The sequence below is a fragment of the Aulonocara stuartgranti genome (genome assembly GCF_965226115.1).
Source record: "Aulonocara stuartgranti genome assembly, chromosome: 18".
Lineage (NCBI taxonomy): Eukaryota > Metazoa > Chordata > Actinopteri > Cichliformes > Cichlidae > Aulonocara > Aulonocara stuartgranti.
In genome coordinates, this window is record NC_138954.1 from 18147337 (window position 1) to 18391129 (window position 243793).

At 41.5% G+C, this 243793-nt stretch overlaps 7 protein-coding genes across 16 annotated transcripts in view; 4 read left to right on the top strand and 3 right to left on the bottom strand.

The window, feature by feature from the left end:
• Positions 1-1702, bottom strand: part of LOC309694029 (histone H1-like) — a 5782-nt gene extending 4080 nt beyond the window's left edge. Inside the window, exon 1 of the mRNA XM_082513734.1 lies at positions 1-1702. This exon is cut by the window's left edge and continues 4080 nt beyond it. Coding sequence (XP_082369860.1) covers positions 776-1189 — 414 coding nt within the window. The 5' untranslated portion in view covers positions 1190-1702 and the 3' untranslated portion in view covers positions 1-775.
• Positions 1703-49633: 47931 nt separating this feature from the next.
• aqp4 (aquaporin 4) lies at positions 49634-53422 on the top strand. 2 transcript variants are annotated; one of them, XM_082512325.1, is made up of 5 exons: positions 49634-49748; positions 50345-50762; positions 50896-51060; positions 51671-51751; positions 52320-53422. In XM_082512325.1, the coding sequence occupies exons 1-5, from the start codon at positions 49657-49659 to the stop codon at positions 52542-52544; spliced, it is 981 nt and encodes a 326-aa protein (XP_082368451.1). In that variant the 5' UTR covers positions 49634-49656; the 3' UTR covers positions 52545-53422. The 2 variants fall into 2 exon arrangements, with proteins under 2 accessions (XP_082368451.1, XP_082368452.1); XM_082512326.1 differs by having other exon boundaries at positions 49655-49901.
• Positions 53423-62909: 9487 nt separating this feature from the next.
• LOC309693494 (BTB/POZ domain-containing protein KCTD1) lies at positions 62910-75211 on the top strand. Of its 3 annotated transcripts, XM_082512760.1 has the most exons (7): positions 62910-62980; positions 63261-63336; positions 67937-68248; positions 69072-69250; positions 69878-70022; positions 71180-71485; positions 73879-75211. In XM_082512760.1, exons 3-7 carry the CDS (start codon positions 68012-68014, stop codon positions 74038-74040), a joined length of 1029 nt encoding a protein of 342 aa, XP_082368886.1. In that variant the 5' UTR covers positions 62910-62980; positions 63261-63336; positions 67937-68011; the 3' UTR covers positions 74041-75211. The 3 variants fall into 3 exon arrangements, with proteins under 3 accessions (XP_082368886.1, XP_082368887.1, XP_082368888.1); XM_082512761.1 differs by lacking the exons at positions 62910-62980; positions 67937-68248 and adding an exon at positions 66638-66777 and having other exon boundaries at positions 62987-63336; XM_082512762.1 differs by lacking the exons at positions 62910-62980; positions 67937-68248 and having other exon boundaries at positions 62987-63336.
• Positions 75212-98771: 23560 nt separating this feature from the next.
• psma8 (proteasome 20S subunit alpha 8) lies at positions 98772-103166 on the bottom strand. Its single transcript, XM_082512380.1, has 7 exons — positions 102937-103166; positions 100474-100600; positions 100192-100316; positions 99887-100009; positions 99679-99798; positions 99334-99396; positions 98772-99252 (listed from the first exon to the last, which is right to left on the bottom strand). Exons 1-7 carry the CDS (start codon positions 103036-103038, stop codon positions 99157-99159), a joined length of 756 nt encoding a protein of 251 aa, XP_082368506.1. The 5' UTR covers positions 103039-103166; the 3' UTR covers positions 98772-99156.
• Positions 103167-103724: 558 nt separating this feature from the next.
• Positions 103725-114614, top strand: ss18 (SS18 subunit of BAF chromatin remodeling complex). Of its 3 annotated transcripts, XM_082512378.1 has the most exons (11): positions 103725-103910; positions 104393-104469; positions 104571-104655; positions 106418-106574; positions 107761-107991; positions 108213-108383; positions 108707-108784; positions 110222-110344; positions 111674-111804; positions 112230-112292; positions 113050-114614. In XM_082512378.1, exons 1-10 carry the CDS (start codon positions 103842-103844, stop codon positions 112245-112247), a joined length of 1140 nt encoding a protein of 379 aa, XP_082368504.1. In that variant the 5' UTR covers positions 103725-103841; the 3' UTR covers positions 112248-112292; positions 113050-114614. The 3 variants fall into 3 exon arrangements, with proteins under 3 accessions (XP_082368504.1, XP_082368503.1, XP_082368505.1); XM_082512377.1 differs by lacking the exon at positions 112230-112292; XM_082512379.1 differs by lacking the exons at positions 108707-108784; positions 112230-112292.
• Positions 114615-135454: 20840 nt separating this feature from the next.
• LOC309693792 (zinc finger protein 521-like) lies at positions 135455-224223 on the top strand. Of its 5 annotated transcripts, none has more exons than XM_082513338.1 (8): positions 135455-135618; positions 143429-143485; positions 150246-150446; positions 175695-179206; positions 179342-179426; positions 206264-206395; positions 212231-212346; positions 222669-224223. In XM_082513338.1, the coding sequence occupies exons 4-8, from the start codon at positions 176051-176053 to the stop codon at positions 222696-222698; spliced, it is 3519 nt and encodes a 1172-aa protein (XP_082369464.1). In that variant the 5' UTR covers positions 135455-135618; positions 143429-143485; positions 150246-150446; positions 175695-176050; the 3' UTR covers positions 222699-224223. The 5 variants fall into 5 exon arrangements, with proteins under 5 accessions (XP_082369464.1, XP_082369465.1, XP_082369461.1 ...); XM_082513339.1 differs by having other exon boundaries at positions 143432-143485; XM_082513335.1 differs by lacking the exon at positions 135455-135618 and adding an exon at positions 135625-136319.
• A 6960-nt stretch (positions 224224-231183) lies between these two features.
• Positions 231184-237456, bottom strand: LOC309693265 (histamine H3 receptor-like). Its single transcript, XM_082512327.1, has 3 exons — positions 236962-237456; positions 236126-236292; positions 231184-232643 (listed from the first exon to the last, which is right to left on the bottom strand). Exons 1-3 carry the CDS (start codon positions 237206-237208, stop codon positions 231891-231893), a joined length of 1167 nt encoding a protein of 388 aa, XP_082368453.1. The 5' UTR covers positions 237209-237456; the 3' UTR covers positions 231184-231890.
• Between the last annotated feature and the right edge of the window lie 6337 nt (positions 237457-243793).

The following is a 243793-nucleotide window of genomic DNA, read 5'->3' on the forward strand; positions in this document are numbered from 1 at the left end:
GTATCACAAAAGACAATTTCCCTCATACAGTAAATTACATGTGCTGCCTCAATCAAGCAGGAAGCTTCTCCCAATTTACCATTTTAACAACTAAATTTATTGTCTGATCACTGGTTGGTCAAACCAGGATCTTTTTTCCCACAAAAGTTAAACTGTTGTCCTGCAACCTGGAGAGTCAATTTTTTGCATTAGATAAATTCAGTATTTAATAACAAGTGTCTGCTAAATTGACACTATTTTAACACTGATGAAAGATAACAAGCTAATTTTCATTACATGTGTTTGTGTTATTAGGCAGGTCTAATGCATGTCTGTGGAGCTGCATCTCCAGCAGAGCATGTTCTTAAAGCTGCCTTTCCTACACATTTCTCTGCTATTATTTAATCATTTCTTAACTAATGTGCTATGAGTCTTCATGAGTCATTTTGTGTTTGGAATTGTTAGTAGGGTTAATGCATGTTCTGCTTGTGTGTGTGTGATTTTGTATATGTTTCTATTTTCGCAATGTTTCAGACTCCGTCTCAATTTTCCAACTTAAGCAGTCAGTTTTCTTTTCCCCAGGTTTGCTAACCCAAATTTTGATTTCCCACATTAAATAATTCCTATGTGTTCTCACCTAGTCTTCTCACTCTGTTGTCCTCTCCCACTTCAACAGTCCAACAGCCGGCAGTTCTCCTTCAGCTTTGTCCTGTGTCCCACTGTCTCTTCTTGCCATTTTACTCCACAGGTGGCAAATGTCAAACTCCAACTGTTCAGTTCTCCTCAAACGTTTTCTTCACATGCACAGTGAAGTCACAGCCACTCTCACTATTGTCCTCTGATGCGGTTGACTTCGTGCTAGTGGCTGAAGTGCTGCTGCTGCTGCCTTCCTGGGCGACTTCTTAGCAGCTGCTGCCGGTTTCTTGGCTTTGGCCGCGGCGGGCGTCTTAGCTTTGGTCTCAGTAACCCTGTTCATCTTGAAGGATCCGGAGGCCCCGGTGCCCTTGGTCTGCACCAGAGTGCCCTTCGCCACCAGACTCTTGATGGCGGTCTTGACACGGGCCTTGTTCTTGTCCACATCGTAGCCTCCGGCAGCCAGAGCCTTCTTGAGGGCGGCCACGGACAGGCCGTTGCGCTCCTTGGAAGCGGCCACGGCTTTCACAATCAGCTCGCCCACGCTGAGGCTGACCTTCTTGGGCTTGGAAGTCATCGTCTTCTTCTTCTTGGCCTGAACCTCGGCGCAGGGCGCAGGGCGTGTTTATGATGGAGCCTTTCCCACCACAGCGCTGGCACGTTGAACGCATCATGAAGGGTCCATTTCTTTCATGTCGCTAGCCAGCATGCTAGCTGCATGTGGCTTGCCCGAGTCACTCAGTCCTTTTTGAGCATTTCAACATGCTGCCACCGCCATCTTGCTCGCCCCTCCGTGGAATTCATCCAATCAGACAGGAAGATGGGTTTGCTTTCTTCTGCTGCTGTTTATCCACATTGCTGCTGCTTTGCTGGGACTTTTTGTGCTCAGGACTTGCTGCTGTCTCTTTATCATGGAGCTGCATTCCTTATCTTCAGGGAGGAGTGAGCTCGCTTGTGAGGTTGAGAAACACATGGCACTGTAAATAAGTCAGCCAGAAACTTGGCCTGCATGTTTCCAATGATGTTAAACTATAACTTTCTTCCGACCGCTGCATGTGGAAAATTGATTCAGGTCTGCTTTTCACCTGAAAGTGACAACTAAGACATTTCATTATTATCATCACTGCTTAATCAACACATATCTCTCTCTCTCTCTCGCTCTGTGTTTTTGTGAACAGTCCTTTCTTAAAAGCAGAAAATGAAATTATAGTTGTTTTTTTTTGGTTGATCAACACAAAACCTTTTTCCTATGATTATTTTTTCCTACAATATAAATTCTCCCTCTTATTCACTCTTTTTTTTTTTTTATTTACAATAGCTGGTGACCTGCAAAATCACCGCTGTCACTCACAATCAAAGGCAATTACTCTTGCACAGTGCACAAAAACACTGTGATGTCAGACACATTCACACTCACTTTGTCACCTGCAAAAATAAATCACATGGCTGATGATATGTGCCATGGTGATCCGTAAATATGATCACCAGTTTATTTAACTATTTTTCAACCCAACAAACAAATAATCAAAAACATGATGCTGAAGTTATGAACACTCTACACACAAGTCAAGATGCAGGAAAACTGCTCATGGAAACGTTGCACACTCCAGTTATCACAGTTATCATAGCGCTGTTTCCCTCTCTTAGAGTAGTTCTCAGACAGCTCTCGATCTGATAATGTGTAGCCTGCTCATCAGCTCAGAAGAAAAGAAAGGAAAAAAAAAAAAAACTGCAACGCGACATCACACAGTAGTTGCTCTGCCCACAGCGGCAAAGTCTTACACTTTCATATTCAACTCAGCTTCTCCATCATGTACTTTTAGATGTTTCATACAGGGTTCAGCATATTAGTTGTTTTCACAGGTGTGCTCTACATCTCAACAATGGTTCATAATAAGACGACAGTCTTCCACACAGGTCAAGTGCCTCTATGCACTTCAGTAGTTTAAATATTTATCTATATCACTTCACCTCACATGTCATCGTACTGAATTTAAGCAACCACAAGCGTAATGTAGATGACTTTTAACAACTATCCACCTCAATTACGTCTATGGTCTGGCACACAGGCTGAAGAGTTAACGTTTTGTGTCAGCAAGGGGTGGGGGGACAGCCACCCACCAGAGCATAGCTGCTGATATGGGCTGGCCTTCTCCACACGCTCTTCAAAGCTGGTGTGTTTTCTGAAAACTTCTAACATTTTAATCTCTTCCATTTTTAAGCCTGCGATTAACCGCACGGCTCAGGTCCGCGTGAAACCCGCGTGACCGCGCTCGCGTGAACCCGCGCAGCTGTGGAGCCGTCGCTCTCTCTCTTTTTTACATAAATACTTTGTGCTGCCAGGAGCAAAGTCCAGCACAAACGTCTGTCTCCCTCCGACTCACTCTTGGTTGCTTAGAAACCCATGATAACAACAACAGTCGGTGTCACAGACCACATGTTCTGCTCCGCACACACTCACACAACAACAACAACAACGACGACGACGACAACAAAAACAACACAAAATAGGCCTATCGTCCAGCACAATCTGGACCCCGCGGAACTTCTCAACGCCCCACAAAGCGGCGGAGAACTCACCTCTAGCCACACAAAGTAGCGAGGAACCTCTTGCTCCACAAAGTAGCAAGGAACCCGGGTATCGCTACACAAAGTAGCGAACTTCTCAACGCCTCACACAGTGGCGGAGACTGCACAACGACACGGTTATAGAGTCGGCCTCTTCTCAACGCCTCACACAGTGGCGGAGACTGCACAACGACACGGTTATAGAGTCGGCCTCTTCTCAACGCCTCACACAGTGGCGGAGACTGCACAACGACACGGTTATAGAGTCGGCCTCTTTAAACTTACTTGGCGTTGCTTAGAGTGTAATATCAGCCCGAATCCCGCCGACCGTCATTCATCGAGGAGAAAAGACAGACCGCGAATCCACAGGAACTTCCTGGCTGACGTCAGGCTTTCAGCGTTCCTCTCCTCCCCTCGGTGAATGCGATTCCAGGGCTCCGGCTCTCGAAGGACCAATTAATGTTAGGTTTGTAGCATAAACCTATTCGCTGGAACGTTAAGACAATATAATTACACTGCAAGCAAGACGCAAGTAGGCAAAGTTCTTCATGTTACTCGTGCACGGGAGAGAACCAGACAGAGCGCCGTTCCTTCGCTTGACCCCAGTAGCTCTCGTCCGTTCTCCCATACACTGTCCTTTTATTGAGGTTACATGAATATGCATAGGTTCATTAACATACAACGTCTACATACAAACAAAGAGTACCTTGCCTGTGTGTGTGTGTGTGTGTGTGTGTGTGTGTGTGTGTGTGTGTGTGTGTGTGTGTGTGTGTGTGTGTGTGTGTGTGTGTGTGTGTGGGGACTGCTGATCAAAGGGTCAAACATCCTTGGTCAGGAAGAGGGTAGCCTCCCCCTCACCCTAGATGGTTCATCCTAGATAACACGGTGAGGAAGTCCTGCAGTTCATCTAAACAAAGAGCACTTAGACTAGAACAGACGCAACTACGTTAATCCTACCATAAAATAATAAGACACGGTATGACCTCTCATGCTCCCAAAGTGCTGTCTAATACACACAAAGTTTGCAGACTATCAAGGATCAAAACCTCTACCAATCTACAACTAATTACAAAACTCTAAGCATATATAAGTAAATATTTCTAAGCATAAATGACAATCAACAATACAAATCTAACAATATAAAACTTACTTACTGTACATTTACCATCAAACAAAATTTGAAAATGGCATCTTGAAAACTGTGGTTGTTATCAAGATGCCAAACAAACAAAATGAACCATTTACATACTTCCTCTCTTTGGAGGAAGAATAATTGAGCACCACAAATTTAAAAGAAAACATAGCTTCTGTTGTTGCTGCATTTAACCAGCTGATGGAAGAGTCCGTTATTTTGTAATTGTTACCTGTAGTTTACTTTCTTTACTTTTTCTTTTCTTTCTCTTGACGTTCGTTACTGGCACTCAGCAAGGTAAAAACAAAAGAAGAAGAATTACACCTGAAAAGACGAAAGCTGACATGATGATTTCATTTCCCATTCAGTTTATAAAATATCTACAGTGCCATGACAAAGTATTTACCTCATTCCTGATATCTTAGTTTTTTCATAACTGACATGGAAATTCCAATATCAGACAACATTAACCCAAGTTAATACAAAATGATTTTAATCATTAAAAAAATGATTTTATTTATTAGGGGAAAATGGCAAACCTACCTGGTTCTACCTGGTGAAAAAGAAAAATGAAACAAAGTCATTGACATCCATCATTCTGGAAAGGGTTACAAAGCCATTTCTAAGGCTTTGGGATTCTTATAATACATAGAACTAACAGCATTTCGTGAAAAGAAAACCATACCAAATATCAAACATTGTGATGGTAGTGTGATGGTCGGACCTGGGCGACTCTCCATAATGGAAGGAACCATGAATTCCTCTCTTTACCGGTAAATCGTGAAGGCAAGGCAAGGCAAGGCAAGGCAAGGCAAGTTTATTTGTATAGCACAATTCAACAACAAGGTGATTCAAAGTGCTTTACAGAGACATTAGAAACAAGAACAAATAAAAAGCATGATTTAAAATTGATTAAAACAAGCAAATAAACTAACTAATTAACAAACAAACAAACAAACAAAACAGTATATAAAATCAAAACAGATAAAATCAGAACAGTAGATAAAATCAGTAGTTAAATGTAAGTTTTGAAATTTAAGCTTAAAGTGTGGATTTGGTGCTTTATTCAAATGCAGCTGAGAACAGGTGAGTCTTCAACCTGGATTTAAATAAACTGAGTGTTTCAGCTGATCTGAGGCTTTCTGGGAGTTTGTTCCAGATATAAGGAGCATAAAAGCTGAATGCAGCTTCTCCGTGTCTGGTTCTGACTCTGGGAACTGATAAAAGACCGGATCCAGATGACCTGAGGGATCTGGAAGGTTCATACTGGGTCAGGAGGTCATTGATGTATTTTGGTCCTAAACCATTCAGAGCTTTATAGGCCAGCATCAGAACTTTAAAGTCTATCCTCTGACGGACAGGCAGCCAGTGTAAGGACCTCAGAGCTGGACTGATGTGGTCCACTTTTTTGGTCTTAGTGAGGACTCGAGCAGCAGAGTTCTGAATGAGCTGTAGTTGTCTGACTGATTTTTTAGGTAGACCTGTAAAGATGCTGTTACAGTGATCAAGCCTACTAAAGATGAATGCATGGACTAGTTTTTCCAGGTCCTGTTGAGACATCAGATCTTTTATCCTTGATATATTCTTGAGGTGATAGTAAGCTGACTTTGTTATTGTCTTAATGTGTTTTTCTAAGTTTAGGTCTGCATCCATCACTACACCCAAATTTCTCGCCTGGTTTGTGGTTTTTAGATGTATAGATTGAAGTTCTCTGGTGACCTGTAATCGTTTTTCTTTGGCGCCAAAGACTATTACCTCAGTTTTGTTTTTGTTTAGCTGGAGAAAATTGTGGCACAACCAGTCATTGATTTCCTCAATGCATTTACCAAGAGCCTGTACAGGGCCTCGGTCTCCTGGTGACATTGTGATATATATTTGTGTGTCATCTGCATAGCTGTGATAGTTTATTTTGTTGTTGTTTATAATCTGTGCCAGTGGGAGCATGTAGATGTTAAACAGAAGGGGTCCCAAGATGGAACCTTGGGGAACTCCACATGTGATACTTGTCTGCTCAGATGTGAAGTTACCTATTGATACAAAGTATTTCCTGTTTTCTAAGTATGTTTTGAACCAGTTTAGTACAGTTCCTGAAAGACCTGTCCAGTTCTCCAGTCGTTTGAGTAATATGTTGTGGTCAACTGTATCAAATGCTGCACTGAGATCCAGTAAAACTAGGACTGACATTTTTCCACTGTCTGTATTCAGACATATGTCATTAAACACTTTGGTCAGAGCGGTTTCAGTGCTGTGGTTCTGTCTAAAACCTGACTGGAAGGCATCGTAGCAATTATTCTGTTTTAAGAAGTAACTGAGCTGTTGAGAAACTGCTTTTTCAATGATCTTACTTAAAAACGGGAGATTTGAGATCAGCCTGTAGTTGTTCATTTGTGTCTTGTCAAGATTGTCCTTTTTCAGTATAGGTTTGATTACAGCAGTTTTTAGTGATTCTGGAAACACACCTGATAATAAAGAAAAGTTGACGATCTGTAACAGGTCTGACTCTAAAGTCTTTGAGACCTTTTTGAAAAAACTTGTTGGCAGGACATCTAAACAGCAGGAGGAGGAGTTCAGTTTACCTAAGATGTCCTCCAGGTCTTTGCTGTTAATAGGTTGAAACTGTTTCATGGTGTTTAAACAGTTTTTTGGTGGACACAGTACATATCCTGGATCTGCTGTTGATGTACCAATTGCTTGTCTAATTTTTTGGATTTTTTCAGTGAAGAATTTGGCAAAGTCATTGCAGGCCATGGTCGAATGGAAGAATATTCAGTGATTAGTATGTGCCCATGTGTCTGAAGCACGTGGGCACTTGGGTATTGCAAGTTTACCTCTAAATGGCTCAAAAAAAAAAAAATTAAAAAGAAGAAGAAGGGTTTGAAGTGGCCCAGTTAGGCCCAGACTTCAATCTAATTGATGCTTTCACATGGCCTTGAAACTCTTGAAATTGAATTGAAAACCCTCCTGTGTGGCTGAATTAAAACAATTCTGCAAAGAAGGCTCAGCAAAAATTCCTTCACAGTGATGTGAAAGACTTACTGCTAGTTTTCAGAAACACTTGATTGCAGTTCTTGCTGCCAAGCAAGGCAAAACCAGTGTTTAGGTTTAGGGCAAAATAATGTCTATTAAATTTGTTTGATGATCCGAAACATGTCAGTGTAAAAACTTTGCCAAAAAAATGAATTCCAAATATTTTTTCACAGCACTGTACCCTCACTTTAAATGGTCAATAACCCACTATCTTATATAAACAAAAGGTAAAAAGTAAAATATTTCTATTTATGCTCTGTTTTTTTAATTGTAGCAAAATAAATAGTTTAACAGGCTATAGCTACACTGTATTTACTATATTTACTTGTCAGTAACATTTATGCTGCATTGAAAAACAAATCAAAACAAAACAAAACAAAGAGATAAAGACACTTTGACTTGGCAGTATATCGTTCTGCTTTTTGTGTTGCTCCCTGCTGAGGCAACATGGCAAAGCAGCACAGAAAAGCAATAACATAATAAATAATACGCAGGGGGTACTGCAAACAGTCCTCAAATTGGATCATAATAATAAAACAACACAAACAAACATTGTAAAAGAAAAGGTGTCTTCTAAAGTCTGCTCGGTTATTTGGACTGTCATGCAGTTGCACTTCTGACATTAATAACTTGTCAGGAACTGTACTGAAGACCAGCGTTGTAGTTCTGGAGTTGTTTCGTCTTTCACAGATTTGAGCTATAAAAATGTATCTTGGTTTAAAGATCATGCTTGCAGGTTTCCTGTTTCTAATTTGGTTGACATTTCAGTTAACGTCTGTTGGGAGACTTAGGATGGGTTTAGCAGGCTAAAGTACAATCAGTTGATTGCTCAAAGCTAAAGTAGAGAAGGCTGAGTTGAAGAGCCATGAAACGTGCTGCAGAGGGATTGATTGATATTCTGCTCTACACGAATATGTGATTACAGCAAAGCAATACTCAAAAAGAGATATAGGACCACAGCAGGAGAGGTTGAGGACAGTGTCCATTCAGTTACTGACATTAATATGTACAACAATACAGAGCAGTCACTTGCAAAATTACACAGAAATTATACTGCTATTAAATTCAATTTGCAAAAGGTTAACTATGGTTAAAAGAGGTGACTTTGTATAAAAGTGTAGCAAATCATAGAGGACTTTTGCTAAGTAGCTGCAATTACAAAAGAGAGCACAATCATTAAGTCATCATTAAATAATTTAAAAATAACCTACTAATGTATGTATAACACCAGACATAAAAAACTATGACAAAACCAGTTGTTTGATTGAATTGATCCAATGTACACTGCCAATGTAAATTCACTGTTAATGAATTAAATTTTTCATTTGTTCCATCCGTTTCTGTCCACAATTCATAAGAATTCACAAGAATCGCTGCCACTCTGAGAATTTAAGTTACGTACAATGATCACCCAATGGGTCTTTATCCAAACTGTGCTCAAGATCAGCATCACGTTTGTCATTTTCTTTTCATTTTCACTTTTCCAACTAGAGGGCTGGTCAAATTTTATAGAAACTTGTGCAGAGTGACCACCCGATGGGTCCTTTTGTTGTGCTTAAATTCAAGTCAAGATTTGTCATTTTACAGGCAATAACTTGTTAAGTGAGGTTCATGACCAGGAAGAGCTATTATGTCTTCTGATTTTAATTATTTTTAATAATTTTACCATTGACAATACATTTTTCTTTCAAATACTATGTTAAATGTGTGAATTCCAAAAACACGCAGTTACGTATTGGTGATTCTAAATTGCCCATAGGTGTGAATATTTGTACTTTAAAATCTGCAAATGCAAATATTAAAGGGGAGGCATGCTTTAGCACTGAAAGCTGCACCAGAGATTTCATACAAAATTGTATTATATCATGCCAAACTTAATCTAACATATTTTCTTCAAAAATCCAGGCTGCATGCTATCTTAATGTGGTAATGATAATGATAAACCATGATAATTTATACAGTGTCTGAGGTGGTGCTGCAGACTGTGGCACGTAGTCAGTGATACAATGTGGGTGGCTGTATTAATCTTTTTAAGCATTATTTATTTATTTATTCACGTTTTGTTGCCTGGAGGATATACAAATCCTAATATTTGAGTTAAAGTTATGATGCTTACAAAAAAACTGTTTGTCAATCTGCTACATGGAAACGGGATGTAAATCTTCCCCTATAACATCCGAGCAAAGGCAGATGAGTCTTAAAATGTTATTTTTCCCATTTCTGCAACAACACCATCTTGGAAGCAGCTCTGTGTGGGCAGAGGACACAGCAAAAGTGCAAAATAGCATTTCATCTTTTTAACTGCTTGTGAAAAGCGAGGTGTTATCTAATGAAATCTAATGAAAATGAGAAACACTATTCCCCCCGCAGAGTCAACGCCAGAAGAATGTCAGAACAACTGAGCTCTTGCCCCCACTGCCGCTCCTGCTTCCTTCTTTCATAATGAATTTAACAAGCTTCCATAACGAGGCTATTATAGACTCGAGCCTCCCAGCCGAAGAGAGAATTAGATAAGAGGGCACCTGGACACTTCAGCAGCCATCAAAATAGATGCCAATCACATTAGCCAAGGTCTGTGTTCTCCCTTGTTTTTCTCCCAAAAGACAAGCCTATACAATCATCCAAAGGATTTATCACTCTGATTTACTGTTTTCATTTTCTTCAGACAATATGCTGTCATTAAAAATAACTTTATAATATATTAAAATCTAAATAAAGTAAGACACCTCTTTGTCTTGTCAAGTGTCTTTATAAATATAAGAGAAAGCTGAGACATCTCTGGGAGAGCACAGCAACTGACGGCCTCTGATAGATTTAATAATAATAATAAAACATTTTAAAAATGCTCTGAGGATTTGCATCAGCAGTAAACCTTAATTTAAATGTGTAAAATAGATGAAGACTCAATGGAACAGGACTTGGAGCTGGCCATCGGTGAGGCAATACTTAGGAAAGGTTTGAACTAAATGTTATCATGGCAACATGTCACCAAACCCGATACCAATCCTCCCCCAGAAAACAAGCCCTTGTTTAAACTGCTATTAAGATCTACTCTTTAAAGTGGCTCTAGTGGCTGTGCACTGCAAAAGCCTATTTATTTTTTAGTTCTGTGACCACTAACCACGTGACAATAACTTCCTGGCTTTTTGGATGCGTTATAATATAGGATCAAATTAACAAAGCCCTTGTAACAGAGGCTTAGAGAGTCGTCAGTTACTCCTTGGAAACCACCAGTCGCTAGGAAAAAATGTTTATTCCCTCAATGTTTGGCAATAGCCTCCTCCGTGGTCACCCATAGTTTGCATGAAAATCACTGACCTGTCTGGAAACACTGACCAAATACTCTCATAGCAGTGGTGAAATTGAAAAATGTGACAAAAACTGGAAATGAAGCCAGTTGTGGTTTTTGAAAAGTATTGGCGATAGGGCTGAGGCACAATTTTCACTTTGAAGGTAAACATTCTTCTTTTCTGGTTTGCACTTTTTCAAGTTAGTAGTAAGCAGATTATTCATTGTCTTCCAAATTACAGGTAACCACCTCCTAGTGGCCTAAGCTATCACATGGAAGTTTTTGGTACAGTACCCTCTTTGTAAACAATTTCACCCAGCAAAAGCCAGCAACCTCAAAGAGCCACACAACAAGCAGTCAAAGAATACACAGAGCTTTTCTAAAATGTGTTTAACTTTAGATAAGTGTGTCCGATTGGTTAATGATGATGTAAACATCATCATCATATGGTGAGCGCAAAGCTCTGTGCAGTTGCCCACATGTCAAACCATTTTTTGTAAACTCTTGTTCATGGAGAATTTACTTTATAATGCACTAGACATGCAAACACCTCAAGAGGTGGATTTCAGTGAAGTATAACAGGAATGACCGCTCAGCCGTGGTGAGCTATCCAGCTATCTGTGTCCACAACAGACTCTAACAAAGGCTTAAGAGTATAGACAACAGTAAGTGTGTGCTTAAGTCGAAGATTGTGTGTGAAGCATGCCAACACAAAATACAGTTAGTGTAGGTAGTGTAGATTTCTGATCCATTATAGTCAGGGATGGACTGGTAACCTAGTTATCTTAGTGAACTTCTCAGGCCACATACTCCTGATAGAACACTTAAATCTACTACTCAACTACTTCTGACGCAACCTAGATCTCGGCTGAAGTCTCGGGGTGACCGTGTGTTTGCTCTGGCTGCCCCGGTACTGTGGAATAACCTCCCTCTCGCTATCCGCGCCTCTGATTCTATTGCACTTTTTAAATCATAACTAAAGACCCACTTATTCAATCTTGCCTTTCGTTCTAGTTAACATTTCACTTGTGATTTTACATTATGCACTTTTATGCTCATTTAATTCCTTGTTTGTTCTGTATCTGCTGCTTCACCTACAGTATGTATGAGTGACAATTATCTGCTTGCATACCTAGTACTTGCTTTGGTCCTATTTCTATGTCTGTTATCTTCCTTGTATTCTCTATGTTACTTGTTAAGCACCTTGGTATACCCTTGTGGTAAAAACTAAAACAAAAAAAATGGATTAGGGAGGGAAACTAAGCAAAATGAATAGCTGCTTTGACCATAAGCCACTGCTAACAGCTAAAGTTTAACTTTTACAATCCTGATTAAAAACAAAAACTGGAAAAAAAATACTGGACCAAAACGCAGGACTTTCTGGTTGGTGACAGCAAGTCTATTTAGACTGAATAAACAATCAATGAAGTACAGTTTCCCAATAACGTGGTTTCCTCTGTGACAAGTTCCCGTGCATTGAATTCCAGACACAATATTTACAGATAGTGCTCAGCTCCAGCCACACTCTCCGCACAGCTTTCCCGGTTAAAACAAGACATGGCGATTAGTTGACGTTTCTCAAAAACGAAGACCAAAGACAGCTTCACCTTAGTGAGCCAGGGCCTTACTGACTGTGTCACTCAACAATCCAGCTTTGACTAAAGCTCTGTTAAAAAGTGAGTTCCTGATGAGGATAACCAACAGCAGGTAAGCTTGATTTTAGACAGGTGTGGCTGGCTTAAGGGTGGGAAACTCTAAAGGCCTAGTGTAGCCTGTAAACTGGCACACTGAGTCGCACACACACACACACAAACACACATGGGGGAAACGAGGGACATGGAGCAAACAACAAGACAAAACAAAAAGAAAACAAAAATGCAGGTCGACCTGCGAGGACCAACGGACCATGACAATATCATTACTGGGTCTTTATGATGCTGATTAACAAATGGTGACAACTGTCAGGATGAGGGGACAAAAGATTAAACTTTTCACCTGAGGCATTCCAGCTGACATCAGAAAGGAAGAAAGAAAGAAGACTGCCAAACAAAGCAAGCACTAGCCTGCGGGCAATAACTAGTCATACAATCCCATCAACACAACTGTCATTTTTGGGACTTCTTCTTAAGGATGTGGTGGGAAGATGGAGAGAAGCAAAAATAAAAGGAGAAATAGGATTATTAACAAAAATATACTTCTTGACAGAGCTTGACACTGCATATGCTGTAATTAAGACGGGAAATGGTCTGCATGATAGCATTGTGCTTCAAAATGTCATTTTGAAAGTGTGTACTCACTCAACAGTGTCTTATTGGGAATTTGTTTTCCCCAAGATACATGTCTGGATCTGGTATTAAACCAGCTTTAGTTAAATGTCACTGCCTCAGTGATTGTTGATTATATTATTGATCTCGGATCTTACTTCTTCTTCAGGGTCCTTCATCATTTGTCCTTGGTAGCCCCATGGCCTGTATAGCCACCACCCACAGCTTAGTCAGAATCTCCGCAGCCTCTCTTTCTTTTTTCGGTGTTCAGGAGAACTTGATTTCCTTCCTTAATGCTTTATAACCCTGCCACTGTCTCCAGGCAACTCAAAGGCTGTTGAGCTCGTTAAGTCTCTATCCCCTGAAGAGGCAGAGTTCCTTTAAGATTTTATGCTCTTATAGAACCTCTGTGTGTTTCTGGTGAAGATCAAATGATATTCAAAGACTGAGTACTTTAAAAATAATTAGAGCAATAGTAAAATAGGCAGTCTAAATCTTCATTAAGTTCCTGTTAATGTGGATATTTGAAACAGCTGTTTCTGACGGATCCATATAAAAGAGGAGAGATGGAAGACGGTCATTAATAGATGTATGACAGTTGACAAACACAGCCTTATGTCACATATTTTAGCATTATCATCATGAGACAGTTAAAAAGACATTTAAAGTCAAATGCAGCACATTTTTCTTACAACACAAAGCATAATAGAATATTTATAATTAGAGTATAATGATGTTTTACATTCTCTCATATTCTGTCGCATTAATCTTGGTAGTCTATCTTCTTATTCCTTTATTTTCTTCATCACTTTGTTTTCCCAACAAATTCACCTTATTCAAAATTAAAACACCACCAGTCCTTGTTAAATAATATATCTGCCCACATTTTCTGAACCAGACAACCTCTAGTTGCCATTCCTTACATTCACTGTGATCCGTCACTTTCCCTATTAGGCAGTCTGTTATGCAGTCCTCCTCTTCCCCATCTCTGCCTCATCCGGATTGTCCAGAGCAACTGAGCCAAACTCTCCATCAGCCATCTGCCTACTGTGCCTGCCACCACCAGCATTTGGACCACAGGGGATCCAGGTAGTTTCTCTCACTTTCATTTGGGATTCTGATCTATGATGTTAATTCTCATAAGAAATCATTAATTTTACAACTTTATGTTTTTGAAAAAATGTTTACTTTTTCTTCCAAATAATTTCTTCTTATTGAATTAATAAAATGTATCAATAAATAAATTCTTTGTGGCACTTAAATATCTTTTTATATTTGTTTGTAACACATCCACTTTTTTTAATGCAACTATCTATAACTGATGTTGAGATGAGCTGCTCCAATATTCAGATGGTAGGGTAGGAATTAAGCGAGAGTGCAGTTTAGAGGTGTTTCTATCCATCAAGGACAGGAAACCATTGCGGTATCAAGCTCCTTCAGCAGGACCTAGATCCTGGTTCTGAAAGACCACTGTAGACACTGTCTGAACAGTGGCAAAAGATTTTATCTTGCAAATACTAGAAAAAAAATACAATCTGAGGTCAAATGTTGATGAATTTTAACCTAAAACAAAACTAAGAAACAGAAGTTTAAGAGATTTTATATTTGAGAACAGAGACAGAGAACTAAAAGAAATTCTGGTAGAAACTCTCTCATATAAGCAGACATAAGAAGGTAAAGACTGCTGCCAAAAAGCTGGCACCAATACAGCACGAAAAACACCGGTGCTTTAAGTTGGAACTACTGGTACCACTGGATGTGAAAGGAGCTACAGTAAGAAATTCAAACATGATTCAAAGAAAAGAAAAAAAGACCCAGATTCTCTTCCCATGTAAACTACCCCAACCTCCCACTTTGTAAATGTCAGTTCTCAGATCTGTTGAAATGTGGGCTGGTTTCAGTGGGAAACAAGACAGAACTGCCTGTGCAATTCTAGCAGGTGGAGATGCAGAAACATAAAAATAAAATAAAAAAGGGGGAATAAAGTTGTCACAGTCAAAACAAAACCACACTATTTTGTCATATCCTTTATGAATAAGTTATCTTAATCCATGTAATCGCTTATTTTATACTGAAAATGGGGAAAATCTGACAGGAGTTGCCAAAAGTATAGTTTTATGAGCTACACTGGTATCTCGTGGACCATTAATGTGCAACAAGAAATTTTCATTTTTGAAATGGAGGTTTTCGTAAAGATTCTTACAGCTTTAACGTTGAGTCTTGCTGATATTTTGATGTAGAATAAATAAGCATTTAAAACCACAGACTGCATCTGCCAATTTTCAAATTCAAAAAAAACTATTGCTGAATTTGATCCAGTCTATGTCTCTCCCAGGAGGGTGGTATATTAATTGTATATTAGTTATAAAAGGGAAGTATTCATACCTGTTTAACCAACCAGAAAATGACAGTTGAAGACATCCACATTCAATTGCCAGGTTCAAAAAAATGTATCCACTTTCCTACAGACAAAATACATCAGACTAGTTTTCTTGTCTTATCAGAAAACACTGCTTTTGCTCATCTGGGACACATTATGTATGATTCAACAGTGTTTTCGAGCATGTTTGACATTTCCATTTTCAAACATGAGTCATCAGTCTCACCTGAATGGTTGTGTGATTGTGGTAGTTTCTTCTTTCCTATTTACCAACACAGATGGCTTCCATAACCTTCCTTTTATCTCGCGTAACAGTAACAGAGATACATAAACTTCACTGTATATTTTTGTAGGTAACATCTTTATAGTTTTTTTTTTCTGATGTTTTCCTGTAAGGTGTGTGTATTGCTCTTCCAACAACACACATCAAACACATCTGTGAGAATTGACAGGGCCACATTTGTTTACACCACCGACGGAAAAAATTCACAGTAACACAGACGTCTCTGGTGGCTTCTGACAGCTCTGAATATCAGAGTTCATCCTAGATCACTCATATCTGCAGTGTGTGAGTGGCGTTGCTATTAAGAAAATGTATCATTTCATATAAAGTTATTTTCCAACCTAGATAGTCTGCATCGGTTTCCCCAGAAACTGTAACATATTGTTCTGCATCTCAATATCAGAATACAAGCCATTAGACAGGGGCAATTGAGTTGAATTGTCAAATTTAGGAAGATCTATTGTGTTGATGGAGACAGATACGTGGTGCTATTCCCAACAGACGTAAATAAAGATGTAATCTGTGTCCAGCTTACTCCTATAGCTTGATAGTGTTGCTTTTTGAAAGGTATTTTTATAGTCTTCGTTTAAAAAAAAAAATGCTAGGATGGACAAAATATTGCCTGATAGCTTCCCCTAAAATCAATGACAGCCAGCATAACATACAAGCAATGTTGTCACATGACCACATTCTCATTGCCAGATAGGCAAATGATGCAGAGTACACTTGGGGAAGCCTCTAGATGTGCAGTATAATATGCATCATTGTCACAGCAGAGATCACATGCAATCAGTGTTGCTGCATTATTAGAGGACTGCTGTCTTTTGTGACAACCTCACCCGTGCAATTCAGTTTGATTACGTGCTATTCACTGAGAGAAAACATTCAGACTGTAATCATGCACATTCAAACATCATAGTGAAATGCATCTATTATGATAAAATTGAGGAAGATGATGAGTTTAAACTATGAGCAACGGTTGATTGAGGCTTTGATTATTAAGTCTAATTAGATCATTAAATTTCCATGTCATGCAGAAAAAAAAAACTATTACTTGTGGATGTCTCTGCAGCTTGCAAATGATTTCAATACTTCAGAATTACAAAGCCCTCTTCAGGCAGCCTGATGTGATTTGCACCAAGCGTCTACTGTGTCAAACATATTTCTTTATAAAAAGCTGTCTGTCCCACACCTTTCCCAGGGCTGTGCAGTCTGTCACCCAAACAGAGCGTGTCCATCTGTCCCTTCCCATTTATGGTATGTTGTTCTCGCCACTGCTGAGCCCCGTCAATATAACGCAGGGATGGTTGACAGCTGTTTGTTGATTCAGTGCCACGGCTTATTTCCTCTGTCGGTTTGTTTCGATGTCAGCATTCAGCGGCATCGCTGCATGAGTCAACATGCTTTCAGTTTCAAGGCCCATTCCCGACATTAGGACATACATACTGCAAAGTTAGTCTTTTTCCTGCCGCAGATAAACAATTTCAGCAGGTCATCACAGCGACCGAATCCTCTTTCTTGCAATAGCAATTATGGGCTTATCATTTGAGGAACTGTGTGTAGATGACTTGATAAGTTTAGTGACATGTAAGTATTTTCAAGTTGTGTTTTAGATAAATTACAAAGGTAGAACACTGATGAATTACTTAGCCTTTTAGGTGCAAACCAAATTGCTCGCCTTTCTTACTTAAAGCCTTGCCAACCAATGCCCCTCATGCACACTATTTTTGTTATATATTTAGAGGTTTTAATTTCATAAGTCATCACTAACATTAAGGTCGAACAAAGCTCTAAGATACTCTGTAAACATTTAAAAAGGTAGAGCCCCCAAGGTAAGTTTTAAAATTTAATGTGCCTAGATTTTTTTATGGCAGGGTTGGTAGAAAAGGTCTCTAGTACACATGGTACCCACTTTATTAAGAACACATTCTCAGAAACACAAACAGCTTGTTCCTCCAGACAGTGAGTCATGATGTACATTAATAATGCATGAGTGTGAAGCATGCAAACAGAGTTGAAAGGTTCAGTTACTGTTTGACTAAACCGTAGAAAGGGCAGGATATGATCTAAGGAACTCTGAATGCGGTGTGATGTGTGATCCCACATGTGCTAATTCCAGCATAAACACCTTCACCATTCAGGGAAGTTTACTCACTACGGTAGCTTTAGTTTAACCGGCACAGTGACGTGAGCAAAACCTATGAGCAAACAGAAAGTGTCCAGTCAGTGACAGGTTTGTGGACAAAGACACCCCGTTGCCAGGCGAGGTCACAGAAGAATGACAAGATTTGTTCAAGCACACAGATGGCCCACAAAAAAACGATTCCGTACCAGGGTGATGTGCAGGAGGGCATCTTAAATCAGACAACTAGACAAATCTTAATGGAAGGACTAGCAGCAAAACATGATGCTAGGTTCCACTCTGTCGACTCAAAACAAATGAGGAGAAGCCATAGCGGGGATGTCATCACCACTGCACAGTGGGATGCTCTGCCACAAGGATAACGGTTTGTGTTGAGACATGGTCACGGCAGGGTAACAATTTAGCATAAACTACATGAAACCATGGGTCCATCCTTGTATGGAGGCTGTGCAGGCTGTGCAGGCTGCTTGTCGGTGCTTTCATGGTGCAATGTCTCTTTGGTGGCAACTGAGCAACATTTTAATGACACAGCGTGCCTAAACATTTCTGACAAAATTCATTTCATTTTCTTTTGCACAGCTCACACTTGTTTTGTTTTTTTCGTTGTTTTTTAAAAGGAATGCTTCCAGCAAGATGACGAGTCATATCGTTTTAAAACATTTCCTGAAATGTCAGAGATGCCAGTTTGGTTTCCAGATCTCAACCCAATAAGCTACATTTGTTTTGTGGTGTTAAATTTTGCTGTAGTCCCATTACAGATCTACTGTTTAATCCTGGCTTAGAAATAGTCAATTTTCTACAACATAAACAGCATATTTTGCATTTATCACAGGATTAACTGTTTTTCAGACATTAATAGCAATGCAATGCTATGAAACCAATTTATGATGTGCTGCAAGCCCATTAACTGGCCATTATTGAAGTGGCTGCGAGGAAAAGAAGAAAAAAAGAAAGAAGCTTTTGCCGGCCAGTTTGTTTTGGTGTTCATCAACAAGCTGCTTGTTTGGTGAGTATTTGCAAATTGTAAAACTGCCTTATGCTCACACACACTTCTGTTCAACGTTTTTTTCCTGGTACAATCTGCAATCACAGAGCATTTTATCATGTCTGACTTTCAGGGTTCATAAAAAAAGAAGAAGAAAAAAAAGAATTCAAAACCAGTATGGGGTACACTTTAATATCAATCAGTTATTCACAGCTCCCAGAAGGCAACACTGTGAATATGATAATGAAAGCTATGACAGGTAGACACTTATTGTCACAGGAAATTTAGAAAGCCACATAACTGGCATTTCTTCATCATATGATACTGCCATTAATCTTTATTAAGTGATTTTTAAAAGTCTTTTTTTTTTAACAGATTCTCTGAATAGGCAAAAATAAATCAGTCCCTATACTGCAGGAAAAAAAACCTGGGAAACGATGAATCTTTTGAAGGTTCCTTGCATTTTGACAAAGGCCTACAAAAATTAAAGTGAACATGACTTGTCATCCCCAATAAGCGCAGCTAGTTCATCTTATACCCTGATGCCTCATGTGAGAAAAAGAGTAGAGCCACTCCCTGACGAGGTGCTGATCAGAGTCATTCCGACAGGCATGCTGTGCATTCGTAGGTGAGTTCAATTTATCATGTAGTTCCAAACTAAAACCGTTTGCACCTTTGTTATTGCTGGCTGTTAGTGCTGTCTGTCATTTCTCTTGTGTCATCACACGGATGAGGAAATCACTTGCAACAAAAACAACAAACCCTTACACTCCAAATGCCTTCGGCTAAATAGATAAAGAGAAAAGATATTAAGACTTCTTGTTGGCTTTATATTGTTGTACAATTACAATTTGTTTATTTTGGTCTAGTCCATCAGGTTGGAACTAACTCTTAGTCTTGGAAATGCCAGTTTTAAACACCTAACTAGTAAAATATCCTAGTATTGGAGTAACTGAAAAAGCAACAATGTGGATTTTTAAGACACCTACCATACTCAAGGAAAGATTTCCTATTATATTCTCCACATCTGATACAATACTATTTATCCTGTGCTGGTCTCATAAAGAGCTAAGCTGGGGTCTGCCCCAGCCTTGACTGTATTGTCTATAAACTATAGATTTTGATGACTCTGTACCAAAACTTTTTGACATATATTAATTTTCTATGGGGCGAAACACTTTTTTTCATCTATGAGAAATCTGGTTTCAGGGTGTGGCCACATTTTGTATTTAATTATTTATTTAAATACCATATAACAAGTTTTTATTCAGGATTTTAAAAAATTTAGACATAGTATTGAGAAGAAGGAATGGGTGGGATTTAAATGGAGTGTATTTCAATGTATAGTCAGACTATGGTGTTGTTGGATGAGCTATCTAACCCTTATTGAAGGATTGTTTCTCCTTCTTTCTTTTCACTTTACAGCCACTCTCAAATTTTGTCTTTGCTAAGTTACACAATGCGTACACATTTTGTAGGTGTGCACATTACATAACTAAAACTAGGGGGGAAATTTTAGAAATCTTCCTCTTTCCAGTGTTTCAAATCATCCAACAGAAAGGTCAGTTACACAAAATGAAAGCTCCTTAAGTCAAGCCAAGAAGATTGCTTTGATTTCACTCCTCTCACAAGCCGAGTTGGATCTTCTGGATACACCATCACTGTTGCACCAAATGATCCACCGGTTATGTCTTAAAACAAGCTCAAACTCTTTTCATACCAAAGTAGTGCAGAGAGTAAGCTGTGACTGGATATACTGCATATGTAATTACTAGATATATGGACAATAAAGGGAAAAAATAAAAGGAGATATGAAATAAAGGAAAAGAAAAAATGAGTACAGTTTTTGTATACTCCTCTTCCTGTGCATGTACATGATGATAAGTGCTATCTTCATAAATGTGACTGATCTTTTTCTTTTGCAGGGCTCGCAAAATCGCTAGCCCGACATCCCGGAGCTAGCGATATCTCCGGTCGGACGACCAAAATCTACCTCAGGACGTCAGGCTAGCGATTTTGCGAGCCCTGTTTTGATTGCCATAGCAAATCTCGTCTCTGTACATTTACTTTCATTAAATATTAGCATGTTTTGTAATATTTTTAACATTTTTCTACAATGCTTTATGCTGAAAATATCTTTTCAAAACATATGTTTAAGTCACACTGCTCTAGAGACTGCTCCAGAACTTCGGTCTACATGTCTCTAGCACCACTTTTTTAAATCAAGAACAGATGTTTTAATTATCGTTCATGTTTAAAACTGCAGTGAAGGTTTAAGAGCCCAAATGTCAGATAGTCTGCATGGAGCTAGTTGTCTAAAATGCATGCTAATGACACAGGGCTAAACATGTGTGGTTATCATTACTTAAAGGTGAAACAGGAGCGCGAGTGACATCAGCCTGAGAGTATGTGGAATGTAAATAAATATGTAATCCAAAGAGAAAGGCTGGTTTTTCAATGCATGTTTAAATCTTTGAGAAATGTGGTTGAATTCCCTCTGTGTGGGGTTTGCATGGTTAATGTGATGCAATTATGAGCACATACTGTATGCTGATTTCTAACCAGTCATGAGCTAGTCATTGTCTAAAGGGGGAGGCTGACTAAAGCTGTCTTTGAAGATTCAACACTGTCCATTTTACAGAATGCCATACTCAAAAAGGATGGCAAGAGAGTAGTTTGTTAAGGCTTAGGGCTGGATAGTAGCACTGAATCTGACTGGGTTATACTGTGTTTTGAACTGCAAATATAGCAGTGCTCTTAGTCTAGTCAACACAATTATTAAAGCTTGGGAAAGCTAAATAGGGATACAGCAACATCATAGAACCTTAATTTTTTTTAAATTAGTGCTGTCAGCGTTAATCTCGTTAAAATGACGTTAACGCCATAACTGTATTAACATGGCAAATCTCCGTTAGCGAGTTAGTGCGGATCGCCCCGTGCGTGGGGCTGCACGGCATCAACGCATTAGCTCATTAACGCGCTTGTACAGACCCACGCATGGGGCGATCAGCGTGAACTCACTAACGGAGATTCGCTGCATTAATGCGGTTAAGACGTTAACGTCGTTTTAAGGAGATTAACGCTGAAAGCACTAATTTGAATACACCATTTTTGCTTTGTTATCAATACAAGCAAATTTCGGGTTCTCGAGCAAGAGAGGAGCTTGAGGGTCCTGCACAGAATCTTTGCTGTTCTTAGAACTGTGCTCTTCTGAACAGAGATCTTGTGTATCTATTCTGGTCAAAAGATTCCACGCTTCATACTGATGTCCACAATTCTTTTTTATTCCTTTCACAATCATGGAGAGGAATAACTAGAAACAAGTAAAATAATATCAATAGCACACATGACATCCATCTCAGCCACTTATTTCTTTTCACAAAGTGCACAAGTGCTTAACAAATTAACCAGCATAATGTTTTTACCGTGTACGTCTTGTAAAACCAGCAGCAGAAAAGTTGTAGATTCCGAAGTCTGCCGTGTTACCGTTCTGTCTTGTCTCTCCCGCGCACAACTTCCGGTTCCCGCGACTCACAGGAAGTGACTACTTCACAATAATTTTTAACAGAAACATTTTTTTATAAGAAAAATGGATACGGGACTCATAGATTATCTTTCTGATCTATCATTATGGCCTTCTTCCTCTGCTTGTCTACCAGTACTGTCTGGTTAGCCATCACAGTTTTGTCCTTTTCTATCTGGAAGTCCCATATGATCTCAGCTTGGTCTTTCTCAACTATCCTAGGGGGCTTTTAACCTCGAGACTTCCACTTGGAACAAATATTCCTGCATACTTTGAGAGCCATTTGGTTATGCTCTTCCATGTATATCCTGAATGCTAGCGTCTTACACCCTACTGTTATGTGCTGGATTGTCTCAAGGGCATCCGTACACAGCCTGCACCTGGGATCTTGTCTGGTAGACCTCAGCCTCTAGCGATCTTGTACTTAGAATTTGTTCTTGTGCTGCCATAATTAGTGTAATGTGTGCTGTCCTTCAGACCAGCTTTCTCCGGCGATATCAGCTACTTATACTATGTGCTGATGGCACATGCTGTGCGGGGTCCTGTCCTTCCAAGATGGTTCCTTTTCTTCCTCCACCTTCTATCTTGGGTTTTTGCTTCCTGAGGTATTCACTAGGGGTGCAACGATACACAAAATTCACGGTTCGGTTCGGTTCGATACTTTGGTGTCACGGTTCGATATTTTTTCGATACAAAAAAAATGTTCATGCCTTTTTAATTTGTCATTTATTAAAATTATAAATATATATTTTAACTCAAAAGTACAGTTTTTAAATTTAACCCTAACCCTTGTGCGTGTTTTTTTATTTTGACAGCGAATGCGCACCTGCGGACCACTTATGTGCAGCCCTGGTTATATAGCTCGTCATATTGCAGCCACAGAAATTCTTTTGTCCATGAAACCATAAAGCTGCACTTTCTTTTTGCCTCATAGTCTGATTTGTCATAACTTCTCCGTTTTGTGGTAAGCTTTTCTTTGGCTGTCACTTCTTCACCCTGACCTGTCTTATTTGGCTCAGCAGAACTGAAATGCTTTTACACACGGACTCACATAAGCTCAGCGATTCTCTGCGCGATCAACCTCTCACATGTTTAAGCTGCGGGAGATTTCACTTGTCATGTTTGCATAGTAAGCTAACGATTAATAAGACGATGTCAGAGGAATTGGTGCACAAATTATCATCACTCACAGATCAGTGCTGTCGCTCTCTATACACAGTTCGCGCGATTGCAAAGTGAAAGCAAAAAAACAAGCGCAAATTCAAACGCGACTTCAATATGTCACATATTGACAGTGGCTCACCGATGCCAATGACATAATTACCCAGCTACATTTCTGAAAGAATGCAAAAGCATTGACATATATTTTTCCTTCCTACAATAGCCCGACGGGCAGGGCAGAGATAGATTTTGGTAGCCTGACTGAAAAAAATCGCTAGCTCCAGGACGTCGGGCTAGCGATATTGCAACCCCTGTATCTGATTGAGGAATCACTCATCTTTGGAAAAGAGAGTTTATTACAGAGAAATGTCTCTTTCCAAAATAAAAGCTATACTATCCGCTTCTTCTGGGCTATATTCTCAGCAGCATAAGGAGAATCATGTGCTAACAGCTGTCTAAATGACTCGGCTAAAGTTAGTAGCATGCTTGTTGTTTTGGTCTTTGCACTAGGATGATGTCTGCGTAAATGTGCAGTCATATTCGTTGTGTTCCCACTAGTGCTTTCAGGTTAATCTCGTTGAAATGACCTTAACGCCACAACACGGCAAATCTCCGTTAACGAGCTACCGCCGATCGCCCCGTGTGTGGGGCTAGACGGCCAACACGTTAACGAGCTAACTGCGCTAACACACTAGTTCCCACCCATGTAATTGAGCATTGCATGGCACATCCAACATACTGTTTTACTTTAGTCCATGACTCGCTTACCTTCAGGGTCATACGTCACATGAAAACCAAAATAATTCCAAACGCCAGATCTGAATGAGGGTGGGGGAGGTCCATGTGTCTTGCTAGCTTGCCCTGCGCTCTTCCTTCTGACTATGCTGTCTGTGTTGAGTGCTCAGTGGATCTGCGCTCGACAGTGCAGCCTAGGCGGAGTAGTCGAACGCAGATTCACTGAGCGCTCAACACAGACAGCATCGTTGGAAGGAAAGTTGATAAAATAAATTACAAATGTTGTATTGTTCGATACATATGCGTACCGAACCGAAAGCACTGTATCGAACGGTTCAATATCGATACGAATATCGTTGCACCCCTAGTATTCACTAAGCATTAAGCTCATGGATCTGTGCTGATTCATCATGGATAGTGGTTCTGACACTCACTAGCCCGCTTTCTTCCACTTAGCGTACAATCCTAGGGTGCTAGACTTAGGGTGAAATCTCCATGCATGGTAGGGAACTTTCTTGTCTTGATGGCAGTAGCTTCTATCTCCTCCTTTGGCCAGTTTAGTATCCCTTCCGGGTATCAGGTGGCTGTCAGGGCGTAGGTGGAAATTGCCTGGATTTTGTTCTTCCCATTCAGATGACTCCTCAGGACTTACCTTGCTCTCTGCATGTATTTTCCTAGCAACCTCCTTTGTGGTTCCTATTTGCCTGTGGTAATCAAAGGTACTTGTAGCTGTCCTCGAATTCTGCAATGTTGCCTTTTGATAGTCTGAGGTAGGCTTGGGTTACATGGGGGGATCCAACCTTGGGCCCTGGACGGGATTCAAATCTCCAACCTATTGTTCCAAAGAATGTTACCACTACACAAATTATTACATATTTATATATTACAATAAAAGACGGAATATACGAATGAAAATAGAAAATATAGAATGAACCTCAAAGATATAAACAGTACAGTCTGATTTCCAACTACCAAATATTTATGACCACAATTTGAGCTCATAGATAGTATGTGATGTGTGATGCTGAATTAAGGTCACTTTATTACAGCGTCTCTTAAAACATGCAAGAAGAAGAACTATGCAAAGCTAGGCCCTCTCAATATTTCCAGTGACTTTAGCACTGCTAAAGGACAGCTAAAGGTTCTGACTGATTTGCTGACTAAATTTAATCACAACTGGTGCAATACTGAACCCTGTTACTAGTATTAGTTTGGACAAGGCATGCATTTTCCATAGTATTATGTCATCATTACTTAGGAATGCTGCTTCACTGCTGACTTATTTATAGTGCTACTTCTTGTAGTGATATTGCATGCTATATTACACATCTAAAACAAGTTGTCACCAGAGTCTCTGTAACATCAGTTAAAAAGAACTCTATATCCTATTTTTCTTACCCTAATATATATATATATATATATATATATATATATATATATATATATATATATATATAGATATATATATATATATATAGATATATATATATATATATATATATATATATATATATATATAGATAGATAGATAGATAGATAGATAGATAGATAGATAGATAGATACACACACACAAATATAAAACCCATGAAAAGAAAAATAACATTAATGACATAGAGGTCTCAAAAATTCACAAAAACTCACATATCAGATATTAAACATTTATTTTAACCTCCATATTATTTCTTATGTTATGATATACAAATGTCTTAACTTCATCTTTCTATCTATATGTTTATGCCTAAGCAATAACAAGACTAATGATGCACAGGCAGACATAAAGTTATTGTTTGGAAAAAAACATCTAAACATGTTATTAGACGCAGTGTCTTGCCCACTTGTTTTGATTAGAACATTGTTCAACAGAGTGTTACTCTACCTGAAACCATCATGTAGGTGTTAACACTTCTGCTATTGCTGCTTAACATTTATAAGCCTTATTGATTGATTTTCCAGCCCAGGGGAATCCTCTGTTTTATGTGATTCTAATTCCATATAATTGTGTTATTTCACCTGGTCATTGCAGATGTAAACAAATTACTGAATTATGGTACATAGCATGCTGAGCACAGCTTGTAGCCACTGGCAGTTGTTGTGCATGGAAACAAAGACCACAGTGACGCACTTATTGATTTTGCTGTAAAGCACACACTCAGAGGGAGTATTCAAATAAAAGGTCAAGAAAAGATGAAATAGAACTTTCTTATTATAATACTGACAGTCCCTATTATGTCCAGCCATTTAGTGAATCCATAGTCACCACTACTCCAAAGAGAGAAATGCAACACTTTGATTGCATTAATGTTTGTTGCTCAAGGACACTCTGTTTTACATTATTGCAATGATCAAAAAGATTTATATACAGTTTCTATTATTGCAATATCAGATACTAAAGGTTTACTACGGTGGCCCTGAGAGGCCAAACGGACTGCAACTTCAGAAAACACTTGCAAAAAGAAAAATGCTGCAAAAAGAAAAATGCTGCAAAAAGAAAAAAACGCTGCAAAAAGAAAAACGCTGCAAAAGCACACACAACACAACGGAAATAGGAAAAAGACAACGGAAATGTTTCTGGGGAGACAATAACCGGACGGACCAGTTGCACGAACCAAAACATGTATGTATGGCTGTATCCCAATTCAGGGACTGTTTCCCAATTCAGGGTCTGCAGCCTTAAAGTACGCAGCCTTAACGGTCCTCAAGGGCCGCACTCAAAGACCGCTGAGGCCGGAAGTGTTAGGCTTGTAGGCTTGTGAGATGGGACGGTCTAGCCCATAGGTGTCAAACTCTGGCCCGCAGCCTAATTACATTTGGCCCACGAAGCCATACCAAATTACTATTAGAGCTGGCCTACTGGTATTATACAGCTAATATATATATTGTTTAGTATTAAGCTTTTCTTGTTCCATATTCAGTTTTCCAGCAAAACTTATTTGAGTCCATAAAAAAAGATTCATTCTTATATCTGGAGGAAGATTTTTTTTTTCAATAAATATTAATGTTAGCCCACGACTTTGTTCCAGTTTTGAATTTTGGCCCACTGCGTATTTGAGTTTGACACCCCTGGTCTAGCCTCTGTCACGCTGCCCAGGTTGCCTAGCAACCATGATACTAACAGCTGGAAACGTTTCATACAGCTTTGTTTGACAGAAATGAAGGAGAACATATTTTGTACATTTGTTTCTACATGAGCTCTGTGTGATTTGATAAGTATCTGAGGCTGAGACCACAGGACTGTAAAACATGATTTTTGGGCTTCATTTCTGTACTGAACAGTCATTTAAGATTAGCTAGTAAATAACAATTAGCTAATGTTGTTCATCTCACTTTGGTAATGTAAATATAATATGGCCAATATTATATTAATCATTATTAGTTATTACAGCAGTGAACATGAACTCTGTGCCAAACACTGAGCTTCAGTAAAGATTCAAGTTGCATTTATTTATATTTCCCTTCACCTTAAATCTTCACTTAAAGACAAGTATCTGTGACAGTGTATATATAGATGTATTATATATAAGAGACAAATATTGTTCTTTTAATATGTTGGCATTACTAAATTTGGCTCAATATGTGTGGAAAAAGCAAATGTACGAACTGTGATAACTGTTTCTGATAGAATGAAGAGTAGACTGATATATGAAATATTCTTTTATTGGGTGAGAAAATCAGACCCTGTCATAACTGCTTTAAGTCATACAGAATAGATATCAGAGCCTTAAACAGGCTGACTTCTGTTAAATGGGTCAAACTGGGCAGAAAGTAGGGCTGCTCGATTATGGCAAAAATGATAATCACGATTATTTTCACTGAAATTGAGATCTCGATTATTTGACGATATTTATTTAACCCTTTAAGACCTACTATAGAACCAAGTCCGCCAGAGCTTATATTATTTTTTTACATGTTGTAGTGCCATTTGTGGGAGCATTTCAAGTTGCTATACAACTGTTATAGCCCATATTTTAATAATATGTATGCATTAAGTCCATAGTAATTACATTAATTGCAAAAAACTACAAAAAAATTGAAAATCGTTTTTGTTTTGTTTTTTTACATATATTTCTACTTGGAGAAATTTAAGAGGTTTATCCCTCAAAACTTTAAATACAAAAAAGTTGCAAAAAATAGTTTACAACAACAGGAAATTTATTTTGAGTGCCTTCATAGTTTTATTTTGGAGATACACCAATTTTTATATACTGCAGGAAAAACGAAAAAACAATCCTATGACGCAAATTTGCAAAGAAAACAGCAGGTGCATCAAAATAAAATATTTCCAGCAGTGCAATTTGAGTTCTAAGCATCCCAGAAACTATTCAGGCAAGTCAAACATGACCAGTATAGGCTTTTAAGGCCTACAAGTAAAAAACTACATTTTCTGCGAAAATGACGTCACTTCCAGTTTCGGGCAGGAAATGGCGGACATGCGATAGTTCGCGCTGATGTCTGTTTCACTGCTGTGGGAAGTGTTACGAACAGCTGATCGGATCGGCAAAGCGTGTTTCTGGAATATTATGTTTTTGTTCCTGCAAGAGCTTTTTACGCAATTTTTGCAAAGCTATATGTGGAAGGAAACCGTGACCGAGGACAAGCTGATGGCATAAGATGTAAGTACAACTCCTCCGGTTTCATATGCAAAACAAATTATTGCGCTAGCTTACACGGTTCAGATTCTACAGGGATTTAAAAATAGTTACACAAAACGGAGCGTGCTGCTCTGACTGGCTTTAAAGGGTTAACAATAACAACGTATTGAATAATGACTTTAAAAAATAATATAAAATAGTGTGCAACACCACTGAAGTTTTTTTTACCTCTCTTTTCAACCAACGGCAGTCACTCTCCTCTCCAAATAACTTCTGCTTAGCTTTCCGAGCTTCCCTCGGGTCCTCTTAATCAGCGGTCTCCACCCTTTTTTGCGCCACGAACCGGTTTATGCCCGACAATATTTTCACGGACCGGCCTTTAAGGTGTCGCGGATAAATGAGGGAGGGGCTAATAATCGGCTCAGTCATTTTTAATGATCGTTGAAAGCCCAGATCGTAATCGTGATTAAAATTTGATTAATTGACCAGCCCTAGCAGAAAGTATACAAACACATAACATCCTTATAGAATATGATGTAACGCTATAGATCAACTTACCTCAGAATATATAAAGCATATAAACAATTACAGCAATATGATGCAACAAACACAGCAGTGCTACTAATCCAAAAATACTCAAAGCTTCATAGAACTGAAACAAAGATTTATTTTTAGCTCCATTCTGCTGCTGATACATACTTTAGGTTTCTGAACATTAAACTTGTTGCTGCCTTTCATAGTGTGTAACTTGAAGGCCCTGAGTACTTTCTCCCACACTGAAAACACTGGGATGATAACATTATTTGAACATTACCTAATAAGACTGATTCAGGACAGACAATTAGCTATGTTAAACTTTTCTAGCAGTCCTTCACAAACAGGGAACAGTCTGTCTATTCTCTCCATCTGTCAGCTGCTGCTGGCTCTTCCTCCTCCTCTTCCTCACACACTGCTGAGTTTGTGCTGGTGGATCATCAGGGGTGCAAAGCCTCACAGATGATGTGCAGCAGTGGGTCCCTCAGTCTGTCCTCACTCTGGACACTTGCAGTTGTCACACATGGAAATCAAATGTGTGATAAGCTGCAGGATTCAAACACAAGTGTAACTTATAAACACATGTTCATACTTTTATTACACAATCAGAGAGAAAGAAACAGAGAGAGAGTGCACGACAGACGGACAGGTGACAGTCTCAGGTGTATACACTGCTACAAACAGGAGGATTTAGTGTTTGTGTTATTACGAGTGCTAAACAAGAAGAGTTCCCAGATGGTACAGTGGACATATGTGTGACTCCTGTGATTAAAGCATCTTTCTTTCAGCTTAACGAGTGAACCGTCAGCTCGTTCAAACACACGTTAAAGTCCGTTTGGCTGACACCACCGAACAGAGGCAGCAATATAACATAGCTAACATTAACAGTGCAGTGAATCCTGCTTGTGCCGTGATATTCAGGACTGCAAACCGAGCAGCATCACTGACTTTCAGCTTGTTGTGTTTGTGGATATATGACTGACTTTAATTATCCACAAAATCATCAGATTCTCTGTAAGATTAAGGTCGACTATCTAACGGCGTATAAAGTAAAGGCTTTAAAACAAAGTAAATGCTGAAAGTACAAACATCGCTAATGAAACATAACTTTGCCAGCATGTGGCCAACAGTAATGTTTTAATGTTCCTCATTATTAAACATTTGCACATAAATAAGTGACATAATATTCAGAACTTACTTTTGAAAGTTTACTCTTTGGCCGCTCCAGTTCTTTGAAGTGTCTCCCAGTCGCTCTGCCCAGTCCCAGTGCACTTGTTAGCATGTTTTGGTTCGTGCAACTGGTCCGTCCGGTTATTGTCTCCCCAGAAACATTTCCGTTGTCTTTTTTCCTATTTCCGTTGTGTTGTGTGTGCTTTTGCAGCGTTTTTCTTTTTGCAGCATTTTTCTTTTTGCAGCGTTTTTCTTTTTGCAGCATTTTTCTTTTTGCAGCGTTTTTCTTTTTGCAAGTGTTTTCTGAAGTTGCAGTCCGTTTGGCCTCTCAGGGCCACCGTAGTAGGTTTACAGTTTTTTTTAAGTATGTTTATTGAGATTTTTTGATATAAGGAAAAAAGAGACACACAAAAAAACAAACAAAAAAAACAGACAACACAACAGCAAGGGCTAAAACACACAAATAAGACAAAAGATTACACTGCAAAGACAAAAATACTACATCAACACTGGCAATAAACAGAAATAAAACTCTAAGGTGGTAGGCTGAGTTATTGGTGATCGATCAAACAGGACTTTGTTTTAATACATGGTCTAAAAATGGCTGCCACACATCAAATTATTTGCAAACCAAGTTCCCCCCATGCCATCTTCAAAAAGTCAGATTTAAAATTTAAATACTCAGAAAAAGCTTTCACAAAACCAGAAACCAACTTTTTAGAATCCGGGGAACTCAGAAGGAGTGTAAAAATTGACCCCTCTTCCAGAAGAGATGGAAAATTAAGAATACTCTGACGAACATAGTTTCTTATCTGTAAATAGTGAAAAAAATGTGACGCAGGGAGAGAGAACTTGTTTTGCAACTGAGTAAATGATGCAAACTGCCTGTCAATATATACGTCTTTGAGAGTAATAATACCTTTCTGTGTCCAGACCTCAAAAGAGGCGTCTAAACACGAGGGTGGAAATGCATGATTACAATATATTGGAGTGTCTGGTAGAGCACAACCTTTTTTGATCTGACTAAAGAGTTTAACGCAGTTCAAAGGTTTACAGTTAGGTGAAAACTTCAAGCTATCCAAAGGCAGTGTAGCTTTTTTTTTAAGTTTAAAGGAAGTATATGACACTATAAAGGAAAGAGGGGGATTATTGGCGCATTCTCAGTAAGACTGTTTTTTGGAACATAAATACAGAATAGGCACTTTCCTTGATGAGGATAATTATACTGTTTTTTTTTTTTCTTCAATCAGCTTTTCAGCTCAGCATGGGACCCAAGAGTCTAACTTGGATGAATTTTTCACAGCCTTTCAACAGCTTTCAGTTTCAGCCAGTGAGCAACTGACATAAGAGGAACAGGGTACTTAGCTAACCTAAATAAACAGCATCACTGAGCACAACTCAACAGGAGGACACAGTAATGTGCTGCAGCACTCTGGTATTGTTTTTCTGAAGAGACAGGCTCCTCTTCAACCATTTTGTGGCAATGCAACACAGCCAACAGAGACAGGGGTAAAACTGTCACTGGCACTTTCATAAATGCATCCCCATGAATGCCTCGTCTAAGCTATGCAAAGTTTTTTTGTTTTGTTTTGTTGTTTTTTTTTACACAGAAACCACTGTGGCCAGCAGATATTGCACCAGTTTAAGTCAGGAACTGTTACTCGTCCAAAAAAGCAAGGGGCCCATTTAATATTCACTGACTGTAAATCATTTAACAGGAGTCCAACATAATAAAGGCAAACCTTATCAATTTGGCTAGATAGTATAAAGCATTAAAAAACAAACAAATCAAAACTGTAGGAAAGCCAAAAACTGTTATATGGTAAGCTGAAATAATACAGCCAGTGAGAACCAGTTCTTAATGTTTTGATAGTTTCACTACTGTAGTTAATGCAATAGAAGATGTACACTGGTAACGTGAGTTTGTACTTTTACTATATCAGGACCATCAAAATAGGAATATTATTGTATCTACATATTTCAAATTATGGTTCTGTGCTGGGAAGAACCTTAAATAGAGACAATATCATGACTTCATCATTGATTCTGACTTTATGACATCATATTGACAGAGTGAGAATTAGCATGAAATGAAGGCGCTAGAATGGAGGGGAGTTTGTAAAGCAGCTTTCAGAGGCTGTAGCAACGGCCCATATGAACTCTGATAAAAGGATTCAGAAAGAGGTTTCAGCTGAAGCATATGCTGAAACTTGGGCTAGCGTTAAGATCGGCTAATCTGAGCTGAAGTTCACATTTTTATTTTAGCAGATAAAGGAGAAACTTCTCAAGTCAGTTCTACAAGCCACAGGAATTAAATAGTGTGCTATGTTTGAAATGTTATTTAAACAAATATCACTTATAACAAGATTGTGAAAATAAAATGATGGAAGCTATTCCTTTAATTTCTCCTGTTCCAATGTGGTGCAAGCAGCTGCTCTACTTGATTTTGACTTTCAGTAAGTTAGTGCTATTGCTCTTGTTCTCAATGTTAACTTCAACTGAAAAATGATAACGCTGTTGATTTTTCATCCTTCCTTACAGAATGATGACCTTTGTTGATAGGATTTTGAACATCATTCCTTGATCTTTTTTAATTAACGCCCACGACACTATATAAATACACCACATTAAATTTGCTGCCCAAGAAAAGGCTTCTTGCTTCAAAGTTTCATTCATCTAGGTTATGTGTCATATTTAGGACATAATTCCTCATTGCTTAATGTTTCCTGGAGACACTTTGTATAGCAGGAACTACCACAGCACTGTGGTTCTGTGGTTGGTGTTTATCATTCTCTGTCTTTCTGGGGACAGATTTTGTCATCAAGACAGAACTGTAACTGAGCATGAAACAGTCGCAAAACTTTTACATTACCTTACTTTTCGAAATGAAGGTCAAGCTTGAAGATAGCTGTGGTCTGACCCACGGATACTGAATAACAGGGAGATGGACGAGGACAGCCATAGGGGCAGTGGCACCCCAGCATTAACCCTAACCCTTTGTTCTTTTTACGATTTCTAATATATTTTTAAGCGCCCACTATACTTTTAGTATATAAATTTGATTTATCATGTGCATAAACATGTATAATAATGCATGTACATAAAGAGTGTGCATCAAGCCGCTGCATGAGCATTGCAGCTGGTTAAATTCGATTGAATAGAGGTCTCTAGTTTGTTACTGTCTGAAGTCTTGTCCATTTCATTTTCTTAAACTGTTTGATCATATCACTGTGAACAGTGACTTTCATTTGTTTTAACATTTCCCTTCATTCTGCGGATAGAATGGAAAGTGTTGCCATAATGTGTTGCCATGTGGGAAGAGTCATGAAGCCAGAGGCTAACAGCCGAGCCCGTCAAAGGCAAAGTCGGAGCCACGGCCGCCCTTCACATGCACCCACAATACACACATCAGGCCTATGTGTGCATTTCAGCCACTGACTTTCGCTGCAAATGAGTGTTCTCTGAATGTTTCCAGGCTAATTTCAAGCTCACATAAAAATGATTTGAAAAAAAGAAAAAGAAAAGAATGCATTATACAGTAATAAAAAGATGGTACAGATGCCCATCAATCCTTGACTGTTTTCCCATAAGAAGTATGGTTTAGCCCATAAATTCATATCTATATACAATAGCTTGCGCCTATAGTGCATTAAGGGAAGGGTTTGCTCCTACAGGGACCGGCCTTTGGCAGCCTCACTAATGGGACATGGTCCACAGCACCACCTGTTCCAATGAATTTCTCTCTCTGGATCAGCTAGACACCATCACGTGAGAGGCTGCAGAACGGGAGTAATGGAGGGGTAGTGATTTGTGAGACAGCAACGATCATCCCTGATTTCATGGATATTATTCCTGCAGCCATTTAAAAATCAAACATCATCACTACTCTCTCTGCAGGGACAGAGAAGGGGGGCAAGAAGTTAAAAAAAGACAAAAAGGCTTCAAGGACAGGAACCAAAGAGCCCTGCCAGCATAACTTTAGTGGCTTTCAAGTTGATGTGGCTGTGTCACATATAATTATGATTTTTTTGATCACAACAGAGTGACAGTGTTGACAAAAAAAGAAGAAAAAAAACCTCTGGCTGTCCTATTCCAGAGGGGGTATCCCTGCACATTAAATAACTTATATTATGTATAAACTTATATTATGTATTTGACGGGTTATTATTTTAGACTATAAGATAAGAAAAAGTCACAAGCAGAAGACCTGAAAGGCGAGTTAAGTGTGCCTTTCACCTCTACTTGAAGCTCATTTGTAATACAGATGATTCTGTTTGAACACTTTTCCTATCAAATGCACTGTACGTGGCAGGGTGCACAATTTACTGCCAATCCATCTTAATAATTGTCATATGCCAAGTGGAGTGTTGACAGGATGAAACATGGTTATGCACCACCTCGCAAGTATTAAGAAGGACATTTTGTTTTATCACAACACACAACCTATATGTAAAGTAAATCATATTAAGGGGAAATGTTCAATGTGGACTGTTGTGACAAGCAGGGTATACTGTGGAGAATGGGATCGTTAAAATGTGCATTGATGTCGAATGGGGCTTTCAATCTACTCTTGTCTTACCCCTCACCCTATTTATTGTCTTCCTACCAAGTCGCTTTACATTTACAGCTCCAGTCGCATATTCACTTTGAACGCGTGTGCTTGCGTTCATGCATGTTTGTGTAAGTGTGTGTGGTCGGTGCATGTGTGTGTGCCATCCCTGGGTGTTTGTTTGCTAATAGAGTTCTTTAGTCACAGATCTATGTGACAGGTGGCCCTGCTGGCCTCTAGTGAGTGCTCAGTACAAGTGCTCTCCTGGGTGAGGATCTGTCACATTCACTTACATGAGGGAACAATGCCACCCCCACCCCCTCTCAAAACTCAGTGTCCTCCCACACTTTTCTTGAACAGTTTCACAATTTTAAATTCACACTGTTTCCTCTTTTTTTCAGCAAAGTCTACTATGTGCACAAATATCCTGAAGAAAATCCTGACAAACTACCCTAAAGTTTATTGGAAAGTCTGTGACTGCACTCAGAAATAACATTAGTACACATAAAATAACTCACTCTGCTGGTGTCTGGAAGATCTGTTAGATTTAAGCAATGACCATACATACACACGGGTGTGTGTGTGTGTTTTTGTGTACAAATATGCTGCATACTCTTTCTCCAGGAAAAAGTTGTTTTGACTTAGCGACTGAAGTGAAGGAAATAAGTTTTCTACTTCATATTCTTTCTATGCACCCTCTCCAGAACTTTTTATTCTAAGGTCACAATTATGCATTTTGAACTTAGGCAGGCAGTGTGGCTGTGGAAACTCAGATAAACATGCATCTGAGTTTCCACAGCCACACTGTCTTCTTGATGTTGGTGATAACGGTGGTTCTTAAGCCAAAGGTGTGGTCATCTCTACTACTGTCAGATTAATTTTCGCCACTGTTCTGACTTTGTTAAAGGAATAGTCTGACATTATTATTATCATCATCAGTAGTAGTAGTTGATAGATAGACACTGGCTCTACCCTACATTAACAATCCAGAAATTATAATAATAAAATCAAGAAAGCAATAAGAACATTTCCCCACCTGTACTCTGTTCTCCATATTATGACAGTGCTGGTTTACCCAACAAACTGTGGTAACCTGTAGCAGGGTGCTTTATTAAATTTTAATGCTTTCCAGTTAGCTACCTAACAATAGCCCCAGCCAACAGGTGTTGGCAGTTGGCTTGGCTTGTTTTATCTTGTTGATTACCACAAGATAAACAACAACAACAACAACAAGCTTTTTTATGTCACATCAATGCAGCTATTATATAGATGCACTCAAGGGTTGGACATTGACTTGGTGCAGTCATGAATATGTCAGTGTGCACCTTCATGACAAAACGGACTGGTCTGTCAACACTGAGACCCTCTGCAACAAAGGGTAGAGCTTTATTCTCAGGAGACTTGAATCCTTTAATATGCGTCATGAAATATTGATATTATACTGCTTTGGTTTGTTGGGATAAAAACATCACTCATAAAGACAGTAAGAAGTTGGACAAGCTGGTTAAAACGGCCAGCTCAGCTAGGAGCCAACTAGGAGAGACTGGACTTTGTGCGTGCTGTGCAGGAGAGCTGTATAAGGATCATGTTGCAGGTCATCCTCAGCAACCCCAGACCCCCCCCCCCCCCCCCCCCCCCCACCTCCACGTAACACTGGTCAGGCAGAAAAGCACACTAAACAAACGTCTCCTGTTCCTGTACTGCAGAACTGAGCAGTAAAGATTATTGCTCTTACAGGGATGATTCACACTTATCTATCGATCTATGTATCTATAGTAACTTCTCAAGCCATTTTCCCAATATTTTTGCATGCAGCCATTGCTTGAGTTGCCACAAGCTGAGATGTTGACACAACTGGAAAAGCTCTGAAGATTTTTTTTTTTCTAAGCATGCTTTTCTTATTAAGTCATCATCCTGGGATAAGACTGATAGAAATATTAATTTCAGAAAGCTGAAAGAGAGCTCATACTGTGTCACAGCATTCGCTGTTAAGTTAATGTCATACTGTATGATGCCACTAAGACTGTCACTCAGACTGTAAAGCTGAGGATCTGTTAATCTGTAGGTGGCCATGGTCTGTTTCAAAGCACACTGGCACCATCCTGAGGCTTCACTCAGCACCTACATCAGTTTAGAAAACATTTTGTCAGGTCTATTGCTGTAAACAAGGGAAATACCCATTCACCGTGTTCATCACAACTCTTTTATGATTCTAAAAAACGCTGTTGTGTGTGTGACACTAAGTTAAAAAATTATTTTGCACATTTATCATACAGCTATTATTATTCATGCTGTGTTGACAAAAATATAGGTTTTTCTTTTTACAGTGTTGTGCTAGATGATTTTGTCTTTCTGGAGGTGTGACTTCTCTTTCTTGGCCTGAAGCAAAATCCATATTGTAAATGATGCATGCAGGCAAACTCTGCACGCTCTGTTTCCTAAACCAAAACCAGTACTTAAAAATTAACATCTGTAGGGAGTGCATCCTTTTTTTTAAAGTCCAGTCTATTCACCAAATACGTTCTTGTAACTACAGGTTATATCTAAGGAGCATCCCACTGTTTTACTTTGATCAGACTAAAAAGAGCTCAAAAGTGGTGGAGCAGACACTAAAGTATGCTAGAGTTTGAGTCAAGTCCGTAAGTCAAGGGTAGAAATCATGGATCTTTCACTTCCAATATTGCGTCTGAATTGCATCTTCCTCTGCCTAGCAGAGCTTACATCTTTAAAATTGTGAATCTCCTCTCTGTATGCAGGCTCTCTGAAAAATTTCACTTTTAGACTAGATTAATTTCTCAGACCTCTGAAAGATCTCTCCACAGGCACAGACCCTGTTTTTTTTTCCAGAAACTAAACAATAACAATTATAACAATTATATTTGCGATATAATCCTTTCCGGAAAAATAACACTCTACTTTAGTTATTTCATCCATTTTATTTTAATCCATTTTCATGTTTTCTGTTGTTTTATCATTGGCCTGATTGCCTGGGATCCAGGGTAATCATTGACCTGTGGGCAGTCCATACATTACCTTGCTGTTCTTTTAGGCCAGACAGGCAGCTCCTTTCTCTATGAGTGAGGTGATCGATGAAAAAAAAAAAAAACAACTGGTGTATTTCTTTCTACTGGCCCGACTACAACACCAGCCTGTTTTTGGCAAATGGAAAGGAGTGAAATGTTTCCAGGACCGAGCTGATGAATGACTGCCAACAAATAGTATATTTTTAAAAAAGGAGCACAATGAAAAGAGCAGAGTTGGCACTGAGGCCAAAGAGGCAACAGTCAGTAGCAAATCTGCCAGAGGCTGATTTATAAGTGCAAGTGCCCTAGAATTACAAAAGAAGGAGAGAGACACACACAGAGAGAAAGAGAGAATATAACTATAACTAATGAATTACAAATTTTAAATGAAACTGGTGAAACATAAGCTAGCTGACAAGATTTGGTATTTTCCTTTTGTTCTCTGTAAAAAATGTGGTCTACTCCTAAAGGAGGTTTTATGAAACAACAGATAAAGGAGAAGCATTTTTACAGGAAAAGCTACAGAATACAGACAAAAATCTCCATCACACCCTTGGGTTTTCTGCTCTGTAGAAGTCTCATTTATTGAAGTTTTTTCAAGTCTTTGTCTTATCTACTTTTTATTTCTTTGCTGTGTGGATTTGCCTTTCTTAGAAACCCCTAATATAAGACCTCATGACTCAAAAAAAATTGTTGGCCTTGAGAGTTGGTGTCACATAAGTATTAAGGCACTGGTGGAGTGGTAAAGCCCTCACCTCTTGACTTGACAAATAAGTGAATGTCTTCCTATTTGCCTCAGTAACTTAAAGATGTTTTCCTCATTGACAAGACTTTCAGCTTGTACTCTGACTGTAAAACAATAGGTTATAGAGTAAAACATTAATCATCCCTGATATGTGGCGTGAATATGATGCAGTTTAAAGATATTTAAAAAATGGTTGGTATAACCCCCCTCCAAAAAAATAAAAATCAATAATCGGCCGACTTAGCGCTTTTTTTTTTCTATTGCCTTTTTTGCACAATATTCACAGTCATTTGTATATGATTTATTGATTGACCTTGGTCTAAACAAGAGCATGGATGGCATGGATCAATTCATGAGGAGGAAGCTCTATAGCTCACAAGTATAACATATTGATCACCTTGGGCGATAAAGAAGTTGTCAGTGGAGGTCTTGGGAGATTTCTCTCACTCATTCTAACTCTAAAAAATGTGGAGCATCAGTGTTGTGTTATTGAAGGAAGATTTTACTACTGGGACATCCAGATTTTTATGAGCATATTAGTAAAATAGTTAAATCTGTCCACTGGCAGCTCTGACAGCAGATTGTAAACTCAAGCTGAACCCAATGGACCGACACCTTGTGGAAGAGTAAGCTTATAATCAAAAATTCAGTTTGAATGCTTACCTCGTAAATATTTTCTTTTCCCTCTAATGCTGATGCTTGCAGACATCCTATTTCCTTCGATTTGGGAGTTGATGCTGATGGTTTGCAGCATCTGCAGTAGGCTCTTGTGGGTTTCAACCTGACAGCTTGCCTCAATGAAGGCTTGGTAATGAGAAAGACCGTGTTCATTCTGTCTACACGTGTCAGAATGACATATATACGAGTGTTTTTGGAGCTTGTGTGCACTGTGGTTTTCTTCTAACATTGCTTGACAAGTATAGCGACCGAAAAAAAGAGGAAAAATATTCAAACATTTATCTGAACCATCTACTTGTCCAGGATTGAAGATGTGTGAAGATGGTGTAGGCTTTTTGGAGTAATTTTATCCAGACATGACAACAGTGTGGTGCAAATCTCAGCCCCCCTCTGGATGATGTTTTCAGTGCTGGCTGAAGAAAATTGATTAGACTTTGTACTGTAATGTTAGAGTAGCTATGATAGTGTTGTAGTAGCTTTATAATCATACAAATGAAAAGCCCAAAAAAGGGTTAAAATCAGGTTTTGCAAATGTAAAATTGTCAATCATTTTTGCCCAAATGGAGGCCGTGCAACAAGCTACAAACTCAATATGGACTTACACCAACCAGTAAGATGATAGAGAGAGCTTCTCAGCATTACTGATGTAGAGCCATTGGCATCCATGTGCCAGGATTCTGTCCATTTATTCCCCTCTTAGCCCTGTTTTGATCTTCACCATTCTTAAGGAGACATTTAACTGCTAAATTTCATGTTCAACAGCTACTCCCAAATTTTCCTTTTTCTAGCAGCTGGAAATGGGGCTGATAAGAGCAGTGGGCCTGAACCAGAACACAAACTTGCAGACTGTAATAACCAAAGTTTAAAGATAAGGAAACTTTAACAGGACTGAGGCGAACTGAGGAAATTGGGATTTTCTTTTATTTCTTTAAGACCTTTTTACGATGCACATCATCCTTTCTTATTAGAAAAATAATAAGGGTGGCTGTATCTAGACATGTACTGGTACCATGCCATACATCATCAGCTTTGCATTTTGCATCAATTTAGGAAACAAGATTATTCACTGCTTCAACTTTTTCTTTCTGAAAAAAAAGACAGAACAATTATATTATAATCTATGTTATGAAGCTCATCTCCAGGTTGTGAATTAAATGTATATATGTGTATGTGTGTATGTGTGTGTGTATACAGTAGGCAGTAACCAGTTGTGAGATAGTCATTTCTGCAGTGTTACAAGAGCCTGAATCATCTTTCCTTGACACTGTGGAAAATCTAAAAGGCCTGAAAGCCACTCTCTCATTATTTACTTATACTTCCACAACACAGAAGAATTTGTTCCCCTCTAATGATCTTGTCATTTGCTGCAATGAAAAACACAAGAATGCAGGCAAAATCACTTAACAAAACACACAGTTGTTGCTGTGAAGGCAAGATATTTATGATCTTTGGCGAGTGGGTGGTAGGTCCCAAACTGATCTTGACAGTACATAACATGCTTAGTGAGGCTGGATTTTCTCAGTCTCTCAGTTTGCAAATGAAGTGGAAAGACAACATGATATACTCAGAACTGACAGAGTTATAAAACCTAAAGCATTTGTGTCACTACCTTTTGTAAAATATGCAAAATGGGAGTGAAACTAAGTGTCAAACTACATGTGTTAGACAGACTGTTCAGTTGTTTTCCAGCTTCTGCTGATAATCATGTTTGTATACAGTTTTTCTGTAGCTCCAATGACAGTATTAACGGTGGAAAATTCTGGTCAAGTCACTGAATGTCTTTGAAGTCAATAGAACTGAACGAGACAGATAGTGGAAAAAAGAGGGGTAAAGGGAAAAAGGGGTCTTAAAATTAAATCCTGGGCAGGTGACAGTGACTTATGCTGAAGGTGATGCAATTTTCCTGTAAAAGCTTCTTGTGACATGTATTACCCTACCCTAGAAAAATACCACAAGTGATGATGGTCAGATGGTTCCCTTCAATTAAGAAGGTTTGGATTCTAAATTTACATTTGAGCTACATTCATCTTTTTTTGTTTTGTTTTGTTTTTCAAAATCACAGAGCATTTACTGCAGTGTATATAACGGTAAACACAGGACAACTAGTCATCTGTTCTCTATGTAATGTAGCTGTCAGCTTTGTTGACTGTTATCTGGCTATGTGTAAATGAGATGAGTGGCCTATGGCTGTTGTGTTCCATAAACTTTGTAGTGCTCATCTAGCAGTATCCAGTTTGCGAAACTTGTATAATTGATTTTTATGTGTCCTTCCTAGAATATGGATTCATTTATAATGAAGATTTCCTTTTTTCAAAGGGTAGAAAAGTGTGTAGAAACAAACATCAGTAATGACAGGATGAGTCTGAACCACCATCTACCACTAGAGGGAGCTGAAGTGCACTGTGTTGAAGTTGAGGAAACCAAAGATCTAGATTCACCCAACCACAGTAGTTTTGGCTGTAACTATGCATTGGCAGGTGAGATAAGGGAATAGGTGGTTTCATCTTCCTGGTTAGGTAAAAAAAAAACAAAAAAAACATTATTTTTGTCTTTCAGTTAAAAAATTTAATAAATAAAATAAAAATGAAATATTGTTTTTAGCTCCATATTTCTGCCCCAGCAGTGAGGCTTTTTGCTTAAGTTAGCCCAAGTAGAAAATCTGAGTATGCTCTCTGCATGATTGAATAGGAGTAATGAAGCTGACATGGAATGTGCTCCCTCCCCAGAGCAGAAGACAGAGGGATCCTTTCAAGTTGTTTTTGTCTAACAGCGCTATAATCTCAAGGTCTTTTGGGTCCCTCTGTGAAACAGACAGGGAGAAACAGAACAGATGATAAAGAAAGAGAAGAATCTGTTCTCTCTCTCTGTGTGTCCATCTGTGTGTGTGTGTGTGTGTGTGTGTGTGTGTGTGTGTGTGTGTGTGTGTGTGTGTGTGTGTGTGTGTGTGTGTGTGTGTGTGGTCAGCTGACTCATGTTAAGCTGCTAGCCACTTATACTGTGCAGGCATTTCTGTGTTGTGCTGATTCACCTCACTGGTTTGCCATTTTCTATAAAATAACAGCAGAAACTGGATATCCAGTTCTCTGGTCTGTGAGTCTAGGATACAATTTCAGGGGAAATAAGAAAAGATACAGCGCACTGACTTGGATAGAAAAAGGTTTAAATTGCAGAGAAACCATTTATGCTGCATGCATGTACTAGCTGCATCATTCACTTGCATGAATCCATTTTGTTGCACATTTTTCTCTGCATTTCAAAGTTCAAACAAGCTTTTGAAGCACAGTCATGATTGGAGCACACAGAAAGAAGGTTAGGTAACAGAAACTAGCCTTTCATTGTGTTAAACTGAGAAAGTTACAAAATCTAAAAGGGCATGAGGCCAGGAAGCAAGAACACGCACCACTGTGACTAGACTGTGACTAGATATACACAGAAGACTAATTAGGGCAGTCTAGAGACGCCAAGGAAACTAGACACACCTGAACTAGACGAGACCTGGGGATTTAAAATTAAAAGCAAGGTACTAGGAATACCAAACACCTGATACAAACAGAATATACAGAATTACAAATGAATTAAAAATCCCCAGAATACCAACGAACAACAGGAATTAACTAGAAATGATAGTTAACCTAAAATAAAAGGGGCAGAGACAAGAAAACATAAACATAAAACCATAAGTAACAAATGGTAACAGCAGTAAAGCAAACCCAGATTTTAAGTAAATAACTCGAAACCACAAAACACAAGAACCATAACCGAAGAGCGAGTGCTTAATAATGAATTCAAAATCCAAAAGCAGAGCACTGGGAGTCCAAAGTCCAGGACCATTACAAGCATTCGTTTTCTTCATTTACTTCCATAAGAATAAACCCTTTCACAAGTTTTGAAAAGAGGCCTCACATTTGGTTCCCAGGCAAGCCTATAGATTATATAACAGTGTTGGGATTCTCTTCACTGTGGCATGTAGAGAACTTGGCGTGGTGCAGTGATAACAAAGACAGTAGCTTCTGCCTAACAATGCATGGCAACATTACCGAGCAAGTTGTTCACTACTAGAGACAGTTTGCCAGCGTTGCTCTCCATAAATTCCCAAGGTTACAGCTGAAATAAATATGTATTAAGTATTAATTAGCACTGCCCATGTGTAAATGGTAAATAATACCCAAAGTGATAATGAAATCCACTTAGTTGTTGTATTTGTTTGATGGCTCGTATGCACATGTTTAAAAGTTAGAAGCTTCTATGACAAACATGAAGAGTAAAAGTGAATACACAAAGTATTAAAAGCTCAAATATTTTAATACAGTGTCATCTTATGGAATATACACAATCCACATTTCACTTTCACAAGTGCGATAAGAACTCCTTTCTTTAAAGATTACTTAATTTGAAACTGAACAGCATAATCTAGGGGACAGCTCCCTAATCAAACACAACTCATACTATATCAACAAACATTAAGCGACTCAACTGCAATTTAAAGACATGCAAATCTGAAGAATTAAAGCAAGCTTTTAATTAGTAAAGAAGGGACTCCTCTGATGTGTGTGACGCCTGGAGGAACTATTGAAACAGGATCCAGGAAAAGAACCCCACATGATACTAAGTAACTGTTTTAAACGATTTATGTAGCTCATCAATATTCAAGTGTGTATAGTGCGCAGATATAAATTTCAGTGTAAAATGAGAAAGCCTGGTGGCCATATTTAGCATTGTAAATAATACTGTATGCATGCATAATTATCAGATTATGCATAAGGTGACTTTTTTTGTTTGTTTTTCTTAATTGAGAGTAATCAAAAGAAGAGAAATCCTTCTTCTATGAAACTACTCATTCTGTGTTGTTTTTTGGCTGGACTTGCACGAAGGTAATTACTGGCATTACTCAAGCGTGATGAATGACAATAACAATATATGTCTATATGGCTTTATGTCATGAATGAGATTTTAAATTCAGAGACAAAAATTTAACTTCTGAAATTTATAGTGAATAGTGGATCAATCATGTTATGTGTACACTGATTAGCAGTAATTCAAAATACCCCCAACTGCACCTTGACATGATAAAGTTCTACAAGTTGTAACCTTCATGCCCAAACAGCTAAAGGTTGTCCTGCAAAGGTTGTGTTTGCAGAACAACTAATAAGTCATCTATAAATGAGATTTTGCATGTTATTGCGTGCGTGTGTGTGTGTGTGTGTGTGTGTGTGTGTGTGTGTGTGTGTGTGTATGTGTGTGTGTGTGTGTGTGTGTGTAGGACACACAAAGGTCAAAAGATTTTATCTGAATTATTTATATTGCAACTTAGTGACACATTAACACAGATAACACCAGAGAGACAGACATGGGAAGAGAGATGAAGAGGAGAGGTTGTCAGTTGTTACTTTTAACTGAATTTTATCTTAAACTCTTACTATGTTAACAAAATCCTGTAATATATTTTGATAAAGTGTGTATGTTTTTCTTTCTTTTCCTTTGTTAAAGAAGCATTGTGTTTTCTCGTTGCATTCTCACAAGTTACTGTATGTCAAAGTCACCTCTACTTTGTTGTTGGCCTTTTTGTTCGTTGATAGGGAGCAGAATTGGTGTGTTGGCCTGTGAAGGATCTTTAAGACAAACACTTGAAAATTTTTGGGGAAAGTCCTTCTAGAGCAAGGTCACTTACATGGTCACTGAATGCATCATTAGGTTTGGTCTGACAAAATTGTATTGTTACATGTGCAGTACAAGTAAATCATTGTAGATGTGCACTCAGGGCTCACACACTACTCCATCTCAATGCCACCAGCATCTAGCTGGGGGTCATAGTTGGAGGGTAAAGTGGGACAGACTAGCTAAGAACCTAATGCTAGGAGGGGTTATAACAACCGTGGATTCATATATTTGTTTTAGTTTATGATTTTTTTTTAAATTTCTAAGTAATAATCAAAGTAAACAATTAAATTGTCTCTCACCAACAAAGCAAATTCAGATATTTAAAAAAAAAAAAACACCAAAAGAAGAGAAAGAGAACGTAAACTGGGGGATGTCAGTTGTTAACAACCTTCATAGATAACGTGTTAAGAATGGATTAGCTATGGATTAAGTATGAGCAGTTGTTAAAGACAGCAATCCAATCTTAGATGTGACACCGTATTCATCATAATGAGCTATGACACAGCTTAACACCGTGAAACCCTTAATTTCAGAAACAGCCAGGGAGAGTGAGGCAGCAGCAGGTCACTCTCCAAATGATGTGACAGAAGATGAGCTCATATCACAGCAGCTAAAAGATATTCCAAGCAATTATTTGTATCAATAGCAGTTTCAGCTTAAACTTTTACATCGCTGACATCAAGTAGCATTCAGCTTTATTGTAATCTGGACCAGTGGTTCTCAGCCCGTGTGCTGTGACTCTTAAACTGCTGCATAACTCTCATGTTCGATAACATGAACACTAACACGAACAAAAAATGGATACGATATGTCATGTAACTGCAGATAACGTAAATCTAATGTAACCTAATGCATTTTAACATGCAAGTACTGTAGTTCAGCATTACAGTTTTAAAAACATAGTACGGTTTGAACACATATTTAAGCTTTTGCATATTAACATTATTGGGTAGTACTTTATAATAATGTCACACTATTAATTGATAAGGTATTAAAAAGTGCTTAATTTACCATTCATATATAATTCGACAACCTTAATATGCCATTTATAAATACAGATATATTATTATGCCTATGATTATGACTATGATTAGGATTATTACTAGCAGTGATATAGTAGCACTGATAGCTGTACATAGTCACACCATGTACTGCAGTGATAGCTGTAATGGCATAACAGTAACAGTTGGATAAACATATCTGTATTTGTAAATGTCATATTAAGGAGCAGTAGTGATATAAAAATGATGACTTAAGCACTTGCCTTATACAGCCTTACTAATGCTTAATAGTGTTATGTTATAACAAAGTGCTAAAGTGCTTTGAAGCTGGATTGAGGATATAAGTACATAAAATTAAAGTTCTGAAACGTTTATTTCCATCTTGTTAGAGTACAGAACATCACATCATGGGGTTGGTTGGGTGGTTGCAGTTAACTGACTTACATTAGTTTATGTTAACTAACTAGTGACAGAACTGACAAGTCAGTGCAAAACAAGGGGACCAAAACTAGCAATCAGTCTAAGGGGATCACTTTTTCACTTCAAGTAAACATACAATTTATGGTTTTAATGGTCGTTGCACATCTTCTTAAGCTGATAACTTGGATGTGTGTATACCAACAGACTCTCGAACTAGGCCAGTGTTAATGGGGTTAATCCCCAAAACCTTTTGCACTGTGGTCTTGTCAAAGGTCTTGCCTTGTTTAAACAATGAGGTGATGTTCAAAAGGACAAAACAAAGCACTCTTTATTCCTGTTTTGTTAATTTGCTCTTGTCACCCCAACTAACTGAATGAGTTCACATGAAAAAATATTGCGTGTGAGATCTGTACACATGTTTTTTTTATGGTGGAAGTAGATACAGTAGCAAATCTGCAATCTAAAAACTAAATTCCAAAAATCAAACTAACAAATTCTAAGACTTATGAAGCATAATGAACCAAAAGTAAAACTGTAAATTATGTATATGATCCTTTTCACAGCTTCATGTTATGTTATGATCATAACATTTTTAACTGTTGATAGAATCAGGGTAATTTTGTCTTATTTTAATGTAGATATTTAAGCAGTATTTATGGTATGGTATTTATTTAGGTATGGTATGTGTTTATATTTAGTATGATGTATTTTTGTATAAAATCGCTTTAGCCAAAACATTTTGCTTGAATAGTTTTTTAACCTGATATACCTTCTTTTCATTCAAGGTATTACAATAATTTCAGTGTAATATTTAGATATTACACTGAAATTATTGTAATACCTTGAATGATCTAAATATGGCAATCTTTTCATAACAAGCTATTTTGGGATTACCATACCTTATTATTGTTGAGGGGTTTTATTGTTTACAACTTTTTAAATGGGCTGTGATAAACGGGTGGACATCTAAAGTGACTATAAATGGGCAGTTGCACAGCAAGAATGATTACAGCTTAATATTTGACCTCTATCACATGTTCTGCCTACTATATAAACGTGTCATTTGAATGCCAACCTAACGTCCTGTAAGAATGTCTGTTACAGAAACTAAATCAACATGTTTGATGGAAGCGTGTCAATAAACTACAGGAGGAAAGTGCTGCTTTTATGTTCAACGAATACAGTTTAATAGTTTCCCCTGTTTTGTATGCTCTCTGCTTGATAAGCCTGTCATTTGAATGACATCCAGAACTACTGTAAGAATGTCTGTCAGAGAAAGTTAATCAACATGTTTGATTTAGTTGTGTCAATACACTGCATCAGTAAAGTACTGCTTTTATGTTTAGCGATTACAGCTTCATATTTAACCACTGTTAGGTATGCTGTCTGATATGAAGGCTAACATTTGAATGACATACAGTCAGACATACAGTCAGAATTTCTGCTACAGTGACCTACTCAGCATGTCTGTGTTTAACGCTCCCCTGCAATAGTTCAGCTCAGGCAGCTTGAAGATTTTCAAGCTGTTTGTCCTTTTTTTCCTTAAATCATTACAACCAACCAAAGCACCAATGGCTCAACTGCCTTTTCTCACGCATGGTCATAAAGTGTAAGAAGAAGGTAAGATTATTTACTTTGGAACGTTTCTTTAAAGTGCCATACCAGAAATAAAAATAAATTAATAATATAAAACAACAAATTAATTAAAAGCTGGTCTGTATAGAGACGTCTTCAGCTGCTTTTTGAAAGAGTCAGTGGAGTCTGCACAGCGTAAAGACAGTGGAAGAGAATTCCACAACCTTGGTGCCACTGCCTGAAAAGCCGGATCCCCACGTGTTTGGAACAGAGTACATGGGGCCAAGAGCAACCTCTGACCTGAAGACCTAAGTGCTGGGGAAGAAGCATGAGGTTTCAACAGGTCAGAGATACATTGGGGAGCTTTACCATGTAGAGCCCTAAAAGTTCAAACTGAAATTTTAAATTGAAACCTAAAATTTATTGACAACCAGTGAAGAGAAGCCAAAAGAAGAGTAATAATAATAATAATAGTAATAACAAAGTAATAGGAGTAGTAAAGGAGCAGAGAAGCCTCCTGTCAGGATTTTTCAGTTTTACTTAATTTAGCATATTTAGAAATTCACTTTTCTCCGATTCAGACCAACACTCTGCAGTAATGGATGTTTTTCTAACACTTGTTTGAGGTTGGTTTGAATGTTATGACATATTATCAAATGCATGTTAGGGAAATCATTTCTGACAGTGAGGACAGTGAGATAGATAACAGTGAGGAGGAGTGAAGAAGAGATGTAGAAGGCAGAAAAACAGTAAAAAGGGTTTAAAATATTGCTTGTTTGGTTGTTACTGAACACATTTAACCCTCCTGTTGTGTTCGCCTCTCAGTAACAGTAGTGATGTTCCTGGGTAAATTTGACCCGGGGCATATTTAAACCGAATAGTTAAATAGTTTTAATAGTGTAAAACTTCTTTGCTTGGATTAATAAGTGTAATCACCGTAAAAGATGAAAACCTGCAAACCCTCCTGCATGTTTATATGGCATAGATACTGTTTGGGTCAGTTTGACCCAGCTGTCAAATGAACGTTAAAGACCTCAGAAGTGTCAAATAATATTTGTTTCTTTGCATTTGTGACAAATATGTCACTCCAATTACACACACACATAAACACACACGTGCACAGACTCCCTATCCTATTGACTTCATCTGTAAAGTGCAAGAATGTAGATGTTGTTGTGACTTTTGACGGGAACCTTTTCTGTTCCCATGAGCAAACTCCGCCTAGTGTGTGTGCACATAAGTGGAGATTCAGCAGAGAAGGAGTAAAAACTTAAAGATATAAAGGATTTTTTTTGTTTCTAACACTTTTGGGTCATTAACAGATGAAGTTGAGTGAGTGATTTATTTTATTATTTTTTATTTGACAACTTTTCTGAACTGGTGACTTTGCACCTTAAAAAATAATCATTTGTAAATATTCTTCTTACTCCTGCAAGTTTTCAAAGCTCCAATATGAATGCGATTTGACACTGAATGAGTAAATGTGCAGTTGCACTGTGTGCATCAAAGATATTGTTTGCTCAGCAGGCAAATCTCTTGACTCCTCCTCCTGAGCAGGATGTTTAATTCCTGTGAGGGGATGCTCAGGTAGTAACCTAATAAAGCTGCTGGATGCAATCCCAGGGCACAATGAGTGGATCATGCTCATCTGACAGACCTGCTTTCTCCAACAACCCTGCGCACGCACGACCTGCTGCTCCTCTGTAAGTACTGCAGGTCACAGCAATTACAACTTATACAGTAGATAAAATGAAGAGTCAAGTGTCTCTGCTGGTTGAAAAGATCATCAGGACGCATGAATGAAATATATTTCACGTTATGGGGACAAGGAGAGAGAGAATACATTATTGCTTTCGGTAAGTTTTAGATTTTTGTTTGTATTTTTTTTTTCAAAGTTATTGTTTGTTGTCCTGCAGGTTTGCAGGTCTTATATTGTTTTTTGAACGTACATTTTTGTTTTGCAGATATTTGAATTCGTACAAAACAGATTCCTTTTAGCATTAATACTCAAACAATGTACAGTCTTTCCTCATCCTGGTTAAAGTCCACTGAGTAGCAGCAATTAAAGGTTGTATGCTTTGACTCTAAGAATGATAATTTGCCCTTATGTACAATGTTTAAAGAATGCTCTCAATTGCATTTTGTCATGGAAAAGTCACTTGCTTAAATCCCTAGTGGAGTTATAAATGTTTTGCCCAAAGGCAGCTGCTCTGATAGGGTTCAGTACAATTCCAGCCACATGCACACACTAGGAATCCACAAGTAGGCTAATCATTTTTCTCATTATTCTTTTTGCCAGGAGGTTGCTGTCCTGGTGTAACTGTCAGAACATAATGGTGGCATTTAAAGGGATCTGGACCAAGGACTTCTGGAGGGCTGTGTCTGGAGAATACCTAGCCACACTCATCTTTGTCCTTCTTGGCCTGGGCTCCACCATCAACTGGGCTGCAGGGGAGGAGAAGCCTCCGCCAGCTGACCTAGTCCTTATCTCCCTGTGCTTTGGCCTTACTATTGCCACTATGGTGCAATGCTTTGGCCACATCAGTGGTGGACACATTAACCCTGCAGTCACTGCAGCTATGGTTGTAACTAGAAAACTGAGCCTGGCAAAGGCTGTGTTCTATGTGGCAGCTCAGTGCCTGGGAGCTATTACAGGAGCTGGGATTCTCTACTTAGTCACACCTACTGCTGCCAGAGGGTCCTTTGGTGTGACCACAGTAAGAACTTGGTTGTTATTATGGTTATGATAAATGTAAAATAGGTTTTTACTATTGTTCCTATTGTTTCTTTTCATCATTTGTTTCCCAACCGCATTGTTTCCTAATAAGGTATTCTGATTCTGAATCCTAGGTGAATCCCACCATATCCGTGGGACACGGCTTTCTTGTGGAGCTCCTGATCACATTTGAACTGGTTTTTACCGTCTTCGCCACCTGTGATCCCAAACGCACAGACTTAGGTGGTTCTGCAAGCCTGGCTATTGGTATTGCTGTAGTGATAGGGCACTTATTTGCAGTAAGTAGCTTTCAGCAAGTTAAATAAATACATATAGATAGAAACAATGTCACATTCACAGGAATGGTATATTCAGATCACTTATATAAAAAAATTTAACTACATCAGAGCCTTAGAAATTTTCTGCAACCACATCTACATATCAGCTGACTCATCTAGTACTCCTACAACTAGCAGTGAAACAGATTTAAAGATTAACCTGAAGCTCACATTACATTCCCAAATTAAAGAATTTCAGTGCAAGTTCTTTTCCAAGTGCAAGCTTTTTCAGTGGAAAAAGAGCAGGTGGATCAAGCATCTATTCGTGAATGTGTGATACTCACACTTGTCAGTGTTCACACCCACACGCCATCGCATGGCAACCAATCTCTGGGGGCTTCCTGAAACCTGCAGAGAAAATGAATGCACAGGGAAACAGATATCATCTCTCACAACACACAACTGATTTCTCATTTGGGCTGTTTACATACATACACACACACACACACACACACACACACACACACACACACACACACACACACACACACACACACACATATTGATAATATGCAAATTTATGATGTACAGTCCTTTTAGACTAAAATCAGTATTATTATCCATATTGCAGATCCCATACACAGGAGCCAGCATGAACCCTGCCCGTTCTTTTGGTCCTGCAATGGTCACACTTAACTTCGAGAACCATTGGGTGAGAGATCCTTCTGTATGATGTTATTCTTACTTTAAGGAGTTTGTGCAGGCGAAATTTAATTCAGCATTTCTTCCCTGTTATAGCAGAGAAAAGTCAGTCTTTCTGTGTGGAATGTTATAAATGTTAAATATACAGTATAAACATCCTTTTTAGGTGCGAAGTGTCTCTTTAAGTTGGTTCAATGAAAAAAAAAATGCTTCAACTGAGGGTGACTAGTTAGTTGTGAGTTTTAGAAATGCTGAACTGAGATCAATGAAGTGCTAATCCTAATTGAATGAGTTGAGTGAACCCTTGCCAGACCATTTATTTAACTCATCATAGCCTTCAAGGCGTCAAGTCACAGTTTATTAATGTGTAATTATTTGCTAATTAAAATAATTTGCCTAGCGACATAAAAATTGGGTGTTCCATGATGTGAATGACACCAAGTGTAACTCGTTCTCACTGTGTCTGCCGTCATATTCAGAAGTCACTTCAGCCTGCAGACACAAAACGTACCTACCTCTAACAAGGCACCGATTAACCAATTGACTAATTAAGGTGTATGTCTTGCTGCTTGTGTTAGGTCTACTGGGTGGGACCTATTATCGGAGGTATCTTGGCTGCTGGTTTGTATGAGTACCTGTACTGCCCCGACCCTGAGATAAAGAAGAGGATGAAACAAGTCTTCAAGAAGGACCCAACGGGGAAATACAGGGAAGTGGAGGCAGGGGACATTGCCGTCAAGCCCAGCTCCATCCATAACATCAACGTGGAGAAAGCTGATGTTATGTTAACAGGAGAAGTATGACTATCACGTGCACTGGAAATGGAGACTAATTTGTAGAGCACAATCACAATCAAACTTTGGGGTTATCCAACTTAAGACTGCCCCCCCCCCCACCACCACCACCACCACCACCACCAAACACCACACACACACACACACACACACAACCCCCTCCCCATCTAAAGACTGTGTCTTTAAAACAGAAAAAAAAAATTCTGTCTGTGACACACCCGAACTGCACTGCTTTTATTGTCATAAAGCTTGCGTGATGCTATGGCTCAACATCTGCACCCTGTATAAATGATTTAGGAACAGTGTTGGCATGTGGCATACATTGTACAGCCCACAGTACATGAAGTTAAGGAAATGTTGGTAGGGTCAACCAATTATGTGAGGTCATCGCAGTGAATTGGAGGCGAGAAGAAGAAAATGCAGCCTTGTTATTTTTGGATTAGTGTCACATTTGGTCCTCTTGCTTTATATGTAATTAAAAGTAGAGGCTTTCCTTGTAATCATTAATCACATTACAGATCCCAAGCAAAGTAAGACAGCTCTGACAAGCATTATTATCAGAGTCAGAGCATTAAGTTGGAGAAAAATAAACACAGCTCATTTTGTTTGAAACACAATGTCTTTTGTTTGTTTTTTGTTAAATAAAAATCAAACTCCACTTTTTGCTGTTTATTTTTATCATTTTCCATTTCGTAAAAATGTCATATTTATAAAATATTTTTCTTGTTTTTTTGTTTTATAGATCTATATTCTTGTAAGTGTTTGCTTGGCTGTATATCATATCTTCTCTTTTTTATAGGATAATTGGCTAATCTATGTTTATGTTCAAGTATTATTCAGTTATTGTGCTCACAATCTGGAACATGTAAAACTGTGAAGTTGCAATAATAAACCTTCTACTACTCAGTTATCATTAATAATTCATCTTTCTTAATATTTCAGCCTCCATAAGAAAACTAGTAATGATACCTATATGTTGTTGTTTTTTTGTTATCCATTCCTCTTGGCTCATTGCTTTCTTATGGTAGGTGGTAGACTCCGGGGAAAAGATAAGTCCAGATCACTGATGTACTGGCTCATCTACACATGGATGATGTCTCCCTGTGGCCCAATAACTGTCTAGGATGTGTGTTCCTTGTGAGTTAAGTCGCTGAGAATATCTCCAAGTAATCTCATTTCATCAACAAAGCACAGGAAATGATAACGCTTCTGATAGGAAATAGAGGTGATCTATTATAGGATTTTTTTTCTTAACTGAAAAAAAAAAACACACACACACACACACAAAAAAAATAGGTGCTATCTCATCTTTTTCTACAACATGGAGGAAATGATCAGCCCCACTGATTCTGTTGCATCCACTGAATTTGTCTACATGGTGCAACTAGATTGCATTTGCAAAGTGAAAATACAAGTATGAGTCAGATACTGACTCAAAAGTGTTATTACTCCCATATTGATAGGATCATACCAAAGTCACTGGTTCAGCACAACCTTTATATGGGACAACAGCATCATCTACTGGCCGTGGTGTGAGAAGGGTTCCCTTTTGCATTTCTCCAGGGGAGGGCAGCCACGAGCTTTTAATGGACAGGTTACGCTGCCATAGTCGGCAGACAGTTCGTCTTTTTCACAACTCTATATTTAAATCGATCTAGATCATCAAATGCAAAGTAAACAGCAGTATTAGGTCTCGTGCAGCCCCCATATTAGTACAACAAGAGTCCCAGTAAGTTAATAATGTTTTTTTTCTCTTAAGGGTTGTATTACAAGTTTAAAAATTGATTTAGTTATAGTATTTATTTATTGTGTGCATTTAAGAATGAATGGCAACACTTTTTGTGTTACCATCAGTAATAAATATAGAGAAGTAATGAGGCGGAAACAAAAAGGTAATAACGTAGAAATAGCAAGTTATTACCACTTAATTTCCAAGGTAATGCCTAGGTAACTCTTTTTCTCACCACCCATTATAGCTGAGTAATATGAAAATACTCAAATTTGTACAACTGGTTATAACTAGAATGTAATTAGTAATAGTATAATAATATCCTGGTAACAAAACAATAACCTGATAATAATAAAATGGTAATATGTATGCATTAGAATTTGTATATGCTGACTTTTCAATACTACCTTATGTCCTCTGCATTCTTCTTTTTTTAAAATTAGCAATGCAAAAATGATGCTTCATGTTGTGGTTATTACCTGAGAACACATGCAGCAGTTTCTGTGTAATAGCCAAGAGTAGGGCTGCAAACCCCAAGTGACCATTTTCAACTAATTCCATGTTTGTGTCCCATTAAAGCAAACTTTAAGAAATTTGATGAGTACCTGCAGATATGTGGTCGTTTATGTGTTTACAACTAGAAATCAGGCACAGAAATATCCATACTATTCCAGCTCAAACTTTTTGAACTTTGCTTTAACTGGTTATTAATGTGGAATTAGACAGAAGGGGGAAAGGTTTGATTTTGAAGCCTTGCCTCCTATTTATTACACAGAAACTACAACAAATGTTTCCAAGGAAAAAGCCGCAAGATTAAATATAATGTTTTCATCGTTATCGTCAAAAAAAAAGAATGCATTGGATATACCAGCATTATAATGTGGTAATAATACACTAATGTTTAAAGCATCAATAATATTGCCTTATGTTGCTAGCAGGTTATTATATTGTTACTAATATATTACTATACTGTCACTAATTGATTTGTTTCTACATTGTTACCTGTGGTTTCTGGCTTTTTATTACCTGATTACATAGATTTCAGCATAGCATCATTCATCATTACTTGGATAGTAGTCGATATTAATTTGGTAATTAAGTGGTAATAACTTGCTTTTCTATATTAGTACCTTCTTGTTTCTGCTGTGTTGTCCTACTATTACTATAACTGAACTGCATAGAATGTTCTACGAAATTAACTCCAACTGTGACTCTTCAGATACTGTTGTGTACTGGAGTTGAGCATTTACAGCACCATCCTTTACCTGCTTGCATGGGGCTATGTCCCTTAAGGCTTCAGTATTTTGAGTCCAGCACCCTTTCATTTATATAGCACAAACAAATGAGTACGTAAATCTGATGTTTTATGCACTGACTGTTTCCTCTCAAGACAGACGATGAGAAATTGATCGTTGGTTGGTTTGGATTTATTGACCCCACTCATCTTCAACTTACATTGAAGAAGACAGGTGACATTTTCCTGATGAATATTTGTGACCTGAAAGTATATGTGACTTTTGTTTCCATACACAGACATTGACTCTTAGATAAATGCGGGACTGTTGGAAATTACCAAACAACATCCTGAGCAAACCACTAGCACAAACAGACAGGAAGCCATTCTCATCAAATGCCCGAGCTATACATGTTTTTATGCCAGAGTACCCAGAGACACCATACAGACTCTACACAAAGGATGCCAGCCAGCTGGAGGGTTTGAACCCAGAAACTTCTTATTGTGACACAACAGTGTTTATCATTGCACTACAACGCCTCACGAAAGTATATCAAACAAATATATCCACTCTATGTTGACAAACTTTCAAAAGTTTGCCTCAGACCCCTCAATTAGGAAAAGCTAATAAAAAGTGATAGCAAATAATACACCAACATTTTTTTCAGCTGTTGTTTGTGAACATCTTGAATGGCTTGTCAGCAAGATGTTGAACAGAAAACTGATAACGCATGGCTAGCCCTCATCGCGTCTGCTTCCATGAGTCATTAATTTGCATTCACATTCAAATACCAACAATGGTTATATGATGGGAATATTGTTATACCCAAAGATTCATTTGCACATCACATAGATGCCAGAAAATTATATTTCAAAGTGCACCCCGTCCTTATCTAATTGAAAACAGACCAATTTCTTGCGACCTCAGATTCCCCATTCCCAGCGTAGAATAGAAAGGGCAAAAGATAAAACATACACCTTAAAGATCATTAGCAATTAATATTTGGGGATTCGTGAAGAAAAACAGCGTTAAACACTTGTTTAATAATTCATACTATAAACAAGAAAGTCTCCCACTTCCTTAATAATTTAGACGTAAGCTAATGTTGATTTATTCAGGAAGGTCTCTGCCACCAGCACTGCCTGGAGTGCCCAAATTTGAATTAAAGTAGGACAGTAGCAGGCGAGTCTGTAATAACATTTGTATAATTTTATTATTGCTCTGGGCTCAGTTCATTTCCTCCTCCAGTAGCTGCGTGAAATTGTTTGATTCTGGAAACTGCCTTGAGTCTGCGGCTCTGGGGTTGGAGGGTGGTACAGGAACAGGAAGGCATGCGACACTCTCTCTGTCTGATGCTGTCAGAAACATAAACACAGACACACACCTACGCGCACACACACTAAACTCCACGTACATGTACATACACACATGTTGAAATGGAGCGAGAGAGAGAGAAATAACTTTGTTATTCTGGGTTTTGTAATACTGTTACATTGGCTCACTTAATAACTCAAGCTGTCTAGAGGATATGATTGATATTCTCACTCACCTTGTCACTTATGATAAATATTATGCTGCATTTATGTGAGATGGCTAGGAAGTGGAATAACTCGTTCATTACATTATCATATCACACAAATATGAGAGTTTGTGTTTATGTCCCTTTCTAGCAGGGAGATTGTCATTTCTTCCTAATATTAGTCAAAGAAAGTCAAGCAAAAAATGTTTCTGTGCAAAAGAGTTTGTTTGTAAAGCGGCTAATCTGATGACAGCCCAGCTTTTTTTGGTAACTTTACCACTTGGAAAGCTTTAATTTTATTTGGCCCATGAGGAAGAATTAAACTCCATAATTATTTGGGGGGGGGGGGGGTTGCTAGGCTATCAACTCTTATCATGTGATTTCTAGTTTGTGTTGTTCCACTACAACTATATTGTGATTTTGTTTACCAATGATAGGACTATCATTTCCAAAATGGTAATTTAGAAAACTCTGATTACTCTAACACAAACAATCAAGTTTGGGAGGTATTAGCTCATGTAACACACACCTGAGACCCCAATGGCTTTGACACAGGAAGGGAGGGTGGAGAAGTTCTGATTGGTTTCCTCGGGGCTCTGCTTCCAACTTCCCACCCGCACACATTCTCTCACTCCTCCCCGTCCTCCCCCTTCAATTCCTTTATGCAGAGCAGCCCAAACTGCAGTTTGATGAAACACATTTGTTTGACTTAACTCTTGCCTCCCCATCATGGCTAAATCTCGAAGGCCTGTCGTTGTAATGTGGCCCAACAGCAATTGGGTTAATGAGAGGATATATGTACAAGTGTGGGACTTGACCGGAGGAGCTGTTTTCCATTTGGGTTTGGTCTGCTCATGTTATTAGGGAAACCTTTATTATTGTTGCCCTCTAGTGGGAACCATATAATAGGATTACATTTTATTAGAGCCTCCCAGCATTACCCAAGCAGCCCCCTCCTCTTGTCTCTCTTCCCCACATAGTAGTGTCACTGACTTCTGTCCACTGTGGGTGGGAAGGGTACATTTGGCGCTGCGAGGGAAGCCAACAAGTGGGGAAACCGATGACACCATAGAGTTGAGATCTCTATTGTTCCTCAGTTACTGAAAAAGAAACTCGCTGTGGTAAAATCTTAATTTTTGCATAACAAACTTGAACAATCTCATGAACATAACAGACTCTGTCATGTTTTGTTTAATGTAGGCTAATAATCAGCGGTTACACTGGTCAGGGCTCTATCTCATCACTCTTCTGCCACATCATAGCTGATATATTGTTACAATTCTCTGTCTTAATATTTTTACACATTACTATATTACATTTTGTCTAAGACCATTAGCTCTAATAGCTCTAGCTAATTGCAGCTGAGGGGTATAAGAAAGGGGTTCCAGTTCTACTTGCAGTGGTTTCCCCACCTTTTGTTAGTCGGATGACGCAGGTGATGTGATAGATGCAAGCTACCTATGCCTAGGAAGTGGGAGAAATTATTCAAAAGTCGAAATGGAAATCTGGCAGGAGCCATCCTGAAGCTATTATATTAGGTCTGAAATATTCCACATGATGTCTTACCAGATATCTAGTGTGGATGGCATAACATTAGAGTACTACCAGAGACTAGAAAGAGAGGTCGTATTTCTCCCATATTAACTTCTCTCTGTTGGCTCCATGTTAAGTCGAGAATTGTATTTCAAATCCTTTTCCTCACAGATTCCTGAATGATCAGGCCGCATCATATATTAAATACCTCATAGTATCATATTAGTTCAATAGAGCACTTTGGTCTCAGAGTACAGGCTTACTCTTGGTTCCTAAAGTAGGTCCAAAAGTACAATGAGAGACAGAGCCTTCAGCTATCTCCTGTGGAACCAGCTTCCAGTTTGGGAGACAGACACACTCTCTATTTCATACTTTCCTTTTTCATAAAGCTTATAGTTAGATGATCCTGTTCGTGAACCACCCTTTGGCTATGCTGCTGTAGGCTCAGGCTGCTTGGGGACTTCCCATGATGAACTGAGCATTTCTCCTCCACTCCTGTCTTTTTACTCCCCATGCCACAATCGTTCATTTACTCCCACCTCCTTCATAGTATGTGTTTTACCCTATTTGGGGTCTCCATGTATTCCTATTTTCTGTCTTCTCTTTCTCCTCAGCCTTCAACCAAGGGGAGCAGATGGCTGCACCTACCTAAGCCAGTTTTTTTTTCCCCTGTTAAAAGTAAAGTTCTTCCTTCCCACCACTGCCAAATGCTTGTTCATAGGGAGTCATCTGGCTGTTGTGAAATTCTCTCTAGTATTAAACAGTCTTTACCTGAACATAAAGCAAACCTGGCCTGTTGTTGTGAAGTGGCACTCTAGAAATATAGCTTAGCTGAAATAAAATAAGATTAAACTTAATTGTGTAACTGGAATTAAACTGTTAAAAAAGTCTTAAATCACAAACGTCTCTCTTTTTACTAAATGCCTTTTACCAAGCTTTGGGCCTAGCTGAAATAATCCAGTATGGGTTGCTTGTAAGCTCAAACTCAATTTAACCTTCCACGCTAGCATGGTTTGAACAGAATACCATAGCAAGTCAAACAGGCTGTTAATGCAGGATAGTCTGAACTATAGTTTTAGTATTGTTTGTGTATATTTTGCTAGAATGTATAATATAAATTAATGATCCATTAATATAATTTTCTTTAAAATGATATTGATGCATAATGGCGATCGTGGCTCAAGAGTTGGGCGTTTGCCTTGTAATCGGAAGGTTGCCGGTTCGAGCCCTGGCTTGGACAGTCTCGGTTGTTGTGTCCTTGGGCAAGACACTTCACTTGTTGCCTACTGGTGGTGGTCAGAGGGCCCGGTGGCCCCGGTGTCCGGCAGCCTCGCCTCTGTCAGTGCGCCCCAAGGTGGCTGTGGCTACAATGTAGCTTGCCATCACCAGTTGTGAATGTGTGTGTGAATGGGTGGATGACTGGATATGTAAAGCGCTTTGGGGTCCTTAGGGACTAGTAAAAGCACTATATAAATACAGACCATTTACCATATTACTGTCTCCTACTTATGATAGCCTGACACCATTATTCCTGTGTGCTAACACACTAGAGTGTGCACTTATAGAAAGGTGTTTTTTCACACTACAAGCAGTGCGCATCAGACCTTACAGTTATTTATATACAGTCTGGCACATGCTCTCTATCATAAGCCTACTCTTTATAGTTTGTTTTTGGATTCAAATCCAGGAAGAAGTATGTATGAAGATATATTTGTTACTGCGGGTAAGTTGTGGCAACCCTGTAACAAGGTCTACACATACTACAAACCCCTCGTAACAGCCCCACAGCAACACTGAGGGAGGCACATGTACATGCAAACTCAAAAGAGTTTGCATACTGAAAGTTTCTATTGAAGGGAGTGAACAAAGGCTCAACTATTATGCAGACACTTGTTTCTTGTCTTTTTCCTGTTTGCTATTACTAATTGAATAAAAGAGCTTCAGTTATACAATTACTATAATTCATGTTTAGCCTTTCAAAGCCTGATGTGACTTGGACTATATTATGGCAAAGGAGAGGTTCTCCAAAGCTAAATTTCATTGTGCCAAAGATAATACTGTATTTGATGAACAGGTCTGGCCTCAAACTGTGCAACCCTGCAGGGCAGACTGAGTCAGGAGCTACAACAGCTACAGCACTTTCCCTTATCCATCCCACTCCCTTACATAACCACAGGCCATGAGAGGGGTGTGGCGGGTAAAGCAGCAGTTATTAACTTGGTCTCAGGCAAAACCAACATCTCTTTTAGTCAACACTGAATTGCAAAGAGAGGAGAGCCGAGTAAGGTACTATAAGTGCAGTGTTAATTCACACAATTTAGGTTTATCAACGGGTTTGGGCGCAGGGGTAGGGGGAGTGTCATGTGTGTAGGTAATAAAATATATATGCAGAGGGCAGTGAATTATTAATGGTAAATGGAGTTTGCTTAGAAGTTACATAAATTATCACTTTGTCCAGAACAGAAACTTATGGGATAATAATAAATGTTAACATGCAGTGTAGCTGTGGCACAATTAAATAATCACACAGTAAACAAGCTGACTAATCTAAATGTTGCACACCAGTACTATTTGAAGTTTGCAATCTTTAGCCACCATAAGGCAGTAGTTATTCTAGCAAGTTAGGGTGCAATTAGGAAAAGTCTAAAGAAAAGCTTTCCTGGACTTCTAATGCTTATTGAACTTCCTCTTTCAAAACTTACTCTCACTAAGTGTTAACAGCAGAGACCAATTGTCATGCAAGTAATCACACCTAGTGTTTCTGAGACATTACTGTAGTCCGTTAAAATAAATAAATAAATAAAAAAAAAGAAAAGAAAAATTCCAGCAGGCGGAGTGAGTTTTCCAGGCTTCCTCTCTGCTTTCTCCAGTGAGAGCATTTATAACCCTATGATGTCATTCAGGTTCGGCAGTTTCTGTTTGGGGCAAATTTAACATCTGCAACCAATCTGGATAATTTGTCCACCAAAATGTGGTACAGCCAGTGAGTGCAGGCCTGCTGTTGCTGCCATTATTTAGGTCTAAATCCAAGTTAAATACCTGCCGTTCACAGGGACATTGGAACAATTGCTTAGGTTCCTTTTTTTGGCAACCAACACCGCACTCATTCAGCAGTCTACCCTGGTTAGTTTCATGATACGCATTTTGAATGCTTTGAAGTTTATATTAAAGACAGCTTCACTCGTGCAGGAAAAAATAACATATGGGATTTCTATAAAGGTTGTTCATTCTTATGGCATCATGGCTGACACCTGATTCTTGAAGTATTGTGGCCCAAACCAGCAACCTGTGGAAAAAGTAACCTCATCTTAACAGTTGAATCCCCTGTCCCTGTGGGACGTGCTGGTCAAAAAGTGGAAAGTTTCATGGCCGAATTGGACGTTCATCCTCAAAAGGCAATTTTGTTTGTAATTTATAAAAGATCTGAGGACACCACTTTCCTGATGAAAAGAGCTGAAATATGTTTTCACATGGTTCAGTCCATCAGTCCCTAGTGACGTGGCATTGTTTCTCCACTGTTGCTTGAACTTCAAAACGAGCTTGGATTCAGTTTTGTCTCTGCGTGAACATTAGGCTACATGGCATGTTTATAAATATTTAGTTTAAATTGATGTCTTATCCATCTTTTTTTCTCTCTGGTTTCTCTGCTTTTTATGTTGGGTAAAGTTACACTAACAGCTTTGCTTTCATATAAGAAAGTTTATGTTCTGCCCAGTAGGGGGCGCAGGAGATATTTCAGCCTTCCTTCATAGTGTATGGTATGGGGATAACTATTAAGAATCTAAAGGAATAACTGTCAACCCTGTGCCCACATGTGCACAAAACACCACTCTTAACTCGGAAAGAATAATTATGCCTGTTGACTTGTAACTTTGAACATGTAATTCCTTTACTGTTTGCATCCCCAAAGTAATTCTAAAAGCCTCAGAAGTGCCTCAATCTTCCTGAAATCATGCATGGTTGAACATTTGAAATGAGCTCGCACATCACCCTCGGGCACTGATTCAGACTTGATTGAGGCAAGGCAAGCTGCAAGTGCTTATTTATACAACTGGTCTACGTCATTTGGAGGTTGTCCAAAGGGAGGAAAGAGACTGAAAAGATCACAAAGACCAAACTCGAGTGAGAATTTCATTTAAGCACATTCTATTAATTTCGTTGATTCAAGGTTAATCAACAAGTTGTCAGGGAGCACATGCTGCGTGTATACGTTAAAGAAGCAAACTAGTCAGGTTAGATGTCTGAAAAGTAAAGGGGAGAAAAAAAATCAAAGGACTCCACCAACAATCTATATAATTATCATCATCTGCTGCCTTTCCTCCCTGGCAGAAAAACACTCCATCCATTTGTAGAAATCGCCCGGGGGAACGTTACATCAAAACTAATCATAACGATTAAAATCAGCTTCTCTGCGAGACCGAGGCAATAGGCAAGTTGGAGGCAGGAGGGGTGAGGGTGTTGTAAATGCAGAAAGAAAAAAAATATTTGATTTTATAAAAACATAAACTCAACAAAGACTGAGGCACTGCTGCTGTGATCTCTTTCTTTGCTCGCGGTTTTATTTTGCAGATTGGTTTAGACTGGGGCAGAGACATGAGCTAATTGTATCCTGATCTTTGCCTTGAGGGGTTTCGGAGCCCTGGAGCAAGTATTCTCTGTATTTTGTTCTGTCTACCTTAGCCAAGCTATTGCATTTCTCACTGGTGTAGGAACAGAGGCAGATCGTGGGCCAAATCGGACGGAAAAGGTGCCCAAAAAGATACTTTATGCCGCTCTATGTTTCAGGTAAGCGAAGATTTATTTGGTTTGATTTTATTCCCGAGGTTGGATGGACTGGGACATAGAGGCGCAGCAGCTTTTACGCATGTGCCAAGCGATTCGAGCGGTACAGTTCTTAAAAAATATTTAACCACTTCCTGGCTATTGTCCCTTACTTACTGTACAAATGTGTGCGCGTGACTACAATGTAGGACGTTCTGGTGCATCCAATCTAAACGAACAGCGGGCTCAGACTGTGATCTTGTCGAGCAAAGACTCTACTTATCCACCGTGTGAATTCGCTCCTGGCGCGTTTCAGATCGGAAAACATCGCCGTCTCCGTGTCTGCTGCTGCTGTGCAACTTGCTCGTAACTTACTTAAACCCGCGTTTGTCGTTTTCGTAAAGGTTTTTCGAAGTGAGTTTTGTCGTGAAACACTTCCATTTCCTGGCTGCCCTAGATCTTCTAATGAAAGACGCCATTGTGGAGTAATTTTGCCGAGGGCGTATTTCTTATTCTGTATGACAGGATGTACCTTTTACACACGTCAGTGCGGAATCTGTGAATCATCCGTTAATGCAAGCCATGTCCGCGTTATGAGATTCACATTTATGCATTTAAAGACGAAAATAGGAGCGAATTTAGTCTTTAGTCTAATCGCTTTACCACCGCGCCGTGCGTAATCAACTCCAAGGTCCGGATGCGAATCGGCACAGATATACTTACTCAGTAGTAGTAACAGTATCGACTTATTTCGCCTGTAGGACTATACTTTGTAAACAGACATGTACTCCGTTTAAAGTGTGTACTTTCTACAGTATTGCATGTGGTATCCTAAAATATAAAGATTTTTTTTAAATAAAATAAAATAAAAGATTGTGTTTGATTACTAAACATCTACCACTGGACCCCAGGGAGAATACTCAAATCCAGCTCTGGTCACCTGTAATGAAGCCCTTAGCCAGTTTCACGAGTTCCAGGGGGTGAATGAATAAAGAGAATGGTGGTACTGAGATGTTTGGTTGTCAGGACCGATCACCTGATGGCGCTGTTAAAAAGGGAAAGGGGGGGGGGGAGAACTGTATATAGGGCTTCAGTTCATCTGTTTCACAGTGACAGTAGATTTACAAACAGAGCTCTGAGCTGAAAGAAGACACTTAACAAAACAGGCCAGAATCGCATTAGTGAAACTACAGGATCGGTTTGAACTTCATCTTTGCTTGCTCTCGATTGGAACACTGGGAGAGAAATGCTGTTATTGTATTTTTGTAGTGGCTCTGCCACTCCTGTGCCCTGGGATAGTTTGCTCTATGCCAGTGAACATGCACTACAGTCTCTAACAGCCTGCGGCTACATAGCACTGATCACACTTCCTTATCTGTGATGTCATGCTGATGTACAGCTCCAGTAACTCCACAAAGAATCGTTTTCAAGTAGATTAGTACGTCTGAGAAAACTGAGGGAGTAATTGTGTGTTCCTGGTTGATAAATAAGTAAGCACTACTATGGCTTGTTTTCTAGTTACCAGCTGTGTATGAAATTCTTGATCGTGTGGAGAATCAAAGCTTATCCGGACCACCGTGCTCTACTGGAAATGATTATTTTTATGCAAGTTACAGCCAAAAATTGAAATGGTGACTACACACAAAATCAACAAGATGCTTTAAAGTACGGTACAGGTTTGCATAGTATGTTCAAATGTGGTGATGTGTTTGTGTTTGTGTGGGCAACCTCTTCATTCTTTCATTTAATGCCTTAGTACTTTTTCATACTAAACACATCTCCACGGGTCATTTGAAACATACCAAATACTCCCTTTACTGTTAAGTATAAGACGTGGAGTCAGTTTGAAGACAAAGTCTCTGCAGTCATTGTTCAGAACTTATATGCTTATGTCAGTTGTCATCAAAGAGGGGAGATGTGAAAACAAAAACATTAATGACAATGACAAAAGTTTTATTGAAATGCGGTATTTTGGCTTTGCTGCAGCATGCAGTTACTTTATATTTACAAAGTATACAAAGTCCAGTGGGATATGCATTTGATCTAGCTTACAGTTTTTACCCAAACCATGCTGTTATAACAGTTCATCATTACCTTTTTCATATATATTTTATATATACAGCTAGCGGCAACTGATGTTAACCCAGAGTTTGTAGTTGTCTGTGTATGGACATTTCAAACAAATGGCCACAGGCAACAAAGCAGAGACAACCCATCCAGATTATGTAAATACCAGTCTGCCTGCCTTGAACTGAATGTTAATGCTCTGATCTGAAATGCTAATTGTATCTTGTGAGATATGTCGAAACAGTGAAGAGTTGCATTCTGGGATGGCCAACTTAAAGTCAGTCTGTTACATATGCTGAACCCCAGAAGGCCCTTCAATTATTACAACAGCAGACAGATCCTTGCTTTCTATGTTTTTGGATTAATTATTAGTGGAACACATACCCTGCTATTTCTTACTAAATATTCAACCTGAGCTACTGTAAGGTGTTAGTTCCTTAAAGTTTGAAGAAAGATGGTCTTGCATTAAAGGCCTGAAAGAAAACTGGTGAAAAACAACAGAAACAAAAGGGAGTAGCTCGACTGCTCCGGGCTTTGATGCTCTGCGCATGTTTTAGATTTGTTTGTGCATACTGTGGTGCAACAAAATTACACGAGCTGGATAAACGAACAGATTCCCTGAACACATACGTTTTGACTTCTTTCGCAAACATCCTAACATGCATGGGAGACTTCTGTAGCACTGTGCCAAATTCAAAATGGCAACAGGTTGGAAAAGCGCTCGTGTGGCACATCTCAGGATTCGTACTTGTAGATTCTGAGGACGCTGTGACCTTTGAACTGATTTTGAGCAACGTAGACACAGGTCCGACTAAAGGTTCACGACACGTCTTTATTTCCAGCAACTCGGGATGATTTTGTGATATGAGAGCTCATTCCCTCAACTGGCTCCCTCCAGCTCCCAACCCTCCACTTCCCACCCACCCAACCACCCGTTCTCTTTCACTCTCTCTTCTTTCTCCCCTGCAATTTTCCATAATGCCTCACAGATTTTACACTCAATCCACCTTTGCAATGACAAGGCTTTGAGGAAATCCAATTCCACCAAGCTGTTTTCAGAACTTACTCTCCACAGGCACACACTTTCTCTCACTCACTCTCTCTCACACACACACACGCACACACCACCATCTCCACAAATTAGTCAGGGAACAAATTACCTGCATTCTGAGTGTGATCCCACGCACTTTGCCGGCTGCCTTACACAGGTCCCCTTTTGAAGAGCAGCCATGTGATTTCTCTCTCTTTTGCCCCGCAGGCCCCTTTGCCTTCTGCGAGGGATTCTGGAGTTGAATTTTAAAACTATGTATGGCTGCTGCCTGCGCTTATCAGCGCGTGCACAAGTGGCATGCAAATCAGACCAGGATCACACACCGCATTGGAGGCCTACACTCAAAGGCAAGCTTAATTGCTAATTGGGTATCTAGGTGTGAAACTCACACTGCCAATGAGAAACAGGAATGTGGATGTTTTAAGGCCAGTGGTTGAACTAATTAATTTTAATCTGAATGTTATTAAAAATTGTGGATTCCCTACATTTCTTCTGCGGAAAAAAAAACAACCCAGGAGAGTGCTGTGGCAGTACTTTTAACCGCAATTGGACATGTTGTGGTCTGGTTTTATACTCCACGATATCATTAGTGTGGTAGCTTTGCAATGCTGATGTGGTCACTGGAGGTGGTGTTAACACCACACCGCAGCGCTTAGACTTGTCAGACACAGAGCCAGGGAGAAACAGATGAAGAAGTTTTATAGCTGCTCTGAGGGTCACACCGTTGATTTGAAGGGGTGTTAGCTGGTACTTCACATGCAGTGTTTCTTTGCTGACCTCAAGGACGTTTAGTTATTGATAACATCTTGCAGCCTGTAAATAGTGAAGAGTCTTTTCCCTTAAAACATCATATTCAGAATGCATTTGGCCATCTAAAAAATAAGAGTGATGTTCCTGACTGCTTTTGTGTGACTGGAAAGCGCACAATCAATCAGGTGCTTATGGCTGGTAAGTGTGTGTATGGGTGGGGGGAGGTTGTATTTTGGGGGGGGGGTGAATGGGCTATTGCAGTGGTATTTTTTTCTTTTCTTTTCTTTTTTTTGTCCATGTGATTGAGAAGGTTGGCCACTGTTTCGGCTTTGTCACAGACTCAACTTTGTTCGACTGATGTGTTGGAAGGCTGAACAAAAACTGCTGCTGAACAATGGGCAGCAACGTGTAGGGGGGGGGGCAGTGGTCGCGCGTGGAAACACTGCTCCGAAAAGGGGGGCAAAGGCCAGCTGTTCAAGGTCCAGATGTGGCGTGTTAACCCAAATCGCATCATAAGCAGACGATCGCATTTTGCAGGCTAAGGCAGGATTTGTTTCATTCCGCGAAAATGCGACACACATACCTGCCACTGAAACAGCGACAGCCCAAAAGAGCCGCGGGCGCTACAATGCTAATGTTGTCGGGGGCTTTGACTTCTCCCAGCCACTGCAAAGAAGCCGCTCCGTGTGACAGCAACGGCTTTCGCTCTCACCCCCGGTGCTCGCTATTTTTTTCACGCCTCTTCATTTTTGGCAGGTGTGTTGGAGAGGGTGAAAAAAAAAAGCCTCACTGCTTTCTCCTATCTCTTTGACCCTAAACGTCTGAGCCGTAATGGACGAAACGGATATCATGGACTTAACGCATCAGAAGGCGAGAAAGCGTCCCCGTCCAATCAGTTCCGTGGATGAGTCCGTGCACGCTTCCCTCAAACGGCTCCCGATCCGAGCGGCGGAGTGCAGGGAGAGCTCGCTGATGTTCGCTGTCAGAGGAGAGCCCGTTCCCGCAGCATCTCTGAAGCAAAATGACCATTCGGTGACTTCCTCTCCAACCACAGTGATGCCGGCGCAGGTAAACGCGTAAAAGTGTCGTGTTGTCTGGGGAGGGGGAGAGCGATTTAACTTTCGACTTTATGGAGCGAAGTGCCGGACACTTTGTTTTTTGGTAGTTTTGTTTTTTTTATTTACCGAATCGAAGAAATCGTCACCTCGGTGCCCTCAACCGTAGACTGCGCACACAGTGTCAGATAGTCCTTCCTGTGCAATATACTGTAAAATGTATGTGTTGAGTTCACGGTTTTGTTTTGTTTTTATTTGTTTTGTTTTTTAAAGCAGATGTGTCTAATGTCCTGCTCACTCCTTAGTGATCGGGACACTTTTGAGGTTTTCTCCAATCTTCACTCAAACTTTTTCGGGTATAAAGTCATTTTTCATCTCAGAGCTTAACAGAAATCGTCTCCTAATGGTGTTTGTAGGTTATCGTGAGACGTTATTCTCCAAATCCTATTATAGTATTCAAATCAGGAATCATTATTGCTCATTTTCATGACTGAGATTGATGCTCCAAATTAATTTGGTTTTGGAGATTATGGCCCACAGGAGTGGATGCTTGTGGATTGTGGCAACATTCAGGTCAAGGTCGGGCTGCTCTATCTTGCACAGAAAAGGGTAACAAGAAAAAAACCCACCCTTGCTCTCCACTCCTGACTGCAGAATATATTGGATAAAGAAATGCACAGATTGTTGTCTCTTATTAGCCTTTCTTTCTTTTTTCTTTCCTAATATACTAATTTTTTCGATCTTCCCTAGAGTTGTTTTAATTGTCTGTTTCATTTGCAGCAGAAGATTACAATCTAATGTGTCTTCCTACATGCATTTCCTTTGTGCTCCCTCAGGATAATCGCTCCAGCATGTCCAGGCCCATGATCACACGGTCACCGGTGTCTCCCTTGAGTAACCAGGGCATCCCAACACCTGCTCAGCTCACCAAGTCCAATGCTCCTGTGCACATCGATGTAGGTGGGCACATGTACACCAGCAGTCTGGCCACCTTAACAAAATTTCCAGAATCTCGGTGAGTTTGCCCTGCCATACAGATGTATTTTAAGTGGAGGGGGAAGGTTAAGATCCAGGGTCAGGGGTAACCATTTGTGGCAGGATTTTTGCATGTATTGTGTGTTTTACAGGGATGTTTTCTGATGGAGCCTAATGTTTTTTTGTCAGAATTTCCTCGCAGTTTGTTGTTTATTGGTTATTGTTGTAACGCGACGGCCAGATGTCACATTTTGTAAAACTCTGCTATTTTAAAGGGGTAAACAATTTGTGAGCACTTTAAGTGCAGAATGCAGAGAGCAGACAAAGGCAACTTGGTTATTCTGACAGATGTCACAGCGGCAGTAAAGAGCCAAAGGGCATGGAGCCATCTGGAGGCTGGGAGGCCACACTGTCGCTCCAAGCACAGGCCCGCGGGTGACTGCCTCCCTGCCTCAGGCAACCAAGCACCAGCTGGCCTTGACCTCTCAGGACCTTCTTTCTTTCTTTCTTTAAGACAGATTTAGTGAGATCAAGTTTAGGTTTTAAAAATTGTTACAAGTATTGTTTGTGAGTGTAAAAAATACACTGATATGTTGTCCTCCTTCTTCCTTCCTTACCTCCCTTTCTGCTTAAATCACCACCCCTCCTCTCTCTCTCTTACGGGCAGAATTGGTCGTCTCTTTGATGGCACAGAGCCTATAGTCCTGGACAGCCTGAAGCAGCACTACTTCATTGACAGGGATGGACACATGTTCCGCTATATCCTCAACTTCCTCAGGACGTCCAAGCTCCTCATCCCCGACGACTTCAAAGTAAGTTGATGCCCATCCTAGAAACTGTAAATTCCCATCAGCCAGTCAGCAGTCCTACAACTTAACACACACAATGAATGCTAAGGCCGTGGAACGCCTTTGGTCACTGGTCCTCCCTGAGTTACTGAAAATGGTTCACATGCTGGAGAGAAAATATCAGGGCTCTACCAAACAAACCCCAATTGCAAAGCATTTCCTCATCAAGAGATGCAGTTTGATTCCTTCTAGCTACAAACTGGCAAAGATTCTTTTGCAATACATAAGTAAAAAAGCAGGCTCGTACTGAAACAATTATACTGACACCCATGGCCATACGATATCCTTTTTTCTGCAGCTCTCTGTGTTCTTGTGCCAAGTGTCCATCCAAGGTGCCTGTCACTGTATGTGGCACATAAGCAGCCCACCCCCCACTCAAATAGTTAAGCAATAATTATTGAACTTGCCCTGGGAGAAAACAAATAACCACATTATCAGATGGACTGTCCACTGTGCAAAAAGTATGTCAGTTAAAATAAGCAGAGGCAAAAGACAAGACCAAGTTCAGGCTAAGGCCATATGCTCAGTGAGTAGATGTTGAGAGGATCGTGTGAAAACTGGAATGTGGTGCAGTTTAGGCCCTGCAGTGCTGTGAGTAAAGGCTCTGCTCCTCTAGCCCATGCAACCCTGTGTTACACGTCGCCCTGTATCTTCTCTACTTTGGATCTTTTGTAATTTTTCCTGAGTGGTGTCTCGACTAGGGTTTATTGTTCATTCATGTAGAACAGTGCTTTTAAAGCTTCCTTGTTCTTTCTGGGGTTTTTTTTGGAATATCTCAGCTTTAGAAAGAAAATGACGACTTTTAACTGTTTTGCTTTTTGTGTCTTTTAGTATGTTGCTCTCTAGTATCCAGATTGTCCAGAATTCTGCATCAAGACTACCTGTAGAAGATAATATTGTACAATTAAGCATCGATCTAGGAGGGAAAAAACAAAAAATATTACAAAATACTTTGAAATCTAAACAGAATAATCAACAGGAACAACATATTTGATACAACCCTGAAAACATATACCATATTTACCATGGTTTTAATGTGTAAACCGTTAAGGCCGACAACTTCACATTTCTTTTTCGAGAATGCAATGATGTGAAAACCCTTCAACTTTTATATCCTACAGGACTACAGCCTGCTGTATGAGGAAGCACGATATTTCCAGCTGCAGCCCATGCTTGCTGAGCTGGAGCGCTGGCGCCAGGACCAGGAGCTAGGTCGGGTGTCCCGTCCCTGCGAGTGCTTGGTGGTGCGTGTTGCACCCGACCTGGGTGAGAGGATCACACTCAGCGGTGACAAGGCCCTGATCGAAGATGTGTTTCCAGAAATCGGAGACGTTATGTGCAACTCCGTCAATGCTGGCTGGAACCACGACTCCACACACGTCATCCGGTTCCCACTGAATGGGTACTGTCACCTCAACTCTGTCCAGGTTTGTATCCATCTATCTTGAAAACATAATAATTGATTGCAGTAATGTTGTGCTCATTTAGCCTTTTTCTGTCATAAAAAATTAGTTATGTCTGATTGCAGGCTTTCTTTTTTTAATCTTTTTTAATCCAATCAAATTACAAGAACGGCCTCGCAGAAAAATGGGTGCTTTGATGAGTTCATCAAAGCGCTAATTTAGAAAGCTATCATTACACAAGTCTACCACCATCTTTACTTTCTGTGATTTGTATGGAATAATAATGTTGACTGTAACTGGAGAGCTGAAAAAGGGCTGAGCTTCAGTACTATCCACTGATGGAACACTATGTTTTTGGATGGTTTTGAACATATAACATTGCATCACACAAAAATGAAGCTGTAGGTGTGCTTCATATGCCAAAAAAAAAAATCAGTTAATCTGGACTTTTGGTTTTACATACAGTTTGAAAGGTCTCTGTTCAACCCATTACTTCAGGTGAAACCATGTCTCACAACCTATAAACATTTTATTTTGGTCTCTTGGTCTAAAAAGTCATTACATTGGCCAGAGTCTTCCACCATGTGCTAGATGGTTTAAAGACTGAAAACAGAGACCAGAGAAGCTGAAGGAGCCTCTCAGCCCATTTCAAGTTTGTTGTGAATTATTTGAACAATGATGACCAAAACGCCAGCTTACAGTGGGCATTAGGGCCAAACTAATGAAAAGTGATGAGAAAGTTGTTAATGATGGGAGTTTTACATAGTGGAACAGCTGAGACCTTTATCAGTGGTGCAAAAGGAAACTGTAAGGAAGAAGAAAGAGGAAGTTCAGCGTGTAATGAAAACACAAGTCAGTAACTCTGAGTGTCTTAGTGGATCAACAGATTGACGTCCAATTTAAAATAAAATCAAGACTTTGATGGTGTTCTGTTCAAGTATTGTTTCTGCGTATAACATCCGAAAAGCATTTGGCAAGATTTCCTACTAAGAATTGGATGCCTTAGTGAATCAATACCAGCAATATCTTGAGGTTGTGCACTTCTGATATATTAGTTTATCTTTGTTTATTAAAGTTAACTTTGCCTTTGTAAACTCTTATAAGTTATTAGGGGTGTTATAAATCTAAGGGTTGGGAGTCTATTCGAACACCATTCATTACAAGGAGATAGAAAATAAGTTTGTTGTAAGAACTAGAGGTCAAGTTTCAATTTGCTTTCTATTAAAATATGATCCTTTCCCAGGAACTGTGTTTTTACCTGAAACTAATACATGCAAAACTGAAGCTTTTAAAAAATAGGTGTATGCTGCACACACAAGTAAGCCTTTACTCAACAAAACACTCTTTTTGTGTCAACCTCCATTGTTATTGTCTGCATGTATTTGGCAATCCTGCATTTCCCAGATTATAAATTCATACTCCAATAACTCATTGATGGTAAAATCCTCAGACATGCATCCATAAAGGATGAAGTAAAGGCATATTTGAAAAGATTTTACAATGATTTTGGACTATGTCTCCGTCTGAGGAAGTCAAATCACCGCCTCCTTCCCAAAAAACACACACACAAACCAGACTCTGGAGTGTGTGTGTGTGTGTGTGTGTGTGTGTGTGTGTGTGTGTGTGTGTGTGAGTCGTGGAGAGCAAGCAAGAGAGTGAGCATGCTCCCTAGCAGGTTGTCCCCAGGCAGGGCCCATAATCCTGTTTGGTTATTAAAGCACGCCGGCGGTGAATGCTGTATCTGCGGCTAATGGAGGCAGGGCGGGGGGTTTGAGAGAAGGAAGGGGAGCAGAGAGAGCTGCCAGCAGTAGGGGGACCTTTGTAGTTTTGGTGAAGGCTTGGGCCTGGGGGAGAATTGGGGAGAGGGTTTTTTTTTTCCTGAGCAGCCCACACTGAGCCAAGTGGCAGAGAGAAAGCCTCACTGCTCCCTGGGGCCTCTTCGATGGAATGTGATCCTACAACCCCCCTGGACACGTCTGTAGATGTCTGCGAGGCTGTGGGATCAGGAACAGCTACACACACATAGACAAACACACATATACACTAGAAAACAATGAAAATGAGGTATGAGGCAATATGAGAGGCTCTTGGTTTTGTGAAAGTCTTGTGAAAGTCCCATCCAAATTCCCGTCACAAGCCGTATGTTGCTGCTACTTACTCCCAAAGCTGTTTCCAATGCTAGACTAAGGCAGCAGCACATAATTGGAGGAGTTTTGGGTGATTGAATGCTTTTCAGCTTTGCAGCAGTGAACAAAAGGTTAGTGGTTAACAATTTAGCATCACTGTTGTAGCGACTCCCTGACTGGCTTATCACACTGACTTTTACCAAGAAATGACCAACCGTGTGCATTTCCTTCTATAATCAATATCTTGCTTCTGACATCCTCCCCCCTTCTATCTTGTTCCACATTTCCCAGGTTCTAGAGCGTCTCCAGCAACGTGGCTTCGAGATCGCTGGCTCCTGCGGCGGAGGCGTGGACTCATCCCAGTTCAGCGAGTACGTCCTGAGGAGGGAACTGAGGAGGACAAGTCAGCGAGGGCCCAATTCAAACAGGATAAAGCAGGAGCAGCTAGACTAGAAGCCTCCCAAGCAGCAGGAGGTGCTAGACTTTTCTGTGGCAGCCAAACGCTTGACGTTGCAGAGCTCTGTGGACTCTGTTTTTCTTTGTTCCCTTGTTGATGTTTTTTGTTTTCTTAAACTTGAGAATCATCTAAAGAATAAAAATGAAGTGCAACAGGAGATTTTTTTTTTTTTTTTTTTTTTTTTTTTTGCCATAAGAAGATACAAGATATTTGATAAGTTTGAGATTGTCCCCCTAAACCAGTTTAAAAAAGGATTTATATATGCTGGATCCCCAAACAAAGTTTGTTTTAAAACTTGGAGCCTACATTAGGTTGAATAGGAGTCCTAATTTTCCCATATAAATTAAAAAGAAAAGAATTTGTTGCTGATTTTATGTGTTGCATAGCTTTTTTATTTGTATTTTTTTCAACCAGTGACTTGATTCAGTGTCGCTGGCATATTGGTTAAATCAGTTTTTACCCCTTGTTTTGAAAAGGTCACTAATGTGTTGCTTACAGTGCAGAATGTCTTCGTTGTCATAAACAGTTAGTCTCAACAACAGCATCTGTTTTTCATATAATAACATGACGTTAAATAATTACGACACCAATGAAGTGTTTTTTTCTTTAATTGCTTATTTTATTGGCCTAAGTCAAAAAATACAGTTGACATCAAAATTTAACTTCAAAGACTTTTATTTATATATATATATATACACACACACATGTATGCAGTAAGGAAATAGAAGAAGCTACTTTCGTCTGCTCTCTTATTCACAAGGGGTCACCACAGCGGGTGGCTCTGCATGTTTGATTTGACAGATTGTTCTTATTCCGGATGCCCTTCCTGCCACAACCCCAAAAGGGATTTGTGTCTCCTCAAACTGGGGATCTTTCTTTTGTTGGGCAAATGTGTAAACCACTACACTATGGAGCCGCTAGATGCAGTAAGGAAATCATTTTGTGAATTATTATGACACACCATTTGCCTCATCAGGGACTATGAGCTGCAAACCCCCCGCGTCCTACTTTGGGAATTATTTAATTGGATCAAAAAAAATTCCCTTGAGTCATGACCTGTAAATTTTCATCGTATATGTGTTTGTGTTTTTTACATTTAAACTTTTTAAAGGAAATTTTGTTGCTTCAGACATGACTGAACAGATTAAAAGCTTATTGTACTACCCACTCCAAGATCACTTTTATTTGTAGCACATATTCATATGAAGTTGAATATAAAGTATTTCTTAAATAACTGACCCACCTATGCTCCCTAGATTTGAGTAAAGAAGAATGTAGCAAAAAAAAAAGTGAAATAAATCTCAGCTAAAGTAGTTATGGTGTCTGTTCACAGTTTTTACTTTGCTGCAGGGACTGCTTTCACATGTCTCACAGCAGTTAATTAGTAATTCCATAAATTTGATTTTGCTGCATCTGTTGTACCGCTCGCAATTATTTCAAGAAACCTGAATGTATTTATGGCAAACATGATAAAAAAAAAACCCAAAACATGACATTATGTAGTGTCTTTGCTCTTTCCAACCAGAGAGGTAAAGCAAACTGCCGAGGCAATATTATACCTTGGAGGATTTATGCTGGTGCATCAGTGACTACACAGGGCATTCTTTACTTAGTTATATTGAATAGAGCCGACTTCTCCACGCAAGTCCTGTCAGTTGTACTTCCACATATTCCTGCAGGGTCAAAATCCAAAGTGAAATCCCACACGGAGCCATGTTGTCTTGTCTCCATCCCTTTTGGCAGAATCTCCACTTTCTTTGGCTATCTACAGTTTATGCTATATGTCTCCCTTTCAGGCCCCTTTGCCCCAGATTCCCTTTTGATTGACTGTTATGCTCATAGGCTAGAGGTGCAACTGTGAGTGGTTCAAAGCAATGCTCTGTTCTCAGTCATAAAATCAAAAACAATTCCTGTGCACGTGGAAGAAACTATCAACTTTCAATTAAAAGCACTAGAATTCACTCAATTAAAACTTTGTGTTTAAGACAATACATCATTGGCTAAACATTCTTTTAGCAAAGCTAAATATAATGCTTTAAATATTCAGCTCTTTTAATTTTTATTTCAGTACTCATTATTTAAAATGACTGATCATTTTAAGCAGAGCCATTTGCTTTTTTTTTTGAAAGTTAAGTGAAAAGGTGACATCTTGGCCAGGATATATTGCTACCAGTGACTGCAGATACATTTCTAAAAGCTAAATCATGATTGGAAGAGGTGACCTTGTTGGTTTCTAGATAGATGGGCATCACCCAATTTACAGGAACTTTACTTTGGTGCAACCAAAGCTTACTCAGATTGGTCTATAACACTCAGACTACGAATACACTACAAATCAGAAAGTTTCCACTACCACCAGTCTTATCCCTCCCCTACAGGGTCTGGATATTCACACAGATAGTGGTTTATAACATTTAACACATAGCATAACATATAGCAACAACCTGCAACGACAAAGTACAAAAACCTGCAAAACCAAAAGCCTGTTTTTACTTTACAGGCCAAACAAAGAACTTAATCTTTACATTTTTAGGATTGACTTAACATGTAGATGTTTACATGTAAAAACATGTAAAAACATGTTTTTACGCACACGTAAAAACATGTAAATATAGACATGTAGTTATCTTTGTAGGTGCTGCTGGATAGATTTTGTATCTACCGCTAAGCTAAGCTAAGTTAAGCTAACCAAACCAGCTACTGGCTGTAGCCTCATATGCATCGCATGAGAGTGGTATGCCTGTCTCTCAAGTATTTCTATAGTAACTAGAGCATTTTTTTCTTTTAAAAATATGTTGCTATTCTTAAATAAGTTGTAATTTTATAGGTATATTAATCTTCTTATGAATAAAATGTTATTAAGGATAGTGTCACTCACTAAACCAGTGAGCTTTATTTTAAATTCTGTAGCACTCCTACTTTTTGTGCAACATATGTGATTTTTGTTCTTTAAGTTTACTACCTGTGGGGCAGCCTCAGTATAATGAGACCTTGTCCATCTCTATCGCTTTTCACTTCCTGGATTTAGACTAACTTGAAAAGGAATTAGAGATATCCTCCTCTCAGAACGCATTATGCTGAAGAAAAGATGAATAGTATTAAAAACTGACTTCCAGTTCTTTAAAGGGCAGTAGTTTGGAGGAGAATAAAGTAATCTGGGATCCTCCTCCTTCTTCTGTGGCGCCTCTGTGATTATGTCTCTTTCACTTGCTTTCTCTCTAGTGATTATTTCCAGTCATCAAAAGGCATTGCAGGGCCTGGAGAAAGTGGCTGTGGCCATCTTTCCCTCAATCCCGAGGCTCTGCTTACTCACCACTAGTGAAGGTCAGTGGATGGACTCATTCACCTCATCTTCAGATCATCAGCCCTCGCAGTGCTCAGTTCTACAGCCTATAGTGCAAGCAGTGGCTCCAGTTCCTAATGAATATACAAACTAAACAGACTTATTAGATCATGTACGCTGTACACCATCTTCCTCTAGCTGCAGTCTTCTCTCTTGTTCTGTGTTGATCTGTAGGTAATATTTTCTACCGTAGGTGCCTCCTACCTTTATTGAAAAAGCCTCTTGGCCATTTTATGCCAGCAAGATAATTATAAATGTAACCTATGGCAAAAAAGAAAAACACAACTCCCACATCTCTCCCTTGCCATTTCTCTCTCTCTCTCTCTCTTTCTCTCTTTCTCTTTCCTTCTCTTTCTCTCCCTCCCTTCCTCCCCCAACCTCAGCCTCAGGAGCTGATTTCAAATTTTCAAAGATATCTCATAGTGAGGCTGTGAGATTGAAGGCTCATAAATACCTTTATTATAATATAATGGTCACATATTTCCACCCATTATTTCTGGTGGAAAAGAATAGTTCATTGGTGTGATGAATGTCTCGCAGTCTTTGGTACTTTAAATGTTTTTAGTTGGACAATCGCCGGTAGAATAATATCTCAAACGGACACTCGCTAGTATAATGATATCTCATTGTGGCTTTGCTTCAGTTAATAGCCATTCTCAACCACTGGATGTGTAACATTGCTGACCTTATTTATCTGTTAAAGTCACAAGGCCCATGTAGGTTTTGGGAATGCCTACTTTCCAGTAATTTGGGACTATGTAAATATGCTGTCTTCTGGTTCCTTTTTTTTCTTTTATAAGAGGAGTGATGGACAATGCTAACGAGGCAGACTTGGTAACATTTATGTATCACTATTCCCATTGGCACAAGCCTGACTGCATGTGCTCACATTAATGAATAGGTGTGTACAAGATTACCACTATGGAATGAAAACAATCTCAAGTCTAATCAACTTCATTTCAAATCTGAAATAAGATTAAGACATTAATCCATGAGGCAGTGTGCAAGGTGTATGGGCAGTTGCTGCAGCACACAGTGCACAGACTCTGCGTTTATGCACAATGTTGATCGAGTGAATTTTTGGGTGAACACTGACAATTCCTATTCCTGTATGTGCAACAAGCCATTTGCATTTCCGAAGAATCATGTGCAGACCTTAACTCTTTCCATCACTGTCATAGATTATATGGACCAGAGTACTGGGCCACATTACAAGTACAGAAGGCACCCAGTCATGGAAATCCATGCCAAAAGACCCTGGTTCACAGTTTTTGTGCTGCTGTTAATGTCAAAGTAGGTTTTAAAAGCTGCACTTAGTGGTCTGCCACTTTGTGGCTGAATTACTTTGTTTTCTATATGGTTCCACTTTGCAATAAGACTGCTCACCGATAGTTAAACAAACTGACTTGTTGCAGTTTTGTCATCCTATTACAGTGCTGAGTGAGCTCTTTAGAAAGACCCATCGTTTCCACAATTTTTGTATGGCAATGAGCCTGAAAGCACCTGAATTCAGATGAAGAGGTGTGGCTCAATTCTTTTGTTTATATAGCGTATGCGAATGAAGCTATGAGGGACACTAATGAGAGAGTTAACAGAATTATGATCCAGTAATTTATGATAAGTACTTGAGACTTAGAATGATTTTTTTAGGTTCATATGACTGCATTCAGCTTCATCCAGACATTTCCACAACTATAATGGAGCCAAGGTTCAGGTGCATACCATGTGTGTATCGACAGAGGTGTGAAAAAGTATTTACCCATTTCCTAATTTCTTCTTTTTTGATTATTTCATTTATACAGGGTAAAAATCTATCCAGACCTAGTTGGCATTGTGTGAAAGTAATTGTCCCCCAAGACTACTGGGAACACATTCTGTGCACTGTCCAAACTAAAGTTTAGCTTTTTGGAAGATTTGAGTCCCACTGCATCTGGCATAAAATTAACACAGAATTTCATAAAAAGAACATCATGCTTAAAGTCAAACATGGATTTGGCTTTGCTGCTTTAGGACTTGGATGACTTGCCATAATTGATGGAAACGTGAATTTTGCTCTCTACCAGAAAATCCTGAAAGAGAACGTTTGGCCTGCAGTTTGTGGTCTAAAGCTCAAGCCCACTTGGGTTATGCAACAAGACAGTGATCCAAAACATCAGCAAGTCCACCACTGAATGGCACCAAAAAAATAGATAAATAAATAAAAGTGCGTGTTGGAATGGCCTAGTCAAACTTAAATCCAATTGAGATGCTTTGCCATGACCTTAAACATGCTCACAAAACCTCCAGTGTTCCTTTAGCTGTACACTTGTCTCTTGTTCTGTGTTGATCTGTAGAAATATTTTCTACAGTAGGTGCCTCCCATACCTTTATTTAAATTTTGGTGTGGCACAGTCAATGTCGGGACTTAAAGCCAATTGAGATGCCCAGGCATGACCTTAAAAAACCTCCAGTGTGGGTGAATTAAAACAATTCTGCAAAGATGAGTGGACCACAATTCCTCCGCAGCAATATGAAAGGCTCATTGCCAGTTACCACAAACACTTGATTCCAGTTCTTGCTACCAAGGATGGCGCATCCAGTTATACAGGTTTGGGTGCAATTAGTTTTTCAAAGGCAAGTTTTGGATAGCTTTTATTCTGAAATGTTTTTCTCTGATGATCTGATGAACAAATAAGCAAAGATAAGAAATCAGTATGGGGATAAATACTTTTTCACAGCACTGTATGCAGATTTCTAGCACTTGTGGCAGCTAATATTGACTGTGGAGTCTGTAATTAGGTCCCATTTTTTCCTATGTGAAATACATGCTAAGCGTTGCAGTCTTTCGTGTGCTTATCCATTAATGTGACAACATCCAATTTAGACTTCTGAAATGTTGATAGAAGTTAGTAAAATTTGCTAAGTCTGACAGGTTGCTTCCTTAGTTTTTAGGAGAAAGTAACCTGGTGCTCATTCATGGCTGAAGCTAAATGTCTTAGATTAATTGAAAAGTGTTTATATCTGAAAGAGTAGCTTGGTATCTTTATGGATGCATCGTTAAAGCCCGCTCTTACTCCCAACTCATAATACGCTGAGGCTTCTCATACCATTTTAGCTTATACGGTGAGGAAAATTAATGTGTAAAATTGGCAGGTTTTATGCATTCATAAAAACTGAAATTATGTGAAACTTCAAATGGGTCGTTAGGATAACGTGGGCTTGAAACACTACATGTACTAAGAGTAATTTACACCATAGAGCCATACTTTTAAAAAAACCCTCTAAACAACTATTTCTTAAATATGGCTTTACAGAGTTAAATCTGTGTTTTATTTTTACTTATAAAGAGAAATACTTTGTGTATTGAAAACTGGTGGTAAAGGAGTACTCAGCGTAACTTAAAATGTGAAAAGAAAGGCTGATGACCAAGGACCTGTGTGTGGGATTTGGGAGTGACAGTGTGTTGGGGTGTGTTTTGGATATAAAACTGTTTAAGGCATGATGAATTCTATAGAGAATCTCTTACTTTTGTTGCAGGATACTTGTTTACACAAAATGAAAGGGAAACACACACACACACACACACACACACACACACACACACACACACACACACACACACACACATGCATAAGGCAACTTCGTATCTATCCACACAAGCATGATACTTTCATTGTATATGGAACATAGCATTTTACCTGGAGTTATTTGCTGAATTTCAAAGATTCATCCTTATGTAAATGAAACAGTCCCTGCAAGTTATTCATGTACAGGGAACTGTCCAGTCAGTCGTTGGGCTACAAGCTCTATGAGACTGTACTTTGAGCTGAGAGGTAGCAGGGTTTAACTTACTGTGTGTACATTTCTTTCGGTTTTGCAGTGTTGTACATATGCATCCTCCACCATGATATACAGAATACTGTCAAAAACAGTAGTTATTATTCCGTAGACCCACCTTTACAATGTAGCCTATGGTGTTTGCCCTATAATGTGCGACAGTGCTCCAAGTGGAGACATTGAGGTAGTGCTTCACAGTATGCTGTGCTTTGTATTGTTTATTTATCAGTCAGGCCTTGAATTATGGTTTGCTTGCAGTGAAGAATTTTAGACCGGACTACGGTCGCTGCAGGCCCCTTGGCATACACTGTACACTGAGAGGGAATCATTTATATTCTACTCCAGAGGTAACAGAAGAACATGAGATTGGGAAACAGCTCAAACACCACTCTGCTTGTGAGGCTCAAGGCGGAGAAAAGTCAAGCTGTTTTTTTTTTTTCTTGTGGGCTGCAAAGCACATTCAAGCAAGTTGTGTTATTCTTTTCTATTTTTTAAACTTATTCCTCCTAAAAAAGAAAAGCTTCATATATAGGCTGTGTCCAGTTTCATTGCCATGCCTAGTGTCTCAGTGGAGGTCTGATGGAATGCTCAGCAGCACGGAAATCTGATCAGTGGAGCTACATGATTAAAGATGACATATTTTAACCTGTGCTGAGAACTGCAAAATCGACTTTTTGGCGAAAACACTAGCAAAGTTACCCCATCACAGCTTTTCTTATTTCCCCCCTCTTACCCTCCTTTCATTGGTTGAGAGTTAATATGAAAAAGCTAGCCTTGATCAAAAGGTCTCAACTATACTGTAACTGTACTGTTCACAAGGAGCACACCTCCCTGCACCAGTCTTTCACATGGGTAGACCTGCATGTTCGGAGTGCTCTAATGATTCTGGAGCTTGCCATTCGAGGGCCACCCATCCATCATAGTGGTAAGGCCAGCGGCTTTATTATAATACAGAGGACAGATATGCTCTGAGGCTATGTGGGACACAATAGAGGTCTTTCAACAGACCTATAAATACATGATCTGTCAGAGTTGCTATCCTGAGGGCGCTCTCAGCCAGGCTCTAGCCCTCCGGTTGGCCATCACTTATGCTAAGATATGCGCCAGCCCCCAGGCTAAGGCTAAGGCTCAGTTCATTTCAGCCCCTCATCAACCACCACATTCTACCTCCAGCCATGAGAATAAATAAGAACAAGATGAAAAAAAATGGTGATTCATTATGATGGAGTGCAAAACCTTAACAAAACAAACAAATCGAGGGAGTGAAAATAAGCAGTGATAGCCCACTATTGACTCTTTGGCAACAGCATCTGAACGAAAAAAAAAAGAGCTGTTGCTGAAATAACACAGGGATGTTGATCCAACAGCACACTTCAATATGAGGCAAAAGCTGACTGAAAAGGCTTACATGCCAAGATATTTGCTTTGCTGCGTATCGCAATGGACGACTATATCAAAATTTCTCACAAACATCCCTGTGGAAGTGTGTGTGCTAATAAAAGAAATGTCTGGTGGGTAGATGTCACCTAGAGGAAGAAGTGGAACATCACTGTACTGTCTCCCATCAGCTCTTCCTCCAATATTGTGGGGTTTTTTTTTTCAAAGTATATTTTAAGTGATATATGCAGCTCCTCCTCTCCTCCTCATCTTATCTCAGGTGAGAATCTCTTTTCACTGTTGCCTCCAAGCCAAGATCAGCAATCTGGGAGTTGGGTGTGTTCTTTTGGAGATTAGTGCGGATGGAGGCTGTTGCCTGTTGGAATAATAAACAGGTGAAGACTTTAGCTCTGCATAATTCTCTATCTCTGCGCCACCTTAATGTATTAAAATCATATTCTTCCTCTGGGCAGAAAACCAGCAGCAGATTATGTCCGGGGCACGGTGAGTGGAAACCCAATGACAAATCTCACAACTCTCACAACAATGATCACCTGGGCAGGAGGTAGCCATTTATCATGCTTTTCACCAAACCCCAGCTTTCAAAGGTACGATTCGAGCTGTTTAAATTATAAGCATTGCTTAAGTGCCTGGTGATGTGGTAATGCCGTGTTTACACTGCGACACACTTCACTGTATCTGTAAACAACACCTTTCTCCAAACACATGTTCATGTACGCGGCCCTCCACCCCTAACCCAAGTTCTTCCTGTCCCCACTCAGAGCATACCTACAAACCTCAGCCCATCTCTGAGTTCTCCAAGGGTTATTCCAGTCACGCTGACAGCCAAGCCAGGTAGAGAGTTGTGTTTATAATGGCTGGTGTTCCCAGCTTTAGATTTTTTGTGGCCTCATCCATTCACACACTACAACACAACACCCCACCCCCCACCCCCCCTGCACCAGCCTCATCCACCCCCAAGCGCTCCCTCCCCAACTCACTCTCTCCTCTTCTTCTTCCCCCAGATCTCTCTTTGCCACAGCTGCTGCCTCCTGGCCTCACCCAGAGCCTTCAGGAGGCTTCCCAGCTCCCTCTCCTTTTCCCTGAAGCCAAGAAGGAAAAGCAGGCAAAGAAGGAAAATAAAACTTCAGGCACACCACGCAAGGCCATCTGGGTAATCTTGTTCAAAAGGCTTGAGGTGATAGCTGCAATTTACACAGGCAAAAAAAAGAAGAAGAAGAAGAAGAACAGACCTCATTTCCATACCTACCAGCCTCAAGGAGATGAAATTGAATAAACTAAGAATTAGAAAAGAATTACAGTAAAACCAATACGGAATATTCAACATTAGTTCATTTTGTCCTTGTAACACCCCCCTTTTCTCTCACACACACATACACACACACTGACACACACGTGCATATTTTGATTTCTTAAGAAAGAAACCGTTGCGCTGACATGAAGGTGCCATGGACTAACTAACAGAAGCACACAAGTTTACACACTCGGCTGCAATCACACGCTGAAACAGTTCCACTTAAATACACGTGCAGACACACACACAGCCGAGGGGGGAAACAATATATGTGATGAAAGCAAATCAAACTGAAATCCAACATGTTAAAGTCAAGTTGATTAGTGTGGAAATGTAAAAGCATCCTCAACTGGCATATCCCACAGTCATAAAGATATGTTAATTTGCAACTTAATGGCTGAAAGCATAATTTTGCTTATATAAACCTTGAAACATGCTGCATTTCTTAAATGTGCCTTAATTTAATGAAGTAAACACCACCACAAAACAATAAATGCCCCAATTAAAGAACAGGCATGAAGAGAAGTGTCTATTTCCCACTTTGCCCCTGCGGACATATGTATCCAAGCGTGTCTGTGCATTTACCCACACGCAGAAACATATGCATTGTGTGCAACTCATAAACATCATGCCTTCACGTTTCACATTAGCATATCTGCCGTGTTGTTTTAGATGTAGTTTATCTGGTGTGAGATCCAGGCTGCATGTTTCTGTCAATATCGGCGATTATGCATTTTAGTATGAGTGTGGTGGGGGTAGGAATTTAACACGTAAAAGTACAGCAATAACTGCATAGCAATACTGTATAGTTAGCGCACAATGTAGACAGGGCTACCATTCATAATTGCATGCATGTTATTAAAACATATTGCGTATCGGAGGCAAGATGTGCCATCCTCTATTCTTCCTTCCTTCTTTTCCTGCCCCTGTGTCTGTATGTCATCTGGACTGCTTCACACCCCTGGGGGGCATATCCCATCAGGCTTGCTGTGCTCCAATGTGTCCCGACAGACCTGATGTGATCTGAGTGGCTGACGGGTTTGTCCCTGCTGCCCGCTGTCTTTTCACTTCCCTGCTTCGCTCGCACATGTGCCTAAGAAACACACAACCTGATGCAGGCTGACTGGAGTTTGCACCTCCTGTGGAAAGCTTCCAATGTGCATGTGCAATCATCTGCTGCATGCTCATCCACCAAAACGTTTGCAGCTTGCAGGAGTCATGCACAATGCCTCACAATAATAATCTCGAGTTTAATCTCGACTTTCAGTTTCGCCACAGATAATTCCAGTGCGGAACGGGGCTACGTGCTTCACTTCTACTTTTAGTATCTATTTGAATGTGTGCATAAATGTGAATGTTCAATTATGAAACCCCGCTGGAGAGAAACAATGCCCTCTTGGTTCAGTAGCCATCTTACGCACACACACACACACAGAAGCCTGAGGGGATGCAGAAAGAGTGGGGGTTGGATACCATGAGACTAGGGCATCAAACTGGAGCTTAGAGACAGAGATATACCAACTGGAACCTTATACCTACAGGGTGTGTGTCTGTATCTATGTGTGTGTGTGTGTGTGTGTGTGTCTCCTCGCATCCTCATGCTAACACAAACTCACACATACGGAGGAAGCAAGTGTCATACTGAGGAAGGGAGAATGCTACATAGGGGGAATGCTGTTTGTGGAGGCTTTGTGTGTGTGTGTATGTGTGCTTGAATATAATCTAATTGCTTACTAGTGGAGGACAAAATTGTTTTGCCTGCAGGTATAAGTATGGGTGGTGCTGATGAGAACTCATCTGATATCTCAATCCACCAATCAGCTAAGCTGGGCCGCCCCAAAGCTTACCTCCTAAAATCGTGACAGTCATATTACAAATAGGGTGTTTGTGAGAGCATTTTTTAAATAGACAGTAAGGGCGATTTAACTCTCAAGAGATCAAGTCATCATAAGCAATGACCTAACCCTAAAGCCCACACTAGAAGATTCTCTACATGCGTAGAATGAACATTTCAACTTGTATTTCTCCAAAACATAGGGTTAGGACTGAATCAGCTAAGCTAGGGTAAAAAGGTATTTGGGTGTAAGAGTACCCACTCGAGTATGGAGGCGACAGGGAGCATCAGGCTTTTAGCATTCAATTAAAAAAACAGAAAGAAAGATCAAGGGCACTTTTATTGATATTTGTCTGCACACTTCAGGCGCAGTGCTATATTGCCCTAAGTTCACAGTAATGTTTTTTTTTCTTTTTTTCTGATCAGTGATTAACTACCCTAGTCAGGATCTCAGATCACCTTTAGGTGCTTAACACAACCTAGTGTGTATCACGGCTAAAATAAACCACAGCATGAAGGAAATGGCTGCAGAAATGGCTCAGGGAGGGCATTGATGAAGCAATGCTATTATCGCACTTGTATCCACTCAAGCAGCACAGCTCGGTATTTGCTTGAACTCAAGGTAAAGGTCCGACAAGACAGGTGCTTTCAATCACAAATTTGCTCTCAGTGACTGCCATCAGTATAAATGATGAATTACTTGCTTAGTTTTACTGTAGCGCTCAAACTCTTTCCACTTGAATAATATTGCAGCTCTACTGCTTTAAGATGACACATAAAGTTGGCCATTTCTGACATGATGTTTTGACACTGTCAACTTGGAAAATTCTTCCTCCGAAAGCCCAAGGACATTACCGCCATTTTGGGGGGGCACATGTGACCCTTATGTTGTTTGCGATCATTCTAACTGACTCGTTGAGAGGAGGAGAGGGGTTGCAAGAGGCCACTCAGGTCAGGAGTCAGTCAAGGCATGTGACAACCCCAGGGCGTTGTTGGGAGTGACAGGGAGACCAAGAAGCAGAGCTGTGATGTAGCTGCGAGCCCACGGGTGAAAAGGAGGTCACTGGCCACAGGAAGTGGTGTATAAGTGAGCCCCGAGCTACCGTCCTTAATGAGTGCACATCCCCTGGGGTGTATATCCCAGCAGCCTAACTGCCACATGAAAAACTCCAATCTATAGAGCGCTGCAGGCACAAGAGAGCAGCCATTTTCATGGTCCATTCCCTAAGCCAGGAGCCATCTTATGAGGTAAACAAACCCCAAGTACAAAGATGCTCACCTTGGTATGTGGCCAGTGTTGTTCAATCATTCAATCCGTGCTCTGTGATCCCCTTGTCTTACAATTTGTTTGGTTTGAAAAGCTCACGTCTCAATCTGGGCCTCCTGCAAAGCACTGTAAACTGATTTATTAATAAAGTTTGTGTGCTGCCATGGAACGGAGGCTAATAAAACAGGATCCCTATAGGCTGAGTGGGAGAGATACATTTGAAAATAAACTTTGAGTAACTCATTAGATTAGGAAAATTATAAGAATAATAACCCTGAGCGCTGCCCGAGGAGGCAAATCTCATTAACAGGTTTTTCGATTCCCCCTTTCAATACATTTGTTAAAAGTGCCAGAGAGTGTTCAATTATCACCCGCCCTCTCACCTCCAAGACACGGGGTGACAAGAAACCCCAGAGAAACCTGCAGGGCTAGGGCGGGACCGCGTGTACACAAGAACAAACACATATACACACAGTTTCCATTCATCCACCCTGTGAGTAATGGGCTTTCTGACCATTTGTTTAATACAGTCAACAAACAAGACAAGAGCTGGAGGGCTACTCAGGCAATGCAGTGCCACTTTTGAATGAGTATGAGCACATGAAACACACATATGCTCTCAAGTCTACACATGTCCGAGTGTTATTACCTGGAAAAGAAAGCGTTTGCCCAAATGTATCTTTGTGTTCCCAAAACTCTTTCATTCAGCTGGGTTTCATAAGAGGAACATAAAAGCCCCACCTAAGTTTTTTTTCTCTCATCTCTTTCCAATCTTCCGATTGGCCTTTGGGCTATGTCCTTGAGGCAAAGTTTGGGAGGCTATATTTGCTCTGGAATTATTTACTCTGCCCTCCTCTTTCTCAAGACATGGCAGAGTGCCTAAGGGAGGGTTCAATCCAGCCTATACCTGGAGTGTCTCCACCCAACCCCCCTCTGGTGGTAGGGAAAACAGTGTGCAGCATTGGTTTCTGTCCCACAGGCCTCCAACTACTGCAACAGCTTAGAAAGACATCACAATCTGAAGATCATGGATGAACAAAGCCAGATCCTAAACATACTTTTCTTATGTATTTAGGTGAATGAACGGATTAAAGGCAAAGCTCTGTTAAGACGGTACCCATTATCGTTTACAAGTCAAACCTTTAAAGCAGGGATTTGTTGCCGAGTAAAATAAAAAGGAAGCCGAACTTTATGCTGGAAGTGCATAAACACCTTACACTCGTTTATTTCTGGTACCAATTGGCTAACAGTTAGCGTCATTGCAGCAACACCTAGAGGTAACCTATTTTGCCAGCTAATACTTCTTAAAATAACCTTCAAGATCCATGCAAAGAAGGCGTAAAATGGACTTGCACTCAGAAGACAGCTAAGCAGCTTCCTCATTAGAAAATAAGATTTAAGTTGAGCCACATGTGATTAGGCTGCTTGCAAGTGCCAAATTCAGAAGATTTTGCACAGGCTAAAAATGACTTATGCTGTACCAGAAATTGAATACTAATTGAAGTCTAATATAGTTCTACTTTTGTTGTGATATGCATTTCTCACTATTAAAAATAATTTAGATCATGTATTAATTTTTTGCAGAAAAGTGTGTCAAACAAAGAAAACACCTGCGCAATCTGGCTGTGAACAACAAGTAAATAATAATAACAAAATAAAATAACACTCATATGAAATCTGTTGACGGGTTAATACATTTCTGCATTTTAAAGGCAGGGATCCACTAGAACGGTCCTCTGGAATTCAGATTTGAAATGTACAAATTAAAGACTACAAATTAAAAATTTAATTAAAGGACACTGTTTTGTTATTTTGTCATTTTAAATGAAAGGGATCAGCATCTGAACCAAAATGATGGATTGTCTCCACGAGTTTCATAAAAATTTCAATTGGCACTTTTTGAATAATAGATGGTAACAGTTACCTCTGCCTCAGCTCTCTGGTACCTGGCAGAGGAACAATGTAAATAACGCATATTCGGTACACTGAAGTGCAGACACAAATGTATGATGGCTGTGTGCTATACTTACACTGAGTGTATGAACACGTGTTCTTTTTTACATAAAGAAGGAAGAGGATTGGTAGATATATACATACACTGTATAAAGGCAAGAGAGGAAGTCATTTCTATTCTAGCCTTCTAGCTCCAAACATGGCATCATTCATTTCCATTTCTGTGTTGCCTACGCAACTGTTGAAGCTGCATCACATGCTTGGCTTCATTATTGGTTTCCTTTTATTTTCCGTGGATTGACACTTGGCGTGACAGAGGAAAAGGAGAATGAGTTTAAAAATCAGTCCTTTGAAAATTGCTTTTCATCAAGGAAACGGTGTCTGATGTCTGTGTTATGTCAAAGCACAACCACACACTCTGCAGAGTGGCACTGATGCAGAGGAGCAGAAATCTACATGAGTGCAATGACAACAGTTTTAGGCTTGTAGGGCCCAACCTCTGCCTCATCATGAAGACTTTAAACTTTAAATCTACAAGAGCAGGAGATTTGTGGAATAAGCTGTTTTCCCAGCAGACATTTTGACTTGATTACACAGTGATTATTACAAACTATGGCGCTGCTTTGTTTCATGTCCAGGTAAGCCAATACAGTGAGTAGAGGTGGGCGGATAGATCTAAATATCAATAGTATCGATACCAATTGGTATTCAGAATCAGAATCAGAATCAGAATACTTTATTGATCCCTGGGGGAAATTATTTTGGTATTGGTATCAGATCGACACTAGTGCAATAGGATCGATACTTTATTTCTATCCCGTAAGTTCAGTAAGTATCCCACTGAATTGTGTTATATAAAATATGTTTCGGAAATGAAAAGAAATATACCTCAAACATGCACTATGAAAAATGTCTGGGCCTTTTTGTGTTGACTGTCACATCTATATTATACAGCACGTTTAAACAAGAGTAGTTGACCCAAAGCGCTTAGGAGACATTTACACATTTACATCCCAGCGGTCCAAAAAACCCCAACTGTTTTTAAAATCAATGAAAAGGTGAAATGTGTGTTTTGTTGTGTAACTAAATATTGTGGTGATGTAGTGGTCATTAAAATGTGGTCAGAATTTGCAAATTCATGATAATTTATCTCACAAATCATGCCATACTGCTCTCCCCTACATAAATTTAATATATAGGTTAAGAGTCTAGGCAATGCTGGCCCCGTATTTACTAGATATAAGATCGGACCAAAATTTGCAGTATGGCACAGCACTAACAGTGAGCCACAAGCGTAATACCAGGAAGGAGAAGCAGCTAAATGGAGTTCAACTGTCATTAATTATTTAAAGCTGTTCTTCCTCTATTGTGACATATCAAAAAGTATTCATAAAAAAAGCCTACAGGCAAAAAAAATTACTTCCATTTGCAATTTTGACAATAATGCCACCTGTGAGTGAGGCAGCAAGCAATGAATCATTTATTTGTGAGTATACATCTGTGCATTTAGGCCCACCTGTGTGGCCAAATTGAAAAAGAATACAAACACTAAGATTTGACAGATTTATTTTCATTGAAATGTACCCACCATGTATGAAAATATAATTGCATCTGTAGGTTGTTTTTTTGTTTGTTTGTTTGTTTGTTTGTTTTTTTGGGGAGAGGGGTTGTTTTTAAAGAAAAAAAGGGAACAGTTGTAAAATTTATTGTCTGCAGATGGTTTCATTTTATACCTGTCTTTGCCTGTAGGGGGCAACCTCAATGTGCCACCTAGCTTGAACAATTGTGGGTTCAATTCAGTGCTGTTCTATTTGCGTGACAAGGTAAAAAAAAAAAAAAAAAAGCAAACTATTATTGCGCCGTCTATGGCACACACTAACAACTGCTCCTTGTCTAAAAACACAGTCGTGACGCAAAGAATTTAAAACAGAGCTCCTGTTGAAGTGAAATGAGTAACAGTGCTTTCGTGATAGACTGTAGGACAAAAAAAAACTGCAGGCATAGACACACACACACACACACACACACACACACAGTCAAAGTTTTAGTGCTTAGTTTTGATTCAGCTCCTCATTAGCCACAGGGCCCAACTCCGGTTAGCTCCAGTATTAGGCTCAATTAGAACAAGATCCAATTAGAGGGCTCCTTTCCCCTGGGGCAAGGAGAGGCAGGAAATGGAGACTGAGAAATGTATAAGTCGACAACATGCGGACACAGCCAACATAAACAAACTTACTTTGTTGATCTCTGCTGTTGCTACGCAGGAGTCCTCTGGGAGTTAAAACCCTGCTAGTCTAAACTACGAGATAAAACAAAATAAAAAATAAAAAAAGAAAGCAAAAAAAAAAAAAAGCCCCGCAGCAAAACATGAACTCTGTGAACACAAGGGCTCCGACACCATGAAGGGAACGTCTGGGCCCAGAAAATGAAAAGCCCACAGGCGTTTTCCATTTACAGCTAAAAATCCAGCACTAGCTTCTAGCCACGGTTAGTATCAGACTCTCAAAATGAACACTAACACTACAGGGGGAACAAATGAGTAGCTTTCTATTTTCGCTCTATTAAATCTGTCGGTTAATAGACATATACCTTACTACTGACAGAAATCAATAATGTACAATAAGATAAAGGGCAACGAAGAAGTGAAGAATAGAAGGAATAAGTAGGGGGAAAAAGAAAGACAGAAGATCCAATGAGGCGATTCTGAGCTCAGTATTTCTGTCCTCCTATCCGTATGGTTAGAGGTGGTGATGGCGGCAATGTTGTGCGAGCTGTTTGGCTTGCCCTTGCCTCGGGCCCCTAGTGTTCCTCCCTCAGGCGCCATGTGAGGGAAATGGTGTGTGGTGCGAGGGTAAACCTTGACCTGCCTGCCAGGAGGCTGCACACGGAATGAAATGAGCACAAACAAAACGGGGGAAGAGAAGAGGAGGAAGAGGAAGGGTGTCAGGCCAGCAGCAACAGCAGCAGCGGAGGAGGAGGTATATGGCTTCACTTGTATCACCTTTCTGCACCTCTTTTTTTTATTGCTGTCTGATCTGACTCTGGGTGGCAGGATACATGCTGCACATCAGTGACAAGGCGCACACATCTTTCTGATTGGGAGTGCTCAGGTGTTGTGGGTGGCATCCTGGTACGCCGGCAAAGATGGAATGTGAAATGAACCGTTTTTCCTTCATGCTCTGCCAAGTTGTGTTTCAGGGAAAGATGGAAATCCCATTATGTCACATGTCTAACTTGGCCCCATACAAACTCTGAAACTCATTTGTGAAATTGGGTTCAAATCTTAATGAGTTGCAAAGTGGTTTTGGCTGTATAAGTCTGCGGAGAATATGTTTGTGGGGACGTTACGGGAAAATGTGGCAATGCGTCAGCTCTGTTTTAAAAGTTCACTTACAACCAACTTGCAACCTGGAAACCCAGACCTACAGGTCTATTCTGCTTCTAAGTCATTTAAGTGCAATAAGTGCTGTATTTGAAGATTTGCTTATCTTTATGCTGTGAGGATTTTAAAAAGAAAACAAAATTAACAGTTTTAATCACTCGAAACAAGCATGTTGACAGATGTGTGTTTGCCACATCACCCTGCTTACCTGTGAAAAGCCCAGTGAAATCCATTACATACTTTAGAGACGACTCATGAATGGAATAATTAGCACAGCATGCTTTCCGCCCGGCTGGAAGTCTCTCTCGATAATGAACAAAGGAAAGGAAATTAGCTTTTGTCTCATAAAGTCACAACTTCAAAGATCCCTGCCATTGCATTAATACAGCCATAGCCTGCAGCAGCAGGGAAGAGAATAAAATAAGCACTCTCACTCAGACCCCATTCTTATCAAGGTCTTTCTCAGGACAAATACAAGGAGTTTGGCTCTTATAGACCACACATACACACACTGAAAATGGATGAGTGTACGAAATAAGAGGAAGGGGCTTGCACGTCTTTAGGTGTAACGCTATTTCAATGCATTATTCTCCTTTGTGCAGCTGGATGTACACTTAATCATTTCAGATCAACACTTTGGCCCAGGGCTTCCCCAGCTGTGGCCTGGGCGACCTGTGATGGCTGTCTCGCCTAACTGCTGTTCCAGTCAGCTGCCCCCAGGAGCGTGAGTGCTACACTGATCTGGTGCTGGGTCATCTGGCCTGGCACTACTACATTACAGCGCATTAACAAAGGCCTAAACAACCCAGTGTTTGTATCTGACCTGATGCAATTGATGGTGATGGATACAGTTTAGCTCACAAATCGAATCAACGTCGGCGGGGGGTTGGAGGTTTCGAATGCTGTTCTCTGCATAAAACATATGTGCAAAGCAAAAGCACATTGTGGGCAAACTAATATGTATTTTGAATTAGAAAGAAAATGTATGCGGCTGCAGAATGATTGGTGTTGTCGGTGTTCTCATTATCAGCATTAAGAGTTCTGCTCTCAGAACTAAGGGAAGCAGTGCTGATGACGAGGGCGAGGCAAGTATTGTCCAAGGCACTCTCTCCTCGCTTATCTGCTCCTTTATCTGCCGGGATCAGTTGTTAGTGCTGGCAGTTTTCCTCTCCTGTCCTCTGGAGAGAGGTGGCTCTCAGCTGGAGAGAGGTGCCAGAGGCTATGCACTGTCTCCATTGTGTGGAGAGACACACAGAGGCATTGAGAGACTCAGTGCAGGTGCAGAGAGGAGGAGTGAGAGGGAACACACCTGAGGGGGCTGATTTTTTATTTTTTTTCCTCACAAAAGTCAGACTTGTTTTTTGAGGGCCTTTTTAGTGCAGGGACATTTCTTGTCTGGAGGACTTATTTACTGGAGGTGCACTATACTAGAGGGAGGGAAAGGGTTTGCAGTACAAATGCTTCCTCTCTGACTGCCAGAGATACTTGTTTACAGATAGAGGCTGCCAGAATAAATAAAGCATAAAGAACATAATGCAGGACAGCACTATCGCTGGTACTAAAACCGTCTCGTGAATTTAATTAGTCACTTTGTATGAAGAGCAGCCTATGGTATGATGAGGCATGAAACCGGTCCCTGCGTGAGGTCATATTCCTTCAATCACAGGGTGGGTGTTCCCATACAGGCAGAAGCCAAGAACCTAAAGCCGATAACCTCATCTCAGACTGGGAGTTTTCCTGTGAAAGTGATCCTTTTGGTAACTGTTTGTTTAAAAAGTGACAGGCTACAAGAGTCTTGGTGACAGCGTCTATTCATCTCAGAGTGTCAGTTGGAGAGAAAAAGGGAACGAGGGAGGCAGAAAGAGACAAGGAGAGAGGAAGGCAGAAGGAAAGATGCTAAAAGAAAGTCCAGTAAGGAGTAAACGGGAGATTAGAGTGTTTTCACCGAAGGTGTGATTTACCTTTAGCTCTTAACCATCTTCAGATCATCCTACTAGCAATTTCAGAAATTCATCTGTTGGGTGACTGAATGAGTGCTGATGTTTTCATCACTTTCGTTTTAATTATATGTCTCACTCAGCACAGTCTTCCTTCTACTCGGCTAATTTAGATTGAGATCCTTCCAGGCTTTCCCCTATCTTTCATTTCCCTCCCCTTCTTCTCTCCTCTCTGCATCCCATCAGCCCCTTTGTAGAAAAAAAGAGGAAGGAAAAAAACCTTCATGTCTGTGACTTTCTTGCCCTCCAGCGTATGAAGCCCTCTTTTATTTTGATCATCGCAGCACAATGGATTCATGCCATTCTGGCAACTTTATTCAGTATCAGCCCAAATTTACATACTGCTTAACAAGTTTGTGCGTGACTGTTGATGCCTCTGATCAAAGTGCTTTTGGAAATCTTTCTCATCTGATTTTTTTCCCGTCCTTCATTTCAAATGCATGCTGCAGACAGGCATCTTTAACTCAGGGGCAAAGAAAGGTAACCTTAGTGCTGCACAAGCCCAAATGTCATCCAACAAGGAGGGCTCATGTCCCGGGGATAAAGATAATGTAATCTAAGCAGTATACAGTGTGTGACTGTGTGTCTTTGAGTGTGTGTATCTACGCTAGCCTCAGTGTTTGTTGGAGGCTTGGGTTCGGGGGCGTAGGGAGACAGGGGATGACAAAAGTCAAAGCAGTCATGTGTCATTTTCAGTGCTGAAGGGCTGGGACCTGCCTCCAGGGCTGTCCTCTCTGTCAGACGCACTCAGATATCTGCGCTGAACTCTCTCGCTGTCTCTTTCTTTTCCTCTTTCCATCCTTCTCTCCGTCTTTATCTAATGCACGCGCATATGTGCAGCTGCACGTCCATGCACCAGCACACGCAACAACTCTGTGCTCGAAGAGCCATACAGCAACAAAGGTAGAAGAACATTTGCATAATAGAGACTATGCAAAACAGATGACGGTAAACCATAAACATCTGCTTTAGATATACAATATGCAATGAGTATTTTCACATTTCAACATCAGTGTCTTGACCGCGTGCCTGCTGCGGGAGCGAGACTGGAAGGGACGGGAATTGTTCCGTGACCAGAGACGCAACATGTAGCTCCCCACCCACCCAACCCCGATAGGGTCTGTGAAGACAAGTGGGGGAGAATATTTCACCACACTGCAAACCAGCGGTCCATAAATTTTCCACGAGGATAGAAAAGGCTTCACTGCAAAAGCCCTGAAGTAGCCTCTATTTACAATAAAACGGGACTTTTGTAAATTTATGTGGCTACCAGGGCAAACAAGGGAATAGAAAACATTAAAGAACTAAGATTCAAAAAAATACAATGAAAAGAGGGTGTGGGTGGAAAGAGAGGAATCGTGGGAATGCAAGATTGCACCTCCCTCAGGCAATCAAATTATCCTATGGGCCGATGGTTCCTCCTTATGCGTCGGCTGACATTTTCTTGTAACCCCATCCCGAGTAATGCTATGTGATGTGTGTGACTGGCTTCTGCCACGGCCCTCAGAGGCCATGAAGCCCTAGGGCCATTTGCTTTTGGCCTGCAGCATCCCGGGAATTGTTTATTTTAGCTCTGTCTGCCCCCATTTTTTTTTTTGCCTCTCCCCCCATCATTTCACTTAAGCTCTCCTCATCTCTCCTGTTCTCTCCGTTTCTCTTTCCTTCTTGCCCAGTGGTATCTACTTTCAATTAAAGAAGGATGCACTTCTATTCTTCTGTGAGACAAAACCACTGACAGGTGACTCTTGAGGGGTAACTTAAAACCATGCCTTTGGTCTCTTCACACAAACTGTTAGTAGTATCCCCGCACCTTTCAGAGATTACAAAGGTAATGACGGCTAACAACGACAGCGGTATCTGTTACTTGACTGTATGTGCATCTCTGTGCTGTGATGGTGAGAGCGGTAGGGGTATGCTGGAGAAAGAAAACAGCTGAAAATCAATGTACGATGTGCATGTGTGCGAGAGAGAGAGAGAGAGGAAAGAGATTTGAAGACAGAAAAAGATAAGATGTGTGATAAGAGATAATAGAATGATATTCAAAATATATCCCTGGAGCTAGAAGTTAAAAGAGAACATTAAAAGAAAACATTTTTGGATAACTTATGGATATGTAAGCCAGTACACCAATACGCCCGAACTTTACTTCATACTGACGCAGAGCCCTAAAGGGCATTGGTGGAGGCAGGCCAATCTGCTATACCCAAACAATGTGTGTGTGTAACTGTCGACATGTGACATGCAGAAAAGGGACAGTGTTGAGAGCGTAGCCTTTTATGACCCAACACACTTTGACAGCTTGGCCATCGCTTGAGGACACAGGCAATGTTGCTTTTTCATGTGACAATTTTAAGCAAAACAACTCTCCCTCGATGGATTCGATTGTTTCAGAGAGCCTTTGTGGCCGTGTACGTTAAAGTACAGAGACACGTCACAGTGGCCAGTAGATTCTGCTCGCTGCTAGCTAGAGGAGTCATACTGTCAATCTGTAGAACAAAAAGTGAGAGAAAGTGTAAGCGATATGATGGAAACTGCTTTTATGCAACACTGCGCTCTGCTGGTAGAGAGGCTGCTAACACGTTGATTAATTTGGCACAAGGAGGGAGACAGGCTTTGCAGGACTAATGCAACCTTAGTTCCCCGAGGATGCGAGTGTGCTTCTATCCTTGAAGCAGTTACCTCATTTGGACCTAAGGACATTTTGCACTGGCAAATTTTAAATATCCCAGGAGGGGCATACTTTGAAATATGGCCACAGGGTGGAACATCAGAATGACAAAAATGTAGATACTTAAAGTGAAATCTGCCTGTGACTTGGAGACCAACTAGAGAGGATAGCATTGAACAAGAGGTTCTGACTGTTGAAGTAGATCCAGCAAATTGCTTAAATCTCATCCAGCTATTGTTTAACATCATCTACAAAATACGAATGAATGACGCTTAAAGTGTACATGAACGCACGCAGATGGAAGAGATGCAAGGATTGTTTTTTTTTTAAAAGCTCTGTTACGTGTTCACATTAATACATTGTGTGTGTGCAATTGGCCTGTAAGCTGTGTGTATGCATGCGCATACAAATAATGCACCGTCGACAGCCTGCAGCAGTGTGCATTCTTGCTCGGAGAGTACATGTCCCGAGGCCTTGTTCCTCCGTCAATGACCTCTGGTGAAGCCATTATTTTCTGCATTAATGATGAGTAGCAGCCAGCGATGAGAGAGATGGACTTAGTCCTGAGGCACAGTAGCACCGATTATGGGCAACAACAATGCCAGCAAAAAGAAAGACGGAAAACTCTTCCCACAAGCAGTTCAAACGACTCGGAGTCTTAGCGAAGAATAAGCTGCATTTTCCTTATTGGCAAGATGAATTAGATAACCTAGAGGATTACCCAGAATGCACTATACCTATAGCTTTTCGTTTGGCTAATTTAGCGTCTCTCTGTCCACAATATGAACACCCCCCCAAAAAAACTAATGGCCGCTACAGCCAAGTAATATTAAAATCCAACTGGAAATGCATTAGTGAGAGCAATTAGCGTATGGATGAAATGGCTGAGAGTGAGTTACACAAAACCCATTATGTCCTACAATTTATTAACTTATTACATGGGAAAAGATATCAGAGCACTAATTGATCTCGGACATCAGCAGAAACACCAACCTGTAAAGACTCACAAACAAGACAAAGTGCAATTGCTCTAGTCAAGGCAGCCAGGGCACCCACTCAGGAAATCCTGGCTTGGGGAGATGACTCTAAATGAAGGACTTTACCATTCACCATTATGTCTTTGGTAAGAGTCAGAGGGAACCCCCGGGGCTCTTCAGCACAGCACGGTACAACTTTTCAAAGGGCTCCAGATTAAAGTCACTGAAAGTTCCCACTGGGGTCTGAGGCCAGGATCCCATTAAGCAGCCCTACCACACCGCCGGCCATAATTGTGTCGTTGAGAATTCAGAGCAGTGGTTGCTTGATAAGCGAATTTAGGGAGAAATAAAAAAGGAGAGGCAAAAAAGGGGGTCTCGTTGGGCCACCATTAGACACTTCATTCGTTCATCACTAATTCGTTTTAAATGACTGAGGGAAAGGTGAGCACTTTATAAAGCAATCCAAGCTTCCAGCAACTCCCCACCCCCTTCCATTTTCAGGTCTGTGCAACAGAATGCTGATAAATGAAAAACGTTACACTTTATAGCCACACGCTTCACTTCTGCTGGTGGCGTTTTTAAACTGTAGTTATCTTTATCACACTACTTGCGTTGCAGTAGAATAATCAATAAAGAGAGTGAGGAAATCTTGTGCTCTTTTTCCAAGCCTCATCTTGAAGAAACCAGTCTTTGTTACTAGGAGTGTCACTACTAATAATTTCAGTCATTTTTATACAATGGCTGTATTTCGTAGAGCAAGCTGGTATAATGGAGTGAAACAACTTTTATAATAAATCATACAAACAACTCTGCTTTTATTGAGTATTTTGTTTCATTAAGGTTCTGAGTATCACATACAGTTTATTTTAACACCGGGGAGTTATTAGAATTGCTTACTGAATGATAAAAAAAAATGTGACCATAGTTTAAGATCTGAACCCTAACCTGAGATCTACGACTGTGTGTTTTCGCAATAGTCAGCTCAACAGTTGGATGTATAATTCTGAAGGTCTTTACAACTGGTATAGCATCTACACAATAAGTGAAAATCACAAGTTATGAGTCAGTTCTTTACAATGAAATAAATGAATAAACCTTCTGAAACCTGCTAATATTTGGAACTTAAGTATGATATCATCATCATCATCCAAGTGCAATAAGGACAAGATTTTATACAACTGCTTTATGTGGATTTTTTCTGCTTTTTCTTCTCTGCTTCTTCTTCTTTTTCCTTTTCAATCTCAGCCACCAGGGTCTCAATTTCCTTGGATTCCAAAATCTGCAAAGAACAAAATGCAAACCCATTAGCACTTTAGTGAACTAGTAGAAAAAATAAAGTAACATTTGCCTTGTTAATTACCTTCAGTGGCTGATTTCGTCTGATAACAGCAAGTTCAATATTTTTCCCTCCTGACTGGACAACCTGTGACCAGCAAACAAAAAATAAAGTGAATACTGTGACCAATTCAGGACACATTTACTACGCCTGCTAAGACCCCCCCCCCCCCCACACACACACACACACACACACACACACACACCCACCCACCCACCCACCATTGGAAAGCTATATAGAAGTTATAGTTTATTTGGCAGCAGTTTGTGCTCTTTGATGAAACCACGACTGTTTAATTTCACATCATAGAAGATGTAAATACACTGAGTTCAACATATATGGAAATGCAGAAACTAATCGTAACCTTACCTCAAGCAAAGCTTTGATGGCCAACTTGATTGCCTCATTGTCCCCAGCAATGGCTTCTTCTGTGTAATTCTTCTCCAAGAACTCTCTCACAGTTTTTGCGCTACGGCCGATTGCATTTGCCTGTTTTGTTGTTTTTCAAAAATACATTTTTTAAAAGTCATTTTCATACTTGTACAAGAAACCTTTTGGACACAGAAATCCTACTGACCTTCCAGGCATGGTACGTTCCTGACGGGTCCGTCTGATACAGCCTGGGAGTTCCATCGTAGTCAAAGCCAACAATTAATGCAGAGATGCCAAACGGCCTGCGACCATTGCTTTGAGTATAGCGCTACAAATACATTTAAAAAAATAAAAATTAAAAAAAAATTTGACAGGTTATTCATGACTCTGTACTGAAAATGAAACGGCTAGCAACCATGGTGCAGTGCACAAATGCCTACTGAAAGGAATAGCTAACACATGCCTTTTTGAAGGTGTTAACAGTAAACGACTGCTCAGATGCTTCCATACCTGTTTCAGTGTAGCTATGTAGCGTGTGATGTATTCCACTGTGACTGGGTCCTCAACTGTTAGCCTGTGGCTCTGGCACTCAACACGAGCTCTGTTTATCACAATACGAGCATCTGCGGTCAAACCTATAAAACAATGAATGAGGCCATTTAACACATTACAAAGCTAAAACAAAAATATAAAAGCCAAGTACTAACACATGACACAGCTGTCTTCTACTATGCCATGTTAAATAATGAACACATTATTCAGTTATGGAAAGAAAAGTATTATCTGGGATACCTGCAAATGCCATGCAGACGTGCTCATCCAGTGCGCATATCTTGCGGACAGTCCTTTCCTCCTGTAACTTTGCAACAGATTTCTTCTCCACACCAAGGACAACAATGTCTTTACCTCTGATTCCCACCTGCATATATAAAAAAAGAAAACATTAATATTAATTTTCTCCCACAGGCTAGCAGTTGACGTGAGTAAATAGTATACAGCAAATATTCAGATTCCCAAATAAATCTACAAAGCGGATACCTCTGCATGTTTGATTTGGCAGAGTTTTAAGCTGCAAGGCTCCAAATAAGTTTATGTGTCCAGGTGTAAATGAAAAATTCCCCAATAAGTTGACTAAAGAAAGTAAGTACACAATGCAAAGTATATCAGAGGGACAGCTCAGGTTGAGGTTGAGGAGAGATAGTGAATACAGTGAACAAGGGAGCTGACTATGGAGCTGCCAGGCAGGAGCAAATGAGGAAGAGCAAAAAGAAGATACATAAATGTAATGAAGGTGGACATGCAGAGGGTTGGCATGACAGAAGAGGATTCTTGGGATAGGGTGAGACAAAGGCAGATGATCTGCTGTGTTGACCCCTAAAGGGAGCAGCCAAAAGAGGAATTAGAAGAGAGTGATGACATTTTTCAGTTACAACTAGGGCTGCCAAACGATTATTTTGATAGTCGACTAGTCACCGATTATTTTTGCGATTAGTCGACTAATCAGATCATCATCCATTGGACGTAAAACTACAGCTTATTGCACCAGCAGCATCTGCTCTTATATAACTATCATTAGCTTACAGCTTTAAGTGTTTAAGGTCTGTGCTAACTAAAAATAAAGACAAGATGATAGTTTATTAAATTTTAATGAAATTTGCAGATTGTTTCGGTGAAGTTTAATAAACTCCTTGCTATCTAAAATATAACAGGACACTGGAGTATATTCTGGAGCATCTCACACTTCTGATAATCAGTTGTCTGCTTGAAGTTTATTCAGCTGTGTAAAAACTATAACTTTAATCTCAGACAAACTGATTTACTCAGGAACAAATAAAATACAAAAAAAAAGCCAAACAATAACATTTTAAGTTATCTAAGTGACTCATATATATTTAACCTGAGTAGCGAAAGACAGCGGTGGGTTTGAAAACGATTTGCGGGGAGTCCGGTGTTCTCATGGCGCTAGTGAGCCTAGCCCCCGGCTCGCTAACGAGCTAGTGGGTAACAGATGTCTCCGAAAACGTCGGAGCGCTTTTGAAAATATGTGGTGTCCTGATAAACTGAGCAGATATTTGAGGTTTACACAGCTACATTCTCGCCTGAAAATATGTTAAACGTTTATTTTGTGACCCAGAAAGAATAATAAGAGTAACATTAAAACTAACTAGCTGCCGCCATTGTTGGAAACTGCGCTGGGCCGCGCTATGAATTCTGGGACACAGCTGCTCCTTCTTCTTCTTCTTCGGGGTTTAGCGGTAGCTGACATCCTTGTCCATGCAATGCTGCCATCTTCTGTTTCAGTCCGTTATTACACTCTTAAATCCTGCCACTTATTCCTGCGTCTTTTGTGATCTTACAAAGCTTCAAACGACGCGTCGACTATTAAATCAGTCGTCGACGATTTTGATAGTCGACGTAATCGTGACTAGTCGACAAATCGTGGCAGCCCTAGTTACAACCTCAGTAAAACCCAATTAAAAACTCTGCTCAGGTCACAGGTGTTTGGTTTTTTTATTTTTATGTGAGGTTTTTTCTGTGGTCCACCTGTCCAAAAAGGAGCCCTCTACAAAGTAATCAGTTATCATAGCCAAATTTACTCAACAACCCTGATTAGGACTTATTTAAGATTACTCCCAAACACTCTAAAGTTAGAATTTTTTTTTTTTTTTTGCATTTATTTTCATATAATAAATATAAACCGTTTGGTTTAGCCTTCATCGTTTCTCAGTGTCCTTTCTAAGCCACTATTATGACAGATGTTACCTGTAACCAGGGGAGCTGCGACTTAGTAGCTTTGTGAGTTTATAACCTTTGTCACTAAACCTTAACATAACTACCATTAGTTATGAGGCTACTACAGTGGCTTTTCGGTGATTTAGAGGGAGATATAATATGCTGAGTAAAATTCAACTTTCCAGACCAGGTAATAATCAATCATGGGTACTTGCAAACTCCTGTCAGTTAGTACCAACACAACGAAAATGAAAGTTAAGTGAAGAGTGACACAGCGACAAAATGCTAGCTAACGCTGACTGCTTTTTGTTTGCCATTTCCGGCATTAAAAATATGTATTACACATTAGCACGCCAACAAGCTCGTAAAATTGCAACAAAGCCTTTGTCCATAACAGAAGGTGTTAAGAAAGAAAACTGCTAAACACATAAAGGAAACCGCTAGCCGCGCGTTGATCGGCTAATCTAGCGTCACCCATGTTGCTATCGTTAGCTTTAGCATTAGTTTCATTTAAAGACTTACCGCTGTAGAACCTTTCTTTACAGCTTCCTGTGCATACTCCACTTGAAACAGATGACCATCGGGAGAAAAGACAGTAATAGCTCTGTCATATCTTGCCGCCATTGCACCGCAAGACGCGTATTATAGCAATAAACTGGAGAAAAGGCTACCAAATGATTCAGCTTGTTAGCAACAAGCGATTCACTCCGTGTGTTGAAAAGGGCGCCTGCGCATGACCTGTGAACTGAGACGATACCAAAAGTGGAGTCCACCCAGAGGGAACTTGTGATTAAAACATAATACTCTGTATAATTTTATTGGTTCTCCGAAAAACAGAAATCGTAAAAAGTAGAATATTACACTACGAGCATATACGGTATTTTAATATCAAGTTTCATTTACTTTATATATTGAGAGAGGTTCCTCCTTTGAATACGGATGCTATAAGAGTGAATAAGAGTACATAAATCCCAGGACTGATATTAGTTATTACTACCAAAATATATGCAATGTTATTTTTAATTAGATATATACACTAAACGCTCCGCTTTCCCCCTTTTTCTGGCAGTTTATTTTATATGGTCTTATGGTCTAGCTCTAGACTGTTCCATTATATGAAAAATAGGTGAAATTGTAATTTAATTAAGCCAAAATGTGTGTGATTTTAGCTATTTAAATAAATTTTCTTATATATTATGATTTATCTGATCTTAAGTTTTACATCAATTACTCATGTATGGTCAGAACAAGCAGAAATCAGTAACTATGAGTTAAAATGTGCTACTTCGTCCCCCAAAACGGACCACCGCATTACGAAATTGCATCGTATTCTCAACTGCTTGATCTGAGTTCTACCGATTTGTTCAGTGTGTTAGCTACTTTTAACTTTTATGCTGTAGCTTACGTTAATATTCTATAGTATCACCATGTCGGTGGCATTTGCACCTCACAGACAGCGTGGGAAGGGTGATATAACACCCGCTGGAATACAAAAGGTAATTCATCTATTTTAGCGCGTCGCAGAATGGAGGCTGTGGCATCAAACGCGGCTAGCCGTTGAGATAATCAATGTAGCAGTGCCCATCCAAGTCCAACTGTGAGCAGCTCAGGAACAATGTTACAGGGTCAGAGCGCGGTGAATATGAACCTCCCTGGAAACGGCACTCCACGTGTGGAGTACGAGTCTTGGGTGGATTTATCGGACTAACGTATAATTGTGTTTTAGGTTAATGGAGGCCTGTGGTTTTGTTAGCAAAGCACAGCTAGCTAGCAAGACGCGTCTTTTGTTGGCTAGAAACGCACACTCACATTTTACAAAACACGACCCTTCACTGTCTCAAAATTAAGACAGAATAACATTCGGCAAGTAAATTAATTGTCACGCCAAATGACCAAGTTCGTCTGCTTTATTATGAATATTTTGGGAAGTTATATTGAGTAACACACGTAATAGAAATATCTGAATTTACCATTGCAGTTACTTGATGAAAACAACCAGCTGATCCAGTGCATAATGGATTTCCAGAGTAAAGGCAAAACGGCTGAGTGTTCACAGTAAGTTATTTGAGTTATTAAGTTTTTTTATTTTTTTTATTTCACGTTATATTTATTTCAAGTTCCCATTCACTCAAACACTGCACTGTTCACTTGCCCAGGTATCAACAGATGCTGCACAGAAATTTAGTGTACTTGGCGACGATAGCAGACTCCAATCAGAACATGCAGTCTCTCCTCCCTGCTGTGAGTATGAATTCTTAGTGGTTGTTGTGAATGACTGAAATGTCTGACTGTCTTCTCTGTACCTGTCTTCTTCGATCATACCCAATTCAGGTCACTTGGGTGTTTTAGATAAATCAATGTTAAAGAAACATTTTTTTAATGAGATTAAGAATTTTGAACAAAGTCATGTTTTTTTTTTTCCCTGTCAGCAAAATTAAAATAAGTCTTTTGAAAACCCTCATTGTTATGGATGTTCAGTACAAACAGACTGCAGTATTTCTTTATGTATGAGTGCTATCTGTTGAGCTGTTGTAGCTGCCATTTAAGGATTTATTGCCAGTAGTGCTCATTCGCAAGGCTTCATTAAGTAGAATAAATATTTTGGGTGAACAAATTGAATCCTTTGCTGAGAAAATCTATTCATTTCTCAGTTTGGTTAAGCTCTCAGGCACTTGTTAGTAGTGTTTAATATTGATATTGTTTTTATTGGTAGTAGTAGTGTAATTATTGAGTCTGCTTATAGTTGGATTATCCATGCTCTTAATCATTTTGTAACAATTACCCATTTGAATAACAAGTAGGCTACAAGAGTCAAATATGTCAAAAACTAAAAGCACAATTTATTTTTTTCAAGTCATTAAATGTAATCTTGATTAACTCAAAGGAGTGTTTATCAACTAGAACATTTATTAAACCTCAAATAAAGGTGTGCTTTCCTTGACCTTTAAATATAACCGAATTCCAATAAAAGATGTAAATAGGTACATGGAGAGAGGGGGAAAAAATGGTTGAAGTTAGCCCGAGAAAGCCCATCTCACAAGAGCAACTGCCAGTCACAGTGGATGCAGGCAAATGGGGATAAAGAGTCATCATTATATCTCGATTACCTTTGGAAGCCAAAACTTAATTCATATTAAAACTTGATCAATTACTCAGCCCTAAGGTTCCCAGCATCAACAAGCAACACTGTGTACAATGTGTCTGAACACAGTGTAGAAATGGCCCAAAAAAGGCTTTTATTTGCAGTTTATTTGGCGTGCTCATCTACGCAAAACAGTTGTCGGCATCGAATAAGAAGAATTGATAAGCTTGGAGGCATAGAATTTTATTAGACTTGATTAATTCCATTAAAATCTGTTATCGATTTTCAACTGGAACTATTCTTGCATTCCCATCCGTAGTTGCGAAGAAGCACAGTGGTTACAAAAGTGATTGAAGTCACTGATTTGCTGACAATCATATAGTAAAGGAGTGAGTGTATTCTTATGAGTAAATGTTGCTTACATACCTTAAACTCAGATGATGAGTGTGGGCACATTCATTTTCTTAATATGCTGCATGGTGAGCATGTTTCTGGAGGGGTTGTCAATGACTCAAACAGCTGAGATTAGGACCAGCTGTTTGAAAGAAATGCAGACTAGAGAACGGTTTTAATTGCTGCTTTTAAGCCATAAACCGTTTAAACTGCTGCATGCATAACAGTCTTAGTTCAGGCTAGTTTTTTAAGCCAGTTTTGTTCAGTTTGTTGCAACTTTGTCTATCTATGCATTTTTTAATCATTGAAGGTTTCTAGCTGTTCCTTTTATTGAAAAACTTTTTTCCTTTCAGTGTATATTAATAGATTTTATTCTCCTTACATTAGTGTTCTACATGAATGCCGCAATCTCTGTATCAGAGTTATCATATTTTTTTCAGGAGTTTTTATCTCGAGTGGCTCAGGTTGAGATCTGTTTTCAGAGAGGTCATGTGGATTTATTTTTTTGTCTGTGTTGTGCACCTACAGCCGCCCACTCAAAATATGCCCATGGGTCCTGGTGGCATGAACCAAAGTGGCCCCCCTCCTCAGCCTCCTCACGGTCACAACATGCCCTCTGAGGGTATGGTCAGCGGCGGCCCTCCAGCCCCACATATGCAGAACCAGATGAATGGACAGATGCCTGGTATGTGTCCCCCCCCCCCTGCCTTGTCTTTCTTTTCTCTTTCTCCTTTTCCCTCAGTTCCTGTCTCACTTGGGTTGCCTAGCAACACCACAGAACTGTGAGGGAGGTCGCTCTAAGGTATTATAGGCAAACATGCTGAAGGATGATGTCACCCATTTGCCAGCTGTGGTGGTCTTGGGCTTGATTCTCCATCTGATTGTGGTTATCCTTCTCTGCTGAAGTAGCATAGTTCATGCATGCATCATTGTCTTTCTCCTGTTATTGATTGTTTTGTTTTTTTTGGGAGGGAGCATTTTCTTTTCTTTCTTTTCTCTTCTTTTTTTTTTTTTTTTTAAGAAGAACTGAATTAACAATTTTATAAAACAAAATGTGCTGACGTCTGCACCACATGGTAATTAACTGAGGAAAAATGAAAGATATTTGACAAGCCCTGGTAGTACACATTGTGTTTCCCATGTTTCCCATCATGCAGTTCTTATTGTTACATAACAAAGGTAACATCATACACAGTTGGATCAGACATTAAACAGTCTTTAACCTGCCAGCTGCGTAGCACAAAATCTGGGTAATGTCCTGTTGTAGCCATTTGAAAATTTAGGTATTTGTCCTTTGCTATTCACAGCAAGTGTGTGGGCATCATGTGCCTTTGCCTCCTGCACACTCGGGCAGCAAACTATAAGTGGAGTATTTCTTGTTGTGTGCTAGATACGAGAAAATGCAACAGCGAACAATCCCCTGACCTGATCGTTCAGCACTATGTGCAGAAATGGAGTAGTCACACAACATAGAAAACACTCTATTATTGTTCTCCTTCGAATTGTGATATCTGGACCCCGTGTTTCATACATTGCTTAGAAGATCCAGTATTAACTGTGTGATCCAGGATCAACTGATCCTTGCTACTGTTATCCAGTTTGTTTGGTTATTCAAAGCTGCAAGAGACTTAAATTTGGCAGGCTGGAATGAATCCTTCAAGATGACTGCTCGTTCTTGTTGTTATCGACAAGGGAAAAATATAGAGACAAGAAAACTATGATTGTCAACTCTGTGATGAAATTATTAGAAAAGTCATCTGGATGTAAATAGCATCAATAGTAACTTACAATTCTACTGGAAGTCTCAGAATATATATATATTTTTCTGTTACCTTTCAAAGCATCATGGAGATCTTCTTCTTATTTTTCAGGACCTAATCACATGCCCATGCAAGGTCCTGGTCCAGGCCCCAACCAGCCCCCGAACATGCCCAGTGGCTCTATGAATATGCCCCCCAGCAGCCACGGCTCCATGGGTGGCTACAATCACGCTGTCCCTTCCTCCCAGGGCATGCCATCTCAGAGCCAAATGAATATGACCCAAGGCCAACCCATGGGAAACTATGGGCCTCGTCCAAACATGAACATGCAGCCCAATCAAGGTAAAGCAGAAAACTTGTTATCTTCTACTCAATTGCATTAATTTCCAATTGCATTATTGTATAAAATCGCCCTTCTTTTCTTTTTAGTCATCGTGGACGTGAAATAGGTCTAAAAATACATTCACAAAAGAAAAGTCTTTAACATGTTGAAAATGGTTTTGCAGTGCCTTGTCATTTCTCTGACAGCTCATTTTTATTTTTTATTTTTTTGTTTACTTCAGGTCCAATGATGCACCAGCAGCCTCCCTCACAGCAATATAACATGCCTCCTGGTGGTGGTGGACAGCACTACCAAGGACAACAGAACCCAATGGGCATGATTGGCCAAGTCAACCAGGGGAATCATGTCATGGGGCAAAGGCCAATGCCGCCCTACAGACCCCCACAGCAAGGTATATTCTTTCGGAGTGTGTTTCTTATGTGTGCGAGTTGTGAGTGTTGGTCTTTCCTCTCCCTAACCCACCCTCCTGTATTTCTTACTCTCATTCCTCCCAGTTCCCTCTTATTTCCTCCACTGTTGCTCACAGAGATGTTGGCGACTAAAGATGTAACCTAGAGCCTCCCGCCTCTATAAAAATTAGTCAAGTGACCAAAAGAAAGCTTTCTACTAGGAACTAGTGGCAAGGAATCCATCCTCTTTACTCTTCCCCTCACACAACCAATCCAACAACACCTTGAATCTACTTGTGTGTATGTTGTGTGTATGTGTATGTAGGACCCCCTCAGCAGTATCCAGGGCAGGAAGACTACTATGGGGACCAGTACAGTCACGCAGGACAGGGAGCATCAGAAGGTAGGAGAACCTTCCAGCCGCTTGGAAACAAGGAAAAACAAAAACCTCAACAAATGAACCCAGGACTTGTGTTAAAACACAAATGATGCAAAGAGACTGTGACAAAGCAAACACTTCAGTTTCTTCATTATTTTCTGGGGAAATCAAAGTAAAAAACAAAGGTGCTGCTGTCCATTGATAAATCAGGATCTAAGCAGTCATACAGTTCTTGTAATGCTGACTCCGCTTATTCGTGAACGGGTCTCTTCGAGTTGGGGTGAAAGAAAAGTCAGGGACAGTCTTATTTGAGGCGTTACGGTAAAGTTGTGCAGAAGTAGCCTGATATCATGCTACTGCACTTTTTTGGTGCAGTAGCTGATAAGTACATATGTGTTTATATATATTTTCTATTTGAGCACTCAAGAGTTTTCCTCATTTACCCATTCACATACTCGCATTACAATAGATGCTATGGGGGAAACTTATGAATCACTATGTTGCCCAAGGATACTTCAACATGTAGATTAGAGGATCGAACTGCCAACTTTGCGATTTACCTCCTGAACCACAGCCACCTTATTCATATTTATAAGCACTTGTAGGTGTGCCTCTGTCCACTTCACGTAAAGCAGACTGACATTTGAAATCAAAAACTGTGGGGTTTGTTTAAGAGCCGCAGTAGCGACACTGAAGTCTTCAAATGTTTTTTTTTTTTTTAAGTATGGCACCTTTGCATTCTTGTCAAAATATAACGGCTCATGTGCAGTAGATTTTCTTGTTGTTGGTGTATTTAGGGATAGTATTAATTGCATAAGCAAACACACTTTTAAGATTACCTACTAAAATGTAGCTTTTTTTTCTTTTCTTTTTTTTCTTCAATTAACATTTACCTTTTTTTTTTCTCCTTTTGTTTTGATTTTCCCTCTTTCTACACTGTTTCTCTTTTGACCTTTCAAACACAAGTGATTTGCTTTGGGATTTTTCTTTTTGTTTGTTTGTTTTTCTTTTTAGTCGTTTTAATGGCAAAAATGAGGAAAAATATGTATGTTAAAAATGTGCTGCTATTAAATATGATTGTGTATGTTTGAAATTCACAATAATGACCTGTTACCTCTTTTTCCTATCTTAGAAGAAATTATTAATATGTAAACTTGTACTTTATTTTTATATTCGTACTTATTCATACAAAACTGATGTTAGACTTCATACTTCACACAAATCTGATATGGTGGCTGGACACTGACTTCTGACCCTGACACTCCCTACTACAGCCGTAGTGTAGCAGTAGTGTCTGAGTTTTATTTCCTCTATAAGAGCACTGGCACATATCATACTCTTACAAATCAAATTCATCTCTTCATTGGATAGTAAGATATTTTATTCACAGTCTTCCTTGCTTTTGTGCTGTAGTCAATAACATGTTGCTCACATTCGCTGCTGCCCCCTTCCCCCTCAAAGGTAATGCTCAATATGGCCAGCAGCAGGAGGCATACCAGCAAGGCCCACCTCAGCAACAGGGATATCCTCCTCAGCAGCAGTACCCAGGTCAACAGGGCTATCCACCCCAACAACAGGGATATGGTGAGTTACGGCAAAAATTTTATTTCCCCTGTAGGAGGCGCTATAAGCCCTCTTTGGGTGCCTTATAGCCGTTGAAAAAACATTGTTCCTTTATACACTGTTGCTTGATGTAACTAAGCTTTGTGCATATCAAGATATCATTTTGAGCAGAGAGTTGAACGACACAACCGTTCTTAATGATTACAGTTACTTAATTTTAGTAGTGCTGTGTAATATCATGTTAGCAAATTATACATGATAATAGAAACTGTCTGAAAAATAATTGAAAGTAGAAACATTCATGTTTTACAACAATACCTGGAAATAAATTTGTCAAAAAATGTTTTCCTTGCACTTTCAGTGTAGCTCTTGCAGCTTTTAGGCTTTTCTTTCCTCATCCCATTTTTCTCTGCAACTTTCCATCACTCACCCTCTGTCTGAGCCAGAGCTCATGCAAGTAATGAGCTACTGGAGACGCAGAGGTTGTGAGGTGAGATCCATCTGGCACATACACATGCCTGCTCTCTCAGGCCCCCACAAGGTTATGCTCAACAGCATAAGGCATTATGAGCGCCTAATGATGTTGCGTGGGCCTCATTTGACTTCAACTCCAGTCAGACTTTGCCCAGTCCTTCACAACATCTGTACAGGAGCATATATAACATAATAATATAATATATACACAACCTTTTTTTTCCCCCCTGCTTTTTTTCCTGTCTTTCTGGGTTTTTTTTTTTTTTTTTTAAATGATGCTTGCTCCTCTAATGAAGACCAACAGAATCTCTTTGATGTCTCCTTGCATTAGGGAACCACTGCCTGTCTCCAGCCTGACTCACTCGCTCTCATTCATTACTGAGTCAGGCGTGGTGGAGGCAGCCGTAACAAATGGGTCTGACAGATCCGCTATTCTTTTTGTCATCCATCACTTTTTTTTTTATTGCAGCCCACTAGTTAATGTAAACTAACAGGTATTTCCCAAAGTTTTCAGAATAACAAGTCCAAAGCATAAGAAAAATGGAAATGAGTTTGGCAGAATCAGAGCCGGATTAGGACTTCAAGTATAAACCTGTTTTTGATGCTGCACCTTAACACTTCAGTAACACTGGTTGACAGTCAGTTTTTATAGAATTTTCCTGCACTGCATGCTTCAGTGCTTCAACCTAAATTAGTTTTTTTTTTTTGTTCCATATCCTTTCTTCTTCTTTTTAATAAACTGTGTTCATAATAAACTACACTGTGTGGAAGCATTTCATTTCTCTGTTAACAGTGCCCAGCAATCAAAGAGTTTTGGGTTCACTCAAGGCTGACAAGCATAAAAAGTTCTCCATTTATTAATGTGTTTGTTTGTAGGTCCCTCCCAAAGTGCCCCAGGACAGTATCCTAACTATCCTCAAGGGCAGGGACAGCAGTATGGGGGCTATCGCCCTCCACAACCCGGTCCCCCACAGGGCCAACAGCAGCGCCCTTATGGTTATGACCAGGTGAGTATAACGCCAACAATGGACAGTGACAGAGGCTTGTCTGTACATTGCACTTAGGCTTTCTCTTACTGTGTTTATTGCCATGCTAAGTTGTATGTTATATATAACTCTCAGTTAGACCAGTAATTAATGTAAGTGAAGTACGATGGTAAAAATTAAGCAGTAGTACGTTATGCATGCTGTCATCATATTCGGTGGTTAAATGTGTTCTTCCTAAAAGGGTTTTCTATGTTAATATTGTTGTGTTCTGGCTAATGTGGTATGCCATTCCAGTGAAATATGAGGGCTTTAAAGAAGATTCTTCCTTAAACTTGATGCAGACTGCTCTAGTGTTTAAAGGAAGATCTGTTTGTTGCCCTGTATTTCCTGTGGTCTTATGTGGGGACCACAGCTACACTTTGATATCTTTATCTTTGAATATTCAGGGGCACATGAGGAAATAAAGACCCAGGGATTTGAACCCCTGACTAGCTCTGTAAGAAGCAAAGGTAATGGTTGCTGTGAAGACCTCAACGTCCAATCTAGACGCTTGACCACCTAGCCTTAATTTGCATTTGTTTTGTTTCTTCTGTCTCTCGTCTGTCTTTCTTTACCCATCTTTTCTTTTTCTTAAATTTTTCCTTTTCTATTTTTTTTTCTTTTTTTTATTAACCAGGGGTCGAATTGTAAAGATATGAGGTCCAGAAACACAGCATTCTTAGATTGTAATAAGACAGACAGGAGCTCACATTCTCTGACTGTCCTTAATCTCTACAATGTATGACACTGGTCTTCATAACCAGTGTGTTTGTTGGATTTAAATTTTATCTTTCAAATCATTGTTTCCAAATTTGCTTCCATTGCATTTTCCATTAAAGTCAAACACATACTTCGACCCCTGTGTAGGAATAAAGAGAATACTGCTGTTCTTCCACTGAATTTGTCTCACTTGAAAATTAGTGTCCACTGTTTAATAAGGATTATCGTCCTCAGCCATGCTGCTGCTGAAACCTGAGGTAAAAAGTTCGAATTTAGAGCTCACAGGTTGTGAGGTTATGCTGCCATCTGCTGGTCAAAACCAGTCAGTGCAGGCATAAATCACGGTTTGCAGTATGATATGGTTGAAACCACAGATTTTTGTCTGCACCTTATTGAGATTTGTGAACATAAACTTCTGATTTTTTTTTTTATTTTTTTATTTATTTTTGTTTGTTTGTTTGTTTTGAAAAGGTCAGTATCACGAGGATGTTGCATTTCTCTCCACAGGGCCAGTATGGAAATTACCAGCAATGAGAAGTGATCACAGCAACCAACACAGCTCTGCTCTGATCTCTAAGCACTGACCTCTGGTCAGTTACGAAGCAGACTTTAATGATGGTTTTAATCTCTCGGACACAAACACACAATGCTCAAAAATACAAGATACAGTTTCCCCTCTCTTTGGGATTTTATCTTTGCTGATAAGATGTAGTCATGTTTATCATATTTGCTGACATTACGTCAAAGTCAGCGAGTCACCTCTGGTCCAGTATGTCTCAAAGCAGCAATGCCTTAAAAATGGAACTGCCTTATCCTTTAGCATTGCAGATTGTGAAATGGGCTAACAAAATTTTGGATAACACATGATGTAAATGTACAGTTTGAATCTACGTGGTGCATTGTTTCTCGATCCTTCAGCTCCCCGATCATCAGAAGCAATAATGCCAGCAGTAGGTAATTGTGTGGGGGACAGGGAAAGATGAAATGGTGCACCAAGTGAACTTCCAGCTAGGCCATGGTACATGTCTTGATGTATGTGATGATGTAAAAATATATTTTATGCTTTTTAGATCAAGCTAACTTTGTATAAGACATTGGAAACTAGTACTAAAGCTGTGTTGTTAATTTCATCAAGTGTATGTGTCAATGTTTTTGTTTCTTTGGTTTTTTTTAATGCTCTTTAAGATCCCATCCAGCACATTTCCTTTAATTGTTTAATTGTGGAACAATTAAATTAAATCTGCAACATCAGCAGCGCGAACACCGAAATATAAGAACAGGGATTTTTTTTGACATACACAGTAATTCATCAGTAAACAAATATGAACATCATACTTATCAGAAATCTGGTGTATTCTGTGAGTTCTTTAGATTTTTTTTTTTCTCTTAAAAAAGTGGGTGAGTAATTTTTTTTTTTTTTTTTTTTTTCCCCCAAACCCACAGTACTTGACAGAATAATGGTTGTTGGCCTCTATTTCATAAATGCGCCCGAAGAGGTAATATGTAGCAGATGCCACTGAAAATTGTGAGTAAATGCTCTCTGGAGCCCTGTTTTTATTTTTTACTTTTTCTATACATGCACCTCAGTCTTGTCCATTGACTGCAAATTAGTGGATGGGGAAAGAATCCAACTCGGTATTACAAATATATCTGGCAAGTACTTCATTTGTTAGTTGATAACGTTAGTTTGTTCACAGTGCTGGAAACCCTCCTCCCCTTTGAATAAACGTCTAAGTTGATGCCATTCAAATAGTGTTGTGTGTGAATAAATGATTGTTACTGTCAAATATGTAACATAAGATGTGAAAATAATGTTCTGAAATCGATTCCTTAATTTCACAGTAAAGACTGGTTGTGCAGTTTTATATTACTGGCTTGATATCTGTATTATGGTGCATATTTTATTGATTCCCACGTGTACAGCGACATAAAAAGAGGAATTCAGTGTCCTCCTGGTATTGTTTATATGGTTGTTTTAATATTTTTCATTCTGCACCCCATTTAAGTGGTGGTCACATTTGTGTCATGGCAATGTATAACTGTACATTATAATAAATCGGAAGAATCTTTAATATATTTTGCCGTGTGTAATTTATAGATATTGACAGTTTATCAAGAGACTGTTTATGACACCAGAAACATTCATCCTGAACAGCATAAACAAGATGTGCACTATTGGTGCTGTCATAATGTGACAGTATGATATAATTGTTTTGTCTTCATCTGCTATCTGGTAGTCAGTTTCCAACTGATAATGACCCTGCCCTGCTCAGCAGCGTGTCTGCTTTGTCCAGATGCATCCAGAGAGGTCCAGACCACATTTACACCCAAAATTACCTTCCGTGTCCCTCTTTCCCCTTCTGCTCCCTCCAGAGAGGGAGAGGGACTACCTGTCACATTGGGGGGAGTGATACAGATGGTACACCAGATGTGTGGCCAAAGCACGTGATGGGAGAGCGGTGCGGTATTAAGAGCGCTGCGGACTGCTTGGGATGCCTTAGTGCTGATGAAATGTGTGTTTGGATTAATGAGTGCAGCAGAAGTGCTTTAAGAAAAGAAGCGAGAAAGAACTTTTTTTTTTTTGCAGTGCGCCTGTTTTTATTTTTGCTTTATGTGCTTGTGTGAACATTTGTGTATCCCTGCTCAGGTTTAGTGGCGTCGCCTAGTCACCCCACCACCCTGCTGCTCCACAGCTGGCTGCCCCACCCTTCCCAGCTGCCACTGGGGCTCCCCCTGGCCCCTCTGCTTGGCAGAGCTGGCGTTTTGGGCGCTCCCCCACCAGTCCTCCCTGGCAGCTGCTGCCCTCAGCTGCGCTCTTGCAGACGGTATTGGGGTCGGACAAAGTCACTCCTCCTGTGACTGTGTCTCGGGCCGTCGTGGGAGGATGAAGAGGTGGCAAGGAGACTCTTGCTTCCTATAAAAGCTTTGCTTTTTAGGCTCTCGTGGATGCTTGAGGGTTGGAAATACATTCGACAAGCTTAACATTCGAAAAATCCACCTGTTTTTCCATTGAAGAAAAGAAGATGTCTTTGGCTGTGCAGATCTAAATAAGTTATCAAGAAAGCTTGCAGGAGAGCATTACACCATGCATGTTCTGTGATGGCAAATAGTGAAGTGGCAGCATCATTTAAGAGGATGATTATCTTGTTCAATATTTTGATAATTATAATTCAGGGCACCTTTCAGAGGAGGCTCCTAACCACTGAGGAGAAAATGACATCGTGATCATAGCTGGCAGGCAAGATGTGATCTCTCTCTCTTTCTCTCTCCCCCCCCCCCCCCCCCCCGTCTCCACACTAGCTCTCCTTTTCACTCTCTCATACCCACACTCTCAGTGTGACAGAAAGTCTATGGGGAGGTATAAGAGGTAGTTATGGGGGGAATGCAGCAGCCTCCACAGTTTAATTGGAGATGTGTCACACTAAATAAATGGTGCAAAAACAAGCCCTGACTGGAGGCTTGAGGGAGGGGCCCTGGGGATGCAGCCTGTTTTATTGGGCAGGAGCTTTGCACCGCTCCAGGGTGAAACGGGGCTATGCACTGCTGAGATACCCTCCAACCACCAAACCACCAGGCCTCCCAAAGACTACTGTGGAGGAAAAGACAAAGGCATCCATTTCTCTCTTGCAGGGGAGAAAAGAAAAAAAATTGGTGCTGAGGAGAAGGTGTGGGTGAGTATGGTGACCCGATTGTTTCTCGTCCAAACGGGAGCACATCATAGTCCTCATTCAGTTTCTGAACGCCGGCAAACAAATCCATAACTGAAAAGTCTTGAGTAAGCGCTGTCTGCCTCACTTACTCCTAGATCTTATATATGTCAATTTATGTTTTGAGGAGAAGGCAGCCAACAGCCTCCAGCTAATCCCATTTCCCTGCGTAATCCATAAATGACCTCCAAGTTAGCAGAAGAATGTGTTTTCCGATATTCCATCAATGTTGATATAACTGTTGGACCGCTTTGCTTGTACAGTGCGTGTCTGTTTGTGTGTGCGTGCATTTGCACCTCGGATTGCAGAGTTCACGGCACGAGTTTTGATTTACTTCTACAGTGTGCTGCGGTAATTGGATGTGACACCATTCTCTCTGCTCTCCCTGGGGGATATAACAGAAATCTGACTATTATGGCCCCAGTCATGAATATGTCAGGAAAGCTGCAAACAAAAGGCCCGCGATTTGGATAAGACTCCTTTGTATGTTGTCTCTGCACTGATGTATGAGATAAATGCTGCAAGAGTAAATGAGTTTTCCGTAGAGCAATTTGCTGTGTTTACAAAGAAAGATTAATTGTCATTGTTTAGAAGAAATCATAAATATGGTCGAGACAACGTTTAGTATCGCATTATGCTTGCCAGATACACGCTCGCTTCACGCATATTTGTGTAAGCTATTATATCTAGTTTCAAAACAACTGAAAAGATTTTTTGGACCTGACGATACACAAACAGGGTGATCCCCTAGAAAGACATTGTTTTGCATGCATTTGATGTGCAGAGCTTCGCTTAAATCCCATCGTTTGTTGAGGGTTTAGCTATCAAATCAAATTGAGTGTGCTGTTTTGTATGTGTTCTAGCCTCAAAAAAGTAGTCTCTGGGTAAAATAGCAGGTATGCTGATATTAGTATTCCCACAGCCTGCATAATTGCTGTAATTTGCTTTCCCTTTGGGTAATCTGTAAACATGGCTGTTTTGATGTTTTTGGCATCCTCCATTGGCTGAGCTCTCAACTCCTCCAGTGGAGCCCCCATCCCGGCCCAGGGTGACACAAATAGATCCTTCCCCAGAAGGTGCACGTAGTTCCACATGGGCACAATCAATACAACCCAGTCATCGCTGGAACTGTGGCGGTATTAAAAGCACCCCGTGAGCTGGTTCTCACCATGCCGGCATTTTAGGGAAATAAAGCTATTGATCCTCCAGGGCTTCTGGCAGAGCATTAACCTGGGCCTACAAATTAGAACGTGCTCATCTGGACACATCTGCCTGCAATGTTCCAAAAAAGCCAGTCCCAGGGAGAGAAAAGGAGAGCTGTGAAGCCTGCTGCTTCCAGTGATGAGAAGAGCGCTACTTGACGCCCATGTCAGAGCGGGGGAGGCATCTGGATGCCCAGGACTTCCATTAGAGGCCCAGGATGGTGGCATGGGTCGATGTGGTAAGGTTTTGTTGGGGGTACTCCATCTCAGATCAGTGTGGTTTCTTCTCCCTGTTGTAGGAAGAGGGGGGTTGACCCACAGTAATCCCGAGCTCCTGACTGGAAGGACAATAAGGTAAAGGGCTGCTGCTAATACTGTTTCTTCCAGCAGTGTTGAAGACCTTGCCTTTTCCCCCTGCTTTTGAATACACTTTATGAAAACCAGACTGTATCTATCACTGTCACTATTCACAAAAATATTCAGTAGAACTTCATATCTCCGTTTTCAGATTATATATTTATTTGTCTGCAAAAACACTTCCCAACATGGAGATCACGAGGCTGTATCAGCCGCTGATTCAAATGTATCACTTGCTCGAATGTCATACAGGTCAGTAATTATTTTTGAGTGGGAGATTAGACTCTGTGTATTAACACACACATTTTCAATACTTCTACTCAGACTTTATTCTAACCATTTTCCTCTGGAATGTAACCCACCTATATGAGATGTGACACCAGTCTAACCCCTTCTTTAACACATAATAGGGTTTAATTGTGAATTCTATATAATACATTTTACATTTAAATGTCTTGCAGACTAGAGGTATTCTGTGCACAACAGGCTTTTGCTTGATTATTGTTTACTGAACAAGAGAACTGATGATATCCCTTTTAACAACGCATTTCACTGGTAATGCTCAAACAGATCGAGACACTTTGGAAACTCTCCCTTTTTTCTCAGCCTGCCCTAACAGTGGGAAGCTTGGAAGTTCTCTGCCCCAGTTCTCCATGTCCTTGAGAGTTGTGCCTTCAGGCCGGGGCTGGTGGGGTCCCGCAGTGCACAATGTGTGCTTCTCACTCAGGCTCCCGCTGTACTCCGCAGCCCCTGCATGGCTCTGGAGAGTTGCCAAGCTCTGAGGGGATGTCCGTGTGAGGTGGGGGCGTGCGCACGTTAGCACAGAACTACTCTAAACATCTCACTTCCTTTTTCCCCATGACAGTCGACCGGATATAAATCACTTTGCTGGATTGGCGGACTACAATGGGATGCTTGGGAAGATTGTTGTTATGAATAATCAGACTAATTGCAATAACCAGTGTGAAGTGATGTGCAAATGAATGAGGAGCTTGTTTTTCCACATTCTGCTTTTGCAAAGGTTAAACCTTAGGGCACGGTCTGATTCCTACTTAGTGAAGTCAATGAAAGCCTGTGTGGAATTTGCATTAAATGGGACGAAAATTAAATTAGTCGTGGTATATTTTTATTATTTTTTTAAGTAATTTTTTAGACATTATTTTATGTCGGCCTTTTGATTGAATTAACATAAGAGCAGAGTATAGGAGGTGGTCTTAATTTGTAGCTGTATGTATTTGACAAATCTCTTTATATTTTATTCAGTGCATTTGTATTGTTGTTCTTTTTTCTCGCAATTAATATGGATATTGGCCAAGAGCAAAGATAAAGATCCATTTTCTAATATTTTGTCCTTGGATTGTGCACTCAGGGAATTCACTCCCCTTCTTCTCTTTCGTTTCCCTGGTTAAGGCATGGGGAATTGGTGGGATGAGAGGCTATTCCCTAAATAGCCCATGGCAAGAGGTATCCTGATTAGCATGCTGCCTGCTCTCTGGCAGCAGTCCTCCAGGCCACCAGTGCTATCACTTATGTGCTGTTTGTATTTGTAGTTGATAGTGTGTGCTGTTATAATTGGAATGAGCTCAGGAACCTCGTTTGCTTTTGATCCGCTGCCAGCCACTCAGAGTGCTACTGGGCCACAGCTCTCACCTCAACACTCCCAGTGGATTATGGGAAACTGCAACGCTTATGTTCTAAAAAGCGCCTGACAGCATCTCACTCAAGGTCGAACAATACAATGGTGAGTGTGGGGAGTAGAACAAAAAAAAAAATATGGGGGAAAAAGTTGAACAGATATTTGATGTAAGACTGGGTATTGAGCTTGGAACTGTCAAAATGACATTTCAGACTTGTGAAACTGAGGCAAAGGGCTGAATGATTGTTCAGAATCATTTTAATAACAAACAACGATATGTGGATTTGCAACTCTGAGAGCATAGCCTAAATCTGCCTTTTTATGAAGAGCAAGATGAGCTACCGATGTGTCGGCGAATCCGTGCGACATGAGCACCAGATGTTTACAACAGGTATCGCGTGTTGTTATCTTGGAATAGCACAGGCCTTACTAATAACTTTAAAGATATGATCTTTCAAAATTTCAGTGCTCCGTGATTTGGCGACACCTATGGTTGGTGTTGGTAACTACAAGTGTAGTTAGATAAGGCTGAAATGCATTGAACAGGTAACAGAAGAGTGACAGCAGACTAAACGTTTGATTCATACCATGAGTCACCACAATCAGATTTCATGCGTCACATAATGCAAAGAGCTTTCTAAGCAACAGCAGGTCACCTCACTGAGAATGTGGATTGGTACATTCGCTCTGGCTGCAACTATTTCTGTCTGGCAGTGCACATTTCAGTTGTTCTTACTGTCTTCATTTTGAAAAGAAAAAAAAAGGTAATTTTCTAGTTAAAAAAAGTTAAAAATGTGGGATTTCTTCTTCACCAAAAATAGTGAATTCAATTCCACTTTTATTTTTATAGCTCAAAGTCACAACAACAATCATCTCAAGGTGCTTTATATTGTAAGGTAAAGACCCTAGAATAATCCAAATTAAACCCCAACAACCAGAAAACTCTTGGCAAGAGCGAGAAGGAAAATCTCACTTTTAACAGGAAGAAGTCTCCGACAGAACCAGGAGGAAGATGTGGAGGGTGACAGGAAGAAAAAATAAAAGATAGTGACTCTGTATTTTGGCAGATTAATGTTTTTAATGTGCAGACACAGCAGGAGATGATGGATTCCCAACAGCAATAAGGTAGTTTTTGCGATAATGCTGCAGAAGAACAGCAGAGAAATAGCTGCATTGCCACTATCAGTGAAAACCATGAGAATAAGAGTATAGAATTACTGAAAATGGCCTAATTACAAAAAATCAGGCTTGATTTAAAGACAGTCTTATTTAATTACTATTAAATAGTGATAAGTGATACTATTTCCCGGTGATAAGCAATGACACTGACATACAACAAACCCTAATTTTGTCTTATTATGAAAAATCAGGCACATTAAAAATTCTAGCTTCACTTTGGTTTTGTTCATATTAACATCATGGAAGTCTATAAGATGTGGAGAAGACTCTCAATCGATGCACGCTTGTAGTTCATTTTCTTTCACTCTGTGACATTTCTACAGTTTGATCTGCTGGCTCAGCACTTTTCCAGAGTGGACTAACTCTGGGGACTTATAGGAGTTTGATGCTCCCCTGCTGCCAAATGCCAGCAGGCCAATGAAAAAAGATATCTGAAACTCCGTAGCTCAATATTTAATCAAGCGCTGGGTTACATTTGCTGTTTGATTAGGTGAGAGAATTCCACCTCCCAGAGTCTTTGATTGCTTTGAAAATATTTGGCCAAAAAAATGAATACTTCTTTTTGAACTGCGTGCTCACAGCACTAATATTTCAGCATGCATAACAGTTTATGATTGTCAAGATTACATTGGTATTCTATCACAGATGGGACTCAAGTACTTTCTTCTTCTTCTATTTTTTCCTACGTCATTTATTTTTCTTCTTCTTATAATGTGTAGTAGAAGTAGTAGTGGTGGTGGTGGTGGTGGTGGTAGCAGTGTCACTGTGAGTTTTGGTTATTTTTTTGTGATGATGATTATTATTATGTTGCTGTTTTTGTTGTTGTTACTGTCACCAGGTTCGGCAGCCTCTTTATTATCCATGTTTTTGTCCACAAGTCCATCTTGTCGCATAATAATCACACAGGACTGCAGAGATTCACCTGAGAATACTCCTGATGAGCTTGTTCCAGGAGGGCATTACCACTGGTTAAGTACAAACACCTGCTAAAATATTGGCAATTAGGACATAATTAGCTGCTAATGTATTTCTAATCCGAAGCGGGCCATAGATTTGTCTTTTTCTGCGTAGACTCCTTTTTTTAATGTTCTCAGTTGTTATTGTTTTCCTCAGGTATTTGTATCCCGAGAACATTGACTAAGTGCCCTAGTTCATCATATGCAAATGGCTTATTAATTACACATGCATTATGCCCGTATTCACAAGACATCAAAGAGCCTGCGAGTCTTCAGATGGTCCCCCTCTGTACCACACTCAGGTTACAAATGCCTGCGTGTGCACTTTCCTGCATGCCTTTTCGGGCAGAATATCTACATCCTCAATTAAAAATTTTCACAGGAACCTCTCTCATCTTTCCTCCTAATATTTGAGAAACACCTCCGGTGGTCTGTGGTTGTTTGGGAACTGCAAATTGCAAATAATCATTTGAGCCTAGATTACATACCATTATTAGAAAGCAGCGAGTCTGTGAGTGCATCTTTGTAAGAAACTTAAACCAATGTTTTCTTTACTAACTCAGACGCATAACTACTAGTTATTTAGCTGTATGGCCCCCTTTTGTACCAGTTTTTCTCCTCACTGATCAGCTCTTTGGGTCACCATAATGACGGTCTAATATCAATTCGTTATCCTGAGCCTCAGACATTTGTGTTCAGCCTGTCTGCATGTTTGTTCTGTCTATCCCTCCCTGGTGAGTTCTCTGTTAACGACCCATACAGCAGGTGTCAGAGTGTGATTTATACAACCTATAATGTCTCACATTGATTAGCAATAGAGCTCTAATGGGATGCCAGCTCTTGAACTCGGGTTAAAAAGGGAACAAAAAAACCACGCATTGCACATCACACCTTCTTAATGTTGCTTTGTATCATCGCGCATCCTATTAATGCAGGAATATCAGCAACCTCAACCTGCCCAATGAGATGGCAAAGAGGAAGTGAGTGCAATCACTCTAACCCTGGGCAGTGCTCTGTTATCAGTCTCTTGTGGGCTCTGACTGGGTGCTACTAGCATAATTAGCACAGCACTCACTTTGATGATAAAAAGGGTAATAGAGCATTCCCCTCCCTCCCCTGCCTACCTGATTTTACCATAATTCATTGATCTAATTAAAATTATTCAGCTGTTAATGGTGTATTTTTTATAGCCGTCATTATTGAAAGGGGAGTTTTGATTAAAGATACTTAAAAATAACATGTGGTCTCCGTTTTAACACTCATAAGACTTTAATTCTTTTATTATTTTCTATTCAACTGTATGTGTTTCTGTTTTGTTACCATCTGCAGGCCCAAATGCTTAAAATATATATTTTCTAAAGTCAGTCTGAAGCAGATATAATGTTCTCCATCCACCCAAGATGTCTCAAAAAACAAAAATCTCACTGAAAATATTGCGTTGGTGTTGAAATACTGTGGTAAACTGAGGCTAATCTAAGCTATTTCTCCTCTTTATTTATAGCAGGGTATATTGTACATCAAAGCCACCAGGTGGGGCCCATTCCTTCACAAGTACATCTCACTTTTGCTATTTTTGTGGAGAATCACAGAAAATGCTTAAGCGAGGTGTTACTCTATGGCATTTTTGTATGGCACCTCTGAAAACATCATTTCTCGTTAGGAGACCAAACTGTTTGTGGTTGTCCTCATTACTAAAAAGGTAGAGCTCTACCCCCAAAGGTAACTTCATCAACACCAGAGACAAATCTATCTTAGGTGCTCTATTTATATTTCTAACTCACTGCCACAAAGATTTATTCTGCTTTCCTGTCAATCCATCTCTCTAATGGGCAATGGCATCCTTTTTAGTTTAGTGCGTGTGTGTATATGTGTGTGCGTGCGCGCATGGGCCCACGTTCTTTAGCACCAGGATTTTTTTTTCATCAGATGCGCAGACAAAAACAAGTACCTCGAAGTCACAGGGCCTGTCTCATCTCTGAAGAGACTCATCTTTAGATAGAGAGCTCAGATGTCATGTAATTAAGATGATAAAAAAAAAGCCCATTTGCACTTCCATGGGTTATTAATGTGGACTAATGATGCTCAGATCAACTATAAGATGTCTGCTAGTTATGGGGTTAATCTCCTCATTCTCGCAAAAGCCATAAAGATAAACATCTTTACACAGAAATGGGCTTGTGAGGATCCCCAGAGATCTGTATCCCAACTTCATAGGAAAGTTTGAAGGACCAGAAATAAAACTGCTGTAAAGACTTGCATGGGCATTTTTACAAAATAAATTTAAAACAAAGCAAAGAACTCTAAGAAGAAAATGCACTAATTACATTTCTATGTGGGTGGTGGTTTCATGCATCGTATATTTTATTTGATGTGTGCGGAACGAAAATGAAAATGTATATTATTAAATATTTGTAGTACGTAATTTAAATCATTCTAAGCATGCTAAAAGTCTATTCAATAAAGTCCAAAAATATGGACCCTAGCACCCTGGGCAAGAACAGGATATTTACAATATATGCAGCAAAATATCTCCGTGGAGTAACAAATAGCAGTCCCTATATTTATCAATGAGACTTTTTCTTGGCCTCAAAGATTTCAGCTGTTTCAGTGGAGTTTGTAATTCTAACTCACTAAAAGTGGAAACACAAAGTTTCTGGCTAAAAAGTAAAGACGGGATAAGTTGTTTCCTGCCTCTAAGGGTCACAAGTCTAAAGTTGAATGTGTAATCACTTCCCCACTTCTCAAATGGATAAAAGTGTGGCGGAACCTGGGTTCACCTGAGTGTATGGGTGGTAGAGCTCATGCTAATACATCAAAAGTGTAAGTGTCACGGCTTCTGATGACTTTATCATAAATGCTCTGATCATTACATTGTCATTAGTTAGCCGACTCGGTTGCATCTCGTTAATGCACGCAAACAATCCGAGGAGCAGCAGATAATGTTGTGTGGTGGTGGTAGTGTTTAATGAGGGTCTGCATTTGCATACTGGCCTCCACCCCCACTTGCATTCCCACCCCTCTCTCATTTATAAAAATAAATCACATTAGAACATCACCAGCTAATAAAGTCGACTCCGGCCCACATCCCACGTCCCAGTGATAGCCAAGTCTCAGTGCAGGAAATACACAAAGCAGTCTCCCAGGATTAGAGAAAACCTATTATAGAAAATTCTCATAAGGCACTGGAACATTCTTCATATTAACATTGTGCTGCTGAAGAAAATTATGCCAGTTGTTGTGCATGATACAATCAAATCATCTATCAAGAATCTCCTCTGGAAGTAGGAGCAAATGTTCAAAGTCAGCCTATCAAGTAATGCAACTACTTAGAGGAGTCAGATTTAATTACATATTCCATCACTGAAAATAGAAATAAAATAGGAGTGGGTTTGATTTTGAAGTAGTTTGTATTCTTGATTGCACTTAATTGTACAGGATACCACCTGAGGCGAGCCAGTTTCACTGCCATTTCTGCATTACCGAACAGCTTTGATTTGGTGAAGAAAAGATTGCACTTTGATTTTGAAGCAAATGCAGCTAATAGCAAAACCCACTTTTTCTTTTTTCCAACTTAAATAGCTCAACCTGTTTAATATGCTTTCCCGATATCATGCAGCGATGGCAACGAACATCGCAGCCAGAACTAGAGAGGTCAAGAGCTGCAACCTCGTAAGAGTACTTTGTCTTGTGTCGGTGTGTCTGTTCGAGTGTGCACACATTTGTGCCCCCAAGTCAAAACCCACTAAATAAACAGTGTGTTTCCTGATGCTTAACGGTGTGCACGGCCCATGCACAGCTGATGTCAATCCACCCAGGACTACCAGTGGCCCCACTTTGCTCACTTACTTACTCTTTGGCTCACTCCATCCTTCCTTCATGCTCAAATTGACACTTGGTGCAGAGGCAGTCAGACAGGGGGCCTCTCCGCCCTGCGCCTCCAGAGATGTGGCCCAGCTGTCAGCCGTCTAATCCAGTCCAACCTCCCCCTGAGCCAGGCAGGAACTCCAGGCTGCTCCCCCTCATCCTCACGCCTAGAGGCACAGCAAACAACTCAGCCTTTTTCAACACTACACACAGCAGGCCGGGAGGGGAGCACTTTGCTAGTCAAATCAGTCTGGACGACTCTTCATAAATCAAGCACAACTGTGTGATAGTGCACTCCAAAAGCCTCGTGATTGAGCTGAAAGACAACATGTTTTTGACCGTATGTCGATATTCTGTTGGTATCAGTTGCATCATATATCACCTGTTAATTTGATGAGAAACTATAGTAAAGATAAGGGATGTAAGGGGAAATAAGCGACACTGCTATTAGCGCAAAACACACACACAAAAACTGTCAAATACTGTAGCTGTACACGACTGTTTTTGTTTCCACTCAGCCATCACAATCTGAACAAAGGCTCAACTGGCTGTATCATCTCCTTTTACATCCTAGGTGTAACTGTTGCCATTGTTACTATGGAAACAACTATAGAGACAAAAACGGCATATTGTCAAATTTAGATACAATGCTAAGAATGAATGAGACACAATACAATCGATTCTATCCAATATTAAGCCACACTCTGGATAAGCAGTCTGCATCACAATTACTGACTATTTGTTAATACATAAAACAGCATTTTTAAAAGTGGATTTGCTTTTTTGTGCGGTTTGTGAGCGCTCGTAACAGAGTTGTGGGCATGTGTGTTTTGAGGAGTACGTCTGTACCCTTTCGTGTGGATCCCCATGGCATTCCCAATATCTGTATTCCTGTAGATGTGTTTGATGTGTTTGAAGCCACGCAGCATACCTTGGAACATGACAGTAAACATGGCAGAGGCTCTCCCTCAGTGGAGCAGTGATGCACGTCACCCCTTCAGATGTGTGTGACGGGTGTACAAACCAAACCCACCGGGCCACGTTGCCTCCCGGGGATTTTCCTTTACCATGCAGCACTGACTGGCTGCATTTTGCTCAGCGCTCTGCTGTTCTACCCTCGGCCTGAAAACAAAAGAGCAAACTAAACTGGGTGATGAGGAAAGAAAAAGGAGTGCATAATGTGGACTTGTGACAAGTTGCGGAACCCAGTTAACTGGTTATCTGACCCAGCAGTGGTAGATGTCATGATATATTGTGGTCTAATGTTTTCCCTGTGTTTCATCCTTGGAAAATCACTAGTGTATGTTTCCCGCATGCATCCCCGGGGAAATTAAGAGGCACACTACGTATCTTGGGAGAATTCCCCCAAGAATGAGAATAAAGCAGGCAGCATGAAAGAGTAGTGTTGGTGTGAGGGAGTTATTGGTCTGGCAAAGGAATTGCCAACACATCAAAATAGCATGGGTGTTGAACAAGACAGAAACTTGCACCATTTACACCTGCCAGATAGAGAGAGCGTGAGAGAGACTGAATGAGAGGGAGCGTTATTCTAACATGGGAAATTTCCATAGCCACATACGCGCCACCTGATGTGAAGTGCAAGAGTTGAAGCTCCATGTCAGACTGAATTTTTCAAAGTGACATGTACAACATGTTCACATGACAGAGGTGCTTTGAATATTATTTTTGGGTTGATAAGATAAGTCCTTTGTATACAGTAGCAGTTTTATAATATCACAAAGCTTTGAAAGAGAATGTGTGGACCCGAATTAAAAAGTAAGTGCACGAGACTTGACAAAATGCTAAGTAGTTTACAGTATACAGTATGTAGTTTATGAAAATGTATAGTATAGCGTTCCTAAATTCAGTGCACAGACATTAACGTGCCGTACTGGACAGCAACATATGTGAGACAATACTGAAAATGAAACATAAAAAAGTAAGAGTAAATGAGTTTGTGTTGTTTATTTTCTGGGTTTTCTACTTCTTAACATACGAGCAGAGACAACCAACAACCAAAAGCAAACTCAACTCACCATCTCGCCATGAGATCACTTCAGTCATCCATCAACATCCATTAAGTATTCAAAAGTCATTAGTACTTAAGTACTCAGTGCTGTTATGTTCTGTGATATTGTATTTATTTAATTGAGTTAAGTTGTTTAAATATGTGCACTGGTTAATTTTTAATGTCTTTATCCCTGTAAAATAATGACTTACTTATTACTTTTTCAAAACTACTCTGAGTGCCTGGACTTTAGATGTTTTATGGCTTCGTCTGCTCATAATTTCACTTTTTCTCTCTTTTTTCTAAGCTGTCTTTTCATGTTTTGGCTGTTATAATGCCGTAATTTCCCAGATTTTAGAAATAACTAAAGTATTTCTTCTTTTTGTAGTATTATTACTGCCCATTACTGATCAAATTTGCCGTCCTGTAAAGTTTGTGACAGTGTTATTTCACATAGACAAATACTCAAAACCTCCTTTCTGGTAACTTTTGCTACAGTTTTGTTATGATGACACACGCACGCAGACTCATAGGTGATCCATCTAAAGGAAAAACAAGGCGAACACAGTGAAAACGTGTTCTCAAAACCAAATTAGTATGAGCTCTGATTTTGGGATTCTCTACCAGTTTTTTGCTGAATACAGAAGCAGCACTTGTTTTATGTCTATTTATAAAATGACTTAAGTCGTACCGAGATTTTAGAAGATTTCTGAGAACAAGTAAAAACAGGAAATGAAAGGACAGGGCAAAGGGAGAAGATGAAAAGGAGGGGCTGGAGAAGGGCAGTTCATTGAGGGCAGGATGACAGTAAAGAACAGATGAGATGGGGAGGCTGAGGAGTGTTGTTGTAGGTGGTATATTGTAGGAGGGAATAGGAAAGGAGGGGAGTAGTAGAGGGGGGTGAAACTAGGCCATTGTCCAGACTCAGAGCACCAAAGGCCCCGTGTCCCTAGATGCCCTGTGTCAGCCTTCTGACAGGAGAGATGGGACTTTAACACAGAGTTTCTCACCACCATACGCTCCCTGTCTCCTCTGAAGAATACCCCTCCTCCCTGACACACTCACCAGTCAGAGTTTGAGGAGAGAAATGCACTCGTTACAATAAGGAGGGCACATGGCATGGGACCTGAGGCTTTGAGTGCCGCCTCCTCCACACTCTCAGTAGAATTAGGATCTTTCCTGCAAGAAGTGTGCATTTCTAAAGTTGATGTGCAGTAAATAGAATGTTTTAGGCAAGTGCACGACCATATGTTTTTTGTTTTTTTTTTTGCTTGTTGGCCACAACCTTATTAACAGTGAATTCATGACTCTCTGATAGCTAAATTTGAATATTCCTCCTCATCCCTGCAGTCTATTCTGCTCACTCCTACCTCGCAGATAAAGCAGACTTATTGTCAGGCTTAATCAGGTGGTCTGTTACCTTGGCAATTAAAGCCTTGTTAGAGATATAAAACCTTGAGACTCAAATGGAGAGTCCCTAGTGAGTCAAACCACTGAGCAAATCCTTAAACCAAACAACCTTCCAGTGGGAACACTTCTTCTCTGAGGATAGATGTTTAATTATCTCTGCTTGTTTGGGGGGGAAAGGAAGGAAAAACTGTTTCACTCCCTCTTGTTTGTCTTAAAAGCTCATGAGTATTTATTGGAATTAATTAAAGTGGCAATCAGCGAGCTATGTTTGATTGTCACAATGTATTGACCTAAGATGGTGAATGATGGGAGCCGTTTGCGTTAAGATTTAAAATGACTTAGTGCGTTGTTGTGTTCACTGTGAAAATTAAGAACCAAAATCCAAACATAAAATGTCTGTAAAATAAAAAAAATCTTATTACTGGAATATTAAACAGATGCAGAGTTCTTAATGTAATTTAATGAATTAATCTTTAAAATATTGCTGCTAAATGGGAATCCATTTATCATTTATTCCCAGTTGATGCAAAACACCTAACTCTTCTAAACTAGGTCAACAGTTTTCCCCTGTGAACGTTGGAGTTTTTGGAAAATAACGCGGCAAAGTTGAGCGATATCAAGTGATAATTTATCATTATTTAATGATCTCCCACAGACAGTACATCACATATTGTGCAGTCAGTGACAACAGCTGTACGGCATGGCAACGTTCTAATCTCAGCGATTCAACGTTTCTGCACGTTCAGGTTCACAGAAAACTCTGACCCACGCTTTGGTGTCCACCAAAGGCCATTTCTGTTCCTCTCTGTCTCCCTTCATTTTGCCTTTTTTTTTATCTGTTTCTCCTTACCTCTCTGACATTCTCCTCTAAATGGGCCTGGCACACATCCCACTGTCTAACGAAGGTTTTTGTGTGTGTGTGTGTGTGTGTGTGTGTGTGTGTGTGTGTGTGTGGGAGGTGTTTAGGGAGGTGAGACCTTCTCTGGGACACACTAATCAGCTCAAAGCCAAAGCCCAGGCAGGGAGGCGCTGGACAGGTGAGCGGAACCACTCAGTACACCTACTGGCTGATCTTTAGTTTGAGGGTCAAATCCATCCTTTATGCCACAGTCACTTCTTCATTCTGGTGTCCCCCACTCACCTGGCCTCTGTCCCAGGTTGCCAACTCCCTTCCTTGGGGTCTCTGTGGGAGGAAACAGCGAGCAGCTGCTCTACCAAGGGAGCCTCCTGCTGAATGCACCTTCTGCTAACCCCAAGTGTGTTAACCTTTTCTTTTAATTAACACTGTACCAACTCCCAGCTCCTGCAACCATAGTCCAGAGAGAGGTGGCTGCAACTGTCAGAGAAGCCAAGGAATCATCAGGGGACATGAAAAGGTGGTGGGTGGGTGGGAGTGGTGAAGGTGAGAAGGGTGAGGAGGAAGAGGAGGAGGAGGTGGGATGAATAATGCGTTCATGGCCTGGAAGTGAGGCTTCTTCTAATCCTTCAGAGCCTTCTTTATCTGCATGCCTTCACAAAACTCCAACACACCAGTCACTCTACACAACAACTGCCTATTTTCCAGGGAAAATCCTGAAGTAAATGGGACATTCTGATGAGAAGATCACTACTTCTAATTTACACTATAACTCATAAGGCTGCAGGATAATCAAAAAACCTTTAATTCGTTGTTTAGTCACTCAATTTGCAAGTGTGTGACATTTCAGGAAAACAAAAAAACAACAACTTTCGAACTGTGCATGTTTGTGTTTCTTCACCAGGTTATAAAAACTATAAGCAGTATAGAGGCAGCGGACACACTGAGTAATACATGATATACATTTATTTCTAATTTTATATGCTTCATTAACTTGTTAATTCAGTGTGAAATCCAGTGAACCAAATAACCAGACACCGGTACCCCTCCAGGTGTCTGTCTGACTGTGTAAAATGTTCTGTATGAGAAGGGGCTAGCACAGCTATGTGTGGCAGCCTAGTTAACTAGCACCATATAGAGAGGTGAGCATGCTTGATCTCACCTTAAAGTGAAGATCTCCTAATGAGAGAGTGGTAATGAGCAAGAAAAAGAATTACTCTCATTTCTCTTTAAAAAAAAAAGTGTTGAAAGCATGAAAGTATGCTGTCTTTTCCTTCCGTCTCATGTGGTGGTGCCAAGTGGAAAGTGTCCATCTTTCACCGGGAGATTTTTATGTTCACCTTGGCTCATGGTAACGTCCCTGGGGATCCTCTTTCTTGGCATGGTCACAGTGGTCACCATTTGCGAGAGATGGGCTGCTGAGGTCAAAACCATTTGAGAAGGACATAAAACCTCTAAAATAATTTTTGATCACACTATGAAACCATCCCATTGTGGTCAAATAATATTCTTTAGGCCAGTAACGCATCACTGTGGAGGTTATTGTTAGAAAAGTAATTTTAGCCGGTGTATATTCTGGACATCAATGCAGCCAGCTGGTGAATGCTAGAGCTTTAGTTTGTCTGCTAATTTTTCATGCTAGCAATTAGCTAGCTGATGGTATTAACCACCTTTCATTGCCTGATCCAGCGCCACGGGTGATAATTTAGTTATCAAACCATGCTAAGACCCTACAATTCAGGTCGCAGCGTTCCAAGTGAGAGATATATGCGAATCTAACATCTCGTGACCCTCGGTTTTATGATGGAGTAAGTAAGGGGGGAAACTGCCAGGACCTTCTCCTCATGAAGACCCAGAGCAAGGGCACTGTTTCCCCAGCCCCATAGATCAGCCAGCCCTGAATGTCAAACTGCACAGCAGCCACTACAGTGCCAGGAGTCCCTCTCTCACTCCCTCTCTGGCCCATGATCTGCTGTCTGGTGACACCACTGTGCTAATGACCTGGTTTGGGATTTGCACCATGGGGCTCCTTGGCTTACGAAGATGGAAGTTGTGGATATCCAGCTGGAAGGTCACCGTTGACGACGTCCACTCACTCCACATTTCCTCTATTCCGTTGACATCCTTCAGTTTTCAAGGAGGTTGACACAGTGCGGCTGTCACCGTTTCTTTGTATATATTTTTTTCAATATAATACACAGTTTCTCAAATTATGAAACAATAATGTCGTTTCCACAGAGTTATTGAAATGCACTATTTATTTATTTATTTATTTTGGTAGTGGGGGACACAATGTTTATGTGAACTGCATGCATATGATGTTTTTGTTTTTGTTTTTTTGCTCCAGAGTTTAATTGCTTGACAATTTGGATAACAGTAAAGTTGGAAAGCAGCACTCACGCCTTGCTTGCCAATGAAGCCTTGTGATTGTTAGCTCTCCATGTAGTTTTTGTTCTTTTTTTTTAATCAGTTTACTGTGAGAAAAAAAATGCCTCATTGCTTGGAGAGGGCAATGTTTTCAGTCACTCGCTATCTTCACTTTTTTTTCAGCCTCAGGAGTTTGGCTTGTTGGAGCAGAGTGTAAAGTCCCTGGGGAGGAGCTCCTCTGGTGTTGGGGGCACTGCCTCGACCTCACTCATGCCTGGTGTGGGTGGCATCCAACAAGGGAGACACACAATGGAGAGCAGGACTTGAAGATGGTGATGCTTCTGGTGGGCTCTCTCAGGACTCAGCCTTATTCTCAGGGTCATGCATTCCAGCAATCTCTGTAATTATAAGCAAGTGAGAAAAAAGTCGAGTCTTCTGCCTTTCTCAAAATGAACGTGCCCCACTCCTCAAGGGAAACATTCACATCTCTGAGTTCTAGTAGCTGGACGGGTTTTAATGAGGCAAGTCAAGTGTGTGTGTGTGAGTGTGTGAGTGTGTGATTGTGCGTGGTTGGTGTACATGTACGTCTGTGTATCTGCCCTCTTCTAACGAGCGTAATTGACCGACTATGCTTTTAAGCCGCCGTTTTTCACCATTTGTGAGAATATTCTACTAAATAGCCTTCAGTGATTATTACTTCTACGGGAGACACTTCATTGGGATTAAAACTTTCTCTGAGTTTTAAACTTCAGTTACTACTTTTTTTTCCTCCCTTTTTTGACAGTGTACTGTTAGAGCCAAATGGACAGAGGTTGAAGAGGCCACAGGTCAAAAGGAACTGCTGAAGAATCCCACCACCCGAGGACCATGAATTCCACTGGGGAACATTTCACCCTGCTGAGAGGCAGAGTGAAATCTGTGATGCAGCAGCACACGCTCGCTCGCTGTGGTGCCTCGATGTCTAGCTAAAATCTACGGGAGATGGGGGGGAAAAAAATCTCTGCACAACTGCTCAGTTTTACTACAAATACCGTGGCAAAAAAAATAAAAATGGAAAAAAAGACTGTGCTTTTGTGCATTCGATAGCATTTCAAAGACTTCTAGTCCACATAATGACTTTTGGAAGCACAACACAATATTGGGGATTGATGTTTATGCAAATGGCTTCATGTGAAGCTACAATGCAGGCCTATAAAACAAAAGAAAATAGTTGAATATTGAAGGCACGTGCAGGTACATGCATGACCTTATGCGCTGAATAGAAATTTCCTGGCTTGCGTTGTTTTCATTGCAAACATGTCATCTTTTCTGTATAACTTTGTTTGATTCCCCTTTCCATTCTCCTCAGAGATGAGACTTGAAACAAAAAACAAAAACAAAAAAAAACATTTGTGATGATCTTCATTGTGCCTATTTGCTCCCAAAATTTCCACATGGTTCTCCTTTCCTTATTTATAAGGGTATCCCTAAGAGGGAAGCCATGTCAGACACGTTTTCTTTTGGAGCTTCTTGAGCAACATTCCTCACATGAGGTTTCTTCTACTTGAAGAAAAAAAACAACTTCTGAGGAAAAGTGTACTGTAACTTAGAGACTTAACAGTGCAAGCTCTGAGTCAAGCCTTGCTTTGTCACTAATGAAAGTAGCAAAGAGCCCTCGAGGACTGAAGAGCACTGTTTGTTTGTGTTTGTGAGAGGAGGTGTGTATGTGGGGGGGGGGGGGGGGGGGGGGGGGGGGAGGCAAGGTGGTAAAACTTTGGGAGAGCCGCCTGACAGAGCGCTGAGACACCGAGGGGGGAACTTTGGAGCATTGTTAAGATTGAAGTTTTAAGGCAGCTGAGACCTCCTGACAGATTCCAAGCACCTACAAATAGATGTTTTATATGAGTGTGTTTACCAACTTTACTGTAGTTTGTGAGGGCTTTGAATTTACCAAAGCACCTCGTGTCAATCTGTGTCATACTACCTTTTATTGATCTTCTTCGAGCATTTTATGGCACCATGTGGGTGGGGAGATTATTCCAAAAGCAAAAGGTGTGGACTGCGATTACAAACCGGGGAAAGCTTTGACATCACATATACATCGAAAGCCATATCTTAGAATATTTTAGCCTTGCATTTACTACTGATTGGGGAGAAACGAAGGAAAACAACAAGGCCTCTTTAAAACACGAGCATAATAATGGCTGTCAGTTAATAGCTACGTCTTCTCCCTTATAGGTCTAAATTTTCTATTACTTGTGCATTACTTCTCACTAGATGATTACCTTAAATGCCTGTAACAGTATTGCCTCATTATGAACTCCAACGAGAAACTGGGTATGCCCTATAGAATAAGAGCAGCATTATTATACAACCACATCATTAACTTTTATAGTTATAGCTGACTTTATAGTGAATTTTCTTTAACAACATTACATTTGGCCACACTAAAGGCTATCAAAGGTTGCTGTTAATTTTCTTCTTCTACACCAGCCCGTATTCAGGAGTATATCCAGACTGACTGTTTCTCTCCTTCCCTTTAGGATTGCAGTTGAAAAAAAAAACAAACCTTTGGTTTCCTCTTATATTTGGCTCTGTGGATCAGTCCAAATAAGAATGCACTGAAAGTGGTGGAAAGCAGTTGCGTGACTGTGATTTTTAGATGGGGCCCCTGGCAGAGGCAGCCTCCAGCCTGCAGAGGGGAAGAGTGCAGAGTGAGAAGCCCACTGCAGGGCTCCTCTCTGGATCTCATTTTCACGTAGCAGGGGTAGGTTTGGGGCATGGACCTCCACATGCAGGTGAGGGTGTATTCCAGTGCACCGCTGTGAACATCTTGATAAGAAGGGAAAGGAAAAAAGAAAGAAAGAAAGGAAAAAAGCCATTTCAAACATCATTAAATTAAGACACACTAAAGTGATGATTAAAGAAATGATAAAACAAGAGAAATCACGGAATATTAATATTATAGTGGGTTGTTTTCATTCTATGTAGCCTCTTATTTGAAATGGAAGAAAACAATGTATTTCTCATGAATAACACTGAAATGATTAGGGGATAGGCTGTAATAGTTCTAGTCCGTAGTACGTTAAAAATCCCTCAATCTTAAAGTACACTCGATATCCCAATTCCACGCGTGCCGTTACATGTCATATATGTCAACAGCAAAAGAGAAAATGTCTTTCTGCTTAACCATTTCTACCAGAAGGGGGACCAGTCCGTCTGCCGTAGACGGAGAGTGGCCGACGGCGAGCTGAGGCAGAGGAGACGCCAGGGTGAGCAAGCCGACTTTGGGTTTAGAGTTCGACTCCGGATCCGGGGACAAGCAGATCCAGCAATCCGCATCTTGCCATGATCCCTAGGATTTTAATCATGCCTCTCTGTCTGTGTGTGAGTGCAGGCAGGCTGACAATGATTTCCTCAGTGATTACGTACAGAGCGAGTCCCTGCGGGGTAGGGGCCCCCTCTGGAGCCATCCTGATGGCTTTGGGGGCCTTGCTTCCATTTTCCATTATTATGTGGACTACCGGAGCGACAGCGCAGTCCAAGACCTTGCAGGTTTGTGATGAGGAGGGAGCTTCCATCTTCTCTCTGCTTCTTCATCCTCTTTTTAAGAGCAATTTAGACGTAGACTTAGATCAGATTCCGAACCTAATTCATGATTAGCTGACTGGAGTGAGAAAAGGAAGAGTCTGCAATAGTTTTGATGCTGTTAGGTGGATATGAAGTGAAAAGTGTTATTGTCATTTTTTTCCTCTTTTTTTGGGGGGGGTTTTGTTGCATTTTTGCACACTCACGGGAGGCGTTTTGCTGATGTCTTTCTCACGCGGATGCATTTGAGATGAGAAGCGAAAAGCAAATATTGCGCTTTTGTTTCTAAACGAACATCATGCCTACACGCGTGTGTGTTTTCCCGGAGAATGGACGCGCATGACGGGATTACTATATTCTCACACTTTTCCCGATACCTAGCTCAACTAAATAAAGTCGCCTATAGCGATCGGGCTAATTGGATTTTATAACATCCACCTACTCATCACAAAATAACAGCAAACTCGTGTACAGACGGCGCGGCCGGGGCTAAGTTGCATCTTTATGTAATGGTAAAAAGGCAGCCGCGGTTTTGGTCAGTCAATTTTAGAGAGACTATACCTTTAGACTATCCCGTCCTACACAAATTGTCAGGCAGAAACTGAGCAACTTCAGCGTTTTCTATAGGATGTCGCGCCGCAAGCAAGCTAAACCAAGATCACTGAAAGGTAAGTGATAAGCCTGTTTGGTGGCTCTCAAAACATTTTGCTTTTTAAGGACATGACACAAAATGTGGCCGAGCATGAACTGAATGCTCGTGAAATGTAACTGTCTCTCCCCCCACCCCTTTCTTTCTTTCTTTCTTCCTTTCTTTTTTACGCATTTCGAAGTGTTCCTTCCTATTTGTGTTGCGCATGAAATCGACTGTTTACGTACTTGGCATCGGAGGGGGATAAATAATAATACTAATAATATTAATAATAATAAAAAATTAAAAACATGCTCGGCTTTCGGTTCTCACTGTATACTGATGAGAGTTAAAGAAGGGGCAGGGATACGTTTAAAGAGCAACAGTGCAGCGCGACGCTGGCGAACATCTGGATGCGTTAAAGACGCTCCTGGTCGGAACTTGAGCCGTCTGATGGAATGGGGTGCACAGTCACGTGACTCACCCCGTCTGAAAACTCAAAGAGGAAACATTTTATACGTTGGGGAGGGGGGGCTGTGATGTGCGTGCTCGCAAGTGTGTGGTGAGGTGCAAATACTACCCAATGTTTAATACTAATGAGACATTTCATTAAGAAAAAGAAAAAGTTCTGGATTTATCAGTCAGGTTGCTTAAAGCTTGAAAACAGCTGAATTTCATCGGTAACGTCTATGATGTTATTTGGGGGTTTTTTTCTTACTCCCCTTTTTGGTCACTTTTTCCCTTTTTCTTCTTTAAACAGTTGGTTTGGTGGTAATCTGATCTACCATTTGCCACAGAGTGTACATGTCTGTGAGAGTTTCAGAAAGGGGGAGGGAGAGGGAAATAGAGACAGAAAGGGAGAGCAACATACACACACACATATTCACACATTACTTTTCTCTGTAGCATTTTAGTGGGGGGAGCTGTAGGTTTTTGGAGGTTGAGCTCCAGTTCATCTGGCAGGCATTGTATTTTGCTCAGCAAATAATTGTCCACAATTTCACATTCCCAGCTTGTGGTCTGTGGACCCCTTTCTCTCTCCCCCCTTTTCGTTCTCGGAAGTCTTCATCTCAAAGGAAGATTACATGGTCTGTGGTACATTCATGCAGCCACCATTTTAAATCAATACCCAGGAGAGAGTGGAAATGTGAGTGCATGCACATCTTAAAATTGTCACATTCTGTTTCCAGACCTGCACTGCTCTATTCGCGGTAAACAGCTCCATACATAGATTTCATATTTTCTCAGAGCAGATTGGCATTGGCATTATTTTTTTTTCTTGTTTAGTTGGTGTGACATTTGCTATTCTCAAAAGACATATCACATATAATCGTCTCCTGCCAGCATGCCTACATGCTACAAGTGTGTGTGTGTGTGTGTGTGTGTGTGTGTGTGTGTGTGTGTGTGTGTGTGTGTGTATGAGAGAGAGAGAGAGAGATACTGTGTGTGTGCATTCAGAAGAACATCTGTTAAGATTTGTGTACATCTAAGTGTGCGGCAGAGAGGGATGCAGAGTGAGCAAATCAGTATGCAAATGAAGTCAGAGTGATGACATTGTTTGTTTTGTTATTGTCACTAAAATTTAAATTGGGAAAATGTGGAGCACGGAACATCGTGACTTTTATGTCTTCATTCCGGCTGCTCAACCGGAGCAGAAATGCAGATACGTCATAGATATTCCCTTGTTTTGGATCGGACCCAAGGAAGGCCAGGCAGATGTTATTTATTGTTCTTTGTCCATCTATTTCCTCAGGGACAGAGATAAACTTATACAGATGTCCACAATAACTTTGTTTGTCTTTTTTTTTAATTGACATTTGACACTTTATTCTTCTCTATTGTTCAAGGAAGACATGATTGGTCATTTTATTTGTAGTTTCTTGTTTTGTGGCATCTCCTAATTTGTGTCGCTCACATTCATACATGTGTGAGCCCGTGTCTCCTATTCCTGTGTCTTTTCGCGAGCAGACCGGGATCTCCGAGTTCAGATTTCACTTTTATAGGTTGTCTTGAGGCAGTGGTCAATGTGAACGTTCCAATTTTTTCCCCTTTGCTCAGAAAGAACGCATTGTTCTGCAGAGGGGAGAATGAACAGAGATGCCGATGGAACGTGGTGGGAAGGTAGAACGAGCATCATGTGCAGCGTTTTGAGGGACTGGTATGGATAGTATGGACGTGGGGTGCATGCAGAGAAGATGAGAAAATAATGCTGTGACAGTTGGCACTCCTTTTTCCCTTGTGTACCTCCAACACACACCCACTTGCTCAGTATTGGCTGCTTGTGGGAGTCAGAGGTTATGTTTTTGGTCCCATGGAGGAAAAGGGCAACATTACAAGTCCCGTTTCAATTAAGTCTGAGAGACAGATCCGGCTACGTTATTGCTTGGGGGAATAAATGGCACAGGACGAGACCATACATCATTCGCTTATATGCAAACACTTCACCCCAGCCACTGACATTTACTCAATCCTGAGCCTTCTATATTTCTCAACTGTAGGCACATTGTAATTTTGTTTTGATGTGCAGAGGCTTTGGGTCAGCACATTGCCTCAGTCAGTGGTGAGCAGCGAGGAAGGAGGATCTCACTCCAAATCCTGCATGATGACTGCCACGTTGCCTGTCCTCCACTACTTCCTGAATAACATGAGACGCGGTTGATATTTTCATTTGGAGCGCAAATTACACTCTCAGGTCTTGGCACTGATGTGTTCATTGGCCGAGGAGGAAGTTTCCAGGTCTGTCAATTGCATATATAAATATATTTTCTGCACCATTTCCATTAGGTATGGTGATCGCCATGAAATCAGGGCTGTGCCATGTACACTGTAAATATTTGATGATTTTAAGAAACTCAAATTCATCACCAGACAAGTGATCCCAGGAGGTTATCGTGCTTTAAATATACTTGACAGGAAATATCACTTTACACTTTAAATATACCCCTCATGCACTGGGTGGATTTGTAAAATCTGTAATAGGCCTGTAAAAATAAAATTAATGATTAAATTGTCTGTTTTGGGGGAGGGGTTGAATTCCTAAGCTTGTGCATAATAATTCGATTTAAAGTTTTTATTGACGTTTTTCTGGTATTGAAACCAGACCTTTCGGGAAAAACTGAAACAAATATTTACTTGCTTAATCAAAAAAAATTGGCCATAAAATTTGAAGCTTTTCCTTTTAGTGAAAACAAAATTGAACATTTGACACGCATAACCACTCCCACTCCTATTCTCTTCAGTACTTTGAAGCATAGGTCTGTGTATGTACAAAAAATAAATAAATAAAAGTGTGAAGGGGTGGTTAAAGCTTCTGTAGTTTAGTCGGAAACAAGTCAAAAACTAACTTGCCTGTTTTTTGGGTTTTTTTTAAGGCAGCCTGTTTGCAGTATGTTCACCGTTAAATGGTCTGAATGTCTAATCTTAATTTTATCAGCTGGAACGCAGACGCATGCTACAGTCCACTCTTTTTTTCTCTTTTCATGTCTAAAAGGTGCGTTATTCTTAGTTTACAGCAAGCTGCAGTATTCCAGTCTGTTCACAATTAATGATCTGTGGCATAACACCCATTAACACTTTTCTAATGTGACACAAAAATATGGATAGTATTATCATTAAGGAAATTATGATGGAGGCATGGAAAAATCCCATTAGCACGGCTGTCAGTGCTCTTGACATGCAGCTCAGTGTGTCGGACTGGGCGTCGCGGGAGCTGGCCGATATGTCTTCTTATTCCATGGCATGTGTCTCTCTTGTTGTCATGGATTGTCTGCCACATGGAGAAAGAGTTCTGATTCAGAGACAATGACGGATTTCCTCCACTGCCGCAAATGAAATGCTACGTTTCTGGGGTTTCTTTCTTTCTTTTTCTTGTCTTTTTTCCCCCTCTCCTCTTGTCTCGTTTGCATTTATGAATAGCATTAATATTTTTGGAAGCTGAAGTTGCAATAATTGCATAATGAGATTATTGATTTGTGACGTTTTTATAGTGCTGCTAGTGGAGTTCTCTCGCACTCTCTTTCTTTTCTTTTTCTTTTTTCTTTTGCTTACAATGCAAGGCAAAATATAGAATATAAATATTATGCAACATGATTAACATGCTCCTCTATTGCAAATTATTTATGACACCAATCACCAGTTCAAATAATGCTCATTAAGAAAGTTATTCATGTGCAGTGTGTGTTCTCCTCCCTCCCTCCCCAACCCTAATTGAGGAGCGTTGACCTCGTGACCCGAGCTAAATTGAGTTGTAGTCCCTGTGGCGAGCGTCTCCTTCCCGGTCAGTCAGGGCGGATTACACAGCCATTGTGTTCGGCACTTTATCGTCCAAGCTGGCTGTAACCAAGCAGATGAGTCACGCATATCCAGGAACACACTCAGGGCTTTTTTTTTAAATGTCTGAGAAGTGCTGCGAGATACCCTCACACACAAACAGAGACACACCAAATTTGTGGCAATGCTCGCATAAAAGCGCAAGACATGTACGGCATTAAATACATGTATCTGTGCACATACACACTTCCCAAAGCAGCAGGAATTCATTTGATGGATTTGAAAAAGTCCAAGCTTCTGCGACTCTGCCTTATTCATCTCTGTTAAGCCATTAGTTGTTGCTGTTATGGCGTGTCATGGTTTGTGCGCATGTAAATTAGCGTGGGGTATTTTTTCAGTTGTTCAGTTGTGAGGGTTTTGGGGGGTTTTTGTTTCGTTTTGTGTTATTTTTTTATTTTTTGCTCCTCGTTTTGTTCCGATAGAAAATGAATTCATTTCCTAAAAAGTAAGCGTCCCGTCTTGGGAATTGTCACTCACGATATAATGACAGTTACTCCACATTCATTTTTTTTGTGTGTGTGTTTGGCCATTGTGTTAATTAGCGGCCTTTAATGCTGTGCCACTTGTTGTGGGATTATGTTTTTCCTGCTCTGCATTTTGAAAATCAAAGGAGCTGTGCTGAAATGGTCCCATGTGTGTTTGGTATTGTATCAACAAAACCTTGCGGCATGATTACAGTTTGTCACTGACTGAGTGATACACTGTACCTTGTCAAACATTAATTAACTGATAGCAGTGATGCAGTTACAGCAGTGTGGACTGAGTTGCAGTCAGCTGAAGTCATTATGAGGTAATCATGAGCTTCAGAGTATATTAATTAAAAGTGCCCACCCTATTTATATATGTACTGTTATGACTGTTCATCAAATGTCCAGCTAGAAGGAAACGTCACAGGAATTTGGCCTGACTTGACAGCTTACCCTCTATGATTGCTCCTAGCTAGCTATTAATTATCTAGCAGACAGGTGCAAATGAGAAAAGAATTTGCACGGTGATGGAAGTTGTTTACTTTAAATGGCAAAACTTTTAATAAGTTCACCGTGGTGACAAATCATCGCAAACCGCTGTAATGTTTAAGTTCTTATGGCAATGTAAAATAGAATTTTCTGCCTGAACTCCCTCATCTCACCAACAGGGACGGTAATCAAAACAAAAACTCCAGCTCCCACCACCAATCTCTGATAGAACCATGGGGGATTTATTAGGACCCCCTATCTCTAGCCCATTTAAATGATTCTAGATGCAAGGCGCTCAACGGTGTTAGAGAAACTCATTAAACTCTCAGGGCGCCAGCCACTAAGGCCTCCTTTAAGAGGACAAGGTTTCTCTGTTGGCTGAAACAGTCCTCTTTGGAGGCTCTGAGGGATATATACCTCCACGGTGTCCAACTATGTCTGCTCCATCACTTTTAATTGATTTAGCTAATTAATTGCTAGACCCATGACCATTTGTTTTGCATATTTTCTTCCTACATCAATTATAATTGTTGCTCGGGGAAATATTCAAGATATTCGGAAAACATCCCTATATGTAACTGAATTTACATTGTCGTTTCTTTACAAGTTTATTTTGAATAAAAGATTCTTTTTTTCTATATTGGAGTTCCTTGAAAATTCACTTTTGGCTGGACACCGGATGACAGCGAACCATAGTCGCTCCATCGTTTTCTGTCTTCATAAGAAACAGCTCGACACTTTCCTCTTCATTTTTCACTGAAGTTTGACACCTCACTTGACACTAACTTGTGCTCCCCTGTGGAAAAGGCTTCTGCCACCATAGGATCCTGGCTTAATTATGCAAAGTACAGGATATTTTGTGCGATTTTAAAAGTGCGCCAGTTTCTGCTTTGGCAGTCACTGCCACACTCCCCTACTGGGAGGTCCTGTCAGACTCCCCCTTCCTCTTTGCCCAGGAAAATGAAAGGCTAGAAAGAAAAGACATAATGGAGAATGCATTTCAACTGCAGGGGTGGAACGCAGAGGCGTAAGAAGTCCTCAGTGAGACCCTCATTTTACATGGAACAGGTGGGAGACTCTTTTGTTCTCTTCCCGCTGTTAAAATCCATTTCATTTCTTGTACTTGACATGCCACGAGGAACTCTCACCGGTTCCAAAAAGGCTCCAATGTAAAAGGTTCCTACCTTTTACTAAACATAAGTCGTGTTTTTCAAGGCCGGTGCTGTTGTCAGAAAGTCAAAAGTGGTTTAGCTGCCATGCACCTAATGAGCAGATGCGAGTGCCGATCAAGCCGTCACTATTTTGTCACCCACCCTGTTAAAGAGCAAAAACACTTTGCAGCCACTTTGGCTGCATCTATTTTCTATGTGTCTGTTGGCGTCTTATTACATTTGTATACTTTACTGTAGGTTTCATTTTGGATCACAGGATCACAGCTTTAGGAAGATCCATATTTATGCTGCAGTGCTCTTTTCATGATGCCAGTCTAACGTAGCTAACCAGTGCACCGTGCAACCTTCTTACTAATATAGTCATCAAGGTATTTTTCACTTGGTCACTGTTGATGTTGGGAGTGTGTTTCATGGGAGACGTTCATAATTCATCACGTCATTACTCAGTCCAATATGTTATTTACGTGGGTGGCTGTTTGCCTCGTTGCCAAACCTCATACATATGAAAGGCTTGTGCGGATTGCCAAACCACAGGTTGAGCTTTGGAAAGCTGCTGAAATCTCCTGGAGTTTCCATATAGAAAATCTCAATAGTAAATAATAGAAAAGAAGGAAATCTCAATGTGTCTAACTTGTTTTTCGCTGTTAACTGTTTCTTTCCCTCTGTTTCTCCCCCTTCTCTTTTTCTGGCAGTAGAAGACAATGTGACAGAGGACCAGCACAGTCCTGGGCAGACTGCCATTCCAAGCGGTAATGCTCCATTTCATATTTCATCATTTTCGGCTGGAAAGTGGATCATGTGTCTCTGTGTGCGTTTGTGTGTGTGCGCCTATGTGTGTGCGTCTGTCTGTAAAATTTTTTGTTGGGATCAGAATGAAATAAAGTCTGTGCTTCCTGTTTCTGAGGTTTTCTTGCTGTAAACCGAATGGTTGCATGTGTTTTTTATAACTCAAGCGCTTTAGTGCATTTTCCGTGTTTGTGTGCACGCATGCAGGTGTGCCTATAGCTGTCCTTGTGTTTCTGTGTGTTCTTGCCTCTTTTTTTTTTTTTTACGCTCTTTGTTTCCAAACCCTCTGTATGATGTAGAATAGAGCTACGCAGATGAATGTGTCCTGTCTCCACGCGTGCCATTCACAGTGGCCCTCCAGGAACAGAGCGGTAATTCAGGTCAGGCTAGCAGAAAGCCCCCTATGAATGAAGCCTGCTCCTGATGCACCACACTGTATATTTTCATTTCATTTGTCTCTGGTAAAGGTTAAGTCTCAGGCGTGGTTATTTTAAACCCGATATGGATGGTTTTGCCCAGCAGGCTGGGGACCCTGGGTACTCCTAGGCTGCCACATTAGTCCAGCATTTACCCATAGCGTTCTGAGTGCCTCTGTGTAAAATACAGGAGCTGTATGCATTACTGCAGTAAATCCTGGCTTAACTCACTTGCTCACTAGTACTCAGTAACTGTTTTTGTCTGATGTCTTGTTTGTTAGCTGGTATCTTAAGGTAGATGTGAGGTTCCTGCACTGATTTAGAAAGAAGCAGTTTTTGCACATACACTTTTCTGCTATCTGTTTCCGACTGAGCTTTTCCTCTTCATCAGACTTACTATTAGACCCTTTTGCCACATATTTGTGTATGGCTAAACTAAATAGCCGGGCCAATACATCTTCTGCTGTGTTAATTTGTATTGATGGCTATTGGTGGGTGGTTCTTTGAAAAGAATCTGCCTCCTTTGCCCATCTAACCCCGGCTCAAGGGATGAAGGACTGGGCATAAGAGGCAGACTTGCCTCGGAGACCTCCTGTCATCCAGAGCCAAAGCAGAGCTAATGAGTGTGCCTGATTACAACGACCCCCTCAGACACACGACTCTCCCCTCTCCCCGTCTCTGCACCGCCTCTATCTCCAGAGCGAGGGGAGACAGCCGCCACATGATCGATGTCTGCCTGTGGAGAAATCAGGAGGGCGCACAAATTAATTTCTCACTTTCCTCATTTGACTTCGTTTGACTGATTTATTTTTTAACCTCCTCTCAGGATGCAGCTTGACGAATGGTCAATGAGGAAATAGTTGTTTGCAGCGATGAACTTTTAAGATACAGCGAGCTTTCGCTTTGCCTATCTGTCACCTGTCTGAGTTTTAAAATGCAGTAATTCTACATAATGCCCCAACAAGTCCTCATAAAATCAAACTGAAAAGCAGCAGAAAGAGCTTACCTGATTGTCATGCGTTTGCTGCTTTGACGGACAGGGCCACAATAGCCATTAGACTTCTGACAAGCTAAGGGCTTCACCAGACATGGTGTCAGGATCTGCCTCATAAGTAGACCCCCAGTTGCGCTCTTCTGTGACTCTGCAAGCATTCTGCAGACCCTGCATCCTGTTTCTTATTCATGTTTGATATGTAGCAAAGGCAAAGGAGAAATGCTAACAAAAGAGGCCCTCTAAAAGATAGACAGTATTATGCATAGTATAGAGGGGCAGGAACAGTGTGATATCTGAGATTTAATGAGGCAGTGTGCTTTTTTACCCAGAGAGTCTGGAGCAGGCTTAAGATCTGCAGCTTGGCTTTACCACTGCGCTGCCTGTGTGTAATTATAACCACATGCTCAGTGCTTTTTCTTCTCTTTTATATATACATCCCTTTCTTTTTTCTTTCTTTCTTTTTTTTTTTTGCTCTTGGCTATTACAGATTGAGGCTTTTTTCTTTCTTTGTTTCTTTTTTTTTTTTTAGAAGACTGTGTCAGCTCTGTCAAAGTGGAGTGGAGTGAGGCAAATAGAAGAGTTTCAGAGATCTGAAGGGGTGTCTGGGTGGCTAGGTGCTCTAGTGTGGAGTAGTGTTGCGTGTTGGTGCGGTGTCTGAGACTCTGGCTCTGGCTGAGGTTGAGGCTGCCCACAGATCAATGTACTGCAGGGCTCGCAACAGCAGGAAGAGGAAAAGGCTCTTTCACTACACCACTTCAGAAAATCATATTCTCTATTATTCATTTCCTTTGATGTTTTACTGCACTAATGGCATAGCAAGGCGCTCCGTGCAATATTATCACTGCCTGTGAGAGCGCAAGTGAGACGGCTGAACAAGAGAAAGAGCATTTGGTGTGTTCAAATGTTGTTTCTCATTCAGCTTCTTTGATTTCCATTCTTCTTTGTGTGCTCATATCTTTTTTTGGTGCAGAGATTTTAATGGCGGTTGATGCCATCTGTATACCTGTGATTCGATGTGCTGCTTGCTTCATGAGCTGCTCTCTGTTGTCTCCGTTGTTTGTTCTTGTCTCTCCTGTAATTGTTTGACACCTTTTCTCCCTTCCTTTGCTACTCTTATCTTCATCTCAGCGTGCATCATAAAATTTTCATAAAAATACTACATGTTTATTTGTAATTTATAACAAGGTGCCAAACACTTTCTGCCAGTGCGCCACTTTAAGCTCGTCTTTAGTGCTCTAAGAGAAATGGCTTTTGACAAACACCTCTGCTAATCGGTGTTCAAATTTAAAATGGATCAAATGACTGACTAATAATTAGACTTAATAATTAATAATTAGACTTAGACACACACACATGTAAATTCTTGACAATTATTAACAATCTGGCAAGTGTCAAGCTCACAGCCCTGTCGCCGCATCATATTCTTTAATGATGGCGAATCAGTGGATGTGACGGTTTAAGCGGAGAGCCCCGAGTCCCATCCTCACAGAGGAGGATATACTTGGAGGCACATGTGGCATTAGAATGTAGTGTGACCTATATATGGTAGGTTCTCGGCAAAAAAAAAAAAAAAAGAAAAGTTTCAGATTTTTAAATAATGAGGTGCCGGCAAGCGTGTGAAGGTTATTCAATCTTAATGTCCTCCTATTTCTGACAGCCTCCCTCACTCTGATAAAGAAGCGTGCCCACCTTTGATCAGGCCTGCCGACACGTGTCGAGAGAAGCTGCTTGCTGGTTGGAATAAATTCTTAATTCGAACTTGGGGGTGGTTTGTTGTAGGACGGGGTGCCATGGAGAGAGGGGAGGGGCGTGGGGTGGTGGAGTGGGGGCATCGTAAGATCAGGATCTTTGTAACATCATGGGGAAATGAGGAGATGGGTCCACTGGTAATGATGTTTTTGACACCCAAGTTCTTACGCTGCACAAAGGAGGCTCTGTCAGGCTAAACCCTGATGGAGCCTGTATCTACAGGCAAGTAAGAACATGGCCCTCAGTGGTTTCACACTTTTTTGTGCTCAGTATGTCTCAGATGCATTTGAGTCAAATTCAGATTAAAACCCTGACATCCGTTAAATTTTGTGCCTAGCATCCACAACTACTTTTTTGTCTTCTCTTTATTGTAGGCCCAAGTTTTTATGAATTTTTCTAGCTTAGGGTTAGATATTAAATCTCCAGTGTTAAGGTTCACGCAGAGACTTAAACTTTTTAGATTAAAATTCTATTAACAGGCTTGGCCAGACAGTTCACTTTATATTATTATTGTTTTTTATTATTATATTTTCTTCTATCCCTCTGTGCTCATGCCTCCCTCTCTCCCTGTGGTCAGTGTCTGCACCTGTCACAGTGTGTGGGCCAGACAGTGGGGGATGAGGCTACGCTTCCTTGCTAGGGACCACGGGTCCCTGGTGGGGCTAATGGAGCAGCGAAGAGAATATCAATTAAAAGGTTATAAATATTTAAAAGCAAAAAAATATTCAATAATATAAGGGTAGGGGGTCCAGGAGAGTCTTCAACTCACAAGATGAAAGTTGTGGCATGATAAATGTCACTAGGCACCATAAGAGATCATAAGTGTGCGCGTGATGGATGGATTTGGACCCGGACAGATATTACACGGCTCTAAAGACGTCAATCACCATTCAGATCCCCACATTTTATTAGTACAGTATTAATGTGCTTTTAGTACAATAAAGGTTTGAAATTTATCCTTAGAAATCATTTTGTTAGATCTTCATTATATCCCCCCTATGAATAATTTCTCAGTCGCAGCTATGATCATCTCCCTTTGAGCCGCCCTTATCAGAGTATGGATCAGCGGTCAGTGTAGCCTCTCTCTTGTCCTTACCTTCCACGCCGACGCTGTTAAGATGCTCATCGGAAATTAACAAGGGTGTTAATTCGAACCTTTGTTTTAAATTAACAAGGGCGTTGGGCCTGATGAAAAATTCTCAATATCTTACACATCTTCGCCCAATATTCCACAGCCATCCCGAGCATACTGGTATCGATCTGCTGTCCAGCCAGTAGAGGCTGGTAGAAGAGAATGTCCTGATCTGATGGATTACTGTATGAGGCCCAGAGGCACAGGAACCTCAGTATTGATGTGGCTCTTTAATCCCACGGTTGGACGTGACCTTGCCGTGTCTAAACCCCCACGCCCCCAGAGCGACTTTCCAAACCACCGCCCCCATCCCCTTCCCCCAAACATGTAACAGTTTACACTTCCAGTGCCGCATCGCTACAGCTCAGGTCGCTCACCTCAGCTGAGTGCAGTGACCCAGCTCGGATTCGCTGAAAGTTGGAGCAGAAAGTTGTTACCTAAAACAAGAGAAAGCAAGGGATTGGAAATCAAACTTACGAATGCATAACGCTGATCCTTTTCCCCGGTAATCATAAAAAAAATGTATTTTATTTGGTCGTTATTGTGGATCTATGAAATAATATGAGAATACCAGTGAAATTCATCCACGCTCTGCTCAGAGGAATGTATTTCTATTTCAGATTAGACATAAAATGCTTAAATGTAGCCATCAGTTGTTTTCCCTGACAGGACCATGCTGTAATATTAGAGAATTTAATGATTCATGAAGGCCTTTGGGAAAAAAAGAAAGTTTTAACCTCCTCCACAGGCACCCTGTAAAAAACACACACACATGAAGTGTTCATATTTCTGTGCATATTGTGAATTCTGTGCCTCTGTGTGCGGATGAATCATAACTCTATATTGTGTGGCTTTTGGCCTCAGTCAGAAGTGTTTCCCCCCAGAGCAAGAAAGGCCTGCATCTGTGAGGATTGGGTTGGGATTTTCATTTTCTTGAAACACCTTCTGTTCTGTTCTGCATGGTCCCACCGGGGACCACAGTGCTGATATTTTTAGAGGGCATGTTCCGAGAGCCTCAGTCGCCAAGAGGGAAGGACAATGGAGGGTGTGATGTTACATCAATACTTGGCGCAAGTGGGGGAAAGAAAAAACCCCTGGGTGGCCTTGATGAGTTCTCGACCGCCTTTCCTCAAGGAATTTCACAGTTTAAGAGCACCCTAACAGAAAGAGGACCTAAAATGGCCGCCCCAGTGCACACGCACCCAGCACCAGTACAGCCACACCTGCACGCTTTTGGTGCCACACACTCCTTGTCCTCAGGCTCTGTTAACTGTGTGCGGGGTGAAAAAAACAGGCTTACTCCTAACGTTCCCCTCCGGAGTTTCCAGACAAGCCGAGGAACACTTATTGGAGTGGGGCTTAAAATGGCTGCCAGTGAAGTGCAGAGGCTTTTCTTCCACCCCGCAAAAGCCTAACCAGGGTGGCATGATTGTTTGATTGTAAATATGGTGTTTTAATTAGAAGTATTGTGAAGTGTAAAGGTCGCAATGTGAGGAGAGACAGGGCTGCGGGCCATTCTGCCTATTAATAAGATACTATTCCAAGCTGCTTTGGCTTAACTACGTGTCAGAATGAAGATATGCGTGGTACGCTGCGAGTGAGCGATGCGAGGTTTGATTTGCTGTCGGAACGCTTTAGTATCACGTGAAGAACTTCAGATTAGAGTGGTAATTTGAAAGATGGTTCCTCCTGATTCAGGGTAGTAAGTTGCCCACCCCTGGCACTGCTGCAGCACAAAGCCAACGAGAGACAAAACTGCAGATGGATTGAAGAATATTGATGTGCGCGACCCGCAGCTGCCTGCGAGCAAAGCTGAATAATTTAGGGAAGTGTGTCGTGACGACAGCCCAACACACACCAATCTCAGTTTTTGTGTGTCTTCCTGCGCTATGCTACATACATCCACAGTTCTGGTCTAAATGTCTGAGTAATATGGCAAGGTCTTTCTCCTCTGATAGATGCTGACTGATGCAATTCAGCACTCGCTGGCAGAATTTCATATTTCTTTGGTCCAGCCAAAACTGCAATCCAGGATTTATTAACTACACATATTCCCATCAGTCTAGTTTCATATACTGAAGTTTTGCTTGGGTGAAGCAGGGCAAACACAACGTAAAACCATTTCTAATAACAGAGGGTGCGTGCTTGTGTGTTTGTATGTGTGTGTCGGATTTGTGTGTGCGAGCGTCGTACCGCCTTCTCCGCCTGTATATCTCTCGCCCGCACCTGCCCAACAGTTCTGTTATGGCATGAGTGGTTGAGTTACAGAGGCCCAAATTGAACCTGCATTTTTATTACAGTTTTTATTATTGTTTTTATTAAATCCAGAGTCTAGAAATCCATTTTATTGTCACCCAGAGGAAGCCGTAGTACCTCGCTGTGTGGGTCACCCCTCTGACTATGTGGTGCTGTCATTTCCTGTGGCTCGGCAGATCCAGAGTGCGCCCTCGAGAGGGCGGCGGAGGATGGTGAGACCGGGCATCTAAGGAAGAGGCTGCTCTCTCCAGAGGAAGGAGAGGAGGGAGAGGAGGAGGACGAGGAGCCCGCGCTGCACAGCTGCGACAGCTGCCGGCAGGTGTTCGAGTCGCTGAGCGATCTCACCGAACACAAGATTAATCAATGCCAGCTGACAGGTAAACAACGTTCAGCCCACCGAGCCTCCCCTCCACTCTGCCACTCAGCTCTTCTCCCACTCTCACTCTATGCTTTCATCTGAGAATATGCCACACTATGTGTGTTAGTACACTGCACCAAGGGGAGCACAACACCAGACTACCAGTTTCTTTGGTAGATATCCAGCAGCACAGGCCTCCACACACATAGCGCATTAGTTATATTGTGGTGTACGTTAATATCATCAGAGACGACATCTAAACAGGCCCATTAAAATAGATAGCAGTATATGTATTTATAGTATGAGCCTCGTGTCCTTACATGTGTCAGTGCAAGGTTTTATACGGCACCATACTAATTCGAAACGTTTCAATAACACCGAGTATTAGTAACATGGAGCTAGTAGGTCCCACAGTAACCAGACCACCAACTGGAGATGGATCTTTGCTCCAGGAAAGTCCCTCAGCTGCTCCCAGTGCGAGCTAGCTGCAGTAGTAATACCTTGTGGGATTGAAAGAGAAGGATGCCATTGGCAGACTGTGTCATTGACCTGTTGATGGATGAATAGGACTATAAATACCCTGACAAGGTGGCAGACAGAACTAATGATGTGAACTGAAGGTTTCCATGTGCTTCTCCTGGACTTGCTGTCCTCCTTTACATGCCCTGACAGGCCCGTATTGAGAAACACCATCTGATACTCATTTCATAGTGTTTGGGCACATGTCTCGTCTCTTTCTACTGTCAAAAATAAAGTGAACTAAAATGTCCTATTTCTGTTTCAGATGTAGTACAGACGCTATTGTTTGTCATTCAACAGAAAAGCCCAGAGATGTTTACGATTGAGTTGCATTCAGTCTTTAAGTATGATGACTAGCCTGTTTCATTTGGGCTCAAAGTCCAATAAAGTCATGTAGTGCATGGTGTGTAAAAATGCCAGTCATAATTCTTTAATGACAGTCATTGCATGTGTTATCATGAGGATTTTTCTCTTTAATATGTTTAATATTTCTCACTGAACCCAGTAATCGACTCTTTTATTGATGCCCCAGGGATGGTAAATGGACACAAGAGGAGAAATTGCAAGCAAGAAAGTTTATGGCTTAAAGATACACTCGATAATTGAAGTGGAATAGATAGCACATTGAATTTTAAAAAGAAAATGAATGTATGTATAATGTATATATATAAATGAATGTATATAAAACATAAGACAGAAAAAAAAACTCAACTGCACTAGCAACATAAAAAGTAAGCTGGTAAGTAAGCATTTGCAGGAAACAACAACCTCAACCAATTAGAGATGTCGCTGTTTTCAGTTTTGTAGGGTAGTTCTTTTCCGTGACATTGCAAATAAGATGGGTTTCATGCAGACCTGTGGTTCCTACAAAAACACATACTGTTGTTTCACAGTGTTGTAGCTCTTGGTAAGTCTACATTACAACACCATGGCTCATAATCAAAACCCCTGCTTCTAGAACATCACTGTTGCGCTCCATTAGAGGTAGTCCTTTAAGCCTTGTGGTTATGTGCTCTAAGTTCAATGTCACAGCTTACTTGATCCATTTCAAATTTAAAGTCTTGGAGCACCTCAGTGCACAGAAACCCTTCCTAACAAGGCTTTTATTGTGAAACTTTGAAAGAAAGAAAGTGTCGTATAAACATCATATTGTAACCTTAGGTTGTTGTTTTTTTTTTTAACACAACTTTTTTTGTTGGGTCACTCAGCAGCAGGATGTTATTACTGACTAGCTGACAGACACAGTTGTCGGGGTCATGCGCCTCTCTGACTGTAAGGAATCTTCCCCAGGTGGTAGAAACAGTATTTACGTGTGTTATGCCCCCTCTTAGAATGTTTCAGCTAGCACTTTTGTGTATGCCCAGCAATAGTCTCTTTTCTGTTTACATTCAAGCACAGTTTGATTTCATATTTTGCAACCGTCAGCAAACCACAAATTATAGGTTAGATATCCCATGAGTTTTACAAAGATTTTCCATTAACTGTGAGACAGCCTCAAGTCTTGTGTTTTTGTGTACTCAATATGTAAAAATGCCTTCTGTTACCCTCCTGTCTGTGTTAATTTGAGCAGAAACGCATACATGTGCATTGCACAATTGATTTTATGCCCTGCTATGTGTTTAAATTCAGAAGAAGCGACACTCAATCAGCTAAAGGTTTGAAAACTGACTGCACTCTTCACTTCTGCATTACTGTCATCCAACAAAAAAAATGACTGGTCTTAAGGAAAGAAAGTGCAGAGTCTCCTGTCACTCTTTTTTTTCTTCAATCTGACACCCAATTCAATCAAGTCGTTGCAGATGTGTGGACAGTCTTTGTTTGGGGACAATTTGAGGAATGCAGAAAGAAAAGAAAAAAACCCCACAAAGGATTTTATTTAATTAAAGTTCTTCCTATACTTATACTGTTGCACAACACTGAGAAAACAATAATGTTATAAAGTTGTGTTTCTGATTCAGGGACAGGTCTTTAATGTTCAGCAGCATTTTCAGTATGTGGTCATGACTGACTCAGCCATATTTTTTTTCTATAATTAAGCCTGTCTTTTAAAAATGTCAATCTTATGGACAAATAACTCTTAATTGCTCAATGATGAAAAAAAAAAAACACAGTTTGGATAAGAGCCCCTGTGGAAGCCAAACAAAAGATTCTAATTGCCATTAGGGTATTGTGATTGTGCAGAAACACTCTATTAGTATTCAAACACAGTGGGAGAAAAGAAACTTCTAGATGGCATACTAAGTACTTTGAATGTGTGTGTGTATGTCTGTGAGTATGTGTTTGTGCATTCTCTGGAATATGGGATATGAGATTTCCTATGTGGCATTATGTAGACATCCATGACCAATTAATCTGCCTTACATCAAGTCTCTACTCACAGATGGATCCTTTATTAGAGCCGTTTTCTAATCAACCACCAGCACCTGCTAAACTCTCCATTTTTACGATTTCAAATATTTTATTTTTGGTTAACAAATTGCAAAAGCTTGACTGGAACCAATCCATGTATGAAGATTTGCATGCTGACACAACTCTGCATTTTTTCCCCTCCCATCAAAACATATACAGTGAGTTTCCTAAGACAGACAGCCCATATACAGTCAGTAAGCTTAAAAAATACATATTATAAAAGTAGTCGGATAAGGCAAGTGAAATAAAGTCTAAACAGATTCTAACTGTGTGTCGACCACACCCGATGGACAGAGAGAAAGAAAAAGATGTTACATGTCACTGCGATCAATGGCGGCCATTGTCTCTCCCCATCTGGCAGAGGTATAACACCTTCCCATGCACTTAAGCTGTGGCCACTGCAGTGCGCTAAGGGAGCACATGGGTATGGATTGCCTCGTGTCCCCGATGCGATCGGTGCTATTGATCGCACTAATGCTGGACTGCAGAGGAAGGCGAGCGCCTGAGAAAGAGAGCAAGGGAGAAGAAGGGAGATGTGGAGAGTGAAAGAGAGGGAGAGAGAGTGCTGCAGGAATGTGTCCCCAGGGAGCCCGTCTTGGGCTGGGGCAGGGCTTCAGGAATGCTCCCCAGGAGATCCCAGTGAAGGCTAGGGCAGGGCTGGAAGAATGCTCCTCTAGAGAGTTGAGAGTGGAGGCTGGCTGGGGCAGGGCTAGAAGAATGTTCCCCCAGAGCACCCCTCTAACTCTGGGGCAGAAGTAGAGAGGCTCTGAGGGGGGAGACCCCCCACCCCCCCACCCCACCCCTCGGCTCCAGAATGGCTGCGGATCAGGTTTCCGTGTGGGGATCAGCATCCTGCCGACATGGCTTTAGGCTACCCTGGGGAAGAGACAGGAGGCTGGAGGCATAGCTATTCCATAGGACTTTCCAAAAACACTTCACAAATGCTTTGTCTCACTATCACGCTGCATTGTCTGCGCACACTTATATTGTTACCTATCCTTAATGGAGAAAGAGAAACAGTGTGTGTGTAGTTTGACTTTTGTTCTCAGTTGGCACAAGAGATGTTCATATGCCAGGTATGAGATTGCAGTGGTAGGCAAGGAAACATGCCTTCAGGCCTACTCGCCAAAGAAATACCTTGCTTCTCATCTCATTTCAGCTTGTGTTTACTAGCCCACACTGTAAATAAAAATAACACCTCTAGCTCAGAGTTTAATTCAAAAGATTGCATTTTCACACAGCCTTACTCGGTCAATTCTTCAATTCCGCGTCTCTGAAGGTATTTGAATAGCCTAGTGCACACATGGGCTGGCAGCCTAGTGGCCGTTCTTTCATTATGGGTCCAGCTCCCTTGAGCAACACCTTTTCTTGTGTCCTTCACTAGAGGAGGGGCATGTCTGCTCCCCCCAGAGAGATCTGTGCCCTGCTATTTTAACCCTCTGTGAGATGACCTTTTTAATAAGTGTCTTTCTCTGCTTTCCTGCCGGCCACTGTGCGAGCAAACAGAGCATGTCTTCTGCTTCCCTCAGATAAAGGAATCAATCAGAGTGGGTGCAACAGAGAAAGAGAGAGAGATAACTGGGCCATATATGGATTTATATTATGTAGATTTCCCCTTTTCCTCATCCCTGTAGACACTGCAAAATGCACTCAGCTTCAATAAAACACATTTCAGATTTATGAGAAAAATACAAATGAAACACTAATACTCACTGAAAAACAATAACATTTCCTCACAATGCAGAACATGCTAATATGATAGAAACTCTTTCTCTGTTTGCAATGGGCACCATTTCTTTTTTAAACCTGCTGATCAATGTCCCCCCCTTCTATTCCCAAGCACAACATGTTTGCTTGAAGTGTTTGAATTCATTTACATCAAGCCTTTGGGTCAGCAGCATGGAAACATTCAGTAATACCCTCAACTATGAACAGACTCCTGGCAGTCCGTGCTTTATACTAACTGTTTCCAACAGGCTCCTATTGGTTGTACTGTTTTTTTTCTACTAACTTTGTGTATTGATCCAACAGCTGCTTTGTAGCTGCCAAGAAGAATGTGCCAAACTGCAAAGACTTTATTCGCTTCAAAAGGGCTCACATAAGAAGAAAAGCGACATGACAAGACCTGATTAGCCGAACTCTGAGCCACCGCCGTTCATCAGAAATTCTGCTGTGTTTTTGCCGGGGTGTCTTGCGACATCCTGGTACAAAGAGCAGCACACTGATTACAAGGCTTTGAAAGGAGGAGAGGCGGTCAGGGGAGAATAGCTACTTCTGGCACAACGCAGCCACTGAAAAGAGACCTCATGCTAGAGTGAGCTCTTACAATTGGGCTTGAGTCTTTCCTGTGTATGTGTTTGTGTGGGGGGCATGTTCTACGTGAGCGTCTGAGAGAAAAGAAAAATAGGTATGGAGGGAAAGAGGTAGAAAAGATATTAAAGTAGATGTTGACTCCGTGGTATAGAGTCCCCGTGCATTTCCTCTTTGTGCAACAGTGCCAGCAACGTTAACAGGAATGTCATTAGGAATTCAAAGCATATGCCCTCGTGAGGACGCCCTCTTTCTCTTTCCCCTGTGCTCCACACGGCACATATTATGCACTGTATAAAGTATTTATTGGTCTTTGTCAGACGAGGGCTGCATTTTCTGCAGAAAAACCATCAAAATAAGAATAGAGGAACTTGCAGGGTTTTTTTTGTGTGTTTTTTTGCTCGGCTTTGTGGGTTTAAAGCATAAACAACAATGGCTAGCACTGCAACTCTTTGCTTTTCTCGTATCCGCATCCCCCATCTATCTAACACTCTGTGTCTCTCACGTTTTCGCTTGTTCAATCAGTCATCCGTGCACACACAAACACTTATTAACAAGCACGAGCACACACGCTCCCTCTCAGCACCTGCGTGCCTGCACTTTGCATTTTAGACGACACATAATTCATCGCCCAGGAGGCTAAACACATGCCGGGACTTCATCCAGTTGACCTCTTTCTTAAGTAGGTAGCCACAAAAGCCGAGATGACATGTGGACAAAACAGAGATAATCTCCTGCACTCACCCAGAACTACAAGCTACAAGCACCTGAGCGAAAACCTATACCAACAACAGTGTTCTTATTTCCCCTTTTTGCTGTGTAGCGGTCCTTTGAAACTACTGTCTTCAGTTCTGAGACAATGACCAGCCCAAGAAGCGGTTGTTTCGGTTTCTCTCACACTCAGTATCTCTCCCTGGCCCTGGCTCTGCCTGCTCTTTGTTCACTCTCTTCCTCAGCCTGCAAGTCTTTTTCAGCGGCACAAGCAGAAGAATGGCACATTAAATCTTAATAGGACTGCGTCTGGCCGTGTTGAATTGCAGAGCGTGTTAAGCCGGCGCTTTCCTCCCCCTTGGCACACGCTTGTGGAAGTGGAAAACAATTGAATAAAAGAAACCGCTCTCTCTCTCTGTAACACAAGTGACTTCGGCTGTTCTGCTGAAACTATGAGATTGAACTGACTCCAGCTCACAAATGGCTTAAGCCCTTACTAAGAGACTGTAAAATAAACATTTGTACTTTTCAAGATGCATATGTGGAAGGTGCACAGAGGATTTACCTGACCACCCACAATGAAGCCGTCACATTATTCCCTGTTCCAAGTGACAGCTGAAAAATGCTGCCGTAGACTCTGTGCTTAACTGGTGGCTGAGGAGGCAGGAGTAACCTCGCTAGGAGGGATATGTGAAATGTATGAAGAGAAGGAGATAAAAAACTGAATATTTAGATTGAATAAAGTCAGAAAAAATAATAAAGAAGTAGAGAAAAGACAGTGAAGGTAGGGAAGAGCCAATCTTAGCAGCAATGTGAGTCCAGGCCTTCTTTGTAAGGCAGTCAGAGGTGGTAATTAGCCAATGATGAGTTGACGGGTTGTGTGTCCAGTGCTCGGCACTGCTGGGTGGGGCTGTGGGAGGTAGATAAGGCCAGCAGTGGGCTTATCTCTGAGAAGGACAGGCACCAGGCCTGCCAGGCAAATCCACCCACAGACCTGCCGTATTTTATTAACAACATCATTAATGCCAGACAGGTTATGTGCGATGGCTCGGAAGAGAGACGGGAAAAAGTAAAAAACAAATAAAGTCTCAATTCCTGCTTGGCCGGCCAGTCTAAAGTACATAGGCACCGGTTGACGTGTTTTGAAAGCAAGGAGCTTGTGGAGATGTTTACCAGGTAGGCAGCCAACGGAAGGGCACGGAGAGCGAGCTTGGATCTTACCTCTGGGTTTTGCTCATTCTCCTCTGGGTCCCCAGAATTCAAATGATTTTCTTTTTTTCCCTTTCAAACGTGGGACTACTCACCAGAATAATGATGAAGCAGATACAGAGAAACATAACTAGACACAAAGAAAAGGCAAAAATGTTGTTTTTTTTTAACTTTACGGACATCCAGGGTTTCATTTTTAAACACATGCTTTGTAAAATGCTTAGTTTTCCCCATTTCTCTTTCTCTCGCTCACCTGCATCTTTCAATCAGGTGTTCAAAGTTTTGTCTTCTTCATGCTCCTTTAAATTATAGAGCATTAGTAATGCATTTATTACATTTTCTTTAGTTTGCAGTAATCTATTGACCTTGAATCAGATGGCACTATAACAGTTATCAGTTATCCTTTTGTATTAGTATGTGAAATATGCCAAATAGCGTTTGTTCAGTGGCATGTCTCCCTATAATAATAATCACCCCCAGGTTATGAGGATGTGACCTGGGTGCACCAATCAGTGTATACCTCACTCACCCCAATGCACACCTAAATGAAACAGGCTTTTGAATCGTCTTCTGCAATTTCCCCCAATGAAAAAAAAAAAAGTCTTAGGATTTTGCTCATGTCTGTGTGGAAATGTACTGCACATTGATCCCCATAGGGCTTTTTCCTTACATGGCTTTTGCCAAACTCACCAGTAATGGGAGGAAAGGAAGGAGGGAGTCGGAGGGTGGTGGAAAGAGTGACCAGTCCGACAGGTTTATGTCTCCCTGCAGGCTGAGCTCTGTGGAGCGGGCCCACAGGAAGGAACGGAGCCAGCTGTGACGGCATCCTGCTAGCCACTGTGGTTTAGGAGCTTTGGGGCTACACTATCACCAACTCAACATTTCCCCCTCTCCTCTACCCTTCCCAGGGGTTGTTTTTGTTGGCCAGGGGGCAGTGTTTGGGTGGGGGCTGCTATGTGGCTCTGTGGAACAGCCACTCCTACACTTCAGGATATGGGAAGTTGAACCACCCGCAAGGACAGGGATTCTCAAATATCGTGTAAAGTAGCACATTTGTTCCTTAGCACTAATTGCCATTTTCAGACTGGAAGGTAGGTTCATAAATGTTATTTTATGGGCACGATGGGTGTCATTTAAGGTCTCCAAGGCCACCAGCTGGACTATGCTTTGGCAGTGAAAGCACCATGTGCTATAACAGAATGTAATGGTTCAACAGTAAAGACATGCTGTCAGGTAGCACAGAGACGTCCTTCTAATGTTAAGAGCAGTGGACAGATTGGGTGGGGGGGACTGAGAATGTAAAGGTTATCTGATCTATTCCACCTCCAACCTGCCTGGCTGATCAATCTGCTGGAAGAGTCAATCGATTTGATCAGAGAGCCTCTCCTTAGAGAGGACCTCCCAAGGAGTGGGTAGGATTCTGCGAAAGGCTGCCAGCTTGGAACATGTCTCCGCGATAAACCGAGACATTAAAATCCCTGATTAAATAGTAACTCACCACCTGTGGCAGCCATTCTCTAAATAAGCCACTGATTTAAGACGGCAAAGAACATCTACTGGTGCTGTCACTCCACCGTGTTATCAGGCTCATTATAAATGCAATATGTGTACAGTGAAATCACATCAACAAAATCCTGCAAGACTGACTGACAGCCAAGAGAGATCAGGCCGTAGTAAACAGAGTGGTAATCTTTATATTAGGACATTATGTGCCCCCAGTCAAAGCATGATGCATCTTTCTCATCATGAACTTGGTTTGTAGAACATACCCCACAAACAAAGTCAACAGACAAAACCATCTTATGATTGGATTTTAATCCAATTGCATTATTATTCAGGCCTCCCATTGGCCATTCATTACTCTCACATGGAGCCTGTGTGGGTTGTTATCACCCAATCAGGCTCAAGACTGTATTCTGGAGAGCATGCTTTCGTTTGCATCCTTTAAACCCTATGAGCCTTCCCTCTCTCTGGGCCCGCCAACGGAATACCTAATTCCAAAGTAAACTGATTGCTCTCTCCAACAAGATTACGCTGTGATGATGTTAGCCAAATGAGACTGCTATTCAGATGCAACCAGGGCAGGCAAGGATGCTTACCGCAAGATGACTGATCAGCATGTTAAGAGAAACAAGGTTGGGAAAAAAAGAGGAGAAAACGAGGGATAGAAATCGAAAGAGTGCGAGAGAGTTGTGTGCGTGGGGGTAAGCAGAAATGTAATTTGCTTCTCACCTCAGGCGACTGGGCTCTGAGGCCAGTAAATATGCAAACAAGCTGAGCCTGGCCATCAATATGAAGACCCTAGATGATTACTAATCTCCACCGCTGAAGTAGATTGAGGTCTGTTCAGCAGTGCCATGTAGCATGAGGGTAGGGGTGGGGGGGGATTGGGAGGTTAGAGTCCAAACTTCGTCTCCATGTTGGCTGCCAAGATTATGCACAATTTAGAGTTATAGGTGTAGCTGACCTTCAGTTTGGGAAGTGCTATACTATTTATGATGCATACCAATTAGCAATAGAGCGGCAATAAAAATGCAGGCGTCTTAAACCTATATTATACATGTTTTTGAAAGGATACATTAATCATGTTGTGAATGTAATTCAGAAACTTCTGCTGCAAGTTTCCAGTAACTTTGAACCTTGTTTCAAACTCAGCCTAGTCTTTTCATCATGGAGAGCTCCTTGTCTGATATGAGCTCTTAGACGTGCAGCACAGTAGTTTACCAGCCCATTGTCATTCCCCATCCGTAATCCGGGATAAAACCTATGGGACGCAGACCGGTCTGGAGTCATTAGGTGTGTGCGTGGCTTACCCAGACAGCCAGATAAACCAGATGCCTCGGGATGGCCAGGGGTCATCTCTCTGTGTGAACACGTTGTTGATGTCCTTGTTTGTCTCTACCTCTTCTTTGCCCGTATCCCCCCTCACACCCTTCATCATTCCTTTTTTGCGTGCTTTCTTTCACTCCCTTGATTGCCCTGCACAGTCATCACAAACACAGAAGTCCGCGTTGGAGCTTAGCAGTCGAAGAACCTGTCAGCTAAAGGGAAGGAGGAAAGAGAGACAGGGGAGTTGACTGTGGCCCTAGGTTGAATGCCTGAGGGTGTACTACGTGTGGAGGATAGTTAGTGCAGAAGGACACGCCACAGTCTGCAGGTGAATTCTCTCATTTTGGGAGACTTAATGCATTTGAATCATCACCTCTAGGGGGACGTCTTATGACTTTCTGTTACAGAATGAGCCTTGATATAAAATGCAGCAAAGGTTGTGTGTGTATGTGTGGTTTGTGTTTTTAATACAGCAGGAGGGCCTGTAAGAGGAATATATATATTCTAAGAAAGTCTTTCCAGTCCTAAACATAATTGACTATTTCTTGTATTTTGGAGTATGTTTCCAGCATTGAGCTTTACCCTCTGCAGTGAGTGCACAAGGCTTGAGGATGTTTACCTGGCATGGTGCCTGTTGTAGCTGCCCTCCTGTTGAGGAAAAGCAGGTCAGGGTATAGCTTTGTGTTTGTTTGTTTGTTTGTGCAGGTGTGTGTTTTTCTCGCACGTGTGTATTGTGTGGCTTGTGAATGTGTATGGCTTCGTGTGTGCACGTATGTGAAGAGGAGGGAAGATCATTAAGATAGAAATAGTCGGAGAGTGCATTACATTCAGCTAGTTTAAAAAAAAAAAACAGAATGTAATCTAATGTAAGCAGTTATTTTTCAGGAGAGGGCGGGGCGGTCAGTGATGGGGATGGTGGATGGCGGGTAACTGGATTCTCAGTTCACCTGAACCATCCATCTGCTCAGCCATCAATCTTCCTGCTTTCTAGCCCTCCGTTCATTTACTCATCCACCCATTTATCCAGCCTTACCCATGGCCAAAGGGCCATGTCTCTTTGTGGCCCTGATAATCTAGACCAATTTCCTCTGCAATTTATTTCCCAGCCAACCACCCACCTGGTCAAGCAGCATCAGGCTTCTCAAGGTAGAGCCACTCATCCCAGCAAGCCCCTTCCCACCAATCACAGCCTTCCGCCCCCCCCCCCCCCCCCCCCTGTCCTCAAGCCTTAGATCTTTTTGTCTTTTGTGTTCTGAAGTTTCAGTTTTATACAATAGTAATGGAGCATCCTTTCCTTTACAGTAATCTCTGACACCACTCAGCATGTGTTGTTTACCTCTAATGCCTCAGCCCTTCTTCTTCTTTGATTTCTATTATCATTTCCTATTTCTACCACTTTCTGTGCTCCTTCATCTCCGTCTTTCTCTTCCTTTGTCACTTTCTCTTCCTCTCTTTCTTGCATTCTTTCCTCCTTTTCTCCATCCTGTCATGGCTCTTCAGTATTCTGCTGCTGTCTTGTGTAGAGTGATTTTGCCCAGACACGTCTGGCTCTGGGTAAAGTGCAGTCCCCAGAGAGCGTGCTCCGCAGCCCCCAGGTCGCCAGCACCATGAATACATTATGATCCCCATTTCCATCCTGTTGCCACGGCAGCACTTTTGGAGCCGCAGGGCGATTAAGACGTGTGCTGTCGATACCCTGATAGGAGCAGAAGTTGGATCTGGAAGCTGGCCTTTGATCAGATTTCATCCTCCTGCCTGCTATTGGTAGCTTCAGTGCAGGAAGACAAAGACGGAGTCTTGTGGGCTTTTTATTGGTTTGACAAGCTCACCTGCTGCACATAAGCATACCATGCATCCATCCTTGAGCTTTTTTTCCCACCTCTATGCTTTATCTCTGTCTTTCCTGCCTGAAACCATTTCCCTCCCTTTTTCTCATTTCCTTTGCTCCTCCCCATCACCGCAGTTCAGCTAAGGCAGCATTATACGCAGTCTCTCTCTGCTCTATGATATTCTGCTATGCTCACAAAGGAAGCAACTCCCTTACCTTTTATTGTTTCCTTTTTTCTTTGGGGGATGATGTATAAAACATGGTGCCTCAGGTAGAGGATGTTGGGTAGGAAGCCATGTCCCCCTAAATGGCCAGCCGTGTGCATGCGCCTAACACTTCACTGAGCAATCTGTCAACATGTCAGCAACACATGTTTTGTAAAAAGCCTCTGGTGGGAGCCAGGGGAAAAAAGGCACTCCTGCCAGACCAGAGAGGAAATGCTTTTTTCTCCTCTATGCAGTGGATTTTCTATTGCTGGTGCTCTGTCCCACGGGCCCCCCACCACCACGCTCTCCTCCCCCACACATACACCCGTTGTCTGCACTTCAGAAATTTGAACTGGGGACCCTCGAGGGGGTTTACTGGGAGGGTGGGGGTAGGCTGCGAGGGAGGGGCTCCCTCTTTTTCAGAGCGTATGAAATTGTGAAGGTATATTGTGGCAGGTCCCCAAGCGGTCTTTTCTAATACCTGAGTTTCTGGCGAAGCTGGAAATTACCAGCGGCTCCCCCGAGGGACGGCTTTATCCACACCAGGAAGGGGAGCAGAACTCAGTGGGGAGGTTACTTAATGCATGGCTGAAATAAAAGAATTTCTGAGAGACAGAGGCTGAAAAGCTAGCTTTTTTTTTCTTCATTTTTCACCCCCCTCCTCTCTTACTCTCGTTCCCTCTCCCTTTCTCTTTTCCTCCCCAGTAGTATAGTTTACTACTCTCTGCCTTCTCTTGAAGGGTTCTAGTTTAATAAACTTTCAGAGGATCCTGCTGGTGCAGACAGCTAGACAAATACCCTTGTGTGTTCTCTTTTGTCAGAGATACAGCTTTTTGTTATGTTCTTGCAAATTTGATTTCTCCCTCTGTCTTTCGTTTTCTCTGCCGCCCTCTGTCTCTCTCCCTTTCTGCATTTGTCTTCATCTCCCTTGTCCTTCTCTTGCTTTCTGTCTCCCTCTTTGATTCACAAACACATAAATACACACACACACACACACACGAAGTTAAACTCTCTTGTGGTTGAGTTTATTGTTTGGTCTGTCTCTTCGTTCTCCCCCTCTGTGTTCCCTTTTGTTTTCTGTATGTTTTGTTGTATTGTGCACAGAGGCTGAGATGCAGATAGAATGCAGACAGTTTGCCCTGGGTGAAGAGTGTGCACAAGCATCGCTGTTATCTATTTAACAAAACACATTATTCTATTTATACATGACCAAATTCTTTAAGTTCCGCCTACCGTTAAGGTGCAAAGTGCAGTATATTTTTCATCAAGGAGATTTAGAGCAAAGTGTTGGGGGCAATTTACTCATCTCTGTATAGTTTCTACTCACTGAATCCGGCTGCCTTTTTAATCAGAGCCTGTATCTAATGTCTGTGCATCATTAAGCTTGCCATGTTCATAACCTATAAAAAAACAACAACATAAAAATCTCATCCATGTATGAAATGCCTCTCTCCTTGCATCTTAGTTCCTCTGTCTTCCTCCCCCTCTGCTGTTGGTAAATAATTCAACCTTTCCCTGTAACAAGTGCTGGCCTTAATAGGGAGCAGTACCTGTAGTTGGGATAAACAAGGCAGCCGGCCTCACCAGTGAAACAGAGGGATTTGGGCTTCATGAGGGCAGAGGAATAAGTCGTTTCCTTCTGAAAGGCAGAGTAGACTGGCTGACATTAATTAAACCCTATAGGATAAAGGTTATCTGAGGCCTAGCAAAGCAGAGGCCGTGAATGCAGGATGTTATGTCTGACGAATCCTAATCAAGACTTCTTGGTGAAGCAACATGTACGGGTTGAGGCATTATATGTACGCTATGTCTGTGATATTATTATTCTAAAATCTGTGTTCCTGCGGGAACTAATTTTACAAAAGAGTGGTATTTCATCGATAGAGGAAAGGCACTATGATGTTTGACTGTCTGTTTTCAGTTGCAGACACATGCTGATAAAACAAAAAAATCGTTTTAAAAAAAAAATAAAAAAAATACGAAGAACAGGCTTTGCTAGAGTTTCAATTCCAAGAAATTTCCTGGAGAATTTCATGTTGAGAAAACACTGTTGCCCACTGTGCTCTATGGCGGAAATTGTGCCAAGGAGTCTCCCATGTGATGTGTGATCAGTGTCGGATGTAATGTGTTACTGTAATCTCATCAGCTTGTTCATGACACAGTAATGTAACACAAAACTGCGACTTAATTCAGTAATCATATGATAATCACTAATCAAACAAATCTGAACTTGCTTTTGTTACAGTTCCTCAATTATCTGCATGACGAGTAGAGGGCAAAAGAAAAAAAACCTAATTAGCTTTTTTGTGTGCGCTTACACCAGAATCTCCTCACCTTAATTGGTAAGAAGGTGAAAACATGGCGATGGCAAAACTGCAGGACGGTTTATGACTTTTGAGTTGTTAAGTTATGCACATTGCTTTGAATTTCGTTTGCACACTGTGTCCAGGACAAAAGCAGCTATCTACTGCAGCAAACACAAGATCAAGGCTCTCCAAGTCGCTGCAAACGTGACATGCTAACACAAGGTTAATAGCAAACCACCCAACCCAGAAGTGAGTGTATAACGGCCTCAACCAAGCAGTCAAGGCTAACAAAAGCAGAGATGAACAGGCTTTTAGCTCTGTGTATTCTGCAGCCAAAACACTGTCACTACATTTTCCATGAAGTGTGATTAATCGTCTTTGCGATAAAAGCTGAAATACTACCAGAAAGATCTTGGGTTTGCTTTCCTTATTAGGTTTAGTGATTTGCACATTATATGCAGATTTGACTTAATGCAGTTAACTGTCACAAAAGTAATTAAACAAATAGTTTCATATAGGCAGCAAATAAGGAAAGAAATGCATTTAAAAATAAGTAGTGCCCAGTGCCTTACTTTTTTGAATAACGAACAAAATCCTGCTGTGACTGACTTAGCTGACCCTAAGTTTGGCATGCCACTCGGGTGCCAAGGCTCATGTTTTACAAATTACCCAGAGGGCCGTGCATCACCTCTGTGCCCATATTTTCTCCCTGCTGTATGCATAGTGTGTGGGATTATATTCCCCCAACTCTAGCTCTTCCCTAAGACAATGAACAGCTGCAGAGATGACAGTCACCTCACTAACCCAGGAATGCAGAGAAAATTTCAAATTAGGGGAGAAGCTTCACTCTGACCTATTGGCATACCCCATTTGTCCTGGTTTTAGGTAGGTAAGGCTCCATGTATATGTCATCAGGACACCCGTGGAAATTAAAAGTCACCTTCTTTGAAATGGTCTTGTTATTTAAAATAGCCAAGTAAGTGGGCGAGTGACACGGGTTTTATTACCATCTCATTGTGTTCAGTTTCTATATTAAGGACTTGTTTTGTAACACTAGCTCATCCGCGCGAGTAGTAAAATAGTAATGTGCGCTCCTTCCATATACTGATAACAGCTGATGTCCGCTCATGAAAAGTAATTAGCTGATATGGATGTTGCTGTCAGTGAGAGCTGATATTGGCGGATTATTACATTCACTCTCCTTGAAATGAGTTCATCACAGTAAGCTGTACATCCAGATAGACATTAAGATTGCCACATGTAAGAAGGACAGCTTGTTATTACAGCAGGATAGGAAGATTCCAAGAGGATGTCACAAAACGGCCGCACTATCCACAAAAATTAAAGGACCGAATATATTCTTCTTCTTCTTCTTCTCCTTTTTAAGATATCACAGAATTTGCCTGTGACCGTCGATCTACTCGCCATATGTTGCTTCAGATGCAAAAATCATATGTAAAATTATACAGGGCATCTGAGATGTTTCCTCTGATTTTCTTGTATTGAATTGATGGTAATTCATGTGGGGGATATTTTTTGGCAGGCATGCCAAGCTCCTCTCCTGAGACTAAGATAAATAACCTCCCCAGGTGGTGTTTTTACTTAGTAAACAGGTACTAACCCAAGAATCGCTGGTTTTATGTAAATAGGGAGATAAGTATTTGTTGAGGTGTTGGAGTGAGGGGATGGTATTCAAGGGTGAGATGAACCTCAATAATCTCTTTTAAGGATTTTTCGACAGTGACCCTGAAAGTTTTCCACTAAGTACGTCAGCATGCAAACTTTTAGCAAAACAATCTAGGGGAAAGTGGGTTTTTTTTTCAGCTGATAAATAGATAAACATGAATAAATCAATGTGAAGTGATGGATGAATAAGTAAAATGCCCTGTAGTCATTTGTCTAGTTGTATTCAGGCCTCATATCCCATCCTTGTTCTGCAAATGAAGATGAGGGTGAGGGGCAGCGAAGAACGTGCTTCGCTCGGTGAGGTGTTGGCATGTTTGTTTGCCTGTATCGGCGTCTTGTGTGTGCATTTTTATCATCTTTTAGTATTAAGATAGGATGACGAGCTGCCTGGATACCAGCAGAAAACAATGGAAGGGGAAACAAAGCAAACCCCTAAATCTGTCTGCCATTTGCGCTCACATACTGTACACACATGTCATGAGTATCTTGGCACAGTTACTGGGCCAGGGAAGTGCTGGTCTGGGGCCTGGCCCATTCTCCAGAGACACCCCACCACCTCCCACCCCACCACCTCCCCTCGCCTCCTCATTCTCCCCCCCCCCCCCCCCCTTCCCCCTTCCTGTGCAGTCTGTGGACGCAGTCTGAGGCGACAAGGTTGCACAACAGCTCTCAAAACCTTCACTTTGCAAAGATGATCATAAAAAAAAAAAACACAGTCTGCCATTAGAAATCTGTTAAAGAAGGAAAATAATTAGAAGGACTGTGATAATTGTGTCAAGGGGGAGATAGATCAGACGAATTATGGGAAGAACCACAAAATCTTGCCATGGCTTTGTTACTTTGCTGTTTGGTTCATTCCGACATTGATCCACCCTTCCATCTGTCATCCTTTTCCTGTGCTCCTTCTTCAACTCTCCATTTGTATCTCTCTTTCTTTCGTTCTTTCTTCCTTTGTTGGATTCGAGAGTGGAGGAGCCTTCTGGCTTTAACAGAGAAGGGATGAAGATGTTTATTCATCTGGAGGGTATTAGAGCCATGATTAAGGAGGGGAGGGAGTAGTAAGGCTGATGCGACGTCTGCAATGCTCGTTCTTGGGCCGCCTTTGGGATTCTGGCCAACACACACCAGGAAAACAAGAAGTGAAGAAGAATGAAAAAATACTTGTAGTGAAATTCGATTCTCTCGGGAAAGGACAGAAGTTTGAATTTTAGCTGGCTCGCTCTCCCTCTCTCCCTCTCTCTCGCACTCGTTCTCTCTCCCTGTCCTCACAGCTAAGCTAATTATTAATGAATGCGGTTTCTGTTGAACCTTGGAGAGGTGTCAGCACTGCAGTCACTGAGGGTTAAGAAATCTTGACATTTAAGACAGGGATGCATGAAAATACATCGTCTTGCTTGAGTTGATGCTTGTTTTTCTTCCCCTCCCGCTTTCCTCTCCACGATGCATGTTTTCTTCTCCCTCTTGGGCTGTCTCCAGTTGTTTTACCACTGACAAGCTGGGCTGGTATTGAGGAGATATCAAATAAAGCCACAGTGTATTAATCGGGGGAACCAAAGGTCATGGGTCAAAAGACAGAGTCAGAGTTCGCTGATAAATGCTAATGCTAAACCTAACACAAGTTCATTTCCAGGTTGTTTGTCCACATGCATGTGATTCTCTTCGTTGTTTGCGATGAGGGGAAGAAAAAGAGGGAGAGATGAGGATACAAGTATTTTTATGGGCATTTGGCAAACTAACTGGCCCTTTTAAAATATCTCCAGTGCAACTTAAACTAATAAGTGAGACGATCCTTTCTTGAAGTCTAGCCCAAGTTTTATGGGTCACTCTGAGGTAGTTTGATTAAAAAGAATTAGACCCTATTTTCTGAATTCAGTCAGTGCTGTGTTGGGTTTTAAGTAATGGATAGCGTCTCTGGAAACTTGCAGACCAAACCCTATTTTAATGAAGCAACCATACAGTAACTCAGCATATTTCTCTATGCACAACAATTTTTTTCTGTTCCACGGTGATCACATAAATCACATTTCTGTGAGTAACTAAGAGTGTTTGTGGGGGGAGGGGGAAATAAAAGAGCATCCAAGTAAACTCCCGCACAGTGAGAAAATATAGTAGCGGCACAGTGCTGCAGCATCTCTCAAATTGGCTGACTGGCTGGCTGGCTGGCTAGCTGACTGTCCACTGGGTCCTGCGCCTGGTCTGCCGCAGTGTTGAGGGAACAGCACGCACACACGCAGGCACCCTTGCCTATTGAAGCCCAGCCCAGTCCAGTCCCGCCTGGCCCAGCACTCCCTTAGAGCCAGTGCAGTGAGGCAGGCGGTGAAGGGCCATGCTGAGGGACAGATTGTCATCCTCCTTTCTCCCCCTGGGAGGCTCACTGTGGCTGCTGGTCCAGCCAAGACCTGAGGAACAGCCTCCTTCCTGTTTGTGCTGAAGTCTACCTGAAGTGGTCAACGGTCCTCCTACCTTACCAACACCACCAGCTGCTCAGTTGAAGAGGAAATGATACCACTGCCACCGTCGCACTCCCACACACAAACTGCTCCAACTACATCGCAAATACAGCGTTGATCATAGATAGATAGATAGAACACCAACATGAGCCATCAAGCCCACCCACTACTACTCTGAATAATAACCTGCGGTGAACCCCAAATTCACCTTTTTGAATAATAGTTTAATTAAATGCCTTGATTTTCCGTTCTCTCGTTAATTTTCCTTTTTCTCATTTGAAAAACGGACTTAATTTTGAAAGGAGGAAAATGAAGCACTCCTGACAATTTAATTCCTCCGCTCCATGTTAGCTTGCCTCATCCTACTATAACACCTTCTTTTCTGGCAGAAAAACACAACAGGGCGCACACAGGGCCAAATAGCGATACAAGATGACATCCCTGCAAATGCTGTGAATTCACATTTTTACAAGCATCAAACGGCAAATTATTAAATTAAAAACATTTTCATAAATAAGTTCACATCTTCTATTAATATTAAGTGTTTTAAGTCTGTTGCTGGCTTCAGATATTTAATAGTATGCAGAATGATAAATGTGTTATCCAGCAGACAGACAGCCCTGACATGCTTTTAGAGTTCAGTCGCTGTGGTTATGGATTATGGTACGATGTTAGCTTTCACAGGAAATGCAATGAGTCAGATCATGCACTAAACATCCTCCCTCTTTTTAAGAAACCTTATCATTGATTATTATTATTCAGCTTGTCCATTTTGGCAGAGACGCATTAGTGCTGCAGTGACACATCTTTGCAATAAGTAATAAAATTCCTCTTTGGCTGTGTCTCACCGTCACAGAGAGAAAAAAGCATAGTAAAGGATGACTGGCCGCCCTACTTTTCTTGCTCTGGCCTTCCATTTGTCTAACTTTCCTGTGTTGCCACTGGGGTGCTGTGATTTCTGGGACAGTGACCAAGTGCTCCTGTCTGAGCTGGGGGACGTGGGTAATGTGGACAAAGTAGTTGACAGTTTGCCGCTTCCCCATGGTTGAGAGACAGAGCCATGAGGGCCAGAATAATGGACACCCAGACCACAGAGTCAGGACAGCGCTTGATGTTCCAGCTCTTTGTGTCAGGCCCTGCGTGAAAAAATCCCCATTGACTGCAATTTTCCCTTCAAGTTTGTGTGTGTCTGTGTGTGTGTGGATATGTGTTGTATTGCGCATGTACATGATGTTAGGCCAGAGTAACTTGCTGCTACGGCACTGATGAAACCGCGGGAAGTGAATCCTTATTCCATCTAATGTTTTTCTACCTTGTCCAGTAAAAGACAGCATCCTTGTTCGCTGATCCTCCAGCCGTCTCCCACCACCCCTCCTTCTCATCCTGTAGCATAGTGGATTTGATTGATCTGTAGCAAGGGGGGAGAGGGACCTGACATTTCTCAGCGATGTGTAAAAACATATTGTGTTTGCTAAGAAAAAAAAAGAGGAAAAGAGAGAGACAAACCCAGTATACACACAACACTAGTACCCACACACACACATACACAACACAATGTCTGAGGTTGGGGAAAAAGTGGTGAAAAAGCAGCCTCTTTAACTAGCTGTGCTTGTGCTTATTTGTGTGTGTTAATCAGCTGCATGGTGCAAAAAGCCACATCAAGCCACCTGGTACTTTTGTTGACAGCTACTGGGAATTATCAGTGCTTCATTTTGACTGGATTTGATGTCTTAAAACAGGGATGTAGCAGGACTACTGTGAGTAAAGCCCAGCACTGGGCCTCTTCCAATAGCTCTGTGTCCTCTGAGCTCTCTGTCCTGAATCAACTGAGTCATTTGTTCATCTGACTGGAATTAGTCCCCCCGAAAAAAAAAAAAAAAAAAGAAAGAAAAGAAAAAGCTATCCTTGCCCACCTCATCCTGCTCCTCTGTCAGGAAAAAGAGCGCTAATATAGAAAAAAAATATATATATATGTATATTACACCACTTCTTCTATTAGATCTTAAGTGATTGTGTCACAAAGCGGCGTACATGAATACGTGTTGTTCAGACACGCACTGCTATTTGGACATCAGAACAGGGAAAAGTGTTGAGATGACACATGCATCATCTCATGGGAAAGGCTCACTACTTTTCCCAGTAACTGTAAAAAGATCCCCTCTCTGAATATGAAGTGGGGTCACGGTGTTACATCAGACAAGTTGTCAGCTTTTTGTTTATTCAATGAATCCCCAATCCCCAATGTGCCACAAATACACTCACACAAACACATCTCTTATGACAACCACTATGTACAGATCTCTGGTACAACACACAGGAAGATAAGGTTTGGCGACTGAAAGCCTGGCCATGCTTTGCTTCACTAGAATGGCTTTTGAACAAAGTCTAGCTTGTTATAGAAGTGGCAGATGAGTGATGGGGGGGGAAACATTTTTTCTGATAAGATAAGGTCCTGGACCTGGATAAGAGTTTGGCTTCCTAAATAGAGGAGATGTACTCTGTTGCTGTCAGACAGTGATAAGGCATCATGAACAGCTTCCAGTGCCTCAGACACGAAGGTCTGGGCACCAGAAGTGAGTTGTTCCCAAATGATGCGGTCCCTGAAAGGTTTAAAGAGGGTGTAACTGCAAAAATTACATTTTCTGAAACACAAAAAAAGGTAGATAATTGCTTTTTTTATTGCTTTTTTTTTTTTTTTTTGTACTTTTCATAATGTGGACTAAAAAAGTGTAGATACAAAAAAAATAAAAAAATAAATTCCCCCCCCAAAAAAACCCCTCTAAAAAAATTGTTGGTCAACTGAGGCATGGTTTGCATTTTGAGCCAGCTGGAATAAAATAACCAAGGATATTTTCAGTATTTTAAAAGCTATGCACAAAATCAGCTTGAATACAGATGTAGCTGTTTTTGCTCAGTTGTTTCATATTGTATGAGACATTTCATAATTATCTTTAAAAAGCGAGACATCTATGTGCATGTGTATGAAAGCAATAAAATGCTTTTGCAAAGCAAGATGCAGTTTTTTAGGATATACATGCAAAAGCATTAAATATTATACCAAATGTCAAACCAAGCACCCATGCTTTATCTCAATTACATTTAACAAGAGACTCAGTTACATTTGTGTGCACTCATTCCTGTTACAAATACTTAAAGGCCATTAAAATATTTTTATAATCCCATTTTAAATTTTTTTTCCTGCCAGTTGAACTTTAATGTATACCTTTGTTTCCCTTTTTGCAGTCTCTAACGGAAAGGAGCTTTATTAGATTTTAATATCAATAACTTGGATATTTTATTTATTGGGCCACTGCTAAGCACAGCATACAGCCATACATTTGAAGAACAGTTTATGTGAAAATCCGTCTTTGTTGCCTTCTTTTAAACTCTTACGCTCAAATTATACTGAGACCCAATAGTATTTGTCTACAAAGAAATCAACAGACATTATTCTTTAAACATTTTTGTATCATTTAGCTTTTAAAACATAGACACAGTTTGCCACCATATGTGTTAAAGTCCAAAGGGAAACAATGTCATCATGAAAATTAATGACTTGCTCTCAAAAAATATTTATGCATGCTAATTTTCAAATGCATTAATTGCATAAATAAAAGATTCTTCAGGGGCTTGGAAAGCTATTCTGCTGTGCAGAAAAATGGTAAGCGTACCTGTTCCCAGCATTAGGGATAGGGATCTTATTTGAACAGGGGTATTTACTTTGGGAAAGGGTGCTATAAATGAACACAGAGGAAGTGCTGCACAAAAGGCAGTTCAGACTGGCTTAGAGGAAACTGAGACCTGCGTGTGAATCGGGAATTCTCAGTGGTTACTTCTGCAGTACCAGGAAAAAAAAAAAAGAAAACATAATTTGTATAGAACAGAAAACGTCTTTATTAATTTAGCATATTTTGATCAGTGAACTTCACAGGCCAAGTTATATTTTTGTGACTTTTAAGAAGTTCTTAGTTACTTTAGCTTCGACTTTAATGTTTATCTTTCTGGTAAATGTGGCAGTGGCACATTTTGTGCCATTCCCTATAGGGGAACTCCAAATGAGGTTGTTTTGTTCCATATAGGAGACATTAAAAAAAAGGAGGGAGGGGGGTAGGGACAGAACTCCCAGAGAGGGACAGGCCTTAAGATGGAGGTCTTCCTCCCAGGACGTGACAGGCTGTTGGCTGGAGGATGCTCAGGAAGGCCTTGGCAGACCAACAAAGACAGCCCTTCAGCTGCAGGGTGTAGTTTTTCAGGCCCCAGCATCCCCTTTGGCAGCGGCACAGAGAGTGCTGGCGTGCACAGGCCCCCGGCCCGAGAGACAGGGAAGTAAGGCCCGTTCTTTTATTTACTCAGGCTGCTGCTGAGGCCTGGGCATTTCTTGTCTGGGTGAAGAAGGAAAAAAAAACAAGTCTCTCTCTCTTTTTCCTCTTGAGGTCTCCTGAGGAAGATTGCTCTTTCATCTGCAGTTGTTCACACACTTGCTTCGGCCATTGGACTTGTATCTGTGTATTCTATGTGTACATGCTATGTGTGCACATGTATATTCTTGTCAGTGTATGCACACAAGTGTGCTCTTGCTCTGTGTGCGTGTGTGTTTGGTGTGAGGTTGGGTGGGGGTGAGCGGTACACAGTAAAACTCCTGCAGTTCTATAGTTTTATCTATCGACTCACCAGAAAAAATAGGTGAAGAAGCACAAAAGGAGAACCTTTGTCTACTGGTTACAGCATGGCTATAACGTATTTGTTGGCCAGTGTGACTATACCCTATGCAGTCCAACGTGAAATCAAATGATGCATTATTACTAACTGTGTTATATTTGCTATCCAGACACAAATTTTAACATAGCTACTTATTCAAAACCCTTCATTGCAACTTCCATATATATGAATCAGATATTACTCTATATATGTCATCACCGTAAGGCCCTAAATAAATAATATACACTGAGCAAACAAACAACGAGAATGGAATGAGATTGTCCTGACAGCTTAGTAATGTCTCAAGGCATCAAGACATCCTCATTTAAGACAGCAGAATTTCATTTAGCCTTGTATACAGAACCATTTATTTGTTTGTTTTATACTATTGTCTCGAAGCCAATACGTTTGACTGTAAGGCATTGGCTGGGGTCATTCTTCTTGCACTGTCTTCTTCTCCTATACCCGGAGAGGCAGTATGAGATAGGGCAGATCCGCCCCCTCTGTGGAGGAGGGCATAGCACTGAGTCACCCATCCTCCCTCAAACCAGAGAGAGAGAGAGAGAGAAAACATTGAGACATGTATGAAAGATAAAGCAAGTAAATCAGGCAAGGTTTGCTCCTTCAGTGAGATGTGTGTACAGAGTGGGCGCCTTGCCAGGGGTGGGAGGTTTCCGGGAGGGCCACGGTGTGGAGGTGGGCTCTCAATGTGCCGCTTTCAGCAGTTTGGAGGGGCAAGGGAATGGCCTCCGACCCCATCTGTTTCCTGAAGATAGGCCCTGATGGGGGTAAGTGCTCAGAGAGGGCATGATATCCTGACAAAGGGCAGATCTCCCAGCAAAAACAACAGAAAGGGGGAGAGAGAGAGAAAGACTTAGATTTGTCAGCTGAAGGAGAGTACAGAGGTTGGATCCTGGAAAGAGCTCGTGCTTTTCCTCCGTCCCTCTCATAAATCTTTGCAGCTTCCTCTTGTTTTTCCCATTCCAAGTTATGGCCTTTTGACATTTTTTTTTTCTGAAGAGGTTGGGATTATGTTGTTTTATTTAGGTAAGGAAGTTCACATCACTTAGATTTCAGCAGCGGGAAGAAGTGGCCTGTAACCTTTTGAACCTGTGGAAAGTGGTGCTCTGTTTTCCATGCATATAACCGCACAGTGAACCAGTGGATTGGAATGTTGGAGCCATTTGAATAGGAACACATTAAAGTGATTGTAAAAAAAAGTTGGTCATTCTCTGCACCTGCTTGTCCTTGACCGAGACAGTAAGCCACCACTAGCCACCTACCCCCTACCCCTCCTTGCATCAGAACATGGATGGCACGTTCATCCATCCACGATCACTTGCCTCACAGCTTAACGCAGACTGCACAGACAAATTTTGTAATAATGCATATTCTATAATCTGATATCTATTGACGGATGTTCTGATGGGTCTATGTTTCATGAAAATCATCCGTTTTGCAGCAGAGCGTTCCCAAAGGCTATGCATAGCTGTGGTTTAAATTGCATATTTAATCTTCTCCTTCATCCTTAAAACTGCTTTTGCCTGTTTTTCTCTTGTCTTAAGGTCATTTCAAGGGCTCTTGTTATTCAAAAATATTCAAGTAATTCTTCAGGAATAATAGAAATGTTCTAATTTACCTCATGCAGGGCTTACATCCTAGAGTAGACCCATTGTCTTGTGTTGGCTTTAAATGTCAGAGAGATTGTGTTTTGAGTCACAGTGGGCTAAGCCATTACATGGCCACATACAAGGTTAATTGTAGTAAAAGTATTTCCACTTATTCTCTTCTCTAATTATACTTTAAATTGCATATTTAATGTAACTTTTTAGATAACACCTAAGGAGAGGTATTGTTTCAGCTGAAGAAAAAATGGTCTACATTGCAAAGAATTTGAAAATCATACACCACAACCTTATAATTACTATGACAAATAACGCCACGGTGGCCTACCTTTTCAAGACTAATGACTTGCTAATATAGTGACTAGCTTACAAAACACCTTTCTAACTCACTCACTTTCTCCATTTTTCCTCCTCCATCTTTTTCCCTCTGACCTGCCCTCAATGCCTTCATTTCTACATTTCTTTCTGTCTTCTTCTCCAGACGGCGCTGATCTTGAGGATGACCCATCGTGTTCTTGGCCAGCATCATCTCCCTCTAGTAAGGATCAGACTTCTCCAGGACACTGTGAGGACTATGATTTTGGCGAGGAAGAAGGAGGCCCTGGCCTACCGTACCCATGCCAGTTCTGCGACAAGTCTTTCAGTCGTTTGAGTTTCCTCAAGCGTCACGAGCAGAGCCACGGTGATAAGCTGCCTTTCAGCTGTACCTTTTGCAGCCGCCTGTTTAAACACAAGCGGAGCCGAGATCGACACGTGAAGCTACACACGGGTGATAAGAAGTATCACTGCGGAGAGTGTGACTCTGCCTTCTCCCGCAGCGATCACCTCAAAATCCACATGAAAACCCACGCCTCCAACAAACCCCACAAGTGCCCTGTGTGCCGTCGAGGCTTCCTTTCCTCCAGCTCTCTCCACGGCCACATGCAAGTACACGAAAGGGGCAAAGATGGCACGGGCTCCGGTTTCTCTAGGGCTGATGAATGGAAGCTGAAAGAAACCCGCAAATGCAGCCGGTGTGAGGAAGGCTTCGATGTTCCAGAAGAGCTCCAAAGGCATATCGCAGAATGCCACCCTGAGTGCTCCCCATCAGAGGATGGAGGCCTGGGTGCCACCCTGCAGTGCATCTACTGCCACGAGCCTTTCAGCGATGAGGGCACCCTGCTGACCCACATTGACCAAGCCCACAGCAGAGATAGGAAGGGCCACACCTGTGCTATCTGCTCAGAGCATTTTCTGTCTGTTGAAGACCTCTATGCTCATATGGACATCCACCAGCTCCCTGAATCTAGTAACCATAGTAACAGCCCTTCCTTGCTGACTGTAGGCTACACCTCTGTGTCTAGCACAACTCCGGACTCCAACCTCTCCGTTGACAGCTCCACAATGGTGGAGACAGCACCACCTGTGCCCAAGACCAGGGGAAGGAGAAAGAGGGCTGCACAGAACACTTCAGACATGGGAGGACGTTCCTCTAAGCAGCCTAAAGTCTCTTACAGTTGCATCTACTGCAACAAGCAAGTGTTCTCCAGTTTGGCTGTGCTTCAAATTCACCTGCGAACCATGCATCTGGACAAGCCAGAGCAGGCTCACACTTGCCAGTTTTGTTTGGAAGTTCTGCCCTCTTTACTAAATCTGAATGAACATCTTAAGCAGGTCCACAATGCAGAAGATCACGCTGCCCTGTTAGCGAGCTTGCCTGATGCCCTCCTTCAGTGTAATTTCTGCCCCGAGGTGTTAAATGACCTAAATGCCCTCCAGGAACACATCCGCTGCTCTCATGGCTTTCCCAGTCCAGTGGCCAAGGAGAGCAATGCCTTTTTCTGCCCCCAGTGCTTCATGGGGTTCTTGACAGAGGCTACCTTGGAGGAGCATGTTCGCCAGACTCACTGTGATGGGGGGAGCCTACGCTTTGACTCCCCCTTGGCTGTAACTCCCAAGGAGCCAATAGTCGAAGTGTACTCCTGTTCATACTGCACCAACTCCCCCATATTCAACAGTGTTCTAAAGCTTAACAAGCACATCAAGGAGAATCACAAGAACATTCCACTAGCCCTGAACTACATCAACAATGGGAAGAAATCCCTCCGCACTCTCAGCCCCTCTTCGCCAATATCTGTGGAACAAACTGCCGTGCTGAAACAAGGTAGCTCAGCCTCCCGTGCCACCAGTGAGTTCATATGTAACCAGTGTGGTGCCAAGTATACAAGCTTAGACCTTTTCCAGACTCACCTCAAAACGCATCTGGATGGTCTGCAGCCTCAGCTTACCTGTCCGCAGTGCAACAAGGAGTTTCCCAACCAGGAATCTCTGCTAAAGCATGTGACAATTCACTTCACTATTACGTCGACTTATTACATCTGCGAGAGCTGTGACAAGCAGTTCACTTCAGTGGATGACCTGCAGAAGCACCTACTCGACATGCATACTTTTGTGTTCTTTCGTTGCACTCTGTGCCAAGAGGTGTTCGACTCAAAAGTGTCTACTCAGCTCCACCTGGCTGTGAAGCACAGCAACGAGAAGAAAGTGTACCGCTGCACCTCCTGTAACTGGGACTTCAGGCATGAGACTGACTTGCAGCTTCACGTCAAACACAGCCACCTGGAAAACCAAGGCCGTGCCCACCGCTGCATTTTTTGCGGGGAGTCCTTTGGAACGGAAGTGGAGCTGCAGTGCCACATCACCACCCATAGCAAGAAGTATAACTGCCGCTTCTGCAGCAAGGCTTTCCATGCCATTGTTCTTTTGGAGAAACATTTGAGGGAGAAACACTGTGTGTTTGAGGGAAAGTCACAGAATTGTGGCGCCAATGGTTCTACTGTAGTTGGTGGGGAAAGCCAGCCTAAAGAAGATGCTGAGCTACAAGGTCTCCTAACTAACAGCCATGGTTCAGGGGCAGTAGGTGGATCTGTGATGGAGTCCCAGAACAGCCATGATGGAAGTGAGGAAGAGGTGGACACTGCAGAGCCCATGTATGGATGCGACATATGTGGGGCATCTTATACTATGGAGTCACTGCTCACTAACCACCAGTTGAGAGATCACAATATACGCCCTGGTGAGAGTGCCATGATAAAAAGAAAGGCTGAGATGATCAAGGGTAACCACAAGTGCAATGTTTGCTCCCGTACCTTCTTCTCTGAGGCTGGGCTGAGGGAACATATGCAGACCCACCTTGGGCCTGTCAAACACTACATGTGTCCCATCTGCGGGGAGCGCTTCCCCTCATTGCTCACCCTGACAGAGCACAAGGTCACCCATAGCAAGAGTTTGGACACGGGGAGCTGCCGCATTTGTAAGATGCCACTGCATAGTGAGGAGGACTTCCTGGAGCACTGCCAGATGCACCCTGACCTGAGGAACTCCCTTACAGGTTTCCGCTGTGTTGTTTGCATGCAGACGGTCACCTCCACATTGGAGCTCAAGATCCATGGTACTTTCCACATGCAAAAGACAGGCACTATGTCCGCAAACCAACCCATGGGCCGCACCAATGCCATGTCTCAAAACCAGCAGCAACACCACGCCCCAAAATTTTTCAAGTGTGCCTCCTGCCTAAAAGATTTCCGGTCCAAACTAGACCTGGTAAAGCTGGACATCAACGGACTGCCTTATGGACTCTGCGCGTCCTGTGTGGCGGCTGCCGGCTCCAAGAGCTCCAGCCCAACAGTGAATGGAGGGAGGCAACAGCAGCAGCAGGGGGGAGCCACCACTCCAGCAACAACTACAGCCACATGGGTCCAAGGGGAGAGTCTCAGCCCTGGAGATGGAAAAGGCAAAGGTGTTTCTTCATCGTCCTCATCCTCTTCCACGTCGTCCTCGTCTGCAGCCAAGACACGATGTTCCAGCTGCAATGTGAAGTTTGAATCTGAGGCAGAGTTGCAAAACCATGTCCAGACAGTGCATCGGGAACAGTCTGGGGACAGCAACAGTGGACAGCTGAAGACCCCCCAGGTGTCTCCCATGCCAAGAGCCAGTCCATCGCAAACTGAAGAGGTATTGCTAAGTAGCCTCGCACTAAATAAGTAAATGAAAACATGCAGAGAATTTACAATTTACAAATGATACAAATATTTCTACCATATATCTTTTATTCACACTTGACTGTAATCCCTGTTGTCTGATTTACAGAAGAAGACATACCAGTGCATCAAATGTCAGATGGTGTTCTACAGTGAATGGGACATCCAAGTTCATGTGGCCAACCACATGCTGGGTAGGAGATAGCACTTTCTGATTAATTTATTATGGTTTCTGTTATACTCCAGAAACAAGAGTCATTAAATACAGTGCTTGTGTAATATATACAAATATGTTTGTCCAAATTTCCCAAGTGTTTCTAAAATCTAGCGTAAATTTAATCAACATATCTTTTAGGCATGCAATTTAAGTGTTAAAATCTCACCCGCGCAGTGTGCAAATTATTAAGAAAAATTCACCCAATTTCAGTGTTTTCCTACCTTTTTAAAGATGAATCACATACTAAAAATAAATGTGATATGTAATAAAATATTTGACCCTGTCTCATTCAGGCTCACAAGTATCTGGATCACATCACCAAATAGGTGGAATTATTTTTTTATTTGACCATCAACTGCATCCCCAGTGTTGTGCTTTCATAAACCCACAAGCTTCATTTCTCCATGCATGTGAATGGTATAATATGGTCCGTGTGCATGCTTCAAGCTGAATTTCTCCACTTCAAACCACTCTGTAATTAAGGTAGTTTGAAGTAGTGGAAAATAAAATACACAGATTATTCAAATATTGAAATATCAAACAGATTTGATCATTCTGATCATCCCAAAGATTATCAATCAATTTTCTGAAAAAAAAAAAAAGGTAAAAATTTCTCTAGTTCTTCTATATGTATTTTTGGTTTGTTTGTCTGTTGTACTTTGTCACACAAGTACTGTTTTCAGATGACTGAGATCTGCATACTAGATTTTATACTTTCATGCTCTCTCCTTTTATGACGTCAAATCAACTGAAAAAATGGATATTTGCCATTTCGGTGTTTAATATCAAAAGAAATATTCCAAATTTTGCATTTCATTTCGCAAGATTTCTCAGCTAAGAGTGCTGGTGTACGACTAAGCTCCACATTTTCAAAATGTCTCTACTTTTGGTTGTCATTTGTATGCAGGCAGAATAATTTATAGGGAACAGACAATTGGAAAACAGGTTTTCTTGCCTGCAGTAAGTAGGCGTCTGAATTCCGGTCTCACGTTCCTTTATTCATTCATTTATTCAGCTCGTTTGGCGGCTCTTTCATTACACTGCATTATCTGTTGTCTTCAGTGGGAGAGAGACTCATTGATCTGGAACCAAACCGCCTCTCTGTTTGGGACACGCTTCTAGGCGCAGGTGAATTTAAACACGGTGGGCAATTCTATCAGGACTGGTAGGCAATTCTATCAGGGACCCACTGTTTGTGCATAAACAATCAGAAGCATGTGATTTGTGATTTTGATGCTGCGGTGTATTTGCAAAAGAGAGAGATGAGCTGAGAGTGTGTAGGTGTGTATTTTGTATTCATCTTTGCGATCTGCTCACCCACTAGTCTACTGGGGGTGCCTAATACAGTACCATGCCAGCATTAGTCCTTTCTCTCGCAAAGGCAGGCACGGAGCACACTGGGAGGGTAGAAAACAAACCCCCCTACTGGTTATTTTATGTTTTTCAGCCGCACAAGCACACAGTTTCCCCGTAATAGTGGAATTCAGACAGCTTAAGATAACAGGAGGATAGGTGATTGGGTTATTGTCTGATGTCTTACTTCTCTGATATGCCATCGCTTTGTATTCAACATGATCACGGGTTTCATCTGACTTCTCAAAAGGGTTTCTGTTAGATACGTTTGCTTTGTGATCTCTAAAATAAGGAGAAAACAAAACTCATTGTAATGTGAAGTTGTCAAACAAACAAGAGGAAAACAGAGCAGAATGAAGTAAAGTTAAGGAAATGTGTTTAATGGACAAGGCGTGAGGTACGACATGTGAGCCGTGTTTCAAGCGCTGATCTTGTTCTTTTACGTACCCTCTGAAAAATTGCTCTGTTTAATTTGGAGCATGGTTAAATTCAACCCACACTTTAATCACTGAAGAGCCAATTTGGGCCAAAAACAACCCCCCAAAAAATGCACATTTGGAAAAGCTCTAAATATCTTTTCGACAGAAAAAAAAGGGACACTTTCTCCTTTTAATGACCATCTGCACAGGAGAGGGGAAACAGGGGGCTGGGGTCATCTCCGCTCAGCTGTCAGCGTTATTAGCGTAGGTAATGGAGCAGACGCTGGATTCATAGGGGTGTTGTTTTCATCCATGCCCCGCTCCATGGTGTCAGTTCACACTGATAACTCTATATATAGTGATGTGCCGTGACATAACCATAGTGCTAAGTGTATGGAACAACAAAACCTGAGCCCGTCTCACCCAGACGAGTCCACATTAGCTGCCTTTGTAATACAATAGTCTCCCTCAAACCCGGCGCAATGAGCCTCCACCCCTTACCTCCTCCCATCAGGCCGAAGTGGTCGCGGCTGCCTCTTCTGTCCGACTGCCAGCACATTTTGATGCATGGATATTACACTCAGATGATGACGCTCCTGGTTCAGACATAAAGGGCAGCTCTGGTGCTCAGCTACTCAACATTTACTATGATAATGGAGGTAAATGAAAGGGACGGAGGTAGCCGTGGGTGCAGAAGGGTGTGTTGCGGACCAGCCCCAGCCAAGCCTGTGAACGGCCCCACGTGTCTTAAGATGGAGGCTGCAGCCTGCTAGGGCCCAGATGGATCAGTACACATTTGCTGTACAGCTGGTCGCTCTGTTTGGGGACCTGGTGTGATACTCCTATGGAGAAAAAAATGATATCGCCACCATCCAAGGAGCAATTTAATAGCAGGCCAGAAGACAGCTGGCCACTCTTTAGTTTAGAGTTTTTTTGGCATGGCACACTTACAGAATTGAGGGTGTCCGATTTTTCTCCAGAGACACACAGATTTATACAGCTTTCAGCTGTCGCAGTCACTATCAATTCTTTAATTTTCTGTTTTTCTTTGAGATTAGAAGAAAGGCCTCTTCGTGAATAAAAATTTCTCATTTTGAGATGTAATAACTGCATTGCAAAAAAAAAAATGTAAATAGTAGTCCCCGTTCATTTTTTTTCTTTTCTTTTTTTTTTAAGAGGACCTTTGAAGGTCCTTCACTGACACAAAAGCCTGTTTGGTTTTATCAGCATGCCATCATGCCACCCCATTGCTTCACTTTGACCCCAGTGTAAACTATGACATTTGGAGCCTCATGGGGGGCACGTTTGGCCCATTTATCGCACTGTTTCAAATGTCCCTGTGTGGATTTTCAGAGCCCTGACATGTTTTGAAGCATGGGCTCTGTCTTAAAGGGTTCTGAAGGTGAAAGAGGGTTTAGCTTTTTTTGTGATATCTGCTTTCAATCTCATTCTCATCTCACTTCTGTCCTTTCCAAGTAGCTACTGCCAAGGTGGCAGTACTGAGAAGGACAACTGTAAACAAACAAACCAAACCACATCCCCCCCCCCAAAAAAGTGTTTTTTGGGGTCACCTCTACAGATTTTTTGGGTTGGTGACAGCACAGAGCTTGAAGCCAAGTCAGGGAGGAGGCTTCTCTCTCAGAGTGGAGCCAGTGGCCTGGTCGGCCCAGGCAAAGGGGGGCACTGGAGGGGTGGAAAGGTTCGGGGGCGGAGAGGGAAAGGCACATTTGCTGTACAGCTGGCCGCTCTGTGTGAAGCAGGCACTGTGGGCCGTTACAGAGCTGGAGAGGAGAGCGAGTGAGAGGCCTTTAGCTCTCCTCTAGTTTCTCCTCCTCCGCTCTGTTCTCTCGTTCTCATTCCCCCTGTCCACTATCTCTATTCCTCTGTCTCAGTATCTAGCGTTTGCATTTTCATATTAACTGAGCTCCATCCTGGCAAAACACACTGTGTTGGCTGTTATTGGAAGAACCGACAGGAGGCACACTGTAACAGTATTTGAAGCTGAAAGCCTTGTTTTGTTTCTTGCTAAGGGCCGCAAATTATCCTTGACACATATCCTCTTGTCTTGGGCCCCTAGAGCAGCTTGGCCAGTGTATGTTGATTATATGGTCTCCATCACTGTCTCTGCCCTGGTGGAAACACATTTACTACCCCATTAAGTGCTTTTTTTCCCTCTTGATACATAAGCAGAATGTGGTATTTTCATTCTTTGTTTCTTTTCCTATAATCCTCTTTGATTAGGTGCGTCTGATGATGTTCCCTCCGTTTCTAGAGCTCATTCATAGAGCACATACACATGTAATCTGTTAACAAACATGACCAAACACTCCTCATTTGACTCCTAGGGGGCTAAATCAGAGTCAGAACTCAATAAACAACACAGCAGAGGAACAGGATCAATCGTATGAAATAAATAAGAGAACAGGTTTGGACCAGCCATTGGAAACAAAGGAAACCATGCATGCCTTATGCTGAGCGTGATATCTGCCTGCTTTTATTAATTGGTGATTAATAACGCCTCTCTGTTCGTTAGCATAGTCACCTCCCGTGCAGCCAAGTGTGTTGCTGCTAATATGCAATTATGCGCACCTTACTGCTCGTTACATTATACCTCTCCCTGACTAATGTGGGGTCCATGAGGAGAATAGAAATCAGAGCGAGCTGCATAAAAAAGAGCTATCAATAAGATTTTCGCACCCACTGTGTTACTTACCTGTCTGGATGGAAAACAAGAAAAAGTTGGGCTTTTTTTTTCTTTCTTTTTTTTTTCTTTACAAATTCCTCAATGTAACCAGGAGACTGTATTAAAAGTTTAACAGCATTGCAGAGACTGTTTTGCTCTTCCTGGTGTTTTTGTTGTAAAGCAGAGGTAATTGACATCACCATGGGGATGCTCTGTTGCTAGGCCAGACAAGCTCAGTCTGATGTGGTCCTTATCTATTGATTTTCCTGACATTTCCCCACACCTCACAGACTAGGCCAACATGTGAGAAAATATCTGATGCTCTCAGTTCATACAGCCTGTTTGTACAAACTCCGGGCGAACTCTTGCTGCCCCTGACTGCATCGCAATTGGTAGGTTGATGTCACCATGGTGACTTGGGGCAAATTCCTGCCAGTGATTGGCTGAAATCTGCTCAGTTGTTGAGTTAATCGTTGTACGGGACTAATAGTAGTTCAAAAGGAGCATTTAGATTTAAATACCTTGAATTTAAAGACATTCACTGGCATATTTTTCCAATTTTCCCATCCTAGGCTTAGTTAAGGACTTTGGCAACCTGAATAAAGGTAGGCTCTCCCTGTCCTTCTGTTATGTTTTATTGATATACAGGAGAGATGTCTCCTTTAGAGTGTTAATGCCAACCCTTGTTCTGAAGTGAAGCCCATAAATACTGGATGATCAGAATTAACCTCTGCATTACTCCACCTCCCCATGGTCTCTAAGATGTCACCAAGGCCGGAGGTGCATGCACACCCCTGGTCTGCTGGGGTTGCTTAGCAGTCTGACTGGAGGGGGGCTTATGGGAGAAGTGCAAACAGACAGTCCTGCCTTAGTAAAGGTCAGATCTGCAACCTACACCTCTCAAATCCCACTCTGGCCCTGATGGGACCTGGGTTCCAGGCGTGCCTAGAGATGCTTGTGGTAAGGGAGACTTGCAGTGAGAATGAAGTGGAGTGCAACCACTGAACTGCACTGCTTTTAGAGGTTGTCAGCACCAACAGTAGTGTGATAGATATGACCTAACTTTGTGTAGGGGCTCTTACCTGGCGTATTTTTGGAATGTCATTCTGTAGCTATCATATGCTGCTGAATAGAAATGGCTTCCAGTGTTGTTCTCAAAGCTGTTATTAAGCAAGCTTCATAGGTGTAGAGAGGTTTGTTTTAGAAAACAAACAGAGAACAAAAGAGTGCCGCAAAAAAGTTTTAGCTTTATGGACCACAATGGTGGTTTTCCAAAGTACCATGTAACAAATGACTATCCTCATCAAACTTTGGCTGTGTGAATGGTAGACAGGGGAGGAGCGGGGAGGGGAATAGGGTTCTGAAAGGCCCCCCAGCGTCAAAGCCTTAATAATCATGTGAGCAGCGCTGGACTTCATTACCCTCCTGTTCGACAGGCCGAGTGCCAGCCTGGATTGCTGGCTGGCTGTGGCAAGGTCAACGGCGGAGGAAAAACCAGTTACTGTGTTACTCTGGAGCGGAATGGAGAGGGGCGGCCATCTGTCAGCTCAGGCCTGCCATACCCGCAGAGCAAATGGACACGGGCGGCCAGAGGAGAGGCCACAGACACCCATAGAGCTAAACCCAGTGAGCATAACACTGAGGCATGGACACAAATCCAGCCAAAGTGATGGGCATTGGTACCACTAAAACACACACACGCACATATATCTATATATATATCTATATATATATATCTTTCTTTCCTCACAGCATATATATATATATATATATATATATATATATATATATATATATATATATATATATATATATATATATGAAAGGCAAGGCTGCAGTCAAGAAATTTGGCAGTAAGCTATGTCTGTGTTTATGCATGTTTATTTTTACTATCAGCACACTATTGGGCCCCTACTGCTTTAAATCCAGATGGCAAACCATTTGATAAAAAGTTGACAAAAGTTTCGCTTTGCTTGCCAACAGTAAATGTGTTTAATCAGCTCTTTTATGGAGGCAAACTCCTTCTGAATATAAGTGCAGAAAATGTAGACCATTTTGGACTTTAAAAGACTCATGTTTTCTTCCTAAACACAGCAACATAACACAGTTTTTTTTTCTTCATCAAACTCTCCCATATCCAGTTTTTAGTGTTTCACCTTGCTGGCTGTTTGTCAGCATCTGAGTCGCATGAACCTTCTTTGCGAGGACCTTTATGATGCCCTCTGGCCAAAGTGGAAGAACCCTGTGGAATGTTCCAAAACTCTCTAATAGGTTTCAGGTGCTGCAGGCCACCCGCCAGCCTCCCCACTATCACCCCACTCTGCGTGTCTTGTGTGATAAGACTTCAACAGTCAGAGCACCAGCAATTCTCCTCCATGGGATTGAGGGCAGAGCTAAATGCGAAATGTTTCCCCGTCTCCATTATATATGAGTGTTTTCCGTCTCCTTTGACCGAAGCGGCGAAGTAAATAAAAGTATAGCTTCTCTCGCGAGTGTGGCTCAAGTTCAGACAAGAAATTTAGCAACTCCGCCATCCCACAACTAAGCACAGCTAACGCTCCTTTTTGTTTTCCTCTCGAACCCCCCGGCTTGAGCATCAACACACTCCGGAAAACAGGGAGATGGTCCTGGGCGATTCCCCTCACATTAATGGAAATCACACAGGAACTCCCTGGATGAAAGCCTTATGCGTTATTAAGGTTTAATGTTGATATCAGTGCTTATATGTTTACTTGAGTGCGCGGTGTTGCTGATGTAGAATTGTCAGAGAGGTGCAGATTTAGTAAGGAATTAGTGTACACCCAGGATTTAATTAAGCGGATCTATTTCCATCTTGTTAGAAAGAGATAATGTGAGTACCGCATGCATCATAGGTTACCATATTAAATGCTGCTTCCTGTAACAGCATTATATCTTCTAGAGTGGTGCTTGCAGATTATAGAAAGGAAATGCTATGTTTATCTGAAACAGTTGTCGCTTAAAGACGAGGGCTAAAAACACACGAGCTAGCACGTTGTTTGCCATACTTCTTTGCATACGCAAACATGCTCATTAAAAATGAATTTTAAAAAAAGAAAAATGGTCACACTTCCAATTTCCTTTTACAGATACCTTGTTCCATTTCTTGCATGACAGTGGAGTGTGAACACTGAAGCGACATGGCCTCTTTGTCTCTCCATTCGTCCCACTGCTGCCTAGAGACGTAAACCTTAAGCCACTCACTCGCTGATTAATCTTTTAACATTTATAATTACTAATTAAGTTAGTAAGAGACTTTTAATGTAGTCCTCCTTCAATGGGGAGCAGAGAGGACAACAGATCATTAGCTTCAATAATGAACGCGGATGAGACAGATAATGGCCTATGATAGGTGAATACTGACAGTTATATTAAATGAGGCGAGTATATGGGAAATGCAGCATGGATTCCAAAAGCCATGCAGAGACAAGGTGGTAAAGTGCACCACTAACTCCAGAAAAAAAAGCATGTGAGGCATAAAGAAGTAGCTTGTACTAATTAAAGCATGCATGTAGCTCTCTGATAACGTCACTTTTATATATGCGCTGTGTATTTAACATGCAACGATATCTATATCTGATTTGATAATTGTGTCAAAGCCAGTTTCAAGTGCAGATTTCATGCAGCAATTCACACTGGTTTCATTGAGTTTTTGGTCTCCCTAATGTCATCGGTGTATCTCATTATCACATTATTACATTAGTGTCTGCGTTATCCGTGGCTGTAAGTTGCTGCCCATTAAAAGAGTCATTTCATCTCAGGTTTTCTTGTCTTTTTTTTTTTTTTTTTACCTTAACGACGATGCTACTCTGGCACATTTCGTGTGCTTTCCCACTTTGGGGAAGGTGCTTATGCCATAATGATTATTATCATTAAGAAGATATTAATGTGCTTAGTGTTTGCGACCCAGCTGCTCATCATGGCCCGAGCTACCTGCCGGGGGAAGGAAGTGAGCTGCTGCCAAAATGGACAGTGCACATAGGCCACCGCCCACCTGTCCAGAGGTTTCAGGGTCAGTGGAGGTCACACCTACCTCCCTTTCTGCACTCTGCTGAACTAGCGGAGGGATGGCTCAGAACATAAAATTGGAGGAGATGAATTGTGTTATGTGGGATGATGTTAAAAAGTGTAATGGAACGGGCTATGTTTCGGGCTTGACCGTGACTGTGTGCATCCCCTGTCTTATATATACATATTAAATAAATAGTAATATGGGGAATTATATCCTTTAATTCTTAAGTGGCATTAAATCGTGTTTCAGCCCATTTTAGAGGCACTACACTAATACTAAATTTGTTTGCATTAAACTAGAGTTTTACAAATACGTTTGTGTTAACTGGATTTAAAAAAAAATCTTTACATTTTGCACTGGCTCTTGTTTTGAAGCCTTATATCATCATCACCATAGATAGATGGTGCAAGCCAGACTGGCTCCACCTCCAGTCTCTCAGTTTCAAATTGCTGCTTCATTAGGACTTGGAAAAGAAACCCATGGTTACATTTAATCAAACGAATCTTTATGGCAGACCAACATAATCAATCACAATCCTTATCCAATATGCTACATTCTGTAACTACCAAGCTGGCTTGGAGAGAAGTCAATTATGGCCGTACTCTCTCTCATCCACTGCCGACGTAGCTGTGTGTGATATTATACCGTTTCTGCAGTTATTTTCATTATGCAAATCTGGACTGTGCATCTCACACACGCAACCTTTTTCCTATTCGTGTGGTTAATTCCTGCTTCTCTCTTTTATACTTGCAGTTCTTGTATGATACATGAACTGGGGGGTTGTTGGAGAGTGTGATGTGCCATATCTAGAATAATCAAATTAAGTATTAATGATTTTTGCTCTCAAACTAACACTTGTGTTGCACAGTGGGCTGCAGTCAGTGGTGTTGTTCATATTTCATATGTTTTGTGTCCATACAGAGCTGTTTGCACTGAATCTTTGTGTGCGTGCGTGCGTGCGTGCGTGTGTCTATGAAATCATTTACAGTTTGTTTTTTCCATACAAGTTCTGCTCTCTCGCCCCATATCCTCAAGTACATTTATGTCTGGATGCAAAACACATGCAACTTCACACACTGCAAGCGCGTTTACACATTGTACAGGCGCTCATCGTTTAATCTATCAATCTGTTTTTTTTCCCTCCTTTCCTCCTCATCTTGTGTGTTCTTCCTCCACGCCTTTTCACTTCGGCACTCGGAATCACGCACAATCCACACACACCGCATAATACACATAAGCACGGAAACACACAGAGGCGCACGCACACACAAGGTAGCTTGGTTGGTGGGGGCCATGGCTGCAGCTCTTCTGCGCAGTCCCAGAGTGGCTCCCGGGGCTCGGCTGCCAGTTGTTTGCCAGCGTCTCCGGGTGGAATTCATTCAAATTAAAGCGGTGGAATGAGGCCCGAGTCCCAGAATGCCTCGTCCCTCTCCTTCATCAGCATTCCGCCGATGAGAGTAATTAAAGCAGAAATTAATTCTGCTGTAAGCAGAGGAGCCACAGAATAACTGATATTAGAGGCTGGATGATGAATGCTTGGCATCAAGGGAGGTCTCAGGGGAGGAAGAGGAAATTCACAGATCTCTCTTTCTTTCTTTCTCTCTTTCTTTCTTTCTTTCTTTCCTCACAGCCTTTTTCTCTATTTTCCCCTTTTCTGCCCGTTCCTATGTTTGTATTTCTTTATTTTTTGTCGTCTGCATTTCTCTCTCCTGCGTGGTCTATTACTCGTTTCTCATCTTTGCATTTCTTTCATCCTCCATGGCAACATTTGTCCTTCTGTGCCACCTAAAGACTGCTACAAAGCACTGGATCTATTGACTTTAAGCATGACTGAAGACATTGGGAGTAAGCCCCCTCTGCTCAGAAACAGTATTTCACATTCTGTCAGCACCGGTGTTCGTATTTTCAGTCAAAAAAAAGCATATTAGAGTGAGGTGATGCTGCAAATGCTCGTGCTTTGCTATTTGTTAACAGAAGCCGAAATGGAAAGTGCTTTCAGGTGAATTCTTTAAGGGCACAGTATCAGGCATCACAGAAAAATATAAAGCTGTTGTGATTAGAAATATAGATGATGTTGGCATGAATAAAAATATACAATTATTAAATTAGGGTGTTTATTTAAAAAGGCTTGGAAATAAATAATTTGTAATGTTTTTAAGGCAAGCTGCCTCTTTTTTTTCTCAGGCTTAATTTGAGACTGAACCTTGAATCTCTCCAGATGATGTGATATTCTACCCAGGATGATTCAGTGATCCCCCAGTGTCCCCTGACGCGTTATTTTTGGAATAGCACATCTTTAGCAAGAACAGTCACAAGACTGAAAGACAAACAACTGAACTCTTGAAACACCGGGCCTGGATGAGGCTGTCAGTGTTTTCCTCTCTTAGAATCAAATGGAATTGAACAAAGGTTAGCTCTTTGGGGCTTTATGGTAATGTGATATACGATGCTGCCATGGAATTTGCCAATGCATGTCTTAGCACTGTCTGACTCTAAGGAAGAAGTGAATGGTAATTACGCTGACCTCTGCCCCTCCCTTTCTTATTCTGCCCTCTGGGTAAAAAGCCCGAGGTGGTAATAAACAATAGATAGATCTGTCTTGTTTATATTGCAGCTGCCGCACTCTAATGACACACGAGATTGGTCTCTATTTTGAAAATAATGCATGCCAAGAGGTGCAGGTAGTAAAACTGCATTTTTAATTGGTTTTGTGCAAGAATATCTCAATCAGATGTAAATGAATGGAAGCCCAACCTGAGAGTTACCGACTGTTATTAAGAATTTAGGAGGCTGGCATGGAGTTGAAACACAGAATGAATGATTAGACACTGTAAAGAGCCCCAGATGCAAAAGAGATGCAGACTGGCTAAAGCAGCTACCGACCTGTTGATGAGGCCTCAACGAATAGAGGCTAAAGATTTCGCTACTACTGCCCAGCAAAGGTGCCCTAAGGGGTCAGAGAAGGTGAATTGTACCCCTGCTCACAGTTTAAAGATGCATAAGATGTTAAAAAACAACATTTTTTTCACCATGATGATTATTTAGATGTAAAAATAATGAATTTCTCTGTTTTGACCTTTTTAAAGTTTCTGCTGAAACTATGAAGTCCTCCCCAATTCTTCCATGTCATTTTTTTTTTATTCCTCCTTTGGAAAGATGATATGAAGCATGAAGCAGAAATAGTGATCATACAGTAAAGACATTTCCTCTAAATTATTTAGCAAGAGTGGCTTTTTATAGACGCAAATTTACCTATGGACCTAAAAGCTTAGTACTTAGCTGCAGTTTTCTGAGAATATCTCTGCAGTGGATCATGTTGCTGTGGAGCATGATATTTCTCTCTATCATTCAAATGGTGTTGCCATTATGAACAGCGCTGGCCTATCTTGATGTCTGCCATCCTGGAAATGGCGGCAGCATTGTTTGTTTGTCTACTTGGTTCCATACACCAATAAAAATACACTCAAAATGAAACCTTGGTGTAACGATGACCTTAAACACAATGACACTCTTTCCCATAACATTGTCCTGTCCAATAGTCCAGAACTCCCCTAAGAGGCCTTACAGCAAGTCTAGGAGGAACCAAATGAGAGAGAAATCGATTACTTTCCTCTCTCCACTGTCTCTGCCCTGGCTGAATTACTGAAACAAGATGCTGCACTTAGAGGAGTCTTTGGAGAGGCAGAGGGAGAGAAAGAGAGGTGGGGAAGAGAGAAACACTTTTAGGGACATGGGTGCCATTTAGACTAGGACCATCTTCTCACAGAAAGCCACTAAAAGCAGTGAATGATCCTCTTCCTGTCCCAGGCTGGGAGTTGGTTAGCCTCCCGTGGTTAAGTGAATACAGAAAATACACTCAGGTTTGAGGTCAAAGCAAGATCATTAAAAACAATATTAATTTCTGAAATCCAAGCACAACAGTCATTCGCAGTCACCCCGAACTTGGCCGGAGCACACTCGACTGCTACAGTGTGTGCGTGTCCAAAAGCACAAGACCTACATGGCTACACGGATCCAGTCTGATGTTGTTTTCTGACTTCATAATGTCAAATGGGTGTTGTTTAACATCCACAGATTTTATTGTCTGAACTATGAAGATGAAAATGAAGCCCGCTCGTTTGGTAGATAGAACGTGGTGCTTAAGGGACCCAATCCCTGTAAGTGCCATTAAGTGGAAATTGCCGTTCACATATTCCAGTGGTTTGATTAATTACACTCTCTCATGTGCTTTCATAAAGGCCCAATGAAATATGGGGAGCAAATTGCATTGTGTTCCTGTATCCTGTTATGTAAAAGCAGTTTAATTATTGACACATGTTTTGCCACCTGGCAGGGGAGAGGATGGTTGGACATGAATAGAAATCAAACAATAGATATTATGAAAGGGTAGAGCTAGCACTTGAGATGCCATGTGTTTCCGTATCTGTGACTCACGTTATGTCCCCTTCTTCACCTCGCCTCAGGTCCTCCTCCTGAATCAGAGCAAAGAGCAGTCGTGATCGGCTGCGTGTGTCAAAGTTGTAAGGGAAGCTTTATGTGGAAGTGAGTGCACTTTGAAACCTGTTTAACTTTGGAGGCAGGACTGCTTTTTTAAAGGTCTCTTCTAATAAATGTGTAGTTAATGTGATATTTTGTGAAGGCTTCATAGTCTCTCTAGAGAATTAAAAGATCCCTGCTGGCTTTGTGTGATATCTTAAGAAAGCTCTTTTTTGATCAGAGTAAAGACGCTACTTAGCTGCTGATACACTTTGAACTCAAGGAAGCGGTGTGAGAAGACAACAAGCAAAGTTGCAGTTTTAACATAAATGTCTTTATTTCCCTTTTCTTTCTTTTTTCTTTGTTCCTAGATAAGAGCAGTGCCCTCTACTGCCATGGAGACTGAATAACATGAGTGTTTCAGGGCAGTGTTTGCCTTCTGTTGTAGCCAGTAGTACTTAGGCTCCACTCTATTCTGTATTCTACAGTGTATGTGGAGGTATTAGCTCATAAAACCCTCCTACTGTCATATGAACCCACTGCAGTCCCTGAGCTCTATATGAACAGCAGGGCTCTGATACTTAGTCCCAAGCTGTTCCTGTTTGCCCAAAACGATCAGGCCTGGCCTCGTGCTCTCTACCTGATCTAGTTGACTGGGCTGTGTAAGTTAGGTAGGCAGTCCCTGTCTCCATCCCCCCTCCTCCCTCCCAATATGCACTTGGACCCGGGCTCAGGCTGCACCTTTTGTGTTCCACAGGGATAAGGGGGCCAGATGGAGGAATTTGATTAACCAGCAGTGGAGGACCAAATGTTCAATTGGATACAGAACCAGTTGGAAGACGGGAGGGAGCGAGGGATGAGGCGGGGTAGAGGGAGAAATCTAAAATGGCTGGTCATGTGCACCGGCCAACACTTTGCAAAGGGGAGCCCAAACAGACACTGAGGTGTAGTAATGCAGAAGCCCTTTTCCAAGTACCAGCTGGGCCTTTTAGGAGCCTCTATCCCCACAGCAGACACACGGCAGCCTCCAAGCAGCTTGACTTTACCATATGTGGAACTTTTTTATGCTCCACCTGGTTTCCCCAGGGGACCTGTGCCGCTGGGACGCCGGAGGCAGGTGAATTGCTCTTAATGCAAGGCACTGAATCACTAGGCCAACAACATGAGGGAAGTGCCTAGGGAGAGGAAATGGATCTGCAGAAAGACTGGCGCGGACTGGCGCGACCTTGGAGCTAGTGCCCGCTGTGCAGCAGAAAACTGTGTGACGTGTCACTGTGCTTCATCTTTAATAATATCCACACTTAGATTTCTTGCACAACATTATGTATTATTTCACAAAGTGGTTTTTTTTCCAAAATGGAACTGTTCCATTTGTAAACTGGCTTTAGTTTAGAGCCTCTGTACTCTTGCCTGAATTCCCCCCCCTCCCATTTTTCCTATTAGCATTTTTTTTCTTAGAATAATTTACTGATTCACAAAGATTTTGGTTTATGTAATACATATTGTGTGCACTTTGCTAATATTTCTATGCACTCCTGCTTAAATCTAAGTTACATCGTAGCTTCAGTTGTTTCTACTCCTTTACATAGTTTGTGCTGACTTCCAGGACAGGTACTGTAGGTCGAATGAGGGAAAATTTGGCCAAGACAGTGAGGCTGTGGTCACTCTCCTGCTTGCACCTGTCTTACTGAGTCTGTGGCAAAAAGCCAGAGGTCAGGGGTCACCACAGGGGGCTGTCAAGGTCAAAGGTTTATCACTCTCCAAGGGGTCCTGGAGCCATCACTCAGACCCTACAGTACACACGATCTGCCCAGTTGAGGTTTTTTTTTTTTTCCTTCCCTACTTTTTCTAATCCCTCCAAATGGCTCGGGCAAAACTCCTGACAGCAGCAAGAGAAACAAACTGTGGGGTGTGGAGCTCTAAGCCATCAGCTGGAGATTTCACTTTGAAAAGATTCCCTTTTACTCACTGCCCTTTCCACCAATCAGAGGGCTCGCCAGAGTCCAGGCACCCAGAGCTGCTGCCCTCTGACCCTGCCAGCAGTTGTTGGTTTATTTTGTTTGGGCATTTTGGAGAGGATGGGGCTGCTTTTGACAGTTCAGGCAGCAGGACTTGGATAAGGTCTTTAACAAAGACAGCCAGAGAGGGTGAGTTTCACAGCTCGAAAAAAGGCACAAGCTACCCTGAGCTGGTTTTTGCAGTTTCGGTACTGCACTCGTATTGCTGGAGAGGTTGTCATATTCATTGAGACATGTGGAAAATGGCCCATTTTGGAGGGGAAATAGGGGCCATTCATGCAAAGTCAATCCCATAAAGTAGACAGAAATTCCTCGATACCCATGTTTATGCAGCTGTGCCCGGCGATCAAATTACACCAACCCTCTTGTAACAACCTCGCCTCCTTCTGCCCTTTCTGCTTGTTCCCCCTGACCTCCTCTGAATATGAAAGGAGCCTCAGATGGGTCTCGCCATCACCGGGGAGCAAGGGAGAGGCAACGAGACAAAAGGGGGCACCTAACCTAGAGTTTTACCTACCCGCAACAGTAATTGGGTCAAAGCCACGGAGCTTCCATGGGTCAGCGGAGGGGCCCGTCATATGAGGGGCACATAGGGGCAGTCAAAGAAGGCCCGTCCCCAGAGAAGAAGTACTAACCGTCATGCTGTAGCACCAACTCTGACAGACCGCAGGGAACGGACCCACCGCATCGAGCTTGTCAGCTGTTCCGGCAGCGCGGCGCGATCGTGGAGCGCTCCACTGGGAGTGTATTACTGAAGGCTTTTCTTCTCTGCCTCTGTGTTTTATTTTTTTGGGTGGGGAGGGCAGGGTTGCAAGTCTGTGTGCAAGAGGGGGTGTTGAGGGGTATAATTTAGAGCACAGAGGGAGCTTCGTCTCTCCATCTTATGATTTGGAGGTGAAGACAAGCGCCCTCGGGGGCCCCCTGTCAGAGCTTTTGGGCGCGCTCAATGCAGACTTCAATAAAAACACACAAAAAGAATTCCCCCACAAGGGCGCCCGGCTGAATTGCTGACGCCAATGTAAAAGATTCAGTTTTCTGTGAATCATTTAGTACAGCGACCCTGAGCTCTCTACACAACGTGACAATAACAGGAAACCCCCCTCTGTCCTCCTCATCATGAAAAAACGAGACTTGCAACAAACCCGGAGAATGCAGAATTATTTTTTTCACACATACAATTTCACACATCGATCACCCTCTGCCACTCCTCCATTTTCCTCTTCCCCTCCCATCTCTCACTCCTCTTCTCTTTCCTTCTCTCACTGTATTCCTGTCATGACAAATGTCAAACACAGTCAGTTAGGAGAGCGGGGTTTTTTTTTCTAACCCTTTTTTTTCCTTCTTCTTCTTCTTGGTAACCAAGAGCTTGCCAAGACGAATGTGCGCTGGGACAAGACTGCTGCAGAAGCATCACATTGGAGCATCAGCATCAGATATTTCTGTGAAAGTAACAGAAATGTTTGAAGGTGTTGTCACAAGCTCACAGGTTCCTGCTGTTTGTGTGCACCAGAGGGAAATGGCGCCTTCTCAGCCCTTTTGTCTCCTCCCTCCCCATTGTTGTTTTTAAACTTATTTCTCTGTTTAGTTGTTATCACTTTTATTGTGGTTAAGAATCTCAGCATGGCTGTTTTTGTGGATTTTGACAGAGGGGGTTGGTGTTATAGTCAGAGTTAAAATTAGAGGAGTTGCTTTTCTGTGTGACTTGGAGACATGTCATCTTCTGGAAGCAGTGGGGAGTCTGTCAGTCACAGCCATGGTGTGTTTTAATCATCTCTGTCCCACTTGGTGAAGCGCTGACGGTTAGAGTGAGGGTTACCTCCCCTGGACAATACCAGTATGCTAGAATCTCATACACTCTGATGTCAGACATAGCAACCAGTTAAGAAATATGAGACGTTTCTTCCTCAAGTTAATCCTGCAAATTCAATGGGGGAATCAAGCAACGTCTGGTGAATCTGAAGATATATCACGAGTGCGTTTGAAGGGTTTTCTGATCTTTCAAAAGATATGACAGCTGGAAGGAGATTGGCAACAAAATAGCAGGAGTTTGTCACTATAATAAGAGCATGACGCTGATAGAATAATCAAAACCCACGACATCTTAGAAGCTTAATGAGTGGGGGCTCCCCCCAAGCGAGCAATAATAATAGTGTTTTGTAATTCTATCGCCATTATAATGATACTCTAAGGAATTTTAAATAGACATTTCTTTGTAAAACAAAGTAGGTTAGACTGCAAATTATATTTTCCATAATGAAGCAGCTGTGACTACAAGCATGTATTTACAGTGCTTGCATGTATTTACAGTGCTTGCATGTGACGACGCCATAAGAGTTAGGCCACACTGGCCTTTTTTACAGGACGCCCATCCTGCTCGTTTTCCTTTAACCCCTATCTGAGCATGCTCCCTGCTGTCCTCTCCAGAGATATGGATTCTCATTTCTGAGAGCATCCTCTGACAGTCTTAATGGACAAGTATTCTCTACGAGGATCGGAGAGCTCTCGCTGAAAAGACTGCTCTCGTCATCGCTGGAATAAGTACGTTTTTCTCCTCTCCTCTTCTGCCCCGAACCCATCTAAGGTTGCTTTTAAGGGGCAGAAATTAAACCGAGCCTTCAGAGAGCAATGAAAACAGAAAACAAGGGTGGAGAGCGGATGCTTTTGATGCCACCTTAATGTCAAACAAGCACTGTACAACAGAAAGCATTTAAATATTAAAGGATAAATTGCAAATGCATTAACAAATATGAATCCTAAATACCGTTTTCGTTCGCAGATGCATGACATAAGCCACTAAATTGAGCTTTAAACAGAAGTACTTAGAAAAATATTCCTGCAAGGCCCCAAGCAATTAGTCCAGCTGCCTGCCTTTGTCCACCTACCCATTGTGTTCTTTGTAAAAACCATTCTCTTACACCTCCACTTACTCCATCCTTTGAGACGCCATTGGAAATCCAGGGCTCTGAGTTGAACCCACAGTTGGTTTAAGTGTAATGAAATGTATGTCATGTCTCTGGCTCGCTCCCTCTGGCTTCCCCTCACCCCTGGCCCCCTGAAAGCACTGCCTTTGACAGGAAGGCCTCTGTGGCTTCTGCTGCAGTGATCTTTAGCCCCTTCAGGTCCCACTGACTATTTAGGATGTCCCTGTGATTTGAGGGTGGACTCAACCGTCCACACATGTTTCAGAGCACCAAGTGATAGACAGATAATAGACAGATAGATGAGAGTGGGAGCCTTGGACAGCTAAACAAGCCCCGTGGGAAATTTTACTCTGATTCCCGACTGCATTTTATAACAAATAACCTCTATCCTGTTACTATTTATTAATGTTTTACAGTACGCTTACGGAAAACACCAAGTTGGCTATGCTTATCGTACGCACTGGGAGCCTAGCAATGTGCACATTTACTCTGCGGTTTATGCTGTTTATCTGTTATGTGTGTTCTGTCCTACATTGTGCACATTATAGAGACCCCATGGTAACAGAAGTCAGATGCAGTGTCTGTAAGAGGACCCAAGCTGAGCCATTTCAGATGATGCGCATTTAAATTTGTACATATATTGACTATGGAGTTCTCCGTTTATTTATCATACATTCAATCTTTATGCAGATGAGGGTGAACGCATCATGCATGGCACACCTAGGTTGCATCTCGATGTGTGTATCTTTATGAGGCTTTTTTTGTTTTCTTTTTTTATTTACCTAAAGCTTTGTGAGCGTGAGACTCTTATGTGTCTGTGCATGGATATTGCAGCTTGGAGAGCGTGTGCATGTCCACTATATTAGACGGAGCGTGCGAGGGGTGCCTCAGCGTGAGTGTACTGCTGTCTGTTCAGAGCTCTCTGCACCAGCAGGGTGCGCCATTCCAATTTACCCATCAGCCGTGGAGGTAGGGGGTAAAAGTGCGGGGCAGCACTGTCGGAGATTTCACATTCGAGGGACGAGATTACCAGTCAGGGGACCCCTGTGTGGAGGTGATGAGGGAGGGCGACTGCAGGGGCACAGTGTGAGGGAGTTGGGGCTGATGGAGGATGGGGGAAGGGGGAAGGGGGAGGGCAACAAGACTCCAGCACCACCCTGGAATCCATGGGCTCTCTGTTTTCTGGGGAGCATAGCTGCCAAGCTGCACATCTGTTTGACACCAGGCGCTGTGGTATGGCAGTCAGGGGCTGTCTGTCCCGATTCACGTCTCTTCGCCCTCTAGTTTGTTGTAAGGATCTGGACAACTTTTGAAGCCTATCTCTTTTGAAATCCTTCTTAAAACTGTGCAGGTTTTTGGAAAAGAAAACCAAAAATAAAGGACAGATGGAGTCTCACTTTCATAACAGCAAATATTTATACTTCTACAGCTCTCTTTTTTTATTTCCTCTAATCACATGCTCGTGAAAGATTTGTATATCCTAAAACTCTGGAGCATAATCATGGCATTAAAAATCATCTTTAGCAGTTACCTCAGGCCCACAGACCAAGCCTGCTTTTGGCTGTACTCACTCAGTCTGTATTTGAGTGTCAGCCAAGTCAGCCGTGGCTGCTCCAGAGACCCAGAAGTCTGTTGGGGAGACAGGACATTCCAAACAGCATAACTCATTCTTTACACCATCTCCACCACTATTAGTTAATTATATGCAGGTGTTTTCCTTTCTGCTTTTTTTTCATTGTTGTTTTTTTTTTTGTTTGTAGATCTAATAAAAATGTGACCAAAGTACATAAAGCCAGAAACACAGCGAAAAAAGAAGGGAGAGATAGTGTGGAGGAAGTGGCTGAATGTGCTGCATGAAGCAAATTATTGCCCCCATGTAGATTCATCAGTTCTCCCTGCTGGATTAAGGAAGGGCCTTTCTAATGAAGTTCGCCCCGTCAAAATGAAGGGACTAATTCTGATTTAGCTGAGGTAATGAACTTCCCCTCTCCTAGTGAGAGCAGCACCATGGGGTGGTTGTGCAGGGGGGGTGGGGGCAAAGGAGAGTGGCAGCAAGAGAGAGGGAAGACGAGACGGAAGAGAGACATGGAAGGAGGACAGATAGAGCTAGAAGGGAGAGAGAAAGCTAGGTGGAGAATGAGGGGGAAAAAAATTATGCAAAACGGCTGTCTCGTATTTGCTGAGATGTATTAAATTTCCAGTGCGGGTGCCTGTGTTATATAAAATTATGTTAATGTCTTGTGGCCCGCTGCGAATGGCGGCTTGCTGGTCCTGAGCATGCGTGGCTGGCCGCTACATGGAGCGCACTCAGTGGGACTCAGCTTTTCTATTAAGGAAAACCTCTAGACACCTGATGATGAATTCTCTCTCACCAAATGTTCCCCCTTTTTTGTGTCGAAAATATGAGCGCTTTTCTAAATGACTTTGGAGAGCCTGGCGTGGCGCTTGGCGGCCTCCATCGAGCAGGGGGGAAAGGGGTGTGGGGGGGGGGGTCCCTCTGCAGCAGGCTAAGGGAGTCAATTAAGGCAAGCGCTGATAATTATAAGCCGGCAGAACGCAGAGGCTGGCTAATTGTACAGTGTTCCATGCCGCGAGCCCAGCCATGGGGCCTCTGCTCAACGCTCTCCTTCCCTGCTCCATTGTGCGGACCTCAAACCCCATAAACCCACAAACCTCGGCGCGACAATGCCACAGTGAGGCTACCAAAAAAAGCCGGTCATGTGTCCATAATGAACTTTTTACATTCAGGCCACTCACTCTGTCGAGACCTGAAAGAGAGTCTGGTCTGTATTCACATCTCATGTATTTATTTTTTGCTCTTTTACGTTACTTTTACTTTCCTCGCTGTTGTGTTTCTGTTCTTCTTTGTAAAAAATGTTTCCCTCACTTTGCGAAGCAACTTTCATAGAGTACAAGATCCTTGGAAAGTCAGGGCATAGTCACTTGACCTTTGTTTCCTTCTAACAAGAAAAAAAGCCCAGCAGTTTAGAATAGGCACGTATAGAGTAAATTAGAGCATTTCAGTGTAGAATGGTGTTTGTGTGGCTGCAGGGGGTCCGGCACTCCATGCAATCCATCTCAGCAGCCTGCACTGTTTGTCCCCAATGGACCTCCGTACCTGCCTGCAGCTGCAGCGCCTACATATCATTCGTTAACAAGTATTCGCCTCTTGCCTTTGTTGTTGTGGATTTCTCCCTTTTCTTTCTTCTTCTGTTCTGTCTCCGTGACCTGCACACTGTTCATTTGACCGAGTTTTAGCCATTGCGGGCTTTAGCTGCGAGAATTGCAGGTAGCGTGGAAACACAAAATGGCAGCGCATTCTTCAAACGGTACTGCAGATCCAAATCCTGCTGAAACGCCAGCTTCATCTGGTTTTACCAGCTACTCTCCCTTTGGCAGACTGAAGAGTGAAACATTCAATTCACTGTTTCAAATCTAAAATTATCCGTAAGCACAAAAACTGAAAAATAGACAGTGTTCTGGCCACTACACCAGATATTCCAAGATATCTGGACTTATTTGAAATATATATATATATATAATATATATATTCCTGGATGAGAGGCAACAGGTCTGCATAATTTCCGTCCAATTTTTCTTTTATGTAGTTATGTAGTCAAGTTGTCATAAAGGTGAGTCATTAAACATAAAACAAAGCACAGAAGGCTCTGCACAAATACTGGCGTTCATGTAGTCAGTGGCACACAGACTCTTTTGCATAACTGGCCTCAGGTATTCTAGTAGAAAATGGTTTAATGTATTGTAGTAATTCATAGCGAAGCGGTGTCCTTAATAATTCAGTAATGACTGTTAATTATAGCCTTTTTCTATATATATATTACATTTTTATTTACATATATAAAAATCTGAACATTGCTATATACATGTGTAGGGAATCGGAGCAAATAGCTCAACTAAAAATGTCTGCTCGTTGTGCTTATGGAGAAGGAGAAAAGTCCTTATGCTTGCATCCCTCTTGTTTTGTAAAACCCAAAAGGTGTTCTAGTCGGCTAAACCTTTTGTAACACCCATTCAAGCGTTACGCATGTTTATCTCGACACAAAAACCTGCCAGTTTGGTGTTTCTACCTCTGGCGTGGTAGCCAAGGGAGCTGTGAAGCGGTTAATGTAGGCGCAGAGTGGCTGATCCTAGCAGGAGCCTAGCCCTGCTCTGATTAGCACCTCCAACGAGCTGCCATGCATCAGAGCTGACATTCTCCGAGAGTCATGTTCCCCCAGAATCCTTTGCTCTCGCTGTGCGAGGGCGTCACCACTACTGACATGTCACAGCCAACAATCTCACTTCACCTCTCATTCTCCCTCTGGAGGTTGGAAAGCAGCATCAGCCGCGCTCCAGCGTTGGGACCCTGACATGGGGGCTCAGCTTATCTTTTTTTTTTTTTTACTTCTTTCTTGCAGACACAGGCTATATCTTTTCCACGCAGGTCTTACTACAGTACCAACACCTTTCATTTTGTATTGTAGTAAGTTCTCCAGTATCTCGATTCCATTAGCTAGCTCAAACACATTACCATCACTGTTTGTGTAATGCATTAGGTCTTTGATGGAGTGTGTGGAGGGGTTGGGGGGATTTTACAATGCCTGAGTAAAATCTTATACTTGAATCTCAAACATTTTGCACTTGATTGACTCTGTCCTTCTAAAACTGTGGAGGCAGGAGATAGATATTAGTGCTGTTCCCCCCAGGCAGTTCTCCAATCAGCTTCAGTCCAGGGGGAGTCCATCCCTTTGCGTTCCCACCTACAACCTCCCTACCCCCACATGCTGCATTCACCAGGCCCTAATGGGTGTAGCAATACTTCTGAAATGAGTTTATTCCTTATGAGCAGTGCCTCCACCTCAAGAGAGCGCACCACACAGAGGTGGAGTCAATTTGTATTCACCCATAATTCCCTGGGCCTTAATCACTCTGATTTTCCTCCCATTATCTGTTAATGGATAGTTCCCGCGGAGAGAAGAGAGAAGTAAACCCACCTACTGTTTACAGGCCTGAAGCTGTCTACTCTGCTACCATCCACAATCCCATGGTGGGTTGTATATACAGCAGTGAGTCCGCTGAAAACCGAATCTTCTTGGATTATTAACATATAACTCCAATATGTGGCTGAATAGCAGGAGACAGATGGTGGAATAGAAACCAAACTCTTGCTAAAGGTGAAATTCCTCATAAACAAGATTGTTCTGAAAATAAATGTAAAAAAAGGCATTTCTGTTTTTATGGCTAGGTTTGGCAGCTTAGAAACTCAGCACTGACCTGTTAGTTATAAATCGACCCCCCCCCCCCCCCCCCCCCCCCCCACACACACACACACACACACACACACGCATTCTTCACGCATTCCCTGTGATTACTATGGTTGTTGTGCCTGTATCTTGTTTAAAACAACCACTAAATATTCCCAATTTGTTCCCCCAGTTGTTTGCTCATTACTTTCAGCGCAGAAGTGCCTTGATTGATGCCGTTAATATCATCTGCTTTGGCGACACGAGAAACACGGGCCCCTGTGAGCCTGAGCTTCAGAGAACTGTTCATTATGCCCCAGAGAAGAGCGCAGATCTAAGTATCAGATTTTTCTTGTCCAAAGTCAAACGCTGAAAGTGGTCCTGAATTCCCTTCGCATTCTCACTGCTCCTCGGCAGAATTGTTTAAAGGGAGAAAGGGGCAGTGGTGGTGAGGGAAGCGGTGGCGTTGGAACGGAATAAGCTGAGGGAGAGTTTTTAATTAAGCAATGCCCTGCGATATACTTAATTACACATTATTGTCAGAAAGTTAGAGCGCCTTTAGTTACATCGGTTTCAGTCACTGTCAGCTGACGGCTGTGCGTTTGTACTCTTAAGCACAATAAAACATCTATCAGAATCGCAGGCGCTTTTACCGCTGCCTTACAAAATTCAATATGCTGCAGCTGTGTCGCTGTTACATAAAGAGTTCACTAAACTATGCAAGCGAGACCTGCAAGCCCCAGCGTCCCAAACAACCTTCAACGGCACATGAACTTCAGCCTGGATACAAAAAAAAGGGAAAAAAGTAAACAGCGCAGAGAAATAAAGACCATTCTTTTTGAGAATAGTTTTTTCCTCTCCCCCTCTCCTGTCCTCCACATGGGAGAGATATTAGGCGTTTGTGTTTTAAGGAGCTGTGAAATACATAAACCATGAGCCACAGGAACGCAAGGCCCTGTGGATATGCAGATGGGCTTACTTTGCTGGTGTCAGGGATGCTTAGAGGGAGCAGACACAGGAGCAGTTCTCATCTAAAGGATTTTCTTAGGAGTGCGGAGGGACAGGGTGGTGGCAGTGGAGAACACCCGGGAGACTCTGAAACAGAGAGTGGGAGGAGGGAAAGGGAGAGAGATGAGGATAGAGAGAGAGGGCTGACAGTCCCCTGTGGCCCTGTAACTATATCCAGAGTCTGCTCGGTGGATAGAGAGGGGTGGGGGCTCACGCAGGGCCATGCTGATTGGGCAGCCCAAGAGAAGGGCTGGGGGAGCAACAGGAAGTGACCTCAGCCCAATGAGGCAGCTATAGGGGCGAGCAAGCCGACTTTCTCCCTTGGCTCTCACTAAGAAACAAGCTGCCAGCCTGATTCAACCCCTGTTACACTGCTGAATACAAACCCAGCCCTAAACAGGCTACATTAGAGGTGCTAACGGAGCAGAATTTGCTTGTGATAGGCCCTCACTTAAACCTCGTTTTCCCTCTCAGTCGCATATCCTCAACACTAAAAGATATTATATATCAACAGTGGCGTCATCTTAATGTTGACAAATCATGTGAAAATTAATACTTTGACTCCACAAGTATAAGTAGCTTTGTGGCCAAAAGCCTTGTGAGCATTGTGGCCACATAAAGTGCCTGTAGAGAAATCATTCTAAGGCATGGATTTGCTAACAGTAAGAAAAAAACAAAATTGCTCCTGTATTCTTTAAATTGGGAACATTCTGTTTCATTTATATCTGTCATTTTCACCTGATGCACCTGCTCACAGACACAGTCACACACATGCACACATGCAAGGTCAGTCAGGCAGGTGCAGAGTTATATGCATAATGAAGCAGGCCAGGTCTCCAAAGGGACCGCATTGTGCACTAGGGTCAAATGAGGGCTGCACATATGGCAGAAGAACAGATCTGTGCACGCTGCAGCAAGGTTGACCTTAGTGTACACCGTCACACAGATAAGCAAACTGAATGGTGATCAAAGAGGACAGTGATCCTCTTGCACGGCTGCGTGGATGCGCTCGTGGCAAACACCCCCTCCCCTTCCCCTCTTTCGCTGATGCCTGCTGCTACACTCAGATGCACATGTAGGCTACAGAGTATCTCATCTGTCAAATGCATGATTGCAGAACACAGCATCAACTCTTTCCCTTTCAAACTACCATGAGCTGCTTTGATCAGCTTTTACCTTTTGTGAGACAGACATACAGGAATGTTGTCTGTGAGCTTGTGCTGATGCACAACTAATTTGGGTTTTTTTAGGTTTCAGACATCATATTAAAGGATATGCATGATGAAAGAAGATTAAGAAGAAAAAAAATGGAAAAAATGTGTTATAGTAAAAACTGCAGTGTACTGCAAAGAGCCTGACACTGTAGGAGATGTTTTCATTCCTTTTTTTTCCAGAATATTGGGGTTATTGGGTCACAGTTGTCTCTATTTGTCAGTATCAGTCGATGAGTGCAAACACTGCGATACTGCCTATTTTTATGTCTAGTTTCAGCTTTAAGAAATTCAGAAAAACATTTTAGAGCTAAGGCTTTTTTTTTCATTCTCTAATATTTTAGAAATAATTGCCCAGTATAGCTTAAAATGTGGTGGCCAAGGTGACCATATTCTTGGAAAGCTTTGCTTTTCAGATTACTTGTTTGCCAAATTTGCCTAAAGCATGTTCAACTAACCCTCTACCTGGACCCACCAGGAATCAAGCTCTGCACAGCTGTTTAGGTGGATTATGTATACATGCTTCTGGCACCCAGGGTCTATGCGGTGAGCACTGGGCTGCAGAGACCTGGGGATAAACCATGGCTGAGTCCCAGAGGTATGCACCCCCGCCCCTTTGCCGTACAGTAGCAAGAGTTTGATCGAGCACTAGTCTGGCAGAGTGCATAGGCCTTTTATTGACACACTGGAGATGGGCAGTTCTCTAAAAGTCTGAGTCAGCAGATTGTTGTGCTGCAAAGAAATGTGCAGGTCTACCACGATGACATTTATTTAAGCTATCATTGGCTGTGGTTGAGGTAGTCAAATGTTGATATAGACATTTGGGTATTTTTAAAGCAAAGAAGATAATCTGTCGTGCAAGTGAGCGTGCTGTAAAGGAGAGTTGGGTTTATACGAGTTGATGAGAGCCGAGATCAGGGACATATAAGTAAGGTTTGAGAAGCATTTTTTCAGTTATTTGGGGGGGGATTTTGTCCTTGAAAAACTGATAATGACCCTCTGCACCGTTTGACATGCACTGTTTGACTATTGTTGATTTATTTTTGATTCGCAGTCTGCGAAGCACATATGACTCTTTCCTCCTCCATTTAGACTTTGCAGATTTATTTTTATGTAAGTTGATGAGAAGAAAAGGGAAAAAAAGATGACACTCGCCATGTTCAAAGTGCAAGCCCTCGTCTGAGCTATTAGGACCCCAGCTGGTCATCCAATTTATGCCTGATGGGAGCAGATCACACAATATTTTTTTTTCCTGTTTGAGTCATGAAAATCACAGACACAAGAGTGTTCCTATAAATTTGTTAAATTTAAATTTCATGTTAAAAGGGAAGAGGGAAAAAAGGACCAGGACAAAGTGAGATCTCTGCAACTCCTCAGCCATTCATGCTCTGCTTCTTCCGCCTCTTATGGTTTTCTGCGTATTTTCTTTTTTTTGTTGTTTCTTCTCTACAGAGGAAGGATTGAACCATGAATGCAAGCTCTGCAGTCAGTCATTCGACTCACCAGCGAAGCTTCAATGCCACCTGATTGAGCACAGCTTTGAGGGCATGGGTGGAACCTTCAAGTGCCCGGTCTGCTTTACAGGTGCGTATTGTGCATGTGTTTGTGTGCATGCAAGCGTGTGTGTATCGTGCAGTATCAGCCCAGTGAACACATGGAAAGATTATAAATTAAAAGTTTTTTTTATGTTAACTTTTCTAACACAGTTACATTTTCAACAAAGCTTCTTTGCATGTTTTTTCTTTTTCGCTTTGAAGGCAAATGGGTTCTAAATGAGTTGGGAAAGGTCGATCAAGCAGGCCAGCTAAAGCTAAGAGCAGTTTGCTGCATGTGGATTTTTATTTAGTCAAATTGCCTCCAAATCAAGGCCAAAGAAGTGTCATGAGGTGAGAGGGGGAGAAAGAAAGAGAGCAGGGGGGAAGGCAGTGTGAGCTGAGGGGAGATGGGGGATTGAGGAGTGGGGAAAGAAAAGGAGATGTGCTAATTGTGGATGGCAGTGGTGCTGATAGCTGTAATGATCTCATCTGTCTCTGTGCGTGGAGGTGGAAGGACCGGACTCCTCCTGAGAGGATAGCGCCCTCCTTCAGTGTCAACAGGGTTAACTATCTCTATAATGAAATCTGCAAAGTCGTTAACTTCAGCTCTTCACTCTTTCTCCCATCTCAGCTCTTTACTCTTCCTAACACTTTTTTGGTCCTCAGCTCATTTCCCCCTCTTGTGCTTCCTGTAACCCCCCATCCACCCATTGCACAAAAACTAATTTGTCTCTCCTTCACTTGTTACATCAATTAACATCATTAGTTCACATTTTGCGCGTTGCTCAAAGTTGTTTTCACATCTTTTTTTTTAACTCCAGATCCCCCTCACATCGCCGCTCCTTCTTCCTTTTCCTTCTTTCTCTCCACTCCCCTCCCTCTAGTCTGCTCCACTTCTCTCATTGCTGTTTTGGCCTTATCTCTCTTTTAGGAGAGGCCTATTGATATTTCCCCACCCCGAACCCCCCCCCCCCTCCTCCTCCTCCTACCCCTCACAGGGGTCTGGGCATTTAATATACAGAGCATGCCTCCTTCATCTGAGCCTTCATTTTCCACCGCCGGCTTTGACAGACAGGTCCCCCCTCTCCCTCTGCGTCCATATCGATCACGGCGCATGAGAGAGAGGGATGCTGGGAGGGAGAGGGGAGGAGGGAGAGACAGAGTACACCCTCAGGACAGCGGTCGCAGTGCAGACAGACAGATGGGCGAAGGCCTATGGTAGCGGGGAAGGAAGGCTGTGGAGAGTATGGGATGAACAGAAAGGCCTCCCTCTGTTGGGGATGCAGGGGACAGGCAGACTGAAGTCAGAGCACTTGGAGAAAAAGGAGCAGTTGAGAGATTGGCTAAACAGCTGAATGTATCTCTTCAAGCTGAGCTTGACATAAAGTAAAGAAAAAACACTTGTTTAACACCCTAACATAACTCTACTTACAGTATATTGTCAGATAATATGCACTAAGTTCGTTTTTTTATGTGCTTCATTTCATGGACTTTTTTGGATTTTTTATCACTACACAGAGTAGTAGAAAAAGTTAATTACAACTTTTCATCGATAGAACATACATATTAAGTTAAGATACCAGTAAATTTAAGCAGCAAAAAACAAAATAATGTTTTCTATATATTTCTTTGTGTTTTACTGACACTTAATGGAAACCATAGAAGCCATTTAACTTTTGCACTTTAGTACTTTTGTTGCATTGTTGAGGCAGTAATGATGTAAAAAAAAATAGTTTTCTACTAAAAAGTACCACACAAAAGTACTTTAAAGTAAATAAAAAGTACTTCAGTGTTATCAGAAAAATGTAGTACAAAAATTGCAAAAAGGTAAAAAAACAAACAAAAAAAACAGCTATTATGTACATTTATGAATGAGTTCTTATACATATGTTGCAACATACTTGTCCAAAGTAGAGCTAATTTTAACTGTTAGTTTAAGGTAGTGCATTAACATATAACAAGATTATCCGGTGATTCATACATAAAGTTGTAATATACAGATATCAAGTGATAATGGTAAATGAAACGGTTATATTCACATCGAAACACTTTAAAACAATACTTAAGTGTATTACCAAATAGACTGAAGTACTTTTTACTTCTGGTCATTAAAACTGTTTTGTTTTCAGAGAACGCTTTCTAAAATCAACCATTTTTGTTTGCACCATTTTAAATCCATATTTGCATATTAAAAGGATTCCCATTTTAGGTATAATGATTGGAACATGAACATGAAAGCAAAACTTTGATCAAACTAGGTGGTGGAGGTAGTAGTTCCTGGGTTATTGAGTCCGCTTGATTAACAAGGTTACTCTTTGTTTAAAAGATCATCCCCCCGTGATGCCCATGTTTTAGTTTGATCTACCCCCATGCGACCTGAAAAACGCAACGGGAGGTAGAGAATGAATGTCATTCTTTGACACACCTGATTACTCTCAATCCACACCAATGGGAATGGCGAGAGGACAAAAAAAAAAAAAACCTAGCACAAAACAGACCGGAGCAGAAGTATGGAGCGGGGGGGAAGTAAGTTGTCGATGGTGGATGAGGAGAGACAAAATAGAAGAGAAAAGGAGACAAACTTAGAGGAAACTGAGAAGGTTGCAACTGGCAAGTTTGGATGTGAGATGAAAGGAGGGAAGTGGAGGAGGAAAAGAGAACTGTGTAGGGGAGGGAGGGTAAATGGAGAGAGGTCCATAAGCCCCTGGATGATGAGAGAGAGGCTGACTCTCCCAGGACAGATTTGACAGGTTTCAGAAGTGGGGGAGCCTGCAGCTAGAAGTGTCTGCCTGCACCCTTAGGAGCAGTAGCGAGGGCTGGTGTGGAAATTGTGATTGGGAATATGTGCTTAAGACAAACAAAACAGAAGAAAGTGTGCCTGATGAAAGTCCTGTGTATGTGTGTGCGCGCGTGTGTGTCTGTACGTGTGTGTATACGTATACACTTTTCTTTTACTTATGTCACAGCGTGAAGTAGAAACTTAAAAAACTAGAGGAGGCGCTGCTTTAGAATCCACACGAGTCTGACAACTACAGTAGTTTAATTTGTTTTTTTTGTGTTTAGTTGCTGCGCATGTTTGCGCTGGTGCTTGATGTTAGAATTATGACATCTTACCACCAAAAACAAATAAAACACACGGGCTTAGCCTTTTCCCGAAATTTCGCAGTTATCGGCTCCATATCAACTCGCGCGGCCGACTTATTTGTGTTGCCTCGAAACTCTCGTATCGGCCTCTGCATTGTGAACCCTTGGATTAAGCAGGAACCAGTACGTGTAAGCTAGATGAATAAATAAAGGAAAAAGGAAAAAGAGGGGGGGAAGGATAAACTTATTTTTCCTCTCTGCACAAACAGCTCAGTATTGGTGCAGTGCAGCCTGCAGAGAGCACCACCCTGCCAAAATAAAGATGAGCTGGGGCCTGTAGTAAAGGAGACGTCTGCCATGGGCGGCCCCTGAGATCTAATCAGAGGGCTTAATATCCCCCACAGCGAGGAGACCTTGGCCCCTCAGCCCCCTCAGCCCTGACACCCCTGACGCCCAACCCGGCTCAGCGCTCTGTTCAGCTCTGCTCCGACTCCACAGCCAACAAACTCCACAAAGTTCTCTCTTTCCCTCTCTCGCTCCCTCCCTCTCTCGCTCCCTCCCTCTCTCTCTCCCTCGCTCATACTCAGCAGGGAGAGACACAATGGGCAGCCACTGATCCTGTTTGGATGTGGTTTTGGATTATTTCTTCCTTGTTTTTCTATGTCCTCATTTTAACCCTCTAGAAAGACATGCCTGTGTTCCTCCTCTAAATGGGCAATGCAATGGCATATTTTATATCTGACTCATGCTGCCAAATGCCAATGCAATGTCCCCCCATTGCCCATTTCAGCTTATCCCTTTATTACACGTTGCATGCTAATTTGAAAAACAACGACGAAGACAAAGGACTCCAAATTTGAACCCTGCTGTTAATTAAATGTTTACCACAGTAAATATTAGTGATTGCTGATTCTTGCAATCATCTTTAGTAAACATAAATACAGCCCGAGCCTTTAAAAATGTCAAAAACAAACATATATAAATTAGCAGAAAAGTATTTATTGGACTTACACTGGCATTAAAACATTTCAGGCCCCCGGTGCTTTAAATTAACTGTCACTTCCCACTTGTGTGTAAGTGACTGCCAAGCTATAAATTGATAAATGCGCTGCTGATTAAATGTAACTCTTACTGGAAGTGGACCAGAGATGCATGTAAATAGCAAGAAACAGCTAACTTGACATCTCAGTTGTGTTTGGCCCTATTGTACAGTATTTGAAGGCCCCCCAAGTCTCAAATCCATTTTTATTTTTGCTGTATTGACTTTTTCCTCCTCTAGCCAAAGACATAATGAAGGCTTCCTGCAGCTGCTGTGACCTGTTTCTGTACAGTATATGCAGACAAAACACAGCTAAAGAAATAGGCTATTGTTTATCAGCACATTATTTTTCCTTTCCAAGCTGTGTATTCCCCACAAAGAAAATTGTCATCGTTTTTGGAGCATAAAAGAGGCACAAATGTGCATGATAGCCGAGGCCTTAACCTTGAGCGGTAATATTTTGTAACCCGACTGTAAAAGCAGCCGTGTAGCCGCAGTTATGTTTATCCTCATATCGCCGCAGCCATTAGTTTCAGAAATGGACCATGGAGTTGTTTGTCAATTAGAGGAGGTTTGTTCATTTCTGGTTTAACATGCTGCCGTGTTCCAGAGACAGCTGTCACCCAGGCATTAGCAGTCGTAAGGCATCGCAGCACTGCGTCTGCTTTGGATCTAAACTTTTATTTCCCAGGTCAGGCGTGTGGCATTCGATGCGTCTCAAGTCTATATGACTCAGTAATTAATAACCCGGCTCTCACGTGAGCTCAAACTGGGACACGCTGAAGTTGCGGAGCCTCGCCAAGGGGGTTGCAGCAACCTCCCCAAAGCAATCGCCAGCAGACACTTCACCTTTTGTGGCTTTGCTCCCCCACCCCTCTTTCTCCTTGTGGCTCTCAGTGCATGCATTAGAAGAAAAGTTATTTCGAGCTGTAAGAAATTCAAATGAAGCCCCCACATGCTAACTTTTCCAGAGCATCCAGACCTTTGAGATTAGGCAGCCATCCTTAAAGCACAAGGGTCTGGGATAACAAACGGCATGTTTGAAGTGCTCCTTAGAGAATCCAGACACACACACACGTGCCAGACACATACACTCAAGACGCACACAGTTGCGTCCCCCTTGGCGTCTCAGCGTGGACTGTGGCTTAATTAAAGCACAAATGTACGGTATATGTTTTAAGTACCAGCAAGTTGTGTGTTTCCATGATGGTGAATGTAGTCTGCATGAATAAATAGCGCAACACCATGAATATTTATATTGTCAATATAATTAGCGATGTAGACTAATGGAGGCCATGTTTTGCACTTGAAGCCATGCCAATTTTTGCGGTTGTTTATTTTCCGGCTTGTTGTCCCCACAGTAGCGCTAAATAAAGACCGTTGTTATTCTCAAAACATTATGCATCCGCTAGCTGTGGCGCCATGCGTATGACCACTGCAGTTTTACTTTTAACACCTAAATTGTTCTCTGTTGATTTTGGGGGGCTCATAGCGCATGCATTTGTTTGTGATTAACTTATTTTTCTTGCCATTTGACATAGTCTGCTTTTGATTTTTATTCGGGCTAAAGCACTCAGGACGTTGCCTTGATGGAAGCGACATCTTTCTTTAATTTAGCCCCATCAATAAGAAGAAGAAGCAGAAAAAAAACAAGTCTTAATCTTGCAGCGTGTAAGCTAATGTATGCTAACATTTATCAATTTCTTCTCTACCCTTTGACACCCCCCCCCCCCCCCCCTACCTTCTCATGTATGTGAGCAGTGTTTGTCCAGGCCAATAAGCTCCAGCAGCACATCTTCTCTGCCCACGGACAGGAGGATAAGATCTATGACTGCTCACAGTGCCCGCAGAAGTTCTTCTTCCAGACAGAGTTACAGGTGAGCCTTGGGCCGGGGGGAGCTGAAGGGGCCTCTAGCAGAAACTGTGACTGCTAATCACACATGACAGCTTAACAAACACTAAACACCGCTCACAGCACTCTGGTTATCCCCCTCCATCCCGGCTGGGATGAGAGACTCAGAAGGAATTATTTCAGTCCGTTTCCAAAACTCATTTGTGATGTGCAGATATGATTTGATTTGCTTATTAGACCAGCAGAGCACTAAAATATCTGGAATTAGAGGATTAGTGGAATGTTCGTTTTTGAAGAGGTAATTACATACGGTGCAGAGGCAAAAACACAGTTGAGTCAATATGCCTGCATCTCCCCTTCTAATCACAGAGGAGGCCTCGTGGCTAAATATGAGCTTTGTCCTCTGGGAGACCGTATCTGCCCTTCAACAAAGTTAGTAGTTGGACTTATGAACTCGCAATGTTAGAGAGATAATCCATTTTCTAGCAATCTTTTTCCATGGTCCTTGGAGAACCTGAAAAAATGAAACAAACCTTATTATATTATTTCACTGTGGAGGTGCTTTCAAGCAGCTCTGTTTTGTTTGGGGGATTCTTTATCATACACATGGCACACTTCTCATATCCACATTTTTTCTCTTACCTTTTTGAAACGAAATCATTAAAATATGAGCGGTCTTAAAAGAACACCGTGTTCAGCGTAATCACTTAAAGTATTTTAATTCACCTTAAAGTGCTAAGAGAAGCCAGTAGCCCCTGACCATATCCTCTATGTGCATCTATTTGAAACTTGGATTAGCTGCGCCATGTATTAGCCGGGTAGCTGGTGGAAATATCCAGGGCTCGGCTGGCAATTGATCGGCAATGATTTTCATATTGAGATTCAGGTTGTAAACGCAGAGGTGTGCGTCTGCCAGGAGGAAGGTGAATGCGATCATTATCTGCTGGTCATTTGAGCATACAAACATGAATAAAACAAGGCCTGATCTACTGACATGCAACTCCACTGCAGAGAAGATTATTTAACAAGGCTCGCACTCCACCAAACTGCCAATGTGGAAGCCTTTCATTCACTTCAAGCTCTGCTATTTATCACATTTTCATCTCTCATTGGTACAAATGTTCTCTATATAGCGAGGGTTGTAGCAGGTACCTGTAAACAATCTCAAATAACCTGGGGATGTTTTCCTACTTTTTTTTTTTTTTTTTTTTTGTCTGACATTTTTTGGAATGAAGTGATCTCCACCTCCCGGAGGTGATGTTTCATGCATGATTATATTGTTTTACTCTGTGTGAAGAGACAAGAGCAGAACATGAAAGACCTATGGCACTCTCTTGTGAAACAGAGGGTTATGAAAGGAGAGCAGGAACGAGCTTGGGGGATAAGACGATCATTATGCTCAACATGTGCCATGCTCTCAAGGCAGTCCCATGTCTCTGCATGCTCACAGTCTCAAACATATACGGAGCACATATAGATACAAATATGTGCACTGCTTTCTTATGCAAAAACAGCGACTTTTTTTGTATACATGCCACGGCCAGCTCGTATCTTCAAGCTATTTTTTCACATTTTTATATTAGCATGCTAAAAATTGATTCAGTAAATGTTGGAATTGCTGCATCGCCCAGTTAAAACCTTACAAAGAGTGCAGGTTGGAGGCTTGTTTTTTAGTTGCTGTTTGTTTGCGGTTGCCATTTCCCATGCATCACACTTCAAAATGTCTCACTGACACAGGGCAGTCGTTTGTCAGTCTGTCAGAAGTGGAGCTGTCTTCCAGCAGCGAGAGCTCTCTCTCTTCGCCGGGTCTTGAGTTTGGAGTTTCTCCCTATTTCTCCCTGACACTCTGGCCCACTCACCGGCTGCCTGGGCTCCTCATCTCTCACAGTAGTCGGAGGGGTCAAAGGGCCGGTGCAAGCTGGGAGAAGGAGCGGCGAGAGGGAGAGCTGCCACGGCAGGTAAAGGGAAGCAGGAAAGATATTTTATTAATTTGCTGCTGAGATCCTGAAACAGACCAAAGGCTGTGACAGGTATCCAGCGCACCACTCCACATCATCCCCCCACCACCTCCCCCTGTGAACTCTACCCTGCAAGGGGCTAGCCAATTTTCGCCAGCCTGTCGAGATGGATGATGGGAGAGCATCCGTCTAATCAGCCCTCCTAGGACCCCCCGCCCAGCCACCCCCCTCAGACCGGCCAGATTGACTGACTCCTGGGCCTGTGTGCCCCAGAATCCATATTCCAATGGAGAATAATCTCTCTTTCTCTTCTTCACCTTCCCTCCATTTCTCAATTTCTCTCACAAAAATAAGCTGTGAGACGCATAGACCATCCTTCCCTTCGAAGATCTCCGGAGGACTCCCCTCTACCATCACAAACTCACACAGCCTGCACCCTGCGCATCCCTTTCCCTCAAATATGGAGCAGTCTAGATATTTCATGAAGTGCTGATAGGGAGGGCAAGGAGGCTGGCTGTGCTCTGCTCTCTCCGACCCTCAACTTCTGCCCACCCCTTGAGCAACAAACAGACATAGCTTCACTTCAGAATACACTCCCACCAAAATAAAATCCACTGTCTTCCCGTTGCTAGCGTCCCCGTTTGAGACAAAAAAAAAATGTCCCTGGGTTCTAATAAAGGCCATATTGCAATGTGAAACTTGATAATGAACTTCCTTTCCCCTTCATGTTGCCGTCGGATACAGTAGCTTTTCACATTGCAGAAAGAACAGAGCCACTGACAATGCTGCTAGGCTGGATTAATTAGCCAGATTCATTAACTGATGGATGCGCAGTATTAGCCACAGCTTAAATCTGACATTTCTCCGAGTGCAGTTCGTTTGTGAAGAAACGGACAAGTTCAGCTCTCGTACCACAGTATACTGGAGGGCTGCAATCATAGGATTCTCTCCCAATGATCTCAATTTCTCCATAGACAAGACAATGAGGCTGAAGTTACACAACAGTCAAGATGACATTTTCTGCGTGAGACTCCCTTGTTCCTTTTAAGCTGGGGTTGTCTCTGCTCCTTCCATCCTCCAGTTTCATTATCATTCCTTGGAAGTGACATGAGATTTTAAGTCATGTGTTAAGTCGCGCCGTGATCGACGGAGGAGTGGAAGGACTGAGATGCTGCATGACTTCTCCCTCTCGCCTCAGACGCCCGCAGGACACATACCTTAATTGGAGTGTCTTTTAAAAGGATTCCTTCAAAGACAATTCAAAGCTCCCTGGCCTTAATGAGTGCTGAAAGTGACAAGAGCACATCTGCATCATGTTCTACTTCCCCACACAAATGAGATTCTCCTCTCCCCGTGTGATACCCATTATTGCCAAGCTGTGTCCAATTCTGCTGTTTTAATTAAGCATATTTATAGGCTTTGCGGTCACCAGGTCATTGTAAACAGCTATGTATGTCATAACATGTGTCCAGGATAGAAAATAGGGAGAAAAAGGGGACTGATGGACACCGAGTGAGAAGAAGGGGGTAGCTGTATTAGATGGAAATAATTGTTGCCAAAGAAATCAGCGCAGTGTATGCTTTGCGCATTACAATGCAGCAAATGTCTGGAGTTGATTCTCTGAGTGATGGATCTTTAAAAAAAAAAAGCAAAAACAATATTTTTGGGTTTTATTTCCCTCCTTCCTTTTCATGAAGCATTCTTCAGTCTGAAGCACAGAGACCCAATTCCCCAGAAGTTATTCTTTCTTTCTTTTTTTTTGCCTCATGAATTTTAAAATATGCCCCGAAAAAATGCCCTAACTGCCCCGAGTCCCAAACGTGCGGCAAAAAAAAGAAGTAAAGCTTCATGTGTTTGTCCCTAAGTGGTGCTCAAACACCAAATTTTCTCTGAATATCTTGATCTGCCAAGTGTGACAGCTCTTCACGCTTTTGGAAGTTGCATATATATTTATATATATTTCCTTTCATATGACAACTTGTTTTCTTCTTCATCACCCCAGGTGCTCCGCATCCTGTCACCATTTCAAAAAAAGTTGCACTACAAAATAAAAGAACAAGGAATTAGGAAGAAAGTAACGGTGGCTTTTGTGAGGTGCCATCATTAATATTTTAGCGTATTTGTAATTACACTGTACACACACGGCTCTGCACTGTAAACGGGGACATAAACTCTCTTAGACGACTCGTGATGAATCACTGGTGTTCTAGTTTTGTAGGTGGATCAGAATTAGACAGCATGACAGACCTAATGATCCTAGGAGGATATTCTTTTTCTTGGTGCAAGAGTATGTTTGTGTGTATACATCTGCGTGCGTGCTGTATGTATTTGTCTTTGTCTCCATCTCTCCCAGGGTCTGATATGTGCATGCAAACACAATGTCTGGAGGGAGACATGACAAAAACTCCCAGAAGCCTTTGAGCCACTCTTTTTTTTTTCCTTTTTCCTCTGTTGCACCACTGGGGAAAGTTAAATCCAAACAAAAGAGGAGACGCTTGGTGTACTGTGCTAGAATCCATCACCGGATCTCTCCCTCAAACATGTCTCCTTTACTTTTCTTAGTTGACTTTTTCCAGCAACTTTGATAAAATACCATTTCAAGCGCTTCCCAGGAAACTCACTACAGGTTTAATTTACTCTCCGTGGTGATCTGATTTTTCAAGTGTCTGTTATGCTGTTGATGTTAACAAAATGCAACAGAGGCCAAAATAAACAGCATTAGAACAATTATTCCCCCCTCGAATTTCATATTCGCACATCATAACAGCCAAGTAATTTGACTCTTCAGCTCTGGAAAAGCAGGCTGAATGGCACCAATTGTGGGTCAATTAAAAGTTTATTTTGCGATCCGCTCCTCTATTTTGGCGAGGAAAACAGGAGAGCGCAGCTCGACTGTCGCCTTCGTGTGAAAGCGTGGAAGTGCAAGAGAAAATATAGTCCTCAAATAAATTGCTGCATTTGTGAAGTGGCATATCTACTGCAGCGGCGCTGGAGAGGTGGGGGGGGGGTGCTCTGTAGTATCCCTAGTCAAAGTCTGTCCCTGACTGAAGTGGTTAAATGTGAAAGTAATTGTGTTTTGTTTCTGGGACTGACATGTGGAACCCCATGGACCCCATCTCCCTCCTAGTGACAGGCAGAGATCCTCCCCCCTCGCTCTGTCTAATTAGAGGATGTAGCCCAGGGCTCATGTCCCAGGAAGACCCATCCCCCTCCCAAGATGGCTCCCCTAAGAAAGCCCTTAATTGGGTTCTTTAGTCATAGTCTTCATTTTGGCTGGAAAGGCATCTGTGTGTTGCTATCACCTCAGAATACAGTTTGTATCGCTCTCTTGTGTTTTTTTTTTCGTTCTCTCTTTTTCTGCCTCTTGCTGGCCCTCTTTCTATTGCTTTTCCTCTCTCCCCTCTCCCCGTCTCCCACTCTCTCCTCACTTAATGAGGCCCCATAATAACACAGCAGTTGTGCAGTTGTTTTGCTACCTCAGTCAAACAGCGGGATCACTGCATAGTGTGTTTCTAGTACCATTCACTTGTCTACTTAGACAGGGTAATGAGTATCATTTGGAGCTACAAAGCACCAGCTCGCAAAAAAGGGTGGTCAGTCATCTCCAGTTACACCTCAGAAGTATTTGGTTGGGGTAGTTAGACATCTAATCAAAGCTTTTTTTGAACATTATGGATTTATTATATATTTTTACAACTGTTCGGTGTGGAAATGACTCACGTGGAAGACGCTGAAATCCATTGCTGTTGTCAACTCCACCCTAGCGTTTTGCTGTTACTGTATGACTATGACTCCCCGAGCACCTCGCTTCAAACAAGGCAGTCTGTTACCAAGGAGACCAGGCCGGTTGTGGCATAACAGTGTTTGGGGTCAACCCTCCCTACGGCCTGATAAGTGATGACTGTGGAGAATGCCAACCGCTGTATTATTTATTTATTTGATTGTGTTCTTCATTGGCTAAACTAGCCAGCAGTAAGCCTGGCCTCAGGTCAAAGCAGGAAGGGATTACTCCCTCAGTGGACTGGTCAACAGCAGAGAATGCACAAAGGGAGGACTGAGTCAATACTGGGCCGAGTTCAGCACACCATTAAAGATCAAGAAGGAATGCAACGCTCCTGTCTATCCCCACAGTAGTTTTGAACAGCGAGAAAACATTTTACGTGGCAGCAAAGCATGAATTGCAACCGCAAAAAATCACCAGAGAAACAGAGCGGCCATTACTGATCGAAGGCCGCTGTACATCTTTCGGTCGTTACGCAAACATAAATGAGCCTAAATAACTAAGTGATTAAATTCCTTCAAGTCAGTCTACAATGTGGAGGCTGCAGAAACGAATGCAGGTTCTTTGTTTTAGTATCGTTCGGTGACATTCTCTCTTATGCCTTAATTAAATTCCTGAGTGATGACTACGGGTATGCGTAGGTCTCAGTGGTTTTGTGCGTCGTCCCCGTGCTCCAGATGCGGCTATGCAGACTTACTGCATGCCAGGCATGTGATGTAAAGGCAGAGGCTTTCATTCGGAGCTTCGGGAGGGCGGCGTTTATAGTTTTGATTAGCTTTTTAAATATTTCATCATAGATAAATAAAAAAAGGAACTTGGGCTGCAGGTGTTACATGGATGTGCTGAACTCTTGAAATAAACAGTTTCTTTAATCTGATCTTTAATCTCCACTGTAAGTAAGTTTGATTTATGGATTGCTGTCACACCAGCATCTCCAATCATGTAAAGAAATGTTCTAACTCCAAGACTCTAACTCTACTTTATTTCTTTTTGTTAGAGCTTCCTTTACTAAAAATCAAAAGTGAGTAACATTATCATACTGTTTTCTAGCTGCATTTCTTCCTACCTTTGTATGGATTACTAATATAGTAATTATGCTGCTAGTGTAAATGTGACTTTATCATAAACTTCTTACGATTGTAGCTTATAGCAGCAGTTAAGCCATTTAATTACAGGTCAGTTACATTTTCAACACTTGCATTATGCCACCCTCAAAAAACGACAGATTCTGGTCTATTCACTAGTCAACGCTGCACAATGTTTTATTTGTTTAAGAAGCCTTAAATAGGCCATAGCTTATAAAGTCATTATTGTTCGCTCAGCTCTCTAACCACTCAATAAAGCCCGGGTTTAATGTTACATGCCGGATAACACCAGGTAGAAGAGCAGATACAATGTACTTAACATGTGCTCAGCAGGTATTAACATTATGCTAATCAAACATTGTTAGCTTTGTGATTAAGCTTTACATCCTCTCTCTGTGATGTTGGGCAATCTGAAGATTGTCTTTAATACGGCAAGATCAGATGAAAGGGAGAACGTGTCTGCTAGTCCACTGGCCTTCCTCTGCAGAGCTGATGTAAGAGATGCACCTCTGTTGCCTCACTGGAGACCGGGTGCTATCGATGGAGACCAGAGCAATGGGGAACGACATAAAGAATGATTAGTTAATAAATCAGCTCCCTAGCCTGCTTGCTCTTTCCCGGTCTCCGCTCTTCCCCAATCGTTCCCCATATTTTCCCCTCGCTCTCTCCTTCTTTGCAGCCGCGTTAAATTCCTAAGACATGTTGCACCTGTTTGCATGGGTACACAAGACCCCTGCCGGGTGTTCTCCCTTCTCTTCCACTACCCCTGAGGGCGTTGCAGTAGGGTGATGTAATAAGATGAAAGTGGTGGTTTAACGGTGGCGGGGAGTCGGTGAGAGAACGGGAGAGGAGGAAGAGGCTCGCTCCGAGCCAGTGCAGCCAGTGCTCATAAGGGAGAAGCGGGTGCGCATTATTGATCAGTGCAAAATTTAATTTAGTGGAGAATTGACTGCTATGGTTTACCTGAACACTGCTGGTAACTGGGCCCTGCAGCAGGCCTGTGTGGCCAGCAGGTGGTTGAAAGGATCGAGGAGGAGATTAAGGGTTGGATATAAGGGAAGGAAATGGATGATAAGGGGAATGGCAGAGTTTCAGGGGGAATAGGATGGCATTGAAGGAGGGAGTTAAGATGAGAGCTAAAAGGCTTAATGGAGGGCATCTAATCCTAAATTGCAGTGATTCTAGTGTGACACCATTAGTGACATCCTCCTTCCTAGGGCAGTGGACATTTTGGTCATTTTGATGTGAATAATGCGATTTTCTATGTAACGTGACATTTGTTGAAGCGCACCGTGGGTATTTTACTTATCCAACACTTGCGTCGAGGCACTCGAAGAACTTGACAAGGATGAAGACGGGAAAGTGAATTTTCACTCTCCCTCCCTTTTACCACCTTCCGCACTCGTACACAGAACAGTTTATAGCTACTCTGCAGAGTTCAGTATCCACAGAGATAAAGGTATCAGTTTCATTTTCTTTTAATGTTTTTTTTATTCCTCCCTCCCTCTTTTCCTCTATTTCCCTTTAGTCTGCATGGCTGCCACAGCCACTGAAGTCGTTTAACACCGTCCTTGAGAAAGCCCTCAGTGAGAAAACTCCTGGCATGTTTAAGGAAAAGGTAGAATGCAGTGTGTGTCAGACAGAGCTGGGACATGCAGAGGGGGGAGCCATTCCCCAGAGGGGTTATTTTCCCCTCTAATAGCTGTTACGAGCCCTACATTATATCCAAGGAGCTACATTCCTTTGGGGTCCACAGACACACACACACACACACACACACACCTAGACGCACTGGCACACTCACACAAAGGCATGCACACTCAGTTGAGCACAAATTTTCTCTCTGTGTTTCTCTCTCTTTCACATACACACACACACACACACACTCAGTTCTAGCCGCTTTGCTCTCCCCGTGTCAATATCCTGCCATTTGAAGTCACGTACTGCAGGGGCTTCTGGGAGTCGCTGAGGAGCCAGGCTGACGGGTAATGGGCCGCATTCATTAATAAGGTTGCCGTGCTCCTGTCCCTCCTCAGCAACGCCAAGGATGTCTTCACCGGGGGGTAGGGGGTTGGTGGAGTGTGAGGAGGGGGAGGAGGTGAGGTGAGGAGAAAGAGAGAGAGAGAGAGCATCCCATGGGGAGTCTCCTCCCAGACTCACTTAAAGGAGCTTTATTTCAGCAAGAGAGGAAAGATGGAAGCAGAGGAGCTGTCCGGAGCCGCCTCTCTTTAAAAAAGGGAGCGCAGGGCCCAGGTGAGCTACACTAACCCGTACAGGGGTCACAATCCTGTTCCCCGTCAAACAGCTTATTACCCCACCTGTCGGGAAGTAATCGTCCTAGCTGAAAGGAAAGCTGTCGAGGCGTTTAAATGCTTTATATGGAGGCAGCCGAAAGGGTAAAGAGGGAAGGAATGAATGCAAGGGGGCTAATAGTTGCTCCCTACTGCTGCCCGAGGGATTCTGCACCACTGAAGGTGACTGCTTTGGTAAACCTTCAGACTGAGGTTGCGCTACTCATTTTCGGTTGTATTTGAAAGGCTAGTTAAGCAGTAAAAGTAGTGTAATTTCACATACTTTGATTACACATTTCCGTGCCTATGTGTAGGGTAAAATGTATGTGTGTACCGAGTGTGCGGCGGACGTGTGTATTTGTGCATGCATGCGTAGTGATGTCTCTGTGACAGGTGTGTCTAGTCCATGCCAGTTTAGAGAGTCCAAGGCTGTGTTTTAAACAGAGCACAGCAAGTGGGGCATGTAGTTTGCATTAAAGGGATTAGCAGTCACTTCAAAAGATGACCTGGATTCAGCCCACCAGGGACACCAGTTACACACCCCCTGGTCCACACTCCCTTTAAAGAACCTGGCACAGCTGCAACACTACAACCACTCTCGACGGTCTGTGTGTGTGCTTGCATAATTTTGGAAGATACAGCACAACAGTGCGATATTGTCAGCTTGTTATCCTGTCATAGTGAATTGTGCACAGTTAGAGACTTACAGAAGTGTGGAGGATCAAATCTTCTGAGGCCTTATCTGCGTGTGAAGTATTCCTTTTTTGGGGGTACATTTACAGCATGCTTAATGCACGTAGTCAGCGGACAGACAGAACTCCAAGGATGATATTCCATCGGGTCTGTCAGTGTGTTGTTATGGATTCGCTTTTGATTGGACAGGCAGGGTGGGATGTTATCGGTCAGTGGTCTTATGTGTCTGAGATTTAACTGTGGTATGGGCCCAAAGCTGACTACTATTGATCTACAGACCGATTTGACTTCCTTGTAAGTTAATTAGAAGGGAATGACGATGATATTCAAACATTGAGATGACCACACGGCAGTGCTCATGTCTGGATCATCGAATTTAAACAGAACTGTAAGCTTTGAGAACATCTACAGCCATATAAGGAGGTTTTGTTATGTCTTTTTAATGAAGGGGAAGGATTTTTTTTTTTTTTTTTTGGATTTCTGTTTTTGCGGTGTATGCCATCATAATGTTTTCCCTCTTTCTTTTTGTGTCCTTGCAGAACCACACGTTGACTCAGCACAGCAGCTAACATGGCAAAGCTCAGCGCCGTGGCCGAGAACAAGGATCACATGACGCACAGAATTATGCCCGACCGCCAATTACCGTCAGTGCAGTTTCCCACTGACTGTCTTGCACTGAAATTTTCAGTTACACCACAAGAAACGATGCCAGAGCAAGAAAAAAGAAAAGCAAAGCAAAGAAAATAAAAGAAGGAGGGGGGGGAGAACAAAAAAGAAACCTCTCAGTAGGCCTACTTTACTAACCATTATTTCAGAAATAAAGAAAAAGCCAACTTGTTTGTACATAGACTTCTTCATGTGTTGCTTAACTACAGCTATATTGCAATCTTATACAGTATTTGCCGATGTACAGTTCAAAATGTTTGTCCAAAAAAAAAAATGAGAGACAGAGAAGAGGGAGGGAGGGAGGGAAAGAAAAAAATATTCATTACATTGTCAGTCAGACCAGATGGGACTGAAGGAGAAACAGGGTGCCACTGAGAGCATAGGAAGCTGTAGGAACTGGTGAGTGTTGTCAGGAAGACTCTTTTCATCAGTGCCACTCCTACTGCGCAGTACGTCACTCTGTATCCTGACATGGTCAATCATTATTGGGTGAAAAAAAAAAGCTCGATTCACCAGCGTAGGCTGAAACCTTGTCTGTGTGTTCGTCCTAATATGGCTGCCAGAGGACCAGCTGTGAACTGTGGTGCGACTAATCTCCACTGCCTGCGCTGGAGTTCAGACGAGAGGTGAAAAGGAAAAAAAAAAAATTAAAAAATCATCCCAGAGAACAGAAAAAACAGGACAGAGGACAAGATGCTGATATATGCAAACGCAGTGACACAGATTTGGAAAAGGCTAGCTCCTTCTGTTGGCTCATGAACAGAGGCGTGAAACTCCCATGTGGCTCTCAGAGCGTGGGGAAATCTCCAGCCCACTGATTCAACCTGTACATTTCTGTTATTAATGTTTACTGCTCGTTCAAGCCTGGAGATTACTGGAATAATTTTTTTTTGTTTATGTTTTGTTATCTCTACTTGTTCTCTTTTTTTTCACAATGGGGGAAGTAAATCCAGTTGAATTTGGGATCATGAACGCTGAACACAATTTCGGTCTGTCACGGGATTTACCGTGGTTGCAAAACTCCATCCCTGGCTCTCCTGGAGAGTGCCCAAGTACTTTTTCTTGTTGTTGTGTTTTTATTTTGTTTTTTTCTTTAACTTTTTTAAATTTTTTTGCAGTGTCCCATTGCTCTCTGCTCAAGCTGGAAGCCACTGTGGCATCATACACAACTTTAATCCATTCTGTTATGTAAATGTTTTGCATTCATTGAACCTGAGATGCACTTTTGTATGAAACTTTAATGTTTTGACATTTTGATCGAGAATCGTTCGTACGCAGTTTACAGGAAATCACCATCTCCTGCGGCAAAAAGACAGTTATCTCCGATGTTATTAAAATGTATTGTACAAATATGGAGTTCTGTATTTGGCAGACCTCATTTTTTTGTGTTGCACATGTGATGGAAATATTAAAAACTGTATGAGGAAATGGACTCCATGTCCCTCCATCTTAACAGTCTGTATGTTAATGTGTTGGTGTGTGCGTGTGAGTGTGTGTGTGTGTGTGTGCGTGTGTGTGTGTGTGAGTGAGCGAGAACACAATTAACCCATCAGACGAGACCTATGACAGCATAAACAGGATCATCATCAGATGCTTACACCGCTTTTTTTTTTTCATTGTATCAAATTGCATCCTATTTTTTCTCCCTCCCTCGTGGCTCACACTAACGAACATCTGAGCATCTTAAGGGAGGTCTGTGTTATTAATGACTCCATTACCCATCACCCTGTGCGGTCCCATTCTACACACCCTTGCGCTGGGTCTATTTAGGGAGCCTCCAGCACTCCGGGGGACAGAGGAAAAGAGTCTTCTGCCTTTGCCGAATGGGACAAAACCCGCGCAACAACATCTGTCTGTCTCAGTAGATGATTCATCAGCGGTGACACACGAGCAGCATAACATTTGTTGAAGCTTTCAGTTTTGTTTTGAAAAGGCTCAGCGCTGCAGCTCAAAGCACTTTAACTGTGGTGAGTAACAAGACTGAAAAGTGATGGTTCATTTGAAATAAACAGTGGATACGGCTTTCGAGTTGTACTGTATCTAAAAACACTGCATACTTAACTGTGTTATGAGAACAATAGGAGGAAAAAAACACGCTTATATGTTATTTTGATCCATTAAGACCAGAATATATAAAAAAGCAAGGATGCGATCCCTTGGATTGGGATTTAAGCTAATTTGTGCCATGATCACAATCACAAGATCTGAGAATTTTATCAAACATCTGTATAATTCAGCTTTTCCTAAACATGCACAACATGAAATGCACATTAGGTTTTACGCTCTGGTTTTACAACATTAACATATTGGGGATTGTGGACAGGGCCTCACACAATGACTGACTTTCACCCCTCATCCTAATCGAAAGTGGTACATCCCAGCATTAACTGTCATACCAAATGCAAGCTGGGCATCCATTAAACAACTTTGCTAGCATCTCCCTGTGCCAGGCACTTTTAATAAGCTTCAAGGGCATTTGAACAGGTCCAAAACTTTGCTTTGCCAGAGATGGACTGGCCCACATCATCCATTACATTAAATTGGGTGGCGGCCTCCAGCTCATATTTATGATTTAATTAAATTCACTTGTGAGGCGTATCAGAACCACTGCGGCCTCCCTTTTAACGCCAGCCTAAGCAGCAAAACGTACACACACGCACGCAGCTACACACGTTGTGTTTTTGACACTCGCCCAAGTGTGTGAGACTTTGTGGGCGCTTTGGCAGGGGGGTTCTCATGGGTTCATTTAAAGCAATATAATTACACAGCCCCCAAGTATTCTTCCATCAGAAAGCAGCAGAATGGATGACTTGTTCAGAGATAACTTAGCCTGGCTGATCCTCTGCGGTGTCGTCGTACCGAACATAACCTCAGTGCAAGTGGCACTCAATGCTGCTCAGAGCCTGGCCGGTCCTTAGTGGAACTGGGCAATCGGGCCAGATGTTTGGGAGTCGCTGAAATGGCATTGTTCTTGTCCGGGATGTGTAAAATGGGATTTCTTTTTTTGGCGCTGTTGTTTTTGATTTTGATTTTTGTTTTGTTTTCCTATTCTATTCGACAGCCACACACCCTTAGTCCTCTGGAGTAAAAGTGTCAGCCTGTGTAAGGACTATATTAAAGAATTAAGAGAGCTTACTGAGGCTGTGCAATGTGCTGCACTCCAGGAAGCTCAAAATGTGTCATTTCTCCCCCTGTATGGACAAACCCACACAAATCTAAGTATGCATTCAGTGCTCGTCCCTTGTGTTCCAGTGTCCTTGCTATTGCTCTTCTTTGGTGCAAAATTTAGTTTGGTGAAAACTCCACATTGTTAGGCTGCACATTCCTCCCACTGAAGGAGACCTCAGAGACCTCTTATGGCATTCAATATGTGTGCCCAAGCGTGAGATCCAGATCCATTTGGCCGGGAGATCCGCTGGGAGTGTCTGAGGTAACCCAATCTCTCACACCGGCACTTCACATCCAGAGAGCCATCTTTTCACTTCAGAACTGTGTCAGCAAAATGGACGCCTCAACCTCAGCGTGTAGCTCTGCCAGGGTGTTTTTGGACAGAGCGCCACGGCCTCTGTTATTGTTTGAGCATTTCCTGTGTAAGCTTGTGAACACCCTGTTTCTATTTATTTGAAATGCCACGAAAGTAATGAGAAAAGGAAAATAAACAACAGAAATGATATGTTGTCTTCCTCAGAGTGAAGTTACTTTAAAGACTTTTCTTCAGCAAATGTTTGAATGGAAAAAGAGCTTCATTGGGCATAATTAAGGACCACAATTGAAATTTCCAAGCTATTTTTCCTGTCCTGGGTCACAGGACAGGAAAAAGTGGGAAGCAAAGTTTGTCACGCAGGAAATGCATGTATAGATAAACAAATACACTCACACTCTTTCCTCCTCTGTAGCCCCTTCTAATGATCCCCCTGCTTCCTGTACAGGGAGAAGTGAAGGTGAGTATCCCCCTCCAGTCATCTCCTTTTGCCTCACCAAGACAGACACCTGAAATAGACAAGGTACTAGATGGGCTAGGATTTTCAAAAATGTATTAAACGCCAAGCAATAAAAAATAGACCAGGCGGGGTCAGATTTACTGCAACTCTCCAGGCTCTAAAGCCAGTGTGGCTGGTGTGATGATATGAGGACAAGAGAAGAGTCGAACAAAAGGAGGGGAAAGGGAAAGAAACTATCAATAATGCAGGGTACACTGTATACAGCTGACAGTAAAAATGGAAAAGACACTGCCTAACAGAGAGGAGGGATGAGTGCATTGTATGTAAGTGCCAGAACACATCATTGGTCAAGTTATTCAGTTTGGGTTTTTTTTTCTTTGTTTGTTTTTTGCAACTAGTTCGAATGGTCTACTTTTATGGAATAGTGTGCAGCAATGTCAGCACAAATATCTGCACTTCTTAACATGTTTTTAACATTTTTAATGAGCAGGACTATTTGCAGTTTGGGTTTATTTAATGAACACATGGCGCAAATAGTGGTGTGTGTGTGCATAAAGTAAATGTGCAGAAGGAGAATGTAGAGCAATATGAATTTATTGTTTTTAAAAAGGATCATCTTTATTTTTTGCTTTATTTTTGTTGAATTTTAGCTAAACACATTGCTTCATATTTTCTACTCATTTTGCTCTCGTTTGCTTGTTTGTAAGAATAATGGCTTCAATCCTCCAGTGTTCCACACTTTTTACCTCTTCTTCTTCTCTTTCTTCTTATTTTGTCTCTATCCCTATCCCCCCCCCCCCCCCCCCTTTACATTGGAGCATCCCGTTCATTCCCTTCCCGTCTTTTCATCATTTATTCTCACCCTCTCTCACCCATGTCAGTCTTCCTGGCTGTTCGTCTTCCACCACTCCTCCTCTTGCTTTGCATCTCTTGTATTGTAAACAGCTCACAAAAGCATGACAAGGTCTCCGCTCGTGTTCCCTGTGCCTCCCTTCTCTGTTCTCCGAGCTATTTGTTATTGTCTCCTCGCTATCGTGCGTGTTTGTCTCTATCACGCGTTCTTTATTCTGTTTTTTTCCTCTGCGTCAGAAAAGCAAAAGTTAATTAAATATGGAACGAGATGGAGCAGCATCTCTTTAAACCATCATGTCATTAAAATGGCATCCCTGAGAGATCAGCTTAAAAGAAGTTGGAGAACAATGTCTTCTCAGTCAGATATTTATGGGCCCGGTTATGTAAACATGCTCCCTTTATTCACTATGTATATTTCATGTAATTATCGCTTTTTGTAGCTCTTTCCCCCTGAGATTCATACAGGCAAGAAGTTACTGGGGGAATGTCATTAGAAGAGACTATTGTTACAGCGCTGCTATGATACTGCACAGAAAGAAAAAAAAAGCTGCATTCGCCATCCTGGTGAAACTTTTATCTATATTTGACTTCATCATATTAAAAAAATCATCAATGTCTTGTTAAAATATATGTGCAGCTCATGGCCTATTCACACACTTACCCATATTTAACAACAACAACAAAAAAAGCACAGCGAGTAATGCATTCAACAGTATTTTTGCTCCTTCCAGCAGCATTTGATCTAGATACCAGGAACATTCACTGATGATTTACAGGTTTACGAAAAAACCTTGATGCCTCTTATTTAGACCGCCCATGCATTCATCTGTTAGACAAGCTAAAGATCTGGAGTGAACTAGATTCCTTCAGCAGCAGAGGCCAGCGACTGGTGCTTGAAGGCCTGGGTGCCAGCTGATGGAAGCCGCTAATTAAGAGGGCTGGAGAGCCAGTGGGGCGCCTTATGAAACAGGGGCACCTGGGTTTCACATGAGGGGGGCGGGTATCCATCACTACTCATCTGTGTTGCACAGCAAAGACGATAGTCGGCTCCAGCACCGTGCCACGTAGCACGCTTTCACTCAAGCCTAATGTCAAAATACAGCTCTCGCAACGACCTCCTCTGCCCTCTCGCAGCTTGTTTGCCATCACAGAGGGAGGTGTTATTGCATAGCATGATGAAATTGCACGTGTCGAGATGCATTTCATTCGAGCCAAATGGACTTAAATGCAGATGCAAAAAGAAACAGCCGCGTATAGACACATAATAGAAAATGAAGCGTGCACACACTCAAACATCTATACTCCCACATGCATAACTTAATGCCCCTCTCCCTTCCATTGTTCAGTGAGTCTTCTTAGCTGCAGGGTCAAAATGTCTCCAAGTAATCTAACTAGCTCCGACTTATGGGACAATATAAGGTCTGCCATGAGTTCTGTCGTTACAGTTTCACGCACCAGAGGCAGATACAGCTCTAGACCACCAGTGAACCTGCCATATTGCTATCCAACCTGACCCCGCAGTTGCAGTAAACCTAAGTGAACCGCAGTTTCGAAAGTCGACAGCAATAACCACTGCAGAATTGCTTTTAATCAACGTCTGAAATGAGGGTGACTTGAAGCGTCGCCCCATGCTGATTAAATGTAATTGTTTAATTGCCAAGTGCTGGGAACCCATCCTAAGAGGATTCCAATGGAATTATTTAATCTCTAGTCAGGAAGTACACTGCAGGAAAAAGCTGAGGGAAAACGAAAGCAAAAAAAAAAGAAAAAAATCAAGCAGAATTAGCCTTTTTATATGTGTATTTTTGATTACATCATGAAATATTAACTGGGGTTTACAATTAGTTAGCTCAGAACAGAATGAGGTGGAGGACCATGATGCATTCACTAGTGTGGTTGCAGTTTTTGACCTGTCATGATAAAGTGTGTGATGCTGTCTGCAGGTTTACTTTTACATTCCAGCTTTACCCTGGAAATAACAAAACTGTAGAATATTGGCTCTACGTTGTAAAGAGTGCCTGTAGCTTTTGCCACATATTACCGTTGCTTCATACCACATCTGCCACCTTTTACAGTCTCTTTGGTATTATCCAGTTTGAAAACAAGAGATTCCAGCATTAAATCACTCCAACAAAGTGCTACAGGAGGAGCTCTAAGAGTTTACTATTCAAAGACCCTCATGGGGAAGTTAAAAAGGCCCTCTCCCCCCTCTGATCACCTACTGATCTCTGCTAATGGGGCTCTATAAACTTAAGGGGTACAGGTGTGCTCCATTTGAGGTCACAACACGTTGCTTGGGGTCACAAACAGCCACCATTAACACACAACACAGACATGGTGGGATTAAGAGCCACGTGAACACACATTTCTATGTGTTCGTAATTATTATCTCTCATCTGTATTTCCCATGGCGCTACCTCTCCTAGACCAATTTAAGCTGGCATGATCCCCAATTGGTTTGGCACACAAGCCATGACATTTCAATCTATCAACAAAATCAATAGCAGTACGCCTCTTAATATAACTGTACACAGTGCAAGTGCTCCACAGTAAAAAACGTTCTTGCTGTCGCATTCAAATAAACAGAGAGTAAAGCCAGCCTCGCCATTCTGCTGATAAATGCAGTTCTGCCCTCCCGAGGGAAACGTGCCTGCATCCCTCTGGTCAGAAGTGTGCTTCTGCCCCCCCCCCCCCCCCCAACACGCCACGGGCAGAGAGAGAGTGGGTTGGTTTGGGGTGGGGGTTGTGGGGGAGTAGGCAGAGGCCACTTCCCTGCAGCTGTGCCCTTATTCCCAGCACCTGACCAGGGGCCCAGATGTGCACACAGGCAAAAGCAACAATTTGAGAAATGTAAGTCCCCTGTGGGACCCAGGCACCTGCAAATGTAACCTCACTATCTAACATGATGGCGTAATTACAGGTCTAACAAGTCTACATCTGGAAAGGACTCATTTAATCTATCAAATCAAACGTTATCAGACTGGGGAACAATACAAAAATGGAATCGCACTCTCAGCATTTCATCTGCACATCAAACAAAGTCCACACTGCATTTGGCGCTGACCCAATTAGCCATCAAGTAGACAGCAACTACAGGGCACACGGCGGTCATTTACAACACAACGCAGAGAGAAACTTTTATTTATTTCACTCCACGCCTGCATAAAGATCATGAGCCAGTTAAAGACACGTGTTTTTATATTTGCTTTCATTCTTTAAAAAAGGAAAAAAGCTGATGTTTAATACAGTGCGGTTCCTATGAGCCAAGAAGATCACATACGAGCCGTCACTAATAGTAACTATTACAGCTGCACAAATATATAGCATTTATAGCACCAATAGCATTACATCACACGGTGACTCTATTTAACATTAGCCAGAGCACAGAACATACTGCTACTGATTAGGTTTTTAAAATTTTAAAGTTGCTATATGCAGTTTACAGTAAACTGACTGGCCGACTTCACTTCATAAAGCTTTGCACTCAAAGGAAACTATAAAGGTTAATGGTGACATCTAGTGGCACATACAGATATATACACATGGTAATCACAGTAAAAATGGGGGTTTGGGCATATATAATCCATCACTAATATATAACATTTTACCTTAAATATAGGCTTTAAAAGCAGATCTCATTTTTAAAATTGCACACTTGAACCTAATGGCACTTTGTATTTTCCTCACTGTGCTTCTGGCATTACAGGAGCAGTAAACCTTCTGACAGTAGAGGGTGATAGTGATCTGTTTATTTAAGCTCTGGCCACAGTGGAGGAAACCCTTTAAATATATTTATTCTCACACAAAATAATCTATCTATCTTACCTGTCGCTTAATTAAAAAAGACAATTAATATGCCAATAAAATGAATTGCTTGACAATATTTCACTGACACGTAAGCTTGCAGATTATATTGCAATGTTTGGGGTTTTTTGCATTATATTTGTGTATATGTGTTTCACCTCCTCGTGATTTTTTTCTTCCTCATATTCAACAACTGACATAACACTGCTAATAGTTTTTCAGTTCCTTCTCCAGCATCTTATCAAAATACATTTGGGGATATTTCTATGCCTCTTAACACATCCTTTGGCTGAACACAGGAAAACTGATTGCTAAATTCTGATATGTTTTGCAGCAAAAATCTTGAACTTCCAAATGCTGAAAAACACAACTGAAAACTGTGAGTTACTTTCTATATAACAAACTATGGTGCACAGATTGGTTTCAACGGTTTATAAACACATCCATCAACAGTTCAGGCGCATTGTTCATCACCATCCATCCACAGGCATCAGTTTGTCACTGGCCAGTGCGTAGGACAGATGATGGGGGAGTAGTGTGCCGCTTTGGGCAGAGAATCTTGCTAAAGGCCCTGCGGAAGCTACTGTGGCACAGCGGGTAGAGGAATGGGTTAATAGCAGAGTTGAGCCACAGGAGCCAGAAGGTGACCTCGTACCAGTGATGCTGGATGCATCGCCCTCTGCAGGCAGCACGGATGATCATCAGTAGGGTGTACGGTGCCCAGCAGATGGCAAACACACATACTATGATGGCCAGAGACTTAGCAATTTTCTTATCCCTGGACAGACGGCTAGGATGGGCTGCCCTGCTGTTTGAGGCATCTAGCTTACCCAAACCAGGAGAGGATGTCTGGGAGTTGATAGAGCCTCTTACAGCCAGTTTTATCCCAAACCCCCAATTGTGGGACAGGGGGATACCTTCCCCCTGGGCAGAGGCGGGTTCACTTGCTTGAAGGTGAAGCTGAGCCTCCCTGCTGTGCAGCCTCCTCCTGCGTATACTGAGGTAAATGCTGAGGTTGAAGAAAGCCACAGAGATGAAAGGAGAAAAAAACTCCAGCATAGAGGCACTCAGCAGGAAGTACCAAGAGTAATAGAACTCTGCGAAGCACTCATCCTTTGGCACACGGCTTCTGCCCACCACCAGCTCCCAGAATATGATAGCAGGGCCATAGAGGACAAAGGCTAGCACCCAGACTGCAGTCATGTTGATTATGGCTTGATGAGTCATGCTCTGTCTGGCACGGTAGCTTACCTGCAGTAAATACATACATAAATCAGGAAATATACTTTAGAAATCCTGCCAGGGTAAAGACACTCAATTAGTCAGTTATTGTAGACATATTTGCAAATGGTTGTTTAGCTACTGCAGCAATACTGGAGGATGAGGCTTTCTGGCTGTATAATGCAGTTTTAGAAGAAGGACACAATATGAAAAAGGTCATATTACAGCCTAACTCTCACATTCACAATATTCTTGATAATAAATTACAAGTGAAACTAGACTGAAAAATTATTATGTTTAAAAAGAAGAAGAAATGTCCGTCACTATTTAGTATTGTTCTCCAAATTTTTAGCCTATTTTCTTCATAATTTACTACTAAATCGCCAAAACAAGTGCAAATTTTATCTGTCATTCTGTCTGAAGGTTTGTCAAGATTAGTTTAAAAACTATCAAAACTACAATGTGGTGGAGAGGTGTAGAATGGCCGTAGGAAGAAAACATTGAAATTTGGTACAGATCCAGATCATTTTCACTGGCTTGGCAGAGGATGAGCCCTTTGAGTGCCCTTCTAAACTGAGCTGCTTTAGTCATGCATGAATAAGTGTGCAGCGTCTATGAATATCTAGTCAGAGTGGGGTTTAATGTAACTGTTTTATATACTGCAATGTTAATAATATTTAGTAAAATAGTTTTTTAAGTACCAAGTAGTATTTGTTTTTCTCAATAATGTGAGAGTACAGCAAAAGAATACATTTTTCCCCTAAGTTGTATCCAAAAATTTATTTAGTTTTTTTAAAAACACTATTTTACAATTCACTGTCTTGCTTCAGCTAAAGATAGGCAGTAATTATGGTCACTGTGTCTGTAAGATTAGAGTCAGATGGTGAAACCCTTCAACACCAACACCTTTATTTTTAACTTGCAAAGAGCCAGAGTTTGTTGTCATTTTTAAGTTGATCTTGGAAATAGTTTTCCAGACTTTGTGAAGATCTTTCAAAGTTTTTCTTTGGACACTGCCTGCTTTTTGATTCGTTTTCAGCCCAGTCTTTTACCTGATCATTTTTATTTTCATTTAAGAGTTATAGAAAAAAAGGAAACTGGACAAGAGGAGGACACAGAAAGAGAAGTGCAGGATTACAAAGCAGGTGAAGATTGTCTTAAGGTCATGTCGGTCGAACGGTCGCTGTTAAGAAGCTCTTCTTAAGGAATGGAAACAGGGAAAAAATAATGTATCCCAAATTACACAAAAACTGGGCTTCAGTTCTTAGCTCTTACTGAGTGATGAATCCAAATTTAAAAATTTGGTTTGAATTGCCATCAGTAGATACAGAGGATGCCAGGCGAGAGGTAAAAAAGTGAGTGTCTAGAACCATCTGTAAAACAAGGGGAGAGGCTCTACCATGGTTTGATGCTGCGTTCTAGCCAGTGGTGTTGGGAATCTTGTCAAAACTGCTGAATTGTGAACTCAGAAAAGTACAGCAAGATTTTGAGCCACCATGCAATACCATCTGAAAAGCATCTGATTGGAAATGACTTCATTTTTAAGCATGACAGTGATTCCAAACACACTGCCAATGCAGTAAAAGCACACCTGGATAGAAAAACACATAATGGACCGCTATCAGTCATGATCTGAGGCCCAGACCTTAATATTACTGAAGCAGTGTGGGATCATCTTGACAAAGAAGAGAACAAAAGGCTGCCAACATCCAAAGAAGAGCTTTGGGTGTTCTTGAAGAAGCCTGGAAAAGTATTCCTGAAGACTGCTTAAAGAAAAGACAAGAAAGCTGCCTAACAGACTGTGAACCTACCAAATATTGACTTTCATGCATGTTAGAATTGTACAAACTCTATTTTTGCCTGATATGCTTTTTTCGTGCACGTTTGCACATGTTTAAATAATTTACCACATCTATTTCCCCAAAAGATGAGGGATGACTCACCACTTTTGTACAGTACTATATTTATCAACCGTCATAGTATACTGATGGAAAGACCAAATAAACACATAATGAGAACATCAATGTAACAATGTGCAGTACAAAAGTCAGTGAAGTACCCCTTATCACCACTTGTCTCAATTAGTGTCACATCCTATGTCTCTGCCCACATTTTTGCCCAGCTCGCAGCATCTCTGAGCACACATGTTTGTCATCTTCTGTCTTTCTGATTAACTCAAGACCTTCTGCAAAGAATATGAAAGATGATTTCACTTTTGTTTGCATAAATTTGTATGACATGAACATGGCCCCTCAGCTATACATGTTAATCAGTTAAGACATATAGTGTTAACATGAGGCATGTTGACTCTACACTCGTAAATCAGTTTTTTTTATTTAAAGAAAACTTTGTTAAATTCTTTCTAAGATCTTAGTAGGCAAACTCCCTCTTACATTCCAAACTAGCTCATTAATTACGTTGTTTTCTCTCTGACACTGTGCTATTAGCATTTTAGAAATGTGTTGACATTTGATCTATTTAACAGTCAGTATTTGTCTACATCTTTTCATTTCAAAGACAAACTTTGTCTGTGACTGCTGCTGACCCTTTGTCTTTCCATGTTCAGAGAAAAATGCTTTTAGGAAAATGTTGCTTGGCTGCCGGTGGCCTGTTTCTACTACGATTGATCTCTTCAGGTTGGAACGACCATGGTACGGAGGAGGATCTCTATGATCAAAGCTTGCTAATTAAAGAAGAGCCTCTTTCTCTCCGGTGTTATTTGTATTCATTGCTCTGATGTTAAGTGTTTCCTTTCTGAAAGGAAACAGAGCCCTCTCTTTGTCCACTATGCCAAGCCTTGTCCCACCTTTGAGTTATCGCACATATCTGTAGGACACAGTCAGCTGTGTAAGGCACAGACAAGCCCCGACAACAGGCTAAATGGGGCTAACGTCTTCAGAAGTTACAAAAAAATTCTCCTCAGAAAGTGTGTTCCAAAGCAGGAAGAGATAGAGTATATACAGGAGCAGTGATGTACCATTGTCTTTCTATGTTTTAGAGGGGGGGGGAAATCAATTAATTACTGAGTGGCAATAAAGCAGATTTTAAGATTAAACAATTTTTTTGACAGTGATTTATTGTATACTGAATATTTTCTGAAGCCCAGTTTGTCCCAAAGTCATAACGCAACTTTTTTCTATCTTCATCATGTGGAAAAACTATAATTAGCGGTGGCGCTGGGCCTGAATGGGTCAGGAATGATTAACCTCTGCAGATGGACACATTTGGGAGACTGAGCTTCGATTGCCCCTACCGATGACCTGGGAGATTCATTGGAAACTAAGCCACACAGTGGAAGAATAAACACTGGTGTATCTGCAAATAAGTGAGATTTTAAACATTTAATATTACCCTTTAAAAGACTCATTCAAATAGATAAATGGGTGAATGGCAGAAAGAGGGCGACAATATTATTCTTTACAAATATGGGAGTTAATTTTGTTCTGTCAGAGTCCCTTAAATTATTTTTGACATCTGTGAGCATGGCAAATTCCACGACATATTCCACTCACTGCTCTGGTGACTGACAGGAAGCGGTCGTAGCTGATGAGAACAATGCTGAAGACAGACGCCGAACAAAGCAGGTAGTCCATGACCAGCCACAGCTTACACAGTCCTCGACCCAGCGTCCACCTGCCTGTGAGGATGTAGGGGATGTACACCGGGATGCAAAATGCTCCTAGAGAAATAGTGATGATGTAATGGGAGCAGAAACCAAAGCAAAAATAACAATACTTAGTATATTTTCATTTCTTTAGGGAGGAAAACATGTAACCAGATTATCAATATACCACAATACACTTGCTAACATAAAATATGTCTTTACAGGAGACGTTATGGTGGTGGATAATTAAAGAACACTTTAAATATATATTTAAATGTTATTACAACATTTCTGCATGACTGTTTCTATACTGCTTGCATTCTCTAATAAAGCAGATTAAACTGTAAATGTGAAAGAGAAGTGCTTATAAATGAGGCAAAATTCGCCCTTGCCAAATGAAAAATGTATCAAGCTCTCTGATTATTTATTGTCAGTCACATTCATTTAACTGATTAGCAGCTATTTAATCTTGTAATCTAGCTCCAGTCAATCAGTGCACAGGTATCTATTAGCAGCCATCTCCATTGCAGGGAGAATGAAAGCCATAAGAAACAGGTCCTTATCACTAAAATACTGTGGGAATTTCAAAACTTTACATATCATCGAATATTCACGCATGGATCATATGCTATCAGATTGCATCACATCAAAACATGTTAAGTTAATATGTGCATTTTATCATATCAACTTCACTAGCTTGTCTGATATTCCATGCTCTGCAAGGCAGACTGCGCTTGGACTTACCTACAAGAAAATCGGATATTGCTAGATTCAGGAAGTAGTAATTGCACTGTCTCCTCAAACTCTTGTCCACTTTAAATGCCAAGATGACGAGCGCGTTGCCCAAAACTATCACAACAACCAAAGTCACCATCATCACCATTAAAATGACAATCATGGGTCCCGAGAAGACGAAGCTGCTCTGGACTCTAGTGGAGGCATTGCCAAAATAGTACCCAGTGGAGTTGGAATCAGTTTGCTCCTCTGACATGGTCCTGATGTGAGGTGAATGCTGCGGTCGTTAAATCCCCAACGGGCCAGCTCTAAATGTAATAAGCAACAGGTGCCAGGCGAACGGACGCTGCGTTCAACACCCCATGTTCCGAAAGCTCCGGTTTACTGATGGAACTGAGCATTATGTCCACGGATATCCACGAGAGAGCGCAACGCACAACACGACCCGGGCACCTGATGAATTACGCACGTCTGTCAGCGTTTGTCTGGCATGAAGCACTTCGTTGAAATGAGAATTTTTCTCCACACAACCATTAAACTGCAATTTTAGAAGTGACCAAAGTCTGTGACGTTACTGGCACAAATCTTTAGTTTGGTTTTAAACTTAGGTGCGATATGCCTTTAATAAATAATTGAGGGAAAGCAAGCGAGCTTATATTTCAACAGCATCCTATCCGGTGGTGTTTATGGAAAGGTAGTTTCTGTCTTTTTACAGTAAATTGAGATGTCTCACCTCTGAATGCATTAGTCTGTGCCTTACTGACTTTTCCCCCCCTTTAAAACATATTCAGGATGTGAATCAACACAGGAAGCACTTAATAGCCGTCCCTCGCATTTTCTTCGCTGAAATAAATTCATAAAAGTCTCATATCTGATTCACAGACGCACATTCCCCTCGCCACGGCTCACACAAGGTGAAAAGCATGTGGGTGTGCGCGCAGCTCGCAGGAAGCCCATTTAGGCTATGCTGTTATAGTAATTTAATTCGCTATGGGATGATGCATACACATAGTAGCATGCTGAGGGTTTGACACCAGCTAACTGTCCAGACAATTACCTCATCCCAAACGCATCGTGAGTGAGCAAAAGAACATTTCCTTTAAGCTATAAAAAACTTTTTTTCTTGTTTCGCTTGTTTACTTCCGTCCTTTGCTGTCAAAATGCTTCTTATATTGTTTTTTCCTAATCATGGAGTCTCTCTCTCTCTCTCTCTCTCTCTCTGTCTGGTTTCCTTGAAACCTCAACGTCTGAGGTTTGATTCTAAAAGAAGAAGTCTTACAATTTTTGTTGAGGATTCAATAAAAAAAAATGATAAGGCTCATTTACATATTATCTTGCCAGCTCCTCAACTGTGATCCAGGAAAAATGAGAAACATTAAAGAACAGTAGAAGTGACTGAAAGAATTTAGTCTGAATAACTGTTATTTTGGAGCCACCGTCATCTCTCAGTTAGCCGCGTTGGAGATGCAACACTGAGTAGCAGAGTAATGCAAGTACACATTTTCACACAGTCCATTTAGCATTGTTAAAAGAAGATGAGTGCGCTATCATGTGAGAAATGTTTCAAAATTGGTCAAACATGACAATGCATTTGTGAGTTTGAAGAAACAGGGACTGAGTGGAAATGTGGAAAGATAATAACAAAAAGCACACTGGCAGCAAGGGTAGGTTAGGGATTACATAAGAGGCTACCCTCTCATATTGTACTGTGAGTTGAGCATACAGTCTATGTAATGACAGGTCTAAAGTATGAACAGCTGAATTGCTTTTAGTTGGACATTTACATATGAATTGAACAAAGTCTTGGACTGTAACTACTCAAATTGTTGTTCCTTATAACCTAATTAACACAATGCCACAGTCTGCTAAGGATTGGTTGTCTCAGCAACATTTCCCTAAGGTCAGACTGTGCAATACTCAATGTAACAGCAAAAACATCAAAGTGGTACATCCCAGACTCTACAGGGCCCCAATTAGCAAACATTTAACCAATTGTTAAATGTCCACAATAGTACAGATTGACAGAAAAAAGCCTCTTCTGTCCAAAAGGAAAATGACAGCACAGCTTTCATCTTCAAAGTTGCATTTAAACAAACCACAAGATTTCTGGAACAATGTCCTTTATGTACAAAAGACCAAAGTGGAGACGTTTGGAGACGCAGCAGAGGGCTGATCTGGGCAGCTTTGCAGGCACTGGACCGGGAAACCTTGCAGTCATTGAGTCGACCATGAACTCCTCTGTTTACCAATGTATTCTAGACTCAAATGTGTCAAACAGCTAAAGCTTTCCTGAAATGATGTCAAACAACAGGTCAATGATCCCAAGCACACCATTAAATCTACAATCTGGCTGAAAAAGAAAAGAATGAAGTTGTTCTAATGGCCCAGTCAATATCCAGACCTTAACCAGACTGAAATGTTGTAACGGGACCTTAAGAGAGCTGTGTATAAATGCATCCCCCAAACCTCAATGAACTGGAGATGCATTCTAAAGAAGCCTGGGTCAAAAGGTATAAACGTACAGGATATTAGTTGAAGTTATTGCAGTTAGAGACTAGAGACCAGACTGCATAGAGTCCTAGACTCCTGTGAAAATTCTTTTTTTCAGATAGATAGATAGATAGATAGATAGATAGATAGATAGATAGATAGATAGATAGACTAAAGTATAGTTGGTGAAGCGCTGAAACAATTAAATATTGAGAACTGGTTAACATGAATATTCTTCTTCTTCTTAACAAAAGTGTGTCAGGAAAGCAATCTGTTTAGCAGGTGCACTGCTGCTGGATTTGGAAATACAAATGAAATACCTCATCTAAATATGGAGGGCACTCAAAAAGAAAGCAGTGTCATGGAGGGTACACAGAGGCTCTAGTGTTGCCTATTATACTGTGTCCTGCTGTGGCTCTCCATTACTCTAGTGCTCAAGTGTTTGCGTTTGGATGCTGGGCTGGAATACAGATGCTACAATACTGTAACAGTGTGCCTATCCACAGTAATCACCATCAAGATTTAACCAAAAACATGCACAGGTAAATGGCCTGTATTTGTATAGCGCTTTACTAGTCCCTAAGGACCCCAAGGCGCACACATTCATATGGTGACAGCAAGCTACATTGTAGCCACAGCCACCTGGGGTGCACTGACAGAGGCAAGGCTGCCAGACACTGGCACCACTGAGCACTCTGACCACCACCAGTAGGCAATGGGTGAAGTGTCTTGCCCAAGGACACAACGACTGAGACTGTGCAAGCCGGGACTCGAACCGGCAACCTTCCGATTACAAGGCAAACTCCCAACTCTTGAGCCACAATCGCCCCAGCAAAGTTACACCCTGAGTCATCATTTTGCAAAATTGTTTCTGCCATTTTGTAAAAGTCTATTCCAGATTAGTTTTTAATGTGTAGAAATATATTTATATTTAAACTAAACATACTAAAGCAAAATGCATGGCTTCACACACGAACGCAAGCAATATTTGGGAAATATGATTGGCAAGAAAAAGGTTAAAAGGCCTTTTCACTATTGGTCATTGTTGTAAGTGGATTACAAAGGAATAATCAGAAAAATGCATTGACATACATGTATTCATTTTTTGTCTGTGGAGCTCAAAAATCTAAAATATGTGAAGTTTTTATAATTGCTGCCTTCATTTACTGTTTTGCAGCTTGAGACTTGATCTAAGTCTTCCTAAATGTCACACTGATAGCTAAATTGCAATCTTAAATCTCCTAGATAAATTGATTCCTGTCCTTGCTGATTTTTCTACCTGAAAGAACTCATGTTCAGTGAACACTAAACAGACCTATTATAGTGGATGGTTATGGGTGCAGATTTGTTTTCACTTGGCTCAGTTCTGAGGAGCTCCTGACAAGCAGCCAACTGCAACTTGGGTTTGAAAAAGCATTTAAAGAAATTGCAATCTGCCTCACACAACCCCAATAATAAAAAAAAAAATGAGAAAAATCTAAATAAAAACAGAACAAAAACACAAAGGGTCTGGAGTGTGGGCAGGCCAAGTTACCACCTGGATTCTTCTACTACAAACCAGCGCTGTTATAATAGATCCAGTATGCAGTATGCAGTTTAGCATTGTCTTGGTCAAATATGTAAGGCTATCCCTGAAAAAGACGTGATCTAGATAAGTTGCTCTAATACCTTTATGTGAAAGTCAGATGATCCCTCTCCTCTTTTGTCCAGAGGATGCAGGGGCAATGTCCCCCCCCCCCCAAAAAAAAAAAAGTGAACTTCAACTTGTTCCCATAGGGCGAGAGGCCGTGTGCAGCATGGACAGGTCGCCAGCCTGTCGCAGGTTGGTAGCTGGGAGAGGCTCCAGTCCCTCCGCGACCATGGATGGATGGATGTCATGGTCCTGGGTCGAGCGACCCAGTGTTTGAGTTTATGTATCTTTTGTATTTATTTGTGCCTTAGCTTAGTTCACCTAGTTAATTTCTAGATTACTGTGTAGTCCTGTTTCTTAGTTGTTTATGTCATCTCCCCCTGTACTAGTCTCCCTGGTTCATGCGTCATGTCTGTGTGGTTATGTTTGGTTCATGTCATGTCTAGTCTCCATGTTTCCTGTTTTACTTTGAAAGTCTGTATTCAATGTCAGTATATGTAGTTTCACTCTCCCTGTCCTGTCATTAGGTTCATGTGTATCAGCTGTTCCCCCTCATGTGTCTCCACTTCCCCTGATCACCTCATGTGTGTATTTAGTCCTCAGTCTTGCTGTGTTCAGTGTCGCGTCGTCTGTGTTATCTCCCATACCCCTTGTCATAGTTTCCCAGTCTATGTTCAGGTTTTCCCTCAGTTACTTTGTTGTTGTTTTTTCCGTGAGTTTTCGGCCCTAAATAAAGGCTCGCCTTTTTTTAAGTCCAGTTTTGTGTCCTCACCTCTGTCTGCGCTTGGGTCCTCTACTCACTCCACACGGTCTGCCCCGGCAGTCCGTGACAGATGGATACAGAAAATCTTTCTATTTTCCAGTTCAGTCCATTATAAATTAGATTTGGCCCAGAGAAGACTGTGGTGTCTTAGGACCATGGACCCATCACACATGATAGACCGTTAACCTGTATTTGTGGATGACACAGTGAACTGTGTTCACAGACAGTGATTTCTGGAAGGCTTCCTGAGCCCATGCAGTGATTTCCATGACAGAATCATGCCTGTACTTAATGCAGTGCTGCCTGAGGGGATACTCATTTCAGCTTTGTCCCTTACACACAAAGATTTCTCCATATTTCCAGAATCTTTTGATGATAGTATGTGCTGTGGAAGATGAGATGTATTTGAGGTCATCACAATTTTACTTTGAGGAACATATTTTGAAATTGTTCCGTACTTTGTAGACGGAGTTTTTTACAGAATGCTGAACGTCTGCCCAGCTTTACTTCTGAGAAACTTTGGCTCTCTAAGATGCTCTTTTTGTGTTAATAACACAAAAAGAGTGTGTTAATAACCTTTTGCCAGTTAACCTAATTAGTTACAAAGTGTTCCTCCATGTGTTTTTCTCTTTAGCAGCACTCACTTTTCCAGCCTTTTGCTGCCCTTCTGCCAACTTCAGACTTTGTTGCTGCCATCAAATTCAAATTGAGCTTCTTAAAATTGTAAACATTTGATATGTTTTCTATGTTCTACCATGACTAAAATATGGCTTTATGAGATTTTTAAACCCCTAAATTCTGCTTTTATTTAGATTTCACACAATGGCTTTTCAGCTATTTTTATTTTTCAGCTTTATTTTTCTTAACTGTTAACTACTGTTGGACAGGGCTGCATCAATATGCTAGTATGGGCTAATTGCCATTTGGGCACAACAGATATATCCCCTGGTAGTCTAAGGCTTCACATCACATCAGCACTGTCAGAGTTTACATAATAAATGCTGATCATTAATGAGAGAGCTGAACTCATAGTTGGATGGCTTCTCAGTCTCACAGTCTGTTTGGGAAAGCTGCCTGTGAGATGAAGGGTGCTGGCATTTACCTTATGCTCTAGATCCACAGAAGCTCATTGAAATGCCGTGGGTGTGCCTCATCGTGACAGTATTTGGACTTGTTTAATTTTTCATCTGATTTTCAAAAGCTCCAAGCTGTTTAGTCCATGTATCTCTTTACCCCATCCACATGTCAAAATTTGTCAAGTAAGTCATCACTGCAAATATAACTGAATTGTATGTAAGTAAACATTAAGGGGAAATCCAATGCTTTAAGAGCGCGTTTATACTGCCATCACATTTTGAGCTGTTTGTGTGATTTAGAAATTCTTTCCTTTTTTAAAAGGTTCCCTTCCACCACGATGCAAACAGCTCTTGTGGTTTATTTTAATATCCTCTTAGATGCTGTGGAAAGACTTTCTGCTTTCACTAGTATTTAAATCAGTTTTGCTTATTGTGATGTAAATATTTATTATCATCTCTCCCAAAATAGCATCCTATCTAAATTGGAATATCAAAGTCTTATCAAAGCAATTATAAATGTCTTGACACCTATCAGTGCTACTGATAACAACCTTGTGAAAATAAACACAGCTGAACCTAAGGATCCACGGAGGTTCAGTCAATCAAGAGACAATTTGGAAGCTTCACTTTTTTTGAGAATCGATGCATGCACTCGGTTGATGAGTCATCCTTTAATTGATTGCAATAATTTATGATAAATGCTCTGTCTGGGCTTGATTTCCATGCGGTCCACGCTTTGTGATCCTGACCCGATCTTGATCCTGATGATGGGATCCTGTGTGTATTTCCACAACTTGTTACTAAGAATTCCTCCTTATGTAGATACAGTACACGTTGATATACAGATCACCTCTTAATACGCTCTTAAATATTGCTGAATCT

Coding starts and splice junctions, on each gene's coding strand:
- psma8 (XM_082512380.1), bottom strand. CDS start 103,038: ATGGCGGCAAGATATGACAGAGCTATTACTGTCTTTTCTCCCGATGGT. Junction 100,317..100,473: donor CGTCTGCATGGCATTTGCAG/GTATCCCAGATA, acceptor ATTGTTTTATAG/GTTTGACCGCAGATGCTCGT. Junction 99,397..99,678: donor CCATCAAAGCTTTGCTTGAG/GTAAGGTTACGA, acceptor TGCTGGTCACAG/GTTGTCCAGTCAGGAGGGAA.
- LOC309693494 (XM_082512760.1), top strand. CDS start 68,012: ATGGACGAAACGGATATCATGGACTTAACGCATCAGAAGGCGAGAAAG. Junction 68,249..69,071: donor CCACAGTGATGCCGGCGCAG/GTAAACGCGTAA, acceptor GTGCTCCCTCAG/GATAATCGCTCCAGCATGTC. Junction 71,486..73,878: donor GTCACCTCAACTCTGTCCAG/GTTTGTATCCAT, acceptor CACATTTCCCAG/GTTCTAGAGCGTCTCCAGCA.
- ss18 (XM_082512377.1), top strand. CDS start 103,842: ATGTCGGTGGCATTTGCACCTCACAGACAGCGTGGGAAGGGTGATATA. Junction 103,911..104,392: donor CACCCGCTGGAATACAAAAG/GTAATTCATCTA, acceptor TTACCATTGCAG/TTACTTGATGAAAACAACCA. Junction 108,384..108,706: donor CTACAGACCCCCACAGCAAG/GTATATTCTTTC, acceptor ATGTGTATGTAG/GACCCCCTCAGCAGTATCCA.
- LOC309693792 (XM_082513335.1), top strand. CDS start 136,280: ATGTCGCGCCGCAAGCAAGCTAAACCAAGATCACTGAAAG. Junction 150,447..175,694: donor TAATCAATGCCAGCTGACAG/GTAAACAACGTT, acceptor CTTCTTCTCCAG/ACGGCGCTGATCTTGAGGAT. Junction 206,396..212,230: donor GTGCCCGGTCTGCTTTACAG/GTGCGTATTGTG, acceptor GTATGTGAGCAG/TGTTTGTCCAGGCCAATAAG.
- aqp4 (XM_082512325.1), top strand. CDS start 49,657: ATGCAATCCCAGGGCACAATGAGTGGATCATGCTCATCTGACAGACCT. Junction 50,763..50,895: donor GGTCCTTTGGTGTGACCACA/GTAAGAACTTGG, acceptor TCTGAATCCTAG/GTGAATCCCACCATATCCGT. Junction 51,061..51,670: donor TGATAGGGCACTTATTTGCA/GTAAGTAGCTTT, acceptor TCCATATTGCAG/ATCCCATACACAGGAGCCAG.
- LOC309693265 (XM_082512327.1), bottom strand. CDS start 237,208: ATGTCAGAGGAGCAAACTGATTCCAACTCCACTGGGTACTATTTTGGC. Junction 236,293..236,961: donor AATATCCGATTTTCTTGTAG/GTAAGTCCAAGC, acceptor CTATTTCTCTAG/GAGCATTTTGCATCCCGGTG. Junction 232,644..236,125: donor TCCTGTCAGTCACCAGAGCA/GTGAGTGGAATA, acceptor TATTTACTGCAG/GTAAGCTACCGTGCCAGACA.